The following is a 211,723-nucleotide window of genomic DNA, read 5'->3' on the forward strand; positions in this document are numbered from 1 at the left end:
CTCGTGTTAATATGCAAATTAGATACAATTAACTCAGGCCTAAACAGAGACTGGGAATGGTTGGGTCATTACACTAATTGAATCTATTTCCCTATGTTAAGTTCTCCTCACACCTTCCATGGGTCAACTTAATTATCACTTCAGAAGTTTTTTTTCTCCTGCTGATAGCTCATCTCAATTGATTAGACTCTTCCAGTTGGTATGCATACTTCCACCTTTTCATGTTCTCTGTATGTATAAATATCTCCTGTCTGTGTGTTCCATTCTATGCATCCGAAGATGTGAGCTATAGCTCACGAAAGCTCATGCTGAAATAAATTTGTTAGTCTGAAATAAATTTGTAAGTCTCTAAGGTGCCACAAGTACTCCTGTTCTTTTTGAGGATACAGACTAACACGGCTGCTACTCTGAAACATGAGCTGATGAGCTCTGCATGGTCACCTGTGTTGATCAACTCGCCACACTGGCCAAACAGGAAATGAAATTCAAAAGTTCACAGAGCTTTTCCTGTCTACCTGGCCAGTGCATCTGAGTTGAGGGTGCTGTCCAGAGCGGTCACAATGGAGCACTCTGTTAAGTTGACAAAAATGGCTTCATCGTGTGGATGGGTGCAGAGTTAAGTTGATCTAATGCTGCAAAATGCGACCTAAACTCGTAGTGTAGACCAGGGCTAAGTTACAGAAATAAAATTCCTTTAGAAAAATGCCTGTAGATGTTTTGGTTGTTGCAAGTTCTGGTTGAAGCTTTGAATTATTTTTCAATTACGTTTATTGGCTTTCATGGAAGTGTGATTGTAAAGGAATTTTATTTTATGTGTGGGAGGTGAAGTCTGTTACCTAACAAGAGTCAGCCCAAATGCATTTGCAAAGGCTGTGTTGTTTAAATTATAGATTGTGTTTGGAAATAACATGAAAAACAGTTTATAGATCTGAGCTTGCTTGTTACACAGAGCTTCTCTTAATTTTTTGAAAGGCTCACATAGTTAAAGCAACAAGACAATTTCTAATTTGAACTACACTGTAGTGATTCATGCTTTGTTCAGTAATAGGCATGAAGCTGAAGGGCAAATACACAACTAGGTGTGAATTATTTGAGTAATTCACTGTGGACTCCACTGCTCAATAACTGATTATGGCAGGAGTTATGCATCAATGGTTGAACACGAAGGAGTTTATGTATGGTACCAATATTTATAGCAGCTATTACTTTGGCACCTTAGGTGCTTCAATTACAAAAATTAAAGATACAAATTATATGCTGCTTGAAGAAACAACTAAAGTAGAATCAGTCAATCAAATGCTAAACAAGATAAATGGACTTTACATTACACCCTGAAGGTTGTGAATTTCAAACCCTGGCAGACCACAGTGGACCAAATTTCAAAGGCAGCTGCTCTCAGAGGTAGCCCAATCATTGGTTGCCCAGCTGATATTTAACTGCCACCTCAGAGTCTAGGGTAAGAGGTAATTGTTCAAATAACTGAATCTCAAGCCATTCAGAAGTTTCTTGCTGTCAAACATTCAGCCCACTTCATCTATGTGGCCCTCATGACATATTCCAATTGTCAGAATCTAGGCTATAGTGTTTTAAAAACATAAATTTTGAAGAAAACCTACTAAATGTGAACTGAGTGTAGTGGATAACTATGGGCTTGGCTACACTGGAGAGTTGCCGCGCTGGTAGTGGCTTTACAGCGCTGCAACTCACTCACTGTCCACACTTGCAAGGCACATACAGTGCTGTATCTCCCTGGCTACAGCGCTGGTTGTATTCCACCTTGGCCTGGGGAATAACGACTATAGCGCTGCTGATGCAGCGCTGCTCCACCAGTGTGGCCACCAAAAGCGCTATTATTGGCCTCCAGAGGTATTCGGAGGTATCCCAGAATGCCTGTTCAGCCACTCTGCTCATCAGTTCGAACTCTACTGCCCTGGCCTCAGGTGACCCACCCTTTAAATGCCCCGGGAATTTTAAAAATCCCCTTTTTGTTTGCTCAGCCATGTGTGGAGTGCAATCAGTGAATCTTTCCAGGTGACCATGGCTCCACGTGGCAAACGAGTCCCAGCATGGAGCAATGGTGAGTTGCTGGACCTCGTCAGTGTTTGGGGGGAGGAAGCTGTGCAGTCCCAGCTGCGCTCCAGCCGTAGGAATTACGATACCTTTGGGCAGGTGTCATAACATATTCCCAGATTTGGACCTTAATGTCCAAAATATGGGTGTTAGCATGAAAACCTCCAAGCTTAGTTACCAGCTTGGACCTGGTAAAGCTGCCACCACCCAAAAAATTAGAGTGTTTTGGGGCACTCTGGTCCCCCCAACAACATTCCCTGGGGACCCCAAGACCCAAATTCCTTGAGTCTTATAACAAAGGGGAATTAAACCATTTCCACCCCCTTCTCCCTTCCAGGTGTTCCCTCCCTGGGTTCCTGGAGAGATACACAGAAGCAAGCTCCATGAATCTAAACAGAGGGACTCCACCCTCCCCACCTCCAGTCCTGGAAAACAGAAGCACCGAGAGCCAATCTCTCTTCCCCCCTCACCCAGAGGGAATGTAAAGTCAGGCTAGTGAATCTAACACACACAGATTTCCCCCTGACCTCTTCCTCCCACCAATTCCCTGGTGAGCACAGACTCAATTCCCTGGAGTTCCCCACTAAAGAAAAACTCCAACAGGTCTTAAAAAGAAAGCTTTATGTAAAAAGAAAGAAAAATACATAAAAACAGTCCCTCTGTATTAAGGTGACAAATACAGGGTCAATTGCTTAAAAGAAATATGAATAAACGGCCTTATCCACAAAGAATACAATTTAACACATTCCAGCAACTACACACATGTAAATACAAAAAAACAAACCTATGGTCTTCCTATCTTTGTACTTACAACTTGGAAACAGAAGATTAGAAAAGCAGGAGGCAGAAAAATCCTCTCATAGCCGAGAGAGTACAGGCAGAAGACAAGAACAAAGGACTCACACACAAACTTCCCTCTACTCAGATTTGAAAAAGTCTTGTTTCCTGATTGGTCCTCTGGTCAGGTGTTTCAGGTTACTCCTTTCCAGGTGAAAGAGACATTAACCCTTAGCTACTGCCCTGGCCTCAGGTGACCCACCCTTTAAATGCCCCGGGAATTTTAAAAATCCCCTTCCTGTTTGCTCAGCCATGTGTGGAGTGCAATCAGTGAATCTTTCCAGGTGACCATGGCTCCACGTGGCAAATGAGTCCCAGCATGGAGCAATGGCGAGTTGCTGGACCTCGTCAGTGTTTGAGGGGAGGAAGCTGTGCAGTCCCAGCTGCGCTCCAGCCGTAGGAATTACGATACCTTTGGGCAGGTATCAAGGGCCATGCTGGAAAGGGGCCATGACCGGGACATGCTGCAGTGCAGGGTTAAAGTGGAGGAGCTGCGGAGTGCCTATTGCAAAGCCCGCGAGGGAAACCGCTGCTCCGGCTCTGCCCCCACGACCTGCCGTTTTTACAAAGAGCTGGACGCAATACTTGGGGGTGACCCCACCACCAATCCGAGGACCCCGATGGACACTTCAGAGTGGGGGGTGGAGGAGGAGCGGGGTGAGGAGGAAACTGAGAGTGAGAGTACTGGGGCGGGGGGAGACACCCCAGAGTCTCTGGAGGCATGCAGCCAGGAGCTCTTCTCAAGCCAGGAGGAGGGTAGCCAGTCACAGCAGCCAGTACTTGGTGGAGGACAAACAGAGAAGCAGGTTCCCGGTAAGCAGCTTTTATTTTCAGGATGGAAATGTTTCGGGAGAGGAGGGGGGTTTAGGGCTGCATGCCTGCATGCCTAGATGTGGAATAGGCCATTGATGTGGTCTGTCATGTTGCGGTAATCAGCCTCGGTAATCTCTTCAAAAGTTTCAGCCAGAGCGTGGGCAATGCGCTTGCGCAAGTTTATTGGGAGAGCCACTGTGGTCCTTGTCCCAGTCAGGCTAACTCATCTGCGCCACTGTGCCGCGAGGGGTGGGGGGACCATTGCTGCACACAGGCAAGCTGCATAGGGGCCAGGGCGGAATCCGCATCGCTGTAGAAGACCTTCCCAGGTGACCCGCAGCAGCAAGATATCTTCCAGGATCAACTCCTGTGGAAAATGTTGGGAGAGTGTTCAGTGTAGATTCCCCCTGCAGCTGTCTGCTTTCCCCAATGCACAGAAACCCTGAGGACAGTAGAGCCCTGAAGCAATCAGTCCCCCTTACTCACCATTTTTGGGGCTCTCGTGGGTTATCTGCACTCTCTTTGGGATGGGAAAATTATGCTATTGTGAAGACTGTTACACTCCTTAACTGTGTGGGAATGACTGTCTGGTATAAACAATGCTGCCTTTGTTAAGTGTTGCATTTTTTGCCTTTACAGAAGTAACCTTGAGATCTCAGCTGCCCGTGTTATCAACATCTCAAAGACTACAAAACCTCCAGAAGAAGCCGCGAAAAAGCAAAGAAGACATGCTGCAAGCAGTTATGCAGCACTCCGTCACAGAGAATCAAAAAGTGCAGGACTGGAGGGAAAGGGAAAGCAGGATCCACCAGAAAAACACAGAGGACAGGAAGAAAAGCACAAAGCAGCTGATAGGCATCCTGGCGCGCCAAGTGGACTCTATCCAGGCGCTCGTAGCCATGCAGGCAGAGCACTATCGCGCCCGCCCGCCCCCGTCCCAAAGCTCTTTCCCTTGTGCCCCAATGTCAGCTCAAACCCCCCGTCCCCCAGCATCCAGGTTCTTACCACCACCAGCTGCCTCCAACACCTGTACGTTCACCAACCAGCCCTGAGAACTACAACTCTTACCCTCTGCACTCAACCCCCATCACCATGCAGTATAGCCAATCTGAAGTGCAGCAGTCATTGCACAGCACTCCAGACAGGACATATTCAAACCTGTGACTGTACAGTTCCCCACCCCACCCCCCTGCCCTTTTAGGTTCCCAAAAAGTTGTGTGTCTGTCAAGAAAGTTATTTTCTTTTCAATAAATGAATTCTTGGCTTTGAAAACAGTCTTTATTATTGCAGAAAGTCAAAGATACCTTAGCCCAGGAAAGAAACAGGCATTGCAAATCAGCTTAGGAAACACAGATTCCTACTAACATTGTAACCACTGCACTTCACTCCCGTGCAAGGCACCAAACCTTACTGTTGGTTTTCAGCCTCAAATTCCTCCCTCAAGGCATCCCTAATCCTTGCAGCCCTGTGCTGGGCCTCTCTAGTAGCCCTGCTCTCTGGCTGTGCAAATTCAGCCTCCAGACGTTGAAACTCGGAGGTCCATGCCTGACTGAATCTTTCACCCTTCCCTTCACAAATATTATGGAGGGTACAGCATGCGGCTATAACCACGGGGATGCTGCTTTCCCCCAAGTCTAGCTTCCCATACAGAGATCGCCAGCGCCCCTTTAAACAGCCAAAAGCACACTCCACAGTCATTCAGCACCGGCTCTGCCTGTAGTTGAACCGGTCCTTGCTCCTGTCAAGGTTCCCTGTATATGGTTTCATAAGCCACGGCATTAACAGGTAAGCAGGGTCTCCAAGGATCACAATGGGCATTTCGACTTCCCCTAATGTGATCTTCCGGTCTGGGAAAAAAGTGCCAGCCTGCAGCTTCCTGAAGAGGCCAGTGTTTCGAAAGATGCGTGCATCATGCATCTTTCTGGGCCAGCCTGTGTTAATGTCAATGAAACGCCTACAGTGATCCACAAGCACCTGGAGAACCATGGAGAAATTCCCCTTCCAATTAACATACTCTGATGCTAGGTGGGGTGGTGCCAGAATAGGAATATGCATCCCATCTATTGCCCCTCCACAGTTAGGGAAACCCATTTGTGCAAAGCCATCCACAATGTCCTGCACGTTCCCCAGAGTCACAGTTCTTCTTAGCAGAATGCAATTAATGGCCCTGCAAACTTGCATCAACACGATTCCAATGGTCGAATTTCCCACTCCAAACTGGTTCCCGACTGATCGGTAGCTGTCTGGAGTTGCCAGCTTCCAGATTGCAATAGCCACCCGCTTCTCCACCGGCAGGGCAGCTCTCAATCTTGTGTCCTTGCACCGCAGGGTGGGGGTGAGCCCAGCATACAGTCTCATGAAAGTGGCTTTTCTCATCCGAAAGTTCTGCAGCCACTGCTCATCATCCCAGACTTCCATGACAATGTGATCCCACCACTCAGTGCTTGTTTCCCGAGCCCAAAAGCGGCATTTCATGGTGCTGAGCATTTCCGTGAATGCCACAAGCAATTTCGTGTCGTACACGTCGGGCGACTCGCTATCATTGTCAGACTCCTCATCACCTTGGATCTTAATTAATAGCTCAACTGCCAAATGTGATGTGCTGGCGAGACTCGTCAGCATACTCCTCAGCAGTTCGGGCTCCATTTCCCACAGAAATCACGCTCAACAGAAACCGTTGAGAGAATCAAGGTGGCACCAAACGTGGATGGAAAAACAGGGATTGCTGGGATGTGAAGCGATGCATCAGGGGCGTTGGGACAGGAAGCAGAATGACCCGCCCCCTTCCCACAACCCACAGCGCCAGAATGGGAAGAGGTGCTCTGTGGAATAGCTGCCCATAATGCACCACTCCCAACACCGCTGCAAAGGTGGCCACACTGCAGCGCTGGTAGCTGCCAGTGTGGCCACATTGCAACACTTTGACTACACAGCTGTATGAAGACAGCTTTAACTCCCAGCGCTGCACACCTGCAAGTGTAGCCAAACTCTATGTCTTCCTGAGTCTAGAGACATCCTGAGGCTAGTTCCTCACTAGAAATGGTGATACAGAAGCATAGTTGCTGCTGCACTGCTGTAGCACTGTAGTGTAGCCCCTACAGTGATGGAAGAGGTTCTTTCATCATCAGCAAATCCACCTCTCTGGGCTTGGCTACACTTGCAGATGTAGAGCGCTGGGAGTTAAACCAGCCTTCGGAGTCTGCAGCAGGGAAAACACTGCCACGTGTTTACACTGTCAGCTGTAAGCGCACTGGCATGGCCACATTAGCAGCTCTTGCAACACCACAAAGAGCAGTGCATTGTGGTAGCTATTAGGTGGCTGCAACGTGCTTTTCAAATGGGGGGAGGTGGAGTGTGACAGGGAATGTATTGTGTGTAAGTGGAGGGAGAGACAGTGTGTTTTGGGGGGGCTGAAAGTGTGTCAGCATGCTGTCTTGTAAGTTCAGACAGCTGCAGACTCCTCCTCCCCCTGCCTCTCTCTCTCACACACACTCACAACAGCAGCATTCCACACTAATGGTTTGCTTTGTCCTGGAGCAGATAAGCAGTCAGAAACGGAGCTTTGAAAGGGGATATCCGCATGCCTGCAGCCAATTTCAAAACAATGAGAAGAGTGGCCACTTGACTTCAGGGGATTATGAGATGTTTCTGGAGGCCAATCTCAGCACAGTAATGCAACACCTTGTCTACACTGATGCGTGGGTGTTTCAGCCGGTGCATGGCAAGCTTTATGCTTCTCATGGAAGTGGATTATCAGGAGCGCTCCAGCTGCAGAGTCCAGGTGCTCTATGTGCCTTGCCAGTGTGGACACTTCAGGAGTTAGGGCGCCGAGGGCTGCTTTAATGCTTTCTATCTTGCAAATGTAGCAAAGCCCTGAGAGGTGGAAATAGGTTAATGGAAGAATTCTTCTATCGACCTAATGCTGTCTACACTAAGGCTTAGACTAGCTTAATTATGTAGCTCAGAAGTGTGAATTTTTCACATCCTTGAGTGACGTAGCTAGGTCAACTTAAATTTTAAGCATAGAGCAGGCCTGAAACAAAGTCTCTAAGAGGTGTGAACTGTCCTGTTCAATTCTTATGGGATATGTCTGAAACCCAGAGCTCTTCATCTCATCAGAGGGCTCTGTGGGAAGCCTTTACTCTTCCCATTCCATCACAGTTCTTCTGGGGTAGTGGGGTAGTGCAGAGTATACCAAACAAAGTCTTTTACTGGGTAGGATGGACTGTTGCTTGCCTGAAGACAAGGAAGCATTGGTCGGAGGTTGTGGGGGGAAGGAGTCTACTTAGGGAAAAGTGGTGGTGGGCCCCACCATCAGGTCAACAGATATCTTGTGTGGGTGGCTCATTACTACATGAAGGCTATATTCTACCCTTGAACTTTGTACGATCTTCCCATTGATTTCAATGGGTGTTCTTTGGTTTGAAGGGAGAATGTAGTCCAAAATGCATACCTCATCTCCACAGACCATAATTAAAAAATTGAATTCATCTGACACTCCACATTACACTATAAGTGCAGAGAACCTAACTGTATTTCAAGAATCATGGACACCTTTGATATAGCCACCTTTTGCCAAAATAATTCAGCTGAGCTGTACTATTGGCTTTGTTACTGCTCCCAGACTCTCAGATACAGTGAGGGTCCCTTTTATCATCTATAATGGCCAGAAGACTATAGTTATTTCTGATTTAAATTGCAGCAAGGAAGATTTAAGTTAGACATTAGTAAAAACTTCCTAGCTGTAAGGAGTGCACTGGAACAAATTACCTAGAGCAGATGTTCTCAAACTGGGGAGTGCAGAATGTATTCTGGGGAGCCTGAGAAGCTTTAAGGAAAAAAAGTTCACTATGCACATTCAGAGCTGGGCAGCTAGAGAGTGATGGCTGCTGGATGGCTGCCCAGCTGTGAAAGAAGTACCACCACCAGCAGCAGCTCAGAAGTAAGGGTGGCAATACCATGCCATGCCACTCTTACTTCTGTGTTGCTTCTCGCGGTGGCACTGCCTTTAGAGCTGGGTGCCTGGCCAGCAGCTGCCACTCTGCTCTGCCTTCAGAGCTGGGTGGCCAGAGAGTGGCGACTGCTGGCCAAGGTCCAGGAGGGTGTAAACTACCTCAGACACCAAGAAGGGGGCATGATCAAATAAGTTTGAGAACCACTGACCTGGAGAGTTTATGGAATCTCCATCATTGGAGATTTTGAAGAACAGGTTAGTTAGACAAACCCCTGTCAGGGATAATCTAAGATAATACTTAGTCTTGCATCAGTGCAGGGGACTGGACTAGATGACCTGTCGAGGTCCTTTCCACTCCTACATTTCTATGATTCTTTCTGATTCATGCACTCCTTTCTCATCATCAGTCTTGAGTATGGCAGGTATCCTCATGTACCTAGGATAGCTTAAAAGATCAGCCAGCAGCTTCATTTGATGCAGGATGCCTTCTGAGCAGAATGGGCAATTGCAGGCATCTAAAGTGTGCTCAAGTCTTTGTGATCATAGCTTGTTCACTACCAAGTGCAATTCAAGGTGTTAGTGATTATCATTGGTCTTGTCAGCATTACAAATGAGTGAAGTTCTATGGCTTATGTTATGGAGAAAATTAGACTAGATGATCATAATGGTACCTTGTGGCTTTAAAACCTATGAATCTATGAAATACTTCTGTCAGAGGACCCAGATACTATGTGAATAAAAGATGGTTCCATTTTGCAGAGTAGACAGGAACTTCTCTTGTTTTAACACTAGTACACAAAAGCATGTGGAAGATGCTTAGAGATTCAGAATATTAGAAGTAGTCAGAGATGGCTTAGCGGACAGAGTGCAGGAAGGGGTGAAATGTGTAAATTAAATGTAGTTTAGCACAATAATATAAACTAAGGAATGTATTGATTTTTGTCACTGACTTCAATGTGGCCAGGATTTCACCCTGGTTGTGTGTTTTAGCACAATACTGAAATAAAAATGAACATCCTTAGAAATATTTGGGTCAGCTTTCCAGGAAATGTATACAATTCACCCATATTTAGATTTATTTCTCTCTCCCTAATTCCTGTTCCTTTTTTACTTGACTACTCTTCTCCACTCAATCACTTATTTCTTCCTTTCTTATACAAATATTAGTCAACTTTTAGTATTTAATAATTATTTATTTACATTGTTCTTGTAAACCTTTTTGGAAACTTAATGAGCCGGAATCTATGGCTGCAGGTCTTTCTATTAGCACTTTATTTTCAGGGTTCACTTTTTAACTGAAGATGGACTGCTAAACATCAGGAACAGCATGACATCCACTTAAAGCCAACAATTATATATTCTGGCTCTCAAATGAAATCTTTAGGAGTGAAATGGAGTCTATACAAAAAAGAATTATATAATGTTTTTCAGCTAATTTGAGGGCAGAGAGCAATCCTCTTTTGTATTAGTAATTTAAGGCACAATCCTGTGAACTCTTATGTTTGTTCTTACCTTTAAGCCAGTGAGTAGTCTCATTTGCCTCAGTGGGAATGCTCACATGCTTAAAGTTAAGCATAGACATATATGTTTGCAAGATTGTAGCCTAATTGTGTGCCCCACATTTTCTAGGTTCAACCTGAAACACGTAGGGCCTCCTTTTCAGAGGAGCTGAGCACTCACCACTGAAGCCGGAGATACAGCTCAGCACCTCTGAAAAACCAGGCTCTGCATGTCTCAAACTGGGCACCCAAAATGTGTGGATACTTTTGACAATGTTGGCTTTAATCTCTCTGTGATTCAGTTACCCTAGCTCCTAGTGGGGTTGTAAAGATAAATTAATTAACATTTGTGAGGCATTATGAACTTACTAGAAAAGGTCATGAGGAAATTAATACGTATTCAGTGAAAGCTTTGGATGATGTGCAGTAAATAAGGCATCACGTGATGAAATCCAAAAGAAATATTGATCAACACTATCTTACCTGTGCACCGAAAGAAGGGAATAGTATGTGAACATGTAATAAGAACTATGTATACTCACAAAGGTACATAATTAAGGTTGCACAGACAACCTTAGTTCTGGCATTTGCAAACTTTTGGGTGCTAGACTTTGCAACTTAAATAACATTCTTTTAACATAGTCATTTTTGTGTGTAATTAAAACATATCTTTACCACCACCAAGTGATAACCAAATTTTTCTTTCAGTGTTATTCACTAGATGGCAGAATAACACAACGCCAGCAAAAACTCTTTAATTCTGGAAAGCATGTGGTCATGAGACTCAGCTCATTCCTGGCAATAGTCCAACAGGAAAAATGGAATCTCTGTAATTTCTGGAGGTTTTATATCTAGATTCCAGAACTCTATCCTCTCACATTCCTATGTCACATCGAATGTGGCTTTCTATGACTCCCCTCCAGGACACTCGTCCTGCAGTGACGGGTCACTTTTTAAGTATTCAAACTATGCCTTATTTCAGAAGGATAGTTCTAAAGCTGTTTGCACTCAAGGTAGAGATAAAAGTAGCAAGCATGGGGATGTGGGAGGGAGGAAGCAGATGTTAAAGGTTGAATGGCACTCAGAGAGGGAACAGCTCCTAATATTGAGGCTATGTCTATATTACACAGCTTTTAGCCATATGGGTGTGTTGCTACAGCCGTGCCACTAAAAGTTGTGCAGTGTATCCGCTGTTTGTCGGCTCTCCTGCCAACAAAAAACTTCCACCCCCAATGAGTGGCATTTGTGTTGTCAGCAGGACGCACTGTTCACACTGGCGCTTGTTGCGGCAAAACTTTTGCCTTTCATGATTTTTTTTAACACCTCTGAAAGACAAAAGTTTTGTCGTTCAATTGCCAGTGTAAACAAGCCTTAGAATAGTTTGAGCAGTGATTAATATCCAGTCATTAAAAAAAGAAAATAAAGCTCGAGGTGGGGCAAAGCATATTTGTCTTTGTGTATCACATGTTTGGGTATCAAGTATCTGCCTTGAATGGTCCTTTAGAATATGTGCTAACTACTTATGCTATACAATCTGTTCACCTTACATTTAGTTCTGAGACTTTTAGTATCTTTCCTCAACCCGAAGAAGAGCTCTGTGTGGCTTGAAAGCTTGTCTCTTTCACCAACAGAAATTGGTCCAATAAAAGGTTGCAATTAACATTTTCTGTCAGATGGCAGTTCCCCCAGCCATCCTCCCGGAGCTGAGCTTGTGGTTTAAGGCACCTGCAGGGTTTTAACCAGCTTCATCTGGGACCCCTTCTCCCTCTACTGCTCCTGGTGGCTGCCTTGTTGGAGGGAGGAGACAGCATATATGCTGCTCCCTATCTGTAGAAGGGGCACTCTCACCTCCTGAGTGCCCCCTGGCAGTAGAGTATGACTCTGTGTCCTGCCTTGGGTGCCCTCACTTACTTAGGTAACAATGAGGCCACATAAACAGCCCAATGAAGGAGAAATCAAACACTCTACAGCAGTATCTCTCCCTTTAATAAAGACTTATGCAAGTGTTTAAAGGCTCTTGCCTCAGAGCCCAAATAAAACTTAAAAAATCCCCCCACATCTCTGTGTTCCAGCAGCAGCAGTTTCTTCTACTGTAAGGCCTCAGGCTTCTCTGCTGCCTGGTGAGCTCTGCAGCCTCTCCCAGACCTCCCTGCCAGGCTGGGCATCTGAATCCCTTACAGGGCCAGTCCTGTGACACCCTCCTAAAGCTCATTCCAGCCCTATCCAACCCACTCTTCAAGGCTCCTGGTTCATGGCCCTTAGAGAAACGGTGATGGGATTCTTCCCAAACACTAATTACTGGGAGAGACGAAGTAGACCCAGGAATATCTGCTTGGTCTTTGTATTTCAGACCTCCCAAAATCTTAAAGGGGCCATGCTACCTGCTAGCCATGACTACTCTTAAGCAGTCAGTTCATCCCATCATAGGCAGCCACTAATATACATCAGAGGGGTAGCCGTGTTTGTCTGGATCTGTAAAAAGCGACAAAGAGTCCTGTGGCACTTTATAGACTAATAGAAGTATTGGAGTATAAGCTTTTGTACGTGAATACCCACTTTGTCAGATGCATGTGATGGAAATTTCCAGAGGCGGGTATAAATATGCAGGCAAGAATCAGTCTAGAGATAATGAGGTTAGTTCAATCAGGGAATCTTTGTTTAATCCTGAGCTGCTGGTGTCAAATTTGTAAATGAACTGAAGTTCAGCAGTTTCTCTTTGGAGTCTGGTCCTGAAGTTTTTTTTGCTGCAGGATGGCTACCTTTGAATCTGCTATTGCGTGTCCAGGGAGGCTGAAGTGTTCTCCTTTTAGGTAGGGATTGTCCAGTTTGGACAATGTGCATAGAAGAGGGTCATTGCTGGCACATGATGGCATATATTACATTGGTGGACGTGCAAGTGAATGAACTGGTGATGTTGTGGCTGATCTGGTTAGGTCCTGTGATGGTGTCTCTGGTGTAAATATGTGGGCAGAGTTGGCATCGAAGTTCGTTGCATGGATTGGTTCCTGAGTTAGAGTTACTATGGTGCGGTGTGTGGTTGCTGGTGAGAATATGCTTAAGGTTGGCGGGTTGTCTGTGGGCGAGGACTGACAATCCACTGTCTACAGCCAAGCGCTGAGGTATAGCCACATTTGCTCCAACCCCTTAGACAGAGACCAACACCTACAAGATCTTCACCAAACGTTCTCAAAACTACAATATCCCCACGAGGAAAAGAGGAAACAAATTGACAGAGCTTGACATGTACCCAGAAGCCTCCTGCTGCAAGACAAGCCCAAGAAAGAAACCAGCAGAACACCACTGGTCATCACCTACAGTCCTCAACTAAAACCTCTCCAATGCATCATCAGGGATCTACAACCCATCCTGGACAACGATCTCTCACTTTCACAAGCCTTGGGAGGCAGGCCAGTCCTCACCCATAGGCAACCCGCCAACCTTAAGTACATTCTGCCCATATATTTACACCAGCGACACCATCACCATCACCATCTGTGCAGTTCCCATGTACTTAGCCTGTTTGCTTAGGCTGTAGGCAAAAATCAGCATTTGGCCCAAAGAACATGGTTTTCTCCAGTGGCTGTAATGAGATTCTGTAGTAAAAGGCACAGGAGCTGAATGCCAGAAAAAAAATTGTATGTGGGCCATGTGACTGTAGAGGATCCAGGTACAGCCATGAGTTCGAAGCAGAGGTGCATGTGTTAACCCAGTGCATAGAGGTTACTACTGAGTGACTACAGGCTGCCCGGTCTTCACTTTGGAGCAAAATCAAGAGTAAAGAGGAAAACAGAGGTGTGGGCAGAGGGGTGCTAACCATAGTTTGGCAGGGGGAGGTGTCTGCTTTGGGGGACACAAAGTTCTTGATCTGCATAGGACCTGTTGAGCCTCCAAACTTCTTGCAGGAATCTAATCCTCTCCTGTAGATGTGTATATAATTGCATGTTTAAATTAAATAAGAGGTCAGTGCATCAATAAAAGAAAACACCTCACAATGTGCTATGATGTGTATATATGTTCCCAAGAGCTCAGAACATAATCCTCAAATCCCCTTTGTGTAGGCTGTGTATAAAGAGGGACAGATTTTACATGGGGCATCAAAATGACTTCCTTCTCTATCCAGTATTTTTTGAACAAACAGTTGCAAGACCCAAGTACCTGTATATGCAGATTTTAGTGCAGGGGTCAGCAACCTTTCAGAAGTGGTGTGCCGAGTCTTCATTTATTCACTCTAATTTACGGTTTAACGTGCCAGTAATACATTTTAGCGTTTTTAGAAGGGCTCTTTCTATAAGTCTATAATATATAACTAAACTATTGTTGTATGTAAAGTAAATAAGCTTTTAAAAATGTTTAAGAAGCTTCATTTAAAATTAAATTAAAATGCAGAGCCCCCTGGGCCGCTGGCCAGGACCCAGGGAGTGTGAGTGCCACTGGAAATCAGCTCGTGTGCCGCCTTCGGCACCCGTGCCATAGGTTGCCTACCCCTGTTTTAGTGTATCAACACACATGAAACGGTGGAGGCTAGGGCCTGAAAAATAAGTATCAAGTTCCTGTTTGTGACAGATAAGATAATATCCTTTCTGAATTAAGCATAGGTACTTTAGGAGTTAATTTTATTAAAAATATAAATGCAGTATTTATGAACTATTGTGGGATTATATGTAATTCCATGGGGAAGGGGGACCACAGATCTCCAGGAACTAAGAACAGTGGTGGGGTGGTTAGGCAAATTCACTGAGGTTGTAACACTTCCAGAGAGCTACCAGCGCCTGGAAAGGTTCACGTATACTGGTTTGAACTAGATTTTCAAGGAACCAACAGAAAAAGAAAGGACTTTTGTTAAATAGCTTGAGTTTAAACTAATTCAGGGTCTTCTTTCTGATCCAGCAAATGGGCAGGTCCTCTGGTCTAAGGGTGGCCCCCACCCTTAGGAAAGGGTTTGAAGGTCTTTGGCCTACTGAATCCCAATAAGATTTGGTGCTTGTTCTAAGCTAAAGCTATGATGAACTTGTGACCACAAGAAAAACTCCTGTGTGGAGTTTGAAGGACTAATCACAAGCACCAATTGTTGAAATATAAGAATGGCCATACTGGGTCAGACCAATGGCCCATCTAACCCAGTATCTTTTCTTCTGCAAGGGCTGGTGCCAGATGCTTGAGAGGGAATGAACAGAACAGGGTAATTTATTAAGCAATCCATGCCCTGTCCCTAATTCCAGCTTCTGGCAGTCAGGTTTAGGGACACCCAAAGCATGGGGTTCCATCCCTGATCATCACAGCTAACAGCCATTGATGGACCTGTCTTCAATGAACTTATCTGTTTCTTTTTTGAACCCAGTTATACTTTTGACCTTCATAACACCCCCTGGCAAAAAAGTTCAACATGTTGTCTAGGTGTTGTGTGAAGAAGTATACTGCTACCTCGATATAATGCCACCCAATATAACACAAATTTGGATATAACACGGGAAAGCAGTGCTCTGGGGAGGCGGTGCTGCGCAGTCCAGTTGATCAAAGCAAGTTCAGTATAACATGGTTTCACCTATAATGCAGTATAAATTTTTGGCTCCCAAGGACAGCGTTATATTGAGGTCAAGGTGTACTTCCTGATGTTTGTTTTAACTTTGCTGCCTATTAATTTCATAGGGTGACCCCCGGTTCTTGTGTTATGTGAAGGGATAAATAACACTTGCTTATTCACTTTCTCCACACCATGCATGGTTTTATAAATCTCTAACAACACCCCCCTTAGCTGTAGCTTTGCTAAACTGAACTATCCCAGTCTTTTTAATCTCTCTTCAAATAGAAGTTGATCCATACCCCTAATAATTTTTGTTGCCCGTCTCTGTATTTTTTTCATTTTAACTCAAACAACTAGTAATGTTTATTTCTCAAGGAAGATGTTCTAATGTTTAGAGTGGGGAGCGAGAGTCTAGATTCCCAGGCCTGATCTGCACAAAAAAGTTGCACTAGTTTAAACTAAATCAGTTCAAAACTCATACCTTTAGTTAAACCAGGCCTGAGATTCTATGTCCCACCAACTTGCTATGTGACTTTAGCCACTTGGGGGATAGTTCAAGACTTTGGAACAAACTCCCAGAGGAGTCAAGGCCATCCCATCACAAACCTCACCACTTCCCGCAATAGGTGCAAGGTGCACTTCTCCAACTTTGCCTTCTCTGAACACACAGCAGCCTGTGCATTAACCAACCCCCCCTCCAAAAAAAAACCCAAACAAAACAAATCCCCAAACCTACCAAAATAAATACTCGACTGCACACAAAATTCTCCTCCTGGGAATAGGATGGGAGAATAAACCACATGTGACAGATGTTAGTCACATCACTTAATGCACTACTGGAAGGCACCCGGATCCTATGGTGATGAATGTAGTATAAGAACGTAAATATACTAAAATATCACTTAACCTTAGTCCCCATGTCTGTAAAATGTGCATAATAATACCTCTGTTTCTTCACAGGGTTCCTTGATCCTGAACCCCCTGAAGTCAATGGTAAAGTTCTTATTGACCTCAGTGAGCTAGTATCGGACACTATCATCTACAGGTTCTCTATAAATTAGGGCTGTCAAGTGATTAAAAAAATTAATTGCGATTAATCATGCGATTAAAAAAATTGCAATTAATAGTGCGATTAATCGCACCGTTAAACAATAATAGAATACCATTTATTTAAATATTTTTGGATGTTTTCTACATTTTCAAATATATTGATTTCAATTACAACACAGAATACAAACTGTACAGTGCTCACTTTATATTATTTTTGATTACAAATATTTGCATTGTAAAAAAACAAAAATAGTCTATTTCAATTCACCTAATACAAGTACTGTAGTGCAATCTCTTTATAATGAAAGTTGAACTTACAAATGTAGAATTATATGCAAAAAATAACTGCATCCAAAAATAAAACAATGTAAAACTTTAGAACCTACGAGTCCATTCAGTCCTACTTCAGCCAATTGCGCAGACAAACAAGTTTGGTTACAATTTGCAGGGGCAGGAGATAATGCTGCCCATGTCTTGTTTACAATGTCACCTGAAAGTGAGAACAGGCATTCACATGGCACTGTTGTAGCTGGCATCGCAAGATTTTATGGGACAGATGCACTAAAGATTCATATGGCTTCAACCACCATTCCAGAATATATGCATCCATGCTGATGACGGGTTCTTCTAGATAACGATCCAAAGCAGAGTGGACTGACACATCTTTATTTTCATCCTCTGAGTCAGATGCCACCTGCAGAAGGTTTATTTTCTTTTTTCAGTGGTTCGGGTACTGTAGTTTCCCCATTGAAGTGTTGCTCTTTTAAGACATATGAACGCATTCTCCACACTTCGTCCCTCTCAGCTTTTGGAAGGCACTTCAGATTCTTAAACCTTGGGTCGAATGCTGTATCTATCCTTAGAATGCTCATATTGGTACCTTCTTTGCGTTTTGTCAAATCTGCTGTGAAAATTTTCTTAAAATGAACATGTGCTGGGTCATCATCTGAGACTGCTAGAACATGAAATATATGGCTGAATGCAGGTAAAACAGAACAGGAGACATACAATTCTCCCCCAAGGAGTTCAGTCACAAATTTAATTAATGCATCATCAGCATGAAAGCATGTCCTCTGGAATGGTGGCTGAAGCATGAAGGGGTATATGAATGTGCCATGTGAATGACTGTTTTCACTTTCAGGTGACATTGTATATAAGAAGCAATCAGCAGTATTTCCCATAAATGTAAATATACTTGTTTGTCTTAGCAATTGGCTGAACAAAAAGTAGGACTGAGTGGACTTGTAAGCTCTAATGTTTTACATTGTTTTGTTTTTGAGTGAAGTTATATAACAAAAAAAATCTACATTTGTAAATTCCACTTTCATGATAAAGAGATTGCACTATGGTACTTGTATGAGGTAAATTAAAAAATATTATTTTATCATTTTTAAAGTGCAAATATTTGTAATAAAAATATTATAAATTGAGCACTGTACACTTTCTATTCTGTGTTGTAATAGAAATCAGTATATTTGAAAATGTAGAAAAATATCCAAAATATTTAATAAATTTTAATTGGTATTCTATTGTTTAACAGTGCAATTAAATCAGAATTCATTTTTTTAATTGCAGTCAATTTTTTGAGTTTATCTCATGAGTTAACTGTGATTAATCGACAGCCCTACTATAAATACTTAAAATACATAGATTCATATTTGTAAAATGCTTTGAAATACTTGGTAAAAAGATGCCTTACAAGTATCCTTATTATATGCAGATTAGGCACACCTCATTGGGTTGTGGAAAACTACCTGTCACAAAACCTGGAAACCCTGGGGAGGAATCATCTGCTCCCAAATGAGCTCTTGTAGTCCAAAAAATGGGCAGGGAATTGACTGTGATGTAATTTTTATTGCCATTTCATATTGTATTTACAGTATTTAAAATACATTGACGTAGCTTTTATAACCCGTAACAGAAGTACAAGCACTGTTACTTCAAATGATCTGTTAATCATTCCGAGATATATAAAAATTACAGCAAAAACATAATGAATATTTTAAAAAAACATAAGTAGATTAAAATATTCTAGGGTTGGTTCTATGCAAGGCTGAGCAGCTTCATTTCCCACTGACTTCAGTGGGAGTTGAGGACACTCAGGACCCTGCAGGTTGGGCTATAAACCATTAAAACATTACAAGAAAGACAATACAATAGAGTGTGTAAACCATTCTACCTGATGGGCCTTCAACTGGAGATCAGTTTAAATTGAGCTGACTGTTTTCACTGCATGATGTGCAACATGAATCTGTATATCCTTTTACAATAATGAAGGCTAATGAATGAATAGAAGATAAACATACAAAACCCTCTCAAACAAAAACAACACATAAATAATTGTGGTTCAGCTGAGGAGTTGGAAGGGCAAGGTCCTTTCTGTTAATTAAAACTGATCACAGATTAGATAAGGCAATGGCTGTGCTCTTCAAACAGACCTGATAGAGTAAAAAGAAGATTACAGCATTAATAATAATTCTGCAGTACAGCAGAGTAGCATGAATGGCAGGAGGTTTGGACGTCTACCTAAGCCGCTGAATCACCACTGTTCGGGGGCCTCTGTTCAGGAAGTTCCCAGGACTTTAGACTAGTCAGTAATGCTGTACATTGGCAGAGCTTTGAGGGGAAGCTGCATGGTGTCTGTTCACATCATGCCTGGCTCCAGCAAGTGGTGTTATTTTCTCATTTGCATCAGTGCTATCTTTCATTCAAATTAATTGCAAAATCAAATAGAGTTTAATGGATACATAAAAGTGAGTTAGTACCTTGCTCCCCAATTTAAGGCTAGTTTGTGCCCGGCTCTTGTGTGAACGTACAAGGGGAAGAGGACAAAGAGAGCATGCCCCACCAATTGTGTGCTCCACAGTAGGGCCAGACAACCACAGTTCTGCTCTTGGGGAAGAGCAGGAGCTTCTCCCTCCATTGACCCCAAAGGACAAACATTGCCACAAAAGAGGTGGGGACATAGAATCCTAGAATTGTAGGGCTGGAAGGGACCTTAAGAGGTCATCTAGTCCAGTCCCCTGCACTCATGGCAGAACTAAATATTATCTAGACCAGTGGTTCTCAAACTTTCTTTTTTGCAGACCACTTGAAAATTGCTGAGGGTCTCAGCGGACCACTTAATGATTTTTACAAATGTTGTTTGTACCATTAGCTAACTATTGTAAAGTGCTTTAGGGTGCAGGCTCTGAGTGGCACTTACCTCAAGCAGCTCCCAGAAGCAGCGGCATGTCCCTTCTCCAGCTTTTATGCTGAGGCACAGACAGGCAGCTCTGCACGCTGCCCCATCTGCAAGCACCGCCCCTGCAGCTCCCATTGGAGCACCAGAGGGGGCCACTGGAGTGCATAGGAGCCAGAGCGGGGCCATGCTGAAGCTTCCAGGAGCTGTGTGGTATGGCCCCCAACTTTGCACCCCAGCTGAAGCGGGGACAGCCCCAGACCCTGCTCCCCAGCAGGAGCTTGTGGGACAGTTTAAAATGGCTCACGGGCTGGATCTGGCCCGCAGCCTGTAGTTTGCTCACCCCTGCTCTATAGGCTCAAAACCCAGAAGCCAAGTAAAAGGAACCCACAACTGATTATTTTAATTTAGTGAGGTTTAAGTCATTGTTATGATTTTTTTGGTATGGGCACTATTGATAGTGCAACTTTCATACACCCAGGGACTCAGGAAAGGAGCTGTGCACCTGCTCACTGCTGCAGTGTAAAGGGACTTCTGTGTAAATGATAATCAGGGTTGATAAAATTCAATGTTTAAAAAAAAATAAGATTTTTTTGATAAAATGCTTTTTGAGGAAAAAACCTATCTAAAGATAGTTTCAATCAAGATTCATTATAGCTCAAAGATATCACATCATGAAATAGGGATTATAAATTCTAATTCTATGGTAGGAGACAATATATTCATGTAATGTTTAAGAAAATTTTGTAAATGAATTCCAATAGTTCATGGATTAAGGACCCAATCTTATGGGGCTCCAGGGGCTTCTGTATAGATTATTTAGGTTAATCTTTCTATCTACGCACTGGGACTCAATGCTCAGTCTAGAAGATACCATCAGAGATGCTTAGTTTTGCAGTTCTCAGGCTGTGGATTTATGTCTCCAGAGATAACAGTCTTGTTAAGAGGAAAAAATGTTTTAAAATAAATAAATAATATATAGGTGAGAAATAACAGACCTCAATGTCTGTCCCTCTGCAAATTTGTATACACAGAGTCAATCCCTTACCTTTCTTTAAAAGTGCAAAGTTTCAAAAAGTTCAATGAATAGAAGATTATTGGGGGCAGAATAGATTGGAACGAGGAGAAGTCTGAAGATAAATGTGAAAAGGGAGGGACAGGTAGTAGAAACAGAAGTGAAACTGTTTGAGCAGCATATTCCAGAAGACTTGAGGTCTTTCTGAGTGTAGCCTTCACTGATTTGAGATCTACCATACCATTCTGTCACTAGAAGGGAAAACCCATAATGGCAGCAGGCCGTAAAAGAGACCCAGTTTCGGAATATTTTAATGACGTTCCTCTAAACTGGAGGTAAGACAGGAATGCATGCAAAATGCAAACAGTGCAACAAAGAAATGCAAGGCCTGGTTTCCCAAATGAAACAACATCATGAGAAATGTTCCTTCTCAGGAGGAAGCTGCACTGAAGATGATGAAAAGAACATGTCTGAACATGCAGGATCTTCAGGTTGGTAAACTTTTTTATTTCATACGTCTTTCTTGAGGACTGCCTGTCTTCCTTCTGGACTATTCTTGAATTCTCATGTTTGAGCAAAAAATATAGTTGTTACTCTATGGTACTATCATTTTAGATGCAGTTGTTCTAAAAATAAATAGCTGAAATAGGCAGGTCTTCCTTTTACAATTTCACCATTAAAATTGTACTGAGTATCAGTGAATGCAATGAGTAATACTAAATGAGCAGTATGCTAACAATAATTAAATAACTGCATACAGGATTCTGAAGACTATCCACTTTCAAGATCACCACCATTTTCTATAGTTTCAGAGTTATCTGCCAATGATAGTGTTTCAGTCACATCATGTATGTCACACAGCCACAGTATATCACCTGTAGCAAAAAGAAAAAAAAATCTCCATCATCCAGAAACAACCATAGATAAGTTTGTGATAAGAACCAGGAGATTGCAAAAAGGTAATTGATTAAAAGATTGCCTGGTTTGTTTATGTAACAAACTCTCCTTTCTGTATGATTGAGAACCCACACTTCATTAACATGGTTCAGTCATTAAGACCAGGATACAGTCCACCCAACAGAGCAGATGTCGCAGGCAAATTGCTAGATAAAGTATATGAAAGAGAAATTGAGCACTGTGCAAAAGGTTTAGAGGGTGAAATTGTTAACCCGAGTCTTGATGGGTGGAGCAATGTCCACAATGATCCTGTTGTATGCGCTTGTGTGACAACGGAAGAAGGGAATGTCTTCCTTACAGAAATAATTGATACATCAGGAAATGCACACTCAGCAGAATACTTACAAGAAATAGCAGTAAAAGCTATAACAAAACGTGAAAAAAAATTCAAATGTCTAGTATGCAGCTTGGTCACAGACCATGCTGCAAATGTATCCAAGATGAGAAGAAATTTAGAAGAGAGTGAAGAGAATCCCAAGCTAACAACATATGGTTGGAGTGCTCATTTGAGGCACCTCATAGCCAAAGACTTCCGTGTTCCAGAAATAAAGTCTAATGTTGTTGAAATTGCAAAATACTTCCATAACAACCACTTTGCAGCAGCTGCTCTGAAAAAAGTGGGAGGAACCAAGCTAACTCTCCCACAAGACGTGCGATGGAACTCATTGGTGGACTGTTTTGAGCACTATATCAAGAACTGGCCTAATTGAATGACAGTTTGTGAACAAAATCTTGAAAAAATAGATGGCACTGTCACAGCCTAAATTCTCAACATTGGGCTTAAGAGAAATGTTGAACACATGCTGAGTACCCTGAAGCCTATTTCTCTAGCCTCGAACAAAATGCAGGGAAATAGCTGTTTTATTGCTGACGCTGTTGAAATTTGGAAGGAACTGAGTGAGATCTTAAGAAGAGAGAGTTAAATTACAAGCATTAAAAAAGCAGATGAGATATGCACTATCTCCAGCTCATTTTCTTTCAAATATTCTCAATACTCAGTACCAGGATCAAACCTTAACTGCTGAAGAAGCGGAGTTGGCTATAACATGGACATCCAGCAATCATCCGTCCATAATACCAACTATAATAAACTTCAGAGCTAAGGGTGAACCATTCAAGAAATATAAGTTTGCTGATGATGTTTTAAAGGAAGTCCCACCAGTTCACTGGTGGGAGTCACTTAAGCACTTGGATTCAGATACTGTTGAAGTGATAATCTCACTTATAACAGCAGTAGTTTCTTCTGCCAGTGTAGAAAGAATATTTTCTTCCTTTGGACTAATTCATTCCAAATTGAGAAATCGTTTGGGACCTGAAAGAACAGGTAAGCTTGTTTTTCTTTTCCAGGTTATGAACAAACAGGAAAATGAAGGTGAAGATGACTGAGTTAGCTGCAGAAGCCAACATTTTAAGTTTCTCATGTTGACCTGACTGACACAGCCGATTTAATTTTTGTTTTTTTATACAAATATTTCATTTAACTATTTTAGTTAAAACCAATTTTAACAAACACAAACCTGATTTTAAAAAGACTTTAATGTTTAATTAAATTCAAAAATTCATACATTTGTTTTGTTAAAATATATGTTTGCTGTTGAAGAAAAAAATCCAGAATACATAATGTTGTTTTAGTTAAATAAAACAATTTAAATGTCTGTCTGGTGATGTTCTCCTCCTAATACAACATGGCAAGAAAATCCCCCAAATATTAATAATTAATCTGTTGAATTGGAGATAGTTCAACTCCCAAGGACTTCATAAATATCTGCTTCAAATTATCTTTGGTAAATTAAATAACCAAACAATCATTCATTTTCTGATATAGCTGTCAACCTAATCTGAAAAGTTTTTAAAAGAAATCACTTTAAAAATGCATAGTGTGTATCTTCTAAAAATGAAACCTACATCTATCTCTGAGTTGTGAAGAATGTATATTAAGGTTATCACAGCCAACAAGAATGCACTTTTATGTAGAAAGCTATGATTAAATTGAGTCTTCCTGACCAGTGATGTAAATCGTGATTTAAATCAATTTGTTTTAAGTAAAATCCACCCTGATGATAATCAAGCCCAGAATGTCTATCACACAATCCTGATGCCACAGTTCCTTACTCACATCACACTTAAACAGGAATACTCATGTAAGGATTATTCTTGTTGGTGTTTTTATGATTGGGCCCTAGATGATATGCCCACTTACTATACATTTTTTGAGCTCCATGGATTTCTGCAATAAAGCTTTCCAAGTTATCTAATTGTTGATACAATGTGTTTATCATTTACTGGCCTCTCTCAGAGCAGGCCTCCTATATTCCCTGCTATTTTCTTGTTGCATGACAGTTCTTATTTTCCTACTTTCAAAATCCTTAATCATGCAGAAGGAATTTTTTAATCTGAATTTTAATTTCAGGTTCTTATTACCTGGTTGGTAAAGTTGTACCACCAACCTTGGATCCTCTCTAGGTTACAATCTGTGCTTCAGTAGTTTGTTCATATTGCACCTATAAAATACTCTCCAAATGAGATCAACAAATGCTTTGCAAAAGATAAAACTAGATTAAATGAGCATTAACATGAATCATGAAAAACAATGACAAACATGTAAGACTCAAGATATTTAACTATAAAGTGAGAAACAGACTGGGAAGACAAAACTTGTTTCACATAGTCAACAGAACACAGTAGCTCAATTTTTAAAGATTCTTTTCCTTTTTACACAGTAAATAATCTTTTTCCACCAGGTTTCAGAAGTATTTTTAGTTTATGCTCTCTGAAGAGCCAAGGTGCTATTGAAGACTGTTTCTGGAGTCAATACTATGCCAACTGATCAGGATTCTGTTTATTCTTTCTTTTGTAGTCATGAGGCTTCCCTCACACATGAGAGCCTTTGCATCTTTAGTCGCTTCTAAATGTCTTCAGCTGTTTGTCTCTCCCCCTCCTGCTGACTTATTTAATCCACCCCCAATAAGCGGCTGTAGCTATGCTGGCGGGAGAAGCTCCCCCAACGACAGTGTTGTTCACACTGGTGCATAGGTTGGTGTAACTTATGTCGCTCAGAAAGGTGGCTTATTCACACCCCCGAGTGACATAAACTATACTAAAATAAGTGATAATGTAGACATAATCTTAGTCTATTACTGTTACTTGGAAATGGAGCATCTCAATCCACCTATATTACACCCTCCCAAGAGCATCACTAACCTCCAAAACATCACAGTTACTTAGACACCCCTCTGAGAACTCCACCCCAAAAAGAAGTGAAGCCTCTGGTTTATAGTTTAACTCCCTCAGGGACCCACAGCAATTGTGAAGCATATAACAAACTTTGCAGAGTCTAACACATTAATGTACTTTTGTATATCCCTGCCTCAGGTTCCTTACCACTGCAGGGTACTTTTTGAGTCGGAGTCTGAGTTTCTTGAGTTGTCTAGAATTCTTAGAGCAATTTGGGATAAAAAAGGCAGGCAGGACATCCCCCCACCCCCCATTAGGTTGCTATATGCTGGGAAACCTCTCTCTCCTGCCTAATGCTTTCTCTGCTTGTCTGGGAATTCTATTCCTGTATAGCTTTATAACAGGGTAGCTCACCCATTAAAGGAAATAGGGCTCAGATTGCTCTCCAGTTCCAGTGGAGGTGTGCACTAGTTTAGTGTAATCAGGAGGGTGATGTTATAAGTTAGAGCTCAAAAGGCTGAAAGGGGAATTTACAGACATACCAACTCTTGCAAATTCCTTGTGAGTGATGCGATTTCTAAGTAAAAGTATGCCTGACACATGATCGCGCGATACCAGTCTCAAATGTCAGGATCTGTTTTTTGGGTTTTTTTATCCTGACATTTGAGAGTTCTAGCCCCAGAATATGATTGATTCATTATTAACTTTACATAAAAATCACTAGAGGGCTCCTGCTGTCATCCAGCTCCGGTCTGCCGGGCCTCCCACTGTCAGTCAGCCCCAGTCCACACTTCTGCTGTCAGCTGCCCAGGGGCTGAGCGCAGGATCCCCTCCTAAAAGGGCAGGCTGACAGCCGGAGCACCTGCTACTGCAAGAAGAGGCTCCGGCTGTCAGCCAGCCCTGGTCCATGCTCCTGCTCTCAGCGGCCTGGGGTGCAGGGCATCAGGGCCAGGTTCCAGCTATCAAGCCTCGAGTATGGTAGGGCTAGGCCCTGTTGTCAAGCCCCAGGTGTGGGGCACCAAAGGCTCCCACTGTCAGCCCTGGGTGGCTGCTCCCATGCTAGCCTGGGAAGTAGGAGAGGGGACCTCACTGCATTTCCCCCTAGGCCTGGGGAGAATGAAGAACGCGAAGGAACAGAGGTGAGGCTGGAGGGCTGAACTATGGCCTAGGAGCTGCAGGAGGGCTGAAGTGAAGAGGGTGGGGGCTGATGGGTTAGGGGGGCTGTATGATGGGGGGTTCTGAGCAGGTGGAGTGAATGCTGCGAGAGTGAATTGAGGGCAACGGGAGTTGCTGGAATGGGGGGCTAAACTGATTGGGTTGTGATGATGGGGGCTGAGGGGACTGAACTGAGGAGGGGGCTGAATTGATGGGGGTTGGATGGGGACAGAACTGATGGGAGACTGGGGATAGGATTATTTTCTGGCCAGATGTAGGGTGAGAGCTCCTGCAGCGGGGGCCAAAATCACCTTACCTAGTACATGGGAGAGTGGGCAACACAAATTGTCACATGCAAACACCCTGGGTGTGGGCTGGGGGAGTTCAAAAATCAGGATACTCACCTAAAACACATTATAATCTTGTTTAAAAATGTCATGATTTTGGGAGGTCCGACTCATGATTTTTGATCTCTTGAAGTTGGCAATACTGAATTTAGAACCCAGAGACCCGAATCCTGACACAGGGATTAGAGCAGGGGTGTGCAAACTTTTTGGCCCGAGGGCCATATCAGGGTTGTGAAATGGTATGGAGGGCTAGATAGGGAAGGATGTGCCTCCCCAAATAGTCTGGCACCCACCCCCTCCCACTTGCTGCCCCCTGACTGCCCCCCTCAGTACTCTCAACCCATCCAACCCCCCTGCTCCTTGTCCCCTGACCACCCCCATCCCAGGACCGCCCCCCCCAGGACCCTGCTCCCTATCCAACCGCCCCCTGCGCTCCCTGTTCCCTGACTGCCCCAACCCCTATCCACACCCCCACCCCCTCACAGGCCCCACGTCTATCCAATCCCCCCGTTCCCCATCCCCTGATCGCTCCCCCCAAAACCTCCACCCCATTCAACTGCCCCCTGCTCCCTGTCCCCTGACTGCCCCCAGGACCTCTTGCTCCTTATCCAACCCCCCTGCTCCCCGCCCCCTTACCATGCCACTCAGAGTGGCTGGACTGGCTTATTGGAAAGCCTGGGAGGTGAGTAGGCCCAGCAAGAGCAGGCCAGAGTGTTGCCAGCATGGCTGTGGGGGTGAGGAGTAGCAGGGGAGAGGCTGGGGGCCAGTCTCCCTGGCTGGGAGCTATGGGGCTAGGCAGGATGGTCCCGCAGGCCATAGTTTGCCCACCTCTGGATTAGGGGAGAGTTTAGAATTTAGAAAATGAGAGAGTCCAGCTGAGAGTCAAAAAGAGAAAGTGAAAGTCAGTTTTAAGTTTGGTGTTCCTGAAAATGCTGCTTCAGCCACCAAGGAATCCAGCTGTTTATCAGAAAGTAGTGCCTTGAGTCAATCTTTGAGCCTGCTTGGAAAGAGACAGGCTGGAGTCTGGGAATTTCCCTCAAGGGCAGAAGCCCACAAAGGCTCCAGCCCAAGTGTATTTACCCAGAGGCCTTTCTGCCCTTGAATACTCCCCTTCCACTCTCTTGTCTTGCAGAGTCCTTGTAACCCCAACAAGGCTGGGCCCAGGATTTGGGGGGGGGAGGCTTGACCCCCAACCCTGCTGTGGTTACCTAGGACTGGGGTGAGGGTGTTCCCACACCAGGGTACTCTCTCTGCACTGGCACCTCCCTAACACAATGATTATTCCATACAATTTAAAGCAAATACAAGTTGTTTACTTAACAATTAATTTAAAGAAAAGAATAAGGAAAAATGGGGAAGGTGAAAGGAAGACACATCCCCTACTCTGTGGCAAGGGACATTACATATAGTGTCTCTGGACATCAAGGCACTTTGCAGTTTGTTCCTTGTAAGTCCCAGATCGTCTTCTTAGGCCCTGGCTGTGCTGCAGGTATGCTGCGGGTTAGACACTTGCTCTGGTGGTGGCCACACACCTCTGGGCTTTGGGTGGTGGGACCCTTCTTCCCAACATCAGCCCCCTGTCAGGTTAAGATCCCCCTCCCAGTCTGGCCTGCAAGGACCCTGTGCTGGGCGCTTTGCCCAAGGTCCCTCCTTGGCTGGCCGCAGTTGCCCACTGCACTCAGCTCTGTGGCTGCAGCTCTGCTTTCAGCACAGGATCTGCTCTCCCTAGGCTGTGTCTCTGGTTCTGTGGCTGCAGCTCTGCTCCCAGCACAGGATCCGCTCTCCCTGGGCTGTCTCTGGCTCTGTGACCACTTTTCTGGACTCTCTGGAACTGGCAGACTTCTGCTTCTGAGCTCAGCTTCAGCCCCTGCTTTCTCCTTAGCTCGGCCCATTCTGTCTGACCCAGGCAATTTTAAGTCACATGGAGGACAGAACCCACCCTGGCCTCCTGACTACCTGATTAGCCTGCCCACCCTGTCAATCAGGCTGACCTGGAGCATTGGCCTCTCGCCATTGTTCCTGGGGACAGTCAGTCTCAGGGTCCTGATTTCCCATCGACCCCTCCCGTTTTAGTGCTGAGAGCTAGCAATCAAAACACCTCCACTAAATGTTAATAAGGGGGCAATAGTTCCCTTACACAATGTTATGCTTCCTGTGAAGCTCAAGGTTTTGGCTGCATGATCATCAGGGTGATGCAAGGCACAGTTTGCAAAGTAACCCCCCTTTTTATTAAACAGAAAGAGTGCTTCCTCTGCAATTAATTCATTGCTCCATGGCCTGCAGGACACCAAGCAAGTTGCAGTAAGCATTGAAAAGCCAGAAATCCCCTGTGACAATAATACCTCTCTTCTGCATTCCCCTATGTAAATACCAAACGCCCCTGCACCAATCACATCAAATAAACTGCATTTCTCCAAATCAAAAACCAGATAGTCCCCCATGTTAGAGTGGAACCGTCCAGAAATGCAGAGTTCAAGTCCCAGTCCTGGGCTGACTGACTCCAGGATAGCACTGTCCTGGATTCTCTGCAGTGCCACTCTGTGCCTACTTGAGTCTCAGGGGCAGCACCAGCCTCTTCCTAGTTGGGGAGGCTGAGGTGAGCCTTAGCCCCCCTCATCACTATGAGACCCCACCCCCTGCTTCTCCTCTCCCTGCTGAGGCCCTGCCCCCTGGCCAGGCTGGAAGCCAACCAGGGCCAGGCAGTAGTAAGAGCTGCCCAGATAGTCCAAGCTGCTGTGGGGAGCCTTGGAGCCTCTCTGGCAAAGTGGGACTGTTCTTAATGTTTTCTCTGTATACTGTGTGGGTGCCTCAGTTTCCCCTATGCATTTCTTAATTATCTAGGTGGGGGGATAAGGGTGTGTGATTGTTGCAGAGCCCTTGAGGGCCTGTCTGAGGCTGTCTGTACAGAGAACGGCCAACGCCCTGTCTCCTGGCAACTGATGGCCTGGGCCCGTCCCCTGCAAATGCCAACTGAAGGTATTGGAGAACAAAGAGATCAGGTGGCCTCCTGGCCTGGGATAGAGACAAAGGCCAGAGGAGGGGCTGGAGAGTTTCAGTTTAGAGCTGGCTGGGGAAATGGAAGGAGGCCCAGATGGGGCTCTGGCCTCCCTGCCCCCCAAGATGGACCTGACTGAGGGGTCCTGGTCTCTGTACCTACAAGCTCTGTTTTAGATCATGTTCCTGTTGTCTAATAAACCTTCTGTTTTACTGGCTGGCTGAGAGTCACATCTGACTGTGGAGTTGGGTGCAGGGCCCCCTGGCTTCCCCAGGAGCCCCGCCTGCGTGGACTCACTGTGGGAAGCACCCGGTGTGGAAGGGGATGCTGAATGCTCCAAGGTCAGACCCAGGAAGGCTGAATCTGTGTAAGCTCTTGCCCTGGAGACAGAATGCTCACAGAGAGGAGGCATGCTCCCCCCGAGTCCTGACTGGCTTCATATGGAGTAGTTCCAGAGCATCGCCCAGTGACTCCATGACACCCTCCAGGACTCCCCACAGTGGCCCAAGCCCACTGGGTGGTTCTTACCAGGGCCTGACTCTGCCTTCCAGCCTGTCCAACATGCAGGGCCTTAGAGGGGAAGGGAGAGGAGGAGCAGGGGGCAGGGCCAGGGCTCCTGAATGTGTCCCCCTTTTGCCTTTTGAAAAGGTGGTCACTATACCACATGTGGTTTCCCTATTGTAATCAACCACCTCCCAGTTCCTGGGCCACTGCTTTTTGAAGTATATACCGTGCCTTTAAGAGCAGAGCACAAGCTAATGAGAACTGGTTGGAAGCAGTCTAGCAGCAGCTTGATCAGATACACAGCTAGGAGTACATAGTTCTCCTACATAACTGTTTTGGCTCTAACAGAGCCTTACTTCTAAGAGTCCAGATTGTGCTTCCTTCTTATGACTCCACAAGACAACACAGGGACCTGACTCCACACTTTCCCTGCCCCTGCCTTGCTCCCATTCCAATCTCTTCCCCAAAGTCCCTGCCCCAGTTCTGCCCCCACCCTGCCCCTATTCGACCCCTCCCCAAATCCCTGCCCCAGCCCTGCCTCTTCCCCGAGCTGCTGCATTCCCATTCCCCCTCCCTCCCAGCACTTGCCACATGAAATAGCTGTTTTGCAGTGCAAGTGCTGGGAGCTAGGGGGAAATAGTGGCACGCTCAGGGGAGGAGGCAGAGTGGAGTGGAGGCAAAGGTGAGCTGGGGTCGGGCAGGAAGCTGCCGGTGGGTGCAGAGCACCTACCAGTTTTTCCCGTGGGTGCTCTAGCCCTGGGGCATCCACAGAGTGAGCACCTATGCTAGAACACCAAGTTCCTGCTTCATTCCTACTTGCTACTTAGCCCCTCAGGCTAGATTTTGCAGTTTAGTGCCAGTCCAGTATGCCTTGGTACACAGTGGATGCACACCTGCTACTGTGCCAGGGTGTAACTTTCCCTTAAGTTGTATAGTTCATTGATCTGCTGGAGCTGTCTCAGTTTTTCTCAGGAACATACACAACAGATCTCTCTGTCTAAGTTTTTTTCCTCAAAGAGATTGCTGAGCTCCATAGTTTTACCCTTTTTTGAATTTAGCAAGTATTCAGGTCTTGTGGTTCATTTCTGTTAGAATAAAAATGTCAGGTATGTCGGTGCTGCAATCCTCTTCACTTACAAAGAATATGCCAAAAGCCTGGTTCACTGCATGCAGTAGGATCAAACAGGAAATAGTTTCCTTGATCACAATACCTTTCCAGCCATCACTCTTTCCAAACCACAGCCAATGAGAGCTGTGGGGGCAGTGCCTATGTGCGCAGGCAGCGCACGGAGCCTCCCTGGCCCTCTGTACACCTAGGGGCCACAGGGACCTGCCGGCCGCTTCCTGGGAGCCACTTTTGGTAAGCGCCACCCAGACCCCACACTCCGCACTCCTTCTTGCATCCCGAGCCCCTCAGCTCCAGCTGGGAGCCCCTCCTGTACCCCAACCACCCCCCAGCCACCGCTCCACATCAGTCTCCACACCCCCACCTGGAGCCCTCCCCTCCCCCCCACACACCCAACCCCCTGGCCCAATCCTGTGCCCCCTTCCATGTCTGTACCCCCCCCCGCACTCCAAACTCTTTGGCCTCAGCCTGGAGCTCTCTTGTCCACCCCAAACCACTCATCCCGAGCCCCACCCCAGAGCCTGCACCCCCAGCTGGAACCCTCATGACCCCCTGCATTCTAACCCTCTGCCCCATCCCTGAGCCCCCTTCTGAACCCCAAACCTCTCATCCCCAGTCCCATCCAATAGCCTGCACCCCCACCCAGAGCCCTCACCTTATCCCGCACCCAGGGCTGGCTCTAGCATTTTTGCTGCCCCAAGCAGGAAAAAAAAAAAGCATTCACGATCGGCGGCAGCTCTACCGCCACTTCTTCTACGGCGGCAATTCACTGGCAGATCCTTCGATCCAAGAGGGAGTGACACCCCACCGACAAATTGCCGCTGAACAGCCGCACGTGCCACCCCTCTCTTCATTGGCTGCCCCAGGCACCTGCTTGATATGCTGGTGCCTGGAGCCACCCCTGTCTGCAGTCCAGCTCTCTGAAAGCGAGTGAGGGGGGAGAGGAGATGGAGTGATCGGGGCAGGGCCTTTGAGAAGGGGTGGGGCAGGGGCAGGGCCTCGGGAAGGGGCAGGGGGTGGGACAGAGGTGTTCAGTTTTGTGCCATTAGAAAATTGGCAACCCTAGGGCTTGTCTACACTTAAAATGCTGCAATGGTGCAGCTGCACTGCTGTAGCATTTCAGTGAAGACACACCCTATGTTGATTGGAGGTCTTCTGCACTGAAGGGAGGGCTTCTGCATCCACATGCAGGCTCTGTAGGGGAGGCATACTGCATTAAGGTTATATATGGTTTATGTATCACTTTGGATCATGGGGAAGATTTCCACAGTTCCTCCATGAACTATAAACAGTCGACAGACAAGGGGGTTTAATATCAAAAGGCTGTGTTTTAACTGACTCAGGCCTTCCTGAGGAACATGTGGTGAGGGAGACTTTTCTTTGAATTCACTTAACTTGTTAAGTCAGGTGTTAGTTGCATTTTACGTTTTATTTCCTTGTAACCAATTCTGACTTTTATGCCTCATTACTTGTAATCACTTAAAATCTATGCTTCTGTACTTAATAAACTTGTTTTATTGTTTTATCAACACCAGTGTGCTTGGACTGAAGAGTTTGGGAAACTCCATTTGGTATAACAGGATTTGTCCATATTTTCTATTAATAAAATGATGGACTTTATATGAGCTTGTGTTGTGCAAGAGGATGCTGGACAGTACGAGATGCACATTTCTTGGGACAACTGTGGGACTGGGTATTTGCGGTGTTGCTCTGCAGTGTAACTAAACAGTGGTTGGCCATAGCACTCACACAGTATATTTGGGAGTGATTTACATGCTGGAGGCTGTGTGTGAGCAGACCAGGAGTGGTTGCTTTCACAGTAAATCAGGGTAAAAGGCACCTCAGGCTGAAGGATTGAGGGGATACAACCATTCAACAGTTTAGACTGTACCCTGGGTAAAGTCACAGTCTCTTATTAAAATATTGGGGGTCATAACACAGTGATAAGGCAGTTCTTATTTTATCCTAACTAGCTGGCTAACCCCCAACAAAACATTGAGTTTATACAAGCAGCTAGACACTTTTGGGACTGTACAAACAATACATGATTACTACTATTATTTATGTTAGTAATACTAACCAACTCGCATGTTTGTGTCTTCCTTCATATCTCCTCATGTGTTTAGTGCATCATCTGGCAGTCTCAGTTATCATAAATTGTAGCATGTTTCAACAAACTGTATGTTAACCAGAGAATAGTTAGTAATGTCTCTTCATTAGGCACAGAGACAGCTGAACAAAAAGAATTCTGATTCCTCCTTTTTAACTAAAATAAACTACAGTCATGCACTTGCTACTCATTCCATTAATAATGTTCTTATTATGAGATACATTTCTCAGAAAAGCCAGGGCTGATTCTTCTGGTGTTTTGAACGCTTCGTTCCCTATGTATATGATTAGATAAAACACCTTTACATACTGAACAGTCCATTTAAATCACTTACACCAATACCAAATACCAACAGAATATTGGAAGACTGTAAGTATTAAAAAAAGCAGTGCTCATCCACAAAGTCTGTTTTACGTCTTTAGAACTTGGCTAAAGGAGATTCTAGGGAGGTGATATGGGGGCATACGGATCTAAGAAGAAGATCTTGAATGAAGAAAGAGGCAGAGAAAAGCCTTCAAGCTATTTTGCGTTTAAAGCAATTTTTTTTTTAGGCCAAACTTCCCCAGTTGGGGATACACCCAAAGAAACCCTGATGGGAAGTTCTTGATTCTTCATAACAGAAGCCCTGTGGAAAGGGGTTTGAGAAAACCTGAAGAAGCCAGATACCTTTGCATCCTAGCTGCTAGGAACAAAACTTACCTTCTGCTTTAAGGTTGCCTATGGAGTGGTTTGTACTGAAAAATAGTTTTACTTTAAGCTGATAGAAGCCTATACTTTTGTGGTTCAGACTCTTGATAATCCTACAGTGTCACTGCAGCTATTCTGTTCATATTATAACATGACTAGCGGCTGCACCAACTCGCTCTATTTTAATACCTCACCCTGATTTGCAGGAATCTGTGGATTGGTGGTTCAGCCTTGTCACAGAGTCAACAGGGCAATGCTCTGGAATTACTTCATATGAAGTCAACCAGGACTCTGGGGGAGCATGCCTCCTCTTTCTGACCATACTGTCACCAGGGCAAGAAGCTTACACAGCTTCAACCTTCCTGGGTCTGACCTCAGAGTACTCAGCATCCCCTTCCACATCATGTGCTTCCTGCATCGAGTCCACCTGGGCGGGGCTCCTGGGTAAGCCAGAGGGCCCTGTTCCCCAACTCTGCAGTCAGACATGACTCTCAGCCAGCGTAAAATGGAATGTTTATTAGTCTACAGAAACACAGCGGAGAACAGAACTTGTTAGCACAGAAATCAGTGACTTTTAGCTAAGTCCATCTTGGGGAGTCCTGGGCCAGACAGCCTGGACTCTCCCCCTTCCAGTCCCCTCAAGCAGATTGCCAGCTTCCAGCAACTCGACCTCAGACACCCTCGCTGCTCCTTCTCCTTCTCTTTGTCTCACTTCCTGGGTCAAAGAGCCACCTGGTCATCACCTGGTTGCATCCCCCTCCTGGGTCTCAGGTTACGAAGGGCACAGGTCATAGCATATGTGCAGGCAGCTGGAGCAGCTTTCCCTGCCCCAGAGGTCTCAGCCAAACTCACATACTCCTATTCCCACCACTGAGATTTTGGTGCAGCACACAGGAAAACTGAGGCACACATTGTATTCATGCAAAACAGTAAAACTCACATAGGCTCAACGGTAAGACTCACATACAACATAACAAGGGAAAATCCCCACTTCATCACAAGCCTCCATTTACTTTTTGGCCTTGCTGCTCAGACAGATATGAACCTATTCACTGGGAACTGGACTGAGACCACCAACTAATTTTATACAATAAATCTTGCAAGCATGACTTTTGGTAGCTACCAGCCGGGATCAGAGCTGACTTGGTGACCTGAAAGGGAAGATTTGGTATCCCTTTGTAAGCGGAGTCAGGATGAGCTCTACCCTGACATCTGGTGGTGAATTGTGGTGAGTTGTGCAAAAGAACTTCAGGGGCTGATCTTGTTTGCATAGGCACACCTACCCCTACCCCACCTAACATGAGCCCACAGCTGCCCAAATGGTCACTTTGGCTGCTGTGGGATCCCCAGTTTCTCTGTTATTGGGGCAGGAAGAATAAAGTGTTGTTACCCCAATTATGTGAATCAAGGCCAGTGGAACTGTTTTATGACAGAGGGACGCACCATCAACTAAGAAGCACTCACTAGACAAGGGACATGGGTTCCAAAACCCCATGAATTGAAAGAAGTTAGGAATAGGCATTTATAATTGGTGGTGTGGGTTCCCTTTTGAGGGGCTGAAACACCAATTGCACTGCTACTTTACTCCATTGTTGAATATGAGAGTTAATTTTATATTGTGTTAGGAATCTAGTTACAGGCTGCTAAACTAAATTCACTTTGGGCCTATGGTGCACTCAGGCTCCTCTACTATAAGCTGAAATTACTAAGAGCTGTGATTAATGAGTGCTGTGCTAACTAGTTGGGGGGGGCTGAAGATATATTACTAAGTGGCTGGCAGAGCAGCTGGTGGGGCAGAGCAGAGCACCATGGTGAGGTGGGGCAGTTGGCCTTGGACCATATAAGGTTCCCTTAACACTCTGTGCCCCCTCCCCCCATTTCTACCCAAGCTGGAGGGGTAAATCTCTGCAGATAAACTTTTGAACTCGGGGGCTGCACTGATCAGGGACAGACACTTTTGGGTTGTTGGACTTTTGGGACTCTGGTTGATTTTTGGGTTGCTGGACTCAAGAACCAAAGGAAAAGGACACAGCCCAATTTGCTGGGGTGGGTCTTTGCTCATGGTTTGGTCTATGAATTCTAGTTGTGGTGTTTTCCCAATTTAATGCTGATGTCATCTACCACGTTATTTAAAATTTTCTGCTACACCGAGACTCTGTCCTTGCGAGAGGGTAAGTATTGCCTCTTTGAGGCACCTAGGGGTGTGTGTAAGATTTTCCCAGGTCACTGGGTGGGGGCTTGAGCTGGTTTTGCGCTATGTTGTTGGGAGGGGACCCCTATACTGAACCCAGTCCTTGCTACTATCAACTTGGCCTGGCAGAAGGGTTACACTTTCGTATATCCTCTGGGCCATGCAGCCCTCCATTAAGTTATTCTTAAGCACAGATTTTGCCCAGTTTTGTCTGCCACTTGACTCATGGAAATAATGAAATTCATGGGTGGTGGGTCCCATAGGCTGGGGGAGGCTGTGCCTTCCCAAACAGCCAGGCATGGCCCCACCCACACTCTGCCATGCCCAGGCCCCTCATTCCTGCTTACCACCGTTCTATGTGTGTGTGGCGCCAACTTCCAGTCCCCCTGTGCTCTGGCCAGGGCTGAAGGGGCTGCAGCAGCACCACCTGTCTGCCCTCCTGATGCTCTGGGGCTGGGGATTTGGGGGGGCTGGGGCCCCATGCCACCCACTTTCCTACACTCTGGGGCTGGGGGGGCTAGCCTGGAGTGGGGCTTGGGGCCAGTAGCAGCAGTGAGGAGGGCTCTGGGGCTGCGGGGTTAGAAGGGATGAGGCCTTAGACAGAAGGGGCAAGACTGGGGCTAGCCTCCCCCAGCCATTGGTTCACACACTACCCATGATGTAATTCTACATTGTACATCTCATCTGACTGGATAGCAGGCTCATTCAATGGCACAGAGCTCCTGCTGCTGCTCAGCAGGGAGGGAACTCAGTGGGGAACTAGATTTAAAATAGGTTCAGGTAAAATAAATTTTCCCCCAAGGTAGATGGACCAATGACTCAGCAACAGGCACCTTGCGAAAGGATGGTGGTTCTCCCAGTTGGAAATTGATGTTAGACTCTTGCAGGGGGAACAACACACTTCAGTCATGCATCAAGCTATTTTCTTTCCCAGTAAGATGGCAGGCCCACTGCATCCAGAGGATTTCCTCTCTCTCAGTAGGGCCAATTTCACTATTTTGGCTGGTTTCACCATTTTGTTTTGCCTGAGTTGTTTGCCCTCCATGTTAGTCCCCTTTCTTTATCATCCAGTTGGCGCTCTTTCTGAAGTTTGGTGGGAACTTGTATCCGGAAATAGTCACATGACTTGTAACAATCCGCCCGGCAATGGGAGGTTGCAAAAGGACTGTGCGCCCAGCACCAAGTGCTGTCCAGCTGAATGGCAGCCCAATCTAGAATACCACAGTTGGGCTGGAGAGGGCTGAAGGCTGAGAGCTGAAGAGGGAGATGCCTGCTGGCTATCTGAGCTAGAGACCTAAAGATGGAGGACTAGAGAGGGTTGAAGGCTGGGAATGATGGAAGGCTAAGCTGGCAGATGTCTCCAGGCAAGAGCTGCCTGGCATCATAACTGGGAAGGAAACAGGGTGGTGAAAGATCCCAGGTATAGGAGCTGGGGTGAGCCGTGATGAGAGATACCTCAGCTGAGATGAGCCATGGTGAGAGAGATGCCAGAACTGTACCGAAGATGGGGTTTGGTGAGAGATGTTGGATGTGGGGATGAATGTTCTGTTTGGATTGTACTGGGGGCGGGGGGGATTAGGGTGACTAGATGTCCTGATTCTATAGGGACAGTCCCGATATTTGAGGCTTTTTCTTATATAGATGCCTATTACCCCCCATCCCGTCCTGATTTTTCACACTTGCTATCTGGTCACCCTAGGGGGGATTCTGGTTTATGGTAGTGGTAGTTTTGGTAAAAAAGGGCTTCTCTAGAAAGGGCTGTTCATGTACTCTGAAGGCTGTTCTGAGTTCATGCCAGGAATTGAGGGAAACTGAGACAAGGGCCCACTTGCAGGCCGCCCTGAGAGCATGTGTTTACTTACTATCTAACATCCTCCCCCAACTCCCCTGTCCCAGCTTCCTTTGTTCTGTCTTTTAAATAACTTTCCACCATTCCTGCCTTTTCCACCCTTTCAGAGGATTTAGCCTAAAGCCGGTTTTCTAAGGATGGAGCTCACCCATTGTTTATTAGTCCTAAGCACCACTCCAGTGTCTCTCTCTTTGTGTACTGTACAGGACCTGTCAGCAATAGTGGATCCACATACATATAGGCATTCACGACACAGCAGTTTTTCACAGTACCAACCAGAATTCATTAATTGCATAGATATAGCCCCAATTCATCATAAAGCATAGAATTATAAGACTATATTAACATTAAAAAGCTTTTAAAAGCTATTTGTAGTGCATCTGGCATGAAAACTAAGAATTTCTAGGAGGAAGGGGGGAGAAAATAGAGTAATCTTTGAGGTAAATTTGATGGTGGAAGATGGGACAAAACATGAGACACTTAGACTAATTTAATTAATGCCCTGGTGAATTTAAGAATATAGCATCCTCCATGAGCATAAACTCAGATCAGCTGAATTAAGGAGCTGAATTAAGGAAGCACTATTAGACTGCACCTGTTGGGTTTCAAACTGAATTCAGGCCTTGTTTCAGTATTCCAGTTGGGACTGGCAGTTGCTGTAGGGATTAAATTATTTAAAGCCTTCAGCTGGCTAGTGTAGGCAAGGTTATAAAACACTTAATCTATTTTTTAAAATCTCTTCATATGGTTGCTTTACTTAGATTGTAAAAGTATACATGGCACACATCTGCCACATTCTGAAACTTCTTTGTAAGATATTTAAAATTTATAAAAAAAAAAGTTCTTTAAACATTAACCATTTGCTTTTTTCTTTCTCTTACAAAATACTTTTTGTGAGATTGTCTTCAGCAAATGATGTAACAATGTAAAGGAAAAAACAAAACAACCAAGAAAAACCTGACCACAGTTTAAATTTCTTTTATAAGGGTTAGATTTTGCAACTGTCTGTCCCAGACAATCTAGCCTTCTGATAGTTAACTATTGTTTTCTTTCACAATTTCTTTAAAGAAAACAGGTAATAGTATAAAAAATTACTCTCAAAATTATTATTTTTCTTCACTTTTAATTTGGACTATGATTAAGAATGATTGCAAAATTACTGAAATTCTGGAAATATTTTGACTGTACAGTAGCAGTATTGGGGACTACCTGTGCAGTAGAACAATAAAGCAGTTCAAAAATAGGTAATGTAGTTTTCCTTGTTGCAAGATGTTTTACTTCTTTCTAGAAAGCTAACAGTAAGTAACAAATAATTACACATGGAGTAGACTGAGAAGCAAACTGGATAGCTCTGCAACACAGGATTAATTAGGTAAATCTTCTTAGGATGATTAGCCATTACTTAGATCTCCAGTTTATTTTTTCATTGCTTGCTCCTTTTTCCTGTCAGAGTTGATTACTCTGGTTTCAGTTCTGCATCATTGCTTTTTCTGCATCATAATGAAGCACAATAGATTAAATGTACATCCTCTTAAAGCAAAGAACAATAATACATCTAACTTATATTACTTGCACTCACTATTAGCTCTTTTTCATCAAGGGGATTTTTGTATGCATAATTTAAGATAAAAGAAGTATTGCATTTTGGGCATGAATACAAAGTAACAGTACAAGAATATATAGTCTTCTCATGGTGTGAGGATTTGGATTCCTATCTGGTAACAAAGATGGGTAAATCACCATCCATGGAAATAAGATCACTTCCACAGTATACTGTTTATAGAGTATGTATTGTACTTTTGGTAACCTTTGTTCATTTTCCCCTATTTTCCATTCAACTGAGATAGTATAGAGGGCATCAGGCAGGGAAGTAGGAAAGTTGTGTTCTATTCTGAGTAACCCTCTGACTTGCTGTGTGACTTCTGGCAAATCATTTTATTACTCTGGTCCTCAGATTCCCCATGTGAAAACGAGAATCAGAAATTTACCTCACTTGTAACTGCTTTGAGATATATGGATGAAGAGCAGTATGTCAGAGATGAATATTACTACTGAATTTTAGTAAAATTAGTTTTGTGATTTATCCACTGCAAAGTGATAAATCCAATTAATCTGTTCTGGATTTTGTTTAGCTAACATACAGCATATACTTTTAAAATGTTTAAGTCTGATTCAATAAAGCCCTTTTCTGTCTTAAATTCCTCTTCCTTACTTGAGAATATGATCACTTCAGGTGTACACGAGAATAAACTCAGAAGTTATCATGGAAGGAATGGTGGTGGATTATCATAGAAGGGAATGACCAGCACAGAGAGGGATACATGGTTTGTGACAGATCACTAGGAGGTCAGTTGCTGAGTGTTGGAAGTTAGCAATGGATTGAGAAGGCTTTCGAAAATTCTGCTATGATGCCACAATATTCAGAAACAAATACATGAATTTTACTTACATTGTACTCGAGAAGATGGGGAAAACATAACTTAAGGTGAAAATACATATGAGCAGAAACAGTGAGAGGTAAAGCAACCTTTTGCAAAATAGCCACATTAAGATTGCAGCTGCTTAGCTCTGCAAAATGTAAAGGGTCAAGCCCACTAAGGAATGCAGGGAAGAGAAGCGTAGAGGCTCAAAGGTATTTAGGCTTTCTACTTCCATTGATTTTAATGGAAGTTAGGAGCCAGAGTTCCTAAAGGAGAGCAATCCATGTCTAGCTGTCATTGCAGTAAAAATACCAATGACTGGTCAACAAACTGCCTCCCACCTTTTTCCAGTATGTGTCTCAGCCTTGGTAGAGTTCTCTGAGCTGGAGTTGAACTCTTGCTAGGCTGCTGTGGTTGGGTCCCACCCAGGGCCGTCCCTAGCCATTTTGGTGCCCTATGGGCTGGGGAGGAGTAGGGGTGGGGGGAAGAGGCGAAGGGCTGGGGCGGATCAGGGGTGGGGGCCATGGGGAAGAGGTGGAACAGGGTCTGGAGCATTATGCAGCTGCGCAGGGCACCAGAAAATGTGGTGTCCCAAATTCCCTGGTGCCCTATGCAGCTGCACACTTTGCATATGGGTAAGGACAGCCCTGGTTACTATACTGGGTCTGTGTGCCCTTCAGCTTCCCTCGTTCTGAATGGAATGCAGCACTGTCTCATTCCTTGGCCTCTGTGGCACACTTTTTTTTTAAATGAAAGCATAGATTAGGTACAACAAAGTTTGTAACACTTTCCAACTTTCTCAGAGAAGTTGTAAGTACAGCTGGCTGGAAATGTTCCAAATTTCCAAAACAAAGATTTTCAAATTTTTTTTGTGGGGAACTTCAAAATTTTTATATATATTATAATCCCTACACAGATTGTTTCTAATAACTATAAGTTTTTACACTCCGATCTGTCCTCTGTGCACCATTAAGGATTAGTGTGAAAAACAAGGTTAACTTTGTTAAGCTAAATCAATTTTGCGTTGAGTTAAACAAAAAAGGTAGAAAAATGTTCAAAAAGTGAAAACACATCCCTTTATGAAACCCCATAATCCCAAAATGGTTTATCCAATTAACCTGAAATTTAAAAAAAAAATTCTACCAGGGAAGAAACTACATAAGAAATATTATGGAAAGTTAGCTTTTTCAGAAAGTCAGAGGGAAGAGTGTCAAAAATTGCCCCATAATGGAAGCTAATAATTTCAATTCTGGAATCATTCAGTGAGTATCGATACTATAATTATATTATTATAACTACACACTGAAAAGCTACAGTAAAAGAACATTACTAAGATTGCAAAAGCAAGCACTCAAAAGTTAAGAAATTCCACTCTGTAGATCTCTTTGCTAGATCAGGATCTTATGCTGAAAACATTTTTAAAACAAGGAGACAAGTACTTATATCTAGGTAACAGCTTAAATATGAGGCAATGGGAGAGTAGTAATATTCATTCATTAACAATACAAATATGTCTGCAAACAACTACCCTGACACTGATAAAATTATTTTTAAAGTACCAGGAACATAACTAAAAAGTACACATTTGTAAGCATTAAATATGCATTTCCCCACTATATTCGAATTAAAACATAGTATTTTGAGGTTGCAACTGAAGTAGGAAGGTGGTAAAGTAGCTACTGCTAAACATTAACTAGAGCTTTTCAACATCATCCCCTCAGCAATATGCTATTCTAATTTAAAAACCTATTAATTAGCAGATAAATCAACCTTTCCCACAGTATGTAATAGATACAACTATTTCATAAAAGATGGATGAAAAAACACATGCCCTGCTGTGAAGTAGTTTTTAGTTTCTAATACAGTAGATGAATTCTCTCTGTGAGTATTGAAGAAATGCAATTAAATACTCAGAATAACATTTGATAAGATAGGTAAGAGTAATTATTAGCAAAGATTTTTGTATTTTAAAAGAAAAATCTTTTATACTCTTTCTAAACGCACAAGTCAGTTGTTGTCATAATGCAAATTTGGAGAGAGTTTCATGTTTTTGGTGTCCGCTAAAGGGGAAACATTGAGTCTACCCTATTAAATGCAGCTGGGATCCCAATCAGGTATTTGTAGTTGCAATTTCAGAAATCGTGTATGTTTAAATTATTTTTCTTATTTCTTTTGTAGGTCTGCAGAATTACTGCCTACTGGCTGCCAGCTTAGTGCTTCTGCCAACCATCTGAATGTGTATGGAACTGTTGGCATTAGTAACAGCCTACTTGTAGGTGGAGGGTAGCTGTTAGGGGCCATCATTTTATACTTTGGTTAGTGAGTTTAGTTCTCAGGGTTGTGGGTGTCTGGTATATTTTTCAAGCATTTACCTATGATCAGTGTCAGAATGGAAAGTCTGTTTATGGAGAAAAAGGAGGCAACAGGTGAAATCCTGACTCCATTGAAATCAATGGCAAAACTCCCATTGATGTCAGTGCAAGTTTTTTCCTCCAGTGTTTTCTGCAGTGTTGCACATTTCTCTAAGGTTCTCAGTGTTTTTATTTCATCATTCAGGGACGGAAAAAAATTAGAGATCCATAAAATACTAAATAACCCTGGAGCATACAAACCCTGGAGCAAACTACCTTCTGGTCTTAAGGACTTGTGAGACAGGGTGCTGGTGCGCTGATACCAGAATTACCTATTATGCTGACCAGCACTGTCTCATTGATTCATTCCTTGTACTCCTCCATCTGTCTTCCTGTATCCATCTCTTGTCTTATACTTAAATTGTAAGCTCTTTGGAGGCAGGGACCATCTTTTTGTACAACACCTAGCACCATAGAGTCCTTGTCTATGACTGGGATTCCTAGGTGCTATGTTTATACAAATAAATAATAATAAACATATAATTAATATTGCCGGGTTATTTATATTGTGAACAGCTATCTATTAACCCCCTTTTGTAGACAGATAATGTTACTGTCTCATCTCAGAAAGTAAGAGACTTGAGTTATCATAGGATCATAGAAATGTAGGGCTGGAATGCACCTTGAGAGGTCATCTAGTTCAGCCCCTTATGGTGATATTGGCCCAAGTATATTTAGACCCTCCCTAAAAGGTGTTTGTCTAACCTGTTCTTAAAAACCTCAAGTGACAAAAATTCCAGAATCTCCCGTGGAAGCCTATTCCAGTTTAGTTAGGAAGTTTTTTCCAATATCTAACCTAAATCTCTCTTGCTGCAGATTAAGTTGATTACCACTTGTCCTACCTTCAGTGGACATGGAGAAAACTTGATCATTGTCCTCTTTGTAACAACCCTTAACATATTTGAAGACTTGTCAGTCCCCTCACCACCATCTTTTCGCTGGAGGAAACATCCAGTTTTTTCAACCTTTCCTCAAAGGTTAGGTTTTCTAAACCTTTTGTCATTTTTGTTGCTCTCCTCTGGACTCTCTCTAATTTGTCCACTTCTTTCTTGAAGTGTGACCGCCCAGAAATGGACAAAGTACTCCATCTGAGGCCGCACCAGTAACAAGTAGAGCAGGACAATTGCCTCCTAGGTCTTACATACAACACACCTGTTAATACACCCTGGAATGATATTAGTCTTTTTTTTTTTTTTTGCAAGTGCATCATCTTGTTGACTCCCATTCAATTTGTGATCCAATAAAACCTTCAGATCCTTTTAATCTAGCCAGTTATTCATCATTTTGTAGTTAAACATTTGATTTTTTTCTTCCTAAGTGTAGTACTTTGCACTTGTCTTTATTGAATTTCATCATGTTGATTTCAGACCAATTCTCCAATTGTCAAGGGTTGCTCTGAATTCTAATCCTGTCCTCTGAAGTGTTTACAATCCTGCCCAATTTGATGTCATCTGCAGATTTTATAAGCATGCTCTCCACTCCATTATCCAAGTCATTAATGAAAATATTGAATATTTTCCTAGAACTGACCTTTGTGAGGTTCTCCCAGTTTAACTGAAAATCATTGATAACTACCTGAGTAGGGTCTCTGAACCACTTTTTCACCCACCTTATAGTTATTTCATCTAGCCCACATTTCCCTAGTTTGCTTATGGGAATGTTATGTGGGACTATGTGAAAAGCCTTATTAAAATCAAGATACAAGTTATACCTGAACTTGGTTCAAACCACATGACTGTTAATCCACTGGCTTGTTCTCAAATCTATAGTTAATGGATAATAATGTTGTTAAAGATAACAGTAATCCTTGTTGCATCATTAAAAACCTATCAGGAAACAGGATGTCTAGAGGGATTGTATGAAAAGTGTAAAGAGAAGAGAAGAAATGGCAAATAAGAAAAAAGATTCCCTGTGTCACATATTGGGCACATTGACAATTCTCTGCTGTATGTAGTATTATGTGTGCATTGCTCACAGCTGTTGCCATGGAAACTGCTGAAAACTGACCCATTGTATCAATGTGGTACATCTGTAGTATGGGGAAACCTTCAGTACTTTCAGATGCAAATCTCCCACTGAGGCCACTCTCCAAGTGATGTTTCCACTTACTAACTAAATTCAGTTAAGCCTCCTTACATGACCCTGCCTTTTAAAAAAATGTGTTGCATCAATTTTTAATATATTAATTTAACATATAAAATAAACTAATAAAGTCAATACTAAAACCTTATGTACATGTATACCAAATGTTTGTAATGCTCCAAAACAAATTAAATAATAGTTTAAAATCTTCAAGCAGGTGATACGTTACTTTAAATGTATAAGAAGCAATAGATTGGAAAGTCCACAACTACTGTGTTAATAATGTTTCTCTCCTGTCCAAATGCGTGGGCAGGGAAGACCCAGGGATTTGAAGCTGTTCTCTGAAACTACTCCTTTGAGTTACTTAAGACATTCCAATGTATTTCACGTACATGGCTGTTAAGATATCATGTCTTCTTTTGATCTCTTCTCTCTTGATATCATACATAACCTTTTCCATCAGACAACAGGGGCATTTTGAAGAAATATCCAGACGTGTAAAATGCTATTTTATGAGAAATGGTATACATGTTGTTGTGAAGGACCTAGTGTACTACATACAGTGTCTAACATTTGTGAAATTGTACTGAATGCCAAAGCAGCTTAATGTTCCAGGCCTTTGACTCTTGGATGTGTATTTTTGTTACTGATTTAGAATCTGGTTTAGAGAGAAATCTGTAAATCTGAAAGTGCATGTTAGTTATTTAATTTGGTAAAGGACAAAATTAGTTTTCAGTTACTGAGTGGCAGTCCATGTTTTTTCCCACTCTTAGTCCAGGAGAGCTACATTATTTTTGTAATAGCTTACATTGTTGTATTATTATGGAAGCAATCTTTTTTGAGGAGAGAACTGTAACTGGTCTGATGTCTAAGCATAAATATTTGAAGGTCAATTTGGCAGCATTTGTGGCTTTAAATAGTATCTTTGCAATAATCCCAATTTTTCTGTTTTTTTATTTTTTTCAAAACTATAACTCTATATCACATATAAACTGAAGATAATTTTATGGGAATGCTCTTGTGCTTCTGTCTCCTGACGTTAATTTTCCAGTTGTTTCCCATCCCCTCTCACAAGAAGCAGCAGTAGGATGATTTGATTGTTATTGTGGAGTGTTGAGATTGATAATCAAAGTTGTTGCATGTATAATTTAAATAAAATCCCACTATAGCCTCTTACATAGCCTTCACTGTTGTATCCAATGTACATTCATTTCCTCACCTATTGTAACCTATTCTCATTTATTTTAGCATTGAGCATCAAGTAACATCAAACTAAATGGTTACTTATGAATACAAATTTGCCATTTTACTTTTCACTGCTGCTTTGCTATCTTGTGTTAGAGTCAAACACCACATACTGTACATACGATGTGGCACACACTTTATAAATGCCAGATAGCGAGCACTAATTAAATCAAAGTATAAAAAAGAAAGGCACCCAACCATATTTCCTGACTCTGCCATAAAAATTTAGATTGTGTTACATGGATATAACATTGCTTTCACAGATACCACTAAATGGTGGTGTTATGATCTTCTAATATATTTTAAAAATTAGTTGTTTAGTCCAGAAAGTGTTTCTGTACATCTAAATCTATGTTAAAAAAAAAAGAGTTAAGCAGTTACGTGTTACTATTAACAGGATGTAAAAAATTATCAGCAACTTCAAAAATACTACTTGAATTAATTCTTCCCCAAAAGTAGTGAAATCCCTCTACACTTTATAAACCTAAAATATTAGGGAAAAAATCAGTTAGCCAAGGAAGAAATGTAATCCTAGCTTCCCCTCCATTGTTTAAAGGGATATGGCATAGAGGTTAAAGAATTTTGTGGACTGTCATGACAATCTGCTGCTATTGTTCTTGTGATGTGATACTTTTTGCCAAATGTCTCATTACTAAGAGTGGACATGGTGTATTTCACTCTGTCAAAACAATTCATTAAACTGCTGTTGAACATCATGTTTCCCCTTGGAATGGAATCAGACTCTTGTTGGTTTGGAACATGAACATTATTAACAAAACATAAACACAAGCCCGTTCTGTGAATCTTGTCTGGTATCTTGTAACATATTGGAAAAATGTATTTTAAAAACATTTGTAACTCAGAATAAACAAGAATTTAGAGGAAAATATGCTCGTTACTATAAATAGAAATGTTTTTCTTTTAAGCATTTGCAAGTCAGTCTCCTGGCTTCATAACTTGTGTGATTAAATCTTTCCTGTTTTTGCTTCTGCCAAAAGGAGAGTCTACAGAATTGTAATGGGAAGCCCTAGCAGTTTTCTTTAACTAATATTTCATTAATGACATCTCATTGGAAAAAAGGTGGGTGAATTTGAGGTAGCTTTTACATAGCCTTTCAAAATTATAAAAACAAGTCAATACATAGAATAGTGTTATGTAATATATAGTAATATATTCTACCACTAGTAAGGAGTTCAGCATCTTGGGAACATCAAGTACATTAGAAAACTTGGTGTAAGTAGTCTCAAACAGAACTGCTGAACAAGAAGGGCCTGTGTCAACACAGCAAAATTTACTGTCAGGGCCCTAACATATTATAGCAGGGGTATTTTGTGTGTGGGAATGGTGTTGAACTATTGTAATCATGTTATAGCACCAGATCCTCAGTTACTCTCAGGGCATACATTAGGAGGGAAAGGGACATGAGGGGTTTCTCAATCCAATGGGAGGTTTGGGATTGGTTCAGCCCCTGGCAGAAGTTAACCTCAGAAGTAATCTAACTTGTCCCAGGAGCAAAGGCCTTGTATCACTGGAACGCAGAATGCTCTGGCTGTTTGGTGGGGCAGGAGCAGATTGTTTAGAGCTGGTTAGACTGTCTTTATACCACCCAGAGATTCACCACCATTGGGGAATCCTTCAACTGCCCCTTTTGGATTTGCTTCCTTGTCTGTACAAGTAAAGGCAATAACAGTTTGGCATACCCCAAATATGTTGTAAAATTGGATCACACCCTTTCATATTAAAAACACGGGGCCTCAACATGGAAAACTTTGCTGGGCAGATAGATCCAAATGCTAAGATACACATGAGAATGAGGGGACTGATGATAAAGTAAAAAGGTCAGAATAAAAGAAAAAGGAACAGAGAATGTTAGACCAGATGCCATTTCCTGTTCCTAAAATGTTCTGAGATAAGAAAGTATATATTTCCCCATTCTCAAATGTATCCATAGAGATAGGTTCATAGAGATATTACATATTTTGGTTTGCAATGTATCAATTTAGCCCCATTTTCCCTCCAAAATAAATTTACATGACTTATGTGCCCGGAATACGCACTATTCTAGTATCTATTCTAATGCTGTAATGTGCTTATATTGTAAAACCAGTTACCAAGGGGCACTGAAGAGTGACTCATACCCAGTGAGGATTAAGTGCCTTACATCACTGTTTTGCTACCAGACCAACAGGTTACAAGATCTGCCCAAACTAGGTTTTCCACATGGCAAAGGACAGTGCTTCCTAAGGACCTGATTCCCTTTTACTTCAGTGGACTTTGGATCAGGCCTAAGAGCCCACTCTTGGAAACTGTTACTCACATGAGTAGTTTCATTGAAGTCAGTGAAACTACTCACTAGTAGTCAGGACTACTCACTAAAAACTACTCACGTGAATAACATTTTACATGATCAGGCTCTAACTGAAAAATTTGACTGGCCTATGCCAGCTACTTTAATGACATTCACATTCAGGAACAATACATTTAGGAAAGTGAGGTCAGTTGGAACAGTTGTGGTGTTCACCTGTCTCCTTGTTGGGATCTTGCTATGGGTCAGTAACTAAAAAAAGAATGTGATCAGTCAATGAGTAAAAAAAAGAGGGTCAGTAATATTACTGGAGAGCACTCCTATTTATAGTCATGTTTTGTGTGACATGCAGAAGACACTTCCAGATAGCATTAATTACAATTATTTCTATAAAAAATAATTGCAAAAGCAACAATGATGTTATACTAAAATTTCTTTACATTTGATTTAATCATTCAGTTTTCTCTCCTGCTTAGAAAAAAGTCTCATGTACTTTTCTAGCTTGCTTTTTGAGGTAAAAATATTTTCATCCAACTTTGTAATATTTCTCAGAGTCGATTTTCTTACTGATTATATTTAAACAACAAACTCCGTACTTCATAGAATCATAGAATATCAGGGTTGGAAGGGCTCAGGAGGGCATCTAGTCCAAACCCCTGCTCAAAGCAGGCCCAATCCCCAGACAGATTTTTGCCTCAGATCCCTAAATGACCCCCTCAAGGATTGAACTCATAACCCTCCCTGGGTTTAGTAGACCAATGCTCAAAGCACTAGTTAGTGTGTAAAACAAAGTCTCATATTTCATATGAGTAGGTAAATAGCTGTATTTTTTGTTTTTTAAAGTGGCAATATGGTCTGTAGAACCTGAGTTCTAAACCTGACTCTCTCATTGCACTGCCTTGGGTTACTTCTCCTTTCTATCTCTGTTTCTTCACATACAAAATGGGCATAATTCCTGTTTACCTACCTCACAGCTGTGTTGTAAGACTATGTGTCTGTACAGTACTATGAAGTTGCAAAATACTGTACAAGTGCTGAGTAGTAGTAGTATTTAAATTTGTTCTTATCTGAGGTGCTAATTTTTTTCTTGCATTAATTTTTGAATTGTTTTGAGTTAGCTGAATGCTCATGAAAGATATGACCTATCTTTTCTGTACTATTTTCTGCTAAAGAAATAACAGTGTAGGCTTTTCCATATTGTCCCACCAGTGAGCCTCCGTTCTGTTCTGGAGGCACCACTGTCAGGGTGATAGTGTAGTTCAAGCTCCATTACTTTGTCCTTATTCTCTTTGCTTTAACTACCAGAAAAGTAGACTTTAGTGCCAACTGTGATGGCTTTATTGTAATGTGAACACAGTCGGTGTGACATTATCTAATTAAAATATGACCATGCAAATCATTGTTGCTACTGTTATATAATTGCAACAAATCTTATACAAATGTGACATGTGCCCTGAAAAGGCTAAGTATTCTGCAGGATAAATGACCCAGATTCAATCTTTAGAGACATGTTAGAAAAGTATATGAATGGTAATTAGGGCCATTCCATGGTAGATAGGCTAGAACTTTGAAATGCAAACCTATGTTGTTAGAAATTAAAAGGGATACTAATTGCATGTGTGTACTCATATCTTGTTGAATGTTAGCCATGTAAACAGACAGTTCCTGTTTGTCACTAAAGCTAGTGATTCAAAATCAAAAGGTAATATTAACATGTAGATTAATCTTAGGTGAAATAATGTCATTGTCTATATGTCTCTTTAAAGTTTGTGATAGACTGCCTAATGGATAAACTGCCTTATAATAATTTGTGTAGCTAATTACTGGTGAAGCTTAGGAAATACATCTACTTCAAAATCCCCGTAATCGCCTATTGTTCATCTAAGGATTCTGATTTGTCAAAGAACACCTCGAGCTGTATAAAAGACCCTTGGGTCCTGATCTTTTTTATCTCAGATCTGCTTGATGCTTCATACATGGGAAGCTGAAGTTATAAAGCTGAGATCTCCAGTCTTGACTGGATCTCTCTGAATATGAACTTTGGACTATAACCTATGGACTATTGCTAAAAGAACTCTTTGCAACTACAAAGTGCAGCGTCTCTACTATTAATCTAATCTCAAGAACTGTACTTATGTCTGTATGTACACTGATCTTTTAACCAATACACACACTCTCTCTCTCTCTCCTCTTTTTTTAATAAATTTAGTTTAATTAATAAGAATTGGCATAAGCATGTATTTGGGTAAGATCTGGAATATTCATTAACCTGGGAGGTAATGTGTCCGATTCTTTGGAATTGGTAGAACTTTCTTATATGATGAATAAGATTTTCAGTAATCCTCGTAATATTTGACTTGGGTATCTGGGCGGAGGCCTAAGGCTGGCTTACTTTAAGGGAACGGTGTTGTTGGCTTTTGGGTAACCAGTGAGGTATTATAGAAGCAGTTTTGTGCTGGTTTGGTAAATCTAAGTATTGGAATATCCACCAGCTTTGGGGATTGTCTACCCCATTCTTTGCAGTTCACCCTAACTGAGTGACCTCAGTTGGCTCCCTTGGGACTCTGGTCACAGTAGGAAATGGACTATTTTTGTTCAAAATGTTATTTGAGTGTTTTATGCTGTGGTGTCGTAGCTGTTGGTCCCAGGATATTAGATAAGATAGGTAAGGTAATATCTTTTATTAGACCAACTTCTGTTGGTGAGAGAGACAATGTTTTGTCATCCCCATTTATTTTTTTTACTAAAACATTTTTTTCTGCATTGTTTAGCAGAGTAAAAATAATAAAAAGGAATGGTAATACCTAGGAAGTCTTTCTTTCTATCTGCTCCTTATGGCCCTCATTACCATAGTATCAGAATGCCTCACAAATATTTATGGGTTTAGCTTCACAACACCAGTGTAAGATAGGTAAGTGTTATCTCGTGTACAGTCGGGCAACAGACATAGATTAAGGGCCTGATGCAGGGTTCATTGACCTCAATAGGCTCTGGATCCTAAAAATCTAGATACATAGATACCACAAAAAGGCTTTAAATAAAAAAGTTTAAAGTAGCAAGTTACAAAATTAGATAATCAGTTTATACTTGGTCAAGTCAAAGCATTTAAGCAGCTCTAAATAATTCTGGGTCACTGTGAGTGGCCTGCTATTTTCAACAGCCCCGATGTATGTGTGCTCAAATCACAAAAAACAATTTTAAAACACAAAACATGCGAAGTCAGTACTCATTGTTGTTATATTAACACAAGATACAGATGCATAGAAATAAAATTTCTACAATATTCCAGTGTGAAATATGCTGTAACATTTGGCAAGGTGCCAATCGCCTATTTGAAATGTTGTTGTCCCACTGGGCATTTTCAACGACTCTGGTCCTCAACAGTTAAAAGAATAGGGATATTGAAAAGGCAAATGTCTAAGAAATACACATCTGAGGAAGTTATTTTTGTAGTGATTGCTTTTGTAATACAAAAGAAATCTTTGACATCAATGCTTAACACTTCATTCAAGTTCCTCATTTTCTGCATGCTTGCTGTTGCTTGATAGACAACTATGACAAAAACATTATAGACTACAATTGTGTTGTCTTTCCATAATGCTGTTTTTGAAAACAAGGAAACATTAGTAATTCCCAGTACATTTTCCTTTCCAACAGATAAACACCACCCTATGAGATCTTCAAGGTTATTTTCTGATATACTGTTTATTTACCAACCTTCCTAGCAAATGTCTCCAGTGTAGACACTACAGTAATGGGACAAACTAATGTATGCAGCCTTGTATTTTCCAAATAACTTTAATGCTAAGATACCTTAAGAAAATAAATTATGTAATTTCTTAATTAAGAATGCACAGTGCTTTCCCTACATGCATAGCAACAGAATGTATGCACCTAGAATTTTGGACGTGTATGGAAAATGAATCTGCAATGGAGTGCACTTTGAAGTAAGTTTAGTAGGGCCCAACTCATAATGCAACCCTACGCCCACTTTACTTGCACTTACTGGTGGATGTTCAATGTAATGGAATGCTATTTCTGCAAGTTTTGAGCATGACTGATTTTAGTTGTCTCTGTGGTGCAGAATTAAGGTTGTAGTTATCTGAGAATGATTGTGGATTACTTTGGAAGTGCAACCTTAGTTTAAAATGTCCTGCTTTTTTATTTATTTGTTTTACCATTCCTGAATGGTACAGTAATATACAGGCAATACACTGATGTGTCTGCAACCTCAATTTCAGCATAATGAAGGGAGGGATTTTCAAAAGTCATTACCATTGGCCCAACTCAACAACCTTTGAAGTCAAATTTCAGCAGGAATTAGGCCCTTATAAAACTTAATTCAAAGTGCACACCATTGCAGATTAACTTTCCATACTTTAATTCAGACTTTCCATATTTTAAGGCAGTTAGGCCAGTGCTAAACACTTCTGAAAATCTCACAAAGTCTTGTTCATAGGAATTTATTTATTTAAATATACTAAGGCATCTACCATAACTCTAAATACCTGTAACAATTCTGAAAGCACAAGAGAATACATAACCTAGACACAAAATGCTTTAGCCCATGTAACCACACAGTAAACCACTCTAACAATTAATTAAAATCTGACCATTAATAATCCCCTGTAACAATCACTCCAAGTCTCTCAATCTACTTCTCTTAGGGAAGCCCCAAACAGATAAACCTTAAGATGAGCACTGAGCTTGATGCTTCAGCTTCCCAATAACACTTAAGAGAACTCTCAGGAAGCCTGTGTCTTGAATTTATGTTCAGCTGTCCCAAGTATGATATTTGCACTGTACACAAGGAGGCCTTTAGTCATAACACAGCATATCCTTTACATGATAAAGTTAAAAAAAACAATTGAAGGAGTATTGCATATACTTTACACAATAAATGTTTTTAAAAAAAACAATTGAAGAAGGTTTCAGAGGGACTTGACAGATTACTTACTCATGATTATACTGTTGTAGTTTGAGTGGAAATATGGCATGATTTAATTAACAAAAATCTGGAACAACATAAGGACAACATTGAAAAACAATGCAGAGAAGCTTTGGAAACTTTCCATTACTTAGCCAAAATCACTGATCCAAAATTCAAAGGTAAGCCCAGAGCTTTATAATCCTGAGTTCCTTCCTTCTCTTCTAGTATTTAAAATTCAGATTTTGACTCCAAATCTGTTTATGTAGGATGTCATGTCACAATGAGTGGCATCAAAATGGTGGAAAACTGAGGTTAAAAAAAAAACAGTGAACTCAGGATAGCTGAACTCAGAATACTATAAATTTTTAGAAGATCTGCACTCAGCCAATTCAGCTTCAATCAAGCGTTAGCACATTCACACTGAGTCGGTCAAAAAGTTTTAATAAATCAGGTGCTCAAAAAGTAAGTAAATTACTAAAAATGTGTCAGTACTTAAGGGCAGATTCAAAAGCCTATGTAGTTAATATGTAGTTAATGTAGTTAATATGTGGGAGCTTGGCTTTGCATTCTTGTGTTTTTTATCTACAGCTTTCAAGTTCTTCATTTTCAACAACAGGTGTACCTTTCTGAAAAATAAATATGCATGAGGGTGTTGCAAATAAAATGGAGTGTGTTGTGGGGAGAAGACAAGAGTAAAAGGATATGCATGTTTGCATAGACTAGTTACATGTATAGATTGCAGGTTATATTAAATGAAAAAAGGGAACATAAGTATGTAAAACTCAGTTACTTGCTCTAATCCAAGATTTACCTTGGGGTTAGCTGTTATTTGGAGGAACACTGGCCCCTTCTTACTGCCTCTTCGCCCTGTGTGGACTGAGTGTTACCACCAGAGTCAAGAATCCAATTTGCAGCAGTTGGCTAGTCCTGCAGCCAGCCACTGATATTTTCAAGGAATTGTGGTATGAGGGATAAAATAGCCCTCCTGCATGCATTCCTGTGATTGTGTCAGGAACTGTGAGAGCAAGGAAAAAATGCTGCTGTTGTCATGTGGGGCCTGGTCTACACTACGCGTTTAAAACGAATTTAGCAGCGTTAAACCGATTTAACCCTGCACCCGTCCACACAACAAGGCCCTTTATATCGATATAAAGGGTTCTTTAAACCGATTTCTGTACTCCTCCCTGACGAGAGGAGTAGCGCTGAAATTGGCATTGCCATGTCGGATTAGGGTTAGTGTGGCTGCCAATTGACGGTACTGGCCTCCGGGCAGTATCCCACAGTGCACCATTGTGACCGCTCTGGAAAGCCATCTGAACTCGGATGCACTGGCCAGGTAGACAGGAAAAGCCCCGCGAACTTTTGAATTTCATTTCCTGTTTGCCCAGCGTGGAGCTCTGATCAACACGGGTGGCGATGCAGTCCCAAATCCAAAAAGAGTTCCAGCATGGACCGTACGGGAGATACTGGATCTGATCGCTGTATGGGGAGACAAATCTGTTCTATCAGAGCTCCATTACAGAAGACGAAATGACAAAGCATTTGAAAAAATCTCTAGGCTATGACAGACAGAGGCCACAGCAGGCATTCAGCACAGTGCTGCTTGACAAGCATAATGGAAAGTCAAAGAATCACATGGACGCTCATGGAGGGAGGGAGGGGGGACTGAGGACTCCAGCTATCCCACAGTCCCTGCAGTCTCCGAAAAGCATTTGCAATCTTGGCTGAGCTCCCAATGCCTGAAGGGTCAAAAACATTGTCCGGGGTGGTTCAGGTGGTTACCCCTCCCTCTCCCCCCCATGAAAGAAAAGGGAAAAAATCATTTATTGCCATTTTTCAATGTCACCGTATGTCTACTGCATGCTGCTGGTAGACACGGTGCTGCGGCGCTGAACAGCAGCATCTCCTCCCCTTCCTTTCCTGATGGCAGACGGTGGAAAACCGCCATCAGCCCGTGAGTGCTCCTGGTTGGCCTCGGTGAGGTTGGCCGGGGGCGCCTGGCCTCGGTGAGGTTGGCCGGGGGCGCCTGGGTAAAAATGGAAATGACTTCCTGTCATTCCTGGCAGATGGTACAAAATGCTGGGTAACTGTCCTCATCATAGCAGCTGGAGCCTGAGCTCCATTAACCCCTCCCCCCATTTCGTATCTAAAGAAAAGATTCTGCGCTTCTCTCCCCCGCACCCTTTAATGTCCTGCATGGACTATCATAGCAGCTGAAGGTTGCCTCCCCCTCATTTTATCTCCCTAAAAAGTCAGTGTTTCTTATTCCTGCATTCTTTATTACTTCATCACACAAATGAGGGGACACTGCCACGGTAGCCCATGAGGGTTATGGAAGGAGGGAAGCAACGGGTGGGGTTGTTGCAGGGGCACCCCCTAGAATGGCATACAGCTCATCATTTCTGCGGGATCTGTGGGGCTCTGACCCGGAGCGGCTGTACTCTCTGGCTCTCTAGTAGACTTGCCCCATAGTCTAGGCAGGACTGACTATTTTTAGACAAAACATAAAAAGGGAATGACCTGGGGAGTCATTCCCATTTTTGTCCATGTGCCCTTGGCTAACCTCAGCGAGGCCAGCCAGGAGCACCCATGACAGCAGCAGACGGTACAAAATGATTGATAACCGTCATCGCCACTTTCCAACTGCAAACAGTACAAAATGATTGATAACTGTCATCTCATCGCTAATTTACAATGGCAGACGGTGCAATAGGGATGGTAACCATCTCTGCTACCTTGCAAAGGCAAATGAATGCTGCTGTGTAGCACTGCAGTACCACCTCTGTCAGCAGCATCCAGTACGTATATGGTGACAGTGACAAAAGGCAAAACAGGCTCCATGGTTGCCATGCTATGGCGTCTGCCAGGGCAATCCAGGGAATAAGGGCGTGAAATGATTGTCTGCTGTTGCTTTCATGGAGGAAGAATTGAGTGACGACATTTACCCAGAATTACCTGCGACACTGTTTTTGCACCATCATGCATTGGGATCTCAACTCAGAATTCCAATGGGCGGGGGAGACTGCGGGAACTATGGGATAGCTACCCACAGTGCAACGCTCCAGAAATCGTCGCTAGCCTCAGTACATGGACGCACACCACCAAATTAATGTGCTTAGTGTGGCTGCGTGCCCTCGACTTTATACAATCTGTTTTACAAAACCGGTTTACGTAAAATTGGAATAATCCCGTAGTGCAGACATACCCTGGGAAAAATATTGCTTTGCTCTCACCTGTGAATGTTTTGGTGATGTTACTTTAACAGTGGGATCAGTAGGTTCTTCTAGTGCTGGTCTCTATGTATATTCCACAGTGTTTTATGCATGCATTCCATGTGCCTGACATTGAACTAGCACGAGTAGTGTGGGGATGGTAGCATGGGTAGCAGAGACATGGCTTAGCTGACAATGTACCTGCCTGAACCTGAAACCTGTAGCTAGTAGTGTAGTCAGCATAAAAGACTCAACAGCAACCTTCCTGTTTCTTGGGTATATATATCAGCATTGAGGTGGAAATATCACAAGCAGTCCCAAACATTTACAAAGGTATTCTCAGTAGAGGCAGCATGTGTCTGTTGCAACAGTCTTTCCTTACATAGACAACTGATCCTTGATAGGCAAGTTCTGGTCAAAAGTTCTGACATCAACTTAATCTCTGCTGAGTCTTCTGGCATCACTGGGAATCTGTGTGAATTTAGAAAAGTCTATCTTGTCTGCAACACAAACTATAGAATTCATCAGAGCAACTCTGGACTCTTATCAGGGAAAAAACTTATCTTCCCTTAGACAGATTCCAGTCAATGAACAATTTAATCAACCAAGAAGAGTCCACAGACATCAGTTTGTTTCTGCCTTATCCTCTTGGGTCACATAGGGTATGTATACACTACGAAATTAGGTCAATTTAATAGAAGTTGATATTTTCGAAATCGATTTGATACAGTCGACTGTGTGTCCCCATTAAGTGCATAAAGTTGGTGGTGTGCGTCCACAGTACCAAGGCTAGCGTCGACTTTCAGAGCATTGCACTGTCGTAGCTATCCTACAGTTCCTGCAGTTTCCACCGCCCATTAGAATTCTGGGTTGAGCTCCCAATGCCTGATGGGGCAAAAACATTGTCGCGGGTGGTTCTTGGTACATGTCATCAGAAACCCCCTCCCTCCATGAAAGCAACAGCAAAACATTGTTTCTCGCCTTTTTTCCTGGGTTACCCATGCAGACAACATACCACAGGAAGCATGGAGCCCGCTCAGCTCACTGTCACCGTATGTCTCCTGGGTGCTGTTGGCATATGCGGTACTGCAGTGTTACACAGCAGCATCCTCTTGCCTTGCCTTGCGGATGGCAGACGGTGCAATACAACTGCTAGCCGTTGTCATTGTCCTGTGGGTGCTCCTGGTCTACCTCAGTTAGATTGGTTGGGGGTGCCTGGGCAGACATGGATGCTCCTGGCCAGCTTCGGTGAGATTGGTCGGGGGCGCCTGGACAAAAATAGGAAGACGTCTCTTCTTTAAGTTTCATCTAATGGAGATTTAGTCCTGCCTGGAATATCATACCGGCTGGAGGCTTCTGCCTCAGGCTGCTCTCCCAGTCGGCAGCACCACGCGATCGCACCTACCCCAGCCTACCCCTTGCTCCCATGGCTCATGAAGCCTGAACAGTATTAAGGAGCAGTTCAACTATAGGCTGAGCAAGTGCATAATGGTGGTAGAATGTGCCTTTGGACATTTAAAAGTTCACTGGCGCAGTTTAGAGACTTGGTTAGACCTCAGCGAAACCAATATTCCCATTGTTCTTACTGCTTGCTGTGTGCGCCACAATATCTGTGAGAGTAAGGGGGAGACAATTATGGTGGGGTGGGAAGTTAAGGAAAATCGACTGGCCGCTGATTACATGCAGCCAGACACCAGGGCAGTTAGAAGAGCACAGCAGGGCACGTTGCGCATAAAAGAAGCTTTGAAAACCAGTTTCATGACTGGCCAGGCTACAGTGTAAAAATTCTGTTTGTTTCTCCTTGATGAAAACCCGCCCCCTTGATTCACTCTACTTCTCTGTAAGCCAACCACCCTCCCCTCCCCATTTTGATCTCTGCTTGCAGAGGCAATAAAGTCATTGTTGTTTCAAATTCTTGCACTCTTTATTAATTCGTCACACAAATGGGGGGATAACTGCCAAGGTAGCCTGGGTGGGGTGAGGGAGGAGGGAAACACAGGGGTGGGGTAGTTGTAGGGGCACCCCCTAGAATGGCATACAGCTCATCATAGAAGTGGCATGTCTGGGATTCTGACCTGGAGCGGCTGTTTGCCTCTCTGGTTCTTTGGTAGGCTTCATGCGGCACTGCTGTGGGTCCCGGTTATAACCTCTGTCCTTCATGCCCTTGGAGATTTTTTCAAATATTCTGGCATTTCGTCTTTTGGAACAGAGTTCGGATAGCACGGATTCATCTCCCCATACATCGATCAGAAGCAGTACCTCTCAGTCGGTCTATGCTGGAGCTCTTTTGCGATTCTGGGACTCCATGGTCACCTGTGCTGATCAGCTTGCCATGCTGGGCAAACAGGAAATGAGATTCAAAAGTTTGTGGGGCTTTTCCTGTCTATTTGGCCAGTGCATCTGAGTTGAGAGTGCTGTCCAGAGCAGTCACAATGGAGCATTCTGGGATAGCTCCAGGAGGCCAATACCGTCGAATTGCATCCACACTACCCCAAATTCGACCGAGCAGGGTTGATTTCAGCACTAATCCCCTCGTCAGAGAGAAGTACAGAAATCGATTTCAAGAGCCCTTTAAGTCGACAACAATGGCTTCGTTGTGTGGACGGGTGCCGGGTTAAATCGATCTAACGCTGCTAAATTCGACCTAAACTCATAGTGTAGACCAGGGCACAGTGCCACGCACCCACGTGACATCTTTTGCAAGGTTTCATCTCTGTTATCTATAAACTTGGCTTCAAACAGATTGTGTGCCAAGAAAACACAGAATGGACACAGTAGTAATGACTCCCTCCAGACTGAAGGGTTCTCTAAAGTGGTAGATGAACAACGAATGTGTGTGTGTGGGGGGGTCCCCTTCCTCCCTCCCACACTAAAGAAAATGCTGAACACAGATGAATTCCTACTTTTTACGGTGCCCATCTGGATACAGCACAAAGCATATGGACTTCTCAGGAGGCTAGAATGTATATAAACCTAGTAGAAGTGAGAGCTGTCCAGAAAGGCTGCAAAGCTTTTTTGCCAGTTATACGATCCCATCATATTCTAGTGATGCTGGATAACAGGACTACAGTGTTCTACATCAAACAGCAGGAAAGGGTAAGATCCACTCCCCTCTACATAGAAGTAGTCAGTCTGTGAACCTGGGGCATTCAACATGAGACTACCCTATCAGCAGTTCACTTCTGGGAAAACACAGTTCTCAGCAGATAGCCTCGCTGGACATTTATTGACCGACCATGAGAGGATGTTACACAGTTTAGTGAAGAGCCCTGTATTAGGACCTCTTTGCATCCCAAGCGATCAGGAAATGCGAAAGGTACTGCTCCAGAGGGACTCTGGGTCAGGGCTTTAGGGGCATTGCCCTGCTAATCTCATGGATACCTTTCCACTCATTCCACTCTTTTCTCAAGTCCTATAGAAGATCCACAGAATACAGCAATAATCATTCTCGTGACTCCCATTTTCCAGCCTTCTTCACCTGTCAATCTGTCAGCATCCAATTCTTTCCAGAGTCCTTGACCCAGGACATGGCAAGGTCCAACATCCCCCATGCTCTCCACTTCATAGCTGGTATTTGGATGGACATCAAACCTAGAACAGAGATGTTCAGAAGACAAGTCATCCTCACCATGGCAGGAAAGAATCCACCAGAAAATGCTATATAGCAAAGTGGAAGAGATTCTCCATTTGGGCTAAGCATCATTACATGTCCCCAGAGAAAGTGGGGATTTTTGCTATCATGGATTATTTCCTCACCCTCAAGTCTGCTGGCCTTTCCCTTAGCTTGCTGCAAGTTCAGATGGCAGCAATCAGTGTCTGACACCCTTCAATTAACAACCACACTATCTTCACCCACATGGCGATGGTATGTTTTCTCAAAGGTGTAATTAGAACCTTACCGCCAATAACCAAACCAACTCCAACCTGGGATCTTATCTTGGTATTCTTAACATTAATTAGACCACTGTTTGAACTATTAGGAATGTGTTTGTCTCATTTATTGATGACAATCACCAATTTTAATGGCCATCACTTCTGCCAGAAGCATAGAAAAACTTAGACTGCTGATAGGTGACCCATTGTATACTGTATTTCATAAGGAGAAGGTCTCATAGGAATTGGACCCTGTAACAGGGTATACTGTTAAGAGTGGAAGGGTCAGAATACCTTGTTCCAGGGAGTTTGAATGAACAAGATCCCAGGAAATGCCCTGATAGTGGAAGAGAGGAAGTGGTCAGATGGGGAAAACCACCAAGGCACTGTTCCTTTAAAGGCTCAGGATCAGGAGCCATGTAGCATAGGATAGGGTAGGGCCTCCCCTGTCTTCCAGCTGATCAGGAGGAGCTCTCTGGAGGAAGGCAGTATATAGACTGTCTTTTCGCTCAGAACAGGGGATACACTGGTAAGAGAAGGAAGTTAGAGGCTAGAAGGCTAAACTCCAGGGAGACATAGCTATGAAACATGACCCTGTGAAGAGTAGGCTCGTAGAAGAGCTTAGTATGGATGGCAGAACCTCTAATAATCAGTATGAACCTTTGGATTGCAGTGATGGACTTAATTGGTAGGACTGTGTGAAACGGTTTGCGGGCACTAAACCAGCCCCCAGTGAAGGGCAACAGGACTTCTAAAAAGACACTGGAGAGTCTCTAAAGGTATGTCTACAGTGCAATTAAACGCTCGCAGCTGGGGCATACCAGCTGATTTGGGCTTGTGAGGCTGTTTAATTGCAGTGTAGTCATGTGGATTTGGGTTGGATCCCAATCTCTGAGACCCTCCTCCTCACAGGGTCCCAGAGTGCAGGCTCCAGCCTGAGCCTGAATGTGTATGCTGCAGTTAAACAGCCCCATAGCCTGAGTCTGAGTCAGCTGGCACGGGCCAGCTGTTGATTTTTAATTGCAGTATAGACATAAGGGGCACTGAAGAAAAAGAGAGTGAAGAGAAGGAGGTAGCTGCATAGGGAACTCTGGCCATGAGGGACTGCTCAGGAAGCAGGGGCCCTGTTATTCATCAAAAACTAACTCCTAAAATAATTTCACGTAAATCAGATAAGACAACTACCTCCAATATACCCCCCACCAAAAGTCTCATCCCAGTATTGAGGATAAGAGACTCCATTCCTTGCTGTGCATCGGCCTTTTACCAGCAAACAACAAAATCTATCTGGAAGTCACATGGACTATTTGTTTCCCTAGTGGAATGAATGAGAGGTCAAACAATCTCCTGTCAGAGACTTTCTAAGTGGATTTCAAGTTACATCCTGCTCTGATATCAGTTGCCACATCTTCCTCCTGCACAGGGGGTGAGAATCCATTCTACCAGACCACAAGCACCTTCAGTAGCATTGCTTCAAGCATCATCACTCCTTGATATAAGCCAAGTGACTACATGGCGTTCCATTCAGACCTTCATGAGACACTATGCTATAGTACAAGCCTCCACAGCGGACATCCTTTGTGCTCGTCAGTCACCCATAGTGGAATGAACATAGACACTGCACTAAAAAAAGAAAAAGAAGTTCCTTACCTTATAGTAACTGAAGTAGTTTGAGGTGCGTGGTCTCTATCTGTATTCTGCTACCTCTCTTCCTTCCCCTCTGCCTTGGTTCGTGGTGGTGAAGGAATTGGAGAAGGGGTCTGTCCATGCTGCCCCTCATACTCTTGGTTTGCAACACGAGAAGGATGTAGGTGCAGATTAATAGACACTGCTAGTAAGAATCTTCCAGTCTCAGGTGCCTAGAGCACGCGCACATCCACATCCACCAGTGGAATACAGACAGCGACCGCACATCTCAGAGAACTCTAGATGCTACAATGTAAGTAACTTCTCTTTCTCTGGCCATCAGGGATCTATTTAACTAGGAAGGGATGGAATAGTGCAGCCAGAAGGTTCCAGGGCAGTTGGTGATTGGCAGTGGACCCTCCTGGCTGCTGAGAGCTGCTTTCTATAGGAAGTCTCTGACAGAACATGAACGCTTGAAGCTTATAAAGCAGCACTGCTGGTTTAAACAAATCAGGAACACCCTTCTGTTAATTGCATCTTCTTCCTGTCTGAGCTTGTAAGTTGCAAGAATCCATCCCTTGTCCTTACCACCATCTGCAGGGCCATTCCTGTTAGGTGTCCTGCCACGGTCTGTGCGTATGGACCAGACATTAAGTAATTCTACTGATGCTTCCTGCTTTAACCAAATGTATCATTTTGATGTAAATGAAGTTACAACAAAAAACTTCCCCCCAGCCAAAAATCAGTGGGTTCCTTGCCCCAGTTTTATTTCTGTGAGCTAGAGGAGTGGGAATGGAAAGGTGCCAGAGTTAGGACTGTGGTAAAGGGGAAGGTACCCAGATTTGTCAGGGGCTTCTTAAAGAGTTCACAGGCAACACAAATTTGTCCTCCTCCACCCCACAGCAGTCTGGACATGAACAGTAGATATCAGACTGGCATTTCAGCCTGTCCTGTGTGACCTACTTCAAAGAGCACAGGACTGTAACCAGGAGACTTGTGTGCTAATCCTGGCTCCATCACTGACCTGACACACAAATTCAGGAAAGTCATTGCATTTTCCCGTGCCTCAGTTTCCTCATCTATAAAATGGAGCCAGTGATGTTTACTCCCCTTTGTGAAGTGGTTTAATGGCACCAGCTAGCTAGAAAGTGCGATAGATTAGAAGATGTAGGCCTTACTGCGTCGGGGGAGGGCCCTGGCTGAACCTGGGAGTTTGATTTTGCGCTTCCCCTGCAGGCAAGGGCTCACCGGCGGCTGCAGAGGGAGCAAGGGGCTCACCGGCGGCTGCAGAGGGAGCAAGGGGCTCTCGAAGAGGTGAAAAGGGAAAGATTCAACCGTCTCCTAGGGGCGGGAGCAAGGGCCTCTTCCCTGGGCTCCAGCGAGGAGCCTGGCAGAGGGGTTGGCGCGGAAGAAGGGAACTGGGGCAGCAGGCGAGGAGGCTGATCCCCCGGCGGGGCTGAGCGGGGGTCAGGGCCGGCGCTCTGGGCAGCAGCTCCGATTGCGGCGGCAGGCAGGGCCCGGGCGGGGGCGCTGCCGCTGCGGCGGAGGCCTAGAGCTCGCCCAGTCTCCGCTCGGGAGGGCCCAGCTATGTCCAAGCGGGACTGACGTGCAGCGAGTCCCGCGGGCCCCTCCGCGTGCACCATGGGCCCCAGCGCCTAGGCCGCCGGCGGAGAGAGGAGCGGCCGGGGGAGGGCCGGGTCCCTCCCCGGGAAGATGAGGCGGAGGCCTGGGGAACTAAGCAGGCTGAGCTGGGGCTCCTTCCTCTCAGCCGCCAGGACAAGATGGCAGCGTCCGAGGCGCCGGCGGCAGCCGCAGGAGCAGCAGCCGCGAAGAGCTAAGCCCGGCTTGGGAGGCGCCTCCCCGTGACTCTCCCGGACATGCCCAGGGCGGCGGCGGCAGCTCGGACACTCGCGCTGCCCAACCCGTGAAGGTGAGGGGGAGACCCGGCTCCTGTTCTCTGCCTGGGGCCGGGGCCGGGCCCGGGCCCGGGCCGAGCCCCCCGCATGCCCCGCTGGGGGTGGGGCTGTGGCAGCTGAGAGTCTGGACCAGAGAGGACGCGCGTGCTTCTTGCCCCGTCTCTGGGGAGTGGTAGCAGCTCGGAGCCTGCTGCTCCCGAAGGCGCCTCCTGCCGGGGAGCAGCTGAGTCAGGGAGGGGGGTGACGACGCTGGCGCTAACAAACTTTGAGCCATGGACTGAGCTGCTCCTACCCTTATAGCTTCTTCCCCAGGCCGTGGGACGGGGGCAGGCGGTGCCCCACCTCGCACACGCACTGCGCAGTTCCCCTTCCAGCTCCCCGGGCACTGAAGTTTGCCTAGGGAGGTGACGCTCCCTCGAAAAATGTAGTGGTAAACAAGCAGTTTGGTCCTACACCGAGTCTCCCTTCTGTTTTCCCGTTGTTCCACTTTTATCATCCCTTCCCTATCTCTTACGCCCAAAAGCTTCCCCTTCCTTTATTCCTTTCCCTGGCTTTGCCCCATTCTGCAATTTCCCTTTGGATGGGTTTGTCTGACGTGTGTAAAACTAACCGGAGGATCTGTATGTGATTGTTGTTGTGATCGAAGAAATGCGATACCCTCCCTTTGCAACTTGTCAGGCCAGCAGGAAGGCGTGGCTGCCGAGCTTCTCTTGTTACAGCGATTACTGCTTCCCTTTGGGATACAGAGGTAATTTGCAAATGTAGTTTGGGAAGGAGTATGTCTATTTCCATTTCCGAGGGGGAAAAGAATAATTTAAAATGGTATGTGGGACTGATGACAATTCAGTGGAGCTCCTTTGGAACTTACGTTGCTGCGGTTTCTTCCCCCTTCTTCTCCCCCAACCATGATTAGTAATAAGTGTTAGTTTAGTCCTTGTATGGTGTTCTCAAACTCTGTGAAATGCTGCTGCTGTTCCCAGGTGACGGTATATTTATTCTGTTTATTATGAAGAGTTCGTTTCGAAAATGCATATTTGTTGTTGTGTTGGCTCTTTAACAGTTTTGTTTTTAAATATCTATTCTTTGGCTGTTATAATCAGTCGAAATAGGAGCTGGACAAAAATTAGATAGGATATGCTGCTGCTTTGTACTTTAAACATTTGATTAGAGAGTGGCCAAAACTAGCAATTCTCAGGGTTTCAGATGCTTTTTATTTTATGTTGACATATCACAAAGGCACTTATTTTTAAAGGGGAATGTTTATCAATCATTTGATTTTAAAGTACTGGTAGGCTAATAATGTCTTCTTGTATTTATAATTTGACAATTCAAAAACAACAACCAGTTTCTTGTTTGAACAAAACTTGAGCAGACTCCACAGTTACTTTTTATAACTTTTCCCCCCCATGGAGTCATTTCTGTATCCCAGCTCCATTTTGGTTTTAGGTGCTGAGTGTCTTATCATCCTTGTACCATATAAAATCAGCTACTGCATATGGATTAGTTAACTTTGTAATATAAATATTGATAACTCCTTTTATATCAAGCCCTAAATGAGCTAGAAATGCTATAGATAGTGTTTTAAAATGATTTTTGTAGAGGTTCTTTTGCTATTAGATGGAAAATATCTAATTTGTAAAATGAGAAAGCCAGAAACTAATGTATACTGCTTCCATCTTATGGTCAGCAGGTTATTCTTAGAACATTTTGATTTAGCTAAGACTTCTGAATTTACTTAACAGATCTTAAATGTTTTTTAAATACCATTTTTAAAATGTGTTTTTGCTTTGATCATTAGCTTTAAATGCAGGCTAAGTACGTTGTTAGTGTGGGGGTAACAGATGTTAAAGTTGCAGGTCACTAGTAACAAGACTTAGAGTTAAATATAGTTTTGTATTCTCTCAATATTACTTTCACGTGCCATTACACCAGTTGCACACAGTGTCTGTTCAAACAGAGCAGCTGATTTGAGAGCAAAATAAAAATATTGGCTAGTCTCCAGAGGTTTGGTTTATAGAGACCTTTGGCAAATTAATATTGTTACAGGAGGAACTATGTTTGAAATACACACTGTAACTAAAAACTGTCTTAACTTTAACAAGCGTGTCAGCCAGCAGAGTAATTAAGCAGCTGAAAAATAGGTCAGGACTGTATTATGAAGTGGCACGATGAGGTTGCAAATAAAGAGTACAGCAATATGTAAATTTTTTGTAGATGACTTAAATGGAGAAAATTGATATGATATTGATGACTGTATTATCTCAGCATATATTAAACATGCCAGTGAGTATATGGTAAATCAGATTTATCTAATCATGTAGAAGAATTTGCTGGACTAGTTATACTTGTTTACTATGCTAAATGTTGGAGACTTCAATTGTAATGCTATTTTGCTTTCCACCCATGGCATGGTGTTATGTTGGTAAATTATTTCTTCATAGATTTATTTGAGTAGAAGTTATGACTGGTGCTTTGTGGTATTAATATGATTCTGTATATTTGCAAACATTTTAGAATTAGATAGACTCTATTACCTTGAAATCTGGTTAATTTAGAAAAAAAAAAAGTGGTTTGAGGAGCTACATCTGCCTTGAGCCCCTCCACCAACTTCTGTGGTTTCTTATATTTGGATGTCATCTTCTGTCATCTTTCTTTTGTGAGAGACCCCCCCCCACACAAACAGGGAAAACAAAGTTATATCAAATATACAAAGTAAATAAACTGAGGAGGCAAAATCATAGTTATAATAGGATTTGAGAATTTTTAGACAAGTGTGTTTGTTTTGTTTTACTAGACTGCTTTAAAGGAACAACATATGATGACTTAGAGGTGTGATTAGTGTGTGGACTTGATACCATTCTCATTAAAGTCTATAGGAGTTTTACCAGTTAGGCCAATGCTGAGTGGTTCTGAAAATCCCACCCTAGACGTATTGTGAACTTAGGATCTGATTCTTCAAACTTATGTTCATAGGGGTCCACCTGCATGTATTAGCTTGTGGGTTTGGGGCCTTAATATGTTAGTGTAGAGAATAAAAATCAAAATACAATTTTCTTTTTTCATGCTATCACTATATTGATAAATTATAAAATGTTTTTATTTATTCTGACAGACTTTTGAAGTTTTTTTAAAAAATTACAAGTTTGCCCTCACTTGTAGAGTTCTCAGTTGATGAGTCTTTCTGCCAGGGACAATGATATGATTACACTTGGCTGGGCATATTTTTTCTGAACTTCAGAAGTAATGTGAAATGCAGATTGAAAAACTTCAGTTTCAGAAATCTGGTACTATTTAACTTTCAGCTAATATATTGATTAATAGCTGTAACTATTGGTGGTTGTGTGTGTACACGCTCCATCAGGCATGGAGGGTATGCAGTTTGGATGAAAAATACTACCAAACACAAAATAAAGTTAAATTGTATAAATTTAAAAGTCCTCTACATTTTAATCTGCACTGTTTTGTCAAACAGTCTACAAGTTACGGGGTGTGCGTGTGTGAGTTTATCAACCTTATTTTTCCTGATGTGTGTTTATACTACTACAGTAAATGTAGTAAAGGTAGATAGAATAGTCTAATGAGCAAACATGAAAAAATGAAACATGGCAATGACTATTAATCTTCTTCAATGATGTACTTCATGTTGAGATTAATAAAATTGCACTCATATTTCAGTGTAAGAAAGTGTTTCTAGTCATCTGTATGTTTGTAATCCCCCTTAAGATGAATTCACTGAGGAGCTCTTGTTGTGACTGCTGCACAGTTACAAGAGAATTTAAGATTATTGCCCTAAAGTTAATTTATCGAAGAATGTGTTCTGATATGTACTGTTTCTTCACCTTGGTTTGTGGTGGTCATTTAGATGGGTAATGTGGTCTGCAGAAGGTCAGGCTACTAATTTCTGACTGTTCTAAATATTAACTCTACTGCTATTTTAAAAATGTGGAAACAGCTGTAGATTGCACTTGGTGCTACAGTATTTTTAAAACTCTTTTTGTGTGGAAGCAAATGCACTTGTTTCCAAAACAAATTTAAGTTTTTACTTCTAAAAAACTTTTGTACTGAAAACTAGGAAGATGCAATTAGTTAAGGGTGCCTTCACTAACACCTAAAGGATTTATGTTACTTGAGGGACGAGCTGGGGGAACACCATTTCTATATTGATGAAGTATGAAAGCTATTCTAAATTAGGAAGGATTACAGACCACGTTTTATTCTAGTATGTGAACTTTTGGGCAAGAAGTAGTACAAGGTGAACTGGAAAGAAAAGAAAATAGGAAGTGTATGTTCAGTAGCTGAAATGAGCCGCTTGCACGAGACCAAAGTTCAAGAAAACAAGTTGTGAAATATTATAGGAAAGAATTTTGGGCAGTTTTAGAGAGAAGATGAGTAGGCCACATATACCTGGTAACAAGAGTCAAAACAGTTTTTAACAGTTCAGTATTCCATTATATATTACAGGACTTCAACTTGCATATCTGTATTTTCAAGCTTTTTCTTGCTATTTCTGCAGCTAGCACAACTTGTTAGCAATGCCCTCCATATTTTTTCCCCACAGGAAGAGAAATTACCAACAAAAAAACATTCAAATTGCATTATCAGCTTTAGCCCGTCTTAAACTGCTTTCCCTGTAGCATAAGAGGAGGTAGACAAAAGCAGACCTGGACTGGAGCATATGGTTTGAAAAATCCTACTGCTCATTTGTCTATAGACAAATCTTAATTTAAAACCTGTTTTTTGTCTTAGTCTTTATCACAAGGCTGTACTTTCCTTTTGGGGCATTAACTTTTCAGAAGCAAATAAGAAAAATATAAAGATGGAGTTCAAAGTGAATGTTCTGATATTCCTGGCTAGTCTCCTCATTATCTTTTATGTTATATTGTATGGGTGCAGTTTGTTTATTTTTTAAAAGCTTAGTCCGATCCACCAGGTGTTCATTTGAAAAAGCTTTTATTTCTACATATACTTTAAGCTTGTTCTTTTAAAAGCATTCTTCTAACAAGGCTACTGTACAATTTATTGAGAAAATAGTCAAATTGAATGAAGATTTGCTTTTTGACATCTTGCAGAAATTTCTCAAGATGTGATCTCTCAACTTGAGGTTGAGGGCAGGTAGGGAACATTTAAGTTTTGTTTTATACTATTCTGAAGGGTCATAGTAATATGAAGTAATTCATCTTTCTGTATAAAGCCAATCATGTTAAACCCTATTCTGGGAATAGGAGGGCCTGTTCTACATTAGGAAATTAGGTCAGTATAACTGTTGCTCAAGGGTGTGAAAAATCCACATCCCTGAGCGATGAAGTTAAACCCTCCAACCCTGGTGTAGGCACTTAGCCAGTTCTACAAGAGAATTCTCCCATAGATCTATCACATCTCAGGAAGGTGGAGTACCTATGCTGACTGAGGAACCCCTCCCATTGATGTAGGTAGTGTCTTCACTGAAGCGCTACAGTGGCGCAGCTGCAGTGTTTTAAGTGTAGAAAAACCCAAGAAATAACATTTTGTGACCTGTCATGACTTGTGTGCTGCACTCTTTAGTTCTGAAAGTTAATTTCTAATTTACTATTTTGCTTTAAAAGTGGAAGAGAAAATAATTTATTTTTTTAAAAACAAAACCTTAAATCAGTCAGCAATTTTATTATGAAATATTTCTGGCTATTAAAGGCTTTTAGATTAAACATTTGACCTGACTTCTACACTGCTGAAAACTTATGTGGAACATTCTCTAACTTCTTAATTAGAACTACATATTTCGAGTACACCCATAATCGTGTGTGTATATAAACCCTCTCTATTTCAGAGATTATTTAAAATGACTTACTGTTATGCGATCTACTAAAATATAGTTGTGATAGGGTTGCCAGGGTGCAATCTGAACGGTGGGACTATGGAACCCTCTATCCCATCCCATCAACCTGGGCAAGCTATAAACAGACATCTACAGTCAGGGACACCTCCAAGTGAGTTACAGGAATGCTTCTCCCAGCCAATCATGAACCAGCAATAGAGAGGCTCCAGCCATGTCCCCCCAGCTTCCCAGCCTTGCACCACAGAGCTGTACCATTTTTCCCTGGTCAGAAGCCTGATCGGTGTAAGTTCATTATCCAGTCTGTCCCTCCCTTAATGTGGAGAGGACAGACACTAGCCTTTGTAAACTGAGCTGAGATTTCCCAGTCAATTCAACCAAAGCACACTGAGGTAAAATATAAAACAGATTTATTGACTACAGAAAGATATATTTTAAGTGATTATAAGTAGCAAGTGTAGAGATCAACGTTGGTTACCTAAGAAATAAAATAAAATGTCAGTCTGAGTTCTATAAATTAAACAAGCAGTGGCTTACCCTTCAGTAGACAGGCTGAAACTTTCTTCCAGCCTGGGGCCACCTTCCCCCAGTTTAAAGTCTTTGTTCTTCAGATATGCTTCTAGGTGTTGAGTTGTTGCAGAGTGAGGCCAAATCATGATGTCACTTCCTCTCTTTATAGTTTCTTCTAGCTTGCTGGAAAGATCTATGCTTGTGACGTGGGGGTTCCACCCCTATTGGTTAAGCATTCTCCATTGTCTATATACTATCTCTGAGAAGTCTTCTGGGATGGTTGTTGGGAAAGTGGATTCTCTTTACTGGAGCATCAGCCTGTCTGGCTATTCCATTGTTGTACCTGAAAGGCCGGTTGTGGGTTTTCCCAACCTTACAACATATTTGAGTAACACACACAGCAAAACTTCATAACTTTGCATACAATGATAGCATATACAATCCAATGGAATGTTCATGTTCAACAGATTAAGACTTTAAAAATGATACCTCACAAGGCATACTTTATACATGACATATCCTAATTATATGACAGTGGTGAATATGGGGTTACAGGGTGCTGCTTTGAGGAACAGAGTGCCACAGTAGCGTATCGTGTTCCCTTTCTGGCTTGACTGAATGTTTGTGTGTGTGTGTGTGTGTGTGTGTATATGTGTATATATATATATATATAATCAGACATTCTCGCATGGGCTTATCTGATGTTCATAGCCAATTTCAGGATTTTTGGGGTGGCATAGAAAGGATTCTTTAGGGCTCTGCAAAACTGGGCAATGTATGGCTACAGAATCCACAGGCATCAAAAATAAACTCTGTGTATGTATGTCTGGTGATACTGAATAACCAGGGATTGTTAGGAAAAATTACCATGACATACTTCCAAACTTAGTGAACATTTTCCATATTTAAGGCTATTTTAGCAAATAAAAGGATTAGAAAAATAGCCTTATAAAAATAAGGTTATGATTAGTATTGTTGTTAAAATTTGCTCCACAATTGCGGGACTCACTTTGGCTCTCAACCCCCCCAATTCCGTGGTGTCCAAAAATATTTGGGCATAATAAGGTGCTGTGTAAATTGTCGTTGGGGCTAAACAAAACAGCTATGTTAATTTTGGCTTCCTTCAAATCACAGCAATAATATAGTTGCTGGTAAAATGGATTAGAACAAAATTAGTTGGGGAAAATATTATTTTTTAGTTTCTAAGGAGATTGTGTAATCATATCTATAAAAATATGAATGCCCGTTTTAAAATTAAAGCAATGAGGTAGAATGGTTCATAAATGGTAAATTTCTCTGCAATGGGTAACCTATAGAATACTCATTGCTAGAATTGGATATATTGCTAAACCCTTCCTCAGGAAACAATTCTTAATTTAAAATGTAAACTTCTTAAACTGAGCATATCTCAGTCTCTCATCCATTTAGTGATACCAAAATAAATCAATAGTTTTGGAAAAGAATATCTTCATTGTGTGGTGTCACAGCTTTCAAACAATTAATGATTTCCCGTTTAGTACCTCTTAAATTACTTTTAATTGAATGCGTGGTTTAACTTAATTTTCTATTTTGATTTATTTCTTTTCCATACACTATAGGCTACTTGTTAGAGAATAGAAAAGATACGTTTCCATAAATATAACTTACCGGGTACACACACAAAAGCAATAACTAGTTATCCAAAATATATAGTAGAAATGTTATTGTCATGGAACTAAATATTTTCTGAAATGTTCATGGTTTTGAGGCAAACAAATTATGGAATTTGGTGTTTTACAGACCTTGTCTTGTGTCGTCACAAGGGTTTTTATCTTGGTAGTAATGTTATAAAGAACATGAACTGTAAAATGGGTGCTGATTTCATTTGTACAGTGCTCATTATTAGGGATGATAAAGATACTCTTGCAATTAATGTCCAGGTTCTAGTATTGAAAAAGCTTGACATAGAACAAAGAATAGATAAACTCAAGTTTTATAAAACGTTTATAGTGGTAAATAACCATGCTTCACATGTGGTAGAATCTTTTTATTGCAGAGATGTTTTCTTTTTATATTGGAATCAGAGAAATCACTAGGGCCTTGTTGATCCTACAAACTCATGCACATAGACAGAACTCATTAGGCCTACACAGAGCTCTATTGAAGCCAGTGATGATCTGCAGGGGAACAGGTATCTGTACATACGTAGGAGTTTACTCATTTTAGGCCCTGATCCTATATGTTGTCATATAAAATGCAACTGTTGCAGTGAAATTTGACTCAACAAATGCAAATAAAAATGAAAATAAATTTTAGTTATTGGGAAAGTAATACATATCAACATTTTAAATCCAAAATGAAATAAAAAAAATCCCCATTGTAGGAACACAATAACCATTAACTATAAGAAATCAATAAAAAGACTGGATAGAGTTTATTATAAAGTTATAACCTAAAATCTCAAAACAATTAAACTGTCATTAAATCTAAGCAGAAATTTATGAACACCTTTATCAGTGTCCTACATAGTCTGTACTGTACAGGTTTTAATCTTGGTTTTTTATTAGAATTTAAATTTACCCAACACCTGTTATTTTAAGGATTGAGCCAGCTAGCCTACTCGAAAACGTGTGTCATTTCCCTCTCCCTTCATGCTATGCATGTTTAACTTATATTAAGACTTCTCCACCTTTACTCCTGGGGGAATTCTGCACCAAAAAAATAAAACTTCTGTGCACAGTATTTTAAAACTCTGCAAATTTTATTTGTCAAAATAACACTACATAATCACGCCAGTTTCAGTTATTTTGGTAATTTATTTCAAAATACCTGTCAACAAGAATGTCTGTAACAATACAGACACACACAAAAATTCCCCCAGGAGTAGAGAGTTAAAGAAACCCTTATGACAACCCAGTTCCTGTTTCTCTGCCCCCACCCCCCCTGCAGAGCCCAGCTGGGGGGCCAGATACCAACAATTCCTGCTCCCCCCCAGAGCCCAGCCATGGGGCCCCCTCTTGCCCAGTTACCCACACTTCTTCAGAACCCAGCTGGAGAGCCCCCCCCCCACCAGCCCAGACACCTGCCCCCCTACCTCTCAGCCCAGGGATCCAGAGGGGGAAACAGCCTGATGCTTGGTCCCAGGCTTGCGTGGAGTTTCCTGTGTACTCCTGTCTCCTTCCCTCAGGGGGTGCAGGGAACTGCAGCTGCTGGGAACCCTCCAGCTCCTCCTCCCCCACCTCTGGCAGTGTCTTCTAGGTGCAAGATGGGCTCTTCCAGGTCCAGCAGCCCCTAGTGGTGGCCAGCAGCACTGCAGCCCATTTCTGTGGGGGGAAAGGAAATTCTGCATGCACAACATTGATTTCTGGAAGACTTTGCATTGCACAGTGATGCAGAATTACCCCAGGAGTACACCCTCAGTACACACCCTTCAGAAACCTCTTTGCAAGGCTTCCTTTTTCCTGAGCTGAGAAGTTACTACTGCTTCTCTCCATAGCTTGGACAAGTTTTCCTGCCTGTCAGCTACTCTCTCCAATCACTCTGCTCCCTGTCTTCCTTTTTTCTGTGAAAGAGTCAGTAGCTCTTAAGACCACTTGCTAGTCCACATTTTCTATTTGTTTTGGTTGAGATTTTTCCAAGCCTCGTTCCTAACCATGTAAGCTATTTTCTTAAGATGAAATTCACCCATATAGGAGGGGACCCACACAAGGTTCTCTCCAGTCATTTGAGAATTTTTTATTTCAGTAGATCTGCTGTTTGAGGCTAATGAAGGATAAATTAATTTTTAAAAAAGAGATCAGACTGATAGGTCTGCGTGTAGATGCTCAAGCTAGTTTAGATCTGCTGTTTGTATTGAGGATAGCCTATGCTGATTCAGAGCTGGTGGCAGATATTTCATTTTTCTCACTGTGCATACTAATTTATTGCTTGTGAGCAAAGGTGGAAAAAAATACATTCATCCCATTTGTGTTTGTCACTAAAATCGTATTGGAATCACAAAGTTTAGCTTTTGATGTGTGTACAGTATGAATATAATGATTATGCCTTTGTGCCTTCTTTAATATTACTGTTGGTATAAATGACTTTCAGAAATAATTTAGGATACCACTAAGTCGTGAAAATTTCCTTTTTATATTTTATTAGTCTAACGCTTGTTATATTTAAAAAAAAATGGAGTTCTGACCAATTTCATTTGAACTTCAGTTGTCAGTAATTGAAATACTTTAGTCTACTTCAAAATGTAAATGTTTAATCTTTTTCCTATGAACTGAAAATCACATGATAGGAATGGCTCAAATCATTCTCCACCTATTGGTTTTGAATTCTAATTCTGTTAATAAATATTTACCTAACCAATGGGGAAACTGAGGTTGTGTCTTGTCCGTTTCCCCATAACAAGTCTGTTGCAAAGTTGAGAAGAGAGCCCAGAATTCCTTATTCTCATTCTGTGCCTTCTCCTGATTACTTATCAGTTTTTGCCTACCAAATATTAGAATTTAATATTGAGATAAGTGCAATATATCATCTGTGCAGTCCTACTCTTGAGCTTGAAATGATGTTGGTCCCTAAGAGATTAATATTGGATAGCTGTGCGAACCAGTACCCCTCCCTCCTCCAACTTGTGGTTGCATGCCACCTCCTCTCATTCTTAGCTTGCCCTACTTATAATCTTCCAGTCAGTTATTTCAATGAATGAGCTTTCTGTAGGAGCTTTATCTCTTCACCTGCTCTTCTGGCTCTTTTACCTACTCAGTGCTTATCCTGCATTGAGTATCCTTTTATGTCTCTCCCTGCATTCCAGTCAGGTAGGAGTGTATGTGCTAAAGTATTTCCTGACCCTGGAGCTTTTTCAGGCTGTTCAGCACCACCAAAGGCTTGTCTACACTATGCAGCTTTTGGCAACAAGGCTGTGTTGACCTAAAAGTCAGCAAGTGTGAACGCTTTTTTGCGGTATTTTTTTGGCACTTTTGCCAACAAAATACTTCCAGCCCCGCGAGCGACATAAGCTTTGTTGGCAGGAGAGTGTTTCTGCCGACAAAGCTGTGTTCACACTGTTGCTTGCATCGGCAAAACTTTTGTCTTTTGCAGGCGGGTAGGGGTTTAAGTACCCGCGAAAGACAAACGTTTTGGCGACAACTGTGCATTGTAGACATACCCTAATATGCCGGTCTTCATGGACTTGGCAGGAAACTGGACTTTATAGCCTTTGATTTGACTCCAGATATTTATTTGCCCTTGTCTCAGAAGCTCAAAGTGCCTCTATCGAGGTAGAGAAATGATAGGGTTGGATAAATGACAGCACAAAGGCAGATCTCCCTGGGATGGGATCTGTTGTGTCCCTTTACCATTCCACAAATAGAAATAGAGGGTATAATATGGTCCATTTGTTTTACAGTGTCTCAGTATTCTTCCATCCATCTCTTTCTTTCATGAGTGTGGGAATTCACCTTCATGTACGTCTTCTTTCAGTTTGGGGCAGAAGCTGAATATTTTTATTAGTTAAAACTTAAGAGAATTTAAAGTACGATAGAAGTATAAGTGAATATAATCCCCTTTATTCATTTGCATAACTACTGTTATCTTGAATAGCCAGCAGGCTTGCATGCAGAGGAGGATGTATACAGAAGCCCAGTATTTCTTCAACTTAAATATACTTTATATCAGTGGGTCTCAAACTTTAGTAACCCGAGGACACTCATTTTGATTTACAATTTTTCACAGGCCCCCAAATTCCCTGCTCAGCCCCAAGCCCTTCCCCCACTCCACCCCTTCCTCCAAGGCCCCACCTCTGCCCCTCCTCTTCCCTGCTTCTGTGCACCCCCTCCCTGCTCCTCCCCTCCCTCCCAGTGCCTCCCGCACACTGCTGAACAGCTGTTCCATGGCATGCAGGAGGCACTGGGAGGGGCAGTTGATGATCAGCGGGGCTGATGGCCCCAGACATGACTTGTGAAGTCCCAGAGTAGTCCCCGGACCCCAGTTTGAGAAACTCTGCTTTATATAACATTGTGACCAATACCACTCCTACTCAATGTCTTGCTTGGTCTTTTGGTTTCCCCCTTGTGTTACCGTCTGACTGTGGCAGGTGAACATGTCTGTGAGATGACACATCCGTTCATGCCCCTTGACCAAGAATCAGAGGATGGTGTAGTTTCTGGAAAGTGTTTACTCTTCAGTACTTCTCCTTGCAGGTTACAAGGTTCTCTTCTATTTGGGGACCTCTGCATGAAATTACCCATACAACAGTAATCTTAAAAGTAAGATTGATTAAAAACAGGAAATAACTATTTACTTTCTATCTGGGTTTGCATCTTCCATAAGCTAAACTTAACTAAGGCATTTTAAGGTAGGTACAGAGAGAAAAGAAAAATATGGAACTCCTTACCTGAGGAGGTTGTGAAGGCTAGGATTATAACAGCGTTTAAAAGAGAACTGGATAAATTCATGGTGTTTAAGTCCATAAATTGCTATTAGCCAGGGTGGGTAAGGAATGGTGTCCCTAGCCTCTGTTTGTCAGAGGATGGAGATGGATGGCAGGAGAGAGATAACTTGATCATTGCCTGTTAGGTTCACTCCCTCTGGGGCACCTGGTGTTGGCCACTGTCGGCAGACATATACTGGGCTAGATAGACCTTTTGGTCTGACTCGGTACTGCTGTTCTTATGTTCTTATGAATAACATACATCTCTTGAAAGCAATCTGCTCTCTGATCCCTCTTTTGGTCAGGTTGTCATGATTGCTTGATGTCCAGAGACAAATTTCTCATGCTGTGTCCAGACATCTTTTAGGATTTGTCACATTTTGTTTTTGTATCAATTTAATTCTGTCAGTTTGGAAACAGATCAAGTTAAATCAGTGCAATTCTTTAGCGTAGAGAGTTATACCAGTATGTGGGGGGCTCATGTCGTCATGGCTTATTTTCATAAACTTGTGAAATAGGCAATACTTCTATCAGCATCTTTCTACCAGTATAACTGTGTTTATACTAGGGATCACACTGATTTATCTATTTGGAAACCACTCATATTAAAAGGTAGAACTGAATTATGCCTTTGGAAACTTTGAAGTGACTTTAAGATGGGGGATAACATACTAGGTTGGTGTCTTGTGCAGTGTGTTTTAAAATATAATGTAACAGTAAGCTGTCAGTAATGGTAATTGGAACCTTGTATTTGTTAGCAAATGTAGTATCTGGGAAAATCTGTTTAGGTAATGCACAGCAAAATGGTTTTAACAATTATGATTTAGAATTAGATGCTCACTAATAAAAAATGGTCCGAAAGACATTAGAAAACAAGTTTTTGTTAAAGTATAACTACTGTTTTAGCTTTGTAGCATGTGGTTAAGCTTTGCATATTATTATGGTTTCTGCCACAGCAACAGTAACTTGTACCTGATTATTACTGTAACAGTATATTAAGTAACTGTTTATACTTTAGTCAAAGCAGTTCTAAAATTGTGTGAACAGTTTCTTGAATATAAGTGCATAATTTTCAGCAATATAAGTTTTTTTTTTTTTTTTTTTTCTGGGATGGGGAAGTCAAATGTCATTAAGAAGTTAATAATTAGTGTTGTAAAACTTGGAACAGTCCATGCTTTTCAAGGTTGTCACAAAGACTGCCAAGTTTGCCGTGCTTACAAACTTTCTAAGCCTTTTGGAAGACTGCAAAAATAATTGTAATAAACTTTGGGATCCTCTGAACTTCCCTACAACATTTAATAGAGAAGCTAATAATGTAATGTATTCCATTTCATAGTGTAAAAAGTTGGAGAGTTGCATGTAAAATTCTACAGAAACTTCAAACTTGTGAGGTGTGAGAACTGTGTACTATTCTACCTTCTGTTTCTCTCTTTTTGTTAATTTGTAAACCTGGAGAGAATTCCTCCTGTGCTCCTGAACAGAACATATGTGAACATGTGACTCTCCCAGTTGATTTGTTCCAAAACAGTCTATATGTTCAGTGTATGGTCAAAACTCATTGCCTTCCTGTGGTTTAACTATTTGTTTAGTAGCATGACCAGTCCAACCCTTTCCTGTAGGTTTGGCTGCTCAGCCGGCACCTCTCTGCTTTATACCCAAAATTCTTCTGTCAGGAAGACCCAGTTCTGAAGCCTGCTTTCTTTTGTTTTATTTCCTTCAGTTAGAGGCCCTCCCTCCAGACTTATTGTTTCTGGCAGGGACAGGATAAATGTTAGCTCCTGTTTCCAGGAGAGATCATTAACTCTTTTCTGCCTTGCTCCAGTGTGAACTTGTCCTATCCTATTACATTTGAACCTGAAGATGAACTGTGGAGATTAATTCAGTTTGTGCATGCCAATGCCGCAAGAGATGATCTGTGTGCTGGAATATAGGTATGATTCTCTTCTTTTAGCAGGGGAGGAAAACTATACAAATGTGAAAGAGCAGAGGTGAATGAGGCATACACACAGAAGGAAGAGTAATAAAAACAGCAGGGAAGGGGCAAACAGACTGAGAAGAGAAGCAGCTCTGTTGTCTTAGCCCTCGTCCAGACTAACCCGCGGCATCGGCGGGTTAAAATCGATTGCTCGGGGATCGATATATCGCGTCTAGTCTGGACGCGGTGTATCGATCCCCGAGCGCGCTTACATCGATTCCGGAACTCCATCAATCCGAACGGAGTTCCGGAATCGACACGGAGAGCCGCGGACATCGATGCGGCGCCGTCCAGACTGGTGAGTACCTCGATTTTAGAAATTCGACTTCAGCTACGTTATTCTCGTAGCTGAAGTTGCGTATCTAAAATCGATTTTAATTCCTAGTCTGGACGTGGCCTTAGTGACAGTTAATGAGAACTGTTGGGTTTGAGAGTGATGTGGAAGAAGCAAAATCAGCTTCTCTAGTAACCCAAAACTTCGGGTAGCTGATGAGGGTATCTGAGCAAGGGAAGTATCAGAGGGGTAGCTGTGTTAGTCTGGATCTGTAAAAGCAGCAAAAAGTCCTGTGGCACCTTATAGACTAACAGAAGTTTTGGAACATGAACTTTCGTGGGTGAATACCGACTTCATCAGATGCAAAGGGAAGGGGTTCCAAAAAAGGGTGGATGCTAGCTTAAATAACTGTGCGGGAAGAGACACACGTGCAAAGGCTTAAGGAAACTCTTCTATAAAGAGGATAAAAATGGACTAACTCCATGTAGGAGGAAGTGTATTCTAGTGTTTAGAGAAGAAACAAAGAAGTCATTGCTCCTGTTAGTAGTCTCAGCAAGAAGGTCCACACGAATGTGAGTCTGAGTCCTGCAACAGGCTGATGTGGGCATTGTACGCAATTCTACTAACAGTTCTTTCCCTTACTCTATCTTGTCCAGAGGTGCATAGGTATGGCCTTTTTGGTCAGCATCTGAACCAAATTCTTTTTTACCATACTCTACTGACTGTGTAGGTTATGGTTCAAGATTTCAAGTAGTGCTACTGTTTTCAAAGCAGTTTTCTCCCACCTTGTGTTTTGGCTGACATTACTTTTCCTTGATAAAATAGATTTGAATGACAAAGGCTGTGGTTGAGTTATTGCTGGGTGCTTAATGGCTCCCAAGTTAGTCTAGAGTTTCTCAGTATGGATTGATTTAAATCACCAAGTGGAAAACTTCGATTTAAATAATCAATTTTAATCAACTTTTCCATTTGTACTTCACTTTTTTTAGAGAGAGGTGTTTTCTCAATGGTTGAGAGAACCATTAAAACATACTGATTTACAACTAAATAGAGCCTTTACGTTAGATATGGTACATCTTTTTGTTACCTAGGAGGGTACTGTATCGCTATATACATTTATTTAAGCAATTATAGTTTAGTATTTTCAGATACATATTAATTGTACATTTTTAGTATGTTAGAAAATGGTGAATGATGTATTTCTTATTTATACTATTGTGCCATATTTATAAAGGTTGACCTCCAAATTTAGATGTTTTTCCCCTGATTTTTTTCTATCTATAGAAAATCAGCCTTTAACTCTAATGTTTTTGATAGAGGCTAATGAATTCAGCATATTTATTTTTTTACTTAAATGTTCTAAGAGATTTTAATAAGTTTAGGCCTTAATATATATTATATTAAATTCAGATCCCATTTTTAAGAAGTTTATTTTTAAAAAGAAAAACATAATTTAACAATTAAAAATCCAGTTTTTATTCACCTTGCTGTTGCTGCATTATCACTCTCTAATCTGCTCCTTTGTGGAGCAGTTTGGGGATCGTAGGATATGATTAGTTAGTTTGTGTTAGTGCCTTCTGTTTTCAAAACACTGTACAATGTAAGTACTAAGTTTTATAATAAAATAATTACTTTGATATGTTTGTAGGGAAGGTGCCGAATAAATGTTATGATGGAAGCTTGTAATGAAAACTAAAATCTGTTCTATACTGACCCCATAAAGGTGACTTGCAGAAGAAACACAGGTTTATGCTGTGTGTGTGTGTATGTCTGTTTTAAATATAATCATTTGCTTTCTGATGTATAAAGAAGGCCTAACATTTTTAAAACCTTTTTTTTCCCCCTGCTTGACTTTTATCCTAGGGACAGGACTTAACATTCTTGAGGATTTTCAGGTTAAAAAAAACTTGCAACGTTCAGACTTTCTTTATATATCACAAAGAAAGAGGGGGAAAGAGTAGAACAAACAATTTTTTCTCTTTCCTTCACAGGGCACTTTTCAATTTCTAGTTTACAAGCATGCTTAAATAGTTGCATTTATGAAAAATCTTAATTCTTTCTACAACGCTCTTCTATTTTTTATTTAACAGATTATGGTATTTAATATATTTTTAAATTATTAAGATAATTTTTCTCCACTTTATAATTAATTTACCTCATAGTCATGCTACCTATTTAAGTCAGCCTTTATTGTATGAAATATTTGTGGAAAAATTAGTTGTATTTATAACACTGTTTTCTGACTCATATTTTGTACTGATTGCATTACACATTCCAGCAACTATAACAGAAAATCCAATATCTTATTTACTGTTCAAACTTTTAAATATTTTTCTAAGTTATATGAATCTATTTAACAGTGAGCCGTGATGATATCTTTAGTCAGTATGTTCTCTATATTCAGTTACAGTACAGCTGGAAAGTTAAACAGACTTTTGCATACATATGAGGGTGACAACTAAACCTAATGAAAAGTCAAGTTAGTAAATTTTATACTGAATTTTTTAAAATATGCACACCTGCATACAGGGAATACTGAGGATTTTAGTAACTATTAATGGATTGATGAAAGGAGTCTACAAAGGCCACCACTCAAGCCCCACTCACAGGAATGGCCATATTGGGTCAGACCAAAAGTCCATCTAGTCCAGTATCCTGTCTTCCAAGAGGTGGCCAATGCCAGGTGCTCTAGAGGGAATGAACAGGTAATCATCAAGTGATCCATTTCCTGTCGCTCATTCCCAGCTTCTGGCAAACAGACAAGGGACACCATCGCTCCTGCAAACATTTATGCCTGTGTATGGACTAGGGCCAAAGCTATATTTTAAGTTTTATGGTTTAGCATAATTTCACCAGTAAATTTATTTTCTGGAACAGTTCCTCTACTTTTATTATTTAAACAATTTTGGAATACGTTGTAGCATCAGCAAAACCCTGCAGCAACCCTGAGTTGCTACTAAAATCCAGTACACTGTTACGTGGACTGCTGAAAAAGACACTTATCTCAACAGCTTTGGAGTTGATATAGGCTGAAAAGAACAGAGCTTCACATGAGGAATAACGTAGAGTACATATAGCCAACTTTTGCTTAAGTAGTGTCTTCCTTGGATGCAGATTTGAGACACAGGTTTCTTCCGATTGATTTGGACCAATTACAATAGAAACTTGCAAAAGAGAATACAGGGATCTTCAGTGCTTTTACCATGGAGGGTGGTAGTGTTGTCATTTTTTAATTCCCTGTCTGCTTATTATTTATCGCAGGTGTCCTCCGGAGGGGTGAATGGATTAATATATTTGCAAAAGGAAAGTCATTCTATTTATAATTTTGGGTTCTCAAAATTAAAACCTCCATCAGTCCCTTGCACTGGGTGACTTAATCTGCTACTTTCATGTTAATCAAGAAAAGATACTATGGGTGAAGGATACCATCTCCGTGCATTTGGGAAGAGGGTTTACAAGGGTGCCTTCACATTAGTACTTTCGTAACAAAAATTAAATCCAAACTTTAGTCAAAAACTTGATGTTATTAGCCTCAAATGGCTGGAGCATGGCCGCTCCTAGCAATCTGGAAGTCTGTCCACAGATGATCACTTAGACCCAGGGTATTACCGTCGGGAATCCCTCTTCCTACTGGCGTGTCTTTTTGGTAGATAGAGCATTAGAGGCGTGGTGTTTGAGGAGATGTATGAAGTCATTTTAGTGTCTCAAAAGGAGACCCTCAGACTTAGTTTGGGTGGGAGAAGCTTGTGTTTTGGTGCAAAAAGGTTTGTGTGGATTTTTTTTAGATACATCATGCACAGAAACTGCGTAACTACCACCTTCACTCTTCTAAGATAAACATGACATTTTCTTAATGGATAGTTAGCTATTTCAGTCTCTCATGAATGCACCAAAAGTATATCAGATTATCTGCAATCCCTTATAACATGCTTTGTGTACGGCTTGATGCATTAAACATTTACCAAAAAAAAATCCCCACACACATCGTATGACAAAAAGTATTGAAAATGCTTTTTGAGCAGTTTGAGAGATCAAGTTTTGCACATCTCGATTTTTTTTTTCTAGAGGCACTGTTTTGAGTCCACAGAGTGGTGAACTTCAGGCTGTAATGACTGGTGCACCTTGCACTATTGTCTACAAGGTTAAGATGATGCTAGACCTGTTTTGAAGGGCTGGGTTCTCCAACTGAGCTGTTTGACACTAGACTGAAAGGGAAGTGGAAAGAGTGAGTTTGTGTCCCCTTGATACTCCTGGGCTGGTTTTCTTTTGCAGTTTACAGCAGCTCATGTTGCTCAGAATTGTGCTGGGTGCCAGTGGACCACAGGAATCAGTGTGACTGTAGAGATTTGACAAGCGTTTGGGGTTCCCTAGAAACATTCCCTGTATTGGGATCAGTATGTATGTAGTTATGGCAGCTATAGACTATTCAAAGATTCCACTATGTTAGGGGAATCCTCCACTGGCTTGATCTTTGCCCTAATATACCAGAAAGAGTGTTGGCCACCATTTCTTCCAAAGTTGACAATAAACTTGCATCGTAGTAAGCTAATTGCCATGCCATTGTTTTTTTTTCCACCCACCAGCATGCCTGTGTTGGCAAATTGCTTTTCCACAAGCTTGATGTGACAAGGTTTATAGTTTTTATCTGGAATATATTAGAGCCCTTAGATTGTCCTCCTCCCTCCTTCCCTGCTCTCTTTCACTTCAACCCAATGCAGTAGTTTCTGCTATTAATCAGCAAACCTGGTCTAAATGACTGCCTATCTTTGTTTCTCATTGTTACAGTTTGACAGGTCTGTAGCTTGATGGTCATGTCCAGGCTTATCCCATTTGGGGCAGAGCAGCTTGGGTGGCTAGTCAGGACTGTTTCTATCCAGGAGATTAGCAGAACAGCTTCATGGTTATATCTGTTCATGTTTATAAAGAATTATTGCTTAGATTAGTAATCTAAGCAAGAATCCAGGTTTGATATTAGTATTAGAGAACATATTCCACCTTGAGGGATGCTCAAATTCTTCCAACACCAAACACCTTTTAGAATTATCTAAAGGCAGCTCAAGAATGTAGGTGGTGGGTGCATGTTGAGAAGTGGGATAGTAGCGAAATGGAGCTGAGTTGTATGAGAGAGGATGGAGAAATGAAGTTTGAAGGTGGGGGTGCACTGAGGACCTACACTGAGAGAAGCAAAGCAGAGAGGAGCTCTGTCTTTATGAATTTGAGGTTGTTCACCAAAGATCTCTGCTGGTGTGTTGAACTGGAATGGAGTACTACTTCAACTTGAGGCTTCCCCTGCCCACACATGTATAGCTTCAACATTCCCTTCCATCCACTCCTCATTCCTGCTCAGGTCCCCCAGTTTATTGTACATGGCTGCTCATCCTGCCCACTTTGACTCCGTATGGTGTTGCTGGGGTTTGAGCAGCTGTGGTGTTGGTGGGTGGGATTACTGTGGGTGTGGAGGACAGGGACAGAAAGTGGGGATGTATGGGGGCAGGGATTCATCCATGCCCCTCCCCCCTTCAGCTCTGGAAGAAGTATTCATCTTCTTCACATGTAGTCCACAGGTTGTTCACCAGTGGTAAAAGGGGTCTGGTGGCAAGGGGAGTCTAAAGTCTTCGTAGGCATCTGTGTCTCCTAGCTTCTTCATGCGGGGAAGTCTTTCAAGCACTGGTGCTTTATGCTGAGGCACTTTGCTACTGCCTGAGTTTGCCAAGGAGCCAAGGCAGCAGTGCTTTTGGAGGCCTTCACATACTGATTTGTTAGTGAAAAGAGACAGAGATCCCTTTCTACACCAGCTTTGTCTCATTCCCAGCCTAGGGCCCTCATATCCTTCAGACTCCCACTCCTATCCCGCTATGGCTCAACAAGCTATGTGCAGAGCACAGCTGGTGAGCTAGCATGACTAAGTGCTTGTCTACCCTGGCAGTTAACAACGCTACAACTTTCTCACTCGGGTGTGAAAAAACACCCCCCTGAGCGCAGCAAGTTGCAGCTCTGTAAAGCACCAGTGTAAACAGTGCCCTAGCACTGGGAGCTGCCCCCCTCTTCGAGGTGGATTTTTTAGAGAGCTGGGAGAGCTCTTTCCTAGCGCTGCGCTGTGACCACACAAGGCATGTTCAAGTGCTGCCAGTGTAGACTAGCCCAAAGAGTGTTGAATCTGAGCAGGTCTGTGAGCAAATCTTAGTGAAACTCAGGTTATCCTGAATTAGAAAGACAACTTTTGTGCTTAATTACGAAACTTCAAAGTGGCTGGTGTGACAGATTGTCAATGTCCTGCAATACTTTGAATGAACTTTATTGAATTGTTGTACCCTATTGAAGTAGGGTTAATATCTTTGTGGTACATTGTGTCAAATGCAACCTGTATATGTTGTTGTGACATTATTTGTACCTTCTTTAGTAGAAAAGAGGAATGATAAAGTACTTCCTCTGTTATCATCCCTTTGAAGCCACCCCACTGGAGAGGCAAGCATATACTAGTTCAAATTGGATTTTCCATGGACCAAAAGACAGAGAGGTTTTTTTGATAAATAATCTGGTCCAAACTGGCTGATGGCTTTTTTTCCTGATCCAGCAAATGGATAGGACCTCCGGTACATGGAGGACCCCAATCCTTGTTCTGAGCTGGAGCTGTGATGAATTTGTGACTGCACAGGAAGCCACTTCAGTGGGACATTGAAGGACTGCTCCTGCGAGAATCTATATTAGAGCTGGGGTTAATTCTGGTAAGCTTATTAACACGCATGTAGGTTTTCATTGTTTTTGATATGTTTTCTCTTTTTTTTTTTCTCCTTAAGAATAAAGTAGGCTTGCATAGGACATGCTATGTGGTTTTACCTGTGTAACTAGCAATTACACCTGTTAACCGCCTCTGAAGAGAAAGAAAGCAGGTGTCCTAAGGCAATCAGTCTATGTTGAGAAATACACAGAGAAAGCAGGGAACTGTGCAGCACAGAAATAACCCTGTCAGACGGGGGACAGATGCATGTCTACACCCAAGAGAGGCAACAGCTGAGGACCTGGAAGCCTTGCTTGGCTACTGAACTGAAATACAAGTGCAGTGGCCCTGAACTATGATGACTGGTTTGTGATATTACCTATCTGGGTGAGAGAGAGAGGGAAGTTTCGCGTTTGTGGGGACTCTAGTTGTTTAGCTAGAGGAACCAAAGAAGTATAAGGGAAACATTAAAAAAGGGAACTCCTTTAAAATGTATAATTCGCAAAATTTAATAAATATTGTAGTAAAACTACCTAGAAAATTCTGTTGTCATGGGAATTAGTGTGCTGAATTTGCAGACTAAATTAAATCTCTAAATTGTGATGCTGGGATTTTAGATTTGCTTTATGGTAATTGTTGCTACGGAAACCTCCATAGCTAGTTGAATACATTGAAATATATGTACTGTGACAGACCCAGACCAGTGGAGTACAGGAGTCTGGTAGAGGGCAAATATACTGGTCACTGGATGAGTAGTTTTCTGTTCCCTGAGTGACCAGAGCAGGGGCTGCACTAGAGTAAACAGGAACCTGCTAGAACCAATTCAGGCAGACAGGCTGATTATAACACCTGCATCCAATCAAGGCAGGCTAATCAGGGAACCTGGGTTTAAAAAGGAGCTCACTCCAGTCAGCGGGAGGGAGCTAGAGGAGAGGAAGTGTGTGTGAAGAGCTGAGAGCAAGAGGCGCAAGGAGCTGAGAGTGAGAGAGTGTGCTTCTGGAGGATTAAGGAGTACAAGCATTATCAGACACCAGGAGGAAGGTCCTGTGATGAGGAAAAAGAAGGTGTTTGGAGGAGGCCATGGGGAAGTAGCCCAGGGAAGTGTAGCTGTCATGCAGCTGTAACAGGAGGCACTATAGACAGCTGCAATCCACAAGGCCCTGGGCTGGAACCCAGAGTAGAGAGTGGGCCCGGGTTCCCCCCAAACCTCCCAACTCCTGATCAGACACAGGAGAAGTTGACCCAGACTGTGGGGAAGATCACTGAGGTGAGCAAATCTGCCAATAAGCGTAGAACCCACCAAGGTAGAGGAGGAACTTTGTCACAGTACATCCTCAGGTGCCTAATGGCAACCGGTTTTGAAGCTCTAGCTACTCCAGAAGGAATAAAATGAGAACTCAATGAAACAATAAAACTGTAGTATAACAAAGACATAGGCCCTTATTCAGTAAAACGCAAAATATGTGCTTAATTTGTAAGGGGTAGTGGCTCTCAGTTTTTACTAATACTCATGGGAGAATAGATTCTTTCCTAATATTTTAAAGAAATAAAGTAACAAAGCAGCATCACCACCTACCTGGTTGATGATCAAAGCCAAAATATTCTGTCCATCTATGGTGGATTGCAAAACAGACACAGCTGTTACATACAACACTTTTCTTGATTACCTCTGAGTGCTTATGGATCTAGGCCAGGGGTGGGCAAATGTTTTGGCCGGAGGGCCACATTTGGGTATGGAAATGGTATGGTGGACCATGAATTATCATGACATTCAGGGTTGGGGTGCAGGATGGTGGCGAGGGCTACGGGTGGGGTGCGGGCTCTGGAGTGGGTCTGGGGCTGGGAGGGGTGCTGGAGGGTACTCTGGGCTGCAACTGAGGGGTTTGGAGGGCAGGAGGGGGATCAGGGGTGCAGGTGGTGCTTACCTCAAGCAGCTCTTGGAAGCATCGGCAAGTCCTCCCTCCGGCTTCTACACAGGGGAGCAGCCAAGTGGCTCTGTGCACTGCCCCATCCGTAGGCACCGCCCCTGCCGCTCCCATTGGCCGTGGTTCCAGGCCAATGGGAGCTGCAAAGGTGGCACTTGGGGCTGGGGCAGTGTGCAGAGACCTCTGGCTGCCCCTATGCGTAGGAGCTGGAGTGGGGACATGCCTCTGCTTCCAGGAGCAGCGCAGAACCACAGCACATGCAGAGCGGGACAAAATCCCGACCCTGCTCCCCGGCTGGAGTGGGGCAAGCCCTGGATCCTGCTTCCTGGTGGGAGCTCAAGGGCTGAATTAAAACATCAGAAGGGCCGGATGTGGCCCCCGGGCCGTAGTTTGTTCACCCTTGATCTAGGCCTTGAATCAGCAAAGTATTTAAGCATGTGCATAGTCCTGTGTGTTCAAGAACCTTGGTGAATCAGTTTTATGGTGGTGACGGTGTTCTGTCTTCTGAGTATTTTCACAGTATGCTGTTGTGTTAGTTCCCTTGCTCAACACAACAAGGTTGGGCAAGGAAGGTTTCCTACAAGTGAAGAAAGTTTCATAACCATGGTACACTTAAAACTTGTTGTGAAAGGACTGAATGGCTTATATAAAATAAAGAATTTGTGTATTTTTATTAATATTTTACACTTCCTAAGTAATATATTGGATCAATTTCTCTTTGTGATCTGTTTCATAATTTCAAGTTTTTGTATTGTGATAGGATTACAGTATTGTACTGAGCTATAACTTTCCAATATTAAGGTAGTTTAATTTTTACATGAATGTGATCATTTTAATAGAATCCAACAATCAAATTGTAACTTTGTCTTATGTACAGTTGTAGTTGAAAAGAAGCAAATCTCTGCTTTTGACATTTTTTTTCTTTTTGAGACTTTCAGTAGAACTTCTATGTGATTAGTATAACAACTGTAGATATTTTTTAAATTGAATGTAAAGGTTTAAAAAAATATAAAGTAAAAATATAAATTCAGAAGGTACCACGGTCATATTAAAGGTGTAAATTTCTGATCTGTGATACGGTGTTACATTGTAGGAGAGCCTCTTTTCAAATGAAGTGAGGTGGTAGGCTAAGTCTTTTGAGGGAGAGTGGTTGTTTTTTTTGGTTATTAACTGTTGGTCCAAAGTAGGTAAATGTGTAGGGGTTTAAAAGGATTGTTTACATTTCTGTTCCAAATATTTGTGTCTTTACTCACATCATTGTGTATTAGAAACAGTTGCTACGTGGGCCTTTAAAACAAATGCACTGGACTAAAGGCTGTTACTACCTTGCTTTTGATAGTGTTGTATTACATTCTTTTGTCCTATATGAACCTTCGTTTGTATATCTATGCTTTCTACTGGTAAAGGCATAGGTTTTGAATGAACAGTTTTTATTTAATATACCTGTTGAAATAAATTACAGAAAAGGGATATTTTCCTGTTCGCCAGTGGTAATATAAAGGTCAGCAATTACAAATTGGCCTCCAAAAATGGATCTGTAGATTTAATAGAGGCAGCAATTTGCATACTCAGAACCTGAAAAAACTGGGTGGTTGTGTGGCATTTTTGGAGAGCATTTAATAAAAAATTGTCTCAAAATACCAACTTCAGCTTTGTCAAATATGGCAGGGGTGCTAAAAACATAAATTAGAGACCTGGAGATGATTTCTTGTTGTAGCTGTGTACTAGATAACAAGTAAGATATTACTGTCCATTTTTAAGAACTAAGTATATTGTCAAAAATGAAACTTTCTGATGCAATGAAAATTCTGTGTACAATTTTTAATATCTGAACAGTTGTATTCCACTGCAATAATTATTAAAATATTTTCTTACAGTAAACACATGATGCTTTTCATAAATCAAAGTATAACTTTAGAGTTGCTATCAATTTTACAATTCATAAAATAAAACATTGCTATTTCTCATTTCTACTGGCTTCAGAAATGGAGTATGTATACAGTCAGAATGAATGATACAAATTAGAATACTTCTGTGCAAAAACGAGGAAGTTAGTTGAACAGAATTTAAAGGGTACAGTGCTAAAAGTGAAATCCCTGCAAGCTGCATGAAACTTTTAAAAGACACCATAATAGAAGCTCAATTTAAATGTATACCCCAAACTGAAAAACACAGAAGACCAAAAAACTGTCACTGTGGCTAAACGATAAAGTAAAGTAAGCAGTTAGAGGCAGAAAGACATCCTTAAAAAAGTGGAAGTTAAATCCTAGTGAGGAAAATAGAAATGAGCATAAACTCTGGCAAATTAAATGTAAAAATATAATTAGGAAGGCCAAAAAAGAATTTGAAGAACAGCTAGCCAAAGACTCAAAGTAGCAACAACAATTTTTTAAAAGTATATCAGAAGCAGGAACCTGCCAAACAAACCAGCGGGGCCATTGGATGATGGAGATGCTAAAGGAGCACTCAGAGAGGACAAGGCTATTTCAGAGGGACTAAATGAATTATTTGCATTGGTCTTCACAGCTGAGGATGTGAGAGAGATTCCCAAACCTTAGCCATTCTTTCTGGGTGACAGATCTGAGGAACTGTCCCAGATTGAGGTGTCGGTAGAGGAGGTTTTGGAACACACAGATAAATTAAACAGTAATAAGTCACCAGGACCAGATGGTTTTCACACAAGAGTTCTGAAGGAACTCAAATGTGAAATTGCAGAACTACTAACTGTGGTATGTAATCTATCATTTAAATCCACTTCTGTTCCAGATGACCAGAGGATTGCTAATGTGATGCCAATTTTTAAAAAAGGTTCCAGTGGCTATCCCAGCAATTATAGGCCAGAAAGCCTAACTTCAGTACTAGTCAAATTGGTTGAAACTATAGTAAAGAACAGAATTATCAGACACATAAATGAACATGATTTACTGGGGAAGAGTCAACTTGGTTTTTGTAAAGGGAAATCATGTGTTACCAATCCACTAGAATTCTTTGAGGAGGTCAACAAGCACATGGACAGTGGTGGTCCAGTGGCTACAGTGTACTTATGTTTTCACAAAGCCTTCGGCAAGGTCCCTCACCAAAGGCTCTTAAGCAAAATAAACTGTCGTGGGATAAGAGGGTAGGTCCTCTCATGGATCAGCATCTGGTTAAAAGATAGGACACAAAGGGTATGAATAAAGGGTCAGTTTTCAGAACGGAGAGAGGTAAATAGTGGTGTCCACCAAGGGTCTGTACTGGGTTGTGCACTGTTCAACATATCTGTAAATAATCTGGAACAAGGGGTAAAGAGTGAGGTGGCAAAATTTACAGACGATACAAAACTGCTCAAGATAGTTAAGTCCAAAGCAGACTGTGAAGAGTTAGAAAGGGATCTCATAAAACCGTGTGGGCAACAAAATAGCAGATGAAATTCAATGTTGATAAATGCAAAGTAATACACATTGGAAAACATCACAACTCTACATATAAAATGATAGAATCCAAATTAGCTGTTACCACTCAAGAAAGAGATCTTAAAGTCATTGTGGATAGTTCTCTGAAATCATCTGCTCAATGTGCAGCGGCAGTCAAAAAAGCCAACAGAATGTTGGGAATCATTAGGAAAGGCATAGATAATAGGACAGAAAATCTCATATTGTCTCTCTATAAATCCATGATATGCCCACATCTTGAATACTGCATGCAGATGTGATTGCCACATCTCAAAAAAGATATATTGGAATTAGAAGAGATTCAGAAAAGGGCAAGAAAAATGATTAGGGGTGTGGAACGGCTTCTGTATGAGGAGAGATTAATAAGATTGGGGCTTGTTATCTTGGAAAAGAGACAGCCAACGGGGGATATGATAGAGGGCTATAAAAATCATGACTGGTGTGGAGAAGGTAAATGAGGAAGTGTTGTTATTTACTCCTGCTCATAACACAAGAACTGGGGGTCATCAAATGAAATTAATAGGCAGCAGGTTTAAAACAAAAGGAAGTATTTGTTCACACAATGCATGATCAACTTGTGGAACTCTTTGCAAGAGGATGTTGTGAAGGCCAAGACCATAACAGGGTTCAAAAAAGAACTAAATTTCATTTTGGATAGGTCCATCAAGGGCTATTAGCCTGGAGGGGCAGGGATGCAAAATCATGCTCTGAAATGTCCCTAGTCTCTGTTTGCCAGATGCTGGCAATGGGCGATGGGATGGATCACTTGATGATGTTCATTACCTCTTAACCAGTTGGTACTGGCCACTGTCGGAAGACAGTATGTAGTAACTCTGCACTTAACGTCCTCTTGCTTAACCTTGTTTCGATCTTATGTCCCTGCTCAATTACAGAACATGCTCCATTTAAAGTTGTATAATGCTTCTCTATAACGTTGTTTGGCTGCCTGCTTTGTTCACAGCTGGCAGAACTGCTATTGTATCCCCTACACCCGCCCCCTCCAGTGCCTCCCGCCTGTCGGCAGACCCCGCACATCAGCACTTTCCCCCTCCTCCCCCGCCTCCTGCCCATGGCAATCAGCTGGCTTGTGGTGTTCAGGAGGGAGGGGGGAGGAGCGAGGACTCAGAGCGCAGGCTTCCCCTCCCTACCCTACCTCCTGAATGTCGCAAACCAGTTGATTGCCGCTGGCAGGAGGCAGGGGAGGGAGGGGGATCCTGTGTGCCGAGTCCTCACTCTTCCCCCCTCCCTCCTGCCCCTGAACGTCGCAAGCCAGCTGATTGCCGCGGGCAGGAGGGAAGAGGGAGAAGCGAGGATGTGACGTGCGGCGTAAAGGGGGAAGAGGTGGGGGAAGAGGAAGCAGATGGAGGCTTAGGAGAAGGGGTGGTGTGGGCGGGCTGAGGATTGAGTCCCTTGCCCCTGTGCTTGCAGAGTAGGAGAAGCTGTTGCTGCTGCTGCACAACATGCTTCTCCTAGCCTATAACACCTTCAGCCTCCTTGCTGTGTCTATGTGGAGTAAGGCAGAGGCACCTCCTACCTATAGCTCTGTACTGTATGGCATAAAAAAAATTCCCTGGATCCTAACCCCGCCCATTTACATTCATTCTTATGGGGAAATTGGATTCGCTTAACATCGTTCACTTAAAGTAGCATTTTTCAGGAACATAACTACAGTGTTAAGTGAGGAGTTACTATACAGGGCTATATGGACCATTGGTCTGAACCAATATGGCCATTCTTATGAACTTTCAGTATACCACTTCAGAAGAATGAGCTATTCTTGTTTTACCTTGATAGATATGTATTGCTGTCTGTTGTATCCAATGATGGCATCACAACAGCTTGTGTGTTCTCTTGTGGCTGTATAAACCAATCTGTGAGGAGCAAGGTTTTGAACAGATCTCATATAGGAATGTGTAGGCTCTCACTGAAGACTTGGCATTATTCTCTGCCCTTTTATCATTCAGTTTTTCATGCCTGTCTTTCAATAAAGACTGTTAACTCTTTGAGGCAGTGCTGTCCACTCAGGTCTGTCTGTTGCTCTGTTTTAGAAATTATCAATATTTATGCCTCATGAGTTAAGATTTGGGTGTCTTTGAAGCATTTACATTGCCTGCCCTTCCTGTGCTTTCTGAGTTTCAGCGCACCATTGAGGACTACTTTCAGGAGTCTATAATCATCCATTCTGATAAAGTGACCTGTCCATCGAAGCTGAGCTTTGATAATCATTGCCTTGATGCTGGTTGTATTTTCTCTTTCAAGGATATTAATGTTTAATACTTTGTCTTGGTAGTGGACCTTCAGAATAGAGCAAAGACAGTACAAGTACAAGTTGTTATGTCTAAGGTAAACTGTCTATGTTTCACACTCATGTAAAAGGGATGCTTGCGCTACTGCATTGTATATCACTTTTGTTGACAGTTTGATAGCATGCTGGTTGAAAGAACAGGAGTACGTGTGGCACCTTCGAGACTAACAAATTTATTTGAGCATAAGCTTTTGTGGGCTACAGTTTATGCTCAAATAAATTTGTTAGTCTCTAAGGTGCCACAAGTACTCCTGTTCTTTTTGCGGATACAGACTAACACGGCTGCTACTCTGAAACATTCTGGTTGAGTATCCTATGGCAAAGTCTTCCGAAAGCCTGGCTTGCCTTTCATATTCTGTTTGATATTTCTTGATATTTTTTGATCCAGGCAACCATCACTTCAAATGGTAGTGCCAAGGTGGTAAAGTTACTCATGTTCTGTAGTTTCGTTGATGGGGCTATATGGATGATTACTTCAGTTTTTTTCAGGCTAATGGTGAGTCCAGACTGTTTAGTTGCCTCTCAGAACCTGTGAAGGATAAACTGAAGGCCACTTTGACTAAGTAAAACACAATGATTTGCATGAAGGGGATCACATATGAGTTCCTCAAGGGCTTTTACCTTTGCAGTAAGATAGACATGGTCTCTGCCAACAGATTATTATGCCTGCCAGAATTATTCTGTCTCCCGTAGGCTTTTTGCCTTACACTTCTTTCTTCTACACACTGCAGTCAGTTTTGATTCCTGCTACTAATATTTACCTTCTTTCTAATCCAAATTTTAATTCTTCACAAGCAGGACCGAGCATAAGGGACAAAAATTGTTAATGCAAACTGCCCTTGCAATCAATCATATCCAGGTCAATTTGTGTTGTTAATTAGGAAGCTGTTGTTTATCCTGGAGGTGAGAAAATGGAGACGTGGTCCTTGTCTGATGTAGGAAATAGTGGCATGTTGTCACAGCAATAAAGGCGTGGAAGAAAGCAAATTTTGCTCTCTCATGACTTCTCGTCGCTATAGTCATGAGTTTAGGAACAGGAACACTAATAATCCAGGATTTTTAGTATTAAAATCAGAACTAAATTAGAATCTTTCTTCTCCCTTGATTAGTAGCCATATAGTGTGATCATATAGTGTATACAACTCCTGATTAAAAAAAAAAAAAACAATCACTTCAAGGATCCCAGACTATGGGGATTAATTTTACTATAAAATGAACTTTTTGGAGTAAAGAAGGCACATAGACAATACAAGGGACAGTCTTCTTAGAAGGGGAAGATATTTTGTCACACTTCTTGGAGGCCCTCCCCATCGCGTGAAGTAAAGTGAGAGATGTGACTAAATATTAGGGCTGTTGCATAATTAAACAATGATAGAATACCATTTGTTTAAAGTATTTTTGGATGTTTTCTATATTCTCAAATATATGGATTTCAATTATAACACAAAATACAAAGTGTACAGTCCTCACTTCATATTTATTTTTGATTATAAATATTTGCACTGTAAAAAACAAAAAAAATAGTATATTTCAATTCACCTAAAACAAGTACTGTAGTGCAATCTCTTTATCATGAAATTTGAACTTACCAGTGTAAAATTATATAAAAAAAAATTCATTCAAAAATAAAATCTGAAACTTTAGAGTCTATGAGTCCACTCAATCCTATTGCTTGGTCAGCCAATCGCTAAGGCAAACAAGTTTGTTTACATTTGCAGGAGATAATGCTGCCCGCTTCTAATTTACAGTGTCACCTGAAAGTGAGAACAGGTGTTCTCATAGTACTGTTGTAGCCAGCATTGCAATATATTTACTTGCCAGATGCGCTAAAAATTCATATGTTCCTTCATTCTAGAGGACATGCATCCATCATTCTAGAGGACATGCATCCATGCTGATGATGGGTTCTGCTCGATAACAATCCAAAGCAGTGCGGCCCGACCAGTGTTCGTTTTCATCATCTGAGTCAGAGGCCACCAACAGAAGGTTGTTTTTCTTTTTTGGTGGTTCAGGTTTTGTAGTTTCCACATTGGAGTGTTGCTCTTTTAAGGTTTCCCAGATGCTGCACACCTTGTCCCTCTCAGATTTTGGAAGGCAGTTCAGATTTTTAAACCTTGGGTTGAGTGCTGTAGCTATGTTTAGAAATCTCACATTGGTATCTTCTTTGCATTTTGTCAGATCTGCAGGGAAAGTGTTCTTAAAATGAACAACATGTGCTGGGTTGTCATCTGAGACTGCTATAACATGAAATATATGACAGAATGCGAGTAAAACACTGAGCAGGAGACATACAGTTCTCCCCCAAGAAGTTCAGTCACAAATTTAATTAACACATTATTTTTTAATGAGTGTCATCAGCATGGAAGCATGTCCTCTGGAATGGTGGCCGAAGCATGAAGGGGCAGAGGAATGTTTGTCATATCTGGTACATAAATACCTTGCAATGCCAGCTACAAAGATCCCATGCGAACACCTGTTCTCACTTTCAGGTGACATAAATAGAAATGGGCAGCATTATCTCCTGTAAATGTAAACAAACTTGTTTGTCTTAGTAATTAGCTGAATGAGAAGTAGGGCTGAGTGGGCTTGTAGGCTCCAAAATTTTGCTTTTTTTTTTGTTTCTGTTTTTGAGTACAGCTATGTACCCCTTTCAGGAGCTGATTAGTCTTGCATACCCCAAGATTCACCTCACTTACTAGCTTAGAAAATCAGACATAAAAATACAAAAGTGTCACAGTACACTATTGCTGAAAAATTACTTATTTTTCTCATTTTTACTATATACCAGTAATTATAAAATAAATCGCAACACCGAGGTTGAGAAAAACAGATACATTATAAACAAATCATTGTCTCTATGAAATTGTAGTTTGTACTGACTTTGCTACTGCATTTCATATAGCCTGTTGTAAACCTAGGCAAATATCTAGCTAAATTGATGTACCCCCTGGAAGACCTCACTCCTGGAAGGGTACAGTAGTCTCAAACAGTTGAGAACCACTGTTGTACAGCACCAAGCACGCTACTGACATATACAGTAGTACATTAATTTGTAAGCTCTTTGAGGACAGAGGTTCTCTTTTAATACGTGTTTCAGTACAGTGCATAGGCAAAATGGAGTCCTGATCCTGAATGGGGCTTCTCGGCAGGACTGTAATACAAAAACAATGATGGTTTTAGTCTGATATGCTAACATTAGTAGAAATTCGTGTTTTATTTGATCATAGGATTCTGACATATCAATACACAAATTCTGAGCTTACCATCTAGTTGAGAACCTGGTTGAGAACCACTGCTGTACAAGATAAAACATATACAGTATGTACCCTGATGAGTTTGAACAGTGCAGACCTAGAATGGATGAGATGCTGGAAAACTCTATAAAGGGAGTGACTAGGAGTCCTAGTTGACTCACTATTGGCAAGTGTCATTGACATGAGTCTTTAGGAGGGAATTGAATGGAAATGCTGGTGGCTTGATGGACTATATTTGGGAAAGGATGGATTGATTTAAATTTTCGGTTTTAATCATTATTTAAATCAACAAGCAGAAAGCATTGATTCAAGTAATCAATTTTAATTTTGTTCTGCATTTGTACTTCTTAGGTAGTTTCCTGAAGAGAGGTTCATTTCTCATTGGTTGGTATCTATTGTTACACTGAATCTGTTGCTTCCCTTTGCTACCTAGGAGGATACACTAGATCTGTTCACATTTGTTTAAGCAATTATATTGCTTAATTTACATTGATTCAGATTATTAATTTTTACATTTTTATTGTTAGCAAATAGTGAATGATGCATTTATTTATTCACTATATTAATTTTTATTTGTATCTAGCACTATTTCCATGGAAATTAGAACTCAGTTAAAAATGTACAAAACCAGCATTTGTTTTTTATTAGTTACATAAAATTACCTTAAATGTGCCAGACATATATGAAAAAGTTTATCAAAACAAGTTTTGCATTTAGAACAGATTGATTATACAAAAGTAGTATTCTCTGTAGTTAGTGAGTTGAATTGATTGTTTCAGTTTACCATGTTCAAGATTTTAGAAATAGTAGATCTCATTGTTTCACACTTAGTTTTTGTTCACAGATTGGAAAACAAAAATAAGCTTTCTGCTTTTTTTTCAACTTCTAATCAGTTTCTCAACTTTGAATGAACTAATCATTGAACTGAATTAGTTGAATAAACACAAATGAAGGAAATAGTCCCTCTGCACCTGCACAAAAGGTTACTGTTGTGTAAAGCAAGTTTAGCGCTTCAGCCAATTCTGCTTCTGTTTCCTAGACCTTGACTTCCATCAGTTCAGTGGCTTGACTTTCTTTATAACTTTGGCAGCAAATGTGTACTGCTTAATATTTAATTTAATTTAAATAATTTAATAATTTATGGTAAATTTAAACCTTAACAGATAGGTTGTCATACTTTAAAATTTAATTTTAAATAGGTTTATTTAAAAAAAAAAAGACACAATTTAAATTTAAAAAATGTTATTTTAAACCCCACATTTATTTGTATCCACCCTGATTGAGGAAGGCCATGTTAGGCCTCGTCCAGACTAGGGGAGGAAAATCGATCTTAGATACGCAACTTCAGGTACGTGAATAACGTAGCTGAAGTCGAATATCTAAGATCGAATTACTAACCCATCCAGACGGCGCGGGATCGATGTCAGCGGCTCTCCATGTCGATTCTGGAACTCCGTTCGGGTTGATGGAGTTCCGGAATCGATGTAAGCGCGCTCGGGGATCGATATATCGCGTCTAGACTAGACTAGACTAGACTAGTCTGGACGTGGGCTTATAAACAAGGAGGTTGTTGTGGAAGAAACAGATGAATGAGGCATTGAGGCTGGTATCCTTTACAGAGGAGAGGGGATGGTGTTCTGGGATGTCATAAGAGACAAAGCTAGAGATATGGACTAGGATGGTATTATTTAAGGCAGGGGCAGGCAAACTTTTTGGACTGAGGGCCACATGAGGTTTTGGAAATTATATGGGGAGCTCGTTAGGGGAGGCTGTGCCTCCCCAAACAAACAGGCTGGCCCGGCCCTGCCCCCTATCCGACCCCCACTGCTTTTTGCTCCCTGATGGCCTCCCCCAACTCCTGCCCCATCCAACCCCCCTGTTCTCTGACGGCCCCCCAAAGACCCCTCCCCCAACTACCCCCCCGCTCCTGTCCCCTGACAGCCCCCAGAACCCCCTCCCCTGACTGCCTCCCGTCACCCCATCTAACCCCTCGTCTCATTCCTGACTGCCCCCCTATAACCCCTGTTCCCTGCTTTCTGACTGCCCTGAGCCCTATCCACACCCCTACTCCTTGACCACCACCCCAAACTCCCCTTCCCTCTATCCAACCCCCCCCCCCGCTGCCCCCTTACCATGCTGCCTGGAGCACCGGTGGCTGGCAGCGCTACAGTGGCACTGCCCGACTGGAGCCAGCCACGCCATGATGCAGCACAGAGCACTGGGTCAGGCCGGGCTCTGCAGCTGTGCTGCCCCAGGAGCTTGCAACCCCACAGCCACCGGCGCAATGAGCTTATGCTGCGGGGGAGGGGGAACAGCAGGGAAGGGGCCGGGGGCTAGCCTCCTGGGCCAGGAACTCAGGGGCCAGGCAGGAGGGTCCTGCAGGCTGGATGTGGCCCATGGGACGTAGTTTGCCCACCTCCGATTTAGGGCCTTGATAACAGGACAGATTTAACTTGATGCAGCGTATATGTAAATCAGATCTTTTTTTCATTGTACAGTACCTTTGTGTCAGTGTAAAGCTACCTCCCATGGAATTTCTTGGAAATGTTGGGTTATAAAGTACATTTAAATGTTTTATGTGCTCTGTATTTTTAGGGTACACCTAAATAGATAGTACTGTAAGATTAATTATATATTTTATCTACACAACAAATATCTGGAATTTTCAGTTTGCTATACGATCAATTTTGTGTGTACAGTTCAGAGGTATAGTAAGCATCTACATTTTGTAATAGGATTAGATGGTACATTTATAAATTATACATTGGTTTGAGAATATTTAATTTGTGTGTGTGTATGTGTATATATACACAGAGAGAGTGAGTGCACTGCAAGTCCTGGACACAAAGCCCATGTTTCACTTACTAGACACATCAAAAAAAGATACTATTTACAGCGAGTTGTGCAGGTCTTCATAATAGAATTCACCTCTTGTGTGCTCTGATTGCAGTGATGTTAGCTGATCATCCGTCTTTTATATATGCTTTTATCATAGTGAAATGGTAGCAAAGTTGACGTTTTAAATTAACCAGTTTCTGAGTTAATACTTCAGGATATTAGCAGCAGCGGCTCCAGGCACCACCGCTCCAAGCGCATGACTGGGGCGACAAGCCCCGGGGGGGCACCCTGCCGGTCCCTGTGAAGCCGCAGGATTGGCGGACCTCCCACAGCTGTGCTGCCGCAGGCAACCTGTCTGCCGTGCTTGGAGTGGCAAACAAGCTAGAGCCCCCCCTGGATATTAGGATATGTTCACACCCAGAGCTGTTGTTGCAGGCTATCTGTAGACTCAGGTAGACATCACTGCATCAGGTTGTTCTCTGTTCATAACTGGAAGATTATCTCCACAGCCATGAGAGCTAGGTTCTTTTAACTAAACCTTAGATTCTGTAGTGCAAGAAGATTACCTTCCCTTTCCCAAAAAAGGATGTTGTTATTGAGCTGCTGCAAACCATTCCAGCGCCACCCTGTACAACCAGTCGAAAATGTTCAGTAGCTATGACTCTAAACTCCTGAAATGTTAACGGTAGAAGTGTATGCATTACTCACACTGGCGAAGAATGGAGGCAGTGTGAAACCAGGCTAAACCTTAATGGCGCTGCCATCTCATACACTGGTGAACAGGGCCGAGCCTCATGGGACAAGAGCTGCAGCTTCAGGGTGTATGTGAGGCGGGCTCGTTCTCTAACCTTGCTCCACACTGGGTTAGAATTAGGGTTGCAGTGCCAGGGCAGAGCACGCTGCCACGTGTGGTTAGTGCCCCTTCAGAGAGGTGAGGAGGGAGATGATGCTGGCCTATGATGAATTTGGACTCTGGGTGGGTTGCCAAAATAGACAAAATGGAGTTGGTAGGTCTCCTTGGTGTAAAAAAAAAAAAAGAAAAATTGGGAGCCACTGACTTGGGTAATTTAAGTATCAAACCATTTAATGGCAAACTGAAGTGGTTAATTTGAGTGTTCTGATTTCTCAGGGGAAGAAATTGCTACAAACTTTAAATTGTGATTTGTTCTTTTTTCCCCTCCTACTCCCCAACTTCCTTCTTCAGGTATGGCCTCACAAGTCTTGGTCTATCCACCATATGTTTATCAAACCCAGTCAAGTGCCTTTTGTAGTGTGAAGAAACTCAAAGTAGAGCCAAGCAGTTGTGTGTACCACGAAAGAATCTACCCACGGATCTATGTGAATGGTAAAAACTTTGGAATTGCTCATTCTCCCAACAGGGTTAGTACTTATTTTCAGACTAAGAACCCATTTGACAGACCCCGAGGAGAGAACTTTTTGTTGCAGACAAGTGCTGTTGCTTTAAAAAATACTGTAGGTGCTACAAATGTATTAGCAGCGCAGGCGCAACAACCTCAAGTTGAGGCACCTCAGACAGGTACACAGGGAACCCGGTTAGATTTAGTGGATGGATCCCAGCGATGTGGATTGAAGCGTAAGAGTGAAGAGTTGAATAATCAAAGTAGCGCAATGCAGATCGTTGATGAACTGTCTATATTACCTGCGATGTTGCAAGCAAATATGGGAAACCCAGTGACCGTTGTGACAACTACTGCAACTTCAAAACAGAGTGGTGGAGATGGAGATTATCAATTAGTACAGCATGAGGTGTTGTGCTCTGTGAAAAATACTTATGAGGTCCTGGATTTCCTTGGGCGAGGGACCTTTGGACAAGTAGTAAAATGTTGGACAAGAGGAACAAATGAGATTGTTGCAATCAAAATTTTGAAGAATCATCCTTCTTATGCACGCCAAGGACAAATAGAAGTGAGCATATTAGCAAGACTAAGTACTGAAAATGCAGATGAGTTTAATTTTGTGAGAGCTTATGAATGCTTTCAGCATCGTAACCATACTTGCTTGGTGTTTGAGATGTTGGAACAGAATTTATATGACTTTCTGAAGCAAAACAAATTCAGCCCTCTACAGCTAAAAGTAATACGGCCTATTCTGCAACAGGTGGCCACTGCACTGAAAAAACTAAAAAGTCTTGGTTTAATCCATGCTGACCTCAAACCGGAGAACATTATGTTGGTGGATCCTGTCCGGCAGCCATACCGGGTTAAAGTAATAGACTTTGGGTCTGCCAGCCACGTGTCAAAGACTGTTTGTTCAACCTATTTACAGTCTCGGTATTACAGGTAGGTGCTTATTCTATTTTTTTGCTTTGTTTTTTCTTTTTAATGAATATTAAAATTCTCCTCCATGAAAAATAATGCCGAAGTGTTTTGAAAGTACAACTTTTAAGACAGTCAATAGTAATTTGATTCAAATTGACCATGTAATCATTTCATTAATTGTAAAATAAAATAGTTGATAATGATTTTAGATATAATTTGCTGGCTTTACAAGTATTTACTGCACTGGCAGTAGGTTTGTTTTGTACATTACAGCGAGTTCCCTCCAGAATTGTTTTGAATGTTGCATTCTCTCCTAATGCACCATGCAAATATCTCTGATTTGTCAAGCAGAGACTTTCTAAAAGAGAGCTTTTTTTTTTTTTTAAACTTCATGGTGTATATTTTTTGTTAGATTAAAAGCCATTAAAACAAAAGTCTATGTATCAATTACACGTAACTTCCTGTGCAGAGTGCCTTTTTCCTTGTCTAACCTAATATACAAATTTCTCTCTTTAAGCAGCTGGAAATAATGTGGCATTCGTAGTGGTATCTTCTATAGAAGAGATTATAGATACCCTTTCTTTATATTTTCTCTACCATGTATGTACACTTACGCTAGATACTATGTGCCCTCAATTCCAATCAGTTTCAGTGAACTTCAGGGACTAGTGAAGTGAATCCTGTACTTATGACTCATAGAGGTCCCAGAGCCTGGCCTCCAGCCTGAACCTGAACATTTACACTGCTACTTTATAGCCCGTATAGAATCTGAGGGTACGTCTACATTATGGGATTATTCCGATTTTACATAAACCGGTTTTATAAAACAGATTGTATAAAGTCGAGTGCACGCGGCCACACTAAGCACATTAATTTGGCAGTGTGCGTCCATGTTCCGAGGCGAGCGTCGATTTTTGGAGCGTTGCACTGTGAGTAGCTATTCTGTAGCTATCCCATAGTTCCCGCAGTCTCCCCCAGCCCTTGGAATTCTAAGTTGAGATCCCAATGCCTTATGGGGCAAAAATCATTGTCGCGGGTGGTTCTGGGTAAATGTCGTCACTCATTCCTTCCTCCGGGAAAACAACGGCAGACAATCATTTCGCACCCTTTTTCCCTTGATTGCCCTGGCAGACGCCATAGCACGGCAACCATGGAGCCCATTCAGCTTTTTTTTTTTACTGTCACCGTATGTGTACTGGATGCCGCTAACAGAGGCATTACTGCAGCGCTACACAGCAGCATTCGTTTGCTTTTGCATGATAGCAGAGACGATTATCAGTTGTTCTGTACTGTCTGCTGCCATTGTAAATTGGCAATAAGATGACGCTTATCTGTCGTTCTGTACTGTCTGCTGCTATCATGGGTGCCCCTGGCAAAGGCAAAACTGGGAATGACTCCCCGAGTCAATCCCTCCTTTATGGTTTCTAAAAATAGAGTCAGTCCTGCCTAGAATATGGGGCAAGTGTGCTAGAGAACCAGTGCATCAGAGAGCACAGCTGCTCCGTGTCAGATCCCACAGAAATGATGAGCTACATGCCATTCATGGGGGGTGCCCCTGCAACAACCCCACCCGTTGCTTCCCTCCTCCCCCAACCTTCCTGGGCTACCGTGGCAGTGTCCCCCCCATTTGTGTCATGAAGTTATAAAGAATGCAGGAATAAGAAACAGTGACTTGTTAGTGAGATAAAATGAGGGGGAGGCAGCCTCCCAGTGCTATGACAGTCCAGACATGACATTAAGCGGTGCGGAGGAGAGGAGCCTAGCATGCCGCTGCTATGATAGTCCAGGCGGGACAGAATCTTTTCTTTATACATGAAAGGGAGGGGGCTGATAGAGCTCAGCCCCCAGTTGCTGTGATGAGGACGGTTACCAGCCGTTCTGTACCATCTACTAGGAATGACCAGGAATCATTCCCATTTTTACCCAGGCGCTCCCTGAGGTAAGCCAGGAGCACTCACGGGCTGATGGTGACGATGGATATCAGTCATATTGTACTGTCTGGCACCAGGGAGGGGAGAGGAGCGGATACTGCTCTTCACTGCTGCAGCATCGCGTCTACCACCAGCATTCAGTAGACGTAGGGTGACACTGAAAAAAGTCAAGAAACGATTTCTTTCCCTTTTCTTTCACGTGGTGGGGGGAAGGAGTAAATTGTCGAGCTATACCCTGAACCACACTGGACAATGTGTTTGAACCTACAGGCACTGGGAACTCAGCCAAGAATGCAAATAGTTTTTGGAGACTGCTGTGGACTGTGGGATAGCTGGAGTCCTCAGTACCCCCTCCCTCCCTCCATGAGCATCCATTTGATTCTTTGGCTTTCCGTTACGCTTGTCACGCAGCACTGTGTAGCCTGGAGATTTTTTTCCAAACGCTTTGGCATTTTGTCTTCTGTAACGGAGTTCTGATAGAACAGATTTGTCTCCCCACACAGCTATCAGATCCAGTATCTCCTGTATGGTCTATGCTGGAGCTCTTTTTGGATTTGGGACTGCATCGCCACCTGTGCTGATCAGAGCTGATCAGAGCTCCACGCTGGGCAAACAGGAAATGTAATTCAAAAGTTTGTGGGGCTTTTCCTGTTTACCTGGCCACTGCATCCAAGTTCAGATTGCTGTCCAGAGCGGTCACAGTGGTGCACTGTGGGATACTGCCCGGAGACCAATACCATCGACTTGCTGCCACACTAACCCTAATCCGATATGGTAATACCGATTTTAGCGCTACTCCTCTCGTCGGGGAGGAGTAGAGAAACCGATTTAAAGAGCCCTTTATATCGATATGAAGGGCCTCGTAGTGTGGACGGGTGCGGCGTTAAATCGGTTTAACGCTGCTAAAATCGGTTTAAATGCGTAGTGTAGACCAGGCCTGAGTCAATTGACATAGGCCAACCGCAGGTGTTTTATTGAAGCGCAGACATACCCAAAACCTTCTCAGTAAGGCTCCTACAACAGAGAGAGGCTCATGCACAGCTGCTGTTGTCCTTTAGCAGTTCCACTTCTGTCTCCCAGTTCCCCCGTTGCTTAATCACTGACCCCAGTTAAGCACTAAAAAAACCCCAAATATCTGCACACACATCTTCAATTGGAAGCAGTTAAGAATTGCTACACACACACACATAATGTTCCTGCCACAAACTCATAAAAGAGAGGAAATGAAAAATTAAGTGACCTAAGCATGCCCTTTATTGTTCCCCAATTCAATTCCTGGCAGCCTTCAGGATTGGAAGAGGGTAAAGGTACCAGTCACCTGGTACCTGCTAGGAGTGCCAGTCCCCAGGTGGCATGCCTGGGTCTCAGGCTCTTAACATTTAGATGTCTAGCATAGCTAAGAGCACAATTCAATAGGGTATTGTCTAATCCTGCAAGATGTTGAATAGCTAGCTCCCTACTTAGAGATTTTATTAGCTCTGATGTTGGCTAGAATATTATAGTTTTGGCTATTGATGTATTATTTTTTGTGCTTTGAAAAGTGATGCACCCAGACTGTATGACCCTACTGAAACTTGTATAGATCTACTACTAAGTCATTTTTCTGCTTCTGATTCAGGTTGTACATCAGGCATTGACAGTTGTACAGCATTGTTGTGTTGGTGCAATTATTCTGCTCCCTATTAAACATTTTAGTCTTGTATTTATTTTCTTTGTGGTTACATCAACCAATTGATAGTCAGTTTTTATATAATTTTCGTGTACTCATTGAAATTTACTCGCTGTGTTCTTACCATAGAGAGAATGTGGACTGTGGAAAGTTCTTATCAGAATAGCATTTTTTTTCTAGCTTTCTTTAAATATGAAAAAAATACAGCATGTAAAACAAGGAAAGGTCAGACTGTCATAAATATTTATTTTCATGGCATAGAATTTGGACACATTCATCACATGGAGCAAGTCTGTACATTGGAAAACCGACATGTAACCTCTTACCCAGATTATAATTTAGATATTTGTTCTGTTGTATAGTACTGTACCTTGCATGTATAGTTCTTGTTGAATACATGCATTTAAAAAGTATTTCTATGTAGGAAAAAGTAATATCTCTAAATTAAGAGTGCTCAGATTTTGTAAGTGTATGATTTTTTGTGTGCCTACAGTGTCAGGTCACTTTAAGAATTTCTCACAGAGAGAAGGCTTTAGCCTCATGTCAAAGAATTATGAGGGACAAATGCATGTAGGTGCACATGCTGTAATTTAATTGTAAGGTGCCTTGTAAGTAGTCTGTTTGGTAGAAGATTATATTATTTACTTCCCAGAGTTTTTTAAAATTGTGTAAAGCTACGTTTAAAAACATTAAAAAAATTTTTTTTTTCAGAAATAGTAAGTGTGATCTGCTGATCTTGCAGCCTTCACGCTTTGAACACAAGTCCACCCACATGGAGCAGCTTGCAGGATTGGGGTCGAAATGAATTATAACAGATCTATACTGTGTTGTAACTCATAGCTATATCTATATTTGAAATATATTGAGAATTGAACTTTTTTTGGCGGGGGAGGGACCCCCAAACCTGTAAATGCTGATACTATTCTAAAACTATTGTGTTAATCCTCCAGCCAGAAACCTAACCTTTGGAAAGAGACTTGAAATTTTTTACTTTGAATTTTCTGTCTGGTTCCAGTAACTGCAGTTTCATTTCAGTAAGTTGGGTTGCATTGCGGGTGCATAGCACTATAGACATTGAGCAGTTCAGATTCTTTTTGGGTAGCTTGGCATGCTGTTTGACGAAGGGCATTGCTGTCTAAAGCTAATAACACCGCTATAACCCTTGATTCTATACAAGCACTTAGATAATGTTACTAATGTTAGACGATAATGGTTAGGTCTTGTAAGTTGCTGAGCACCCTCAACTCCCACTGACTTGAATGGGAACCAAGTGTGCTCATCGCCTCACAGAACTGAGCTCTAATAAGGAATTTGGAGCGGAGAACAGCAAGGAAGTAGAGGGGAGAGACATGCAGTTCAGAGACTATATAGCATAAGAGAGCACATAAATGGGGAGAGGGTTAGGGAGGAGTAGAGAGACAATTTATTTCACAATAAACAGTGCCTCTTGCCATCCAGGCCAAGATCTACATCTTTAATAAATAAATGAATAGTGTAGCCTTCTCTAAATGTTAGATCCTTTTATTTCCTCCATCAAATGTATAGCACTGTTAAATTTACATTGAAAAACATAATATATTCAATTTTAATAGAGATGTAATTGGATTTGATAGAGATTAGCTCTCTTTTTATAAGAGGTTCTATTTAATGAAATGTCCATCAGGAGTAATTTGAAAATAAAGATTTTGTTTAATAGTTTAATCCCTCTTTTCTCCTCACATTCTCATTTGCTGTGTTTACTGTGATCATGTTGATTATACATTGGTGCAAAGTCTTCATCACTTGCTAATCTTTTCATTTGCTGTCATGAGTTCTATGTTTAATTCTCACTGGGGAGAATTTTATTGTACAGCTGCCCAACAGGGCAAGCAGGGGAAGAGATTCTGGATTCAACCCAGATACTTTTCTCACAAACATATTTTACCAAGAAAATAACTGTACAAATATTAGTGTAGTGAGAGTGTTTTTTTTAAAGTATATTTTGAACTATAGATGCAGTCGGTACTGTAAGAGGTTTATGATATAAATGTAGGAACAGACTTGCCCCATTTTCTCAGCAAAGCACATAAAATCTTGATGCATAGTTATTTTTGAAAATAGGACTTAAGATCCTAAGTCACTTAGACGTTGGTGAAAACTTTGTCCATATGCTATTTTTAAAGTTGTATGGTTTTGGAATTATTATTAATAATGATAATAAGAATACGTTATTACCATGACACCAATTTATCCAAACCCTTTATTAAATCTAAAGTCTGAATGGTATTTGTATAATTGTTCTTAACATATCCAAAAACTTAAGCAATAAGCAGTTTTTATACCCATACAGTAACGAACATTTATAAGCCTTAGATCAGAATACTCACAAAAGAATCATTCCCAGGAATAATTCCGTCACCCCGGTTAGCTCCAGTATTGTCAGGTAGGATCTGATAAATACCCCTGAGAGCTTGGTTCCTTTATACAATGCAGCAAATAAATGATGTCATATTGACACTTATCCTAGCTAAAAGATTGACTGTTTTGTGCAGTTCGGAGTTGACCCCCCTCCTTAAGCCTGGAGTAGACAAGATTTTTACAAGTTTAACATCCTTCCTAAAACTTTGGTTGTTAGATGCCACATTTCTCCTAGTTTTTGAGCATACTATTTTCAAGGCCTTGTTACATTTTGCTAACCACCTACATATTATATAAGCTACAAAGCACATATATTTTCTTAGCCAAGCTAAACTGATTAATCCTTTATATACCTTTTTAATCCTACATGTGTGCTTTACTGATGAAAGTGGGGCTAATCTGTTTCTACATTTTGCCCATGTATTAGGAAATGTGCCTGCTTGAATTCTTTAAGTTTGCTTGCTCAGCCTTTTAGGAGTAACAGTGCAACCAATGTAGGGATTTATGCTGCTGCTTTGAGTGGTTGCAGACACATATTCCATTCACTTATGTGTGTTCCCAGCACACCAAAGACGTAAAACTTTGCCTAGTGGTACTCTTAGGAGTGGTGCCCTTAGCCCCACCCCAGTCACCTTCAGTCCCTTCTCCCCCAACCCAGTGCTTGAGTTGGAGCATTTTTGTGGTATTTTACTTCACAGTTCTCTGTCATTATTTTCTGTGCTTTTGTGTATAAAGTTAATTAGTTGTATTAGTACCTTAGAATTAGCTTAGTAGAAATTAGGCTGTTCTGATGCCTTGACCAGGTTTTATACATAGCCATTTGTGTGGGGTGGCTGTTCCTGGTGACCTCCATTCTTGATGTTTGTTTGTGCTTGGGGAAGAACACATTAAAGAAAGGTGCTCCATCAATAAGGCTTTCAAGAAGAGGATGCAAGTGGCAAGAGATTTGAGTTTGAGGCTGCATTTTCTCAAGTAGGCCATGAGGCCTGTTTTGGCACCAGACACATCCACTGATTGTTAGGCCTGCCACAGGGTGTCTGAACCAGAATGGACTGTTGTTTAACCAGATTCGGATTCCTTTCCCAGGAGGAAGAGAGATCATTCTTCTTTGTCTGGTTCTTCTAGGAAAAGGACTCATAAAACAGACTGAGGCCATTCCAGAGCTAGGAAAAATTCCTCCTTTTCTAAGGGGAGTATGGGCTGGGACTGTGTTTCCTCCAGTACGCGGGATAGAATAGGACTGTCCACCTGCTCTCCTGTCCTGAGGCAAGAGCAATTGGACTCCATACCATTGAGTTCTGTACCATTCATGGGGCATTTGTTGAGTCTGGTACCAGTGAAGTCAGTGTCATCATCGACTGTTTCCACCCAGTGGGCTTGCTTTGCCTGTCTTCCATGACTCTTTTCACTAATTCAGGATCATTTAGCTTTGATGACTTCTTCATCAATGTCCTTGGCCCTAATAAGGGCCTTTCTACAGAATGAATGATTTCAAACAATTTTTTGCCTGATCCTGTCTCTCTGCTGTCACCTTCAGCTAGAATTTGTGTATGCCTAAAGTTACTAGGCTATATGGCGTCATGTACGAACTTAGTCCAGTACACAAGATTGTGTCTTTGTCCCCTTCAGGGCTGGTTGAAGTTGATATATTGCATGAATCATCAATCCTTGGATGGCCTAGTGGAAAGTGCTACGTCACATCCTGGAATTCCTAGAGTAGTGGATGGATCAGTGTGTGTGCCAAGGTCTTCCCTTTGCCCGTCTTCTTCCAATCAAGACCATAGTTATTGATGTCTCCACAGTAGGTTGCGGAGTGCATCTGAGGACACTGAAGAGCCAAGGTTTGTCCTTCATGTGACTGTCCTGGAGCTTCAGGCCATTTACGATGCATGCAGAACTTTTTAGATGCAGATTGAAGACACAGCAGTTCATATGATCACCAGCAACACCACTGCAATGTGTTAAGTGAACAAGCAGGGAGGAGCTGCTTCAAGCAGTTTTGTCAGGAAGCAATAAAGTTTTGGTAGTTCTCCATCAAGGAGAACGTCATTCCCACAGCTGCTCCAGAATCATTTGATCAATAATCTCAGCAGGAATTTTTTCCAGAATCATGAGTGGTCTCTGAAGAACAGTGTGCTAAGCTCCATCTTTGTAGATGGGGGCATTCTGACCATCAATCTGTTTGTCAGAAAAGACAACAAGAAGTGTCTTCCGTTTTCTTCTCAAGTGGGTCTCAGTACCAGCTCCTTAACCTTCCATCTCAGTTGGGGATTTTGATGTATGCGTTTTCCCCCAGTCCTACTCATTTCTTGGGTTATTCTCAAATTGAAGCTGAATCATGCCAAAATTCATGCTCAAACTGAGATTAAATTCTGATTCCACCAGGTTGGCCAGTACAGTGTTGATTTTTCTAATCTTATCAAAAACTGAATTTGAGGACTTTTTAGAACTCCGCTTCTAACTAATTTTATCTGTTTTGCAAATTTCCTAGCAAATTGTCAAAGAAACATCACTTAATTTTAAGGGATGTTTTAAGCCACTGTATTTAAAGTTGTGATTCATTTTCTTAATTAGACAAAGTAATTTTAGCCAAGAGAGATTATACCCCATCTCTTCTCGACCCACTGACTCAACACCATGGTCAGATTTGGCATCCAGTGCTGAGTAGTCTGGATCTCACAGCATGGATGCTGCATTAAGAGATGAAGAAGAGGAATGCTGTTTGAACGCTGCCAGACAGGTGCTACTCAGTAGTAGAAAACTCTGTCAGAATTATCTGCTGGGTCAAGTGGAAGTGGTTTTTGATTTGTTCTTTAGCCCATAGGATTCAACCAATGCTAGCCTGCATTCAGAACATTTTGGAGTGTCTGTTACCTCTTCAGTCTTCTGGTCTCCCTTATTCACTGAGGACTGATTCAGCAAGGCACATGATCATTCTTTGAGCCATATTGCACAGGGCTTAATTTAAGGAAGTTTACAACATAAACTGGTTTTCAGTGCAGTCTTTCACCAAGCACTATAAAATAGATCGCTGTCTCATCAGATGAAAGATCTGTCAGTCTTTAATACATTTTTCCTGCATAAAAACCTTCAAAGATGTCTGTCTGTCTGTCTGTCTCTCTTGCTCTCTCTTTCACTGTTTCTCTTGGCTCTGTTTCTTTAAAGTTTGTTTCCTTGCCTAGAAGGGAGAAAGATAGATAGTTTTTTTGTTTTTGTTTTTTTACTATGGTTTTATCCTTTTTCAAATGGATTCTATTCAGCTTTGCCTAATTTGTTTTTATTTCAAGTCAGGGGTTCAGATTTACAGAGAGAAGTGAGATATCTTAATCATTTTCTTTCTCTTCCTCCCACCCCTTAGGGAACATTTATTGTAGAGAGGAAGATTTCCTCTTATTGAAAAGAAAATAGAAGAGAACAAGGGATTCTGCCTAGAAATGAATAATCTTTCACAAGTCAGTTAATAAGAATTTACAGTGTGTCTTTTCAGCTATGGCAGTTGATTGGGGCAGTTGGCGATGCACGCAGTATTCTGAGCAGCTCCCCCTGCTAGCACAATATTAAGGAAGTGGGAGGAAAGAAAATTAGGAGGCACCTCAGTGCTTGGAAGATTGGGGAGAATCAATTGTATTGAATCATGGGGCAACAGGTGCCCACTTTAGAAATTATGATAAGAAAGTAAACGTCACCTTTTCTGAAGGTGGAGTCTGCCTTTTTTGTTAATGTATAGTTTAAATATGCCTAAAGGTTGTTGGACAGCACTTACAAATCTCAAAATACATCAACATTGCTGGCGTTCTCAGTAGAGAGGCCAAAGATTGAATGGGCAGGGTGTTGGAGCTGCTTTCTCACTTGTCTATCTTCCTGGTTCGGGCTGGCAGAATAGTATGTGGAAACTTGCTCTGCTGCTGCCAATACTGTACCTATTGTAGGTAAAGAGGACTTCCTTTCCCACCTTTCTTAGAATCATCATGCTCCTTAATGTGTTAATGGGGGAAAATGCTCTATAATAATTGTACTGAGCTGTTTGAAAATATTACTGTAACAATACAGTAGACAAAATTTTTTCAGCTAGACTGTTTTCTACTACAGTTTGAGAATGTAATGGATAAAGATATAAAAATGTTTCTTCCATTGACATAAATAATAAAATACTCTTGACAAGTGAATACAATAGATATTAACTGAAAAGAAGAATGAATAATGAAAAAAATGAGATCTTGGCAGCAGAGGCGGATTATGGTTTTGTGAGGCCCTGGGCCAGAGCAAGTAGGGGCCCTTCCCCACCCCTTCCACCTGCAGTATCCCCTGCCCTCCCCTGGAGCTCCTACTATGGAAATGGGGTCGGGCGTGGAGGCTTGCCCTGCCCCCCTACTTCGCGGTCCTGCTGGGGAGTAGGGTCGGGGCGTGGGGGCTTGCCCCGCTCCGCCTGCCTGGCGCTCCTTCCGGGGAGCGGGGTGAGGGCATGGGGCCTTGCCCCTCTCTGCTCGCCTGGTGCTCCTGCTAGGGACTGCGGGTGGGGCACGAGGGCTCCCATATTTCCAGGGCCCCCCAAATGACTGGGGACACTGGGCACGGGCCTGTTTGCCCAGTGGCTACTCTGCCACTGCTTGGCAGTAATATACTTTCAACCTTGTACATGATGGCCATAAGCTTTCAATGTGACCATTGGGAAGTTACTACCTTTTAAAATCCAGACATTGTGTCATACATTGTTTTGTTCCAAATATGCCTTATATGAAAATATTCTATGCTTGATTATTTGTTCACATTTCATGGTCTTCTGTATTCTGTGAACAAAAAGTAATTTTTGGATTTTGCAATGTAAACAGGAAGTGAAGCTCTGTTCTTAAATCAGGTTTTGCTTTTTATAAGTAAGGGAAGCACAATATGAGAACAAACCCAAAATTCCACTGTAAACAACTTGCATTTGAACATGGTAGCAGATGTTATTCTATCACTTTGAACTGTGCATCACTGAAATGTAGTGGGGATATCTTAAAATAGTCAGGAGTGGTGGCCAGAGACTGTTGACTACTATAGATGGTGAGGCTGTTTCGCTGTTGCAGTGAAATAAGCCAGAAGTACATACTGCTAAGGGCGTTCATTTGCTCAAGGTCAGCATGCTCAAAGTCAGCTGTTGTATTTGTGAGCATGGTTACTGTCAGGAATATATAGGGCTTCAGTATGAATAAAGGGTACTGGTAACATGAGTTTGAAGAGAGGTTCACAGTTCTAAGAATTTTCTCTAAAGCTGCAAATGTGGGGCTGGAAGTATAGATATATACAAATTGCTTTATCATAAGAAACTGCTGTAACATTTAACTGCTGAACAATTTCTGTAATTGCCTGGCAGTCTTCTTATTTTGTTCTTTGTGCTTTGTTCATCAATCTGTTTTAACTGGCTCTATAATTTAAATTTTTATTTAACGGTTGGCAGGTCATAAGCAAAGTCTTTAGCTGTCTCCTAGCACTAGGAACCTTAATTCATCACAGCTGAAGCAGTTCAGTTAATTTGTCAATTTTCATCCCAATGTCATACAGTCTCTGCCAAATCCAAGAATGGGGTCCATCCTCTCTCTATGTATAGAGGAATAAATGCAATTGATCTTTCTGTGTGATGTGGAAGGGGGAGGAAGTTACAAGTCTGCAGTGTCTCTTCCCCTGTCTGAGATGGCACATTAATCTTCCCCATCAGGGATGGGTGGATGAAGCAGGGCCCAAGCTCTCGTTCTGTGGCATTGTCTCTTTCTTATCCAGTGGATTTCCAAATGGAATTTAGATACTTCAAGGAGCATTAACTTGTGCTGTTTCCTTCATGGCTGCTACTGCCCACCTGCTGGGGGTTTCAGTGCATGTCACCATAGATTCTGAATTACCAGTGTTATTGGGATTAGATTTGTGAATCAGAATTCATGGGAGGATTTTCTTGGTTTACAGAGTGATACAGTTTAAATGTGTAGTGGAATGCATTTCCTTTGACTTCGGAGTTCTTTGTTCTGCATATACATCATTGCTAGGCTGACCATGATTTATCTACTCATCTGGTCACAGGAAAAGTGATGGGAAGTAGCTTTTGGGTATAGTTCATAAAAACAGTTTAAATGGAATGTAATTTGAGCTATGTACCAATTTAAATGTTCTGTTACTATGTCATGATATCTTGTTTTATAATTCATTTTAGAAAAATTTAAATACTAAGGGTCAGATTTTCAAAAGTGCACAGGGTCCAGCAGCTTCCAATGCTGAGCTCTTTTGGAAATCTAGTTCTGTACTTCTGTCTTATAGCCTTATCTATACTAGAAAAGTGCATCAGTTTAAATAGATCTAAAATCTGATGAACCAATGTAAACCTCTAGTGTATACACACTTAGCCTGGTTTAACGCTTACTTTTATTGGTCTAAACCAATAACCTAAAATATGAATAAAAATGTGATAAAGATGTGAAAACTTCATAATATATATATTCTTTATTAGAATTAAAACACACAAAACTGTCAAAAGTGGTGGTGATTCTACCTGGCATAAAAGTAAACCGGTAAGTATTTATACAGTTTTAGAATTTTATGTGAAAATAAATTGTCCTAAATAGTCTCACTTCTAATATCATAATGGTTCCTTGACTTCACCACAGTAACGTATTTTAATTTTCAAGGGTTAGTTCTTAAGTACCTTCTGACAAATGAAGTGAGAGACATTTTTATAGTTAAAATTGATTTAAGATAAGTTAACTTTTTCTTCCTCCTCTCATTATGATTATTAAGTATGCAAATTGTGTTTGTAGATTATCAGATTAGTGTAGCATGTTTACAAATGAAGTACATGGTTACAAATGGAATTAGAGTATGCAGGATAGAAATGAAATAAAGGTTCATCTTCAGATGCAGGCTGAAAATATACCGCAAGACCTTCTTCTGCATCTGCACTGGGGGAAAATAGGTATAGAGCCATATTATAGTTGACTCTGAAATTGAGTACTATCTCTGCACTCAAGGGAAAATTGAGGGACTATCCCTGCTTCACTGGGCAGCACAATGTCCCGAAAGGGGCAAGGAAGAGGAAAAGGTTGTAGCAATGTCTGCCGCATCCTGATTGGTAGAGCTTTTGCCAGCAGCACAGAAGGAATAGTGAGGTGCATTCCACAAAGGATGAGCTGTGGAAAAGAATTTGTATCTGATGCTGAATGCCTTCCAATATTTCTATGTGGATACTATGGCTCCGCTCTTCCCCTAAACAGCACAATGTAGGCCCTAGTTAATAAAGCAATAGCTTAGTTAATAGAGAAATAGCTTAGTTTTATATAAACATTTTTCAGTCAAGCCACACTAGTTCTTCTACCTTTCACCAGGCTTCATTTCATTTTTCTGTGTTTCCCAAAAATCTGAGTTCTTTTAATAGCGATAAACAGGAGAAATATTTCATTACTGCAGAATTACTTGTTTGGTTGATTTTTTTTTTTTCCAAAGGACCCAGTATTTAAATAAAAAAGGGGTGGAAAAAGCTTGTTTCTTCAGAAAGTCTCTCTGTTAAATTTCAAAATCAGGTAATTTTGGAGGTATATATTCTGGAGAGCAGTGTACTGTACCTTCTGGACTACAGCAATGCTATATTCTTGAGAGTGAAGTCATAAGCTCTCAGGAAACTCTAATCACTAAAAAATCCGGTAGTGCATCTCCTTAGCAGTGTAAGCTACTGTGAGCACATTAGGTCTGTCCTCCACTCCCTACACTGGCTTCCCATAGAATATTTATTGAATCAGGTTCAAAGTTTTGGCCCTTATTTTCAAGGAGTTTGATGGCCAGGGCCCACCATATCTAAAATATTAGTAAAACTCTGAGATGAAGATTATGGTAGACAACTATCTTCCTCCTGTACAGTGGAGCTTTACAACATAGTTAAAGCTTATCTGTCCAGCAGACAGCTTTCCCAGAGACATGTCCAAGACTATGGGATGAAATCCCACAGGAATGAAGGACCATAACAAATCTCATCACCTTCCACTCCAAGTGTAGAGCATGCTTTTTTTTTTTTTTTTTTAAAACCTTGTCTTATCTAAGAGACATTTAGCAGCATGTACATTTAAAAATACAACTTCCACATCCTTACCAAAACATAACATGACACTGCATGCACAGGTCCTCCTCCCTCCTTGGGGATGTGGGAGGAGGGCAGCGAACAAACCACACATGACACTTCAGTAATGCAGTAATGGAAGGCACTTTGATACTATGGCAATGAGTGCAGTATTAGAGCTTCCGTAAAACAGAAAAAACACCTAACTTGTATTTAATGCAAATGAGGGAGTATGCAACTCTGGGTAAGAACAACACAGTATTAATAAAACAGTAGCCATTACAATTGTGAATTTGACACTCAATACATGGTGAGCCTATTTAGAACTGCACTTCCATTGATTGATTTGTTTGAAAACAGCAAAAAATATTGTTTTTAAAGAGCATTGTATGTTTGCTGTACCTGATGGTTGGTGATTATTAATAGATTAAATATTTTTAACATTTAAGTACTTGTATTTGAGTACTTAAGAAATCATGCAAGTTTTATGGAATAAACTTACGAACTGAACTAACAACTGAGGATGGCTTTTGAAATGGTGTTACAAGATGAGGTATGGAATTAAAATTGTTTCCACTTTCTAATTCATAAACTAATTGGTACTAAAATTGAAATAGGAATAAAGTTTTCAGTATTGACCTTATCACTTTTTCTTTTAAATGTTGTTTGAAAAGTAAATGTCATCTTTTGACATCTTAAATTGTATTCCATAATTTAATTGAAAGAATGCATGTACTGTTGCACGCACTTACAACCTTTATGTACAAGTGGTTCTAAAGCTACATACCTTTTAAATCTCTCTATATATTTTCAATGTAGGTAGCAATTTTCAGGTGAATGTCACTATTGTTTATTATCAGAGAGCAAATTGAACACATTTGACTTTTTTTAATCTACTTGTATATGAAACATTGAGGATTTGGACAAGTTATAGATAATCAAGCATTAAGTGGCATTGACTACACTTGCCAATGGATTATATTTATGACTAATGGACTCAAATACTTGGATTGCTCTTACTAGTAGAGCTCTGAGTACTACAACCGGTGCTTCTGTTGGATCATTGATAATAATGTCATGACTGTATTTTGAAATGACTTTCTAACCCATGTTTTCTGACTTAGGCAATCCGTTCATCATCCCACTCCCCTCTCTGTCTGTCTAGCTTTATTTTCACATATTAGCTAGTTCTCAGCCTTCTTGGGCTCAGCACCTATTTGTAAACTCTGATGTCCTGTTGTAACCCACAGACACCTCCTAACCCTATGCTCCCCCATTCCTGCTGGGCTCTATTAGTGGGTGCTTCAGTACTAAGATTCCAGATGCTTTGGCCAGATGTGAACAGCCCTCACTACCCACAAGGGGGAGGGGCAGTGAATCGAGACAGCCCACCCCCACCCATGGCCCAGGAGAGGCAGAGAGTAAAAAGGAGGAGGATGGGAATTGGTTCCTTTAAGTAAAGTGGAGGGGATTGGGGGCAGAAGGGTCTGAGTGTGCAATCGTGGAAGTTATGGATGCCAGGATGGGTAGTATGACAGAGGGAGAGTAGGGGGAGGAAGTATACTAGGGTACCTGTTTTAGAGGGACTTGGGGGGGGGCAGGATAGGAATGGAAGAAGGAGCATTGCTTGGCTGTAGGGCAAGTGGTACATCAGGGATCTGGTTGGAGAACGTGTTATCTGAACTGAAGCAGAAATCTGCTCTTTCCCACCCTTGCAGAAAGAAGGTGCAGGGTATGGGAGCAGCTCCATCCCCTCCTCAAAATCCCTAGCTCCCGCCCACTTCTCTCCCCCCAATGTCCCAGAGTGACCTGCTGCATCTAATGCAAACAGACACCAAATGCTCCCTCCTGGTTCCTGTCCCACAAGGCTGATGGCTCCTTGCTCTGGGTGTTGTGATCTCTTGGTTAGAAGCACTGTTCAGGTTTCCCATGGCTCCCTTGAAGGGGAGCTGGCCATGCCAAATTAGTGTGAGTGGCATTGTGACCTACCACGTGGAGGCTCAGTGCAACTCAACTCCCCGTTATTATGATGGAAGGGTGGTTGGGCCAAACTTGAGTGACACAGTGACCCCATGAACCAGCTTTTAACTCCAGGAGCGGGGAGCCAAGCCCAGCTAGTCCTTTGACACATTCTGGTGATCCAGTTTTGAGTTACAACCCACTGGCAGAGAAATGCTGCATTAGATAAAGCAATTTATTGGCCATACAAGGATTTTGGGACCCCTCCCCCTTCTCCTCAATAACTTTTTTGGAAATGTCAGCCCTGGTGGAGATTAGAGCAGTCCTGCTCTATGTTGTGTCAGATAATTGCTTTCACTCAGGCCTTTTCCAGCTGGGGGTAGCAGGAGTGCAGCATGCTCCATCCATACCCTTTACCTGCCCCTGCACTAGGTACTGCAGGGGAATAATTTAGGTTCTAGCTATGTTAGTTTTGTGCTCAGTGGCGTCTGCTTCATGCTGGGGGAATTCCCAGCTGCAGAGATGCAATCAATTGTCACCTCCTTCACTTTGCTGGAGCAGTGTATAGAGAGTGGAGCAGGGGCCAAGATCTAACCCTTTTATAATAGAATCAGAGATGTTAGAAATGGGTAGGGAAAAACCTCTTTGATTATCCTTTACTTCTCTCCTTACTAACCCATTCTATAATGTACATTTAATGGGGTCTCTTGCTAAGTTTAGTTTTAAATTATTCCAAGTGATGAGGTTTCAGCAACTTTTGTTGGGGCACTATTCCTCAGTCTAAGGGCTTTTCTACTTGGTAAAATTTACTGGTATAATTATATTGCTGTGGTTATACTGGTATAACTCCCTGTGTGGACACTTTTATTCCAGAATAATTGTGTCCACATGAGGAGTTATAGCAGTATAATTATGGTGATGAACTTGTCTGTGGTGATAAGCCCTAATAGGTGCCACTGTTAGAAAACATCTATTGATATCTATGACTAATTCTTTCTACCTTCTGTCCTCCACTTCAGCCAGTATTAAGCTGTACTACTTTTGTATGCTCAGTCTGGTTTTTATCTTACCTTACCATTTACACCAATTGTGACTGTATTACTTCTAATGTGTAATTTACACCACTATTTACATTATCATTGAGCTTGGACCCCTATTCTTTACTTAGTAGTTTCACACCAATCTGTTTAGACAGCTGTGGGCCAAAGTGCTATGGAAGGATGTTGATGTTAGACAATTGAACGATACTTAATTGCAGAAAAAAATTGTAACACTTCTATATTTTAAGATGCAGATGAATAAACACCAGCTAACAGATGTCAGAGGCTGGGAAAAATAGTCACTTGGAGTGTTCCACTGAAATAACAGTTATTAAGTGGTGATGTAGTACATACTTCAAAAATTATTTTGCTGCCAAGTTAGTTTATAGTTATCGAATTAATTATCTGTTCTCTAGCTGTAAAATGTGTAATGAATGCAGAACTGCTTAAACCATGCTAATGCTAATTTTATTTCATTAGTCTGCTTGACCTGAGAAATTTTTTTGATTGCTTATACCTGTTAAGTAGCGACAAACAAATGACAAGCTCTGTTTTGTTGATGTTATATTTATATCCATGGAGACGCTTTTAGCATGTTCTCTAAACCATATCAAATGACTTGTTCCCCTCTGTTCTAGAAAAGTGGTCTATCCACTCTAATATAAAATAAAAACCAGTCTGGCATTTTAGCAAAACTGATTTGCAGTTGACACCAGGGTTGGATTGTGTTCATGCCCTTATGCAATTGTGTTTGTGTGTGAGTTTCCTGACACTTCAGCATTTTCATTTGATATTGGCACAGATTCTAGCTCCCATGATGCCATTGGCAGGGCAAGTTCTGCAGGTCTGTGTGAAATGATGCCAGTGCAGTGACTAGTAAATAATTCAGGTATCATCTGGTGTCTAGATTGTATTACCCAGAGGTACTGGTTTCCCTTGTCTTCCTAAGTGAAAGATCTTTACCTAAGCAAGTTTTTCACTTATGTTCAGTTCCCAAAGACTTCACCTACCTTATTGAAGGACCCATCTCTCTCAGCTTGTGAGTGCTCTGAGCCCTTGTGATGAATGCCAAGATGGTGTCTCTGTGTATATCTTTCGAAACCCACTGTTTTGTCCTCTGACTCAGTATGACCTCCATGCTGTTCTTCCCCACCTGTGGACTTCCCATCCCTTGCTCATTCATATGTAAATAGAACTGCCATTGTTCTTGGTCACATCTTGCTTAACTTTATTGGAGACAGATAGTTACCTTCCCTCCTATATGGGATAAAACCTGTTTCTCCCTGTATTTGGCAACAGATTTTAAAGCATACTATCATTAAGTACCCATATTTCCTCATATAGTGCTAATATATACATTTCACAATAATATTAATCACCAGTTTCTTAGCTTTCAGAAAATATCTTACTTTGATACTTGTATAATACGGTAATATTGTATGCAATCACTTGATTGTTTATCATTTGCAATTCAGACCTCTGCAAGAGACTTTTTCCTGCTCTACAGATTGATGGTTTAGTTTACCTATTATGTAAATGTTGCCGTCTTTGTCTCTGCCAGATGACCAGTCTGGTCAGACAAATAAATACACATCCTTTTGTCTAGGACGAACTGTATTTATGCGTTGCTTCCCAAATGCATTTTAATAACATAATTCAATCTCTTGTCCGCAGCACTTTGTAAACATCCTGTACACACATCACACAAGAATTTTAATGATCAGTGATTTGTTTGTTTTCCAATGATATATTACATGCCACCTTTTGTGTATATATTATGTCAGTAGTGGTTAGGTGTAGTGAGTGTCTCAGGCTATGTTGCTGAGACAGAGTAGTAAACCAACGGTTTACCAAAGGTCCATCTAGTCCAGTATCTTGTCTTCTGACAGTGGACAATGCCAGGTGCCCCGGAGGGAATGAACAGAACAGGTAATCATCAAGTGATCCATCCCTTGTCACTCATTCCCAACTTCTGACAGACGAGGGCTAGGGACCAGAGGGAAATAAGAAGGAGAATGTGAGGGGAATGAGACTGAGGGAGGTATTAAAACAAGAGACTGGGGAGAGGCATGAATGAAGAAAATGAATGAGATAAAACACTGGGTGGGTCAAGGAGGCAGGTTAGTGATAGGGAAAGGATTGAGCGAAAGAATGCTAGAATAGCAGTTAGACAACTTCCTCCAAGCAGTGAACAGAGAAATTTATATTTTTTGTTAGTTCACATAAGGTTGAATTTTGAGCCTGAAATTTGGAGTTGGCAGCTTTGCCCTAAATCCTCAAACCAGAAGAACTGGAAATAAGTGACATTTCAAATCTCATTATTTTTGAAAACTTGCATTTGGCAATACTACTTTCACCTTCCCTTAGACCTGGTCTACACTATGGGGTTAGGTCAAATTTAGTCACGTTAGGTCAATTTAAAAATGAATGCGTCCACACAACCAACCCCATTCCGTCAACCTAAAGGGCTCTTAAAATCAACTTCTGTACTCCTCCCCGGCGAGGGGAGTAGCACTAAAATCGACTTTGCTGGGTCAAATTTGGGGTAGCGAGGACGCAAATCGACGGTATTGGCCATCAGGAGCTATCCCAGAGTGCTGCTTTGTGACCACTCTGGACAGCACTTTGAATTCCGATGCACTAGCCAGGTACACAGGAAAAGCTCTGGGAACTTTTGAATTTAATTTCCTGTTTGGTCAGCGTGGCAAACTCAGCAGCACAGGTGACCATGCAGTCCCCTCAGAATCGTAGAGCGTAGAATGTTTCTACGCTCCCCCTATTACCTCTGTCCCTGAGGTTATCGCAGATTAGAAGGCGAAAAAAATGCATTCGTGATTACATGTTTTCCGAGCTCATGCAGTCCTCCCGCATTGATAGGGCACAGCTTAATGCATGGAGGCATTCAGTGGCAGAGGCCAGGAAAGGACATGATGAAGTGTCTGTTGGAGCTGCAGGAAAGCCAACAAGAGCACAGACCCCAGCTGCATCCACTGTATAACCGCCTACCCTCATCCCCATGTTCCATAGCCTCCTCACCCAGACACCCAAGAACGTGGGTGCGGGGAGGCTCCGGGCATCCAGCCACTCCACTGCAGAGGATGGCCAAAGCAACAGAAGGCTGTCATGCAAACAATTTGATTTTTAGTGTGGCTACAATAAGCAATGTGGCCTTGTCCTTCCCTCCTCTCCCATCCCACCTGGGCTACCTTGTCCATTATCTCATTTTTTTAATTAAAGAAAGAATGTATGGTTTCAAAATAATAGTTACTTTATTTCGAAGTGGGGAGGGTGGCTGGCTTACAGAGAATTAAAATCTACAAAGAGAGTGGGTTTGCATCAAGGAGAAACACACACAATTGTCACACCAAAGCCTGGCCAATCACGATACTGGTTTTTAAAGCCTCTCTGATGCGCAGTGTGCCTTTCTGTGCTCTTCTAATCGCCCTGGCATCTGGCACAAAACGATTGTCTGCCAGTGCTTTCACGGAGGGAGAGGCAACTGACGAAATGTACCCCAAACCACCCACGACAATGTTTTTTTGTCCTATCAGGCACTGGGTGTTTAAACTAGTATTCCAATGGAGACTGCGGGAACGGTGGTATAGCTATCCGCAGTGCACCGCTCTGTAAGCTGATGCTCGGCATGGTAGTGAGGATGCACTCTGCTGACTTAATGCGCTTTAGTGTGGACATACGCAATTGACTGTATAAAATTGATTTCTTAAAATGGACTTAATTTCATAGTATAGACGTACCCTTATTCTCCTTTACAATCCCCACTTCTCTTCTCTCCCTGATTTGTCTCATCCCGTAAAAGATGAAGGGCTACGGGAGACTAGTAGGCAAACTCCTCTAAAATCAGAGCTCAGGGCTTGACTAGCCAGTCCTAAGTCTTACAAGCTTCCCATAGTTTTCTGCAGGAGGACTTCCCCTATGGCAATCTGCAGGAACTGTATTTACTTGACTGCTGCTAGCTTCCCTTCTGAGGCTGGGAGAAATGAGAAGCAGAGATTGTGTGAATTTATACTTTAAACTGGAAAGATCTAGACAAAACAGCTTTGTTGTGACAGTTAAGTTGTTTCACACACAACATCTCATAACCAAATGGGCTGTGTCTGGGTCAAATTGTGTACTCCATTGTATATTGCAACTTCCACTTGCTACTGTGTGTTTTTTTGTTTGTTTGTTTGTTTGTTTGAACACATTTCTCACCTTGCCCAAGGCCAGGGTAGTTATAATGTATACTTGGCAGCTTCTCAGCCCAGGAAAGGTGCTTGACATCCAGCTGAAGTACTGTTGACTGAGAAGCCATCAAAGAGCAATCAGGAATCCTCAGTTTGGATTGTTTCTCAAATGCTGGCTCAATCCCATGTAACAGTAGATTTTCAACACAGGGGCACCAGCATGGCTGTTGGAGCTGCAGCTTCTCAGACTGGGTACATGGTCAAAGTGAGCAAGACTATTTAGAAGGGGCCACCCATCACCATATGCAAGAAGATCAGGCTGGGGGAGAGAGGGAGGGGACAGGAGGGGCTTTGCCTAGCGTGAAACACTGACAAAACTTTGAACTCTCAAATTTGGGAAGGGGAGACAGCGTCTTGGGACTTCTGGTATTTTGCAAAGAGCAGTAATTCTCTAGTGCTTTTTAAAGTGATTATGGTTATGCAATTACTTTGCTAAGCCTGAGTTCCTTGCTTTATTGTCCCCAGAGATGTTAAAGGAGAAGTCAAGAGTTCCCACAGCTAGGTGGAACTCATGCATACTGTGTGTAAGCAGCTGGGAGGTTTGGGACACCGGTTTCAGGAACTAGGGCAGCTGGACTTGCCAGGTCCCTTGTTGGAGCCCTTTCTTGGAACAAGAGGCTTGAGCCTTGGAGTGCACCCTAGAATTCCAGAGCTAGAAAGAGTAACTGGACCTTACCAAGAACCCTGTTGGCTTAGAAGCACTGGGCAGCACAGCATGGGGAGGAGGTGACCAGCCCTCTATGGAGAAAGAAGTGGTTCAGGACTATTTAGAAAAGCTGGATGAGCACAAGTTCATGGGGCCAGATGTGCTGCATCTGAGGGTGCAAAATGAGTTGGCAGATGAGATTGCAGAGCTATTGGCCATTATCTTTGAAAACTTATGGTGATTGGGGGAGGTCCCGGATGACTGGAAAAAGGCTAATATAGTGCCTATCTTTAGAAAAGGGAAGGAGGAGGATCCAGGGAACTACAGACCAGTCAGCCTCACCGCCCTGGAAAAATCATGGAGCAGGTCCTCAAGGAATCAATTCTGAAGCGCTTAAAGGAGAGGAAAGTGATCAGAAACAGTCAGCATGGATTCACCAAGGGCAAGTCACACCTGACTAACGTAATTGCCTTCTATAATGAGATAACTGGCTCTGCGGATGAGGGGAAAGCAGTGGATGTGTTATTCCTTGACTTTTTAGCAAAGCTTTTGATACGGTCTCCCACAGTATTCTTGCTGGCAAGTTAAAGAAGTATGGGCTGGATGAATGGACTATAAGGTGGATAGAAAGCTGGCTAGCTCGTCAGGCTCAACAGGTAGTGATCAAAGACTCCATGTCTGGTTGGCAGCCAGTTTCAAGCGGAGTGCCCCAAGGATCGGTCCTGGGGCTGGTTTTGTTCATTATCTTCATGAATGATCTGGAGGAGGGCGTGAACTGCACTCTCAGCAGATTTGCAGATGACACTAAACTGGGAGGAATGGTAGATACACTGGAGGGTAGGGAGAAGATACAGAGGGATCTAGACAAATTAGAGGATTGGGCCAAAGAAACCTGATGAGGTTCATCAAGGACAAGTGGAGATTCCTGCATTTAGGATGGAAGAATCCCATTCACTGTTACAGACTAGGTACCGAATGGTTAGGCAGCAGTTCGGCAGAAAAGGACCTAGGGGTTACAGTGAACGAGAAGCTGGATATGAGTCAACAGTGTGCCCTTGTTGTCAAGAAGGCTAACAGCATTTTGGGCTGTAATTGCCTGCAGATTGAGGGATGTGATCATTCCCCTCTATTCAGCATTGCTGAGACCTCATCTAGAGTACTGTGTCCAGTTTTGGGCCCCACACTACAAGAAGGATGTGGAAAAATTGGAAAGAGTCCAGCGGAGGGCAATAAAAATGATTGGGGGGCTGGAGCACATGACTTCTGAGGAGAGGCTGGAGGACCTAGGATTGTTTAGTCTGCAGAAGAGAAGAATGAGGGGGGATTTGATAGCTGCTTTCAACTACCTGAAAGGGGGTTCCAAAGAGGATGGATCTAGACTGTTCTCAGTGGTACCAGACGACAGAATAAGGAGTAATGGTCTCAAGTTGCAGTGGGGGAGGTTTAGGTTGGATATTAAGAAAAACTTTTTTTCACTAGGAGGATGGTGAGACACTGGAATGCGTTACGTAGGGAGTTGGTGGAATCTCCTTCCTTAGAGGTTTTTAAGGTCAGGCTTTACAAAGCCTTGGCTGGGATGATTTAGTTGAGAATTGATCCTGCTTTGAGCAGGGCTTTGGACTAGATGACCTCCTGAGGTCCCTTCCAACCCTGGTATTCTATGATACTTGCTCCAGGTACTTCCATATTTCTGCTGGTATGCCATCAGGGCTAAGAGGTTTCTTATTTTTCATGTTGCTTAATGTTTCTGCAACTACTACATCTAGGACTGGTGCCACCAGACCCTAGTTTGGTTTCATATTATGGCATGGTTCTCTTGGATTCTTTTCATTCATAAACCTTTCAGATTAGTTTCTCCACCACTCCTTAATCTTGTTTCAATTGATTAACATATTTCCACATTCATCTTTAATGACTTTGCTTTCACCAGTGATGCCAGTCAGCTCTGTGCTCTTGGGGAACCAGGGTGCAATATCCAACCTGACTCATGAAAGACACCCCCCATCCCTCTAGCCTCTGCTTAAACCAAAACCAGTCAGAGGAAAAAACTTGCAGAGAGCAGTGATGGGCATTGGGAGACACACCTAGACCCTTCCTGACAAGGGTGACAAGATTAAGACATCTCCATTAGCATACAGAATGAAGAACAGCGACAACTCCCCGTCCCTCATCTGCATGAAAGATGGGGCAGAGAGACATCTCAATTTGCATACAGAATGGAGAACAGAGAACCACACTGAACTCTGGGACCAGAAAAAGCAGGGAAGCACTGCATCATGGGAATCTCTGCTCCAGGTGCTAATGAACCTATGCCTGCACACAACCAGCTCAGCAGTTATCAGACCAATTCTAATAATGAATCCTTAATTGATATCCAAAATACTGAAAGCAGCCTAGTTGCATTGTGAGCTCCCTGGAAGAAAACACCACCCATAGCCAAGAGTGATCAGCTCCTGTTGTCTAGCCTAAAGTAAACCCTTGAGTCATCGGTTTACCCATAACAAATCTAGTGTTATCCCTTGAACCGTTGTATTTTCTCTACAAAACTCCCTGCTCACCCTCCAGTCAGGGTTCTGATGCTTAGATCCAAACTATGCATCAGTTCCACTGGGCCTCCATCTTTTCCTGCCTGATCGAGCTGGGGGCTCTGCTGTCGCCAGCACTCAGGACCCTGAGCTACCACCATCACCTGGGAACCCCGACCAGTTCAAGCCTCATGGAGTGGGTGAGATCCCTCCTCTTTCTCTCTCTCTTTGTTGTCCTTTCTACCTTAGGTATTAACCTTTAATAATGTATGTTATGTTGGTTTAGTCCTCCTTGTGTAGTTATCACTATTATTCAATAAGTAACTTTTATGGTTAAGTTGGTTGCTTCTTGCTCTCTTGCCGAACTTTACTGTTTTGTATTTTTAGCTTCACTCTACAGCAACGTTTCTTTTACCTAAGCTGAAGATCCCTGCAGCGCCCAAAATACTGTGGGGTTTGCTCATCAAGTAGGTTACTGCCAGTACAATTTTGATGTGAGAGTGGGGATAGGGATGTGCTGAATCCAGGATGCATAAGGGTAACAGCTTGAAAGTGCTGCTTGATCCAGTCCATGGAGCCCAGGGGCATATAAGGAGAGGCAGCTTGAAAGTGCTGCTTCATTCAGCCAAGTGAGTCCAGGGACATATAAGGGGTCAGCTTGACAGTGCTGACTGACCCAGTCCGCTCAGACTTGCTCTGTTAATGTATGTGTGGGTGTGGGTGTGTTGATCCGGTTCTGGGGCTGGAGAAGCCCAGCCCTGGGGAACCTAGCTCCTGCAGGATAGCGCCATTGGGAGGGGACTTGCAGAAGGGAGAAGTAGAGCTCCCTATGAAAACACAAGTGACACAAGCAGCACATAGATAGAATTACAGAATCCTCTCCCCCAGAAGAGTAACCTGAATAAATGAGCATACCCCAAAGTAACAGGCAAATCTGGTAACACCATTAATCCTCCTGTTGCAAGTCACTGCCAGTCTATAGATTTTTCTCATCCTCATTTCAAGATGGGCATATAAACCTTCCTTGGCTTTAGCAGCTGCCACCTCCTTTCTTCACTATCTTTTTGGCTCTTTTATCCTATAATCAGTTACCCATATTTAGTTTCCATAATCTCATCAGTTTTACTTGAAGATCCATGGATTCTACTAAGAGCAGTGTGTTGCTGAACATAGTTTTCAACTTTTGGCAATTGTTTCGAGAACTATACTAGTCTTTTCTTTCCCGGAACAAGCATTTCCTGAAGATTGACCCATTTATGATAGCCAGGACTTGGCTGGCTTGTTCTTTAGTTTCTGTAGTCTGGGTGTGTGAGATGGTGTATAGAAACATGGCTAGCTCATACTGTTCTGAAATATTGTTTCCTCTATGTTTGTATTTCATTACCACATACAGCTAAGGTTAAAATGCTGTTGAAAAGTTTCAGCTTCCTTTAAACTGAGGCAGACTACTTCGTTGTTTAGTTTCAAGACCCAGTGTTTCGTGAAGTAAATGTTTCAAGTTACTTCAATCTCCAAGAATAGATGTAATACAGGGAAAATGGTGTGATCTGTAGTAGTGACTCGCATTGCTGGTGCTTATAGTTTGACAAATATTGATAAATTATATACATTTTAATTGCAGATACCAATGCATTCTCTATTTCTATATCCCAGTAGATAAGTGTAGCAGAAAGAGTATGTTTTGCTATAAGTGTGTTGAGTCTCCTCTAGATCTCCCTAGGTTTGTGTGTGTGACACTTTACCTCCAGAATAGCACCCTGGAACCCCCATATTTACCACTGTCATATAATTGATATATTTTGTACAAAGTATGCCTTATGAGGTATCATTTTAAAAGTCTTGATCTGTTGAACATTAATATCCTGTTGGATTGCATGTGCTATCATTGAATGTGAAGTTATGAAGTTTTTCTATATGTGTGTTACTGAAATATGTTGTGAGGTTGGGAACACCCACAACCAGCCTTTCTGGTACAACAATGGAATAGCCAGACATGCTGATGGTCCAGTAATTGGAATCCACTCTCGCAACAGCCACCTCAGAAGACTTTTCAGAGAGAGCATGTAGACAAGGGAGAATGCTTGACCAGTGGGGATGACATAATGAAACTATATCACAGCATAAATCATAAACGATAAAAGACGGGAAGTGACATCATGACTTGGCCTCCCTTCCCCCACAGCCCAACACCTGGAAACATGTCTGGAGGACAGACTTTGAACTGGAGCAGAGTGGTCCCAGGCTGGGAAGGGTGGTCCCAGGCTGGGAAGGATAGTCCCAGCCTGTCTATGGAAGATCTGCAACCTGCTTGTACCATCTGCCAGGGTGATACACTGCTTGATTCAAATCCTCTTTTGTTTATAGAACTTAGACTGAGATTTGATTTTATTTCTTAGGTAACCAGTTTTGATCTCTATGCTTGCTACTGCTTATCACTTAAAATCTATCTTTCTGTAGTTAGTTAATGTTTTATATTTTACCTAAAACGGTGCGTTTTGGTTGAAGTGCTTGGGAAATCTCAGCTCAGTTTTCAAAGACTAGTGTGTGTCCTTGCCACATCGAGGGAGGGGTGAACTTAATGAACATACATTGATCAGGCTTCTGAGCAGTGCAGAACAGCATAGTTCTGGGGGAACAGTTGGGGGGAATTGGCTGGAGCCTCCCTATTGATGGTTCATGAGTGGCTGAGAGATTGTTAATGTAACTCATTGGGTGTGTCCCTTGCTTGTGGTTGTCTGTGCAAATACATTATCTGCCAGAGGTTTGTGAATTAATACAGCATCATAATATGAGAGGGATACCCCAAGTTGGAGGGAAAGAGGGCTCAGTGGTACCACAGTTCAAGTTGCACCCTTGAGATCCCATTGTACTGTGTTTATATTTAAAATTGTACTTCTTTGCTATTCATTGTACAGGATTTATTTTGCATTATTGAGCTTGTTCCCAGCCATACTCAAAAGATTACACAGCCTTGCAGTGAGTGTATTTTTAATTGTTATATTTTTATAGACTGAATTTAATGGATGTGTATTCTGGCCAGTGGTGTCCAGTTGGTAGACAAGTTGCAAGATTGTTTAGAAAAGACAGTTTAAAATTTTTTGAGTGGCAATAGTTGGAGAAATAGTATCTGTTTTGTTAACTGAGCAAAATATTTTAAAGTTAATATTATATTTTATATAACTGCTGTTATGGCAGCTTTTATCAGTTTAATATTTTGTAGAGGAAATTTGCTTTGTGATACAGCTTATTTTATGTAAATCTCATTACAGAAACTGCTTTAACTTAAAAAAAACTAGTAATTTGCAGTGGTTCTTCATCATGTTACTTTCTAATTAATGGATATTTTCTCTATACTGCCAAGAAACTGCTTGCACTTGCTAACTATTTTTTAAATTTAAAGTGTATTCAGTTGCTTTTAGAAACCAGCTGAATTGCATGAGAGACGAGTTTTGGTAATTGTTCACTCATCTATATAATTATTTTGGGAGGATTTAAATACCTTTCATAATTACGCAACTGAAGGATAATTTGTTGATTTTAAAAAACCCCTGCAGCAAACCCTACCTTATCCAGTTGGGGGCCTACACTATAGTCCCACGTTCACTGTACACCCAAAACTACCTGTTGAAGTAGAACTTCGGGTATGCAAGGAAACAGGTTTATTCTATCACTAAAATTGTTAATGTACGTACCTTGTCTTTCTGTGAAAGTCAAAATGCCTTTGCACTGGAAACACATCTGATATAACTGTAATGGAATTTACAAGAAACGTCTGTAAGCCTGGCCTGATCTTTAATCTTCAAGAATGTGAATACTTCTGCGCTTTATAACAAAAACTTACTTTGTCATGTATTAAAACCAAATATTTTTAAAAATAGTAAAAATAAAAAAATCCCTCAAAGGCTCCATGTTGTTCTGATTCTGTAGTTCCTTTTGTGATCATTTAAGAACTTCTAGGTGCAGATGATGACTCACTATGATACACAAAATTCTCTTCCCCCAACTCAGCTTCCTTCTGTCTTCAGCCCCACTCCCACATAGGAATGAGGTCTTAGAGTTAATAGGAATATTTTTCCTTAATGACCCAAATCTGTAATCAGTTGTGCATTTTCTTGAAGAAAAATTGGCCAAACTACATACATTTTTAATGTATCAAAATCCTTAATGAATTCAGGTGTTGTATAACTGGGTTATTGCAATGAGTTATACCAGAGTCTAAATCTGTTGACTATTCAGTAGTTTCAGCTAACATATAATACTGCAGAAAGCAAAGGGGCATTTGACACATGAAGGGTAATACAATTGTCCTCCAGACACAGGCGTTCAAATTCAGTTCTGGGAGTATTTCTAAACCTTGGTTTTGACTTATAAAGTCTCTGGGGGTTTAAGTCCTAGCTACTTTGGAAATTGCCTCTTTCCTCATACTCTTCTCCAAGAGTTGAGATCAGCAGAGGAGTTCAAGATGACTGCCCAGATTTGAATGTTTGCAGTGTTGTAGCTGTGTTGGTCTCAGGATGTCAGAGACACAAAGTGGATATGATAATATATTGTATTGGTTCCTTTATGGGTCTAATAAAAGAGATTACCTCACATACCTTATGTGTGTCAGATTTCAATGGGCTGATGGAATGCTTGACTGACAAGGTGTTTCCAGTGAAGGGCACTCAACTCTGAAATTAGCTTACCTCTTCCCTCTGATAAAAGCAAAGCTTGGTGAGCTTCAGGTCACGACACTGGGCTGATTTCAAGGTTTTTCTGAAGAAGTGGGTTAGGTGGGGAGGATTCTTTCTTTTTGGCAGTGGTAGGGGAAGAATTGATATATTTTAGGAAGATGTATTTTTGTGTTAAATTGATGTAGATGATATCTAAAGGTTTGTGTTTTAAAATGAGGAGTAGAAATAGTACAAGTAGATTCCTTCAATTTTTGTCATTCTTATCTTTGAGTGTTGTATTGTCACAAGAAAGGGTATCTTTCATATTCAGGCTCTCCATTCTTCAGGAGACAAGATCAGACCTATCAATCACCAGAGAGGGGCTTTCTGGAAAACTACCTGCGTACTCTTCTGCCTGGCAGAAGCAACAGGTGGTCTCCAGGCTTCCTATTTTCGCTGAGCTTCTTGACATGAGAAACATCTAATTCTAATTTGAATCAAGATTTCTTCCTCTGTTTGGTCCAGCTGAGACCCATTCTGTATTCCCCAGCAGCCTCTCTCTTCAGGGCAAAGGATGTTTGATTCATAATATAGAGCAGCAGAGAGAGAGAGACAGAAGTGCCTTCCGTCTGCCGCCATGTTCAGCGGAAGAAATTTTAAAACCAAGAAAAACCCTTCCCCAGTAAGAGTAAAGACCTCCCTGAAGTGAGGGAAAAAGTGGTGTTCCAGCTAGGATCTCCAGATGCAGCAACAACTTCTAGTAGCTTGTCTCCAAACTGAAGAGAACCTGGCAGCCTGGGAGTAACATTTCATCAGGAGTTTCTTGCAGCAGCACTGACAACAGTCCAGTGCTACTGCAGCCAGTACTCTCCAGATGTGCATCAGTGACCAGCAGCTGCCATATGCCTAGCAGCTGTCCAAAAGTGACATTTCCATACAATCCTCTGTCAGCAACAAGAATGCTTGACTTGTGTGTGTGTGTGTGTGTGTGTGTTCTGAGGAGAATTGGATCCCTGGAGGTTGGAGAGTAGACTTCTCAGCCCAGTGCGCTGTCCTGGATTGATGAGCAGTGGAAGTGGTCTAGTCAGCAAGAGCTGCACAATAGAATTCCATAGACTCCTGATGTTTCAGCAGCCGATGTCCCAGCCCTCCACCCCCGCTGTACCTCAGAACCTGGTGAAGTACAGGCAGAGACTATTTTCTTACTTTCTGGCTATTGAAAAAGCACCAAGCCTAGAGAGATGCTTGGAAGACCAATATTATGTTTTTTTTTTCTCTCATATGGGTTGACGGTACCTGAGCTATTTGGATTGAAGAAACTCCACAGGTCAGTAAAAACATCAACTTTCAAATGGAGACATTGAAGTTCACCTTGGCAGTCCTTTTGTGTAGCATTAAGTTAAGCTGCGGCCAGCACATCCCTTGTCCTGCGGTGCTTCCTGCTGCCCCCATTGGCCTGGGACGGCGAACCGCAGCCAGTGAGAGCTGCGGTCGGCCGAACCTGCCGATGTGGAAGGTAAACAAACTGGCTCGGCCTGCCAGGGTGTGTACCCTGGTGAACCGCGTGCCAGAGTTTGCCGACCCCTGGCCTAAACCAACATAAGTTACATTATTGAAGGTTAAAACGTGAGGTAGAAAAGAAAACAGAGAGAGAGAAAGCAGGATCTCACTGCTTCCATGAAGCTTGAACTGGTCAGTGTTTCCAAGTGATGATGGTAGCTCAGGGTCCTGGTAGGCAGAGCCCCCAGCATGATTAGTCAGAACAAAATGACATCCCAGTGGAACTGATGCAGAGTTTGGGTCCATGCATCAGAACACTTACTTGAACATAGGTAGGGGTTTTTGTAGAGAAACCACAATGGTTCAAGGGAGAACACTAGATTTGTTTATGGTTAAACTGATGACTTAAGGGTTTTCTTTAGCCTAGACAATAGGAGCTGATCACTCTTGGCTATTGGTGGTGTTTTCTTCCAGGGAGCTCACAATGCAGTTAGGAGCGAAGAGTCCTGTGGCACCTTATAGACTGACAGATGTATTGGAGCATGAGCTTTCATAGATGAATACTCACTTCGTGGATGCAGGTAGTGGAAATTTCCAGAGGCAGGTATAAATATGCAACAAGAATCAGGCTAGAGATAACGAGGTTAGTTCAGTCAGGGAGGATGAGGCCGTCTTCTAGCAACTGAGGTGTGAACACTAAGGGAGGAGAAACTGCTTTTGTAGTTGGCTAGCTATTCACAGTCTTTGTTTAATCCTGAGCTGATGGTGTCAAATTTGCAGATGAACTGAAGCTCAGCAGTTTCTCTCTGAAGTCTGGTCCTGACGTTTTTTTGCTGCAGGATGGCTACCTTTAAATCTGCTATTGTGTGTCCAGGGAGGTTGAAATGTTCTCCTACAGATTTTATATATTGCTATTCCTAATATCTGATTTGTGTCCATTTATCCTTTTACGTAGGGACTGTCCAGTTTGGCCAATGTACATAGCAGAGGGGCATTGCTGGCATATGATGGCATGTATTACATTGGTAGATGTGCAGGTGAATGAACCAGTGATGGTGTGGCTGGTCTGATTAGGTCCTGTGATGGTGTCACTGGTGTAGATATATGGGCAGAGTTGGCATCGAGCTTTGTTGCATGCATTGGTTCCTGAATAAGAGTTAGTATGGTGCAGTGTGTAGTTAAGCTGCTTCAGTATTTTGGATATCAATCAAAGTTTCATTACTAGAATTGGTTTGATAATTGCTGAGCTGGATGTGTGCAGGCATAGGTTCATTAACATCTGGAGTAGAGCTCCCCCATGATGGAGTGCTTCCCTGCTTTTCTGATCCCAGAGTTCAGTGCGATTCTTAGTTGGAATCTCTGTTCTCCATTCTGTATGCTAATGGAGATGCCTCCCTGTTCCATCTTTGATGCAGATGAGTCTAGCTTAACTCTTTTTATGCATGTGAATGAATATATATATAATATATGTGTGTGTAATAAACAGTCAAAGGCCATTTTTTTAAAAACTGAAGGGTAGAGCCGCGCAAGTTTTGTTGGTTCACTGGCAGTTTTGAAAAATTGAAAGAAGTCTAGTGCCAGGTCAAACAGAAAACAAAAATTTTGGTGAACTGAAGTAAAAACATTTTGAGTTAGATGGGATGAAATGTTTCATTCAGCCTGACTCTCAAATTTTTTTATTTCAATTTTGGACAGTTTAAACATCAGGCTAAAGATTGTAAGGAGAGCACCTCCTCATTCTCTACTTACCTCCTCTGTCCATTTTGTTACTTCATCTTGAAAAACATCAAAATAATTTCTTTTTTGACATTACCAAAACATTTTGGTTTCTTGGTTTGGTTAAAACTATTCAGTGAAACCCAGCATGAATTTATGAAGAGTTTCAAGCTGATCAAAAATGAATAATTTGGCAGACTATTTGCCAATTTTATTTTTTGTGTGTGTCCAGCTCTCCTGAAGTGTGTAAAGGTTTTTTTAAAAAGGGATGGAAACCGTATAGTGTGAGATACCTCTCCATTACATATCACATGATATTAAAAAGGATTAAATGATCAGATTGCATCATTCTCTAAGAAACTCTAAGCATGTAGATTGTAACTGGAGGAAACTCCTTTCTTGTTCAGTTATCATCTGATCTTCAGTAATATGATAACCTTTTAACAGGATTTAGAGAGCTATCCGTAATTGCTCAGCACAATGAGTTAACAATCTGCTGCCTGTAGTCGTGAAAGTAACTATAAACAGCAAACCAATGGAATTACCATTCTTTATCCCTTGAAACTAACATCTGTAATAGATGATTCTACAAATAATTTTGCTTAAATTAAAGATTAAATATATTACTAACGTAGTCAGAGGAAGTTTGTGCTGTAAAGAAATAAATGATTTTCATGTACTATAGCTTTAGTTTCTTTGTATTATTCAATTTTATTGACCACTATATTGCAAAAGTTATATGAAAGATTAGATTTAATTTGCCAAGAATTCATACAGAATATTTCTTAGAAAACATTTATTGTAAGTTTCAATTTGTGATTAAAAGAACTTGGTTACTGATTACAAATTAAAAAGAGAGTGAAGAGCAGGGCTGGTTCCAGGCACCAGCATTCCAAGCAGGTGCTTGGGACGGCAATCTGCAAGGGGTGGCAATCCGTGTGTGTTTGCCCCCCAAGCAGCGCGCTGAATTGCCGCCACCAACGGCGGGGACAGTCCGTGTGTTGTTAGGGTGGCATACGCGTTTCTGTGGCAGCGACAATTCGGTGGCAGCTTTTATGTTCAGCTGTCCGTGACGGCGCAGCTTCTGTCTTCCGGCTGAAAACAGAAACTGCTGCCGAATTACCGCCGTCACGGAAACACGCATGCCACCCTAACGGTGCACGGACCGCCCTCGCCATCCGCAGCAGCAATTTGGCGTGCCGCTTGGAGCAGCGAAAACAGTAGAGCCAGCCCTGGTTCAGAGACTCCTCCTTGGCTACAAACACTAGAACACTAGACAGAGAAGGTTAAGATACTGTTTTCCCTTATCATGTGTTTGTAGTGGCCTGTATCTGGAGATGAGAATTGTTACTTTAATAATGTTATAAGCAGTAGTGTTGTAGCCTTGCTGGTCCCAGGATATTAAATAGACAAGGTGAGTGAAGTAATATCTTTTATTGGACCAATTTCTATTGGTGAGAGAGAGAGAAACTTTTGAGTTTAAGCAGAGCTTTTCAAGTTTGCAGATATACAGTGCCGTTGGAGGTGGGGGGAGAGGGAGAGTAGTTCTCCAAAATCCTCATTTGGCTGGAACAAGTTTTTTTACTGTGATTAAAAATATGTACAATGAATTATTTCATTGACTCATATATAAATGAGTATTATAATATATATAAAATAATATATATTTGTCGAGAATAATAGCGGCTAAATCATATGAAGCCATCTATCTCTGCTTCTATCTGGAGAATAAATCAACAAGAAATTGAAAGAGCGTCAGAGAGATTGAGAGAGCTAGAGTAAATTTTGAATGAATTTCACTCTTAGCAATTACACCTAAGTGAGGACATCCAACTAAAGGTCTTTTGTATCGTTTAAGCTCCGTATTACTATTCTGCAGGAGTGGATGGGTGCAGAGAGCATGGCCATGCATGGATGCTGCTGCTGGGGCTGAGCTACTATATCTGTGCGTATGCAATACTCCAAACTGTCTATATGCAGTGTATAGAGGGAGGTACCATTCTGAGACCTTCCTGTGACCTAGGGTGTGTGGAGTCTATACTCTTTCAGCCTTTCAAAACAGATTACTTGAGTGCACTGCATGTGGGATAGTGGATAGAGGGATTGTGGGGGTGCGAGTACATTTCACCCATAGTGAACTTGAGGTTTCGGAAGAAAAACATAAAAGATCTAAAAAACATGAAATTGTAATAATGCTTATGACATTTCTAAAATACAGTTTTAAAATTTTTGGTCTAGAACAACATCTAGGACTTGATATCTTTTGGCCTACAGTCTGTTTCTGCGGTGTGAAAAGAGGACAGTCTTTTCTGTAACATAAAGAATAAGTACTGGAAATTGAGGTGTTAATCTCTTGCTTTCTTCAAATTATATTTAAACCCTTTAAATTGTACTGTCTGATTTCATTGAAATGGCTAATCTCATGTCATGCATCTCTTGAATATTCTTTACCGCTGTTTTTAAATGCATTTTTGGAGCAAATTCATGGTGAGCTAGTTCTAATAGACATCCTGAATAAAGAAATAGCTTTATAGGTTTGTTCCAGAAACGATGACTTGACAGTAGCCTGTATCAGCAGAATTTAGCTATCAATAGCATGATAATCCACCTAAGTAGAAACCCTTTCATAGGGAAATAGGCAAATTGATAGTCACATGCTCCAGTAAAATTGCTTTTAAAAATAACCATAGAACTTGTAAACATAGTATCACAGTGTCTCTTTTTTCTTTGACATGGTTAGCAGATAAAAATGTATTGACAATGTCAGTAATACAGAAATCTAAAATGTAGAAGTAGTAATAGAATTATCTGGCTTTTGTCAGTTTCTGGGTTAAAACTTTACACTGGTTTAATCTGAGGCCATGTGGAGAGAGAAAAGGCAGTATCAAAATTAATTTAAAATTTCCTAGCTTTTGTCATGTTTAAGTGGTGTTTTTTAAAGTTTAATTGCATTCACATATATTTGTAATTAATAGGATAAATCAGATAGACTCTTTGCCCTTTAGATTTCCCTAAAGCCTAGTATTGGGGCACATTGACTGAGTGGGTCGAAGAAGTTTAGAAGGTTGCTTGCCCATGTTTCGTAGATTATAAAATTCTTTAAGTATCAGTGTATTTGATATTCTAGCAGAGCACCACATCATCTGTAGTTCAGGCTAAGGTCAGCTTTTGTTTAAAGCTTGACTTTTTCTAAGTGCTCTAAAAGCTGAATGGTTACTCAAATTGCCTTTATATTTGGTGTGCCTTATTGGGTCATGGGGTTTGGATATTATTCCAAATTTGGGGCCATTTTACCACGGGATTCCAAAGATAGAGCCCCTTCCTTCCCCAAAACAAAACAAACAACCCCCCAGCTTTTCTAAAAGCTGACACATTTTGGCATCTTTTATTTTTTTGCACAGATAGGAATTAAACCAGTAGAGCCCTGCAGCCATCTGGGACCTGATTACACACGTCCGCTCCAGTTAGGGTGGGACAAGAACTGGACCCTCTCTGGTTTGTGTCAGTCCGTTCTCCTTGAGCTGCCTGTGGGGTCAGTGTGGTGGCCGCTGCATGCCTTGCCCCTGCTGTCCACTGTCCCCTAATGCACTGTGTGAGCAGCAGTGAGTATGCCAAGGAATCGCTGACAGCGCCTTTCACTCCACAGCATGCACCCAGAACAGGAGGGGGTGGTGGACAGCAGGAGCAGGGCACACAGTCGCTGCCACTCTGATCCCATAGACAGGATGTAGCAGGAGCAGTGGCGGTGTCCATTCAGGTTCAGAGTAAGAGGAAGTTTTGGGTTTCAAAAAGACTAGACCCACTTGATTTGGGTCTGGGGCAGGTCTAAAAATTAGTCCTGAGCAGACTTCAAAGATCTGGGGCCGAGATCCTCACACCAGGTTCTCAAACAATCAAGAGTTACCCTAACAGAGTGCATGCCTCCCACTTACCGTTTGAGGGGAAATCAAATCACAACATTATTAGCAAAGTTTGGTTCTCCAGATGGTGTGTGCCAAGCAGTTCTAAGGCTGATGTGCCAAAAGTGCGGGTTGACCCCCTTACCCCTACCTTCATGTGTGTGCCAGGATCTTGGGGATGCCAGATCTTGAGGGGAGGCGTATCTGAACTGCTGCTATTCCCCTCACATGAATTGAGATATGGGGCTGTGTCCCTCTGGGGGAGGGTCAGAACCCTTCTTCCTACACCTTTTCCCCATGTGAGCCAGGATATGGGGGAGCTCTGCCCCTCTGGGTGTGAAACTGAGAACAGGTATACTAGGAGCAAGCACCAAGATCACACTGCTGACACTGATGTGAGGAGTTGAACAGATTTGTTTGTTTGCATTATCACAGGCTCTGTCCAAATGTTGGGGCGTGGGGATGGGAAATACCCACTGACATGAATGGAGCAGTTCGGACATCTCCAGAGCTATTCTTGCAGACTGTGTTCATCTCCATGGGGTGGTGTTCTTCAGATGAGAACATCTCATTGATACAAATAGTTGTGGTTGCCAAGGTATCCCCCCCAAAGTGACTTTGGTCTTTAATTTATGTTTTAAATAAGTTGATGCCCATGGGTTTTTCTCCCTAACTCTTACTGGTCACATTTTTCTGGGCTTCCTTTATTTATTTATTTTTTCTTGGGGTGCTTCAACCATGTCTCCTCTGGAGTGACTGATGAACTACACCCTCCCATCCCCACATCACACTGTAATGTCACCCTCACTCCTGCCTGACACAGCAGATGGGCTGCAATTATTTTTTTTAAAAGATGAGTGGAGATACAATTGGCCAGTCTGCTCACTTAAATAAAAAGATAATCATGTCAATTTCACGGATTGGTTCGGCGTAAAATTTCGTTTTTCCCTTTTGGATTCGGCAAGATGATTTTTGATCTTCAGAGGTTAGTGGACTTCACTATAGTTCAAGTTTTGAGTGGAGTTTTTTTGTTTTGTTTTCCTTTCTACAGATGAGCTATTTCTTCTTGTGTGTGTTTGTATTCTATACCCTTGAAAATCCTTCTGCTTAGCCATCCCCTCAGGTAAGGGGAAGGTCTACTATAGCTGAGATCTGGACCAGCTTTCTGATTAAAGCTTGAGTCTTCTAAGTGCTCTAAAATCTGCACAATTACTCTGAATATTTTTTTGGGGTAATTTGGTCAAGGGGTTCCCAAGTTACAGTCTCGTTGGGGGGAAAATCATTTAATAAAGTTAGCAGATTCTACCACCTTTTTTTGTGCATACCTTCTAAAATGCTAATGGCTTAATGGAATAGAAAGGGGAGGGTGAGCTGGAAGGTGGTGGGCATGGGGGCTATATATTGTAGGGAATTGGCGGGCAGGAAAGAAAGAGGTACTAATCTTCTTTCACATGCTTAAAATTCCTGTAACCATCCTGTAATAAAATTGTCAAATTCTTGGGACATATAGGCTGTCTGAGATTTCTCTCACTGATCCATGATAGCAACTACACATTGCAAACATTTAAAAGCACAACCATTGTGCACGTTCCATTATAACAAAGTGTATGCCATGGAGAGCGCAGATGACTCTTAGTAATCACATAGCATCTGTGTGGTCCACTAGAGACAGCAGTGGACTGGGATTCAGAAAACCTGGGCTGTTTTCTTGGCTGTGTCACTGTCCTGTGGGATGACTTTGCCAACTCATTTTACCTCTTTATCTCTGTTTCCTCATCTGACCTATAGGGTTAATGATGTTTCCCTCCATGAGATCTACTGATGAAAAGCGCTCTGTTAGAGCTAGGTATTAGTATCTTCACCTGGCCACAGTAGCATCTGAACTGCATAGCTACATAATTACGACTGTCTAAATGACTACTAACTCCTACCAACAACATTTTCCTTTCTGTTCAAAAATTGAAGAAATTAAATGGCCAAAAAGCTTCACTAATGCAGTGTTACGGTAGCAAAATGGTTTATCTCATGTCTGTCCTCTGAGTGATACCCCAGTTTGTCCATAAACCATACTGACAGCCTTTGCTCTGTACTGCACACCAGCTATCTACACCCACCCTACACTCAACACTTAGCTGACTGCACATAAACATGACATCCTTTGATGTCGGCTTTTCCTATCACGGTGAAGAATTCACCAAGCACTGGGTTGTTCACCCACTAATAGGGAATGTGAGCTGGGTTTAGACCGTCGTGAGACAAGTTAGTTTTACCCTACTGATGATGTGTTGTTGCTATAGTAATCCTGCTAAATTTTACAACCTCTTCAGCCCCTTTTACAAACCCTTCACCCTTAGGTACATACAATGCCATCTAACGCTGTTCTTTCACTTACCTTTTATTAAACCATACTCATCTGCCACCAATCTGATGACAATCCCTATGGCAAGAACTCTGTGCCCTGCTAGTGACACAGCTTACACAACTCAGTGCTGAAATGAGACATACTGGATCTCGAGGCCCAGATGAACCTCTTTCTGTTGATCACACAAAAGGGTCAGGGACAGGGGTTCACATATACGCCTCAGGGGGCCGCAACCCTCTGCCCCTCTGATTGTTTCTTGACACAGTCACTGCTGTTCCAAGCTACTCCAACTAATTCCTTCACCATTCAATACAGCTACACCTAACACAGGGTATGCAGCTGCAGTGCAGATAATTCCCAATAATTATTGCCCATTCCAGGGGGGTAGAGTTAAGGTTGCATGGGCATTCACCATAACTTGGTATTTCCTGGTTTTCACAAGTTTGAGTTTTGCTGAAGGACATTCTGGACGAACACAAGCTACACCACCAGGCAACCTTAACTCCGTGCTAATTATTATTATTATTTATTATTTTTTGCCATTTAAGAGCAGCCTTCCAGAAGTGCTTTTTCCCTTGTAAAGGCTAAAAAAGCAATTCAGATATTAATCTCTCTATCCTCAAGTGATTTTGAAACTGTTTAATAGGAAAAGAGAGTTTCCAGACTCAAAGCCTGTGTGATTATTTCAATTGAGTAAGTTTTTTTTGTAGTGTAAACCCCTGACTATAGAAATTTATAACAAGCTTGGATAAAATCTTCATTCTAACATCTGAGATGCACTCTTTTAGTTTACTATCTATCTGTTTTGAATTTGTGTAATAATGTCAGTCAAAGATGAAGATGTGTATTGCAATAGGAATCTGTCCTTATTCTGTAAAACAAAACCTGTTTTTGAGATAGCTTTTTCTGGGTTTTTATAGGTGGAGTTGGTAGCACTACCTATAGTTAAAGTTGCCCAACACTTTTCATTATAAGACATTCATAATTTGCGTATAATTTTATTAAACTTCAACCAGTTGGATTGAGTTTCCGTGCTGGATATATCCACCTCAGGCTGAATTATTTTTGAATGTTTCAGCTGAAATGGTTTAGCCATGTCTGAGAGAGAGAGAGAGGAGGGAAAAATACATTCTTTCCCACATTAAAACAAAATCCTTACAACTGTTTCGGGAAGTTCTAGAACCCTTATGATTTGGAAGATGGGCTTGAAATTGGGCAAGGGGGGCTCAGTCTGGTGTCAGGCATGTAACTTTTGGCTTCCCCATGAAAATTTGCCAATACTTGGTTAGGTTATGAACCTCTGAAAAAATCACAATTTTAAATTTGTTAGTCTCTAAGGTGCCACAAGTACTCCTCGTTGTTTTTGCTGATACAGACTAACACGGCTACCACTCTGAAACCTGAAAAATCACAGTTGGCCCCTGCACCCTAGAAATTTGTTAGTTTGGCAGCTAAATTCTCTGAAAATTCCATCGGCACCAGGCATGCTTCAGCCCAGAGGTGCCAGGGGCTCAGCAGGACTTTCCCTACAGAGGCTATTGTAGTGCTGCATATAGGAATTGAGAGCAGAGACACTCACCCTCCTATGCCCTTACGTTTTCGTTGCTGTCACCCAGGCAGCAGGGAGGAGGAAGTAGCATGAATAGAATGCAGAGGGCTGAGGGATAGGGGGAGTGAGTTCAGAGGAAAGGAGGAGAAGGGAAAGAGGGCAGGAATTGATGAGGCCAATACGGGGTGACAGGAGCTGGTGGGGAGGAGATCTGAGTGCAGAGGAGGAGGAGGGCAGGAGCCCGGGGATGGATGTGTGTGTATAGAAGCAGAGAGGCTCAGAAACAGGCTGAGGTCACAGTGGCACAAAGATTTATAACCACTAGAGTATAGTCTCTTCAGAAGTATTGTGAATATAAATTCATTGATGTTTATGAAGTGCTCAGATATTATGATGAGAATTGCATAGAAATGCTCATGAGGAAATTAATATTTGCATTTAGTATAAAGCTTGGGTTGTGTGTGTTAAATAAGCTCTGGGAGCACATAGTGAATGAAGAAGATAAATAAAAATATTTTTACTGAACTGAGGCATGGACGCTGGGGAAAAAATAGTATGTGATCATGTAATTAAAGACTTTCATAATACATATGCACAAGGAGGCTGAATTAAGACTGAATGGGCAACTTTAATTTGGGAGTTTCCTAACTTGAGAGCTTGATTTTGCAATCTTAAACTTCTGTTAATGTATTTTTTATTAATATATGAAAAATGGTACAGTATCAAAATAAAAGCAGATTAGTTGTAGTTCTGCGACTGCTAGCTGATCTCAGAATTGATATCTGAAAATATATTTAAAGCACTGATTTTTACACTTTCTAAAAAAATAGATTTTATTGTTGTAGCTATAATTATAACTATCTGTTGTGAATATATCCAGGAACTCAGACGAGATGTGCAGATCTTGGGTCATAGTAAATTCTTTTCATGACACTTAAAAGAATAAAAGGATTTTACAAACATAGCCCCTGATTCTGTAAAGATCTACATACGTACTTAATTTTACGTAGCTGGAATAATCCCAGTGGCTTTAAATTTAAATCAATATGCAGGTTTTGGAAGACCACGTCCATAACAGTGTTATATAAAGTCACTTTGAACCCCACAGAAATCTAGTCTCTTGAGGTTAAGGGAGTTTAGTAACTGTTTAACAGTGCAGTGTCACCACATAACGTTTTTAATCTAGAAGGTGAACCCCTACTATATTAAATTGAAACTTGAAGTCTTTAAATCATGATTTGAGGACTTCAGTAACCAAGCCAGAGGTTATGGGTCTATTATAAGAATGGGTGGGTGAGGTTCTGTGGCCTTCAATGTACAGGAGATCTTGATCACAATGGTCCCTTCTGGCCATAAAGTCGGAGTCTATGAAACTGCCAGGAGAATGTGTCATAGTAGGTAGAATATAATAATCCAAGTTGGAATGTGGCCAGACACTGAGGTTCACTTTTATTATTTATTTTAAAAAAAGTTGTGATCTTTAATTACCAAATTGGTAAACACCTCCTTGCTTTACCTCTCACCCAAAAGATGGCATTTCGTGCAGCACAGTGCCCTCTAGCACAATACTAAAGCATCCCTGAGCAACTCAAGTGACAGAAGGGAAACAGCAATTTTCAGATATTTAAGACCAATTGAAAATTGTAAGGGTGTTAGACTTCTCTAACAAAGATCACAAGAATCTTTTATAACGAAGTGTCAGGCAACTTAAATATTGGGGTTGCCATCTGCTCCCCCTATAATCAAAGAACAGTAGTTCTAAAATTCCACTACTAGGTTTCCAAAAGCATTTAGAACAGAATTTAGGCTTTGGCCATAGGGATACAGACTGTGTATAAAATTGGCTGAGGACATGACATAACATTGTTGTCATTTCTGTAATTCTTCTGCAGTTGGTATTTTTAGTAAATCAAGATCAGGTCCAGAGTTCAGCTGATAAATTTTGTAGGTGTACTTTGCTATAAACCATTTAAAATTGAACATTTCCTTGGAAGTATAGAATAAGTGATTTGGATTTTTTGGTCCTTAATGTGTGCGTGTGAGTTCCTTAAGTTATCAAAATTATATCAGTATCAGTTTTAAAAACAACAAATATCTGCCTAGAGGGTCTCATATTTTATAAAGTTTATTTATTTCAGTAATTGGTTTTCTGTTTTTGCAAGTGTCTACTCTTCTAAACCCAGTAGATTTTTGAAGTTTCTATTTATACTTTAAGCTGCCAACAATGTGTTTTTGTTTTCTTTTGTTTCACAAGACATTGTGAAAGTATTTTTTATAATGGTTTCTCTATATTTTAAAATAAAGTTATGCACTATTACTGAAATTCCATTCCTTTTCTTTTGGATAAATGAATCATAATAAAACACCACCGTAAGCTGCTGTTCTGTCAATGTATCAGGGTCTTATTCTTTGAAGTGAGAGGATAGCTCAGTCTTCATGACCATTTGATCCTTGGTGCCTCTGTCAACAAGGGTGTCATAAGGGATGGTTTTTGTTATGTGACTAACTATATTAGGAACTGGATGGAGATCATAGCTATCAAATAGTAACCACTTCCAATTATTACTGGCTTTGGCTGGACTCAGAGGATTTACCCAGAGTTGAAAACCGTTCAGACCTATTTCCAGTCTTTCATTACACCAGTCTGTCAATTTCTAACTTTCATTTTTTATAATAGCCATCAAAAACTTATCAACTTTTTTAGCAAAAATTTCCCATCACAATGCAGTTATATTCATTTGTTGCTGAGCTGCTCTTGAGTTGTGGATGTCTGGCAAATACTTTTTTTAAAAAATTAAGCATTTAAAAAAAGACCCACACAAAACAGATGCTTTATATAAACTTTGCAAACAGGATACAAAGGAAAAATTAAGCCACATTTTATTTGCAAGAAGTACTAATTTTAAAAATATTTGCAAAACAGAACTTGCAAAAATACTCAGTTTCTTTACTGTAGTCACATTCCTGTTGGAGCATGTTGTGGTCAGATTCTGATATTACATCAATCCAGTTGTAATAGATACATAGTTAAGCAGTTTATTTTGGGATCTAACACTGCTCTAAGAATACAGTAGCTCTTCTTTCAATGGAAAAGGAAAGATAAATTCAAACATGAAACCAAAAAAGGAAAAATGGAGAAAAGCAGGTAGGAGAAAACATATAAGTAAGAAACATGAGGGGAGAAAACATGGTAGGGGTGAAGGCAGTGGGGAAATGCATGAAGGGATGGCTGTTACTTATCAATTCTGTAAGCAAACTACACAGTATGGTGACAAACATGATATATCAGACTGGAAAGCTGGAGCCTTAAATTTTAGGTTACCAAAACAGACTTGAGTTTTATGGTAAATGATTTTCCTTACAAACAGTCTGAAGGTTTAATTTCAAAGGATGTTTATCTGTCTCACGAAGTTTCTTCATTTTGACAAAACATTATCGGGACGTAAAAGCAGTATTTCCTTTAATTGTCAAATGTAAAAAATATAAAAATCTGTTTTTCAAAATGCTTTAATGTCTAGTCTCAGAAGGGTGATTTTAAGTGATCATCTTAGTGTAAAGACAGTACTAGTAACAAGCTGAGTGTTTGGGGTTTTTTCCCCTAATGATGGTAATTTGCAGAGAGACACTTCTAATCATTAAAGTTAGAGATGGAAAAGTTTTCCTGGATCATCCATTCCATTCTCTTGCTGGTGCAGGGCACAGGCCCCATTTCAGCAGAGCACTTAAGTTCACGCCTAATCTTTAAGCATGTGATTGAGTCTTGTTTGAATTCTTTGGAACTAAGCACATACTCAAAGTTAAGCATATGTTTAAGGTTTGGGGTTTTTTTTTGCTGAATTGGGACCATAGTCAGATATGCTTGTAATTGTTAAATAGCAGCACTTTTTAAAAAGGTTTTAAAAGGTTTTTAAAATGTTTTAATTGTTTTACTGCAGAAATGAACAGAAGCATCATAAAGTACCTGATGAGGGAGTATCCACAATAACTGTTGAACACTAGTCATTGTGTAACATGGATATTAAATAAGCATATGCTCTCTATTTGTCAAGTTAGCCCATCAAGTTATTGTGGATACTCCCTCATCAGGTACTTATTATGTCTGTTCATTTTCTTCCCATGTAGCAGCTGACATACCTATTAAATGACTAGTTAAAACTTGCCTGCAGTGGTGGTGTAGCCATTTTGGTCCCAGGATATTAGAGAGACAAGATGGGTGATGTAATAACTTTTATTGGACCAGCTGGTCTCTTTCAATATGCACTAACTGCTTATGCTAAACAATCTGATCCACTTTGCATTTTGCTGCTGGGAGTTCCTTTCCCAGACCTGAAGAAGAGTTCTGTGTGGCCTGAAAGCTTGTCTTTCTCACCAACAGATGGTCCAATAAAAGATATTACTTCACTCTCCTTGTTTCTCTAGTTTAGTGGCCCCCAAACTGTGGGGTATGCCCCCCGGGTGGCATACAGGAACTTGGGGGGGGGGGTGCGTGGCAGGGCCCAGGTCAGCCCTGATAAGGGGAAGGGAGGGAAAGCCACTCACACCCAGCTCCACTCTCCGGCCTCTGGCTCTGATCTCAGACCCTCAATCTCTAGTTCTTCCTCTGGGCACCAACTGTGGTCCCCAGCTCCACTCTCCGGCCTCTGGCTCTGATCTCAGACCTTCAATCTCTAGTTCTTCCTCTGGGCACCAACTGTGGTCCCCAGCTCAGACTGTGGCTCCTCTCCCCATCCACAATCCTCGGCTCCGCTTTCTGGTCAGCCCTGTCACTCCCAGGTCAGCCCTGTCCTCATTCCTCTCTGCCCCCATCCCAAGTTTTGTTTCCAGCTCTGCCTTCAGTCCAAGCTCCTCTGTTGAGCCAACTGTGCAGTAATGGAGGGAGGGTGCAGACAGATTTCATTACTGCTGGGGCAAGGGGGGGTGGAGCGTCTGGAAAAGTTTGTGCATCACTGCTCTAGTTAAAACTTTACATTGGAGGACATGCTAGTGAGCTACCTTGAAATGGATCCCTTGTTCCATTAGTTCAGTGAACAGAGCATTAACTTTATATGGAGAACTATGGTAACAGTATTTCACTATTTTCTAAAATAATTTTAATTAATTTTGAATACTTACAATACAAATGCCATCTCCACCCTGATATTTTGTGTAAATAAATAAATAAATAAATAAATAAAATCTAAATTAGCTCCCTCCTATTGGTAGCTTGTTTATATCTTTTTGAACTGCAAACTTATTAGGACTGGTTCTATCTCTAATTTTTGGGTCATGTGTGCCACTGAATACATTCTGATGAACAAATAACACAAGAATTAATATAACACTACTATGTAAAATTGTGAGTGCTGTGTAAAAAAGTATTTAATCCCTTGCTTTCTAAAATTAGTGCTTTTTCTCTTAAGGTATTATGAAAACTTCTGACAAATATTTCTTTGAGAGAAAGACTAACTTGCGGTCAACAAACTTCTGTTTATTGTAGGGATTGTTATTCATCATGATGTCATTCTTACTGTTAATACTATTAACACAGAATACTAATACCAGAAAAATATATAATGTAAACTCCAGCTCAGTTTGTGTAATACAGCAAAGTCCAACAGAATAAGATAAATGATGTTATTCTGGAAGTGAATCTGATTTAGCATCACTGGCACTAGCTAAATCAAAAGCAGCAGCAAAGACCAAACTGGGATTGCCTGTTAAGGCCTTAGTAGCCTTGGTGATGACATTGAAAGCACCCATCTCAGTGCTTGCTCCTACTCATTTAGCACCATTACTCTTGGCACCAACTCCGGACCTATCCTCTGGTGCTAACGCATCTGTCTTGTCACCAAAGGTCCATGCAGATACTTATCAGGGTCAAAGAGAGAAGAGGAAGCAAATCTCACAAGCAGGACATAAGAAAAAGAAGCAGCATGCTTTTCTTCCTTTCTACACTTTGGCCATGAGGGCTTCTAACTCTCAAATAGGTCTGCTGTCTCCTCTTTTCCAAGCTCTTCCAAAGGTGTATGTCAGCACTCATTAACCTGGACTTCTCATCAGTTTGGATCTCTTTAATACCTTCTCTCTCTCCATGCCTGAGTGAGTTCACTCTCAGGGCTATTAGCCACCTCACCACATGCTTTTCCACTGCTTGACTCCATGCCTGTTTTGATTTCTCTGGTCTTGATCTGGAACCTCCCTGGGTTACCTTTAGAGATGAGCCTGGAGGATTCCTGTCTCGACCTCAAGATCCCAGTGCACTCCCTTTGCCTCAAAGCCAGACACTGTGGATGGACCATATTCAGGGCCCCCTTCAGCTCCTCATGTGACTCTGCATATGGGACTCTACATATGGGACTCTGTGAAACCCCCACTGGAGGCCAGCTCCAGCACTGACCTGAGCATGAGCATAAGCAATGTTCCCTCTAATTTTTTTCAATCCATGTGCAGAATGAAGTTTGTTATGTACACCAAATTATCGAGGTAATGTGTGGATGTGCACCACCAGTAGAAACAAAAAACCTAGATATAATATACATTTTTAAAAGTTACTATAGGGCTAATTACTTCAGCCAGGACAGGTTAGGCATTTTAGAACTCACTCCTCAAAGAATTCAATTTAAATGCAACAGAGAAATAAAAATTATGAAATGCATAGACCAGTCAAAAAACTCAAACAGCACTTTGAAAGAATTAAATTACAGAGTATATGTGCATTGCAGGAAGTGTCAAGAAGTAACAGTAATACAAGCTGGTGTTGGGAGGTAAGTGTGTGTGTGAGAGAGAGAGAGAGAGAGAGAGACACGTGTTGCCCCTTTAAGTACATTCACAGCCTGGCAGGACTCCCTAGTAGACTGTAATGGCCCTGGGGCATCCTTCAGGTAATCAATACTGCTAACTCTCATGCTATATGGTGCTTTTCTTTGAAGCCCCAGTGTGTATACATGGGCACACCAGAAAGATATTAAGGAAGAAGTGTGTATATTCATCATCCCCTTGAATTCTGGGAGAAGTGGAGCGGCTTCTTCCCATTCTGAGTTATAGTCATGGAACTAAAATTTGAAGTATTCCTATGCCCGAAGTGTGGAGTCCTGGCTGACAACTCTGACCTGGAGCTGCACACCGATAGAGAGGTCAGGCCATTGCCCTAGTCCCAGGCAACATGGATCCAGGGTGGGAGAACATATCTCCCAGACCCCAGTACTCACTGAAAGGGGCTCTTTTTTAATTCTTCTTCTACAGAGGACCCAGCTCTCTCTCTCCACCACAGGCAGTTCTATGGAGGTTACTGTCATTCTACTGCTTACACATCAGTTTACAATGTTATGATTCTATATTCACAATGGAAAAAGATAGAAACTCAGGGATTGTTTTTAATTTAAGTACAGAATTTCAGATGATGGCAAAATGCAGGCCAAATGGTGGAGCCTCAATAAAATCTTGAGCGTTACTGTTTTTTTTCAGCCCTATGATTTGCTGCTGTACTTTGCCCTTTAAAGTAGATCAGCACTCAAAGCAGACGCAGAAGCAGCAGCCACCAGCAAGCTCCCTCGTCCCACTCCTGAGCCCTGTTGTGCCCCCCCCCCCAGCACTGCAGAGATGCGGTACAAGGGTGGGGAGAGTGGGACACACTGACATCAGTGATTTCCCCCCTTTCCCCTGCTTTGCATAACAAGCAGGAGGCTCCCAGGAGCAGCTCCAAGGAAGAAGGCAGGAGCACCATGGCAGTACGCAGAGGGACACCTGAAGTGTGCGTCACTTGATAGCTTGCTGGGCAGTTGTCGGGCCACACAGTTTAGAGGGAGCATGAGCACTCCTGCAACTGCACCTTCTGCTGTGAACAACAAAAACAAAGCCACCATGAGGCTCTATCCCAGCATTGCGCCTAAAGAAGTCTTCCGTTTCCACATCTCAGTGTATTTTCCTGCCTGTATTCTTCCTCAGCCCTTATTCCTATCCAGAAGAAACTCTTCTTCATAACTTAGAGGATGCTCTTTTTACCTGTAAAAGACCAGCAGGTAATTTGTTGCTGATCTCCCAGAGATTACTTACCACTAACTTCCATTCATCAAGAGTCGCCTCTGTGCATTCACGTTGCCTGCCCACCTTCTGCTTTACCTCAGAGTTCTATGTAGCCGTGGAACTCTGCAGTTACGGAGAATAACTGAGGCTGTTTGGGGAAGGGAGATGCACTCTCTTTAATAGGCGATGATGTTGCCGATGCACGTGATGTCTTATGCTCCCCCAAAAGAGACATGGCTTTTCAAGATAGTTTTACAGTTTGCCATATCCCACAATTGTGAATCTATAAGAACAGTTACTTGTAAGTAACCTTTCTTTACATTTTGAATATTCAGAGCCAAAATTTAGAATATGATAACAGTATTCAAATATAAGAACTCATTTTTTTTTTCAGTGACAAGTTACAAAAGTTCTTTGGGGAATAGACTATTTGACTAGTCTTGTTTATTATGCATGCTATTTCCTTCATTAATTTGCCACATCAGCATTTACCTGTTAAGTTTCCATGTCATTGCCTGCTTTGATGCCTTCCAAAACTGCATCCTCAGGGTAGTCAACATATAAATAAATCCCCTGATAAGTTACACCTTTGCTGAGATCAGTAAAAGCATAATCAAAACCCAAAATGTAGACACTTTGTGCTATCAATAAAAGGTCTGTCTTTTCACCAGGTATGGTGAGTAATTAGGAAGAAATCTCACAGAAGTCATTTAAAATTATATCTCCAACACGTCTTGTCATGCTCAATTCATTTTCTGTTACAAACTGAGGTACAGGCAAGCAAAACTGTAAATAGAGATTTCTGGTCCTCAGTAATTCTCTTAACAGTAGCAGGATAATTATAGATTTGGATTCCAGTAGCCATTTCCATGTGAATTCCTCCCAGCCAATACTATGAGTGAGTTCTGGTAACCTTGGAATGGGGATGATCTTCGTTCTTTACTTTGTTTTCCTTACCCAAACCAGCCATTGCAGTACTCTAATAATCTATTTTGATTTCCAAATCAGAATTTTGCACTTTGTGTAGTTGTACAATTGAGCCCAGCTTTTAAAATGTATTTATTGCAGATACCGCTTCTCTCAATGATCCAGATTTTGGATGATTACCTCATTATATTTTGTTATATCAGTAACATTTATTTCTTTTTCGGTCAGATCTGGGTCAGGATTCAAAGTTGGCAAAGTGGCAGCTACTGACATAATATTGTGAGAGTATATGAAAACTGAGAATTGTGATGAATAACAGTTTGTTCTAACCTTTTAGCATCATCAAGTTTAATGAAAAAGTCATTTTGTCCTAAAATGACAGATGAACCAGATGAAAATGCATTGTGTACAAGATTTCAGACAATATCACAGTATTAACTTACCCCTACATGTCCTGTGGATTTCCTGGGGATATGATGCCTGCCCTTCCCATCTTCCCTTCCTCACCATTCTGCTCCACCTAAGAATCTTGCACCTCTCCGTGCACCTGCACGGAGGGAATGATGATGTGCACTCCTCTTTTCGTGCTCCCTCAAGCAGAGATCCACTGAATTTCAGTTCCTTCTAATGATTGGGCTATAGGGTGTATATAGCCCTAAATTGTAGAGCAGTGACTCAGATTCCTTACTGAAACCTCACACACATGCCCTTGCCCACTATATTGATTTTCCTTGAGCTTAGGACCTTGAAACCGATTTGCTTTTAGACCAAAATCTCTTACTTTATATTAGTATTTGATTTTAAAATGACAAACTACATACAAGACAATGTTTCGTCATTTTTAATGTAAAGTTATTACTCGCATTGATCTGTTATTGTTCACCTTACAAGAAACCCAGGATGTGTAAGTAGTTAGTTGTAATGACTCTGTAGGATCAATTTAATAGTCCTCTCCACTATGACCAGGAAAAACTGGGTTAGCTGTCTGGCTTTTCATAGTGTTACATTTCAAAGAGCAAACGCGAAGGGAATATGTGGCATTAGTTTGGATACCAATGCCCAAATACACTTTTAAAAGCAAGAGGCAACTAATCGGCCAGACTTTCTGAAAAAGAAATATTTACTCAGTTGCAGAAATACCATGATTTTTCATGTTCACTGAAATGTGCTGTTTAAGACACAATATTTTGGGTATTACTTAAATAGCTCTTGATCAAACAAAATGGCAGAAGGAAGCTAAACGACTATCTCTAACATGAAAGAAAAATTGAAATAATGTATTTTTAGCTTGGAGCAAAGAGGAGGTGTGCTTGAATAGCCTGTCTTAATGTGTAACAATGTAAATTTGAATAAATTGCCTCGGGAGGTTGTGGAATCTCCATCTCTGGAGATATTTAAGAGTAGGTTAGATAAATGTCTATCAGGAATAGTCTAGACAGTATTTGATCCTGCCATGAGGGCAGGGGACTGGACTCAATGACCTCTCGCGGTCCCTTCCAGTCCTAGAGTCTATGAATCTATGCTATAGGAAAAAAGGAGGTACATACTGTGTCAGGCCAATGGTTCACATACTTTGGTATCTTTTCTCCCGCAAGAGCCAATACCAAATTCTTTAAAGGATCTATAAATCCCCCATAATGGAAAATTTTGTAATATGCCTATTATGGAAGTTTTTTCTTAAACCCAGGTAGTTTAGGGTTACTTATCTGAATTGTTCATGGTTATGAATTTGATTGTATTAATTTTTATCCTACCTAGAAGAACTGTGGATATTTTCATCCATATACATCTCTAATATTTTTTTAATCCTACTAACCTATTTGCTTCAAATAGTGACAGTGGATTCCAGAGGATAATAATGTTTTGGGTTAGAAAATCATCGGCTTTTATCAGTTTTAAGTTTGCCTTAATTTCAAAGGATATTCTCTTGGTCTTGTATCATCAAAGGAGAGCAATAGAAGCACCTGATTGACCTTCTTGCTAGCTTTTATTAATTTATATGATTCTAAAATGTTACCAGTCATTCCTGTTCTCTTTAAACTAAATAGTCCTAATAACATTTCTTCTCATGTTGAAATATTTCTAAGCCTTTCATATATTTTATTATCCTTCTCTGGGCCTTTCCTATTTGCTGTATCCTTTTTCAGATGGGGTCACCAAAACTGAACACAGAATTCAAAGTGAGCACTCTGTTCAAGGTGAGGGAATACCACCAGTTTCTATGTAAAGCATAATAATTTCAGTTTTATTCTTATCTTTTTCTTAATACATGCTAATATCTTGTTTGCATTTTAAATTCTTTCTGCTTTTTTGAGCAGATACTTTTATTGAAGTGTCCACAAAGACGTCTAGGTTTTTTCCTTGGGAAGTTAGTTTATTTAGAAACCATAAGTGTGTATGAGTAATCCAAATTATTTCTTGCAGTATGCATTATTGTGCATTTATCTACAGTGTGTAGCCTGCTATCATGTTGCTAAATAGCCTAGCTTTGTTAGGTCGTTCTTAAATTCCTCATAGTCCTCTTTAGACTTCAAAGATTTTGCATCATCTATATATAGACTTTGCCACCATGCAGTTCACTCCTTTTCAGATCAGTTGGAATGTGTTCTGTGTTGAATACGGATCACTTTATTGCTGCTGTTTTTAATCTCTTAACCATTTTTTGAGCCATAGTTTTACATTTTACCCTGTGAAATCTTAGTTTGATTAAATGCTTTTGGAAATTCCAAGTAAATGTATATCTAAATGTATATTGTGACAGACCCAAACCAGTGGGGTAAAGGAGTCTGGTAGAGGGCAAATATACTGGTCACTGGATGAGTAGTTTTCTGTTCCCTGATTGACTAGAGTAGGGGCTGCACTAGAGTAATCAGGAACCTACTAGAACCAATTAAGACAGGCTGATTAGAACACTGCAGCCAATTAAGGCAGGCTAATCAGGACACCTGGGTTTAAAAAGGAGCTCACTACGGTCAGGGAAGGAGGAGCCAGAGGAGAGGAAGTGCGTGTGAGGAGCTGGAAGCAAGAGGCACAAGGAGCTGAGAGTGAGAGGGTGTGCTGCTGGAGGACTAAGGAGTACAAGCGTTATCAGACACCAGGAGGAAGGTCCTGTGGTGAGGATAAAGAAGGTGTTTGGAGGAGGCCATGGGGAAGTAGCCCAGGGAGTTGTAGCAGTCATGCAGCTGTTACAAGAGGCACTATAGACAGCTGCAATCCACAATGCCCTGGGCTGGAACACGGAGTAGAGGGCAGGCCTGGATTCCCCCCAAATGTCCCAACTCCTGATCAGACACAGGAGGAGTTGATCCAGACTGTGGGGAAGATCACTGAGGTGAGCAAATAAGTGCAGGACCCACCAAGGTAGAGGAGGAACTTTGTCACAATATCCAAAATTAAATCTAATGTCATAAATTTAAATATCTAAAATATATTAAGAGGATCAGGAATTTATCTAAGCAAACATAAAAAATATTTTAAAAAGTCTAAATCCCTCAAATGATGTCTGTTGAACAAACTGTGGCAGGTAGAACATAATGCAGTGCCTATCACAGACTTCACATTTGCTTATTTCTGGGAAGGGTGCCACCTTCTGGGCAGCAGTCCTCCAGCTTTGTGCTGGAAATCATGGTTAGAATCTTGTGAGGGTTCTTCAGGCAGATAAACACAATGCCATATGGATTAACACACAGTACATCCACATGAGAGAACAATTTTCACATTATGATTGCAGGTTTTATTTCCCCCGGAAACTTTATCATGGAAACCTATGGTAACCTACTTGTGCTAAGAAAATAGTGTTTGCAATCTAAGGGCTCACTAAAATACTGAAGATGGACAGTCTATCCTGAACAGCTTTATTTAAAAAGTAACAAAGAAACTGAAAATATAAAACTGTAATAAAGGGTGGATAAACAAAGATATGAGAGGATGCATGATGTAGGTCAGGCCTGCACAACTTGTAAAGCAACGAGGGCCACATTACTCCAAAGAAAACAGCTGAGGGCCGAAACCCGCCGGCCCCACTGAAACACCCCTCCCCCCAGGACTTCCCGGCCCCGTGGAAAAACCCCACCCCAGCACTGCCCAGCCCTGCAGAAACAAACCCTCCTTCCCCTGCGCTGCCCCACCAAAACAGCTGTGGGCCAAAAAGGAAGGTTGGAGGTGACCTTAATTTTAAATCAACCAGGGGCTCCCAGCTGAAGAGGTGGCTGGGAGCCTTCAGGGTCAAATTAAAGGGCCTGGGGCTCCGGCGGCTGGAGGAACCCAGAGCTTTGTGGGGCTGGGGCAGGGATTTAAAGGGCCCAAAGCTCCTGCCGCTGAGGGAAGCCCGGTCCCTTTAAATCCCAGCCCCAGCCCATCCGCTGGAGCCACGGCTGGGATTCAAAGGGCTCTGGGCCGCCCGTGGCGGCGGGGATCCCTGAGCCCTTTAAATCTCAGCCACGGCCGGGAATCTCTGCGAGCAGCCTAGAGCCCTTTGACTCCTGGCCGTGGCTGAGATTTAAAGGGCTCAGGGTTCCCCACGGCTGCCGGCAGCCCAGAGCCTTTGAATCCCATCCACAGCTGGCAGGGCCGGCTTTAGGAAGTGCGGGGCCCAATTCGAACATTTTCGGTAGGGCCTCGGCAGGGATGACTGAAAAAAAAATGTAAAAAAAAGCTTTTCATTTCTTAGCAACCAGTTCCCTATAAGAAGTTCTGCCACAGTATGTATTTTTTGTACCAATAGGGTTACCATATGTCCGTATTTTCCTCCCGGATGGCAATTTAAGAACCAAAAAGCCTGACATGTCTGGGAAAATACAGATGTATGTTAACCCTACCTAAAGTTCTTTTTTAAAAAGATGGTCTGAACTAGAAATGAGCTCCGCCACTCCCTGAGGGTGTGCTAGGGTGCACATGTGTGGGTCCCAGCTGCTCCCTGCCCACCTCATTGAAGCAGGTGTGCAGGGTTACTTCCCTGGGAACTGCAGGGCACCAGTGGACATGGGGCTGGCTGGAGGTTGGGGGGTGGGGAGGTGGCTGGAGGTAGGGTCTGGCTGCAGGCTGGGCAAGGGGTGTGGGACAGGCTGGAGACGGGGTGTGGGGTGGGCTGGCTGGCTTCAGGCAGGGCCACAGGAGGGGTGCAGCATGGGTTGGCAGGGCTGGAGACAAAGGAGTGCGGGACTGGCTGGCTTCAGGCAAGGGGGTGCGGCAGGAGTTGGCTGGACACAAGGCAGGGGGAGCAGGGCTGGTGCGGGCAGGGTAGGCGGTGCGGCAGGGGCTGGCTGGAGACAGGGCAGGGGGTGCAGGACTGGCTGGAGACAGGGCAGGGGGTGCAGGACTGGCTGGAGACAGGGCAGGGGGTGCAGGACCTGGCTGGCGCAGGACAGGAGGCAAGGCAGGAGGTGCGGGGCTGGCTGGAGACGGGCTGGTGTGGTCCAGGCAGGGGGTGTGGGGCTGGCTGCGGGCAGCGGATGCAGGGCTGGCTGCAGACAGTAACTGGTGCAGGCAGGGCAGAGGGTGCGGGGCTGGTGCGGGCAGCGGGTGCAGCAGGGGTTGGCTGTGGGCAGCTGGTGCAGGTACAGGGGGTACAGCCCATCCTGTTTGGTGAGTGCCCCCTCCTCCTCCCTCCCCCACCAGGGTAGCAACAGTAGCAGCCTGGGGCTCAGGGGCTATTTAAAGGGCCTGGGGCTCCCCTGCTTCCACTGCCCCAGCCCTGTAAATAGCTGAGGGAGCCCCGGGGAAGCGATGTGGCTTCGGCGGCTATTTAAAGGACTGGGGCGGTAGAAGCGACGGAAGCCCCGGACTTTTTAAATAGCCGCCAGAGCCCCACAGCCCTACCCCAGGGCTCCAGCAGTGGTGCTCTGGTAGCAATTTAAAAGGCCTGGGGCTCCAGCCCCTGCTGGGAGCCCCAGGCCTTTTAAATTGACCCCTGGGGAAGCTGGGCCACCCCGGTAGTGGGGCTTGGGCATGGGGCCCTCTTAGGGGTGGGGCCCAATTCAGGGGAATTGGTTGAATTGGCTTAAAGCCAGCCCTGGCGGCTGGGATTTAAAGGGCTCTGTGCTCCCCGCCACTGGGGGCAGCCCAGAGCCCTATGAATCCTGACCGGGGCTGAGATTTAAAGGGCTCTGGGCTCTCCACGGCTGCGGGCAGTTCAGAGTCTTTGAATCACATCCGTGGCTGGCAGGGCCGGCTTTAGGAAGTGCGGGGCCCAGAGCCTTTTGAATTCTGGCCATGGCTGAGATTTAAAGGGCTCAGGCCTCCCCGCCGTTGCTGGCAGCTCAGAGTCCTTTGAATCCCGGCCGCCTTTTATTCTTCACCCTCTAATCCACCCAGGGAAAGAGCCCTGTCTTTGGAGTAATTTGAGTGTCTCTAGTGATCATTAGCCAGCTTCTAGTGGCTGCTCTTTGACAAGCTGTATGTTCTTGTTGCAATTGTAAATACAGCCCAAAACAGGCTTCCAATCAGAAATCTTTGCGGGTGGTTTTGGTTCTGAAATCAAATTGGATGTGTTTACACAAGTTCCTTTGATTCAGCAGGGAAAGATGTGCACAGCTCACAAAAAAGTATAAACCCCCAACAACAATGGGAATTTGCAGAGTTAAGAGGGGACTTAAAAAAGCAACTAGTCAGAAATACAAAATCAAACAAACAAGATGATATTTAAGTTAATTAGAAGGAGGAGGCACTTAAGGAATAAAAGGAGCTGTAATGGGCCAGTGGCCCTTCACTAAGTATCAGGGCCTAACTGGCCCGTGATGACCTTGTGGGGAGTACCTGGGAGCAATGAGGTGCTCCAACTGGCTATCCTTTAGCCAATTAGAAATGGAACAGCTGAGCTAGGAGGAGATTGGGAGAACAGTATAAAGAGGAAGTTGCCCAGGGGAGGAGGAAACTCTCTCTAGAGAAGCCCTGCAGCTCTTGCAGGCTGGAGAACCCCACAGGAGGTGGAGTAGGTTTCTGTGGGGACAGGCCCTGAATAATGGCTTAGGGCTCTTACTGTCACATCTAAGAGAACTGTCAGAATCCCTGGGAAAGGGAGACTGTGGGGAGCTACTGAGGCTTATGGTTTGAATCTGGCTCTTGGGAAGAGAGTAGAAAGATGAAGAGTGTGCTGGCAAAGAGAGAGAGACACTGGAGAGGGAGCAAGTAACTAAGACCTTCTCCAAGGAAGAATAGCAGAACAAGAGACTGAACTCTATCATGGATGGGGACAGAGCAACTGAGTATGGAAAGCAAGAAGTGCTCCTAGCAATTTATTGGCAGTAGTGAGAAGAAAAAGACGACGACTTTAGTGAGGAGGAAACTGAATTCTGGGATTATTTCTTTGTTAGTTTATTGGTTATTAATAAATAAAGGCACCCCCTAAACAAGGGATTGATGAAGGTAAAGTCTGACTTGGGACCGATTTATATAATCAGGAGGGGAAACTGAGGTATGGCTGAGGGCCTGGACTTATGATAGGAGCAATCGAAGAGGATAAGGACAATGTAAATAAGTTAAATAACTTTTTGCATGTCTTAACCAGAGTACAGTAGTAGGTACAGAGCTAGACTTTGCAAAGATCAGGCATTATCACAGGTCAAAATGTTCAAAGAGTAAATACTGGAACACATGATCAATAATTTCAAATTGCAGAAAATCATCAGGAGTGGATGGTATTCATATAAGAATTTGGAAAGTGCTTAAGAATGAAGTGGGAATAGAATAGCTGAGTTACCAATAAAATATAAGCTATCATGAAAATTCACTACTAAATTGGAAGGTAGTTGGTGTTGTATTTGAGTTTTCCTCATAAGTGTCATACTCTAGTCTTGCTTATAGGTGTCTTCATCCTTTCATTTTAGGCAAAAAATGCCCTCCTCCGCTCTCCCACCTCCACATCATACCATTTTGATAGAGGGCAGCCAGGATCATTATAGTGAAGATGTACTGTTTCTTCTTTCCAGCATTTGGGGAGAGAAAAGGGAAGAGTGAATAGGAAGCTCACAATTTTCTATACATCTAGCAATGGCCAATATCAAGGATGGGTGTCAGGATATAGCACTCTAGTAAGAAGCCTAATATTCCCCTGTGTCCAAGAGCTTATATTGAAGAACAGAGTGCAGAGAGGTAACCAACTAACTGTGCTTTGCACAGGAGTATGTATCTTTGTTACTGAATTTTACCTTCTGTAGGTGGATGGTAATTTCTTGGTCCTAAGATATAAATGTATTAGGAAGTATTTGCTTAGCAGGTTTTCACTGATCTGAAAGGTAGTGATTATATTTAGCTGATTAAAATACTTGGAATTCTAAATATTCTAAGGCATGGGGAAACAATAACATAGAGTGGACAAAAGAGACTGTCTCTGGCAGTGAAAGGTGCCTTAAGTGTTAATCAGAATCTGTCCCTTAATCTGTACTCAATTATTTATTGAAGTGAAAAAAAAACCACTATGACCAACTGTTCATGACTCAGGCAGAATTTTTTATAACATTAGTAATTCCTCTAGAGTTATTACTTGTGTATACAGTTCAGTTTTAGTATGTGCATTAACTTGTAAGTGTATATGTAGATATATACACACATTTATATACATATAAACATAAAATTTTGAAGTCCAAATTCAGATTATGATCTTCAAGACCTCTAGTTAATGATAATTTGTCTTGTTTGTCTCAGGAGTACTAAAGGCATGGTCCCTATTATGTGTCTCCTCTCCCCTCTTTTGCATGAATCATTCTTCTTTGAACTAATGGTGCTAGGACAGCTGGCACCTTTTATCTCCTAACCAAGTTTCCACAAATAATTGGTAAGTGCAGGATTTTGCTCTTCATAGGAATTTTTTTATATCACATCTAGTTTACAGTTTGAAAAATGAAACTATGGAACTCTTTAAACCATTTTAGAGCACTTTATTTTTGTCATTTTAAAGAGTGAAGCCAGTTTTAGATCAAACTGATTTTTTAAATGGATAATAATGAAAATTGTGTGCCTCAGAGTATAATTGTGTTAACAGACATTTGTTCCTTTCAAAAGTACTGGAGCTATTTAAAATCAACACAGAGAAAATAGCTCAATTAAAAATATTTTTTCTACCACCATTTTTGTCTTCCTAGCAACATACTGAGCATGTGACAGTCAAGTCATTTTAGGAGACAGTTTTTAGGCAGACATGGAGGAAGCTGATGTTTTAAAATTTATTTATTTTAGTGAGACAGATTTTAAAGTATTGTGGCATAACAGCTGACTATGTTCATCTTCCTGGCCTTCAGCTGTTTGGAGATTTGTTTTTGCTTTGGTACCCTGCTAGCCTGTCAGGCAGCCCATTTTGGGAACCTGTTTATTTCCTATTCTTCTAGTAACAGATGCTGACAAGTGAAGGATTTTAGATTCCTTTTTTCTGTTTGGTTATGCCCACTCTGTGGTTTATTAGCATTTTTATATATAGTATAAAAGTAGTTTGTACCTGTTGGAAAAACTCACAGATTGGTACATTTGGGACCTTAGTGTGAGCTCCCTTTCTCTGCTGTACCTCAGCACCTCTCCTCTCTCTTCCTGTACTTATCCTCAGAGGAAGGGCCTACAGACTGACTGACTGGTGGCTATTTTAGTGAAGATACTATGAAAGATTAAATAAATCATATTTTAATATAGTTTCAACAGATGCATTTGTTAAATTCACTATGTTCATAAGCTCTGTAGTCATTATGGCAGTTCAGATTTGTAACCTGATATAATACAATAATATTTTAATAGAGATAAACAGCAATACATGGGGTGTTGTCCATCCACCATTTGGGGATGTAGACATTTCTATCACTATTTCTAGTCTTGTGGCATGTAGGTATTTTTAATTTATTACTCAGCTGCCAAAACCATCAATGTTTATTGCAATGTCATAACCTAATGTATTACAGAAAAAAATTCCATATGTTGCATCTCTAGACATTCAGCATGGTCAAATCTTTAAAGCAGTAGAAGACAGCCTTTGAGAAATAATCCAGTAGGCCAATAAGCAGAAGCTTATCCTACAGGATAAGCCAGTGCTGAAAGTGTGCATAGGGTTTGCGGCGAAAATTAAAACCATTGAGATGAATGGAGGTAGTTAACTATTCTTTTGTAGCAAGTACTCTCAGTCGGGAGGATAAACATTAAGGGGCCAGGCAGAGGAACACATCCTGAAGATGAATGCATTGCTCTGCATATTGTCAACAGGAGGGCTTTGGTTTCCTTGACCACAGGATGCTATTCTGAGAAGAGATGGGATTCATTTGACCAAGAAGAGGAAGAGCATCTTTGGACACTGACTTGCCAATTTAGTGAGGAGGGCTTTAAACTAGGTTCCAGGGAGGCAAGTGACAAAAACTCACAGGAAGGTATAACAAAAAGGCAACCTTGAGAGAGTGGTGTGGGAGGGGTGGAGTGGGGGATGGAAAATTACAGTAGGGTCATAGAAGCAGCAAGAAGGAAATCAATGGGGAAATCTTCTCAGCATCTGAGATGTTTACAAATGCAAGAAGTAGGAGGATGAAAAGAAAAAAAACTGGAAGTACTGGAATGTAAGCTAAATTGTCTTAACTGGCATCACTGAGACTTGATGAGTAAATCTAATGATGTAGAGGGGGTCATAGTTTGTTCAGGAAGGACAGGCAGGGAAAAAGGGAAGAGGTGTTGCATTGTCAATCAAGAATATATACAGTTGTTCTGAGGTCCAGAAGGAGGTGGAAGGCAGACCAGTTTGAAAGTCTTTGGGTGACAATAAAATGGGAAAAGGCAGGGTTGGCGTCGTGGGAGGGTCTGTTAGATCACTAAATCATCAGGAGACGTGAGACATTTTTAGAATAAATAATATACAAAACAAAAGACTTGGTAGTAATGGGGGAATTTTAACCACCCAGACATTTGTTGGAAAAGTATCATGGCAAAAAACATTTGCAATAAATTCTTGCAATGTATTGGGAACAACTTTTTCTTTTAGAATGTGGAGGAATTACCCAGCGAGACAACCATTTTAGACTTGATTCTGACTGACAGGAAGGAATTGGCTGTGAATCTGAAGGTTGAAGACAATTTGCGTGAAAGTGATCTTGAAATGATAGATTATGTGTTCTAAGGAAAGGAAGGAGTAAGAATAGCAGAATAAGGTCAGTGGAATTCAAAAAAGCACTACAGCAAATTCAGAGAACTGTAGGTAAGGTGGTGTGGGGATGAAAATCTAAGGGATAAAGGAGTTCAGGAGAGCTGAATAACAAATTATCCCAATGGAAAGAAGGGGTAGGAAGACTAATAAGAGTCCAATATGGCTGCATAAGGAGCTCTTCTATTACCTGAAAATCAAAAAGAATGAGTACAAAAGAATAGCACAAGCTTGTAGGAACAATATCCGAAAGGCCTAGGCACAAAATGAGTTACACCTAGCAGGGAGTGTAAAAGGTAATCTGAAGAGGTGCTTTAAATACATTAGGAGCAAAGGAAAGAGAAAGGAGTCTGCTGGTCACTACTTAATGGGGAAGAAGAGCTAACAATGGATGATACCGAGGAGACTGAGGTGTTTAATACTTGTTTTGCTTTGGTCTTCACTAAGAGGTTAATTGTGACTGGTTAAAAAAAAATTAATACTCACAGCAAGGGGGAAGGGACACAAACCATAATAAGGAAAGAACAGGTTAAAGTATATTTAGATAAGTTATAGTTCCTTATTGACCCTGCCAGTTTGAATATATCTAAGTAATTTTGAAGCACTTCTGGAAGATGGGAGAGGTCCCAGAGGACTAGAGAAGGGCAAATATAGTATCTATCTTTAAGAAGGGGAACAAAAAGGACCTGGAGAACTATAGACAATTCAACCTAACTTGAATCCCTGGGAAAATACTGGAACAAATTATTAAACTATCAATTTGTAAGTACCTAGAGGATAAGAGGTGATAAGTAATAGCAAAAATCGAGCTTGTCAAGAATAAATTATACCAAACTAATCTAATTTCTATCTTTGGTGAAGTTACTGGCCTAGTGGATATGGGAGAAGTTGTAGATGCGATATATCTTGATTTCAGTAAAGCTTTTCACTCCCACGTGATATCCTTTTAATCAAACTAGGGAAATGTGATCTAAATTAAATTACTGTAAGATGGATGCATAATTGGTTGAAAGACTATACTCAAAAAATAGTTATCAATCGCTGTCAAACTGGTAGAATGTATCTAGCGGAATCAGATGGCTGTTTCCTGGGTCTGGTAGTATTCAGTATTTTCATTAAAAACTTGGAGTGGAAATTTGCAGATGACACCCAGGTAGGAATGGTTGCAAGCTCTTTGGAGGATAGGAGTAGAGTTCAAAATGACTTTGACAAATTGAAGAATTAATCTGAAATCAACAAGGTGAAATTCAATAAAGACAAATGCAAAGAGCTACATTTAGGAAGGAAAAATCAAATGCACAGCTACAAAATAGGGATAACCGGTTAGGTGGTAGTACTGGTGAAATGGATCTGGGGCTTATAATGGATCATAAATGGCAAAAAAGGCTAACATCATCCTGGGGTGTATTAACAGGAGTGACATATGTAAGCACAGGAGGTAATTGCCCTGTTATACTGCACTCTGGTGAGACATCACCTGGAGTACTGTGTCCAGTTCTAGGTGCCAAACTTTAAGAAAGAAATCAACAACTTGGAGTCCAAAGGAGAGTAACAAAAATGGTAAAAGATTTAGAAAACCTCATTCTGTAATTATGTAGCCACAGAGGCCCTCTTAGGAGTATAGTTCCATTGTTCAAGGTTGGGACTGAATTTGGGGAATCTTTCCAGGGAATGTGTACCCCATAGAATTGGAAGGCTTTAAGCAAATGCGCAGCAGGGATTTAGCGCCTGAGCTGGTGGATTCAGCTCTCTGCAGAATCTGCTATGCATTTCCACTTGCCCCTCATGGAATGAATGGGTACACAAAAAGGGCAGAGGCTATCCATGCCCTGACTCTTGAATGTAAAGACAAACTAGTGACTGTGTAACCACAGAATAACCTGAGGGGAAAGATTCTTTTCCTTTCTGTTTTCAGAGGGAATCCTTAGCACACAGGCTGCCACTCAAGGTGTGCAATTGTAACCCACACATCTTCTGGATGTCGTATTTTCTCCCATCTAGTGGCACCCAGACCACTTAGAGAGAGTTTAATGAGTCTACTCTACAGTCTTAGCTAACAGCCAGTTGGCTTTTAGCTCACGTGGTACAGGCTCATGCACTAAGTAGGTCCCCAGTTCGATCCTAGCCGCCAACTACCAGGGTTACACAATGACATCAGGATTTGGGCCTCAGACAGTCCAAATCTCTGTTGTGAAAGGCTGGCTCTCAGTAGATTCAGCAAGGTAACAGAGTGTCAATTTCCATTTATTAGGTTTTCTGTGTAACAGTAAGTGCTAGATTTTTTTTTTTTTAAATGAAAACTTAACTTCTGCAGAAGGTCCACTCTCAGGAAACTTTCATGTCTTTCAAGTTCTGATAGAATGACTTTTGATGTATTTACCTTTCTTTCTCCTCAGAATAGACCAGGGTTTAAAGAAACAGAGCCACTTTATCTATTGTGCAAATATGACAACTTTTATAATTGTTTACTTGATGGATGCTAATGGCTTATTTAAATTCCTCAGTGTTGACCATAGAAATAGCTGTTAAACGTATTTAACATATTTAAAGTGTTTTTACTTATTTGATATGTATTTTATTTCAGACAATACATATGTTGTTACACATGAAGAACTACTAATACAATGTTGGCTAGGGTGCAAAGCTGAATGCTCAAAAGTTAGGAAATTCTGAATTTAAGGTTGCTTTTGTAATTTTGATTCCTCCCTCCCATTCAGCTGATGTGTATGCAGTTTTTAGCTATGTAATTCTATTATTGAGTGATGCAGTGAGACACCTCCCTGACCTCAGGACTACCCCCTTGTTAAATTTGAAAGTCCTGCTGCAGATCATGAATGTGGAACCACCTCTTTTTTTAAATAAGGGAAAGTGTTCAGTTATCTAAATGAAGGTTATTGTTCTCCTTATAATGACTTGAAAAAAAATCTTTTATAGTTGTGGGGAGAGGGAGAAATTCTAGCATAAGCACTTTGGGCGGGTTTTGTGTGCGGATTCTGTTGGTTTTTTTAATGTTAAAGCAACCTGCAAATTAAAAAAAGAAAAGCAAAATAAGTTAGCATTACGTACTAGATAAACAGGTAACCGGGTATTTAGCGTATTACTAATAGTTAACTTTATTTCCAAAAACATTGTTACTAATTTGCTGAAAAGCATTTTTTACTTTTACTTTAATATTATGTTGAATGCTCTCATTAAATATTTTGTGGATTTTAATTTTAAAATCTTTGGCTCTTTTTAATTTAGACCATGTTGGGGTGTAATCATTTATCATATTTGCTGTCTCTGGGTTCTTTTTGTGTGTTTGTGTGTAAATATACTTTCACTTCCTCTTATAACTTGGATGAACTGACTTTTAAAAAAATGAAACAGGTTAAAGTGCTGCAAGATAAATGTTGATAGCCCCATAACATTTGCAGCTTTATTACAACTATTTTTTCTACATTCTGTGTAGAGTTGCCAGTTTTGGTTGGACATGTACCTGGAGGTTTCATCACATGACAATCTTTATTTAAAGATTAATCTTTTAATTCCTGGAAACTCCAGGACAGTCCTGAAGGGTTGTCAACCCTGATTCCATGGTTGCAGTAGTTGTCTACATGCATACATTTGTATTAGGTAACAAAGAAGACCTGATCTACACTAGAAAAGTGTATTGGTTTAACTAAATTGGTATAAAAATTGATCAAGTTAAGTGGGTGCAAGCAAGGTTAAGGTGATCAAGATAAAGTGTGTCTGCATTAGAGGTTTGCAGCTGTGTAACTAAATTGATTTTAATGCATTTTTGTAGTATACAAGGGCTAAATGTGTATTGCCAGAGGGGATATTTTATGGAGAAAATATTTATGTCAAGCTTATGTCCTAGAATACAGTACTTACAGCTGTAGGAAGTTTGGATTGGGGGTGGGGGGATGTTGGAGGAAAAATAGAAATGTTCAAGTATTAAATCATTCAGGAGTAATAATTTCTAAAACAATTCTGTGATTGCCTTCACATTTAATGAAGTTTTTAGACTGTGAAAAGAGTCACAGCAAGTTAAGACTCAGTAGTACAGAGTAGAAAATGCAGGCATATAATAACCTAAGCATAACATATAGGTCTTGCATGGAAAAATTCTCTCTTCAGTGCAACTGTAATATTCTAATGTGGATTATCTTGAAAAGAAAAAACAAAACCCTAAGGTTTTACTTTTAAAGATATAAATAGCACATTTTCAAATGATAAACTTTTTACCTACTTGTATTTTTAATTTTTTAAAGGCAAAAATGTAATGACTATTTATTTAATTTGCAGAGCACCAGAGATTATACTGGGGTTGCCATTTTGTGAAGCCATAGACATGTGGTCGCTGGGGTGTGTGATTGCAGAGCTGTTCCTTGGGTGGCCGCTGTATCCAGGAGCACTGGAATATGACCAGGTAGTAGAATAGCTTCATGAATGACTTAGTATTTAAAAAGAACGCATCATTTCTTTATTCTAGGCTAAATTCATATGGTGTGATTTTTCTCATGTGAAAGATAACCTGTACTACATTGTTTAATGGAATTAGATTACATGGAAGAGTCCACTTGTATAATTTACTTCTGATTTTATTAAAATTTTCGAAAGGAAAATACTAAATGTTCAAAGTATTGAGGTACTGTGGTAGGCATTATCAGCTTCTATAAATTAGTGTAGCCCCATTGACCTTAATGGAGTTATGCCTATTTAAAGCAGCTGATAATTTGACCCTATTTATACTCTGCAATATTCTAGATAAATACTGTTGATATGGAGACAGATAGGCATACATCCCTCATCAAATACTGTAAGTTTTTTCTCATTTTTGTAACCCACAATCTGTTAATTGGAATTAAATACAAATCTTCATACAGATCCTTTCTTCAAAGGTACATGCTGAAATCTCTGTTCCACTGTGGAGTCTGTGTTCCTACTGCAAAACTCTAGACTTCTGGGTTTTGCCCTGTTTTTGAGTGCCATCTCTGCAGTAGAGACACAGCACATGCTATTACCTCTAGATTTCCTTCTGACTGTTAAAGGACTTATGGCTGCTGTGTTTGAATGCTTTAGCTGTACTGCAGTTTTCTGTCTCAAATCTGAGAGGTTTTTGTACCTTTCCTGGTACTTCAATTTGTAGTATTTTGGGGTGGACGGGGGCATGGGGAATAAAATGTTTTGTGTCATTGGGATTCATGGCCTCTTAGTTCCCTGTTCCCTTGGACTTCAGTCAGAACTTGCCTTTCCCTCCTTAGCCACATGTCCCTATGCACACACATGCCGCCCTTTGTCAGGCTCCATCTCCATTGCCTGAAAACCTGGCTTCGCGCCATATGCCCACTAAAAAAAGTCAGCATCACTGCTAAAATAACAATTCTGACTAAGGTTCTACCCTCTCTTGTCTGGTGGACAAAACCACAGAAAGTTTGAGTGGTGATCCCTTTCCTGATACCTGCTACACCCGAGGCAACTATCATTACTGATGCTTCGCTCTTAAGCTGGGGAACTCATATTGACCATTATACTGTAGCCCTCTTAGAGGGGACATGCAGGTTTACTTCTCGCTTTCCCTACCACTAACTGCAGAGATAAATATCTACAAAACAACATCCAGTTATTGATTTAAGCTTCAAGGTGTTGCTTCTTGTTGCTTCTTGCTACTAGTACAAGAAATAATCATTGTAATAATGCTTGTGTCATAACATTAAATGCATGCTTGGAGACCTGCTAAACAGACAAAAATAAATGTTGGATTATATAACCTTACCACACAGTTCTAAGTAAAGTAAGGCACTTGCCCAAGGATCAGATGCCTCAAGGCAGGGAAATGTTATAAAACCACGTAATTAATTGTTAGTCAAATATATATATTAAAATAATGTTAGAGAAATGAATATTCACATGTAGTATTATAAATAATAAAGGAATTTTTGCCTTTTGTATTTCTCTTTGCTGATGCAGCTGTTCAGAACTTAGCTGAAAATGCTTGAGTGTTGTGTAAACCAGGAAACCTGGTTTGTGTCTCTTATCTGTAAAATCCTCTATCTATGCAAATATCAGACTGAAGAAAGTGTTATGAGAGAATTGTTAGCTCCAGGTACACCCACCCCTCTCCCTCCAGCAAGACAGCTAACAAATAAAAACCCAGGGCCACAAAAACAGACTAGTAAGATAAAAGCAACTGGATGGAACCAGAGGGATTGACAGCAGAGAATAGATGATAGAAATAGACAGATAAAAGGAAGTTTTAGCGGGATAAGCAAAAATATTAATTTAGGTTAGTTGTAATTTATGCATGAGAATGTTTTAATTAGAATTTTAGAATAGATAGGTACACAATTGAGGTAACCTGGTAAAGTTATGGAACCAAGGGGTAAAAGATAGGTGATGGACAAAAAAGAGTGGAGGAGACACGGGAAGAATAGTCGAACATAGAAACTAGGGATTTAAAGAAAGTCGTCCTGTCCCTGAGGATGGTAATTTGATCACTTATCTTTCTTGCCTTATCTGTTTTTGCATGTATAAGTAATTCTATAGGGGATAATAGCTTTGTCTTAAAATGTACAAAATAAAGACTAAAAGAAACTGTTTAAGCCTAAATTGAAGTGGATCTTATTTTTTATCCAATATTTAGCTGACCAGAGGTACTGTTTAGGGCATTCTAGAACTGAATAGTGAAAATCCCCTGAAGAGCTCTTCTAAATACTACTGTCATTGTTTTATATATACCCACTCCCCCAAACCATTTATAAATATTGTTTGCAAAATAAAATCGGCCCAAAATAACTAGAAATATTACAAGGGAGGATTTAAATATCAATATGGCAATCTCACTTTCACAGAATGTTGCTACTGGAAACACATTCCAGGACTTCACTGTTACCTACATCAAATCATTACATGGTCTCAAGGATGTCTGCCAAAATTATTGCTGTTAATATAGTTGGCAAATTAAAAAAAAAAAGGAAAAAATATAATGGTCTTTTGGGATTTTTTGGCAGCTCATCTATTTCTATAATACAGACTCCAGTTAACCTGAAATTCTTAATCGTATCTTTTACACTTTTTATTCTGAAGCACTTCACCTGTGTCCCTATAGAGTTAACAGTGGGTTACAAGGCTGCTTGAGTTGGGAATGAATCAGTCAGTTACCCTCTTTGTATGCACTGTTTTAAAGTTAATGAGGAATGTACAAAATGTGGAGAAGTATCTGGTTGTGGTTTCAAAATCATATTTTCTCTCTCGTAATTTGCCACACAGAAAATTCAGGTTCAGCTCACATTTAAAGATCTGATTTAAACTCACAACAGAAAGAAAATATAAAGAGAAGGCTGTAACGTATTCTCATATTGAACATCGTATGATGTTCTTCGATCCCTACAATACTCATGCACAACAATGTGAGTTAAGGTAAAAATATCAGTCTTAGCTTTGGTTACTCTGTCATGTTTTTAAGGATTTAAGTCAAATCCTTGACACTTTTAAATATTTCTGATGATCCAACATTTTAAAATTGCAGTACCTAAAAGAAATAAATGATTGTGAAATGATATGATTATAGTATGATGGTGTGGCTTGTTAATAATATTCACTGTTTTGAAAGAAATATATATATAAAAACACCTATCATACCTTCTATACTAATAGTAATTTATGGATAATTACAGTAAAACATCTTGGTATACATTTAGTTATAGGCCTAATACAATGTCCGCTGAAGTCAACAGAGATACTCCCACTGTTCTAAATGGATGTTGGATCAGGCCCTATATAATGAAGGATTCCAAAGTACTTGACAAACAATATCTTGAAATTTCACTCACTGCTGAAATGCAGCCTTCTTTGGAGTGAAACACACATTCACTATGACAGGTTTCAGAGTAGTAGCCGTGTTAGTCTGTATCCGCAAAAAGAATAGGAGTACTTATGGCACTTTAGAGACTAACAAATTTATTTGAGAATAAGCTTTCGTGGGCTACAGCCCACTTCATTGGATGCATAGAATGGGACATATATACATATTCACTATGTAACAGAGCACAGCAACATATAAAGGAAGTGAAAAAACTTCCAAAGAATACTATATCTAACCGAAAACACAGGGACAATTTTAGATGGGTAGAATGTGAGTAGCCAAGTGAAGTTTGGCTGGACTGTGGGGCGTTAACACTTGTATCAAGAGAGGTCTAACATTTTTATATAGCACGTTTGCAAAATGGCAATCATCAGAATGTTTGGAGAAAATGGAACAAAAAATTAACTCTTTTTATCACTGTGGATATATATGGTCTTGTCATTAAACAACATGGAAATTCTTTTAATACCTGTTGAAAGAACTGTGGCATACACCTAACTCATCCCACTGTAAAATGTTACTTGTGCTGGGACCCCATGCATCACTTGGTTTCAAACATGATTTTTGAATTATTAGAAGAATAGTGCCTTGTATGTTAATTATAAGGGGGAAAATTGAGTATTCGTGTCCTCTTCTGAATGGAACAAACATCTTTCCTGAGCTTATCTGTAAGGCCTCAGTAGAGGTCTTAATAAGGATTTGAATGAGGGGAGGATGGTGACTTTGTGAAACTGCTCCTGGAGAGCATTCCATGCATATGGAGTCATGATTATTGCAGAGTTTGCAGTAGTTTTGAACCAGTAAGTAATGTAAATAAAAGACTCATTGCTGACCAAAATTATGTCCTCGTTTAACTATACCACTTTAGATGCTTGGATATTTAGGGTTTTCTCCTGATAATAGATGGAGAGACTAATACAAAACTTTTTAAAGTGCTGTTTCTCTCCTGTATAAGAGTTGTTTGCCCACTCTTAGTCCTCTTTGCGTTTTTTCGTGTGGGAAATGATGAAGTGCAAGTTTCTATCTTTGTAGATCATGATTTGAAAACAAGAAGTTAAGTTCCTTCTACTTTTTCCTCCCGCAGATTCGTTACATTTCACAGACTCAAGGTTTGCCAGGAGAGCAGTTGTTGAACATGGGAACGAAAACTGCAAGATTTTTCTGTAGAGAAACAGATGCATCATATTCTGGTTGGAGGTTAAAGGTAAGAAGTATAAAGTAATTGAAAAAATAGTATACTGCATACACACACACAGGCCAAATTTAAGGTTTCTTATTTACAACATGGAGATCTTCACAAATTTGCAAAACTAAGATAGAATTATGTCTCCTATCTAAGTAATCGTAGGCCAGCTGTACTCTACAAAGCTATATTGGTATAACTGTATTTTTCAGGGGTGTGAAAAATCCACACCCTTAGGCGATATAGTTATACTGACCTAATCCCTTTCATAGGCAAGGTTATGTCAACGGGATATCTTCCGTTAACATAGCTACTGCCTCTTGGCGTAGCTAATCCTCCTCCCCAGTGGGAGAAGCTCTCCCTTCAGCGTATTAGCGTCTTTATTAAAGCACTGTAGCAGTGCAGCTGCACTGTAGCGCTGTATGTGAGACAACCCCCCAGACATATGTGGTTTAATTTCTCTGCTGTATAAAGAATTAAGTAGCTCCTGTGTTATCTCTGGGGAGAGACCCACAAAGGCTTAGGCAGTATTGAGTAAAGAGCCAAGTACAGATAACAAATGGAGTTAAATCTTGATGAATGGTCATGAAATTCTGAAGCAATAGAAGCAAAATAAAATGTCATTCCATAGTAAGTTGTTTGGTGTATTTTGCTTAGTATGCTTAAAATGCAAAGTGAGGATTGCTAACTGGGTGTACTGTTGGTGCCACTGTCCACTAATGAATGCCTTTTAGTCCCAGATTATATTAGAGCTTTTTAAGTGCTTCAGTGTGGCTATTCCTGGTCTCCAACCTTGATATTTCTGTTGGATCTCACTTTAACTTCCATCTGATCTCTTTCAGTATTAATGAATGTGAATGTGGGCATTTATTGGCTAGAGAATTTATCTTTTTATGTTGGATACAAGACAAGTCACCCTTCTGTCTCTGGAAATTAGGGGTATGTCTACACTACTCGCCAGATCGGCGGGTAGTGATAGATCTATTGATCAATTTATCGCGTCTAGTGTAGACGTGATAAAATTGATCCCTGATCGCTCTGCCATCGACTCTGGAACTCCACCGCAGCAAGAGGCGGAAATGGAGTTGACAAGGGAGCAGCAGTGGTTGACTTGCCTAACTGAAGTTGCGTATCTTAGGTCGACACTCCACCCTAGTGTACACCTAGCCTAAGATTGTTAAATCTCCCATACCAGACTAAACACAATACTCCAGGGGTCAGCAACCTTCAGAAGTGGTGTGCTGAGTCTTCATTTATTCACGCTAATTTAAGGTTTCAGGTGCCAGTAATATATTTTAACATTTTTAGAAGGTCTTTTTCTATAAGTCTATAATATATAACTAAACTATCATTGTATGTAAAGTAAATAAGGTTTTTAGAATGCTTAAGAAGCTTCATTTTTAAAATTGAATTAAAATGCAGAGCCCCCCGGACCAGTGGCCAGGACCCGGGCAGTGTGAGTGCTACTGAAAATCAGCTCTCCTGCCGCCTTCGGCACACATGCCATAGGTTGCCTACCCCTGCTCTACTCTTTAGAGGGAGAGAAAAGGGAAATTTTTTTGATGTATGGCAATCACAGCTGAACTAATTTTCCAGATAGTAAGAAAAACATTGCTGAATCTAGTCTAGATAATATGCTGAGGAAGCATCTCTTTAATTTACTTTTAAATAGCGGTGGTGTTTTCTTTTCTTTTGGGATTGTGCAAGAGTCCCTACTGCAGGATAAGGGTGGGACTCAGGTGGGTTTTTTTATTTTATTTACTTATTCTGGTATATTATTTTGAGGAAATTATAACAGAAAGTTTGGTGCATTATGATACCGTCATGGTATATACTTGTCCTTTAAGTCTTTTTGTTTATGATGTTTTAATATTTCAGATACTTTCTCTGTCACGGTAGCTGTGAACAAATAAAATGTACTTGAAAACAAAACAAAAACCTGTAAGAAGAGAGAAATTGAAAGGGGAATGATTCTATTTAAAGTGATACTGTCACCTAGTTTAGTTCCAAAAGTTAGTGGTAGGTATATGTGTAAAATAAACCAACAACAAACAAAAAAAAAAACATTTAATGTACGAAATCAAATACCAATAAAGTTTTCATAAAGCAGGTTTTTTTATTAGGTGTTAGCTATTTCCTGTATTGTTTGCAAACCAGATACTATAATACAGCACTGTGATTATTCAGAAGAGCCAGGAAGTGAAATTGGCTATTTTTGTTGTCTAAACTGACTGAAATACAAAAAGTCAGCAAAAAGCATAACAGTAAAATAAATGTAAAATAAAAGTCTCTCAATTGTCTAAACCGTGATTACTAACAGTAAATATTTTATACTAACAGTGTCCTTTTAGTTGACCTTTTTTTTTTTTCCCCCCCTTTTAAGACACTGGAAGAGCATGAGACAGAGACAGGGATGAAGTCTAAAGAGGCCAGAAAGTATATTTTCAACAGTTTGGATGATATCGTGCATGTGAGTATTCTGTGATTTATTTAAAAACTTATATCAGATATCTTTTGTGAATTAGAGTACATTCTGGGAATATTTTCCATTCATCCGTACCTGCCTAGTCTGCTCCTGTGGAAACTAACCATCTGTGCCTGTCTATTTAGTTCCTTGATGCATAGATCTTGTCTTCCTTTGTTCTTGTGTGATTTTTGGCAATTACATTTGTCTTGGTGAAAAAGATCTTAAATACTGTGCAGTATATTTCATGTTCTACTGTAACATCTACCAATCCAGGTAAAATGATTCTTATATCTAGGTTTTTGTCTATAATAAAAGTATCATTTGTCTTCATCCTTTCTCTAGAGACAGTGACGGCTTCCCAAACCCTTTTGTTGTTAACTAAACTGCATCCTTATACTTCTGCTGCTTTATATGCCTTAATCAGTAATAAAAGGAAATCTCCTCGCCCCCTTTCTTCTTTGACATCCTAAGAAGATACTCAATTCCATTTTAGGACTGGTGTTACTATACACATCTGGAGTTGTCTTCTTCATGTACTAGCTCTGTTCTCACAGCTCAACCTTAAAAAAAAAAAAAGAGTAATACTTGGCGTTTATTTAGTTTTTTCCACCTTCAAGGCAAAAATAAGTAAGAGGATCTCGGGTTTTTTGTTACTTTGAATCTTTTATTCCTATTTTTTCAGAGGTTGGCAAAATCTTCAACTTAGTTCTGAGAGCTGGAGACAGATTAGACCACCTCTGTAGACTTCCAGTGGCATGTGTTCCCTAATCTGAGTGAGCATCACTGATTAAAAATGTATCAGTTGAAAGAAAACACTTCCAGGGTTGATGATTTGAGGCAGGTGGGGCACAAGTACTACTGATGATTGGGTTTCTTTTTCAAGGATTCTAATCTCCACCTCCTAAACAGACTTAAATTTCAAATCCCAAATTTGGAATGGCAGCTGGTATAAGGCTTTCAATAGATGTTAGGTGCACGGGTACTGTCAGAAGAGCAGTTATTTATACAGTAAAATCTTGAAGGCTGTTTGTTGGGTCAGATTCATTAGCCCAAGACAAACATGTTTGGACAAGCTAATAAATTCCAAATATTTCACTTGGCCCTGCTGTTTAAAAGCAATACATTTTAGTCTTTTGAAGGGGAAAAAATTAATGAAAGGAACCAAAGGAAGTATTATCAGTATGCATGTTTGTTTCATCTGACTTTTTTTTTTTAATTATTCCATGCCAGGTGAACATGGTGATGGATTTGGAAGGAAGTGACCTATTGGCAGAGAAGGCAGATAGAAGAGAATTTGTCAGTCTGTTGAAGAAAATGTTGCTGATTGATGCTGATTTAAGAATTACTCCAGTTGAGACACTGAACCATCCCTTTGTTACCATGAAGCATCTCCTAGATTTTCCACACAGCAACCAGTATGTTCTATACATTAATAATAAAGCAGTGTTGTGTTAGACCTACAGTAGTGCTTTACAGTCAAATAGGTGTGTGTGTGTATATATATTTTGTTACTTAAAATTTATAGAATGTAAGTCTATATAGTGTTGAGATGCCTAGAATACAAAGTTCCCCATGCTGAGGAGCCAGTAGTCTTAGGGCCTGATTCTAAAAAGAACTAAGTACCCTCCATTCTCCTAGAATTGGTGTTCAGAACTTAACAGAATCAGGCCCTCATTCCCAAGCCCAATTAAAGTATTTTTGCAATGCTAGAAATAGATACTTGAACAATGGTTTCCTAAATAAAATAGATACACAGAAATCTAAGAAAGGAGAGAACCTTTCATATGTCTAATCCAGAGGTTCTCAAACTGTGGGTCGGGACCCCAAAGTGGGTCGCGGGTTACCAGTGCTGTTGTTAAACTTGCTGGGGCCCAGGGCTGAAGCCAAAGCCCAAACCCCACCGTCCAGGGCTGAAGCCCTCAAGCTTCGACACCCGCCCCCCCCCCCCCCACACACCCCCCAGGGCAGGAGAGCTCAGGCTTTGGTCCCTCTTGCTGGGGTCTTATAATAATTTTTGTTGCAATGAAGTTTGAGAAACCCTGGTCTAATCCATCATCTTCTTTTGGTAGGTACCCCAGTTATTAGCAGATACTCCGCAATACTGTTAGACACTAGAAGCAGAAAATAGTTAAAGTTTATCTTTCTTGATATTGAACCATAGATTCGACAGGTTTACCATTAATCATAGAAGTTTTGGGCTTTTAGAGAAGAGAAGCTCCTAAGTATAATTCTAGCTGTATCCTGCCTTACAGAATCGTAAAATCACAGGATTAGAAGGGACGCAAGGGTCATCTAGTCTAACCCCCTTCCAAATTGCAGGATTATGTTAATCTTGAGATTGTGTTTTCAGAACCATTTCTCCTCCCTCCAGTGGAATTACTTTATATTTTTGTAAATGGAAAATTTTAATCAAAACTACTTAACTCTTCTCTCCTTTTAACAGAGTGAAATCTTGTTTCCATATCATGGATGTCTGCAAATACAGATCTAACTCATGTGACATAAGTAATTGCAATAAAACACCACTCATGAGACCAGTTGCCTCAGGCAGTACTGCTAATGTGACTGCAAACTTCACCAAAATTGGCACAGTGAGGAGTCAGGTAAGAACTTTTGGCTATTAATTTAGTTTCTCATTTTGATTTGAAAATATGATCCAGGAATCATTGTGTTTATCAGTAGTGGAAAAATCTTATGTACGTTTTGTTCTCGCTTCCTAGTATTGTTCACTTTGTTCAGTTTGAAAAAGTTAGTTTTCTAAGCTTGATTTTAAAAAACAGAGAGATTTTGACTTGTCATCCTGAAAGTAGTTTGCTTTATTACAGTGCCCTCCAGTGGTCAAATGGTATTTCTTCATCTGAAATATTTTGAAACTTCAATTTCAGTGGAATTATTATTTATTATTTGCTCTGTGAGAAAGAGAGTGAGACAGATAATAAAATATACATTAATATAATGTGGTCATCCATGCTAAATTTATTGTTTCAGGCATTAACTACATCTGCCCATTCAGTTTTACATCATGGAATACCACTGCAGGCAGGAACTGCTCAGTTTGGTTGCAATGATGCTTTTCAACAGGCACTGATTATATGCCCCCCACCTATCCAAGGTAGGATTAACTGAAATTGTTTCATTTTCTGAATTTTGAAAAGCAGCAGCTGTTACTGGAGTAGTTAATTGTCTGTATTTTACTATAAATTTTGTCCGAGAAATTTACAAATCTACTATTAAAAACTCCCCAAACTGAAACTGGAAATGTTTTTGATTAAGTAAATCTATCTGGATAATAATGAAGTCCTACCATTGCATTTTTAGGTGAATTAGCCTCATATTTTAATCCACAGCCTTCTGAATGAAATTGAATGTTAAAATTTATTAGCCACTCCAAAATGTTTTGATAGCTTTCTGCCACCGCCCTGTTGTACTTTTGAAGTGTAATATGTAGTATAGATCAAGCTGACATATTTTAACTCATGATGTGAGTAAGACTTGCAGAGCATGATTTCTGGTCAGACTCGGTTTGACTGAGACCGTTATAGTGCAAAGCACACACATTTTATTTGAGAGAGAGATGCTAAATTTTCTGACCCTTTACATTTATGCCTTCAGATTTGGTGGGATAGCAGATGTTAAAACATAAAATATAGTATAGTTCATAATGTTCATTTTTGTGAAGGTAAATGTTGTTACATATACTCAGCTTTGGTTATGTGACTCTAAGCATACATGATTTAGAGTTCTCTCAAAGCTTTCAGAAGTTACAGAAACCACTATTAAGGCAGCCCAAAGGAAGGTCTGTATACCATATCCTAACATCCAATTGTCAGTTTTTTCTCCTTACAGCAGTTTAGGAGCTCATTCACTCATTTTACCTGTGGGATTCCAGGGCAGATGTTGTCTTCTTAAAACTAGAGATCCTAGCACCAGGCCAAAAGGTATTGCTATGAACTGGAACTGCTATGCTTCTAGCATAAATCTGAAATACTTTCTTGTTTTTAGATATGTCGGCATAGATGTAAATAATAATGTGATACTGTGCTCTGTAATATCGGAGAACAAGATTTGATTTCTGTCCCCAATCTAGCATGAACAGTGTACTGGCATCCTTTGGTGGGGTAGAGTGTTGTTTATGTCAAACAGCAACCTCCTTACCAGTTGTAAAGAATGACATTGTCTAGGTCCAAAGCAGTCTTATGCAGTCCTCGTCTTAAATGAGGATGATAACAGCATGGGATTTTAAGCTATGCATGTGTGAAATAGGTTTAAAGTTTGGGCAAAATAGGGAGAAACCTCTTGAGATTTCAGTTAGGAACGTTACAGATCCATGAAGACAGCATGTATAATTACCTGAGTAATTACCACTCTGTTGAATCCTACAATTACCGTGTGTCATTATGATGAATTTGGATAGTTGCCTCTGACCATTGCAGCCTGAACATACTGTTTCAAAAAGGTCAGGTGGTCACAGCCATGTTTTGTGGCAGGTTCTCTGCCCTGTTGTGCTCCCATTATGCTACTTGGGCAGCACAGACACTGCAGAAGCCCACCCCCAAGTCTCTTGCAAGGAATTGCCACTATTGGGGAATCTACAATGTGCATAGAGCTCTTATGCCTTCCCCATGGCCGCTGGTGCATAGGATGTGTCGGGTGGAGAAGAGGAGTATCTTGAGCATGCTGCTCTCTGGCTTATGGTCTCTTGAGGATTGTAGCCAGCTTGCACAATTTGAGCAACCTATATCTCTAACCTGGGCTGGATAATAGGATCAGAGAGCTAAAACTGGTGGTTGGTTCTCCTCTTTTAGGCTATCATTGGGTAACTGTGGAGGAGAAGGGGGCTATCCTTTGGTAGGTGCTTCCCAAGACTCTGGCAGAGCCAGCTGAGCACTTATCCTGCTGTCTTAGGGGCTCCCACAGCTTGGTAGGGAACCCATCTAGATCTTCCTTGCAGCAATATGGCTGACTCAAACATTTCAGATTAAAAATTACAATTCACAGAAAATATTTTTAATTCATAATTAAATACAAATCTTAACAGAGTTGGAATCTTGAGAGTCAAGCGTCGGACACCACTGTACTTGGTAACCGCCCAAACGAGTATGAGACCAAAATAATCAGTGCAGAATGCTTTACTTTTTGGGTAAATAGTCTGAAAAATAAAAAATGGTAGAAACAGTCACTCTAAGCCTGATCTGAGCCAGTGACTTAGGTGTAAGGATCTGTGTCCAGTTCCCCCTCAGAATGAATTTTTCTTTTACTATGAGAACCTTAAATTCGGGTCTAGAGCACATAACTGATTCCTTGATTTCTTCTGTATTAGCTCTATGATAGTTCTAAATTTCAGCTTTATGTAGGAATTTTACCAAAATTGTGATATTCAGCTTTAGCCAAATATTCTAACAATGTTTTAAAAGCTGAATTATGACTGTAACCCAGAGGAGTCTGAGAGTCCAAGTCCCAAACGATTCATGTATCTGCATGATATTTTGGCGTGTGCAATCCCAGTGTCTTCTGGGCTGATGGAAAAAGCAGGTCTTTCAGGCCAGAAAATCCTGCAGCCCATGCAGGGGCTGGCGAAGGAGACTGGCTATCCCAGAAGATTGCTTATGCTCTCCAGGAATCTATCTTTGGGAGCATGGAGTAGCAATGGAATTGGGGTAGTGGATCTTGAGGAAAATTCATGCTCTCAGAGGCTTATCTCTGTAAGTGTGAGCAATGGATAGGGGTTTTAGAAAAGTGTGGTAGGATGGGCCCTCTGATAGCAGGAGTGCTGAGGGGGGGGGCAAGAGAGATACAGAAGAGGACAAAAATAACAAAAAGAAAGGGGGAGAGGAAATCAAACAGGACGTAAAAAGGAAAATGGATTTTTATAGAGAAAAAAATAGAAGTGGGAGATGGAGAGACAGTTTCAAGTTGAGTAATTTATTCTTATCTTTAGCTAAAACATCATTTACAGTTATCACATGAACACTAAAATTAAGCATTTAATATGCACCTAGAGGCAGCACCATCAATAACATTTATTCCACCTTACCTTTGGAGATATTGGTTAAATTGCACTGTTCTTCAGGAAGGAGATAACAAGTTGACAGAACCTTTCCTTATAATAATTCTGTAATATCCATTTAAGATAGATTTTTTGGAATTCCTGAAAATAAATCGTCAGATAATGCCTAATACCCCGTTATTGGAAATGTTTGGTAGCCTATGAGGTGCCAATGTTAGCATACAAGTACTTCCTCTGAAGCAGACTAGAAAATAACTGGAATACCACAGGGATGTGTACCTTTGTACATATGTATACGAACACAGATTAGGCTTTATTCCCTAAACAAGCACATACACATCATGTAAACAGAGGTTTTATTGTTTGAAGGACTAGTATCAGATGGTATCTGGAATCTGACAGTAGATATTTATGAGAAAAGACTCTAGTTTTTGCTGTTCGTATTTTTTAAAATCAACCCATCAGATATAAACTGTTTTGACAAGAACTCTTTCTCTTATCTCAAGTCACTGCCAATTATGGAGAGGAGAAGGTGGTTTAGGTGACACTTGGGTGTTGGATTTCAGTTTGGTTGTATTCTTTCATCTTTGTCTTTTCTCTGAAGAGGTTACCCATTGCTGTAATGCACCTATATTGATAGGGCATGCGTTCTTGTTGGAAAATGGCCAGATTTTGAAAGGGAAAATAAAATCATTATGAGAACTGCAGGTGTTAAGAGTTCTTTGTAAATTGTCCTAAGTCCTGCTTAATGCTTTCTCACCAACTGGAAGACATTGAGACCCTGATAGACATAGGCTAAGGAAAAGCCTTTCTACTTAAATTCAGAGCCCAAGAAAACTTGCCCTTTTTAAAGATAAAGATTGAGCCAGCAGGTGTTACCAACAATGTTATTCATGGTTGTTGCCTCTATCCTGGGTTGCAGAAATTTCTGAAAGCTTTGAGTACACCAGTCCAAAATGTTAGACTATTTGAGGCAAACATATAACTTTATGCACAGATTGTTTCCTTCTGAGTATACTCATTATAGGTAAGTAATTTATTATCTGCTAATAGTACATTTTTTTTAAAAGATGCATGTTATTATTTTAGTAATACATTGGATATTGAAAAGCAGATAGTACGGGAAAAATAGTTGTCATTGGATTCCATTGCCTGCTCTCAGTTCTATGCTGAACTGCTGAATTAGAGTCCTGATTTAGGCATAGCTTGAATGGCGGGGAACAAACATATTGGTTTCAGCACCTATGTAACAAGCTGAGTTTCTAGTGGGGAGGTGATGGAAGAGAAATGTTAACAATATTTGGTGCTGTTCGTCATTCCCTATTTGGCTGCTGTGTAGAATATCCTAAGTGCTGAGTTTTGCTGCTCTTGGCATTTAAGGTGCTTTTACTCTATTTAGCTGGGTGGAAGAAATTACTCAACCAAGTTTTTTAAAATTCCAAGCCTTTCATCAAACTGTTAGAACTTAGTATAGCAACGTGGCATGCTCAAAGGTGTTCAGTGGATTGAAATAAAAGATTAAAAAAAATAAACTCTTAATGAATAAATGAATTTATAATCTTAGGCAGTAGTTTCCTGTCATCCATGTGTGTATGGCTTAGTAATTGACTGTAGTGTGAGTGATGTAAAGGCAAGACCAGAAGTCAAAATCATCATATTCTCATTCACAGTAGAACCTGCAGTGAAAGAAAACTGTTCTATTAGAAAATGCTGTTGAAAAAATAAATTACTGCCCCCCTCCTCCCTATTTATATTGTTAGGCCATCTGAAAATTATTGACTGGCATAAACTTTGCACTATTTTTTATCTGTGACTATCTGAGTCAGGTAAAGCCCAGTGGGTATGACAAGCCATTAAGACACTCATAGAACATTAGAGAGGGTGTCTTTCCTGGACTGCTCTTGCTATAATATTTCAGGTGTGCATCAGCTCACAGTGCCAGGACACACACAAAAAAAAGCAGGTTGTGGGTTGACTGTCATGGGCTCCCCTGGAAAGATTTTATGGGCTGTAGGGAGACTCAGATATTCCCCACAGAAGATCCTAAAACCAGACAGAAGCATGGGCAGCTTGTATAAGAGGCTTGAGGAGGCTAACCCTCCCCAAAATAAAAAAAAGGTTGGACATGCAGGGCGCAAATACTGGATGTGGGTCAGCTCCACTTTTTTTCCTGCCTTAACGGCAAGCAATGAGGGGGTCGGGAAGTGGAGCGAGCAGTGGGCAGGCTCTTGGGGGAAGAGGCAGCGTGAGGTCAGGGCCTTAGGGGAAGAAGTGGAGTGGGGTGGGAAGAGGTGGGGCGAGGTGGGGTGGGGCCTCAAGGTGGAGGGGTAGAGCAGGAGGCGGGGCCACAGTCTGCATGCTGGTGGCCCCCCACTTCTCAAGTGCTTCCAGCAATCCTGGAGTAGCTTTCTCAAACGAAATACATATGCCATCTGTGGACGGAAGGGGTCACATGTATGTGGTTTCCTTAGAGGCATAACTAGAGGAACTGATAAGGACACATTGTGGAAAGAAAAGATGTCAGCGAGTAGGAAGTGATTGAGTTCCATGGGACTCCATAGGTACAGGGAAGTTAGCCATTGATCTCTTCCCCTACCCCCCTCCCTCCGTTTTTGCTTCGCTGCCCTCAACCGAGAAAATTTGTAATAGACAGTAAAACTCTCAGCATTGTAGAAAGCTCTTCGCATGAGTCACTCTGGTGAGGATAAAATATAATTAGTTCTTTCTGTAGTATGTGTTCTCATAGTGATTATACAAATTACAGTAACACACACTTGAACAGATAGGTACTGAAACAAAATCTCCTCTAAGATAAATCACATTGATTAATCCAGTTTGAAAAGTCTAAATCAGTGGTATAACAAAATTACAAGCATAGCAAGAAAAATGAGTAGTCTGATTAAAAATCTCCTCCTCATTTTTTTTCATTTTGCTCAAGTTATATCTTCATAATATTTTGTTTAAAGCTTGTATAATTCATTTGTTTTTCCTTTTCCCATTAGGAGTTCCTACAAACCACAGTAAGCCTACTGGTTACACATTAAGGGTAGATAATACAGTTCCATTGGTGACGCAGGCCCCTACCTTACAGCCACTACAGATACAAGCAGGAGTACTGTCTCAGGTTGGTTCATTTGGAATTGTGTATTTTAAAAATGGCTGTTACAAATTTTATATTACTAGGCACTTAAGAAAACTTGTATTTGTAAAGATTACGTTTGTGTCCTTAAAGTGTCCCATTTAATCACTGTTTTGTATTTATGCAGAGTTTTAAGAAGCTAATAAAAATACTGGTCATTTGCCACTTAATGAAATCTGCTTTACTTCACAACAGCCATGGTCTAATAGAACTCAGCAAATATTGATTCCTGCTTGGCAACAAATAACACCTGTGGCTCCTTCTACTACAACTCTAGTCTCTGATCCAGTGGCTGGTCCACAAAGATTTGGAGACTGGGGGTAGGTCTTAGGACTTTTCTTACGACTTTTGCATAACAAAGAATATGGATTTGAGTTAGAGTTTACAGCTAATAACTCCCCTCTTCTCTCCTTAGAAAAGTGATTCCTCATGGCAGCCATTACAATTCAGTGATGCCACAGCCTCTCTTAAATCAAATAACTTTGTCTGCCACGCAGCCAATTAGTGTGGGCATTGCACATGTTGTCTGGCCACAGCCTGCAGCTACCAAGAGAAATAAACTGTGCCAGAACAGGTTGGTAAAATGGTATTATTTTTATTTGGTGTAGATTTTGATATCACAGCTTCACAACCTTTGTACAGTGGATAAGAGGGATATGAATAATGCATGCTCAGTAAGGTCATTGACTGTACTCAAACTGTCCTGTTGCCCCTTTTGAAAATAAACACCTAGCTAGTTGCCGTATCAATTTCTCTGAAATATTTTGGTAGATAGGATGGGAGACATGAAATGGAAATAAACTTTTTTTTTTTTTTACCTTTGATCTACTTTCTGCCTGTGATACTAGCAGCTTTGTCTACATATGTGCTTAAATAGCCTTTGGCAAGGGTTTAAAAATATATTGAGATAATCCTAATTAGATGCTCCTAAATCTGTGTGCATGAGGACTCATCAGGTTCAAAGAATTAAAAATAAGTAGAAGTTATGTAATAGTGGTCATAATATGGCTAGACTAGTATTAAGAATAGTCTTTCTTTTGCTGGCAGCGAGAAACTGTTTAGCTGCTTACTGGAGAAAATGTGCCCCATTACTACAGAAGTGGTTTGCAAAGGTATGGGATGTTTTAGGAATGGAGAAACCAAGACTATGAAGAACAATTATGGTAGTGGTTGTACTACTGGACTCCTTTTGTAGTGTTTGCTAAGACAAGGTGTCATCCAGAGCCCACTGATGTCAGTGAGAATCTTTCCAATGAATCAGTACTGAAATATCTGTAGTGCCCAAGCTAGCATTTCTTCATTCCTTCTTTCCTTTATAAGAGAATGGTGCTTTCATCATATTGTATTACATTTCACTGTCCTCAGCCTCGGACCTTATGTTGCAGCATCCAGAACAATCCTGTAGGCAATTTGCAATACTTACCTGGAAAATTTGCCATTGTTATGGAATTCCACATATGCAATATATTTACCTGTATCTTCACAGCTTTATGTTTTGCTGTTTGTTTTTTATTCATGGATGTATAACGATGATGTTTTAGTCTACTTGGCTTTTTTAAGTTGTGGGGAAAAGAATAGAATTAAGTTTTCAAGTATGTTACAAAGTTTCTACTAACTGTCTAATGAGGTGTCTTCTTCACAGGAGTAACGTGTTACAAAATACCAATATCCAAAATTCAGCATTTATATCTCCAAAGATAATTAATGTGAAGGCTGTCAAGAGAGTAAGTTGTATAGAAGCCCAGGACAATCATAACTCAAAAGGACAGGAGAGGAACTGTTGCAAAACATCTGTCAGGCAGAACCCTGATTCATCTGTTTCAAACAAACAGCGCCAGGCTATCATCATTGCAGATTCTCCAAGTCCAGCAGTCAGTGTGATCACCATCAGTAGTGACACAGATGAAGACGATACAGGACAAAGACATTCACTGAGAGAGTAAGCTTATAAATAAGTCTAGTTTTGTTAAACTGTTATCTATACTAAAAATGTGTGCAGCGATTACAGCAATATTCTCTAGTTCAGCTACTATGTGTAGTCAGTATTTGATTTTAAACACAATCGCAGTCAATATGTTCCTCCTTTTTGGTAGAAAAGGCAACACCATGGCAGTATCTTGTTTGGGAACTGAAGGCTACAAGCAGCGCATTCATAACAGAGACTGACTGTTTAGAATTCTTTTTATAACAGTGGATGAGTTGTTAAGGTTTGAAAATTGACTACTCTTAGGTATAGCATGTTTATTGATTTCATTTCTTAATATTGGCTTGCGCTGTTCATGCGTACCCACCTCTGTAGCATTACATGTATCTGTGTATGAAATTGGATGTTGAGTATAAGCAATAGAAATTCCATCCTAAAATGATTTTTCTCTAATAAGTTATGAAATAAATTATTCCATATTAAATTGCTGTGAATCAAAGAAAAGATGTCATTTTTGTTTGAATGCATTCCTTATGGCTGTGAATTAGGGGCTTTTCCTTAAACGTAAGTTTGAGGAAGCCTAATGTTATCTGATTGTTCAGGCTGTGATTCTGAAACAGACAAGTAGAAGATCAAAATTTAGGTCCATATCTTCAAAATATGATTGTAGTATGTGTACAGTTTTTTATATAAAATTAATTGTTCATATAATTTTTGCACATTGCCTGTGCACACAAACTATAGATTCAACATATAAAATACTCACTTCCATGTGTAAATTGAGTACAAGTAAGGTTTGTATGTATACCAGCATTTATGTTCAGTAGCGGTAGTTAGGCTTGGCAGTATTTGGGTTTGGGTTTTTTTTTGCAAGTTTTGATAATATAGATTTTTATCATCCCCCCAGTTTTTAACTATTTTTATTTTTACAGTTGCGGGGAGTTAAGGAGGGGTATGGTTGGGGTTAATGTAGCACTGACAGTAGGACTGCAAGGAGCTCTCTGCATGGCCAAGGGGCCAAAGACACTTAGGTGCAAGGTGCATGGAGGCTGCAGTCTTGGCCTGGCAGAGTAGAGACTGCTGCAAGTTGGACAATGAGCCTCTGGCTTTGGGGGAGGCCACCCTGTTACTGACCATTCCTGCCCAGGGATGGCCCCTGCACTCCTGGCTGGTAAGCAAGTGGGACTGTGACAGTGGAGCTGCAGAGGATTCCCTGCACAATCACAGAGCTGGCAACACCAGATTCATGCAGGCACAAGGTCAGTGGAAGTCTGTGGCCCTGGTGGGTCAAAGTAGAGACCTCCAGCAAGGGCTGCGAGGATAAGGACAAGCCCATGGCCATGGGGAAGGCCACCCCTTTACTGAATGGCTCCTATCCAGGGACAGAGATATGCAGCAGCAGCAGGGTGGCCTCCCCCATGGCTGGGGGCTTGTCCTCCTGCTCGCAGCCCTGGCTGGAGGAGAGGGTCTTTGATCTGACCCATCAGGTCCACAGCCTTCCTTACACATTCTGCCTGCCAGGATCTGATGTTGCCAAACCCATGACTGTCCAAGAAGCCCTCTTCAATTCTCCTGTCATGGGCCCACTCACTCACTCCTGCGACAGCAGTGGTGCAGATGGCTCTGTGCACTGCCGCAGGGCCAGTGACACCCAATCCTTACCAATGGATATTTTTTTTTTGTTGATTTCAGTGTCAGCTGAAATTGATGTTTACCAACATCTGCCCATTTAAATCAAATCCTGCTAAGCCTAGAGATAGTGTACAACAAATTGAACATGCAGACACGTGTGTGTGTGTGTGTGTGTGTGTGTGTGTGTGTTCATATACACACACATTTGGTTGATGTTTTTCAAGGCAGTCCAGGGTGCCACATAGCTCAGATTAATTCTAATAGAAGATATGTGACTAAATACCCTGGACTGCTTTAAAAATCTTTCTCATACTTTCGTCCACACTTTCCCCACTTATGCCACATTTCATTTTCATTGCATGTTGTGGGAATTGTGAAAAGAATCAGCTACTTCTATGGCAGAGATGGTACAGAGGTTTTTTTGTTTTGTTTCATTTTTTACAAATTATCTAGGGCCATAGCCTACAGTTCTTCGTAAAACAAACCAATGAAGCCAGCAGAAGACTTACTTGAGTAAAGACTGCAAGATTTGGTCTGGGCTATGGCCAATTTTTTTTTACTTTGACTGCCTAAGGATCCTAATTCATATTTAGACACCAAAATAAAAATGACCTAATTTTTCAAAGGTGTTGTGTACCTGCAGGAATACCTGAATGGGCATTTATAAATTCTGAACTTTAAATATTTTGAACTTAAGTGCCTAAATATGCATTCAGGAACATTACTTTAGGCTTCAGAGTTCAAAAATTTAGGTCAAACTTTCCAAAGGGACTCAAAAAACTTTAGATTGTGTATGAGTGGAACAATAAGCAGGAATAAGAATCATTGCTTTTTATCTTTTGGGTGATTGGCCACATTCCCTTTCCAGTGTAATACTAAATAACATATTAAAGATCTGTCTCTATTACTTTAAGGCTAGCTGTGTGTAAAAGGATTTAATAACATGCCAAATGACAGGTAGTATTTATTTTTGACTTAATTTTTTTTGTTTCAGATGTAAAGGTAGCCTAGATTGTGAAGCCTGCCAGAGCACTATGAATATTGACCGTGTATGTTCGTTAAGCAGCCCTGACAGCACTTTGAGCACCAGTTCCTCTAACCAGTCTAGTCCATCCCCTTGCAAGAGACCCAACAGGTAAAAAAACCATGTTATTTCCAGTATACAGTGGAAGTCTGCTTTTAGTGAAACTCCTGACGTTTTTAGTTCATTGTATTTTACATCGCCAGATTTCTCTCTCTTTCACAGGCTAACTTATGTTTTGAAAAAATTATATCATTCTAAGAGATGTATATGTATGTTAATGATACATATTATTTATATACCATAGCTAGTTTGTTAATTGTTCCTGATAAATTGTGTTTATCTCATTGAATGGCTTCATAGTGTTGAACTGAATGGCAATAATTCACACAGTGTGTTTAAAAAAAAAACGCACACAAAAAACTCCATTAGAAGAACACTGATTGCAAAGTCAAGCACTCAAAAGTTGGGAAATGCCAGAATTAAGCAACTCTTAATTAATTCAGCTCTTTGTGCACATCCATTATAATACAGTCTTTAATTATGTGCTCACATACTGTTTTTTCCATAGTACCTGACTCATGCAGCGCACAGAATGGAGTTAGTGAGGAGCTATTGAATATTTTATTTTCTCGTTCAGTGTTTGGCCCCATGCCTTCCTCACCTCACTATTTAAACCCTGCGCTGAAGACAAAATTACTAATTTTTTCATGTTTCCTTCTATGACACTCATCGCTATGGTATCTGAATGTTTCACAAACATTAGTTATCTTCATAACACCCCTATGAGGTAAGGAGATGGTATACAAGGTCAAAAGTTTTCACTGATTTTGGGTGCCTGGATTGATACCTAGGTCCTGACTTTTTCAAAGTACTTAGCATTGTAGAGCACTTTATATGTTCAAAGCCCAGTTCTCATTAATTTAGATGCTTTGAGTGGTGCTCAGAAGTTCCGAAAATCAGACCCCAGGGTCTCCAGAAAACAAGAAACATGCAATTAGTGACCACCTGTGAAAAGTTTGGTTTAAGTGACTTGCCTATCCTTGTGAAGGAACTATATAGTAGAGGCAGGGATAGAATCATTTTTCAGGGCAGCATTCAGCAGTCTTAACCATGAGACCATTCTTTCTTTGCCTGCAATCCCCTGCTTCATTCCACACCTCATTCCACTTATATACACCTTCTGACTTCCACAACAAATGATACAGGGGGCTTGCAGTCAACAGCCTCATTCTCTGTGCAACTCTGATGCACTCCTGGAGTGTGCTCCATCCTGTATGCTGAATGAATTGCGTGTTGGTGGGGGGGGTGGGGTGAGGCAGGGGGCAGAGTGATCATGTAATTAAAAAAAAGCATAATGCACACACAAAAGGGAACAGATTTAAGGTTAGGAATTGCTCAGGTATTTAAAGTTAAGCATGTATTTAAGTTCTTTGCCAGATTGGTGCCTTACTCTGTAAATCGGTGTTCTCATGTTTTCCTAGACGACGACTTAAAAAGAAATGATCTTGTGCACATCTCTTCTCAGTGATGAACACATCCAGCTACCATGCATACCATGTGATATACCAGCTACTGTGGGTGCTATATGAGCACCTAGATTAATTTACTCACAGTCCCTTACTACTTATTTAGATTGTACAGCTCTTTGAGGCGGGGAATGTCTCCTACCATGTATTGGCACAATGCCTTGCACAGTGGGGCCCCAAATGCATTTGGGGACTCAAGGCACCACTGTAGTATAAATATTTGTGTATATTTTTACATTTACAGTTAACATTTAAAACAAAATTAGTTTTCTTTCCCCAGTGTCTCACTGCTTGATCTCCCCTTCTCTCCATGAAATACCTGGCTTTGATTCCACTGTTGGTTGTGATGTTGCTTAGTTGTTCCTGGATCTTCTCCTCCTGAAACTTCTTCTCCTCTAATTGGCATCTCTAATCCCTTTCACCCTCACACATGCATTTTGGTTTCAGTAAACAGTAGGTGTCATTATAGAGGTTGGCATTTCCATCTCTTATTCTTACCTGCTGTTTCAAGAGGAACATTTTTTAAAGAAGAGGGGTATGCATCAGTTGATCAGCATATACTCCATTGCCCACCTGCAAATGTTTTATAGCAGTGGTTCTCAAACTTTTATTTTCATGGGCCACTTGAAAATTACTAAGGGTCTCAGTGGACCACTTCATGATCTTTCCAAATGTTGTTTATACCATTAGCTAACTATTGTAAAGTGCTTTGGATAAAAGCGCTATATAAAAAAATGAATAAACATTTTTTTGTTCTACAAATAAAAGGACACAACTCATTTTCATATCAGTAGTCTTACCTTTCTAATGCAATGAAGTGCCCTTTTTCCCCCACCGCGGCAGCCCCCGAGTTGGGGCTGGGAAGGAGCGGAGTCTTTCCCTCATCGCAGCAGCCCCTGAGCTGGGAAGGAGTGGGGGTCTCTCCCCCTCCACAGCAGCCACAGAGCTGGGGCTGGGAAGGAGGGCCATCTCTCCCCAGCAATCACAACCCTGGAGCTGGGGAAAGTCACCTCTTTCTCTGGCTGCCACAGCCCTGCACATCCCAAATTTCCCCCACCCCCTCTTCTCATCCAACCGTCCCCTTCCAACTACCCTCTATTCTCCCCAAGACCACCCCTCACCTTACATGTGTGTCTTCTCTGAGGTCCAGGCACCTAATTAGTGGAGCCATGCCTGCGCATCTCCATTAATTAGGTGAGTGGCCCTTCATTCTCTTGTGTGCGGCCACCCACGCACGAACCTTAGAGGCATCTATCTGCGGACCACCTGAATGGAGTTTGCAGACCACTGGTAGTCCACAGGCCACAGTTTGAGAACCTCTGTTCTATAGACTATAGTTTGAGAACGGGGCTCTGCTTTTCCTCTTAACCTAAATACTGTCAAAAATAATCTGTCAAACCTATGTGCTTGGCAATACTATATGTAAAATGAGTGTTCCTCTCTAGTGGCTGATCCAACAACTAGCTACTATGCCAGGAGTGTTCTCCTGATTCCTCACAAGTAACTGCATCTCTTTGGGCTAGATAGACACTTGCACAATCTCCCTAGGCCTGTGGCTTGTTTTTAGAAGCATTATTTTTTCTTCATAAAGTATTTCCTCCTCTGCTTATGGCATGATAACCCTGGGGAGGCTTTTATTCTTTGAATTAGAAAGAAAATGAGGTAATTAGTGTGCAGGTGTGTATTTAAAACTTAATATAGGTTAGGTGGATTTATTAGAGCAAGGTTAATGTGCAACTCACCATAACCCTTGCTAATTTCTTTTAACAAAGTAACTGCGGCCTTATCCTTTCCACCCCTGCTTACAACTTGTCATTTAAGAATGGAAGATGAGTTTTAGCTTCCATCTGAATTCCCAGCTTGTGTGGTTTTAACTTGACACTTACCATAACTAAAACGTAAATTTTCTTTCTGCAGTTTGTTTTATTTTTAAATATTTTGTGCAAATATCTTGTCATGCATTACAAGAATGCTAATGGAAGAACACTCTGCTTATAATGCAATATTTATTTTTTGAATAGTATGTCAGATGACGAACAAGAGAGTGGCTGTGATACTGTGGATGGTTCCCCGACCTCGGACTCTTCAGGACATGACAGTCCATTTGTAGAAAGGAGTTTTGTAGACAACACCAATCAAAATACAGAAACTAGAAACTCAGTTAACCCAGAAACCAAACCCTCTGTCTGCGCTGTTGTGGTGCCACCAATAAGAATAGAAAACAGATTAAATTTAGATGAGCAGATGGTGAATACAGGTAAACTAATTTAGTTGTTGTTCTCTTTTATAATAATGGGTAAGTCAGAAATTTGAGCAGTCTATTCAACATAAGATTTAAGCTACCCCCCTCTTATTTAATCATGTATTTTACCTAAATTATTAGATCTTAATCATAAAGTAATTTTTAAAATGTTTTCTAAGTTTCTTGGTTTATTACTTTACAACTGTTGTCTATTTGAATAGTTGAAAGAATTGAAGGTTTGCCTTGATATTAGTATTTGATTTTTATTTGCCAGATAACACATGCCAGCCGCTAATAAAAAGCCGATCTATCCCTGGAAGAATAAACCAGCCTCCTGCTGTGAGTAACCGTCAGCAAAAATTGACATTAGCATTCCATCAGCAACCTATAAATTTCAGTCAGGTATGTGTATTCATTCACAGCTCAGAACTGTTTCACTGTCTTAAGGTTGAGGGCCTGATTTTAAAAAATGCTGGACACCCGCAACATTGAAATAAATGGAAGCTATGGCTCCTCCACATATTTGAAAAATCAGGTCCCAAGACAGTAAAAAAATATGCCCAACGTGTGTAGTCAAGCTGCTGCAATCCTGAAAAATGGGCTTCTCTAGCCTATTGTGCAAGTCAGAAATATCTTCCACTTTTGTCCCTAAATTAGCATCTATGGTAGTGGTTGAACAGATGAGTTTGTAAAGATGATGAAAAAACAGCACTGGGAAAATTGTTACAACCTACATTAAATTTAGTAGAAAGCCTGAGACATGATCATATATACTTGACTACTTTTCCTCCTTCCAAATGGCAAAATATTTGTACCATGGAGTTAAGTGTGGGGCTATATTTTCAGCCTTGTACCACTTGCTTTGTGCCTCACCTGTGGCACAAACAACTGGAAACCCAGCATATCTGTCCAGCTGAGAATTCTGTTAGTTGAGGGGAATCCCAGAATATAGTAGAGCTGATGCATCCAATTGTAATTCACTATCTGTCTTGCGTGTAGTGAGCATGGCTGAGGAAAAAAAGAGACATGTTCTTCAAGTGATGGTCCCTGTGTGTATTCCACACGTGGTACATGGTTATTAAAGATGTGAGATCCTTATCTGTATTCTACACATGGTATTCATGTGGCACCATGCACATGAGGTCAGAGATTTTTAGTAAGCAGTGTCCATTGGTCTGCACATGCGCAGTTGATCTCCTCGTGCTCTGAACTGAGGGTAAAGACTGCTGTTTCTCCAGTTCCTTCTTACTGCGGCATGGCCTGAGTAAGAATCTTATGTGTCTCTAGCTTCTTCCTCACCTGCGTCATTCTGTAAATATATTATAAATCGTTTTTGGTATTTTAATCTTTTAGACTTAGTATAGCCTTTAGTGAGTTATTTTTTATCTCACTCTGGGGAAATTCTCCCAGAAGGCTAGGATTATGCTCATAGTCCTAGGATTCAAGAATTGTTTTTCCTGCTCCTGCTCGTTTTCTGTGAGTGACGAACACCAGCACTGCCTCTACTGGCTAGGCACGGTTCACATCTCAGCCAAATGCAGCATTTGCCACTCCTTCTCTCTCAGAACTCATGAGGGTTGGGAGCTAAGACTTAAAAATTGGATGGAGCAGGCCATGAAACCCCAATCAGATGTGGACTGGGGAGATCGCCCTGTATGTTGGCCGCCTCCAGCAGGGAGCACCTCTCTGAGCATGAGCTCCAGAATTGAAGCTAAGACTTTCAAGCTTAAGGAGAAGGCTTCTCGTGAGAGTAAGGAGCACTCTTGTAAGTATTAAGACAGACCTCTTTTATCCAAGCCTGCTCTCGAGAGCGAAGATCCTTCTCTGAACCCTTCGAAGATAGGAGAGCCCTCACACATGGATACTAAGGCTATAGACCCAAGTAAAACTCTGGCACAAGGAGGCACAGATCTGTTTATTCTGGTACTGGTTCATACATCTAAAATGTACGACAAACTTCCAGGGCCACTCCCGTCAATATCCAGATCAGACTCCGTGCCAAAACTATCACGGCCCCGGAGGGAACCGACTTTCACTGTGACCAGAGAAGCAGTAGAGCCGACAGCTCCACAATGAGCTCACCTTGCACCCCAGGGCAGTCAGAGACCTATGTCTCCCCAGAGGACACTTTTGCTCTCTATTACACTCACTCATCCCTCCTCTCTGGTCTGCCCCTCTCTGGTCTGCCTATTCAGAGACATAGTTACCCCAGACGAGGAAGCTAGTCTGAGGTGGCAGGGCTGCCCTCCTCTCCCATTAGTGAGCCTGACCATTGGTACCTTCAGTTCCGCTGGTAGTCCAATGGATCAGTCTCTACTTTACCAGGCAGAGGATGGCCTGGGACAGAAGCATTAGGAGATTAGAGTTCCATCCTCCAGCCACACCTGATTTGCTAAGAGATAGAGCAGTGCCATGGGGTCCTTCCCTCCCAGCTGATCCCTTGTCCTGGCACATCTGGGGCCCTTGGGATCCTTACCCTAGGCACCCAGGATCAGTACATGAGCCTTATTTACAATCTCCTGGCCAACCGCAATCAGTCCCCATCAGAGTATTGGGAGGAGGAAGGTGAATGAGATCTGATGATTCTGGGAGCAATTTCATTGTCTTCCCCAGATGAGGCAGTTATCCCATCTTTGCCATCTCTGCCAGCCTATTTCATGCAATATCAGGAACTCCTGCAGAGAGTGGTGTCTGAGCTGCAGATACATCCTGAAGTAGTTCAGGAGCCCCAACTTAGATTACTGGAGATTTTGCATCTCTTGGGCCCCCATTGAGTGGCCTTCTTGATCAACAGACCATCATGGATGCAGCAAAAGGGTGTGGCCTGCTCCTGCTTCTTGTGCTACTACCCCAAAGAGGGCTGAGAATCACTTCTTTGTTCCATCCAAGGCACGAGAGTTTCTGTTCTCACTCCTACTGCCTAACTCCTTCGTGGTACAAGTGGCTAACAAGAGATCCAGGCCGCAATTCCTAAAAACTACTTCCTCAGACAAGAATGGCAAATGGCTCGATCTCCTGGGAAGAAAGGTCTTCACCTCCACCTCTCTTTAATTCGGGATTTCAAATTACTGGGTTGTTCTAGCTAAACATAATTTCACCAATTATACAAAGCTTTTAGATTTTAAAGACAAGCTTCCTCAGGAAAACAGAGCCCACTCTAGTCCTTAATTGATCAGGGCAAATTGGTGACCAAGACTTTCCTCCAAACTGCACTAGATGCTGCAGATACTGCGTCCAGAGGGATGGCTACAGCCCTTGTTGAAAGATTCCTGGTTACAATGCTCAGATTTTCCTAGGGAGGTGCAGAATGTACCATTCAGGATCTGCCCTTCAGTACAGTTAATCTGTTCCATGAGACAAATGAGTCTCTCCACTCCCTCAAAAACTCAAGGACAACTCTTCATTCACTGGACATCTATACCCCTGTCCGTAAGAGAGAGCATCTTAGGCAGGGATACAGAGCAAGACCATCTTCTCAACCTTTTTGCTATCAATGCCCCCAGGATTCAGCAAATAAATGATACAGGATCCACAGTCCTAGACACACATTTTCTGCAACATCCACTGCCACACTTCACTCTAACCCTCAACTAAAGAATTTCTTTTGACAGATCTGGTGAGACCCACATCCCTTTATTGATGCCACATCACCTCACTTCCACCCAGTTTTTTGGAGGCTGCCTTACCCAATTTGCCTGCAGCTGGAGGGCTCTAATAGCCAAAAAATGGGTACTGGAAATTCTTCATTGCAGCTATGTGACTGAATATGTCAACTCCTACCCACAAACCTCCTTCCAAGTTCCTTCTGAGGGATCAATCTCATGAAGAAATTCTCCTTAAGAAGCGGACTCCCTTCTCCACTGGAGAGCTATAGAAAAAGATCCACCTCAACATCAGGGGAAAGGATTGTACTCTCCATATTTTTTAGTTCCAAAAAGAACAGGAGATGGAGACCCATTCTCAACATACACCAGCTAGCTATATTTGCCCCAAAATTAAAATTCTGCATGGTCATGTTGGTGTCAATAATTCCATCTCTGGAAGAGGTTGCATAGATCACAGATCTCGACATGAAAGACTCGTATATTCACACAGATATTCACCCATCCCACAGGAGGTTCCGCAGGTTCCTCTTTGGTCAAGATCATTGCCAGTTCAGGGTCCTTCCATTTGGGCTAGCCAGAGCACCCAGGATCTTTACAAAAGTTTTTTCAGTGGTGATAGCTTGGATGAGAAGAAGTGGGTTCATCGTCTTTCCATACCTTGACGTCTGACTCCAACAGGCAATCATATGAGGAGGTCCTATTGGTAATCCATTTCTTGCTTCACCGACTTCCTTTTCTAGGCATGTGTGTCAACCACGAGAAGTCTACGTTAACCCTCACAAGGTCCATAAACTTCATAGGAGCGACCTTGGACTTGACCACAGCAAGAGCCTATCTATCTAATGAGAGATTGCATGCCATGGGCACTCTTATAAACCAGGTCACCTTCAAGCCACGGACTTCAGTCAAAACTTGCCTGTTCCATCCTCCGACACATGCTGCCATCTATCTCCGTTGTCTGCAAAGCTGGCTTTTGTCCATTTACTCACCAGAGGGGGCAATATCTGTGCCAAAATGATTGTTGTATCCAAGTTCCTGGACACACTCATCTGGTGGAGAAAGTATGGATGGTGATCCCTTTCCTAAAAACTCACACTCAGTGCAATCATCATTATTGATACCACACTTTTAGACTGGAAAACTCATATAGAGATCATACTGCACAAGGCACCTGAACTCTTCAAGAGTCCAGGATTCGTATCAATTTACTAGAATTGAGAGCAGTCCGTTAAGACTGCAATGCCTTCCTCCCACTCATCCAGTCCTGGCATATCCAAATAATGTTGGACAATATGACAGCTGTCTTCTGAATAAACAAGCAGGTGGGAATGATATTCCTCCCTGTGTGTGTACATCCAGTGAACCTCTAGAACTGATGCAGCAGCCATCACATAACCCTTTCAGCAGCACGTTTACCAGGTGAGCCGAACTCCCTAGCAGAGAGTCTCAGCAGGCATTCTTCTGCAGACCACAAATGGGAGATCACTATTTGGTCCTGAACGAGGTCTTCATCCAGCGGGGAATGCCATTTTGGGACCTCTTTGCTTTACAGGTGAACAAGAAATTTCCCCTGTATTGCTTTACAGGAGCATTAAGCACGGGCTCAAAGGCAGACACCCTTTTGTTACCTTGGGGGGTTCACCTCAGATTTGCCTTCCCTCCCATCCCATTAAAATCACAGGTGCTATGGAAAATTCATCATGACAGTGCTTGAGTCATCCTTATTGACTGACTAAGACAGTTCTGATCCATGGATCTTCTGAAACTCTCAGCTTGTCTGCCCATAATCATCTCCCCATTTCCAGACCTGCTAACACAACACAAAAGCACCTGCAGGCACCGCAACCTGGAACTGCTGTAACTCAAAGCCTGGTATTTGGATGGGCATCGGATGTACAGCATTCATGTTCCAGAAGGGTGCAGTCCATTCTCAATCAAAACAGGAAAGATTTTAGCAGATGTTATTCAGCTAAATGGAAGCAGTTCTCTTCTTGGGCTTAACAATGCCAATCTCCAGAATCTGCTGGGATCACTGCTATTCTTGAGTATCTACTTACCCATAAAACACTGGGTATCTGTTTTTAGTTTCCTTTGGATTTGTTTGGCAGCAATCAATGCTTTTCATTCTGCTGTTGACAGCTATATTATCTTTACTCATCCTGCAACAACTAAATTTTTGCAGGGGCTTCTTCAATCCTTCCCATCATTGGTGAAGCTCACACTCCAGTGGGACCTTAACTTCATTCTTTCATCTTTACCAGACTTAAAACCTGAGGCTAAAGGTTCAAAGTTATGTCCTGTCTCTCAGTGAAAGTTCCCTTCCTGGTTGCCCTAATATCAGCCAGAAGAGTCAGCAAGCTGGGAGTACACATGGCAGACCCACCACATACTACCCTCCATAAAGAAAGGGTCTCACTGTGATACCACCCAAAATTCATCCCTAAAGTAAATTCAGAGTTTCACATGAGTCAAACCATCCATTTACCTTTTGTTTGTTTGTTTGTTTTTTCAAACCGCAAGCTTCTGATGAAAAGAATATATGTTCTTTGGGTGTCTGAAGGGCACTGGCCTTTTATCTACAAAGAACAGAAGCTATTAGAAGACACCTATACTATTTGTTTCTATAGCAGAGAGATCAAGGGGTCAAGCTATACCTCTGCTGAAACTTTCTAAATGGATCTCTGGCTTCATTATTCTTGGCTACCAACTAGTCCACATTCCTTCCCAGAAGCGGATGAGGGTTCACTCCACCAAAGTGCAGACAACTTCTGCTGCATCTCTGAGAAACTTACTATGCTGGAGATATGTAGAGCTGCTGGAGCTCCTTGCACACCTTCACAAGAGTTCATGCTTTGGTTCAGTCTTCTTCTGCAGATACAGCTATAGGGACAGCAATATTAATGTCAGCTATCACTTCTGCATCCTCGTTCCAATCTCCATTTTGACTACTGCTTGCTAATCTCCCACCTGTGAACTACACATAGGAACCATCACTCCAAGAAGAAATGGCGTTTAGTTATCTGTAACTGGAAGTTCTTTGAGATGTGTGGTCCGTAGCTGTATTCCATTGCCTGCCCTCCATCCCTTCTGCTGCAGATTATATCTGAATTTGTGATGAGAAGGAACTGGAGAGGCATCAGTCTGCATGACCCCTTATGTCCTCAGTTCAGAGGAGAACAAACTATACATGTGTGGACCAATGGACACTGCTTCCTAAAAGCTCTGGACTAATGCACATGGTGCATGTGCACCACATGTGGAATATAGCTAGGGACCACACATCTCAAAGAACTACATTTACTAAATTTGTTATTTTAATTATTTTACTTTGAGCATAAGAACACAAGAACAGCCATATGGTCAGATCAATTGTCCATGTAGCCCAGGAGCCTGTTTTCCGACTGGCCAATGCCAGGTGGTTCAGAGGGAATGGACAGAACAGGTAATCATCAAGAGATCCATTCCCTGTCGCCCATTCCCAGCTTCTGGGCAGTAGCTACATTAACACAACTCCTTTTTAAAATAACATCTTGGAGGGGCAGTACATTTAAAAACAAAACCCTGCTTATCTGTTTATAGTAAATATTAAAATAAAATGTTAAAGTCTGCCATATACAGATAGGAGACTTATTAAAATTATTACTTAGAATAATTCAGATTGAAAAGGATCTCTGGGTCATCTAGTACATCCCCCTGCATCATCATGGAAGGATGGATTTTAATTAATCCTAAACTAACTCTAGAATGATCATCTTATTCTAACTTTGACCACTGCCAAAGACTGCAAATTCCTCAACCTTTAGACAGACACTGTTCCGCTGCAGGGCTTTACTGTGATGATTAATTTCTAATTTACTGATTAATATATGAATAATTAATCTGAATTTTCCCTGCTGTAGTTGAAGCTCACTACTACTTCTATCCTTCTTATTTAATGAGACTAATAGTCTTTCTCTAATAGTTGTAAACAATTAGCACATCATCTATGGCAGTGGTTCTCAAAGCCGATCCGCTGCTTGTTCAAGGAAAGCCCCTGATGGGCCGGGCCAGTTTGTTTACCTGCCGTGCCTGCACGTTCGGCTGATCGTGGCTCCCACTGGCCGCGGTTCGCCGCTCCACACCAATGGGAACTGCGGGAAGGGCGGCCAGCACATCCCTTGGCCCACGCCACTTCCCGCAGCCCCCGTTGGCCTGGAATGGTGAACTGCAGCCAGTGGGAGCTGCAATCAGCCAAGCCTGCAGATGTGGCAGGTAAACAAACTAGACCGGCCCACCTGGGGCATTCCCTGAACAAGTGGCAGACTGGCTTTGAGAACCATTGTTCTATGAGTCATTAGTCTAGACCTAGTTATGTGTGTCAGATATTTTTCAAACCATTCCTTGTTTTTTTTCCTGCTCCCCTCTAAATTTTTTCTCCTGTTTCCATTGGTTGTGCCTTTATTGTGAGATGAAGAGACCACATCTGTACGCAGTATTCAGGATGTGGGCGAACCATGGATTTATATAAGGGCAATAAGATATTTTCCATCTTATTCTCTATCCCCTTTTTAATGATTCCTAACATCCTGTTTGCTTTTTTGACTGCTGCTGCACACTGTATGGACGTCTTCGTGAGTAGTGAGTGCAGTTTGCCAGGTGTGCAAGCCACAACCGAGCAGAGTGGAATAATCACCTTGCTTGTGTAATATATGGTACTTGTGTTTAAAACAGCATACCATTTTGTCCTTGTCTTGCAAGAGGACTGCATTGAGTTATAACCTTCAAATTTCCTGTTTGTGTTACTATTTCAATAGCTAATATTTTTTACTTTCTGTATTTGTTCTTTTGATTATTCCTTTATATTTCTTTATAGAATTTAAGTTTATTAATTTTAAACATTTCTCCAGATTGAGTTCATGCTCTAGCTGTACTCGAAAATTAACATATAGCAATTTCTCTGTGTGGACAGGTTCAGCACTTTGGATCTGGGCCTCAGGAATGGAATGGAAATTACAGTCATCGAAGACAGCAGACATACATTCCAGGTGGTGTTGCCAGTCATCCGTTCTCCCTTCCACATGGAAGTCCAAATCACAGTACGGTGCATGCACATTTAGCTGGAAGTACACGCCTTGGAGGACAGCCTGCTATTCTTCCGTATCCATCATCTGCACCCCTTAGTACTGCGGCACCTGTAGCCCACCTCCTAGCCTCCTCATGTACCTCAAGACCTATATTGCAGCATCCAACTTACAATATCTCTCATCCCAGTGGCATAGTTCACCAAGTCCCAGTGGGCATAAATCCCCGTCTTTTACCTTCCCCAACCATTCATCAGACTCAGTACAAACCTATTTTTCCACCACATTCTTACATTGCAGCATCACCTGCTTACACAGGATTTCCACTGAGTCCAACAAAACTCAGCCAGTATCCATTTATGTGAGAACTTGAGTACAGTATGTAGAGGAAGCTCAATGATAAACGCTTGATTTAAGAAGAAACATGGTATTTAATAAAAATTAGCCATGGCACAACAAGAGAATTATTTTTTGAATCATGTAGACTTGGGTGCAATTTAAACAACCTTGAGCTTTAAATAACAAAACAAAACTCACTTTTAATGTGTTTTGCACATTTGGTATAACTTGTATCTTTGGTCATATTATCTTCTTATATAGTAACTCCAGACAGGTGACTTACTGGAGCAGAATTCCAGTTTTGCTCCTTCTATTTTTTATAAAATTGCCTTCTAACTAGTGCAAGACACGTCTACATTTGGGAAGCCATTCAGTGTACAGATTTAGAGCAACAGATGCACATATGTCAGCAGTACAGTGTACAAGTAAAATGTTTGTATTGTGTATCTTGGTGTTTAAATGTTGAGTCACTTATCTAAAAAGTTGAGCTGTTCTTCACATTGCATGTGTCTTTTGCATGGGCAAAAAAGAGTTGCCTAGACATTGCTCTTAAATGTTGTTGTCCTAATAATCTCAGCTGCATTGTAAACCGTTTCCACATATAGTGCCTTAAATATTTGAGGTTGTTAATGTTATTACTTATATATACATGTTGAGACTGCAGCACTTAAAATTCAGATCTTCTGATTTTTTGATAGAGTAATGCTCCTTTAGGGTTTTGTGTGGTATGATTTTAGTATTGGGTGTTTTTCCTTGTCAAGGAGGCAGCATGTTTTGCTGTAGCTGAATTCTGCTGTCTGATTTTTTCAGAATGATCTAGCTTCAGGAGAAGAATTTAGTAGTGCATAAGAAAAGTCAATTCAGTAGCTTTTAGTGATAAACACAAAACAGTATTTTATACTGTTAAATGAAACTGCAATACAATCTAAGTAGTATATTTTCAAAGTGTTTGTCTAATTGGATTTAATAACATGTTTAGAGGTGCAAAAGGTGTGACTTTGACTAGATTATGAAAGAAAAAGCAAAATGCTTATTGATTCATGATGTGATTTCATCTTAGCTTGAGCAAACCATGCAGTATTTAATAAGTAGTAGCAGAATATTTACTATTGAAGCTTGAAAAGATGTGAGTTCTTTGTGTGCAATTTTTCATTTATGCATGGGAGAGATTTTAGCCTTTTTCATTATAGTATTTGTTTTAGCTTGTTGAGGTGTTTGCTTATTTAATACATTCCGTCAGGGACGTAAATTACATGCTTTTTGCATTTTTTTCCTAGTTTTGTCTTTTTTGTTTTTGTTCAAATGAAGTTGCTTTTGCAGCACCAAAGACTTAATCATCCATTTCCTATAAAAGGTAGCTACTTTTTCATAGACCTCAAGTATACTGTAGTGTAGAGATGGGATTTAAAGAAGGTATTAAACAGGCTGTGTGTTAGCTTATGGTAAGTAATAAATTGTATCATTATCTTGAATGTATCATAGATAAGCTGCTACATCATGATTGCCACTTCAGATAGCTGTGAAATTAGTTGATTAACTAGTTCTTTCTTAGCCTTCTAATTTCTGTATAAGTCTAATTACATGAAATAGAAGTGGGGGTTTTGATTTTTATTTTGCTTTTATGTTTGGAGTGTCGTAACTACTATATTGTAAATGATGGAAGTTTAATTGAATATGTTATTTTGGGGTGTTGTTTGCATCAGTATTTTATCTCCATTAACTTTGGGCTCATCACTGCATATAAGTGGATGTATGTATGTATGTAACTTAATTTTTTATGTTTTCATATTGCATTATGTAGACACTTAAGAAGCTGTATCTTGCAGGCTTGACTTAACTTTTTTTTAAACAAAAAATATTCTGGAATACAATATTTGCAGCATTGACTGGAATAAGAGTGCAAAGTATTTGTGTGTAACTCTCTCAATAAGCTAATAACTGGTAGATTTTTTTTCTTTACTCCATTAATACAAGCAGTGTTTTATTTAATGAATGTCCAAATGAAATAACTGTGCCTATATTTGATGTTGTTTTTTAAAAAACAAAAATTGAACTACAACAGTGTTATATCATAAACCAATACCAGCAGTACATTTTTAATCACACTGCAAAAGAAACCTAACTTTCACCACAAGATTCAGTGTTTTTAGTAATCAACTCTATGCATTTTGTACAAATATAAATGTATATATTAAGTATACATTAGAAACTAAGAGTAGCCTGATTAATTTGAAATCTTAGCACACATAAAACCTAAATATATGGAGTCAAGAAAATACTCAAGTAAATTCGTCATACACTCTAACACTTCAAACTTGTACTATCTGTTCTAGCAGATTCCTATCCTCTGTTAACACCTTAGTGTTGGAAATTGAGTCCTCTTGGTGTTATCTCCATTGCAGGCAGTGGACACACCAAGAACTACCAGCACAAAAGGATTAATTGACTTTTGGATTATGATAACAAAAAATACTGTGTTCTCTTTATTTGGAGCCATGAGAAACTCCATTGCTTTAATGTATTTACTGTACTTTCTTTTTACTGTACTTAGGATGTAAAGCTAATATGCTTGTTAAATTGACACATTTACCTGTATGGCACAATATTATCCTATACATTCACAAGAAAAATGTACTGTAAATGTGCCCCAAATTAAGCCTGCTGCTCTTTATGTATTGTAACAATAGAAATGTGTTTGAATTTCAAAGAACTAAATATTTGGGATTCTGCCACAACCTAAATTCTGAATAATGAAATGATTGTTTGGTACTGATCCTGCAATGAGCTCCTGCACCCATGTGGAGTCCAATTGACTTCAATGGGATTTTGTGCAGGTGCCAAGGGTCCATCTGTAGAGAACTACTTTCAGGATTGGTGCTTAAATCTGTGCAAACAGTTACCCTCATCAGTGAAACATATACACCTCAGATTGTTTTAATGCCTTTTTTAAATAAAACACTGCATGAATACAGAATTGCATATTTGCATACTATTTTAATTTGTGAATTATTTTATATGAATTTCTTGTATTCAGTTTTAACTTTAATTCAGGGTGTTTTTATTAATCAGATATGCTACTGTATTAACTAATTCTTTTGGTTTAAATTTTTAAATTTTCTGCATTTCTAATTTTAACTTGGTTTGTGTTAAGTAAAAGTTAAATCACACTGCAAGCTGTAGGAAGATTGTTTTAGAACTACCCAAGGATATAGACTTGATTATTAAGTTTGAATTGTTACTGTTTTAACAAGTTGTAGACTTGTGGCTTTTTTCTTTTTTTTGCTTTTGGTTTCTATGCTACACTAGTTTGCCATGTAGCAATTGCACTGTGCAATATTACAATACGAGGACTGGGAAAAAATTTTATGGATGTAATGTCTCTTACAGTTTGCGATAGTATTTCTCTCTAGTTCTCAGTGATTTAAATGTGACCAAGCCTTCTGTACTTTGTCACAAAAAGCGGGTTTTCCAGGTGACTATTTTGGTGAGTGTCAAAATAAGAATTTATGGTGTATTACTGTTGAGATTCACTTTGGATTAAAATATATATTGCAGCTAAGAAGTTGTTGGCAGCTTTTATTTTTCATGACATCAGTTCAAGGCCAGTTTAAGGCACTATAAAACCAGTGTGTAGGGCTCCAGGTCTTAGATTCTGATATATTCACAAAGCTTTGCTTTATTTAAAAACAGTATGTTTCTGACTCTTGTGGTTCTGAGGGGAAAATCTGAAAATGTGAACCAAATGTAACCAATGCCTGAAGCTGCAGACTGCCAGAGACATGACCTGTGAGAGATGTGGGCACTTCCATGCATCTCCAGAGAGTATAATTCCAAGATCCATTGTTCAGAGGTAGCCCACCACTGCCACCCCAACAGAGATTTCTCTGTGTGGCAGCAGAAGAGTGCATTGAGCCTGGCCTTTATACTCACTCAAGCAGATAGTACTTACCCCAATAGGTGGAGTATAAGTTTCCTTTCTGCCCCGCCAAGGGGGAAAGCATACTCCTCCTGCTGCATGAGAGGCAGAATGAGGCTGCTCATGAAAGGCAGAATGCAGCTTCATGCCACTACCCCTGCCTCTCTGGGAGAAGAGTGGGTCCCCAGCCATCAGCAAAGGGGAAGAGTCACAGGGCTGGAGCCACAGGATCCCCACCCCCATGTTGTGGTGTGCTAGGGCTCTAGATAGTATCTAATACAAGGCTGGATTAAGACTATGTGCTGATTTCCATGAAATATTTTTTTTTACTATAACAATCTTCAGCCAAATGTAACTAATTGTAGTTAGCACTTGACAATATGCACGAAGGCTATCAGCCTAAGAGTTGCCATGTATCAGCCCCACGGGTTTATCTGTTTATTTTGCCTGTTAAGACAACTAGGACTCCAAACCCTCTCCTCCCTTGGTGGGCTTGCAAAGCCCTTTCCAGGATGAAACAAGAAGTATGGATATCCCTCCTCTCTGAAATCAGAATTCAAGTACAGCAACTAAGAACAGCTGTTCTAGTTACTGGTGTGAAATCTGTTCACAGATTGCTTCCCCTCTCTTACCTGATTTCTTTTATTTTCAGTAGGTACAGGAGGCTAATCAGCTTCAAGTGTTTCCCAGCCCTGTCTGCTAAGCCTTGTCCATTCAGGGAGGAGGTCCTTTGCTTCCTGCTGTGGCCACCCAACAACTAACTCCTTCAGGACTCAAAGGGGTGCTACACCCAATCACAGTGATGAGCTGGACACTGTAACCCTGCTCAGGAGGCAAGTCTATCAGCTTCCTATCTGCCTCGTGAACCTATTTCTGCATTCAGAAAGGGCTGCAGAATCCCACCACACATCCTTACAGGAATTATATTCCCTGTAGGCAAGGAAACAGGCAGCCTATTCAGCTCTCTGTTTTCTCCAGATAAGTCCCAAGATTTTTTTAAAGACATTCCTGGACTATTCCTCTTCAACTTCATTCCATTCAACTGAGAATAGAATGGGGAGACTTCATTTCCCAACCTGCTTTGGCACAGTAGTTTCTCTTAATAGTTGAAAGCTCAGGGCAGATGTACAATGCCCACAGTATTTGGCTAAGGACCTGGCTAGAGGTATTGGCTAAAAGAAGCTGTGACATCACCAAACTGTAATAGTCCTCATAGGGAAACACTATCCTAAAGAGAGAGGGGAGTTGCAAACTATTTGAATTAACTCTCACTATTTCTCTCCAACCTTGTTCTGAAGGAGAGGAAAGGGGAGAATCTCCCAGCCACAGACAGAAAAAAGTCAAAGGGCCAAAACCTGTCACCAACCTGGGAAAATGCTGACATGGATAAATGCTTCTGTAAACAGGCCACAAATTTTTAGGAAACATAGGAATGTTGCTGTAAATAAAGATGATGCAGTAGTAGCTGTTCTCACCAAAGATGTGGGTGATTCTCTCTGAAAGGGACTTCTTATCCCAAGATCTTGTAGACAGAAAACTGGAGGGAAATCATTAGGAGAGACTTCAAAGATTTCAATCCTAAAAGCATCCTTAAAGCATCCCCCCGTGTGCTTTTTTTGGGGGTTGGGGGGGGGCAGGATGACTATCATGGTATGACCATCTAAAACCACAGGACAGCATCTACCTCCTCTCCTCCCAAAAATAAGGAATTCCTTCCAATATTAAAGAAAATGTCTCTTGCTATGGTTTTCATATACGATTCATTTGTGGGACTCCAGGTGCTTTGGTATTAGGACCATGGCCTCAAATCTGATAGCACATCATCAGCTTTGGCTCGGACCTCTGATGGCAGTCTGCCACTCAAAGCAGCTCTTTGTATGTGTGCCTAAGTTATAACACTCCCTTCCATTCCCTTGCAAGGACTCCGGAAGAGATAAGCTATCACCCACAACAGTCCAATACCAGCCAGAGATGCCAAAGAGAGGCCATGGAACCAAAGAATAGACAAATGTGCCTGCAACAACAGAGATACCTAGGAGGCTGAATCTCTTTTTCCGAACAATGGAGTCAAACAGACCCAGGACAAGTGAGTTCAGGAAACAGTTCTTGACCGTTACTTGCTGGAATTTGGTGCTCCTCCCCAGGGGTGAGGGATCTTATCATGAAGTTGTCATGCTAGCAACTGTACATCTTTTATCCTTCCAGATAACAGAACTCAGTCCCTAAGAAGAAAGATTCTCAGTATCTGTATTTTATATTATTCATCATACAGAGAGGAACTGCAGGACTAAGAAGTACTAGAGTTCAAATGATTGAACAGCTGGATGAGGAGAACAAAATTCAGGATGAAAGCTATAGTATAAATTTGTAGCAGTGATATCTCCAGAGCTACTTGCTGATATTTTGGATCTACCAAATGCTTGTCATATTTCTATATGCCCATATTGCCACTGTCTGCTAAGGTCTGTATATGGGAACTCCCATTTCCAGTACAAGATCTCAGGGTTTTCATAAACACGTAGTAGTAGAAGGTTCATATTCCTGGCAGCACACCTATATCCCTTTCTTGCTAAAACTCTCATAGGGACATCATCCTGAGAAACAGCAAGATCAAAGTCTGGACATGCTGCAGTCCCACAGCTTTGTAATCAATGTGAAGAGTATCTCTCTGCCTTCACCCATTCATTTTAGGTAATCGTTCTCACCTCCCTAAACAGAAGCTGTGGCACAATCGGGATAGATGCAGCACACTGAAAATATACCTCAAATGAATGCAATCAATGAAATGTTTTACTTCCAAGTTTGTATCCTGTTACCTGAAATGTTCAGGTCCTAGGATCTCCACATCATCTTTGGCTAGATGAAGTGCAGTGTGACTGAAGCATAAAATGTATTTGAAGGCTTGTCTACGCTTAAAATGCTACAGTGCTGCTGCTGTAGTGCTTCAGTGAAGACACTACCTCGGACAATGGGTGGGTTTCTCTCATCAGCTTAGGTAATCCACCTCCCCAAGAGGCAGTAGCTAGGTTGATGGGAGAATTCTCCTGTCTATCTAGTGTTGTCTACACCAGAGGTTGGGTCGGTTTAACTGCATCATTCAAGGTGTGGATTTTTCACACACCTGAACCACAGTTATACCTACCTAATTTCCTAGTGTAAACTAGGCCTAACAAACCAACCCCCAAAAGAATAAATCCATGGCAAGGCATGGAAAATTCAGCAGCTACAACACAAGAAATTTGTAGAGCAGCCAAACACTACAAATTAGAATTCCTGTCCTCTTCAAATATATCCTTTGATAAGAAGGTGTTGCACATGGTAGTCTCCAAATAGCTGTTTTGTTGTTTTTTTTTTTTTTTTTTTTAAATTTGAGGCAGGAGGGTATCCGTTTTTGTTTTTTAGTGATAATTTCCCCCTTCAATAATCTTGGTCTTTACTGCTCACTACTTCCTATAAATCACAGTTTGGGGGAGATACAAACGAGAATGAAAAATCTGTCACCTGTTCATTTCTGTTATGGAAGTAACATTTTACCTCAATCTGACCCACTCTCGTTAATCTAAATTAGGATGTTAGGACTTTGGCCTTGTTTCTTAGTTTGCAATGGAAGAGAGATGTACACACCTGAAACTGAAAGGTTTTTAGCTGATACTGGTTTACCATGAAACCTCAGAGTTACAAACACCAGAGTTACATACTGACTGGTCAACCACACACCTCCTTTGGAACCAGAAGTATGCAATCAGGCATCAATAGAGACTGGAAAAAAAAGCAAATACAAACTGTGTTAAACGGAAACTACCGAAAAATAAAGAGAAAGTTTAAAAAAAAAATAGATTTGACAAGGTATGGAAATTCTTTGTGCTTGTTTCATTTCATAGAATATCAGTCCAACCCCTGCTCAAAGCAGGACCAATCCCCCACTAAATCATCCAAGCCAGGGCTTTGTCAAGCCTGACCTTAAAAACCTCTAAGGAAGGAGATTCCACCATCTCCCTAGGTAACCCATTCCAGTGCTTCACCACCCTCCTATTGAAAAAGCTTTTCCTAATATCCAACCTAAATCTCCCCCACTGCAATTCCTTGTTCTGTCATCTGGTACCATTGAGAACAGTCTAGATCCATCCTCTTTGGAACCTCCTTTCAGGTAGTTGAAAGCAGCTATCAAATCCCCCCTCATTCTTCTCTTCTGCAGACTAAACAATCCCAGGTCCTTCAGCCTCCTCTCATATGTCATGCGCTCCAGCCCCTTAATCATTTTTGTTGCCCTCCACTGGACTGTTTCCATTTTTCCACATCCTTCTTGTAGTGTGGGGCCCCAAACTGGACACAGTACTCCAGATGAGGCCTCACCAATGCCGAATAGAGGAGAATAATCACGTCCCTCAATCTGCTGGCAATGCCCCTACTTATAGAGCCCAAAATGCTGTTAGCCTTCTTGGTAACAAGGGCACACTGTCAACTCATATCCAACTTCTCATCCACTGCAACACCTAGGTCCTTTTCTGCAGAACTGCTGTCTATCCATTCGGTCCCTAGTCTGTAGCAGTGCGTGTGAGTCTTCCGTCCCAAGTGCAGGACTCTGCACTTGTCCTTGTCAAACCTCATCAGATTTCTTTTGGCCAAATCCTCTAATCTGTCTAGGTCCCTCTGTATGCTATCCCTACCCTGCAGCATATCTACCACTCCTCCCAGTTTAGTGTCATCTGCAAACTTGCTGAGGGTGCAGTCCATGCCATCCTCCAGATCGTTAATGAAGATATTGAACAAAACCAGCCCCAGGACCGGCCCTTGGGGCACTCCGCTTGATACCAGCTGCCAACCAGACATGGAGCCATTGATCGCTACCTGTTGAACCTGATAATCTAGCTAGTTTTCTATCCACCTTAGTCCATTCATCCAGCCCATACTTCTTTAGCTTGCCAGCAAGAATACTGTGGGAGACCATATCAAAAGCTTTGCTAAAGTCAAGGAATAACATGTCCACTGGTTTCCCCTCCTCCGCAGAGCCAGTTATCTCATCTGTGGCAAATTGCTGGTACTGTTATGCTGGGTCTCATGCTTTCTCTTCTTTGGTGAAGGTTCAGGGCGCCATTGCTTGCCTCTGAATCGGTATTTTAATTACCCCACTAGTGTCCTTGAGGAGGAGAGTGGAGAGGGAGGGACCTGGGCCCGCCCTCTTCTCCAGGTCCCAACCCAGGGGCCCTGAGGTTTGTGGTGAACCTCTTGAACTAGCAGTTCCTTCCCCTGGGCTACTTCCCTCTCCTGCCCTTCAGCTTGGGAAGGGGCTTCTTGCCCTCCTTCTACATAAGCCAGGTGCCCCTTACCTAGGGTTTTTTGGATTTTTCAGCCCACTGCAGCACTCCTCCAAACTTTCCTTTTGGTCTCTCTTCAAAACTGTTCTCTTCTCCAACTCCTTCAAACTGCTCTCTGCTCCAACCAAACCTTCCTGCTCCAACTCCCACACTGTCTGACTGAAGCAGGGGTTTTTATTACATGACTGACTGCTGGTGCTCTAATTGGCTTCAGGTGCTCTAGTTAATCTATAGCAAACCTTCCTCCCCTTGCAGGGAATAAGGCTCCCTGCTAACACTCTCCTGCTGCCCTCTGGCCATGCTGTATCACACATCATAGAAAGCAATTAGGTTAGTCAGGCGTGACTTGCCCTTGGTGAATCCATGCTCACTGTTCTTGATCATTTTCCTCTCCTCTAAGTGCTTCAGAATTGATTCCTTGAGGACCTGCTCTGTGATTTTTCCAGGGACTGAGGTGAATCTGACTGGTCTGTAGTTCCCTGGATCCTCCTCCTTCCCTTTTTTAAAAATGGGCACTACATTAGCCTTTTTCCAGTCATCCGGGACCTTCCCCAATCGCCATAAGTTTTCAAAGATAATGGCCAATAGCTCTGCAGTCACATCTGCCAACTCATTTAGCACCCTTGGATGCAGTGCATCTGGCCCCATGGACTTGTGCTTATCCAGCTTTTCTAAATAGTCCTGAACCACTTCTTTCTCCACAGAAGGCTGGTCACCACCTCCCCATGCTGTGCTGCCAAGTGCAGTAGTGTGGGAGCTGACCTTGTTTGTGAAGACAGAGGCAAAAAAAGCATTGAGTACATTAGCTTTTTCCACATCCTTTGTCACTAGTTTGCCTCCCTCATTCAGTAAGGGGCCCACACTTTCCTTGACTTTCTTTTTGTTACTAATATACCTGAAGAAACCCTTCTTGTTACTCTTAACATCTCTTGCTAGCTGCAACTCCAAGTGTGATTTGGCCTTCCTGATTTCACCTTTGCATGCCTGAGCAATATTTCTATACTCTTCCCATTTGTCATTTGTCCCATCTTCTACTTCTTGTAAGCTTCTTTTTTGTGCTTAAGATCAGCAAGAATTTCACTGTTAAGCTAAGCTGGTCGCCTGCCATATTTACTATTCTTTCTACACATCGGGGTGGTTTGTTCCTGCAACCTCAGTAAGAATTCTTTAAAATACAGCCAGCTCTCCTGGACTCCTTCCCCCCTCATGTTGTTCTCCCAGGGGATCCTGCCCAACAGTTCCCTAAGAGAGTCAAAAGTCTGCTTTTCTGAAGTCCAGGGTCCGTAATCTGCTGCTCTCCTTTCTTGTCAGGATCCTGAACTCGACCATCTCATGGTCACTGCCTCCCAGGTTCCCATCCACTTTTGCTTCTCCTCTAATTCTTCCCTGTTTGCAGGTCAAGAAGAGCTCTGCCCCTAGTTGGTTCCTTTAGCACTTTCCAAAAACTTCCTGGATTGTCTGTGCACTGCTTTATTGCTCTCTCAGCAGATATCAGGGTGATTGAAGTCTCCCATGAGAACCAGGGCCTGTGATTTAGTAACTTCTGTTAGGTGCTGGAAGAAAGCCTCGTCCACCTCATCCCCCTGGTCTGGTGGTCTATAGCAGACTCCCCCCACGACATTCCCCCTTGTTGCTCACACTTCTAAAGTTAATCCAGAGACTTTCAGGTTTTTCTGCAGTTTCATACCGGAACTCTGAGCAGTCAAACTGCTCTCTTACATATGTGACCCTTCTGCCCCTCTGAGTTGGCAATAACAAGGGCCGGGTTCAGTATCCAGGGGTTCCGTTTCAGTAACACAAGGCATAACCGGCTCGAGCCCCCACCCAATGACCTGGGACACTCACATACCACACCCCCCTGGGCGCCTCTAGGAGGCAATACTTCCCCTCTCGCAAGCACGGAGTCTGAGTGTAGCAAAATCTTTTTAATAAAGGAAGGAATCAGTGCGGCATCCCATGGGAGAAACACCACAAACAGGTTTATAACACAAACCATAAACAAAAACCCACCTCCAAGTATGTTTGGAAATGTCCTTTTTCCCCTTAGGGTTTTAAGTCCAATCACCCCAAACTCCAACAACCCAAAAGTCTCTGGTCAATGCCACCCCAGAGTTCGAGAGTTTATCTGTAGAGGTCCCTCCCCCCCAGCCTGGGTAGAAAGGGGCACCTTACATGGTCCGGGGCCAACTACCCTGCCTCTCCGTGGGTTCTGCTTCCGCCTTCTCCACAAACTGCTCCGCTTTACCAGCCGCTCCACTCTGCTCCTCCAGCCATTCTCACAAACTGCTCCGCTCCACCAGCTGCTCTGCTCCATGAGCTGCTCCAGTTCTCCCTGCAAACTGCTCGGCTCTGCGCACTCTGTGGGCCGCTCCACCCACCCCACAGCTGCTCCGCTCCACCAGCTGTCCCGTGATCTGCTCCAGCCATCCCCACAAACTGCTCCACTCCACCAGCTGCTCTGTTCCGCAGTATAGCTTCAGGCTCCCCCACTAGTTAGCACAGTACTCAATGCTCTCAGCTCAGTAATTTCAGCTCTTTA

At 41.5% G+C, this 211,723-nt stretch overlaps 1 protein-coding gene across 5 annotated transcripts; it reads left to right on the top strand.

Annotated features, from left to right (window-relative positions):
- Positions 1 to 63,757: 63,757 nt before the first annotated feature.
- HIPK3 (homeodomain interacting protein kinase 3) lies at positions 63,758 to 203,512 on the top strand. 5 transcript variants are annotated; one of them, XM_030560292.1, is made up of 17 exons: positions 63,758 to 64,069; positions 100,696 to 101,791; positions 166,247 to 166,370; positions 170,890 to 171,009; positions 173,372 to 173,458; positions 174,686 to 174,870; positions 175,899 to 176,058; positions 176,444 to 176,567; positions 177,286 to 177,393; positions 182,465 to 182,586; positions 182,797 to 182,921; positions 183,017 to 183,175; positions 184,244 to 184,540; positions 187,152 to 187,292; positions 190,729 to 190,964; positions 191,224 to 191,351; positions 199,503 to 203,512. In XM_030560292.1, exons 2-17 carry the CDS (start codon positions 100,698 to 100,700, stop codon positions 199,977 to 199,979), a joined length of 3,687 nt encoding a protein of 1,228 aa, XP_030416152.1. In that variant the 5' UTR covers positions 63,758 to 64,069; positions 100,696 to 100,697; the 3' UTR covers positions 199,980 to 203,512. The 5 variants fall into 5 exon arrangements, with proteins under 5 accessions (XP_030416152.1, XP_030416150.1, XP_030416154.1 ...); XM_030560290.1 differs by lacking the exon at positions 63,758 to 64,069 and adding an exon at positions 64,356 to 64,803; XM_030560293.1 differs by lacking the exon at positions 63,758 to 64,069 and adding an exon at positions 64,827 to 64,877.
- The last annotated feature ends 8,211 nt before the right edge of the window (positions 203,513 to 211,723 follow it).

This window comes from Gopherus evgoodei, chromosome 4 (assembly GCF_007399415.2).
Source record: "Gopherus evgoodei ecotype Sinaloan lineage chromosome 4, rGopEvg1_v1.p, whole genome shotgun sequence".
Lineage (NCBI taxonomy): Eukaryota > Metazoa > Chordata > Testudines > Testudinidae > Gopherus > Gopherus evgoodei.

Excerpts from the sequence above, each read along its gene's own strand:
- HIPK3 (XM_030560290.1), top strand. The coding sequence starts at position 64,704 with ATGCGATACCCTCCCTTTGCAACTTGTCAGGCCAGCAGGAAGGCGTGG. Across the intron at positions 64,804-100,695 it reads CTTCCCTTTGGGATACAGAG|GTATGGCCTCACAAGTCTTG; the intron begins GTAATTTGCAAA and ends TTCCTTCTTCAG. Across the intron at positions 177,394-182,464 it reads TCCTAGCACCAGGCCAAAAG|GAGTTCCTACAAACCACAGT; the intron begins GTATTGCTATGA and ends TTTTCCCATTAG.